The sequence below is a fragment of the Cuculus canorus genome, chromosome 1, assembly GCF_017976375.1.
Source record: "Cuculus canorus isolate bCucCan1 chromosome 1, bCucCan1.pri, whole genome shotgun sequence".
NCBI lineage: Eukaryota > Metazoa > Chordata > Aves > Cuculiformes > Cuculidae > Cuculus > Cuculus canorus.
The window spans coordinates 36,041,885-36,330,242 of NC_071401.1; the positions used below are offsets into that span (position 1 = coordinate 36,041,885).

Genomic DNA, 288,358 nt, shown 5'->3' on the forward strand with positions numbered 1-288,358 from the left:
ATCACAGACTTCTGGACCGCATTTTTATATAAATAACTGGTTTGCCATCTGAAAAGTTGTAATTAAGCTTTCATGTGTAAAGCAGGAGCATATGCCACTGTCAAACAAATATGAAAGAGACAAGTCAGCATTTCATGTTAATTTAACCTTACTGTGATTAACTTTCTTCTACTTTTTAGTGGTGACCGTACACACTAACTACTGGTGGTGACCGTTGCTTACAAACAAACTTGACAGGTTTCTCAGTAAGGTTATGAACTGCACTGTGCACTGATGAGTTGACATACATTAAAGGTAGGAGTTAGTTCTGTCCAGCATGGCTAATCTCAGTGATACAGAAAAAAATTCACTCAGCGATTTCTTCCTCTTAGTCAGTAATGAATGTCTGGGTTGGCGTTGGATAGGCAGGAAATATATGCCAATGTTCTTTGGTTTTATAAGAATGCTAGAGGGTAGATTTCAAGTTCACACAGTATCTGACCATAACAGTACTCTATGAGGGGTCATAGTATGGGCTGAGCTGTTGACCCACGATCATACACTATACATGTATATAATCACTGTTTAACTGTCCCTGAAACACGTTTGACTCATACCAACGTACCCCTGCACAGTTTGTGGCTGTGACACAATGGGCAACATGAAGACCACATGTTCTGGGACATGACCTTCAAAACTGCTTGCCCATTGTTTTGTCCCTCAGTTGGTTCAGCCACTGACTGGAATGCTACCTAGTAAATCCCGTGGATTCTGCCAAGTGGACTTAACGACAGCGGTTCATTTAAAGAAAATAAGAATAGTACATAAGACCCATCCTGACTCTTATTTTAAATAATTTATTTTCTTTCTTTTTCTTCAGAAACCAATGTGATGGCAACACACAACTGTTATGTGAAATCTGATTGCCTGATCATTTTTGCTGGTTAAAATTTCAGGCAGGAATTCAACTTGCCTATTCAGCATCATATTTATTGGGCTGGCAACTAGAAAATAATAATTATCCTTACAAACTGCACAGATTGGAGCTGGAAGCAATGAGACAATAAAGCCTCATAATACCAGCTGCATGGCTGCCTCCAGGCTAGAGCCGCACTTTTAGTCATCTCATTTAGGAACTATCTCCAGCAGTCACTGAAGTCAACAGGAGCCTTTGATTTCTTCTCAGTAGGTGCTGGATCAAATTGTTATAGCCTCCTTTTAAAGCCTAAGAACAAGGGGCAAAAGGCAAGTTTAGTGAGCTACATTGTATGGATAAAATAATATCACTTAGGGAAGAATCACTGCCTTTGGAGGAACATTAAATCTGCAGGGGGATAAGAGTTCAGGGCTCTGCAATTACTGCAGAATAGTAAAATTTCATCAGCGAGCAAGGACAAAGTTGAATTTCTAGGGTAACGCTTGATGTGCAGTGCGGGGGAGGATTTATTTTTTTTAAAAAAAAATCCATAGTTGGAAAATGGTCTGCATTTAGAAATAAAAACATGACAACTGTGTAGTTTGCATGCAAGGTGTTTGCAGTTAAAAAGGTATTCTGCTGTATATATAGACAATTTTTATTTTGTACTGGTGACCCGTACAATAAGCCAATCACTTGGCAAAAAAGATTGCCCAAACGTTCATTTGGATGAATTGGTTAGAGCATTACCCATTTCTTTCTCAAGGCCAGTCACACGGGGTCAGGTTCTTCTGCTAGGAAAATGTCTTAAGAGGAATATTTTATTTTACCTTTGTCAGCACATTGGAGAGGATTTTACTCAAGTTACCTTTGTATATTTTATTCATTAGGGCGTGATCCTGAAAGGCTATAGTTGCCCTCTGCTCGGAATGATTTTGTGCAGCTTTTGGATGATGAGTGCTTGTGAGGACGTGCAGGGAACCTCATAGGATTAGGTCCTGATTTTGCACATCTGTGTTCATATATTGGACTTTTACGAGTTGGAAAACGAGACAGGTTAATTCTTTGAGACAGGGCGCTGAAACTGTGCTAATCAAAGCATCTTACTACGAGGTGCAGTATGAACAATGAATCTTTTTTGCTTCATCTAATGAAAAGCAATTCTATTTTTATTTTAATACAGATCTGTGTGTTTAGTATTAAAGATATTGGAAAGGGAAAAGGAAGAAATTATCCTGCACACCCTTTCTCAGGAAGGGCTTAATTTGTTCTTACCTGCTGATTTTGGTGTTTTACTTAGATGCTATTGAATTTTAACCATTTATTAGTTTGTGGAAAGATTTACTGCAGCGCAGTCCTGAGAAAAATAAAAACTTCTCCTCCCTCTTTGGGGATTTGCTAATCATAGAATCATAGAATAGTTTGGGTTGGAAGGGACCTTAAAGATCATCTGATTCCAACCCCCTGCCACCAGATCAGGCTGCCCAATGCCCCATCCAACCTGGCCTTGAACACCTCCAGGGATGGGGCATCCACAACCTTCCTGGGCAACCTGTGCCAGTGTCTCACCACTCTCGTGGTAAAGAAATTCTTCCTAATGTCCAGTCTAAATCTGCCCCTCTCCAGTTTATACCCATTGCCTCTAGTCCTATCACTGCAAGCATTCATAAACAGTCCCTCTCCATCTTTCCTGTAGCCCTTTCAGGTACTGGAAGTTCACTATAAGATCTCCTTGGAGCCTTCCCTTCTCCAGGCTGAACAGCCCTAACTCTCTCAGCCTGTCCTCATAGGGAAGGTGCTCCAGCCCTCTGATCATCTTTGTAGCCTTCCTCTGGACCCATTCGAACAGCTCCATATCCTTCTCACGTTGAAGATTCCAGAACTGGACACAGTATTCCAGATGAGATCTCACAAGAGAGGACTAGAGGGGCAGAATCACTTCTCTCGACCTGCTGGCCACGCTTCTTTTGATGCAGTCCAGGACACTGTTGGCCTTCTGGGTTGCGAGCGCACATTGCTGGCTCATGTCAAGCTTCTCATTGACCAGCACCCCAAGTCCTTCTCTGCAGGGCAGCTCTGAATAACGTCATCCCTCATCGTGTACTGAAATCAGGGATTGCCCTGACCCAGGTTTGGGACCTTGCGCTTGGCCTTGTTGAACCTCATGAGGTTCACAGAAGCCCACTTCTCCATCCTGTCCAATCAAGAAGTAGAAAATTGTATTCTGGAGCTGAAGTGAATGAGAGCTCATTCTGTTCTCCGCTGAACAGAGTGCCCACATTCCCTGCAGGTGTTACAGGGAGAAAGCTGACTCTTCTCTCTCATCATTCTGATGCTTCACCAGTCTGTAATGTGGGTTTGCAGGCTGCAACCTGTTACACCTCAAGTGAAAAAAATTCTGTTGCTACTTTTGTTACTCTTCCTTCTGATTCTCCATGATTGTTGGTGGATTCCAGGACAGATACGAAGATAAGACTCTAGCTGTCTTACCATAATGCTGCAGCATGAAATGGCAAAGTGCCACCAACTACGTGGCGAGATTCTATCTTTTTCTCTCTAAGCATTTTTAATGCAGTGCCCAGGCACCATGGAGAGAAATTCGTCATCGTCAATTCCACTTTTAAGGGGGTGGAAAACTCTTATCCCATTTTTCATTTCAAACCACTTTCTGTGGTTCCTTTACCTCAGTGGTTGTCTTTCAGGAGCAATGTTGATGGGTTGTGCTCCAAGATTCATTACTGAAGAAGCTGTGTGCAAAATTGATGGGTCTTGTATTATACTATCAAGGTGACTTGTTTGACTTCACTGCTTTGCTTTTCTAACCATTAGCAGAAAGTACCCTTCATTAGTAAAAAATCCGATCAACTGACTGCATAATTGCCATTTCTGTCTTACTTAATGGAAAGAGTCTTGTTGCACTGCATGTTTTCAACTACGTACAACAACCCTCACATTAAAATGCAACAAATTAGGCAGAGCTTTTACAAAAGCCGTTTTTTTTTTTACTAACAGTTATAGACTGCAAAGTTTTTATGGCTTGCTTTGGACTGAAAATTTCAATTAGAGGTTGAACTGTATATAACAAAGAAGCCTAAATAATTGGAATTTAAAACACCTCTGAAAGTGTAGCTTGCATGGAGTCATCAGACTTGTAGAGTTGATGTAATAGCTGTCTTTGGAAGACCTCAGAAATATGTAGGCATTCTGCTGCCATTTGGAAACCTGAACGTTTTAGAAGAGAGGGGTTTTTTTTGTTTTGTTTTGTTTTGTTTTTTTTTTTTATTCTATGCAATAAGTGGTTGTATAACTGTGATTTTTTTATTGTGATCCCATGATTGGAGCTCACACTTGCTGGCCATGACGTTTGTAGCTTTCTCCACTGTCTGAAGCACTAGCAGGGCAGACTACCTTCTCTGTCAGCCACTGTAGCTACCAATACCAACTATGGCCCAGCATGGCAGAAGAGAAATATGACCATTATGTGGATGCCTCTGTCTTCTCATGCTCTTCCTTTATCTATCCTTAAGTGAGTGGGAGCAGGACTGATGCTTGGATTTAAGAAAAAAATATTCTTAGGTTTTATGAGGGTTCATATTTACCAGACTTTTCCTTCCCTTTATTCATTTGAGGGCTTTAAGAACTAACAGCCCAACAGCACTGCTATTCTGAGGATATTCTGATATATGTTTTCAAAAAGACAAGACACCTGTGGCCATACCAGCTCTGCATCACCCACCATCATTTCCTCCATGACCTTTAAATATGTCAGATGAGACTGTCTCCTTCCCCTCCTCCCTAGTTGCTCCATTCTGCACTAGATGCCATTTTAGGTCCCAGAAGTGAAATCAGGCAGCCCATTAATCACTCTGCTTCCCAGTCTCTGCACTTCTGTATTTCCATAGTTTATTTCTGGCTAATAACATGGATAGGGCTATATCACCCTCTCAAAATACATACAGTTCCAGTATCAGCAGTGGAATAAGCTCATTTAGATGAAAGGAACTATTTTCTTTTGGTGGAGAGAAATACCTTATCTGCCTCTATTTGGATTACATTCGAGTGTTATGCCTCCTACAGTATATAGGACTGATGTTTCATGCAAGTCATCTGTTCAGTCTATTTGCGGTACGTTGGAAAATATTTCCCTTAATATTTCTTCAGTGTATGCTGTTGCATGGATCACAGGAAGAAAAAGCTACATTACCAAAAGAAATAAAAGTACAGAGGGGTTTAAAATGCAGTCAGCTAACGTATGAAACTCAATGACTATCTCTGTAAGTGGGAGGGAGAGAAAAATTGAATCTGGACCACCGCTTGTTTATTTTTCACTGGTGTCAAAGTGACCAGAATGTTTTATCAGCAGGGTTTTAAAACAAGGTGTAGAGCCCTGATCTGAATACTATACTTCTGGTAACACACACAATAGTGTAATGTAGAAAGTGTATTTGGAAAGGAAGAAAATGTGCTGGCTTCACATGGCAAAATAATTTAAAATAAATTGATTAATCAGTAGCATGGTTAATTTAATAGAGATAGCAATTTTAGAATTTCTTACATGTAGGAACGTTGGCATAAAATTAGGCTGAAAACTGATAAATCTGCATTTTGTCTAATTCTTTTTATTTCATAAACTAGAAAAACAGTTTTAACTTCACTTTTAAGTGAAGTTATTTTTCTGCTGCAGTTATGTGTACCCCACGCCCTTTAAAAAGAAACAGAAAATGGTATGGTAACTCTCTATTTATTCTGGACAAAATGATGTTGTCGTGTAATTGTTTTTTTGGTTTTTTTTTTCTGAGCTCTCTCACTCGACCTGAGTTGCTTATTATAATGTTTTAGGTGCCACAGCTTAGGGTTTATTGTCCTCTGTTTGTTGCCCATTTGATTTGGTGTTACCACGTATTGTAAGGCTTGGAAAGATTAGTGTAAAAAATATAATTTAGCCCTGTTCATTAGAAATGGATGTGGAAGAAATCATTATCAGGAAATGTCTTGGTTTTTTCAGCTTTTATTATAAAAGCCTAAAGGGCTGCAGTACTTCAACGGCTGCTCAGCATTAACTTGTTTGGCTCTGGAAAATGTGACTCTGGCTGTGCCAGGCTCAGGACTGGTCGTACGAGGTAAAACAAGGAAAATCGTGTCTTGGAGGAACACTGTTCATAACAACCACATCTGAGATTTTTTTCTACACGTGGTCCTTTCAGCTTTCTAAGTAGCTGTGTTGCCATTATTAATTGGGGACCAAAAGTAACTACAGTTTTTCCTGGTTGCTGCTCTGTGTTCCTCTAATGAAGTACCTGATTTGGAGCAGAATTTCATCTCATGGCAGTCACCACCTCCTGGTACTATTTTGTAATAACGTTACTACCATCATTTTTCTTTCTGGATTTACACAGACCAGTGTATTACCCACGGTCCATAAGCCAGTCAAGCTTGAAGAGTGATGGCAAACATTCCTATCTTGATAAGGTCAAAGCATTCCAATACTACATATGAATGTAGACCACCACCACGAATGATATGCAATACATATAAAGTAAAAATTGATGTAGCAATCAAAATTCTTTTACTGAGTGAAATGAAAAGTCATCCAAAATGAATGTGAAGAATCAAAAAGATGTTTTAGACCTTTACAGATCTAGTGGTAAGAAAATCCATGGGGGTTTGCACCTTCTGTCTGCTGCTCAGGTAGGGAAGGAGCAGTGGAATGTACTGAGCAGGATTACTTCAAGTGCTTTTATCTAAACAGTCATGTTTGAAGAAATCGGGAAGCTCTTTTTATTGGGATTTAATTTTCAGGCATTAACTACAGAACAAGAGGGGTTTGCATTGTGTGTGAAACCTTCTTCAATATCTGTCACAAATGGTAGGTAGCTCAAGTCTCAGTTCAAGGAACAGGCTTGATACTTACTAAAAAGTAACTAGCATGAATCACTAAAGGTCCACTCTAAATATTTTTATATTGAACTTATTTTAAATTTTAAATGTAATTAATGTTTAAGTTTAATTAATTAACCCCATATAATTTAGAAGCTGAGTTATATACTTTAATAAAGAAATACATAGAATACAGACATAATTTCAAAGTTATTTTTACCTTCTCTCATTGGGCAATGCAAGCATTTTTTCCTGCTAAAAATATGCTATGTATTTATTTTCTTTTAAAGAAGTTAAAGAAAGATGAAACGTTGAAAGGAACCTTACTCTTTAAGTGGACTGTGTACTTGAACTCTACATCAAATTATAAGGGTACAAAGAAATACTGAAAGGGAAAAAAAATACATACTGTATTTATGTGGATTCTAAGAAGTAGTACAGTTTATTTTATTCTCCTGGTTACACAAAAGAAACTGTGAATTAACTTGATGGCTGCTTGAAAGGATTAATTCAGAAACACAATCTTAGAAGGACTAAAAGCCCTGGAATACATTTATAAAAGGTTCTCAAACTGTAAGAAAAGGTAGCTTAAGATCTATAACTTCATATGTAAATATTTATTTTAAAAACAGAAGATGCTAGGCTGCTAAAGGATTTTGTTCATTGAAAAATTCAGTAGATAGATAGTTTTGTAACTTTTCTTTGCTTGATAAACTACATAGCAGTGTCCTGAACTGTCAGTTTTCTGTTGCGGGCTATTACCCACTAATTCAAATGAACAAGTTTATTGTGTTCAGGAAAATGAATTTGTACTTCAACCTTCACTTGGTAGGTCATCCTGCTAATTTTTTAGAGACGGTTCTCTACTCCTAGCTCTTTTATTCTAGCACGTTCTCAGCAAGTGAAGACATCCAGTGAATTGTCAGGGCTTGTTTTTTCCCTCAACATACAATGTCTGTGCGTTTGAAACATTTTATTTAGTCAAACGTATTGTACTACGCAGACAACAATTTTTACTGCGCCCTCTAAACAGGGGTAGTAAATCTTAACAGTGGAGGTGCAGCAGACAATGGAACAACTAGTAGTGGTTCTATTTCTAGTTATGCACTAAAGATGCATTAAACCCTAATTCTATGCGATTTCAAGTTACCAAAGGCAGCCTTGTATGACAGCTTTGTCTGCTGTTTGCAAGAAAAGCTGAAGAAATGACTGTTTGATAGGCTTTCTCTTGTATCTTTCCCTAACTTCTGCATAAACCTCTTATTTTTTTCAGCTAAGGCAGAAAATGTAATTAAGAGTGTATAATGACAGTTACAACAGCCCCAGAAACCCAAGATTGATTCCCATGACGGCTGAAAACCCTCCATGCAGGATGTATAAACAGGCCCAGCTTCTGAGTTCTAATTAACTTTATTAATGTTTAGTGCAGGAAGTACGAAGGCAACTTAAACAAGGATATAAAAAGCACTGGAGCATTGAAACACTAGTTTCATGTAACTGACTCTTATTGAAAGACATACTTTTCAGCATTTTGTAAAGAAAAATACGGTAATTTAGAAGAAAGATATTAGGTACCTAATACACTCTTATAATAATGAAGCTTTAAATAATGGAGCAAAGATACTAATAGCAGCTTTATACTTTGTAACATAGGTCGCGATTCTTTATGATGTGCAATTAATAAATACAATAGTGAACATGTAACAATGTACAATGACAGTGCAATAAAAGAGATGCAATTACGTGCAAGATTCCTATTGTGCCAGCAAATAAGACTTTACAGGCTCCCAGAAAATGAGTTTGTGAAAAACCAGTTGTAAAAACCTTTTCCATTACATGTTCATTTTATAGAAACATATTAACTCACATGTGAAAAGATAAAATATTACACTGGTAAATAACTGTGAAGACATTTTCCTCTGTTAAGGACACAATTGCAAAACATTGCAATCACAGAAATTGTATATATTATTTTGATATAATAATAACTAAGCTTAACAGCAGTGATATATTAATCACATATAAAGTATATTATTTGCATAGATTTTTTTTATTTATTGTCCACGGATTTCCATTTTGTAAATACATATATATAACTCGGCAAGCTTTGGTGTTCGTTGATGAACCCAAACTGAAATATGGCTGATTTATATGATATATATTTCCTGTTACTATAATTGCAAAGGATACTGTAATAATACATTTTAGGTGCTAAAACCTCCCAAGTATAGGAATTGCAGAAGAAAGTATAAGAATACCTTTTCTGTTATTTACTGACCCTTATTCCCAAGCATGTTGATTTAAAGATACTTAAAGATATTCCTATTTGGAGAATACCTCAAAACAAAAAAATATGGTCAGTAGTCTGCCCGCTAAAAGGATTGTGCCTTAGAATAATTTAGTATCTGTTTTCTTCTGATATTTTATGAATGCTCAGTAGGTAAAAACATATTAAAAATAATCTTACTAACTATAGTATCACTTTGTACAATCTTGCAAACAGTTTAGAAGTAGAACATTCATCCATAGAGAAGTTAGGAACTCAGAAGTATGTAATGTCAGTAACAGAAAATTAGTGTATCATCTTTAAACATGTAGGCTATTATAGCTTTGGTTTTAAGCTTTGATTTAACCTCTGACATGATCATTCTATAGTGCTCGCAGTCTTGCCAGGAGAGCTTCTACTTCTGGAATGGCTTCTCCCTTAGAAGGAGACAGGATTCGATCTATTTTCTTTTCTTTGTTGCCTTCTCCATGACAGGCTTCCTTTCTTCCAACAGCCTTGTTCCACAGTGTAGAACTTGTTTCCGTATCATAAGTAGCTTCTTTGGTGACTGGGCTTCTTGTCAGGTTTAAACTGATACTGTGGTGCGAACATGATTTCTCTAGTGGTTGTATCTGGTTCTCTGCAGAAGATAAACCAAACAAACCTTGTTTCACTATTGAAATACTCAGTTACAACACTCTGTAATTTAAAAAGACCTCTTGATCAGACAAATTTTACAAGCAGATGAAGTACTAGAAGGAGTAATGTTTGCCAAGGAGGTGAGACAAAAAATATTAGCACTTCAAAAGCAGTGGGCTTGATCCCTTGGAATTAATACAGACTTTACATGACTTCATTACATTAGCATCCATATTTCCTACAAAATCACAGAGCCTGACAAGATCCTCCTTTCTTCCTGGAGTCAAATCAAAAAGAGCTTACTCAGCAACTCTCAGTGTCTTACAAAGTTTTACCTGGTTAATTAGATTTTCTACATGTTTTTTTTAATGGTCTAAATTTTAAAATGTATATTAAAAATATTTACTTTCATTTAATTACCTGTTGTAATAATTTTTCTTTCCTGTGTGATCTTTTAAGCAGCTACGTAATTTTAAGAACTTGCATAACTTTCTACTTTTTGCTAAACATCTCTGGCACTGTCACAAGAAGTTGCACTCAGTTAAAATACAGAAGCTTTGGTAGATTGACATGTATTAAGGGACAGATTTCTTTTCTCATGCTGTCGCCCCCAAATCAAGTGACTGTTCTGAAAATCAGTATGAGTTGTTCCTCTCATAGATCTCAAAGTTTTTAAAAACAGGCATACTCAATATTCATGTAACCTTGAGCAAGGCTTGAAAATGGCTTCAACAAACTTGACATGACATTTAAAGTTTTTTGGTTATTCGCTGAAAGATGTCCCATCATCCCAATAGTAATGACTTTGGAGCACAGGCAGTCAGTCATGACAGTGTGTTTTATGTGAGTGCTGAAAATTCCTACCGAAAACAGCTTGTACATTAAAAGGCAGCTGCTGAAGATATTTACTGCACTGTCATTCCCTGACCAGGGGCTCTTGGTGATGGATGAGGATTTTACACACTTTCTTGGACAATCTCAGCAAATTTTGTAAGTATGGCCACCTTTTGGCAAGTGGAGGAAAATAAATACCTTCTTTCTACTGTCTTCTAAATCAGATACACAATTTTTAATTACATTTTTTTTAAGAGCCAAATTTTGCACTTAGCTGAAAAATATCGTTTCTATTTTATGCTATGAAAAATAATTTGACTCTGAAGATGCAGCAGCACATATTTCAGCTTTCCTGAATCACAGGAGGCCAAAGACTGGATATGAACACATCTTTATAATTACATATGACAAACCCATCATATCTAATTAAAATATGCCTGGTATGTACATTTTTAAATATCACATTTTGCTTAAATGTTTATATTTATTGATTCTGAACACATTTGCAGGCTGATAAAAGTATACTGCCTGTGCCGATATAAAAAATACTAGCTGCACCATGGCCTTTTTAAAATTTTGTTTACATGCAATGGAGGAACAGCAGGAAAAATACTTGGTATTTTGGAAATCAATAGTTTTTTTAAAGAGAAGAAAACATAGTGCCATATAATCAGAAATTAAGTATAGGTGTTGGACTTAAAGGCAAAAATAAATTAGGCACTGAAAGTAAGCTTCCTGGCTGCACCAATAACCAAATTTTACCTAATTTGCAGTTCAACAGAGTCTTCACTCTAAAATACTCAAGCACAAACATCAGCTAGGTATGATGAAACAGACTGAATTACAGGGGCAGTGAACACTTGTGAACTGAGGCCTCAAACTGAAACCCAGCAATATTTTCCCCAGTTTCCTGTAGTGTGTGAAGGGCAGAATAAGGTGCCTTACAGTGAGATGTAGAACAGCAAATTTTTTAAGCAGGGAATTGCTGCACATTAACTATCAAGAAGTAGTTGGTGCTGGGATGTATCTAAATTTTTGTCTCACTTTGAAACTTGTAGCTCATTTAGCCTTACAGAAAGGCGAGTCCTATAATTTGCTGCCTACAATCTGGAATCACTGCTTGGGGGTAGTAATTGAGTAAACCTGAGTACAGCTGTGTCTTTTTCCCCCTCTTAAAACAACAGCAATCATATTGATATTTGTGACTTTCTATGCCTAGACGAAAGAGTGGAGCATTCTACTTGAAGGATCAGAGTCTTTCCCTTCAGCCTGACCGGTCCTGCGAAAACAGGAAATGGGATTAGGGAACCAGTAAGTTTTTGAGATCAGCCCTGTAGAGAAGGATCTGGAGGTCCTGGTGGATGAGAAGCTGGACATGGGCTGGCAATGTGTGCTTGCAGCCAAGAAAGCCAACTGTAATCTGAGCTGCATCAAAAGAAGTGTGCCCAGTGGGTTGAGGGAGGTGATTCTGCCCCTCTACTCTGCTCCGGTGAGACCACACATAAAATACTGCTTTCAGCTCTGGAAAGAAATGGACCTGTTGGAGTGGGTTTGGAGGAGGGACACAAAAATGATCAAAGGCCTGGAAAACCTCCCTTCTAAGAGGAGAGGTTGAGAGAGTTGGGGTCATTCAGCTTGGAGAAGACTTAGAGGAGATCTAATCGTGGCCTTTCAATACTTAAAAGGGGGCTTATAAGAAAGGTGGGGGAAAACTTTTTAGAAGGGCCTGTAGCAATAGGACAATGGGTAATGGTTTTAAACTAAAGGAGTAGTTTAGACTAGATATTAGGAAGAATGTTTTTACACTGATGGTGGCGAAACACTGGAACAGGTTGCCCAGAGAGGTGGTAGATGCCCCATCCCTAGAAACATTCAAGGTGAAGTTGGATGGGCTCTGAGCAACCTGATCTACTTGAAATGTCCCTGCTCACTGCAGAGGGGTTGGACTAGATGACCTTCATTGTCCCTTCCAACCTAAACCATTTTATCATTCTACAATTCTATGTGAGAAATCTCCATTTTATGTGTTGTAATTCCTGTGCAGTGAAGATTCCATGATTCGCTGGAAAAATTCCAGTGTCTTGTTCTTAATACCTGACACTTTACTGCATTGACTAGTGGCACTTCATAAGTAATGAGAACACTTTGGTCTCAACCATACTACAAAAAATAACGTGCAGCTAATGGCAATTAAAAAAATAAATATTTGAGCACATATACTTTATCTAAATCCAGTTTTGTCATCTCAAAGTTGTTGTTTCAGCTGCTTACTAAATCAGGTGGCATCTTTACTGTGTACGTTCTTTCTATCAAGGAGGAACTTCTCCATATAGTATTGCTATGCCTAAGTGGTCGTCCAGTGTTAGTAGATGTGTGAGTAGGCAGTTCTCTGCTTAGTAAACTGGCTGCTGTGAATCTCATTCAGAAACTCTGAGCTTTGCTAGGCCTGGCTCAGAATGCACACATACTTAGTCCTACATTTCACTTTGGCAAATATGCACGAAAAGAATTAACAGCTGTCATACTTGAGGTATATATGCTGCTGGTGGCATTCTTCTCATCAGAGCGAAAGATTGCTTCCGTTTAAGTCAAGGTTTAAAAGTAGTTAAGTACTAGAAAATTAAAAAGTCTCAATAGTTCATCAGAAATATTAATGTCTACCTTGCTAATTTTTTTTATTTTAACCAAGCAGGAATAAATTAACGTTAACCTTAAGCTCTTAAAACACCCTGTCCTGCTTCACAAGCTGATTCAAAACTTGCATACGCTGGTGATTTGCTACCCCATCCATTCCACAGTTGTGACTTTGGATTGTTCCCACATCTCACTTGAATTATATGCTATAGTGGTAAAACTAAAAAAGTGCATTGTCAACCTCTAACTGTTAAACCTGGGTGGTTTAAAAAAGCCAATACACCTTGCATATGAATTTAAAACTACAGGGCTGCAAGCTGCTGCAGGTTAGTATGTGACTATTATCAGGACAGTAGAAGAGCTGGACAACCTTAGTTTCATGTGATAAAGGCTATAAAGGTTATGGTTATTTATTTTCAAAGGATTGTGATGTTGAGATTGACTGACAAGGTAAGCACAAGAATAAAGAGCCATTAAAATATTTCTATTAGAAGTTAAAATCTTTTGAACCTCCAGAGTAATGAAGTTTTGGAATGCATATATATATAGAAGTGAGAGCTAAAACCCATAACCAGATATAAGGAGAAATATGATCTGTTTCTGAAGACAATATTTGATATGGATGCCTCCAACAGCAAGGAGATGGCTTAGTGACATTGGGTCATTGCTTTAATCCTATGTTTGAAAAGGAGGGGTAGCCACAAAAAATCCATGAACCACACAGATATGAATAGGCTTTTCTAAACTGTATTGAACCATTACATCGCAGATATACATAAATTTGGTTTGTGCTTTTAGCAGGAAACTATACTCGAAAAAAATTGCAGAATAAAATAAATACATTTACAGACTTACACACCTTGGCTTAAACATACTTTTAAAGAATCAAATGTAATAAAGTTATAGAAGGTTTAAATCAAACTACTTATTCAAAGGCACTTCTACATGAAGTCTTGTTAAGAAGAAAGCTTACATTTCCGGAGATGCACTATTTGTCCACCTACTGTAGCAAGGCGTACCTTCCGGCAGTAGCAGGATAAAAAGAAATCAGACATTAAAAATCACTGGATGAAGACAATTTATTAATTTGCTGTATATATTGGAAATGGTTTGATCACTTCCAGCAATCAAAAACTGTCATCGACCTGTACTACAACAATCATTATACAGATTAAAAAACTTTGAACTCAAGTTTAAGTCTTTTAAATGCTGAGGTGAGAAGACATTTACCCACATTTAGTTCTGACTTTTCTGCGCCTGAATGCTTCCAGGTATGTGTTAGGCAGAGACTGCATTGTACACTACTAAAATCTCAAGTATCTAGATTCCATGATATTTAAATCTTTTTCTTTCCCTTGTTCGATATCTAACTCTTGTGGGTCCTTCAGACCTATTAAAATTCAGTTTTCACAGATATGGATTTCCTGAATGTTTCTGTTAATCAAAAACATTTCAAAATCATATTCGCATAACCTAGAGCCAAATAGCTACTATCATCTAGATACAAATCTTTTAAAATTACTTTGATTAACAGCAATGTTCAGGAAATTCAGTTGACAGAAAATTGCGCTTAATAGCTTTCCATAGTTTAAACGGTGTCCTAGCATAGAATAACTTATAATAGTATGCTTATAATCTGTTAAAGGCTACATACTTTATATTCAGCAAAATGAAATTGTGCACTAGCATGTGAAGAAAAAAAATCAGTACTATGAGACCTGCCTGCTGTGAACTCGGGGAAGCAAAATATGATCAGTTGGAGATTTTTAAATCCTGCATAATAGCGTTATATATTACCTTTAACAGCGAACAAAAGTGATTGCAAGAGACTTACTAAAGCAGAGATACGGATTTTTTTAAAACTACTAATAAATATTTAAAACAAAAAAGGATTTGAAAAGCTTTATTTCATTGCAGTTTCTCAATAAAAGTCTTGATACTAAGGATTTACTTAGTATTTATGTAAATACTTGTACACCAATTGAAAAATAAAGTTTCAAGTACGATAAGGAGAACTGCATTATGTCGCATTATATGCTTGTATTGCAGTCATACATCTCAATGTGGGGCATGACAAAACTGTAACATAAGAAAGAACAATTGCAATTACAACATCATTACATCTTTTACCAAGTTAACAGGGAAAAATGCTCAAAACCCCAGAGGAATATTTCTAATCTCTCTAGCTTGTGCTCCTCATGCTATATCATATTCCTGGAGCTATGTCTATGCTGAGATTTTCTACAGCCCATACATACCAACCTGACCATCAATGCAAATTATTCTCACATTGTAAGTCATGACTTGCCTGTGCTAGAAGATGCGCTGAGGGCATGCCCCCATACCAAATGGCTTGGAAGTAGTAACAAACATAACATCACTCTCAATGCTGGATTCCCATAGCTTGTCCCTGGTTCCCTGTTCCTGATGCATGAAACTGAAAGTCAGGGAAAAGTTTAACACCATGTTGGTGCCATGCTCACATGTTTTCCCAGCAAAACAGCAGGGGAAAAAGATGTGTTTTGACAGCAGTGTGATATGCTGTTTCTGGATCAGCCGTACAGCATTCCCACACGCTGGAATGCTTGCAGCAGTTCAGCCTCCATCTGGAAGTCCTGGCTATCTTCCACAAATTACACTGACTGCATCATCACACATGTCCCAGCGCAACCTTATCAAGTGTATTTAGATAATGGCCACATATCACAGCCCTTGTGAGGCTATCAGTGTATACCTCATGTGCTCCATCTAAAGAAACAGAAGCCCTTGAGAAGTTAGTCTTGAGATGTTCCTAAGGGGTTCCTTTGCTGATACCAAAGTGCAGAGCATCCCTGATATTTTGCTGAAGATACAAGGAAAACAGCAAAGCAGTTTCTAAGCATGAACAACTTTTTCTGATATAAACTGGGCAATACTGGCTTATGTTTCAGATGGTTGAGATTTACTCAGACAGATTCATATTTTGAAAGACGGAATATGACCCCTACTGGCAGACAGAGGACTTCTGTTTTTAAATTCAGGACAAGGTGGAGGTTCTGAATTCTCACAGCTGCATTTAGCGTCAACTCTAAAGTAAATAGCTGTACTGGGTGTGGGTGACAAGGTTTTGGTAGCAGGGGCGCTGCAGGGGTGGCCTCTGTGAAAAGAGGCCAAGAGTTGACCTGTCCCGGACACAACTGGTTCCAGGTAGCTCCAAAGGACCCACTGCAGGGCACAGCTGAGCTGGTCACCCCTTTGTGCCATTAGTTGCCTCATTGATAGGACCAAGTGTAACCAGCAGTGATAACAAGAGAGTAGGAGAGGGTTCTGGAGTGAAGCAAAGTCTGAGAAAGTAGGAGAAGTGCCTGAGAAAGCAGGAGAAGTGTCTGAGAAGGAGAAGTCATCTTACTGTCTTTATCTTGACCCAGGAGCTTTCCTGCTCCTTTTCCTTTTATTCCCCATCCCACCAAATCGGGGACCAAGTGAGCAGTTGGGTGGGAGTCTGGCTGCCGCCTGAGATGATTCCACAGTAATAGCTTAGAGGTAAGACAACTCCATTTGTCTTTTAGCATTCTCTATTTAAAATTTTCCAATTGAAACTCACCATCAATTCTGAAAATAGTAATTTTGAACATCCAGATTCCAAACTTATGCCTTTCACTATTAGAAATGCCAGCAAGAAAATAATTAATTCTTGTTTCCCTCTCAAGAACAAAATGAGGGTCTCAGGTCCTGCATTGACACCCCCAGTTCCTATCAGAGCCTAAGATACTGGACAGTTGCTAGCCCAGAGTTTTTTCAGACAGGCATCTTTCCATAATGTCATTTATACAGCCCAAAGTCGGCCTTCAGAAATCCATTCTCAGACTTTGGCACTGGTGTTAGAACATAACAAGACCTAATTATCTGTCTTAAAAGCCTGCCTTACCACCCAGAAGCAGAATTTAGACATAATGGGAAAGACTGCTGTAGCTAGAAGGCCCATGTCTATAACGTAACATCACTCATAAAAAATTGGATAGGTCCTTGCTGGATACTATAATGGAAAATACTTTAAATACTTTTTATTGCTACTTTTTATTAGTTTCATGTTTTTTCAACAATTTCTGTGACTGACAAGGATAGGACTGGAGAAGGTTCCTGAAATGTTAAAGAAGTGCTGTGTGTTGTTAGGACTTATTTCAGTTATACCCTGCAGCCCCAGCTCTAACACATGAAGGAGCGGTAGCTGTACGTGAAAGATATTTGCTTGATAAGTAATTTCTTACACCTTAGTATTTTATGCTAAATGCTCACAACTTGACTAATATAAAGCAGACAATTATTAATGAGGCATGGAAAAGTGTGATTTTTTTTTTTTTAATGTTCCAAAAAATAATTTTTATGCACATTTCATTTAATAGTTACATATGTTCCTGAGTGCTGTGTTAAAAAGTGTGAAACACAAGCAATAAACATTAATCAGTAAGTTCAATTTAGATGAGACAAGGTTTTTAGAAACAGTGCATACAGGGTTTTTCATTTCAAAGTCAAGAATAGAGCATGCCACCACTAAGTGAGGCTAGCAGAGAGGATTTATAGAAAATAAATTTAAAAGAAAATCAGTTACAAACTGTGGACAAACTAATTTGTGATAACAGGAACTACGCTGGACCAGTTGCCTTTTACTTGGCCCTAAAGCAAAGCCTTTAAAAAATTCCTTTAATCCCTTACCTACCTACATCTTCCCTAAGAGTACTTTAAGTTTTGTTGATCGCTTCATTCAGTCTTTTTCCTATCTTCTCCAAATGTACTTTGCACTTCCTCTAAATTGAGACCATTTTCTGTTTAAACTAATATATTCTCACCTTATTCTTAAACTAATATATTCTCTTATATGGCAATGGCTTTTGTTATAAGAAATGCACCTTAAAGTTACTCTGATTTAAATGAAAGTTTTGAATGCCGGTGAAGATGAAAAAAAGAAAAAAAAAGTGTGGATCAGACTACTGACAGAAATGACACAAGGTTTTTATCTGAGAGAAGAAACCTTTGAAGGTGTCTGATGGCTAATTCAGATTTAGGAGCTTGGCATCTTCCCTACTGCACTCTAAATTACAGTAGAACTACTGTGTCTTCTCACACACCTTTCCCCAAATGAAGGCAGATTTGAGAGTTCCTAAGAAACTGAAAAATGAAAACTTCCAAGACAGAAGCTTGCTTTGTGGTCATTATTGATTTTTAGAGCATATGGTTTGAATCATTCTTTAAAAACTAATGATGAAAGTGTAATAATTTCAAAATAATTTGGCATTACTTTATTATTAATAAATAATAAATTAATCAGGATTAAGGGCGGAGAAGATAAACACTGATCTACATGGATGCCAGTTGGCAGTGGGTCTTCAGGCAGTGGCCAGAAATGTTATGCAGCCTAGGTGTTTATGGAATTTCTCCCAAGTTACACGAGATAGGATAAACACCAACTTTTTCTCTGCATTAGGAAATGATCAGGAAATTACAAAGATAATTCTGGAGGTTAACATAGTTAGACTGCATTAAATTCCTGAAGTGTGGTTTATTACTTGTTTTTTTTTTTTTACTTTGTTCATAAATATATTGTAGCTTGCCATTTCAAATCCTCTTTAGAGTTAACAGAGTAAAAAATGATGACTGCATAGTTTAATGATCTGTGACAAGATACACAGAGGTCCATAGTCTAAAGCTATCCTCTGTCCAGTGAACGATAATTTAAGCCGATCCTACTTACTAAACTACCACTGATGCCTTTGAGCAGTACACACATTTAGTTTCCAAACCTTTTTGCATAGCATCTACTTATAGATAAATATTACTTTCATGGCACACTTTCACAAAGAATTTCAGGGACGTGCATAAAGACTGCTGCCATCAAAGGAAAGCCATTGGCAGCTGCAACGGACAATGATAAGCAAGATGGTGATGCAAATAACCGAAATGGAAAAGAAACACACAATTTCTGTTTTCTTTTACCAATTGTCATGGAAAAAAAAAAACCACTGTAGAAAACATTCTACCTCTGGAAAATAAACCCCTCAACATATCCAAACAAAGCCAGCCTTAAAGGGTGACCTGATACTTATGAGATTCCACTCACTTTGGTTCTAAATAACATTTCTGTTTAGTGTTTATTATTTAGCATAAACTTTTTTTTATAAGATGTCTAGTAATTGCCTTAAGAGTTTAACACAAATATTTCTTATCCACTATTCTTGATATTAAATGTTTATAAGCTATTCTAAAAGCTACCTATTAACTAATAACTAAAAATTCTAATAATACCTAACCATTCTAATAGCTGCTAAAAAAATACAATCCATATTTCCTATTTTTAGCACAAATTTCCATTTCCAGGAAATCAAAGTATCAGTAGGTTGCATCGCCTGAAGGTAGAGCACAAATATTTTGTAATGTCAGATCAAACCGATGGTAAAAATCATCTTTCCCTCATCACTTGTTGCATTTCTCTCCTAAGGAATCAATCTGCTTCTAAGGGAAAGCAGGACCTACAGAGTCCTGCAAAAGCTTTTGGGAGAAGCATGAAGATGAAAGGCTAGACCTAAAAGTAAACTAGGTGGGTGTTAGTTTTAACAGTTGAGAAGAAACATAATTTTTCTCACATTGCAGTAATAGGCACTAGACTAATGTCCTGGAGCAATTTTGCCCACACAAGTCACAGTCACAGTGGGCTGTCATTCACTATTATCCAAAAGATTGCAGGAATAGCATACGACTCTCAGGCTCTTCTCATTTTAAAACGTTTCTAAAGCAAGTCTCTGGAGGGAAGCAGGGCAACAGAGAGCGCTGCATGCTGTTGTTGCTATGACAGGTGAGAGTGTAGCGATTTACTAACCTGAAAAAGTATTTTTGAGGACTCCAATTCATAAGTAGATAAAAAAAAAAAAGATTTACACAACATTGTCAGCTTAAAGATATCTGTACTTCTTTATAGCATGGGTGCTTCTCAATGGGACAGAAGCAGACACGATTGTGAAGTTTAACCTGTGTAAACTAACGTCCAAAATTGCCTTCATGAATACACTGGATATGGGATGAAACTGAATAATCTTAGTTCATGTAACTGTAATAGTTCAAGCATTATTATTATGGTTCTTTCTTTACTCTGACAAGGCCCTGCAGAAAACAGTCAAAAGCGTGCTATAAAGTAGACAAACTGCGTAGCAAGAAATAGTATATTTTCAAGAAGAGCATCACACAAAACTAAATAGTGGAAAATAAAGGCAGAGGAAAAGTGATTCATCTTCCCCTGGCTCTGCAAGAGTGCATATGTATTCCTTTGACAATTCTCTCCCTCTTTATATGAAGCTCTAATTAATGCTATGTGCTTTCACTTAATTATTTCCTCTCTTTGGGAGGGACTGTAATTGGGCCTTGCTCATGTGTGGAGAGAGAGATGAGAGACAAAAAAATGTCTCAACTCCTCATGTGATCCTGCCATACGTGTATTTGACACCAACAACTGTACTTTGCAAGTGTGACAAATTGCTTTGAAAAGCAACCACAATTTCAGAGTCTAAATGAGGAATTATTTTGTAAAGATTGCTTTTCTTGACTCTTCCAAATATCAATGAATTATCATATCAAAAAAATTCAAGACACATTGTCTTGGGTAATTAATCCAGTCATCGTGAATTCAAAATGCTGTGTTTAACATCATTAATGGTATGCATTTTTCATATGATGAACATATTTACTGCCCTGTATTCTAACAATTAGACTCTTAGCAGCCACTTTGGTATGTAAAAATAATCAGAAGTCAAACTGTAGTATTTCCAGTTTCCTCTTTTCCTAATCAATTGCACATAATTACTTTTTAGTGATAACAAGCTAGCAGAAGTTAATCTTGCTATATAAGAGAGGACTGTTTTAATTTCAAGAAATCTAAGACGCAACATATCTTTGCATTTCCAGAAGAAACCTCTCTCTTGGTTACAGAGGAACTTAGAACATTTTCCATAGAATATGAAAAAACAAGAGATTGAAAAACTGAACCCTTTATGCTCACTGAGAACTCAAGGTAGAAGGCAGTAAGACCTCCTAAGCAATTGAAACAAAGGGTTCTTACACATAGACTTGGTTTTCCGTTGTCTGTTCTGACTTACGAAGCAGCCTTGCAAATGTGTTTAGCTCAAAAGGGGATATTAAAAACAAATAGTTAGAGATCATCATGGTATATTAATTACGTAAAAGAAGCCAAACCAAACTTAATCAGAAACAGCAGACTCCAAATAGGAAAAATGTTCTCTTTGTTTTTTTGACAGAGATGGTTAAGAAAACATTTATGGTAATGCCAGAGCATCTGCTGATTTCAGTCAAAGCTGCAGGATGCCAACATTAAATCAGTGAACCATCTTGACAGCTTCTGGATACTTGACTTTCATTCTAATAATAATTTGCTGTGAAATTTACCCAAACCTGAAAATTTGCCAGAAAATGTTTACAAAGAATATAGGTAAAAGTAAATGAAGCAGGTACAAAATTGATTTACATCAAAAAAAAAAATCTAAAATAGATGTTTAGCATTCAGACATTTCAGAGCCGCATGTAAATTGGTAAATCTCTAAGAAAGACTAAGCATTTTAAGAACAGAATGTATTTTTATTGTCTATTTATTTGTCTATTTCCTATCTATTTTATTGTCTACTTATTTGTCTATTTCCTATTGATTGCGACCTATCACTTTCTTTGTTTAGAATTGTTAGCACGTTTGTTTGTTTAATATAAACACAGATTAGCCATTTGAAGACGGTCTGCACCATTTAAAATCGATTTTTAATCCCTGACACCTGAGGATTCTACATAGAACAATATACTTCATTGTAAAGCTTTAATTGATTCATCTATGTGCTGCAGAGGGTGATTACTTGAATAATAAGTATGAGACGTGTGATCTGGTTGCTAAGAGAATGTGAATTAGAGAAAAAGCCCAAGAAACAACGTAACAATGAATCAAGGTGTGATGACAGAATAATTATTCTATGAACTGTCATGTTGAAGGACTTGCAGAGCATTGACCTGCACACGATCACACATCAGAAGATTGCCTGAAGGGTAATTAAAATAATAACACAGCAGTACAGTCAGTCACAAAGAGAAAAATACACGCTTAACTTATTTCTCTGTAGCATGCCTGGTCAAATGCATTCTCATGTTAAAAATAAATGCTTGAACAGTGCAAGGATTCAGAGGACAACAGATTACAGCAAAGTTTAACTAAATTAGCATCGATGATTTTCTTTCTTTAGTAAGTGTAGGCATTCAGATAAATATTATTCATACTATAATACCTTAAAGAATAAAACCTGTGACTTTCTGAAGGAATTTGAAAAAAAAAAAAAAAAGTAATTCTTTCAAAATATGTTTAAGGTTGTAATGTAATATGTCAAAAAGGAATTGCTGCTGTGGTGGGTTGACCCTGGTCAACAGCCAAACATCTGTTCAGTCTCTGCTCACTCCTCTTTTCTATGGGATAAGGAGAAAATAGAAGAAAGGCAAGAAAACACTTGAACAGAGATAATGACAGTTCAATACAGACAGCAAAAGCTGTGCATACTAGCAAAGCAAAATAAGGAGCTCATTCACTGCTTTCCATTGACAGGCAGATGTCCAGTCATGTCCTGGAAAGGAGGGCCTCAGTTGCTTGGTAAGAAAAATGCCATAATTACAAATAATTACAAAATGTCCTTTCCCTTTTTCTTATTGCTGAGTGTGACATCATATGGTATGCAGTACTGGTTTGGGTTAGGTGGTTACGTCCCTTCCCGATCTCTTGTCCACTCTCAGCCTCCTTGCTGTGTATCTTTGTCGATGGAGGGAGAGAAAATCTTCATGCAGTGCAAGCACTGCTCGGCAATAGCCAAAATTCTGTGAGGTTTCACCACTGTTTAGTAACAACGCTGTACTCATTCACCTGCCATCGGACATCTAAATTTGATGGAAACATTGCACGTGACAGTTTTAAGACTTTCAAGGCAGACTTTAAGACAATGGCATTTTTTCCTCTTTATGCTTTTTTTTTCCTGTTGTTTACTGTATCAGTACATATTGGCATACATTCCTTTGCCAACCTAGACTTACCATCATGCCTGAGTGATGTATTATGCATTTCCTTCTCATATGTAAATGTGCAGACAGAGTTGAACTGTTTTAAACCAGCCATCGTCAGTCTTGTGCATGGCAGAAACATTCTTTTGACTGTCTGTGCTCTTCAGCCTGGTGAGCTTTGCCAGTTGTATGGAATTGCTGATAGTTTCTACTTTGCAACTACACTGATTATAGACGCCTACTCAGCATAGACAAAAAAACCCTATAGTACTACCTGTTTCCAAACTAGTTTGTGATGGAAAACACTTGATTGCTCAGAAGAATAAAAAATTCAGAGACCTCCTTGCTTCCTTCCCACCTGTTATTCTCTATGTAACTGAATATACAGGAAGACAGCCAGTTAGGAGAAGTTTTGTGGACACTCTTCAAAAATTTAAGGCCATTGAGAATACCCGAAAAGATTTTTTGGAACACAAAGTAAGCATACAGCTTTCAGGTACATAAATTCCTATAGACCAGAATGTCTGTGTGTTAGTCTCATATCCTATGTAGGCACGATCATTGCACAACTCCAAAAAAGAAAATTCTTTTTTCTCCCACCATATTCTAAAGAGATGTTAAAAACATCTTTTAGGAAACACACTACATATAATAATTATCCTAATGACACTTCTTTCTAGAACAAATATCTTCCATAAACACATTGCTAGCTCATCAATTAACTTATTCATACTAAATATGCTAGAGTTATATTCCAAATCTTTTCTAGCATCTTCATTAGTGCTCATTACAAAAGAGTAATGCTATACACAAATAGCGTTAAATGCTAAGAAGGAAAACAAATCCTACTGAAAAATCTCCCAGTGTTCAGCAGCTCACTGTGGTCTAAGTAAAATTAATTAAAATGCAAGTCTCAAGCATGTTAGCATTAATTTCAAAGTAACACCCTAAACAAGACATATAATTTTCTTTTCTGTGTAATAAAATAGTACAACTTACAAATCTAGATTCCCGATGTTAGCCAGCAGTGTAAAGAAGAACAATTCAGCAGACTACAAAGACTTTTGTAAAAATTTTGGAGAAAAATATTATATCAGGCCAGATATTCATATATTTTCACTTCAGAAACATCTTAACTGAAGAAAACTATGTGGGAAGGGAGTGGGGAAGGAAGAATATTCTCTACCTCTAAGAATTCAGCTACTGCAATCATGAATTTGTCTGACATCTTCTCTTAAAAGTGTTTGCTTATTCTGAGCTTACTAACCACAGGGATTTTTGTCCATAAATTAAGCTTAAAATCAGAACAGTTCCACTAACCTGAAGTGGATGTATAAATGTAACTGTCTTGTTATCTAAGAGTATACAGCTGAAACCAAAAGTTTGATTACATTTGTGTAGGTATATTCCCCTTTTCCTCAAATTAAGAAACACTTGTTTTTGTTGGTAATGAATACTCTAAAATATTCTCAGTTATATTTCCAAGCAGAAACCACAAATCTAACTGGCCTTATAACTACAACTATGGAATACATGTAATTCATACCATGAAAAGGGATACATATTGCAGCTATGGAAACAAAACCAGCTCTTTTCTTCACTGTTGTATAAAATTATTTGAAAGAGGATCTTGCTTGGTCCTGTGTGCCCTTGTGCCTGACTAAAGGCTGTTGATCCCAATGTGATATTCACTGAACCGAATGAATTTCTGCTGGTTGCCTTAGGCTCCCTTCACAGTCAATGAGGAGAAATAAGCACTTCTAAACTGCGCTTCATTTCACTCCAATGCAGAAACTTTAAGCAGGTAAAGAGAGCTTATGGTAAGTCACTCAGTTGTGAATGCCTGCACCCCAGACATCTAAAAGTAACTTCCACGTCTGGAAGTGCAGCGAAGTCTGCATAAAAGGAGGACTTTGTAGTCTGGACAGTAACAGCAGATTGTAGAGGTCAAACGTTCTCTACAAGGGTGGACAGGGTGTAGATTCTGTTATTTTAAGGGCTGACAGAACATCACGGCCATCGATCTCACCATCTATTTAACACAAGGTATAGAATTTCACAAAGCTGTTTCTGACTACCTAAAAAGTAGAATTGAAATAAATTATATCCTGGTTGCTACAGTGAATAGCTGGATATAAAGAGGGGAATTCTGTTTTGTATATAATATATTGACAAGAACTGCAGATGTGAAAGTTACCACTATTAACTACGCTGTTCAGTCATTAGCTATTTTTAAAAAAATCCTTCATGTTGACTAACCTTTTTCCTAAATAGGCATAGATCTTACAGTTGTTCCAATTCCTACGTCTTACAGATTTGTGATAATGCTTTTATGTAGGTTCACAAGCTTCTGACAAGCTTGAAAAATATTCCGGGTTTAAAATCAGCCTATAAAATGAATGATTCCTACTTCTAGGAATCTTAGCCTTCATGTGAAAATCAGCACTGCTTTAAACTGAAGTTGGCTTAGATTTAGTCCTGGACATGCAAAACTTACAAACTCCAATAGTGTACGTTAAGACTTAAGAATCTTGCATCCCCATAGGACTAAGCTGAGTCTTTAGGGATGAAGATATAAATGAGATGCTCTGTATGGCAAAGCAACTCTGTAATTTTTAGATATAACTCACTCCTGCATGTTTGAATTTCTAGGTAAGTAAGCTACCTTAATAGATGAAAGAATTAAAGGAAAAGTGATTTGAGTCCCATGAAAATATTTTATGACCTCTCCAAAAAAAGAATAAAAAAAATCCATAATGATGCTTATGTAGAGTATGTAGCAAGTTAAAAAAAAAAAAAAGATAAAAATAGTATGCAGTGCTAAAAACTACAACACAGCACCTGTTATTCAACACTACTTGAATTCACAGTCTTATTTCCATTCAATATTTTTACTGGATATTATCATCATATTTTACGTATATATTAAAGATTATTTGCTTCTCAACTGCAAACATACTAAAAATGATGTTAAATCAGAATTATTCCATAAAACATAAAGATAAAGAATTAGCAAAGAAAAGCATTAAAGTTACAACATGGGAAAGAATAATAAAGAAAACAAGACACAAAGGGATTTTGGGTATAAAACACATAGAGTTAATTAGGACTCAATCTTTTGAAAAGACTACTTCGATTAGTGTTTTTGTCATATTTAATGGATTTTATATTCCATCTTTAATTCAGAAACAAGTCCAAATGACCTATGCCCATCAGAATTAAAACAGAAATGCCATTTGCCTCACCAGATTATGCACAGCTTCATATTCTTTCATGTCCATAGAATGACTTTGAATAAATAAAGATCCAGTGGAAATGTATCTCAAATTTGGCAGACACCTTCTGTGAGGGAAGGTACATACACTATTTGTAGGTGCCTGAGATTGTTTTGTCCTATACTAACTACACAAACCACAAAATTTTTGGGTGTAACACAAAGTATAGGATGTTGTCTACAGATCTCACTAGTGCTGTATTTCACCAAAATAAAATCATTGCAGAATCTGGTAACCTCAGTGCAGAATGATCATCCCTGACTCTACAGGACAATAAAGACAAAGAGATGGCACTGTCAAGGGACTAGTCAAGGGAAAAAGGCAGTCTTCAGAACACAATTAAAAACACATAGTTTAGATATCTATTGCCTTATTTCAATTAGAGAGACCCTAGCTTAGATTAGTTTTAATTAGATAGTGAGGGTAAGCAAATCAGATCCCACGCAATTAAGCAGAATATACCTCCATCAGACACTGAATTTTATTTACCTGCTACACATGCATCTAAACCTGCCTGAGAACTATCAGGTTTGAATAGCAATTTCTCACTGATGTTCTTTAAAAAATGTTTTTTCAAACATAAGTAGTTTAAGTCAGATAGAAAAGTGGGCTGAAGTAGCTAAATAGAGCATATGACAGACAGAGACCATTGAGTGCAGCATTGCAGATAGCTGGCTGGTTGTAGCAGAGACACTGGCATGACTTCTTAGCCTGAAATACTGGTAAATCTTGGCCTGGGAGTCCTCACCTGCCATGGGAAGATATCTCTGCTCTTCAGAGAATAACAATTTTTGACTGCTTTAAGGGTGACAAGAATGTTGTTAAGAGAAGATAGTAGTTATTGTGTTAGTTCAGTAACAACAGACTCAATGCACTGCTTTTGTGAGGATTTCATTCTAAACCACATTGTAATGAGAGGATAGTTTGCCTTCTAACCCTAGGACCTCCACCAGTTCTAGCTTCAACTGACTGTTTTCATTTGGAGTTCCAGTTGGCTTTAATTGTTCTTTAAGACTTTTTAAAAATGTAGATTAGTAAAAGAGGTAATCGTAATAAAATTACTGTGACAGTTAATTATATGCATTTATATAAAATATTGATTAAATATCAACCTGCATTAGACTATAAAGTGCCTTGGAAAGAGTTAATGTAAAACTTACGATGGGTGAAAGAATTTTGGAAGATGATTTTCAGCTGTACTTGAGAGCACACAGAGAAAAAAAGGGTAGGAAAAGGCAAGGTACTCAAATTTATCATTGTACAAATCTAGGGCTCATATCAGCACTTAAATTTGGGGAAGACTTATTTGACTTGCAGACATGAAATCCACTAAATAGAAGCAATTAACAACAGGAAGTTACAATACAGTAGGATGCTAGGTTGAATTTAAGAAAGCACTCGATCACCTATGTTTTCCAGGCCTGAAAAAGCATTGAAGAGAAAACAGAAATGAAGAAGTGACATCACTACGAAAAAATTTCTTTGATACTGTACATTCTATTGACTGATGCTTCATATTGCTTCTCTTTAATTAAAAGCCTTTAATCTTACAAAAGCATAAATTTTTTTTTATTGGGTTGAAATAAGATGTATCTAGATATAGCACCTATTATGTATTTTATTTAAAAAAATACACAATATGCATCTTCTTTCTACATTTATTAAAGTATAAATTAAATACTAAAAAATAGCTATTATAGGGTAAAGCAGAATGTTCACTAATGTGTAATCACCATTCTTGGAACTGTTTTTGTTTATATGTAAATATTTGAAGATTAGAAGCCACAATTATACATGTGTTATCAAAAAAACCATACAAATTCTGTGAAGAAAGCCATTAGTCTTCTTGGACAGAATGTAAAGTCTGATCCAGTAAAGTTTTCCTGTAAAATGTTTCACTGAATGATTGACATAATATATGAAATAAAGCAATGAAATATAACAGCTGATTGATGATAAATATTGTCATATGTCATCCTCATAATTTGAAGGAAATCATATTTTTATCTTTGTAACTACTTTTCCTAACAGACTACTCCCATGAATAGAATACATTATGTTTGTCATTTGAAAATTTGGTTTTCAATTTTAAGTACATTTCTGATAATTCTGAACTGAAATGTACAGTTTTGTCCTTTTCACTAGAGATAAACCTGGTTTATAATAAGATGCATACTGTTGAAAATAAGACTGTGGTAGGTGTATCACAGTTCATTGGTAGCCAGGATTTTCTAACAAAAGCAATTGAGTGGTAGGAGAGAAAATGTCCTTATTTAAGACTATAAAACTAACTAACTCTAATAGGCAGAAGCAATCAAAAATATATGCACTATCTCACCTTTTAGAAACAGGTGCTGAGAAATACCTAGTGTCCAATGGTAGTCAAAGAAATTAGATATCTTACTGTGTAGAATAACTGTCTGGGGAAATGAAACAAAAACACAAACCACCTTGCTCTGGATGATATTCTACATAGAATCAGAGAATGGTGTGGGTTGGAAGGAACCTTAAAGATCAGTTTGTTGAAGACCAGCTTTCCTCACTGGCTATAAATCAGTTATTTTTAATTATCATTGTGCTACCTGATGACTTTCCTGTTTGGAAAAAAAGATAGTATTCTTTTCAGTTTCACTGCATTTCTTGCTTTTGAGCAGTGGTAAGAAAAAATAATTTTCCAACCTAAACAGAATCATGAATAATTGTTTATTCCCCCCCTGCCCCCCTCCAAACAACAGTAATGTTCAACTAACTGCTCATTTAAAAACACATGATTTTTAAATGTATATCTGTAATTTGATCTCAGTTAAAAGAAACACCAGCCACTTATTAATGGTGCATTACTATAATATGAAATCAGAAACAGTTTAAAAACATGTTGCTTGATGCAGTTACTGTTTCACAACAGGAGGAATAACTTCTTGTAGAGTGACATGTTCCCTTATGTCACAGCTATTCTTCCTTTACAAAAGCTGTTATTTTGATGGGGAGGACAAATGCCTGCTATATATTACTATGCAGTCCCTTACAATGGGTTCATTCATATTTATAATACAATCCGTGATGTTGATGCAATCACTTTAGACTTCACTATTATTTCATACAAATCCATAACAGAGAAAAAGGCAGGCTGTTGACAGGAGTTAATGTGGGTTTTACTCTGTTTACAATTGCTTTCTAATCTACTAAATGGCCGTGAAAATTGATGCACTGTTAGAAGTGCTTTTATACACTACTACAGATAAAGGGCTGTTATACTGCAGTAATCTCTGTAATGCTAAATTGAATTTTCAACAGTGTTTTTTTGTTTTTCCAATTTGAATGTGACAAGGTAGGCTACTCAATTTATGGTAATCTTAATTCCATCAATACAAAGCATTCTTCCACCTTTATTAATTGAGATGCTTATTCTTGCAAGGGAAAAAAAAAAAAGAGATAGAATTTGTAACTATCACAATATGTACTTTAGAGAGAATTTCTTGCTGGCTAAAGCATGGGCCAGAGGCGCTGATTTTTGCAATCAAATTTGTGATCTGCCGAAGCTACACAAGTGAATACTCAGCAGGTAAAACATAGTACAACTTGCAGAACTGCTCAGCTTGCCATGAGGGTGAACAGATTCTGCTTAAACTCCATAAAATAATTTTTTTATGTGATTTCCCAATAAATTATTTTCCAGAGAGATTTTAGGGAAACATGTAAAGACAGTGTTTTAGTTACATGACCAATAAAATCAGTTATAAAGAACACATACTTTAGTTTACCACCCTGAAAAGCAAGTCAATCTGAAAAAAAATAACAAAGCCTTTTGAATTTCTGATTTCCTCGATAAAGAATGTGCAAAGAAATACCAAGGAGGCTGTTGATATTAAAGAGAAGTACAGAAGACTTTGGTACTGTAGCATAGGTGCCTTAAAACAATTCCTGGCACACTTCTCAGAATTATCTGGTGTCTCATTAAAATCTGAACCTGAGGAACGCAAGAGAAAATGTCTTTTATGTTAATCATGAGCTGCTAAATTTCTATATTAATATGAAGATATTACTAAAAAATAATGAACACAACTTTTACATGGCTTCTGATGGAAAAAAACCCCTTCATATTCAAGACATTTTAACATCCAATAACTTTAAAATTTGCTTATGTATTTTAATTCTGCAAGATTTAATAAAGGCATAGCTCTCTCAAATAACAATAACTTAAGTTGATGGACACCTCTTTCGAGGTCATCTAGCTCAAACTCAGCTTCAAAGTGAGATAGAGTTGTTAAGTTGGATTAATTTTTTTTTTTTTTAAAAAAAAGGTTGGTACATATAAAGATTCAAACTTCAAAATTCAACTTTGACATTATTTTCTTATTAGATCAGTTAATACTATGTCTTAGGAACAAAAATATTTCTTCAGATAACAGTGTTTAGAAGACGCCAACTAACTAAGTATAATTTCATCCTGACTGGTAGCTATTTATTGAAACATAACAAAAGAAGCCATCTAGTTTAGTAGCCCTGACTACTTTAAATACTGTTTTTCCTAACAGTAATGCCACAAAAACTGTTTATGTTCAGGCCTATCAATTCAGTAGAAGTCCTGCTCTGCAACATTGTATCACACAATGTTCTTTCAAATTTTCAAACATTTAAAACATTCATCTGAAAGTGTTTTAGAAGAAAAGAAAGGGAAAATATTTTAAAAAGCTAGTTTCATAACTTCATAATTTGGGAAAATGACAGAAAATCAGTAGCCATATTATTTAGGACACTAACTCAAATTAAACTTAGTCTTCCTTAGCCTAGAGAGAGTGTTATCTCCTTTGTTTAGTCACAAAGTTGAGAATATTGATGTAGGAAGAGTCCTCTTTCATGTATTACAATATATTTATCACATAGCATTTTAAAATACGGCTGAATGAGATATTCCTAAACACGACTAAGAGGCTTCAAGATGCACAACTGATTTCAAATTAATGTGCATATTGTTGTAATAAACAGGACAAGACACCTACAGATGGCATCATGTCTACTTCATACAACTAAGCAAAGGAACTACTTTCTTATACAGGAAACATCATGCATTAGGTAAAAAATCTCAGCAAAGGTTCCGTACAGCTTTTCTTTAAGACTTCAACATTGACTTTGTTCCATCTATGCAGCAGTATTACAATACAAGGAGGTTTGTGGGTTTGGTTTTTTTTTGGCAAGGCCTAATCAGATTTTAAGAGAATGACAACACATTTGAACAGTGACAGCCTAGCTACAATGCTACATCCTTGCCCTGTTGCACCAATAACTACTGGTTGAAATTGCAGCCACTGGCTAGAATTCTACCAACTATCTCTGTTATAGTACCTGTAATTCATTATGGAAGCTAAATTTTCTGCCTTTTTAAAAACGTACTATTTTTACTTGGCAGCATATTTCATGTATTTTTATTCTAACATGAAAGTATCGGTAAGAACATAAAATACACCACTAGCAAACTGATTATTCTAATACAACCGACTAGATTGGAACCTAATCTAAATTTTGCTGCAATCCAGTCTAAGTGGAAATGTCCTCCATTTACCTGGATTTCATTCCACTCAAGTTCTCTTTGATGTCTTTTGTAGCCAACACCTGCAACTGTTACCTTACCAATTTTTGTGAAAATTTGAGCTTTGGTAGCACCACTGTGATAACAAAAGCTGTTTAATGTTTTAATAAATTACACTTACTGAAGTACTATTCAATGAAAACAAAGGAATTGATGATGTATGGGCAAATATAATCAAAATCACAGTAAGGTTTCAGTATGCAATAATTTTAATGTTTAAAATTAATGACATTTTTGTTGCTAGCATTAGGTAAAATTACTTTGCACAAAATGCTTTTTCTAAAAAAGAACTAAAGCTAGTTGCTTTGTAAGTACTCATATCTATCCAAATTTCCTGTTTAGTAGGAAGGGGCCTTCTTCAGAGGATATTTTATACCACTCAATTCACTTTCTTAAAGGACTATTATTTATTTTGGTTTTACTATTTCCAAAATAAAATATCAGATGGAGCCTGTATTCAAAAGTATAAAGCGTATCATTTAGCTTCTGTGACAATCATATTTTTCCTTATGTATCTTGCTTGCACAAAAAAAAGAGAGAGAAATGAAATACAGCATTTATAATTTCTATTTCTTGTAATTGTGTTAAAGATACGAAAACAGAAAGAAAAAAATCACAAATGTCAGCATTGTGTTTTTAGATATACATTGGTAATATTACAGAAGCCATGGTTTAGAAGCAAATAATCTAGGTCCAGATTGCCCGATTTACATTACTGACTCCCTGACCTAGCTTGGTTGAACCCTGAATTTAAATAGAGGTGCTTGAAGTCAGGAGGGAATTACGTAGGTGTTTATTATGCAGTGCTGAATCAACATCCCATTGTAGCAAATCACAAGTACAGTTTGTTTAATATTCATATTTATCTATCACAAAGTAAAAAATGATATTTTTGTGTTAGCAGAAGTCAGCAGTCAACAATAACCTCTCCCACTTTTTCTTAGAAAGCATTATCTAGCATAATAAACCCAAACCAGAGTATGTATTTTGAAGTCGAGAGGAAAAGGTCCAAACTGGCATGCTTTAGCTGTTTGTTAAATGTTTTTCTCCTAACGAATTGCCCTGTTGCTCTGCATCACTCTGATTGCAGTATAACAGCTTTCATTAGTCATTATAAATACAGCTTTGTGCCACATTATTTACATTCTTATTTCAAATAGCTAGAGCTTAACATTATAATAATTCAGGGTATTTCTGCACTTGCTGAAAAATGATCTAGTAATGCCTAATACATGATTTTACCTTAAAGAACCTTAAACCCAAATCTTTAAGTTTTTGGGTTTGTCGAGTTTTTTTTGATACAACTTCACCACCAGCATAATTCCACCATGGCCAAAATTCTTGCCAATAACAAGGCTAAGGGAATCAGAATTTTAGTGTAATTAGACTTTGCAAACTGGGCTTCTCTTCTAGTAGAACTGTCACAAGAGGAAACTGATATTCAAAGCTTAAAATATGATTAGTGCTTGAAAAGGAACTAGCACTGTATACACTCAAAAAAAAAGAGCTTAGGAAAACATTGAATGACAAATATGAACAATAATAAATATTAATTAATAATAGGATGCTTTTCATAATATACAACTGTTCTAGACATTTTCAATAATATTTCATTAATGCACTTTATTTTCTTCTTAATTTAGCAAGTCAAAAAAGGACCACAACTGTTATCTAAAATACTGTTTGATGGTAGAGATTCTTTAAAAAATTTTTTTTTTACTAATTGTCATTACTTTAACCAGTTCAATTTGCAGTCAATGAATTTCAGACATAACTCATGACTAGTGAGTGATTTAGGTACAAAAGTCAGTGTGCTTGTGATCCAAAAGTGAAAAAATATAACTTTTTTCTTCTCTCTTTTTTTCTTTTAAAAAAAAAAATCAAAACATCTTCCTAATTTTTTTTGAGGAATAAAAATAACAAACACTATATCTAAATTAAACAATAAGTATTAAAGAAAATATTTTTCATTATTCTTCACACGCATGACTTTGGTACTCCCCAAAAATGAATGCGTGACACTTAAATGAATATATATGTACACAAAGATAAAAATAATGCCTATATACATTTCATACACACCCAGATATTATGTAGGTATATTGGCTTAGCAGGCTTTAGCGTAACTATTAATGCCAACACAAGTTTTATTAATGATTAACGCCAATACTTTGAAACAGTGCCTCTTCGTAAAATCCCAGCTGACAATACAAACTCAGTTACAAAAAGGCATTTCACCTTCTAACCAACTTATTCTGCCAAAGAAGGATTTATCAAGTGCATTACAAGAATTCCAAAATAATATTTACATAATATAGTGGGAAAAGTACAAAGACGTGAAAAGATGTTTCTAAATGAGGCTTAGTCAAAAAAAAGCAAAATTAAAGGATAACCAAGTCTTTGAAAGAGAAATAATGGTATTTTCTAAATTCATCTTTAACCTTCCTAAAATAAGGAATTAAATTTCTTTCATTAAAATATTAAGATATTTTCAATATCAGATAAACAGATAAGCAAATTACACTGTATTTAGCATGTTCCTCTCTGTCAAGCTAAGTTTACATTAATCTTCTTAAATTCAGGCTGTATTCAATATCTCCTGACCCACGTTATTGCTAAAAATAAACCTTGTGCTGTGGTTTTCCAGGCTATACACTTCCAGCAAGCAGAAAACAATTTTAATGTGATGGATGTGATTTTAGGTATATTTAGTTTGTCATCTGGCTGCTTTTCTTCTCAATTACATGTTGGCAACACAACCCTCAAAGGGATTTCTTTCCCCTCATAGTTGATTATGAGCCATACATCACAAGTGTGGCACCTACAATACATTTATGTAACCTCTTTGGCAATATAACTACTTAATTGCATAGTAGAACTTGTTTCAGCACTATTTTTATATTCTTTTAGATATTTTGAATGCTTTTATAAGACTAGACAGAATCTACAGACTTTCTCTTGAATGCTAGAGTCATTTTCCATCCAGTAAAGATAAGAACACAGTGTTAATGCTGGTCAGCGGCTGTGGCTGTGAAGCTAGTTAAATGCCCATTTATCAAACTCTCATATGGTAGTCTTAATGGAAAATATTACAGCCTCATCTTGAATGAAATGATTGTGTAGTTATTACATAACAGAGTCTAATAATTTCCAGTAACAATACGACCACTTTGTCATCACTACATCTCTACAGGCAAAAAACCTGCCTTCCATCAATGTACTGTACGTACTCTAGAATACATAAGATAATAAGTGTAAAAAGGTAGAAAAAACATACGAATGGAGATACTCTTCACTATGCTTAATAAACATGTGAATTTGATATGCTGAAGATAGGTTTATAATATCCCAAAATCAAGGAGATCTTAGTGTCTTTTGGTGCACATTAATCATTAACTAACAAGCAGCCTCAGACTCAAGTCAGCTGAACATTCTGCATTTCCCAAATGCCACTACAAATGTATCTTTTTTCCACTTTTGCTATTTGAAGTCTTTTAAAAATAATTTCTTAGCATACTATCTATCTTCAAGGTTAGTGTACCTGAAGACTAAACATATCAGTATGAACAGCAACCTGTCTTAACTGCTTAATGGGGGAGGATCAGGAATTTTATGAAGCAGAAATCTTACCAGAAAATGGTTTTGAAATACTCCAGAAATCTGGTGTCAGACAATCTATATATTCTCTTTTCTTAGATGTAGTTAAGAAATAAAATTAGTTTTCTTCGGAAGAGTATATTTTTCTTTTTAAAATAGAACCTTTTCAAGTCATTGGATATAGCACTTTACTCAATCTTTAAGAGGGAAATTATAACTTAGTGCTACTTATTAATGAAAATAGGTTGGAACACCAACATTTCAATTTAGATTAACGCTAGAAATATTTTATACTCTCAAAAGAAAATGCTTTTGAAAAGGAGAAATGAATACAGGTTTTATTAGATTCATTGTAAGCACAATCCATGTTATTTTTTGCACAGAAGAAAGCTCCCATAGCAAGAAGAAAAAAGGGGCAGAAAAATATTGGCACGTTTTTAAGAACACCACATAGAAGTCACAAAATCCCATTATTTCAATGCAGACAAAGTACAGAAGAGGGAGTAAGAAATCAACTTGAACAATTCACAAAGCTTTCTATGACTTGAAATTCAAAAGGAAAAGCACAAACCATGGTAATTGGATAGAATTAGTAAGGATGAATATACAAAGAATAATGCAATCATGTAAGGACAAAATAGAAACATCAGTGCACAGATTGAGATACAACTACCAAAAAAAAATGTCACCCTATAAGCAAACTCATAAGGCAGAAGAGACCAAGAAAAGATGGTTCATAACTCAAAACAGGAGGGAAAGCTCTTAGCAGATAAGACCACAAAATCTGAAAAAAATAATGACATCTTTTCCTTCAGTGTTCACTAAAGCCCTATTTTGAACATAATTAACACCAGTGACGGAACACTAAAAATCAGGCTGGAACACAGGTGAACTGTGTCACAGAATGCACAGCAAGCTCTGATATTTTTTAAAAATCCCTCTCTAAAATGTGAGTTGGATAAAATCAGATCCAGGGCACTAGTTAAAGCAAACATAAAGCAAATCGCAGCTACACTTGCTAACTTTTTAGACGATATATTATTTAGGGAAACTGGAAGAATGCAAGAGTCATGACTCTAACATTAACAGAGGAGAAAAGTGTCAGAGAATCAACACAAGTCAAAATGTCAGGCTCTTTCTAGGAGATATGAACAGAAGCATTATTCTTTAAGATATGTGAAATCACGCTTTAGTTCTCCTTTTCATCACCTTCAGCTCCATGTCCAGTTTTAGACACTGAAGTACAAGAAAGAGGTTGACTTTTCCATTTTAGATATCAAGAGCCTAATAAAAATCATGAGCATCTGAAAATCTTTCCCTATAAGAACAAACAAAAAATATTGCGCTGTCTCGCTTATAGACAACAAAATGTGAAGGAAAACACAGAACAATAAAGTTACTTCCAAAAGGCCACATAACCCTCTTTCTTATTCCTAAGACCAATGCTGTCTGTTGTCTTCTACAGTGAGATATTATATTCGGTAGCATTTTTTAAACATATATATATATAAAGCAAAACAAAGGAACAAATGCAAAAAAGTAACAAATATGTTGGGTTTTTTTTCCAATGTGGATGTATTGTTTAACTTCTTCTTAGAAAGCTCAATCAAGAATGGTATGTTTATCACAGAATCAACAACTCAATGTGTGAAAAGGAAATACGTTAAATAAACCCTTAACTTCCCATGAGTTTTATGATACTTAAGTATATTGAAAGGAAGAAGAGCTATCCCCACCATCAGAAAATGCAAATCTAGTATTATTCCTGAGTAATATAACCATATTTTGGCTTACTCAAAACCAAGCAAAATACAGTAACACAGCAAGACTACTAGTAAGGTATATACGGATTTGTTGAAAAAAATTCCCCTGTGGCTCCTCTGTCACAAAGAACATGAAACTTCACTTAATTCTTGCTAAAGCATAAACAAGATGATAATAGTGTGCTACCAGTTAAATTACATTTGTGAATCAGCATTTTAAAGTAAAATTCCTTCCAGCATTCATTAACAGAAATCCCACAGTGAGAAAAGAGCTGAAAGTGCTAAAGTGCTTAAGTATTTAAAATAGTCAAATAACTCATATCTAAAACTCATTATCTTTGATGCCGGACAGATTTAAAACAAGACCATAAGAACAGAACTGTAGTGCAGCATCCTAGTGAAAGCATGACCAAGCTTCCCTTAAGTCTTATAGTAAATGCAGTCTATATTGAAGCATTTGTGTTTATCTGTTTTTTCCTACAGAGTCAAAGTTGGGGGGGAGGGGAGGTGTTCGTAATATCTATTCTACAAGTTTCAAAGATATACTAAGAATTTATAAATACTCCAAATCAACTTGAGCTACACGTGAACAAAATTAATGTATTAATCTCATTTGGAAATGATTGTTATAGTCACATTATAAGTCTGAATGAGCTTAGAAAAAAGGAAACAAATTAAACTTTGTATGAATTTTTATCAGAATAAACTTAAAATGTTTTAATAATCAAAATGAAGTACAAAATGTACTACTGTGCCAGTCAAGCTCTATCGGAGCTGATGATAACTCTTCTCCCTTTTTCCCCCCGGTAGTTTCCTTCCTGGGTACTGAATTTCCTTCCAAGTACTATATTTAACAACCTGTTTCATTAGATTTCTAAAATGTTAAATTCTGTAGTGATGAATATGAAAATTGTGAAGTAACTCAGTGAATGAGCTGGTGAGCTACGCAATATGTACTCACTTCCAGTCCCATCTATAGGACTTTAATGTTTAGTTTCCCAAATAGTTATTCTTTCAAACTCTGTAACTGTTTCACAATTTAGGTTTTCTCATCCTAGATTAGGATTAACAGTCTCAGACTAAAACAACAGATTATTTCATTATCTTCCCAGTATTCCCAGCAGGATGACTGGGAGGAATTATTGTCCCTTTCTGGTTTTTCATTAGCTTTTCTCCTTAACCGGGATAAGACTCTTAATTTTAAATTATCAATAAATCAGGTGCCTAAAAGATCTAAAGATCCTGCTAGAGAACAGATGTTTTCTTTTTTTACCATCCATACAGTACATTGAGACTATTTTCTAACAACACACAAATACACACGACAGATTAATCACATAGCAGTATTAGGTACCACAACCTACAACACTTTCCTAAAGATAGTTCTTTTCATTTGGAATATAAGACACCATGCATTACATTAACATTCTGAAAGTGATGTGGAAGCAGGTAATGAATATCACAGTCACATACTTAAAGTATTCATTCAGAAACATCTCAAACTACAGAAAACTTGGCATGGCTAGGGCAGATTCTGAGATATATATATACATACATATACAGTGCAGTAATGTACATTTTGAAGCATTACAGGTCTTAACATACTATAAGCATACACACATATAGGTGCATGCATACAAATGATGAGTGGATGAGTAAGTCCATTGCCTGTCCTAATAAAATGCCTTAATATAAAACTACCATGATAGGTTATCACAATGTAATTTTTAAGTTTGTAAAGTTTCAGAACACAGAATCTTAAATAACATTCTAAGAATGGGGAGGCATTATTAATATTCTCTTCTCTGTTGAAGAAAACAGAGAAAGTATGGTGGTTTCAGGAAGATAAAAAATGATGGAGATTCTTCAGTACCTCAGTAATATTTAGTTAGGCATTGGTATCTCGTTAAAGGTTTTCAAGTGCTTTAGAAAAAGGACACAACCAATTTAGAAATCACATTTGCCCAACTGCAATTCAAAGAAATAAAATAAAGGAAGTAATTTCCCTTCTATAAGGGAACATTCTGCATTATTTACTTCATTTAGCTTACCAATTTCCTCTTTTGCATTGGTCTTTCGCAAAGCAATAATGGATAGTAACCCATGAAAAATATAATAATAAAGCCACAGGAACAAGAAATGGAATACATAGATTCAGTATAAACGCATACAATTAAAACTGCAAGTTAAAATGTTTCCCCTGAAAAATCCTAACACAAAGTATTCAGCGGTAAATATATAATCTACCACAGCATAGCATGGTCTTACCCTTTGAGGTAGGAAAAGGGGTATAAAATTAAAAAATAAAAAAAGCAGCTAAAAGTATTTTTTTAATAAGAAAGATATAAAACTCAACTTAAAGATTTATGGACAATGTTACAGAGGCAAATACTGAAAGCTCTCTTTGCTTCCCTCTCCCTCAAGGCTTTAGATAACTTTTAAATACCTTAAAGTGATTCAATTTATCCCAACTTACTGCTAGGTAACATCATTATACAGAAAATAGCTGTAAAATTTGTTTGTTCACAGTTCGCTGCATGGGTGCAGTAACATCCATTTTGTGAAAAGTCTGCGTCAGCAGGGAGGAGGGTTGCCTGTTTACCATTTCGTGATTGTTACAGAGCAAGTGAATTTGAACATTCTGGAGATGGGGCAATTTGTTTCTGGCTTGAGGAGGTAATCATACTCAGCTTTAGCCAAGGTTCTTAATGCAGGACAGAAGGGGATGAAGGAGAGATACACTTTTTCAGAGAACACTGAGGGCAGGATACAAATGGGTTCTGAAGTTTTTAAGGTCATCAGGCTCACCCACTAGTTTTGATTTTTTCAATCCTACTTGGGGACTTCAACCACCCAGACGTATGCTGGAGAAGTAGCACGGCAAGCTGTAGGCAATCCAGGAGACTCCTGGAGTGCATAGAAGATAGATTCTTAGTCCAGCTGATAGAGACCCCCACCCTAGGCGAGGCAATACTGGACATAATGATCACTAAAACAAGTGAACTCATCAGTGACATTAGGATCGGAGGCAGCCTGGGCTGCAGTGATCATGCACTGGTGGAGTTCAAGGTCCAGAGAATATGGGACAGGTGAGGACTATAGTCAGGACACTAAATTTCAGGAAAGCAGACTTCCAGCTCTTCAAGGAATTACTCGGGAGGACTCCCTGCTAAGTGGTCCTCCAAGACAAGGGAGCGGACCAGAGCTGGAAAATATTTAAGGAGGCTTTCCACAGGGTGCAAGAGTGCTCAGTCGCTGTATGTAGAAAATCAGGCAGGAAAGGGAAGAGACCAGCAAGGCCGAGTCGAGACCTGCTGGTCAAACTAAAAAAGAAGAAAGAACTGCACAGGAAGTGCAAGCAGGGTCAGGGAACCTGAGACGTGTATAGAGACGCTGCCTGGTTGTGTAGGGATGAAGTCAGGAAGGCAAAGGCACAGCTGGAGCCAAACTTGGCAAGGGAAGTAAAGACTAACAAAAAGGATTTTTACAGGTACATCAATCAAAAGAAGAAGATCAAAGAGAATGTACCCCCACTGACGACTGGAAATGGGGATCATGTATCAATAGATGAGGAAAAGGCTGAGGTACTCAACAGCTTTTTTGCCTCAGTCTTCACCGATAACTGCTCTCATGGCCCCTCCTGGGTCATGGGACAGCAAGATGGTGACCAGAGGGGTAAATCCCCTTCCACAGTAGAGGAGGTTGAGGTTCGAGAACACCTGAGGAACCTGAATGTATATAAGTCCATGGGACCTGATGAGATGCATGCCAGAGTCCTGAGGGAATTAGCAGATGTGGTTGCCAAGCCACTCTCCATGATATTTGAAAAGTCATGGCAGTCAGAAGTCCCTGGTGACTGGAAGAAGGGTAACGTTGATGCCCATTTTTAAAAAGGGTAGAAAAGATGCCTAAGAACTACTGACTTGTCAGCCTCACCTCTGTGCCTGGAAAGATCATGGAACAGATCCTCCTAGAAGATACGCTAAAGCACATGGAGAGCAGGGAGGTGATTAACGGCAGCCAGCATGGCTTCTGCAGAGGCAAGTCCTGTCTGACCAACTTGGTGGCTTTCTATGATGGGGTAACTGCAGCAGTGGACATGGGTAAACTGACAGATGTGATCTATCTAGACTTCTGTAAGGCCTTTGACACAGTCTCCCACAACATCCTTCTCTCAAATTGGAGAGATATGGATTTGATGGGTGGACAGTAAAGTGGATAAGAAACTGGTTGGATGGTCGTATTCAAAGAGTAGTGGTCAATGGCTCAAAGTCCAGATGGATATCCCTGATGAGTGGTGTCCCTCAGGGGTCCATACTGGGGACGGTGCTGTTCAATATCTTTACCAATGATATTGACAGCAAGATTGACTGCACCCTCAGCAAGTTTGGGGATGACACCAAACTGAGTGGTGTAGTTGCCACACCGGAAGGAAGGGATGTCATCCAGAGCGACCTGGACAGGCTGGAGAAGTGGGCTTCTGAGAACCTCATGAGGTTCAACAAGGCCAAGTGCAAGGTCCCATACCTGGGTCGGGTCAATCCTTGTTTTCAGTACACGATGGGGGATGACATGATTGAGAGCTGCCCTGCAGAGAAAGACTTGGGGGTCCTGGTCAATGAGAAGCTCAACATGAGCCGGCAATGTGCACTCGCAGCCCAGAAGGCCAACAGCATCCTGGGCTGCATCAAAAGAAGCATGGCCAGCAGGTCGAGGCAAGTGATTCTGCCCCTGTACTCCTCTCTTGTGAGACTTCATCTGGAATACTGTGTCCAGTTCTGGAATCTTCAACGTGTGAAGGATATGGAGCTGTTGGAATGGTCCAGAGGCAGGTTACAAAGATGATCAGAGGGCTGAAGCACCTTCCCTACGAAGACAGGCTGAGAGAGTTGGGCCTGTTCAGCCTGGAGAAGAGAAGGCTCCAAGGAGATCTCATAGAGACCTTCCAGTACCTGAAGAGGGCCTACAGGAAAGTTGGAGAGGGGCTATTCATAAAGGCTTGTGGGGATAGCACCAGGGATAATGGGTATAAACTGGAGAGGGGAAGATTTAGACTGGACATTAGGAAGAATTTCTTTACCACGAGAGTGGTGAGACACTGGCACAGGTCGCCCAGGAAGGTTGTGGATGCTCCATCCCTGGAGGTGTTAAAGGCCAGGGTAGATGGGGCATTGGGCAGCCTGATTTAGTGCGATACCCCTGCCTATAGCAGGGAGGTTGGAACTAGATGATCTTTAAAGTTCCTTCCAACCCTAACTATACCATGACATTATGATAACTATTCTTTTTTTTCATATTCTTATATACAGGGAAGATAAATAGAGAGGGTTTGGTGTCTTTTGGAGCACTACTTTCAAAGCTCTGCTGGAATCGCAGTCCCACCATTACATTCTAATCGAAAAAAATGCAAGTTCCCAGAGCTTTTGACAAGCAGGTTCAGAGTAAAAAGAAGCACCTTGGGAAATCTCAGAGGTGGTCTGGTCTCAAGCTATATCAAGTCGAGGAACAGTCTGATGAGATACTATGTAAATGTTAATGAAATGCTCTCCAAAATGTTAATGGTCTAATGCAGGTGACCAGAAGGAGAGTTTCTGTATAAGTACACCAAGAAAGTTCAGTAGTTACATATTACCTTCATAACAACTTGCCAAAGTAATGAAATTATATTAATGAAAACAAGCTATTAATTTTATCCATCTGTAGCTAAATTCAAATGCCATCCCTTATTTAGCTTACAGGATATATGAGTTTAGATTTTACCTTTTAATGGTTTAATATCCATTCAGTATAAATACTGTTTTGGAAATGATTAACATTATATGGCTTATGTTAAAGAGATGTACCCAAAGAGAAGAGAGCTCACAACAGCTAAGGAAAGTTGAAGAATTTCCAAAATGTGTACCCTTAAGGTCAGAGGCTGGACTGTCAATGTTGAATTCTAGTGAACTGCCTCAAATTTTGTTAAGAGGAAGTAGAAGTCTAAAACAGCAAGCAGAAAAGAAAAATTGTGGATTAGTGGTAGAGAGAAATACCACTTTAATAACTGAAGTGATTCTTCAGAATTTTTTGGGGGGTAGGTGTAGAAACTGACAACCTAATGAGCATAATATCAATGCAGAGCAGCCAGTTTTAGCTCTAAATCTCAGCAAGAGTCCTTAGCGCAGTGCCAGCTTCATAATGAGCAAATATTTTACTCAACTGGGGAACTCAGTGTATTAAACAAATCATTGGATGTAAAAACACAGCTTTTGGAAAGAAGCACAAAAAGATCAGCATTAATGATGAAGTGTAGGAGATAAGGTAGTGAGACAAGAACACAAAAGCACCGCTAGTTTAGTTTAGATACATCATTAAGCATGATCACCTTTGACACAAGCAGTTTTGGTATTTCAGTGCTCTATCTATGTCAAAACCTGTGAATGTCAGCATGTTAGAGTAGTGTCTTAAAGGTTGCACTTAATTAACACAGATTGTCTTCTGCAAGTTCCAGACCTGTTTCCTGCAGAAGAGAACCTCTTCCATATTTTTTTCCACAGTTTGAAATGACTGGGTTTACAGTGTTACTCTTAAATATAAACACAGCATAAAAGCAGAAAAAACAGCTGCAGCATTTTCCATGAGTGAGTTGGGTAGGGCTTTCAGTCAGTATTTCTAGACTTATTGCAGCTGCTCAGTAATCTGAAGTGGTGTATTACACCTGTGCTCTGACGTCTTGCTGTGGTTGTGTCTAGGTAAAAAGTAAGATCACAAACAGACTATATGAAGTCCAAACAATTTAGATCCCAATTATTCAAAAACTCTTTTCATGGGTAACAGTAATTTGGGTATCTGTTCCTAGAGTAACATATTTCAAAGCTAGAACAGTGATCTCACTACAAGTTTTTTCAGTTATAGAAACTCAAGTTCAATATTGTTATTGTCTTTACCCACATCTTTAATCCTCATTGTTTCAATTCTCTTGCTCTCTCCAGGTTCCTTGCAGATTTCAATATTCCTTTTGTACATTCTTTAAATCTTAGCTTCAAGTGTTTTATCAAAACACCCATGTAATTGAAGCAGATTTCCACTTGTTACCAAACTAACACCCTCTGAAAACCAGACATTTTTAAGGAGTAGCATGAAATATGATCCCTCTTTACATTCATCAGTTGTCTTTTCTTTCTTCATTCTACCTATAATGTTGCTCTGAAATGAATATCCAACAGCAAAAAAAAAAAAGAAATTTTTAAACACAGGGATATTAATAAAATGGAAGGAATTTAAGGAAATTATATGTATATAAAAGATATATTTGATGTTTGGAGTGCAAAAACTTATAAATATTTTATTTCTGTAATGCAAACTCAAAAAATGACCTTCTGCTTTTCAGAGTGTATTTTATCTAAAAAAATGAGTCCTGTAAGTTTACACGCATAGACTAGGATAGATTACAAATGAGTGTGGAAAAAAATCACTGTTAAAAACATAAGATACAAGTCTTAAGAGATTCCAGTTCCATATTATATTCAACAATGAGGCTAATGTAGTTTCATTTGTTGCTTAATAGATTAAATTTAAAAACATTTGCCTGACCAACCATCCTACTAGAATGCTATTTTAAAAACGTCGTTCGTTACTAATCTCCCCTTGCTCTTGTGTTTATCCTTTCACCTAACTCAACATTACTCCTCCCACATTTACCCTCCCAAACACACAACATATTTATTGTACATATTATAACTATAATTATATTGTATATATGTGTTCATGTTATACACACACGTATATATGTACACATATACTTTTTTCTTGCCCTTGTTTTGTTAAACTATACAAACCAGTCTGTTTCAATCGCTTCATTTATCTTTATTTTTCCCTGTTATCTCAGCAGCCCTGCTCTACATTTACTCTAGCTGAATTAATTATTTTTGAACACTGGTGAATGGCATCAATATTTCACCTTTTTTTTTTTTTTATTGCAAAAATACTTTCCTTGCTCAAATCAGAGAACTGCTGACTTTTCTTACAGATACATTGCAGTAGAATTGAAAAATAAGTCTGATCTTTCCACCTACTTCCCTGTAAGAGTCATTCCCAGTTGATAGATACCCAGTTTATAAAAAGTATAAGATGCTCTCTCATCTCTCAAGCTCTCACAACATAAAATAATTATTGAAACATAGTTCTGTTCGGTAATAAAGTCTGTGTCTTATCAGTATACTTCGTACTTATAAATGAGGAAGAAGGAGAATGCATCTGTGACTTCCACGCAATTATACCAGCGTATGTTTTTAGTATTTCTTAAAGTAATGCCCTGTAGTGTATTTTCTAATTCTACAATCCTTATCCTTGTAGGGAACAGTAAAGAAGACAATCTGTTTTTGTAAATTAACTCAGCTGGAACCTTAAACTTCAAAGTTGTTCAGGTATCAAAAATTCACAAGAAAACAGGTAAGGTTTTCTGGAAGCTACAATACAGAATAATTTGGGGTTACCTCAGAATGAAGAGCCAAAAGCCTTATCCAATAATCCTATTAGGTCTCCAAAAGCCATCATTATCTCTTCTTTTTTTTTTTTTTTTTTTAAACATAAACCCCAGCCTATTACAGAGGATCAAAGTGTTACAGTGATACTCTACAGTCACAGTAGACATAACTGGAACGGATACTATATCAGGGGAAAAGCTTCATTGAGAGACTAAAGTGAATGAAATCATGTAAGCTGCTGTTAGAGGCAAAGAAAAGAGGAAAAAAAATGTCTGTACTCATGCAAATCCCTTTAAGTCATAAGACATCTATTAAACTATTGCCACAATACACAATAAACCTATTTGCAGACTAACCTCAAATCTGGATGCTATCAATAAGTTGCATCTCAGTCTGAAAATTCTGATTTATAAAATGTTTTGACTAATATACCCCTTTAAATCATACAATTTTGCCTCTGAGGAGTCATGTCACTTCCTTTTCATGTCAATTCTCACCGCTCACTGCTTTGCCACAATCTGCAGTGGCCACTAGAGCTCAAGTTAGACGGAGCTATCAAATCAATTATAACAGCCTGCCACTGTCTTACACCGACAACAAATGATTGATAACAAAACCTGCCTACTTTCAGTTCTCATCTGACAGCAACAAAACAGTCCCTGCCTGCTTTTACTGGCATTTGTCATAAATCAATAGCAATTTCATCACTGAGAAAGGTGCTGTCAACTCTACTCAGTCCATCTGGTTTCACTTTACTGTTATAATTTTTAACACAAACTATTCAGGAAGGTTAATGTATAAAAACGGTTTCTTTTAGAATCTCCTATACATTGGCACCAGAGGAATACTTACAAAATATAAATCATCAATCACTTTTAAAGATGGGAGGCGGAACCAAGAGAATCATACTCTGTAATCTTAACAATATGTCTACACCTATCTTTGCTGGGAATTCTTGCTTTATGAGGTAATGCTATCATCTGAGTCAAAGAGAAATTGCTTTTCCTGACCTGTTATTATGGCCTTACAGTAATTATACATGAAAGCTAGAACAGTCAATCACTTAAATGAACCTCAGACTTTTCAAGCATGGCGTTGGTAGTTAAACTCTGTATTCTTCCTACCATGCTCAGCTTGGATGTCAATACAATAGAACAAAGAAGTCGATCTTCAACATTCTGCAAACAATAATACTTATAATATTTTAAAACATGACAAGTAGTTACAAATATAAATTTGTATTATATTACAGAATTCACTGATCTGTTAAGTGGCACAATGAGTTGTGTGGCAACAGAGATGCTACATATCTGAACACATGGATCTGCTTTACGTCACAATTTCCAGTGCCGATCTGAAAAGAGCTAAATCCCTAAATGAATTGCAATCTTCATTTGCCTAAAGCAGTTGGTGAATGTTTCAACTTTACTGCAATGTGTGAATCTCTAACCATGGTACTTAACAGGTTATAGTGTACTCTTAAGAAATAAAGTTCTTTCATACTTGTTTTTCCAGAAAACTACTATTCAGAAGCTGCTGGAGGGAAATGCTCTTTTATTGGTTTATACTTGCATTTTGGGTCATAAGCCATATTAGATTTCCACCTGGAATAACAATGATACTTCAACAATGATACTAACAGTGATACTGCAGCCTGTGAAGTCCCATGCTAGAGCACATGGGCACACATGAAAGAGGATGTGGCCTTGTGGGAAGTCCACAGTGAAGCAGGACCTGCAACCCAGTGGAGAGAAGAGCTCACACTGGAGCAGGTTTTCTGAGAGGACTTGTCACATCATGAGGGACCCAGGCAGGACCAGTATGTTCCTGAAGGACTGCACCTCTCAAAAAGGACACATGCTGGAGCAGCTCACAATGAACTGTAGCCCATGGGAAGGACACACACTGGATAAATTTGTGGAGGACTGACTCCCATGGGAGTGACCCCATGATGGAGCAAGGAAAGAATGTGAGGCCTTCCCCCACTGAGGAGGAAAGAGCAGCAGAGAGAATGAGTGATGAACTGACCGCAACCTCCTATTCCTGTCCCCCCGTGCTGCTGCAGGGGAGGAGGTAGAGAATAAGCCTCTGAAGAAGGGAGGAGTGGATGGAAGGTGCTTTAAGATTAAGTTTTTATTTCGCATTATCCTACTCTGATTTAATTGGTAATAAATTAAACATTTCCCCAAGTCAAGTCTGTTTTGCCCATGACAGTAATTAGTGAATGATATCTCCCTGTCCTTACCTCAAACCACGAGCCTTTCGCTATATTTTCTCTCCCCTGTCCACCTTAATAGCGGAAGCGATAGAGAGGCTCTGGTGGGATCTTCTACTTGTATTTATAGCAAGGTTAAGAGAGATTATAAGCAGTTTCCACATGACTTGCCTCTCTGAGTTTCCTTCCCTGGGTACTTAGGGCAAATGATATCAACTAACAGCCTTCCTGGGTATTTTGTATTTAACAGGTAGACTAAGACATCAAAGAACCCATGGGTTGTAAAGGTAAAAAGGCACACAAATTTAGAATGCCACAGGTCAATTAAAAAAAAGGCTGCTCTATTACATTATGGAAAGTGAAAACTTCATCTATTATCCAAATGAATACTTATACAAAACTGGCTCCTACCTCTACCAACTAAATACTTGAATCTTTAGTATGTAGTCAGTTAAAAAAAGTAGGGTGTTGGTTTTTTTTTTTTTTTTTTTCCTTATGTTTCATTGTGACAGACATATGAAAAGCTAGGAATTAACTTGGAGAAATGAGTGGGCCGGTGAGGTGATGGAAGATGCCAGCATTACAATGTAAAACCCAAGAAAGAATGAATTACTTTTTTCTTAAAACGTATAGTCAAGGAAGGACACTTTTGTTTGGGATGAAAATCTAACCTAAATGCTACCTTACACCTTTCTGTTAGTGTAGGAAACAATAGTAGGAACATTAGAAACATATATTGTGCTCTTCAATGTATATCTTAAGCATAAATAATGTCTAAAATAAAAGATAAAGAAAAAAGTACAAATAAATTAAATATCTAGGAAATGACTGGTTAGTACTTGTGCACTAAAGCTTAATTGATACTGAGGATTATTTGAAATAAAAAACAAAGGACATTTTCCTGAAACTGTAGAAGAATTTATCTTGCTTCTGCTAAATTGTTGCATCATCTTTTAAAAACAATTTCTCCCATAAAGGATCCAGAAAAGGGCAATGAGGGAGATGATCTGGGAAAATATGAAGTGAAATTAGAGCACTAACTTTCCTCAGAAGTCACTATGTTCATCTGAATCCTGTAACAAAACATGAATCTCCAAAAGAGAAAAAAAAAACCAACAAAAAACCGCATAAAGTAGTAGTATTGGTCCTATGATCTATAGAGCTATATCAAACACTGTATCTTTTATTCCCAAGGTATTCAGGGAATATGCCTTAGGATTAGGTTTCTCCAAAGATAGATTAAAAAAACCATCGTTTATTGTGGCATGTTTTCATGGGTTATTACAAAAAGAAGGGTTGTATGAAAGATGTGAAAAGAAAGGCTGCAGGCATATTTTCTTTTGATTTTACTAGCATATCATCCACCCAGAAATTGCTGTACCTCACAAAACAGAACCACAGATCAATCTAAATCTTCTTAAGATTTTATGCCCTGACCTAAAGGTTATCTAAATTGCCATAACTCGGGCCATAAACCTTGCATTTTCACCTAAAAAGCTAGTTGAAGATCCAATGCAGTGGCTGGGTGTCTTGATTAACTCTGTCGAACTCAATTCTCATTGAGACTTAAGGTAGACTCTCAGCCCATCGGGACTATTCTACTACTCACAGATATTCAGAGCATGGACCAAGCAGGAAAGAGTAACTATCATGGTAGGTAGGTGATTTGTTTGTTTCTAGAAAATTCATGAATATTCTCAAGCAAAGGAAAGAAACTGAGTCTGTGTTTTTCATATCTTGGTTAAATGATTAAGTAGTCTAGGTTTTGAGCAAAGGCAGTAATATCCATCTCCTTCTTTCTCTACTGCTTTTCTTCCTTTCTCTCAGAAAAGCAAATATTTCATGCCAAATGGAAAGAAATTTCAGTTTCTGCAATACAATACAGAAAAATGTACTTTTTTGGTAAAATTTATTTTTTCTCTTTCTCTTTGTCTTCCCATGAGAAAAAAAAAAGAATACGTACGCACAGCTCTGCTCCAGACATTTCTCTCAGATAATATCTTCACAAAATCTTCAACAAGTAATCAGTCACATAACTCCCCCCTTTCCCCGAATGCATCTATAGAGTAGCAGAGTGCTTCTTCTCGACAGCAGCCAGGATGGTGCTCAATGACAGATCCAGTTAAGGAAGAGCTACCATGTTTATCTTCAGCGTAGGATTTCTCCTAAATCTTTCTGTGGATTCCAATACAACTTCAATAACAATGCTGCCCTTGCTCCCGCCCTCCTCCCCAAAAAAACCAAAGCAAGCCACAACTCAAACCAAAACAACAAACCCCTCATTTTACAGGCAGTTTCAATCATTTTCTTGGAGTTAAAGGAAAGAATTGAGTGAAAGGATTGGATGTTATAAGTAGATAAATGTGCACAGACAAGAAAGAAAAGCAGAAACTTAAACATGTTGCCTTGTAAGCCAGTTTATGTGGAACAAATCTCCGTCACCCAAAAATAGAGTTACTGGTTTTAATTGTGAAGCAACTTTCACTTTTCAGAAACAAACACAAATGATATCCTCTTTTGAAGAAATTTTTAAGGTCGGATGTAATTGTCTATTTTAAGCATTATTTCCAGTATGTAAAGACACATGGCTTAAAAACTCCACTTAAAGGTGAAGTACGATGCACATTTGAAACTACAGATAGCTCCCACTTGCGAAGGAAATAATACATGACTGTTTACTACATCAAATTTCATTATTATGTATAAATAAATAAGAGGGACAATTCCAATTTTTATGCCATTTTCATGTAAGGCAATTAGAGTATCAGTACTGCTAGTAACCACGCGCATTCCTACATAAATATGAAAAGAAACATAATTGTTTCAAAATCAGTTTCCATTGGGTAGTACCAGAGTTAGTTGTTTTCCAAATTCAGCTTGTAAGCTGTGCCTATCACTTCTCCTTGTCAACTCGGCAGAAAAAAATACACATAACTAGAAAGTTTTCCTAAACATGCAACAGCTTTTGCAACACGGCAGCCTTCAGCTAGGCTCCTCTTCAGCAGGGAATGAATGAATATTGCCAGCCAAGCGTTTTGAGGGTTGCTAACACCCGGCTGGTCCTGCAGCCCCGGGAGGGCCCTGGGAGACAGCGATCATACTCACCCTGCGGCCACGGCTGCTGTCACCGTGGTAACCTGGGTTGCCCGGACAACATGGGAGCATCTCACGGCTGATGCTCCCAACACAGTGGCCGTGGCTCGGGCTGCTACACTCCTTGACCTGTGCTTCACATCCCTCTCCTTCCCCCCCTCCCACCCCTTAATTCATAAGAATCTGGTTTTCTATGCACACACAGAGTCATACATCCAGGTCAGTTTTAATAACCAGGAACAGTGGAAATACCTCTCTTACTCCTTCCCTTACATAGCCATAAAACCATCTGGAATACAGCCAGACAAACAAATGCAAGAAGTCTGTCCAAATATTCTATTTTTTTTCACAGGTGGCTTACATTCCTTTCACAACAACTGATGGTGAGAAGAAAAGATTTATTCCTAAATAACAGAGCTGCTACAGCAATGGAGTAAAGGCAGCTCTAGAGGTGGGCAATATTCTGTCTGCATGGTGAGCAAGATAAGAGGAGACTGTAATTTAATTATCCAAAAGCACATGGAGTTGTTAATTTGAGCTGAATTTGAATTAACTGAAAAATATTGTACCAGAAAATCAAACATGTAAATAGAGTGTTTCAGAAGCACTTTTCAAAATTCTTAACCCAAACAAAACAGAGAACTTCATGCGTTTTTTTTTTTTCTGTTGGGCCACACATTGAAGTCAGGAAGCCACTGTGCATTTTTAAACCTTTTAAAACATCTTAGACTTACTACTTTTTTGATAATGCTGCTCAGAGAATCAAAGAATAGTTTGGGTTGGAAGAGACTGTAAAGATCATCTAGTTCCAACCCCCCCAGCGATGGCAGGGACACACTCCGCTAGATCAGGCTGCCCAAGGCCCCACCCAACCTGGCCTTGAACACCTCCAGGGATGAATTTATAAAATGCAAACTCCACTCTGAATAATGTCTACAAATGGTCCTTCAGCTGACTCATGTTAATGGAGCTGGGCAACTGAACAGGCTAGTAATTAAATACTCACAACAAGAAAGTAGTGAACTTTAAGCCTTCAAGGGTCAGTTTGGCTAGTATGTTAGCTACAACAGAGTTTTTACAGCTCCTTATACACAAGGAAAGAGTACAAAACAAAGATACTTTACTGATTTCTTTCTGCTAAATAAAGGTTTTCTTTTCTCTCTCTCTTTTTAACATGTAGAGAATTGCTATTACCAGAGTAGATTAAAAAAGTGACTTCAAAACATAAACCACAATCTCATTTCTAGTGCTACTGTTTCTGTGAAATAATTTATTTCCCTATTTCCTTTCATATTCAAAAGTAGCAAAGGAATGGGCACAAACCAATCAATTTCTAAAAACAAACTAGTAAAAACTATAAAACACTTTCTCTTTAAACTAACAGGACCTTTGCCCCAAGTTCTACTTAAGATAATTATTTCTATTGCATTAGAAATCTAACTCTGATTTTGATAAAGAATTATGCAAATTTTTATCAGAAGTGCTGGTGATGGCACCTGGATAATTTCTATATTATCTTGTTGCTGCTTTGGAAGATAGTCTTACTAAATTGTTTTATGCTTTAATTTAGTTTCACAAATAATATTGGTTAGACCACCATATTCCTTGTTTCCTTAAACTGCTGAAAATGTAATTCACCAACAAGAAAGAAATAAGTAATATTAATTGGAAACCTAGAAATAAAAAGTATTGCAGAAAAATCACTGATTCTCTTTAACTGTTGCACTGTGATCCAGTGTGCTTCAAAGTTCACTCAATTTTTGTTTAATAATTAATGGAATTTTATGTACCAAAATGCAAAATGAAAACTAGCACAGATACTTCCTATGAACACAAATTCAAGAGAACATCTCTTGTGCATTGATCACCGATGAGGTATTATACACACTCCTATTATAAATCCCAGTGGAAAGTTTAATTGATAGATGTTCTACTGTTAGATTGACTTAATAAGCCTGGACTGACTTACCGAGTAAACTGAAAGATAATTCAAGTTTCTTGGGGTGAATTTGTTCACTTCCACACAACACTTCTACACAAGTATAAGAGCTAATATTGAATCTGACACTGCATTACTCAGCTCTTATACCTCAAAGATAAGAAATTCCTCAAAAACAACAGGTAAAATATCTGTTAAAGTATATGTTAATTTCATTAAAAGGAAGAAAGATTTCAACATGTACTGAAAATAAATCTCAACTTTGATTTCTTTGATACACCAAACAAGAACATGTTAAAGGACTTGACATAACACTATTATACTTTTAGTATTATGTGGTGAGAGAATCACTGAACTCTTTTTGTCCCAAAGAGATGCAACAGAAGTTGATACTGCAGAGAAGCACGGTGCTCTGACAGAATGAAACAATTCATGGGCAAGATTTTTTTTCAGTTTTTGTAGTTCTTGCCAGTATACTTCACACAAGTGTACCAAGTATAACATTAGCTCAAAAATCTGATAATTTTGTTTAGGGACACAACACTGCAGTGTTCTCTGAATATAAAACACCTTGAAGAGGACTTCTCTGCTAGCATGCTTCATCACATTCCAAACAAACCAACAGATTACAAATTTTACTGCACTCGGTTTGGTTTTTGAAGGTAGACAATTTGATGTAAAGAGAACTGCACATTAATAACTAAAAAAACCCTTAAAGCTGAAATCTGCCACTGAAATCAAGAGCTTAAGGCAGTATAGTCTTCCCTTTAATAACATACCCACCCACTGGCAGCTTGAAAAGAGCTTTCTGGTTTCTCATGTTTTCATCTTGGTCTCTTTTGTTCAGTTTGGCTTTGGCAAAATTAGACCTTGGAAGATTAATTTTAGTCAAGCTTTACTTTCACATAAAAAGTGGTTAGTATTCTTGTTAAAAAGCATTCTTTACCAAATCTGTTTTCTTATTATTTGTAAAGATGTTTTACTTATTGCAAACATTTAAATAACTTCCACTGCATCAGTGCAGGCTATGGGAATAAAGTTTTGCAAAATAAAACTAAGAAGTAACTCTTGGTTTGTTTGGGATTTTTTTTTCTTGCTTTTTAATAGACTAAATTAAAAGCAGAGAACTGCTAAGTACAGGAGAAAATACCCTGTAGCTACTCAATGTACTAGCATTATAGAAGCACAAATAAGAAAAACCTTGCTAGATTGTATGGTGAAATACCAGAGCTAGCAGTTCTTATAGTGCATCTTATAGCAATTTCAGAGCAAATCCAGATTCTGAGTGATGCACAGTTTTGGATGAGAGACCTCAGTGTACAATGTTTGAACTCCATCCTGCCACCTTTGCCCTAGGTCTTTAAAAAGATGTAAACAATATGGCTATTTAATTTAAAAATATTTTAGGAAGTTTTGACATTGCTGACTTGCCCCTCATTTAACTTTCTCTTAAGCAAGCTAAAACATAATTTTTCAATGCCTCCCTTTCTACTTTCAGTTATTAGGAAAAATAACAATCAAAAGTATATCATATTTTGTGTTGTTACAGCTTTCCCAGAATAGATTAGCTGAAGATCCCTTTGAAGCCTTTCTGGTGGCTTAGTTCCTTCAACATGCACAATATCATCGAAGTTTTATGACTAATGTGATTGTAGAAGATTTCTGTAATAAGTAATATTCTCATTTAGGCTACAGTGCGTTTTATAGTTTATTGGTACAGGTCAAAAATGCCCCTTTTATTAGGCTAAATCTGCAGTTACTGACTGAAGTAGGAGTAAAATGTTTTATATACCACGGTTAAGTGGTACTGTTGAATGTTCTAATGTCCTGCAGCACTGATAGATGAGTAAGAAATATCGGCTTAGAATAAGGAAGCGACAAGATGTGGTTGGGCACAAGAAAAGGTATCATTAGGTATCACTCATATGGCTTCAGAAAAAAATAGAAGAAAAAAGATCCATGAAGGAAGACTAGACTCAAAACGAAGAAATTTGGATATAGCTAGTAGTATCCTCAGAAAAAGACAGTCATTAGCAGTCTATTTTTTGTCTTTCACTAGTGAAGACAAACCCTTTAATCATCATTGGAATGTGGAAAAAAGGAAGAAAATAATTCCACTTCAGCATGCTTTGTTTTTCATCCAACAGGAACAGCTATTCCAAATCATATAATATCCAATCTCAGTAGACAAGATTCACATATTTTTGATCCCACTGAAACAAATCCAAAATTTTATAATAGGAGATTTCACTACGTAACAAATTTTCAATAAAATTATCTCTGAGCAACTGCTGTTAGGTAGATAAACAGAGACTGGGTGTACTCAGTGGAGAGTAATTGGCTGTGTCCTGGTTTTAGTCAGTGGCTGGCAGTAGAGAAAGAACAGACTTAAAGTACCGGGGTAAGCCTGGAGACTGATTAGTCAGGAAGCTATAGCTAAAGGCAGCAAGAGTAGGGGCTATCCCAAGAGCTCTCTCACAGCAGTTTTCCCTGCCCTGTGAGACACAACTGGAAATCCCTTAATGCACTCTGCCCTTCATTTATTTTTGCTACTGGACATTTGAGACTATTTAAAACCAATACTTTTTCGAGCAGTTGCCTGATGATAGATCAAACAGAGTTAAAACAATTTTATATTTCTTAGGGAAAGGGGAAGACTACCATCTACAGTACAATTATAAAACTAGGCATTATCTGATAGCAAAGAATTTTTTGTTCTGTGCTGAATAGCCACAACAGAATTTTAGCAACTACTGATGCATCAATTCTGATTTACTCTTTATGTTGAAATTATGAACTTATCTTGTATACTAGGAAGGCTATGTAACTTAAAGTCACAGTACTGAATCATTTACGTTTAACCCAGCTAGTCTAATGAAACATTAGTACATTCAAAAACATTATGATTGCAGCCAGCAGTATAACATGAATTACACAAACACACTCTAAAGTAAAGGGAAAGAGCTGAGTATCAAAGTACTTGAATCTGGAAGCACAAGAAAGTTGGTTAGACAAGTTTAAGGCAAATGTTTATATACATGCACTGTAAGGGAACAAACTTTCCTCCCACCACTCACAAGAATTTATATCATATATCGCTTATGACAGAATACACTAACATAAAGAGCAGCTATTCAAGATACCATTTTGTCTTCAGTGTTGAGCGTGCTTGTGCCATGTTTTATTAATTTTATTATAGATAGAGAATTAAAGCATGAAGAAACCTCTTCAGGTCTTTCGGCTTCAAACTTCAAATTAGAGGTTTGAATTCAGTGACTATTAAAAATTTACATAAGCTAACTTCTGTGTAAGATGGCTATGTCCCTTTCTCTAGCCAGGATAAAGGAGCCTAAGCTCCCTAAATTGTGTATCTATATTTATAAGGTATTTCATCTCTTTAAGAGATTAAATACATACATTAATTTTGATATTTCAGTTACAAATGCTTAATACCTGATATCCCAGACTAATTAACATTATAAAGCATTTTACCTGTTTAGTTCTTTAATCCTAGTCTTTTCACTGCAGTTGTAAATGTTTGGCACACCTGTAAATCAGACCTCAGCTTAAGTACCAAACTTAGATTGTAGATCTCAGCTTAAGTACCAAAGTACCAAAGTTTCCCAGTAAACTGGGAAAAAATCCAAACAGCTCAAACCCAAAGATAACAAGCTCCCTCCCCTCCTAGAATGGTCTAGGGCCAGAGGAAAGGATAGACACTCTACCAGCTTCTAGCAATTCTTCTGATGTAGGTGTCATTTAATCTCATCTCATTTTTAAGCATTGACCAACATTTGACACAGTCCTCTCCAAGCTCCTCTTTCAGCCTAAGTACCTAATTCGGCATTGTGTTCATATGGGTTATCAGCAGGCTTAGAATCATTAGACTTACTCACCCAGTTCTTGAGCTAATGATAGTGGAGTGAAAGATTAGATGTCATAAAGGTTACTTTCTCATGGAAAAGACAGATTAATGAAAATATTAAATTTCCCTTCCCTGGTAATGACAGCAAAAAAATGCACCCACTGAAATAAGAATAGGTTCTCAGGTAAATGTCTCAAGAAAGAGTTCTTATGGGAAGAGAAAGGAAATTTGTTAATGAATTTAAATATAATATTTGGGGAGGAATCTCTACTTTTGAAACTAAGGAAACGTAAAAAAAAAAGCAATGAAATGTAATTATGACTACAGTAAAGCCCAAACAAACCCCTAGTCTTACATAAAGGCTTCTATTGCTTTTACAGCTTTGCGTATTATTAGAGTATATATTCTGATACCTTCTCCAAAGGCTAGAGAAAACAACTGGAAGATCGATGTATCCATCAGTCTCCACTTTGAGGACTAATTTCTCTTCCTAATACATCCGTAGCACCTCAAAACACTGCCTCTTAGTTAAGGTACACAATTCTGATACTAATTTAATTTGCTTTTAATAATTCAGTTACCAAACTAAAAGACCAGTAAAATTTAGGTGCCAAAGTCAACCTGGGTAATGAAAACTCTCACTCAACTGCATTTAACTCTGGTTCATCCAGACTGCATTATTCCCTCACAATGAAGAATTAAACTATGCTTTCCATATCTCTGGAGAGTCCCCTTCTATTCATCAGTCCCTTTGCTCACAGAGTATAAATAACAAATATTACTGAATCTAGTGATTCAAACATTGACATTCAATGGGGATGAATGAGCCAGTGATAATTCCTGCCACAAAAATCCAGTGACTGACGTAAAATGCCTATGATGACATGGAAGCTCTAACCATGAAAATACCAGCCTATCAACTTGTGTCACATTAGGCAGGTATTTGTCAACAAATAATTTACCTGTGGTTCTATTAAGCTCTTTTATCCAATATGTTTATACCAAAACTGTGACGACCTCATTCCATTCCATACAACAAGTATCTATGATATTAATACAATCTTCTGCATTTCTCACTATTATATTTTTTGATGAAGTAGAAATTCATCTCATATTTTAAATAAAACAAACTGTCAGTAAATTGAGATAAATGGGAGGCACGCCCTGTTTTCAGATTACTGCAAATGGTTTCCCTCTTTCTGTTTATGCAAAATGATTATCAGAAAATGGTGTTTTTGCAGCCAGTATAGGTTTCCAAACAGCAAGGAAGAACCCAATTGTACAAAGTGAATCTAGGTATAAATTTACATAACCTATTAGTTACTTCAGATTTTAGGAATTGAAAAGAAACCTGTGACAATGCTGCTCATCATGGCAGCGCATCCTACTTTTCTGTGGTTTGAGGCTTGTTAAAATTCTTGGATATAGCTCTTGAAACTGCACAACTCAATTAGATGCTGTACAAAGATACCCAAATTTATTTTGAAACCCCAAAGCTGAGTTATGATAACCAGAATTGTTCTTGGCCTAAAAGATATTCTGCCAGAATAAGACAAAGGAGTCAACCCAGAGCTAATTCAAGTATATGTATGTGCACTGTACTGTAACATACCATGTACACTCATCTATTTTCAAATACAAAGAAACAGGTTTAAAGCCTAAGAAAAGAGATAAAAAGAAAAAAAACTCTGGAATAATTATTTGCCCATGCTGAAAAACTGCTGAGATATCATTCTATTTCCCTGTTTATGACACTAAGTATTCTTGAGGTTATCTTTTCAATTTCTTTTTTCATCATTTTGCTATGCCACAAGTAGAGAGAAAAATCAAGGACTGCAAGTCTGAATACAAGGTAGAATAAATTAATTCTTAGTTTTCTAAACCTCAGTGTTTAGAGTTTTAAAAACCTAAGGTAAATATGGTCAAACTTGTAGGGTTAGATAACAGTTTGCTTCAATGCTTCTACATGGAGTTAATAAGTATCCTGAGATAATAAAGTGTGAGAAAAACTCCCCTGATAAAATAAAAACCTCTCACCATTACAAAAAAAGTCTTCTTTTTAAGGTATCATGACAATATATTGTAACAGAAAGACTGTGCTACTAACAAGTCATTGTTGCAGTCTTCAAAGAAAGGATCTTGAGGAAGTAAAATCTACTAGAAAATTGCAAGGACTTCAAGTAATTTTTTTGTTTGGTTAAAATTTTCTTGCTTTATAAAGTTGTTTTTTTAAAAAAAATTACCATTCCAAGAACATGGGTCAAACTACTTCACAGTTTATGTTGAAAGTGAATAGATTCTCGATCAGCCTAATATCCTCCATAATCCAAATATTCTTTCCTGAAATTAATTAAACTATAGCTTCTTATCTTGGATTTGCATGCTACATCAACATAAGAAAAGAGGAGTTACAGTCCAGCTACCTCACTTTACTCCAGAACATTCAGTGTAAGTCTGGCTATCATCATTCCTTCTGCCATTCATGTGAAAGCTGTGTTTGCCACCTATTTTTCCATCTTTCATTATTCATGACCTCTAAGTTTGAGCCATCAAGAAAAAGTCTCTTGAGGCTTCTAACTATTTTACTAAATGATTGATGTAGATATTGCCTTAGGCATGTATGATGGAAATACACGAGACTCATCTATTTTTGGAATGAAAAAAAGATGATACTGCATTTATCAACCAACTTACAGACACAAACACCAAACTTCAATGCCAGTTTATCTTTAGAGCATTCCAAAACTTGAAAGTAAAACTTCCAAGTGTTCCTACCCCAACAAAAGGAAGAAGTTGTAGAATGCACTTGTTTTTCCTGCATCTATTTAATGTCTTTTATTTGTATCTTCGTAGAGCACTGGCTCACAATGAGAAAATCTGGCAGAAACGTAACATCAGTATTTCTTTTACACCATACATTTTTTGCTGTTTTGCAACAACAGCTTAGGAAAAAAAGAAACTAAATTCTCCCAAAGGAGGAAAAAAAACCCCAAACATTAAGGGAAAACATTCTCTTACATGGCAAAGAAATATGCATTAGGAAGTATGCTTAAAGAATTTAATGAGTAATATTTTGCGTTTTCTTTACATCACTTAAGTTACTAACTAAAAAACGTTGTATTAACCAGACATCACCCGAGTCACAAAAACTCGGGTCAGGGCTGCTACATTGTTTGTTTCCAAGAGACATGTATAACAATAAAGGAAAATTTGGGCTGTTGTTAAGTCAATAGATGATAGATTGTTTATTCTATTTATTCCAGAGTTCTTAAAGCCTTTGAAGAAAGAGGCAGGTGTTTAGATACTGCTTGTTCTTAACATTCAGAAAATAGAAGTGAAAGAATCTGGTACATTTATACCTAAAATCTTGTTTGAAAAAACATGGAAGAGACTTCAAAAGTACTCTGAGCAGTCACAGAACCTCATTGCTATACAGATCAACTGAGCAATTGTCTTTGGATGTGAAGCTCTGTGTGACTAAAAGAAAAGACAAAAGTGGGTAAATAGTTGGCAATTTACAGCTCCCTTCAAGATTTAAGATTGTCCACTGATGCATGTTCAGAAAACTGCTTTATGTTCAGAAAACTGCTTTGTATATATAGCTTGCCACCACAGCTTTTGGAAATCTGGTTACCTATCTAGATGATTATGAAGCTGACATTTACTGTATGTGTAATTATGGAATATACAGTGTCACTGCTTTCAAATGTCACCTCTTTGCCACAGTTCTTATCTTGCAGAAAATGTCCTTGCCTCCCTTGAGAGAAGTGGTCTTATTCAACTAGTAGCAATGAACACCGGCAAGATATTTACACAAGCAATTAGCTCTTCCAAGTGCCTAATTTGACATTTTCAAAGGGTTTAACTTTAGGAATGAAGTTCTCAAACCTCTGGAGAAAAAGGCCCCTTATAATGTCCACCTTGTCTCAAGGTGGCACTTAAAATTTTTACTCTTGAAAAGGTTTGGTTCTCCTTCTCGTCTACATTATGATCACATATAATTCTTTATGATAAGACACAGAATAAACAATATATGTGTAGCCTTACTTATGGGAGTTGATAAGGGAAATTTCATAAGACTTTATAAGAGGAGTAATAAAATAGACATTTTTTTCAGGATTACAATTCCTCCTCTCCTTTACTAAATATGAGTATTGCTAAGGCGGACAGTGTGTGTTTTGCTATACCAAGGGTGAGTTAACGAAATTTATTTTTTTCTGTCTATAAGAATATTTTCACAGTGCCAATAAGCATTCTTGACTAATTTGAAGTACCCTTTTCCACTGTTAACAGAGTTTGCATCCATTTTGCAAGATTTGGCATTTTAAAATAAATAAATAAATAAACAAGTGTTTTATAACTCTCTTTATGTCAGTCTTTATTATAAAGGTTGATTTTATTAACTCCGTTGGAAAGGCTCTGAAAAACACATCAAAATTTGTCATTTTTCATCTAAAACCCTTCTCTTTGGTTGTCATCCTTTCTGAGTTGAATACTTTCTCTACTCCAACACTAAATAATGAGAGGGAGATCACTAGAAAAAGTTCCTAAAAGCTTCATATAAAAATTAATCTTATTCCTAGATATGTTGGAATTTAAATACTTAAGGGTCATCTCCATGAGAGAGTGTGTGTATGCAATTATGGCAATGCAGAAATAGTTCTAAACAAACAAACAAAAAATGAGTAAATCCATTTTCCCTGTCTGGAAATTTGTTTTCACACATGCAAAATTGACTCACGGTTGCAGTTTTTTCGAACTCTGCCATCTGCTCTAAGAAAAAACTCATTGTTATAAACAGTGCAGATGGTTTCAGGGGAATTATTTCTGTTAGAATAAGCAGCAATTTTACCTGACCAATGAAGTCAATATTGAAGTGAAGCTTCAGTCTTAAAGTGGGAAAAACTGAGAACTACATTTTGGCTTTTTTTTTTCAGAGATCCTATTAAGCGTTTTCATTTCATAACAATACCTGCAGATGTTCCAAGTCTTCTGATGAGGAAACTTACCTATTGAGTAAAACTTCAGAAAGCCTTTACAAAAATCTCCTCCACCAGAGGTACAAACACTGATGGTTTTAGACCACATACATAAAATAGAATAGGCTAACATGCACAGTGGTTTCAAAGCAGTATCTACCATAAAGAACTTGTAGTGCTCAAGAGTGTATCTTTACAACCAGCACGCACTGGGTAAAAATTTACCTTCACAGGTCTCATTGTTTCTCCAGTGATAGGTACTTCCTAACATTCACTACATACAGCTGTGGAAAAGACAGCAACATACACAGACTTAAGTAAAAAATAAGGAAAAATCAATCGGAATTTGCTGTCGTTTACAGCAATGACAAAATAAAATAGCAACTTCTAAGTGGCTGCACTGTTGGTTTCAAGAATTAAGATGACCCTAAGCTCATTGGCAGCTATGTTTGTAAAAAACAAAGTAGCAGAGACACTAACATAAACCTCAGATGACAGTGCTATAATGAATAAGAGATTAAAAAACCCTGAAGAACATTAAAAAAAGGGTTTCTTTTGCTTAATGTGGATCAGAATGACATTGGTTGACAAGGATTTTATGTAAAAGATATTTTTAAAATGCTTCAGACTAAATGTGACATGAAAATTATTCTATTGTTTATAGATTTACTGAATAAACAGCTACAGTAATTATGACTATCTCTTACCATAAAAGTTTGATTTGAACTTAGAAACAAGACCTTATTATTACCTTTGGAAGTATAGTCCACAACCCAATTACTGATTCGAATAGAAAGATTTCTTTCAACCTTTGCAGTCACAAAAAGCAATTTATATTTTTTTACTTCCATTTTATTATGGCTTTTCTTTATTCACAGCGTTTGGAATACAATCAACTTATGAAGAAAAACACTTCCTGCTGCATTTGAGGTATATATGCATGCAATCAAAGCTACATCTTAAATTTGTATTCATGCATTTCAGATAACATTATCTTGGCTAATGCTACTGCAAATAAATGCGTAGCCATAGCAGCAGAGAACTTGATGCAGGCTGAAAAGCCTGACTGAAAACTTAGTGAATAATGCAGCTTTCTCTGCTGCAGTGGGATCTGTGCTGCCTTGGATATATTGCTATGTGTATTTGAGCTTAACTAGCTTGAAACAAATGTGCAAACTGCAAATATGCCTTGACTGTTGTTGTAAATAACTGATAAACTCAGATCAGGCATAGCTATTAGCTGCTTGAAATGATGTTCTAATGTGCAAAATCCTGATCATTGAAAATTATGTGCTTTTTTCTGCTCCCTAAATAAAACAAAAAGCTCCCCTGTTAGACGGTATTGAACCAAAAACTTACCAAAGTACAACACAGAAACTATACTAATAGTCTACTTGTGTCATAAGCCGCTCTGAATAAGAATTACAACAAAAGCATAAACCACAATATTTACTGTACTTTATGGCTCTTGGTAGTTAAAGCAAATAGTAACATTAACAGGTAGTTTTGAACATTTGTGTAATTCAGTTGTTAATCTAAAAATAAAAAGCACCATGAATGAAAACAAAGGAAATAAATATATTGATCGTATCTACGTCAACAAAAATCTAGTGAAAATTATTTGTGTCCTTATGCTGTTAGAACATTTCCAAGATCTGGCAATTCGAATGTATACTATTTCTATTAGATATGCAGCAAGGCTTTTCCTCAGCAAGAAATTATCTGACTTGATGGGCCTTGTCACAAGTAGAAATAATACAACTGGTAATTCTGATCAAAGAAACAGGGTAGACTTAAACTTGACAAAAATCACATACCGTGTTAGATAGAGGCAATCTGCTCAATAAAAGAGGAGTGCAGTAGAACTGAAAATAACACACCCAAGAGAGCACCCTGGGATGCAATGAGAACCAGCAACCCTTTTTAATCAGAAATACCAGCTGAACACTGAGAGCTTTCTGGGGACCTCAACAGATCATGATGACAAAAAAGGCCAACCAATGGCTAGCAATTCCACTGAATTTACTATTCCTCCCTTTTTTTTCTTAAGAAGTCCACTTAGCTACAGGAAACAATTTCAGTTTGTAGCCCTAGAGCTAAGTAGCACTGGCTTGCTCCTCTGCATTACATTGTTTTATAGGACTTAGCTCAGCCTCACAAACAAGTGACAGTTTGGTACCTTGAGCAGGATGGCAATGGTTAGAGAGATTTCCTTCCTATTTCCATTTATGTTACATCTATGGAGAAAGTGTGCTTTCTGGCTGTATTTCTCTCCCTTGCAATCCCCCTGTGAGACACAGAGCCACTACTCCCTAGTTCCCATCCATGCTTGGGTCTGATTTGAATTCCACTTTTTTTGAGAAATACTTTTAATCATAAAGACTGAAACAATTTTTATTCACCTCCTTGGTTTTGTTTTGAAACAGAATAAATCAGGTGGAACTTGATGGCATCTGCTCAGTACAGATTGCTATACTCTGAATAATTCAGAGGACAGACATTAGAAGTAAAGGCTTGTAATTCTTTTTGACTGCATAATGAGTCAAATAAGTTCATCCTAGGTATGAATGTCCAGTGTGTATTAATAAAAAATACCTACTATAAGTGAACCTGTTAAGTCTCTGCAGAATAAGCAGTAACCAAATCAGTTAACCCAAACAGCCAAAACCATTACAGAAGCAAACAAGAGAAGTGCTTGAATTGCTGCTTGAGGACTTTTCTCAGTCTCCACATATTTTGAGCTTTGAGTAAGTCAGTGGATTTTTTGAATCAAAATTTAGCATCCATTTGAAATTTTAGGTTGGGAAAACCAGCAAATCAGTGAAAGACCAAGCCAATATTTCTGTTTAATGACACATACCAATTTGGCTGAAGTGGGCTGAAGCCACAGACTTCTTGCTTATACAGTGCATACCTAAGAAACTATTATACACATATAGATAGAAAGAAAAGGTTACTGCACATATCTATATTAGATATAAAGTGCAGGACAAAAATGGTACAGTGGATAATACTGAAAAACCCCTGATATTATATATTGTTAAAAACAGAAAGGTAAAGAAACTTTATCACCATAATTCTTGCTTTGACTGGCCATTTCATTAACTTCAGTGAGGTGGTTATTATCATTCTAGGTATTTTACAACCTATAGCATTTCTGATTTCCCAATAACAAAATAAATTTTTAAAAGCAAACACACATACTTCGAACAGAGAAAAAAAAAAGTTCACCTCAGCGCTGAACTTGACGCAACCAATACTATATATTTTCTGTCAAAATGCCAAAAAGGCTTTGATAAGTGAATTCATCTTAATCTACACTAAGTTTAGTGCTCTGTTTGGCTCAAGATACGAAGACGACAAGAGTCAGCAAATCAAAAACAGACTAATGAATTCCTTAAAAGCAAGCTCAGAGTTGTATTATCCTGTTCCTGAGCTAAAAAGACAGGTGGAAGAAAAGCTGAATTCATTTTAAAATGTCCAAGAATCAGATTGTTTAAAAATGCTGTATGGAAAAATTGACTTTGGTAAAACAAACAAAAAAATCCAGGAGTTAATTTTTACTCTTCTCTCCAAATCTAATGTCTGAACTTCAAACTTCAGTACCAAATTATATCCTTCTTATGTATAAATTAGTCCCTGGGTTAGACTAAGATTTTGCAGAATTAAAATCTGTCCACAGACAACTAGCTAGCTAGATAGAATGGGCTGAAAAGAAGCAACATTCAATGTAACAGTTCTTACAAGCAGAAACACAAGATAAATTGAGGTGTGCAATGTAGTCATTATTATTAACATATCGATATCTTATGTGCTAGACCTGCCAAATTATACTTCATTCTTCTTTGAGCCAATTCCTTTAAGTGAATTAATTATCTTTAAACTGTCCTTCAAGCTCTATCTTCTTTAATCTTGTGTTTAATAACACCAAATTCTATTACTTTTTTGCTATAGACACTTAAGAGAGAAACATTTACACATGAGGTATGATTTATATTGTCATTTTGATGGCATCCATTTTATAAACTGCAGTGCATTTAAATGCTAAAGAATAATGCATTCTGCATAAAGAAACTAAGAAATGAGATTTTTTTTTTTTAAGTTTCAGTGAAAACTTTTCTTCAACAAGAGTACTATAAACATAAACTTCCAGAGACCACTAGTTATGAGCCACTGAAAACAGACTGTCTAACAAACAAAGCTAACACCCGCCCATGTCCTCATAGTAACTTTTCACACATGAGCAAGTCCTACTGATTACCATGAGATACTTCAGGAGTTTATGACTAACTGTATGCATAAGATAGGCTCAAAATTTGGAGAAATATTTTGCCATGAAGTACTTGATTAATTTACTATTACTTTGTCGATACAACACCACGTTCGAATTATACTGGTAAATGATAGCTTAAACCATTCTGGCTATAGTATCAAGAAAACCAAGACAAAGAAAAACAGAAGTAAATGCAAAAAGTTCTCTGCTTTGGTATCACAAACACTGAGTAACATTTAAAACATTCTACAACCTCTGCTTTCTATTGTACATTCAAAAGCCATTAAAAAATTCCTTCCATAATTGTTCTCAATGATTATAAAAGTACTACATTTAAAAACATGACAAAATTTTAAATAAAAAGAACACTCACAAAAGATCCTATAGAAGAGCTTTGCAAAGTAATCAATAAGTATAATTTTGTAATAGTCAGGTTGATCTTAAAAAGCAGATTTCAATAGTTATTTCACTAATGTAGAAACCTAACAAGAATCACAGCAGTCTTTTGCAAGCATAGATCAACTACGTAAGGTAAGTTAAGAAGAGCATACAATTCATGAATATGGTTCATTACCATGGTTACAAGCTTTCAGCACAAGCCGTTGTGTGGTTGGACTGAGATTTTGTGGTATGTCTGCAAAACCAAGGAAAAAAGGGAAGTAAAACACATCTTTGAAAGTTAATGAAGTATCGTAACGATACTAAGCAGAATCATTTAGAAATTAGTATTTCAAGGAATAAAGTGACAGTTAAATATACCAGTGAAATAATCTGATACACTTATGGGGCAAGATGAGTTTTATTTCCCCCCTTCAGCTATAAAGCCTAAAAGTACATGTGGCTGTATTGAAGATCTGTCACAATAACCAAGCTATGCTAAGTTCAGTAAATTAATCTTGTGCTACTGACATCAGCACAGCAGCTTGAACATACTTCAAAGTTGTCATTGCAATAAAGAATTAAACTTGATATTTAATTTCTAGAGCACTGGACCTATAACATTAACTTTCTCTGGAAAATAATGTAAAATAATGAAAAATAAAACATTCACCTTTAGACCTTGGTGTCCTTTTCCTTCGGTCTCGAAAAGCTGCACCTGACTGCAAGGCCTCCAATAGGCTATCCATCACTCCAGTTTCCTCACCTTCTGTAAAGAAGAGAGAAAATACCCTCTAAGTTACCATAGAAATATCAAAGCATAACTAATAAAAATAATAAACAACAATAACAGATATTACTGGTATTATTAAAACTACTTGTTTCAAACTCAGATTAGGTTTTAACATCCACAAATTGCTCTATAACAATTAATCATAACAGGTTTGGTCTTCTATACATTGAAGAAGGCCAAATTTTATTCCATTCATTACATGTTCCTCTTTCTCTATACTGAGAATCAAGCACAATTTTAAGTGAAATGACATTTCACTCATTTCAGCACCCTTTTGCAGCTGCAAATAATCAGTTTCACGTCAGCTTTCAATATCTGTCTCTTAAATGATTTGCTATATTAGACAAGAGATTGCTTCAGTTATTGTTATAAAAAGTTGAAATTATTTCTCAGCAGGGAGCTGAGTGAACCATATTGGACTGGAGAGGATACAGAGTGATATCCATAAGTAGCTTTAATCAAAAGCTGTTTTCCCTGCATATTTAATAACCTCTGGCCAATACTAAATAATTGATGTAGTTCAGGAAAATTCTACTCATCGTGTTATGCATCTATGTACAATATCCCCCCAAAGAATTACGAATATTATTGTAAGAATATAATGAAATGCAAGCATTAAATAGCCTACTTTTATTTCCTCAAATAAACACATCAGAAAAATGTAAGATTTTTGATTCTTGTTAACCCCTTGTGTTTATGTCTGGGAGAAAAAAGAACACAAATTCAGTGATTTGCTATATGATGAAAAATCACCACAGAGAAATAAAGGATTACACGACAGATATCTCATCATGGCGCACTGGGCAAAACTCGTTAGGTCAACACACACCTTGGATACAGTCAGACACATCACATGACTCTGCAATTACGGCTAGTGGTGAACATTCTTATCAGGGTCTATCTAGCTAATGAGTAGAATGAGATGCCATGTCTAATTTAAGGAGTCCTCAAAGTGCTAGACTAAAAGTAAGGAAGCAAGGCAACTTCCAGACCCGAATATGGGGGAAAACTACTATGGAAAAAGTTTGTTTCCAAAAATATTTCAATTTTTTCCCCTCCTTTAAAGAAATTTAATTTTTCAATAAGCTTTAAACAAATCTTTCTAAGGTAAGTGGTTTCAAGGGCAACAAAAATAATTCAGACAAAACACCCTCGAAGTTGCAGAAAGGAAGATCTGGCAAAGCCCGGTCAAATCAGCATGGGACAAATCATGAACAATACATTCTGGAAACAACATTTTTACTTTCATATTCTACTACTAAGTCAAGAGTTAACTCTAACTTCGCTTCTGAGAACCCTAAGCCTGGATATCGTTTAAAAGCAGAAAAGGAAACTGTACCAAAAAGAGGCACAAGATTTTGAAAATCAAGATATGCAAATCACTATTAAAAAAAAAAATTATTCATTTACTGTGTCAAAATTTGAGCTTTCCAGTCCACAAACTGTAGAAAAGCATCCTTCAAACATGACTTAAGGTCATGTAGTGGTAATCTCATAAATAACAAGAGTTCATATATTCAAAAACTCTATACAAATACACATATAAACACATGTAAAGCTCACAATACATGTTCACTGACATAGACTCAATACATTTTATAAACATTTTTGACATTTTCTCTATTACACCATCAACTACTTTATTATTTACAGAAGGACAAAAATCTCTTAAAAGCTAAGTTTGCACAATTGTATTACAAACTGCATTTAGTTAGTGTTTCTGTTCCTTTTGGTTGCATTTTTACCCATTTGTTAATTTCTGCTAATTCTACATATATATTTGCATTTAGAAAAAGGTTTTGTTTTAATTTTCTTGAATTTCCTAATAATTTCCTCTATAGAGATCCCTCTTTCTGTCTTTTAGTACTTGATTTTCTGCTCTCCCAAGACGCTGGTCCTTAAAACAAAAAACCTGTAATCTAAGAATGCCCTTAGAATCACAGAATCATTGAGGTTGGAAAGGACCCTTAAAATCATCAAGTCCAACCATAAACCTAACACTGCCAACTCCACCACTAAACCACGTCCCTAAGTGCCACATCTACACAACTTTTAAATACTTCTGGGGACGGTGACTCAACCACTTCCCTCAACAGCCTGTTCTAACACTTGACAAACCCTTTGCAGAGAAGAAATTTTTCCTAATATCTAGTCTAAACCTTCCTTGGCACAACTTGAGGCCATCTCCTCTTGTCCTGTCACTTGTTACTTGAGAGAAGAAACCAATGCCCAGCTCGCTACAGCCTCATCTCATGTATTTGTAAAGAGCAGTAGGGTCTCCACTCAGCCTCCTTCTCTCCAGACTAAACAACCCCAGGTCTGTCAGCTGCTTCTTATAATAAGTTCATTCCCTTCATCAGGTTTACTGCCCTTCACACATGCTCCAGCACCTCAATGTTTTGGTTTTTTTTTTTAGTGGCCCCAAACTGAACACAGTACTTGAAGTGTGGCCCCACCAGTGCAGAGTACAGGGGGACGATGACCTCCCTAGTGCTGCTGTTCACACCGTTTCTGATACAAGCCAAAATGCTATTGGCCATTTTGGCCACCAGTGCACGCTGCTGGCTCACGATCAGTCAGCCTTTGACTTATACCCGAGGTCCTTTTCCTCCCAGCAGCTTGCCAGCCACATCTCCCCAAGGCTGTAGCACTGCATAGGGTTGTTGTGACCCAAGTGCAAGAGCCGGCACTTGACCCTGTTGAACCTCACACAAATGGACTGAGCCCATTGATGCAGTCAGTTCAGATCCTTCTGAAAAGACCTTCTGCTGTGAAGCAGAGCAACACTCTCCCCCCAACTTGGTGATGTCTGCAACCACTGTGAAGGTGTACTTGATCCCCTGCTCAAGATCATTGATAAAGATATTAAACTGAACTGGTCCCAGCACGAAGCCCTGGGGAACATCACTCACGATCGGCTGCTGAATGGATTGAACTCCATTCACCACCACTTTTGGGGCCTGGCCATTCAAACACTTTTTTTTACCCTGCAAACAAACTCAGTTGTTCTCTTTTCTCTAAACTCCGTACTACCAGGCTAGTTAACTTCACAATCTTATGTAAAAGAGCTATATATGAAAAGAAATAATGGAAAATTAGCAAATATTTCATACTTTTCGGTAACATTTACATACATTTATTTTTTGTACAGTGTGACAGACACAGAAAAAAACATTAATACTAAAATATAGATTTTTTTTTCTTGCTCTGTATTCTGTATAAAGTGCTTTATTACTCTCAAGTTTGCTTTCATGACTAATGGACTACCGCAGCTAACGATACAAAAATTTTTTTTTTGAGGGGGAGCGCTAACTGTTCTGTTTTCTTTCTCCAACTGATGTCATACAATTCTGTAAAAGATTCCTGTCTGGAATGAAAACACTCAGTGAATATTCCAAACCTAAGTGATAGTTGAAAAAATTTGGAGGCCAAGCCATGAGTTACATTAAGGTACATGACTATTGGAGGAAAGTTTATAAGCATTTTGAGTAATTCAAAAAAGGTTGTATAATATCAGTCCCCAAAATGATACCAAAAATGTTTATGGAAAAGAGTCCATAAGCTTTGTTTTAGAAAGTAGGAATAACAGAAGAAAAACTTCAATCCTATTTCAGCATGTCATCTCTTTCCTTTTAAGTCTGTCCAAGACTACAATGGATTTCATAGTTATTTCAAAAATTTAAGAGTTTTCAGTAGAAAAAGGATCCTGGTGCATTATCTGCTATGCTATAAAAAGAGTCATCAAATAAATAAAAAAAGATTTAAAATAATGGAATAGAAATACTGCAAACCCACAGCTTTTTGTGGCATAGCTGTAAACGTATTTTTGGTTACTATCTGTTTTTCATACTTAGCTGAAATATACTTTAGTCACAAACTGGATTATAGATAAATACTTCCATTGACATGCAAAACAGTTAACAGAAAAAGAAATGGAGTATATAGGAACTTGAATTTCCTGTATGCATGGATGTATTGAAAAAACATAACCACTGCAAATAAAAACATTCATAATTAATAATCCATGTACCCAAAACGTGCAGAAAGCCTGTTTTTCAGACGTACACTTTCAGCTGGGCTCCAAATTCTGGCTTTTGATGCCCATGCCAACAATCGACTATGACACCTTCTATGAAGTTAAATAGCTAACTATGAATAGCCATACTATCTGTAATACCATCCAAGCTTAAATGACATAAAGTTTAAGAAATAAAAGTGTACCACACAGTATTTTAGAAATCTTTCAAATTGCCCTGGGAGAACTGCATACAACATTGCCACAGTGATAAGAGTCACAAATATCGTTCAATATTAACACTTCCTATGGGACCCTTAAGTCGGCTTTCACAAGCTGCTGCACACTGCTGTCACCAGTCCCAACTAGCTTCTTAACTAGTCAACTGTATCCATCTTTTGACATCCTAGAACTAGTAATTCCAGTTGGTTTGAAGATAGCTACATAGCCCACAATAAGTCCTTTGAGAAAGATACCCTTTTATGATCTAAATGATCTCTTTTCCTTCAATTGTGGAATAGGAGATTTAAATACTTTAAAAAAACATACCTAATTAAAAGTCATACAACTATCTTTTAAATACCATCTAAAGCAGAAGTAAACTTGCCAAAATAGCCGGTAAGTTTTGCACTTGACATTTCAGCACCACGTCAGATATAAACTGCCTAATTTCATAATTACATCTTAAAAAAGTTAAGAATATTAGATATCCTTCTCCTTTAGTGAGTATCATAAGAGTATCTTGTGTATCTTTAGTGAGTACCACTGAGTATCTTAAGCTTTACAGTGCAACTTCAATACATCTTATGATGATAGCACCAGATACTGCAGTCTTTACTGACTTCTGCATTTTATGTACTTATTAAGGAACAAATTACGTATGTAGTCCATTGACACAGAACCATGAATATCATTAGCAATATGGTTTTAAAATAAGAGTGGTGCAACAAGATGACTTTGGATGAAAAGTGCTTCATTTTTCCATTCCTCTGCATCTGTCCAATATAAACCAAAACATCACACTCAATACTAGTACTCCAGAAATTCACCTTACCTGGAGAAAATCATCCATTAATATGTCTTTTCCTCTTTCAAGGAAACAAAGCTTTATTCAACTACTTCTGTCAAAAAATAATCTGCTTTTTTTAAAAGAAAAAAATACTAGCTAGCTTCTGAAACACGAACCTACAAAGTCTTTAGCACATTTTTTGGCTACTCAGTCTGTACAGACTAAGACATTTATCTACAGGGATCAACTGTCATTTTCCACTGAGATCTACTTTACGTCACTGCAGCTCCTAGAGCCAATCTCTGAATACTAAGCCTCATCTGAAAATAAAACTGTAAAATTTAGGCAAATGTAGACATTTAGAACAGACCGTAATATTTCATAGCTTTAACAGAAGTAAAAGGGTGCAAAAACTGGAGGGCTACACATCAAATTATCATAACAAAAGTCCTTGCTAATTCGTTTTATTTCATCCTCAAAGTAACTCCAGATATCTTGACAGCACTCAAGATTTCATATAATTTAAAACCAAAATCGAAGTGCCGAAGATATTGGATTTGCGTTTCAGGATTCAGTCCTGATCTCCCAATTCAGTAATTGCCTGAGTGGATACTTTTTTTCTTCTTGTTTGACTAGAATACAAACTGTTTTTTTTCTGTTCAGCTCAGGATATGATTCAGGTCAGATATATTGTACCCAGTTTTTGATCAAATGACATTTAATCCTTTTGCAGCCTTATTCCAGGTTTAGCTACATCATGTCTTGTGCATTAATGTACAAAAATTTCTGAGGCAACTAACTACCAGGCTTGGGGACCATGACGAAAGAGATTTTTCCAGACTATTCACACAAGGACAAGGAGAGTAAGAAAGATACAACTTTTAACATTGTTAATGTTATATCTTTGCTTTCAAGATATCATAAAAAGTCCTGTACATTTGTATAATGATTGATTTTGACCAGTACAAACTACAAAGCAATGTTCAGCTGTCTAAAGGTCTCCATTCTCTGAACAATGTCACAAGAGGAAAGCTTTAACAATAGTATAGTGTTGAGCGACTTAAGCTTCAGGGAGCAGAACAGCAGACCATGGAGAGGGAGATTATTTAAGCCATCAGTGCAGGACTGAGCTCCAATGTTTTGGAAGTGGTTCAATCTTTTCAGTCTCAAGCAGAGTATCGGGAATACGTGTCTATCAGTTCGAGTTTCAATAACAGTGCATAGACTAGAGTTGTAACTTGTAACAGAACACAGGGGTTATTTTAAGCATGATGAAGCCTTGCAAGAAACTTCTTATATTGCAGTGAAGAAAGGAAAATTTCTGATTTACAGACGCAAAGCAGAAATAGCTGCCATGTCTGCCTTGGATGAAGGGATAGTTCTCTTTAGATTTCACAAGTACTAAATCCAGCTTTTGCCAGGAATATCACCATTCACTTGTCTTTCCTCAGCGGTGACATCAGGCAAAAGACACATAGTAGTCCTCACCAAAAGAAAAACATACGAATTACCTCACAGGAATCATAAATAGTCTAGACTAGAATCAGAATAGTTACGTTTCTTACTGATGCCCAACACAAGGTACTAAGTCTTTGCTGGTGCTTCAGAGCCTTAGGCAAGTGTACTATAAAAAGGTATGATTTCCCCTAATGATTGATGCACTCACTCCATAAATCTTCCAGCTGAGGAGAGTGGGTTTCATACCATCTTGTTTGGTTTTACTGAAATTGTTCCCCCGTTGAGTAGTCATAAATTGATTTTACAGCGCACAAATAGATTTTTGACTCTAAGCGTATGAATGAAAGTGTGCCCCAAATTTCAAAGACCTCAAAATAACTGAAATGCTTATTAAACATTCATCCTTCATGAAACCTGAAAGAGACATCCCTTTCAAACCAGTTGTTGAAATTAAGGTTGTTAACTACACGGTTTCAACTTCCATAAGATAAATCATACCACAAAACCCAAAAGGTAAACTATAGTTTTAGTGGTGGTTCTGTACTACAGAAATACAAAAAGAATTCAGTGATGTAAGGTATTTATCTCTGCATTTCAACTGGATCACAATTTCCCAATTAAGTAATAGGATTGCTACTGAAATCATCTTAATATTGAACTTCGTGATAAATATGTGTAAGTTTCTGATGTCTATAAACCCCCTTTCTTTTTTTTCCTGTGACAGCAAAAGACAGCCACTGCAAACTTACTTTCCGCTGAGATCATGCAAGGTCATTTACGTTGGTTTCAGATCCAGTAAAGAGTTTGCTAGAGGAAGCTTTCCTGAGGTAAATTGGACTTAAAGAAGAATAAACAGAATGCTGAGCCTTTGAACTACCCCAGGACATCTTCCTTTGTGAACCAGATGGTGGGACAGAGTGCACCTTAAACAAGTTTGCATATGGTGCAAAATTCAGAGGAACAGTTGACAGATGAGAGTTGTGCTGCCATTCAGCGGGACCTTGACAAGTTGGAAAAATGCCCTGACAGGAATCTTAATGAAATTCAACAAAAGACCTGCCTATGGTAAGGCATAAACCCATACACCACTGCAGGTGGCAGCCAAGCAGCTTTTTTTTGTTTGTTTTTTTAAAAAAAGTGGATTCTGGTGGACAATATATTGACTATGTGTCTTTGTGGCAAAGACAACCACGGAAAAGCACTGCAAGCAGGTCAAGAGAGGTCATCCTTCTCCCTCTACTCAGCATTGGTGAGACATCTGCAGTGCTGGGTCCAGGTTAGGACTCCCCACAACAAGGGAGACACAAATACACCCAAGCAAAGTTAGTCAAGGGCCACATCAAGAAACTGGAGCATCTGTCGTATAACATGCTATTCAGCGTAGAGAAGGAAAGGCTCAGGAGGATCTTATTGAAAAGTATAAATACCTGATGTGGAACTCGGGTTCCACATCAAGTATAAACTCCTGATGTGGAGTGTAAAGATGACTGAGCCAGATTCATCTCAGAGGTGACCAGAGACATGATAGGAAGCAATGAGCAGTTACTGAACTACAAGAAATTGCATTCAAACCTAAGATTTGTGATTTTTGTTTTCCTGTGAAAAAGTAGTAAAATGCTAGAACAGGTTGTCCATTTACAATGGAACTCTAAACATGTTTACAATAAAAAAAGGTGACCTTTCCACCAAGTCCACGGAAACACTAAGTCACACTCTGAAAATGAAATTATTTATCTGTATACACTCTTAATCTCTCACCAACTAAACAATACAGAATATTCCAGTAAAGAATTCTATATTGCTTTTAAAAATATTATCAAGTAATGCAAGCTTAAAGACACAATCTTCTTATAGCACTTTTTCTTTTTACTAGGAATACTACGCCTTTTTAGTGGAAAAATAAAACTGCTAAATTAAGCAGAATGCCATGCTTTAGTTACTTATATTTAAGAATTCATAACTAAACAAGACCAATCCCATGCACTGTCATCCAAGATTAAGATTTGATAGGGCAGTTATAGTGAGAAGTGTCATCTACATACTAAGACAGCCAATAAGATTTATTGTAAATTAGTGATTTTTCTATTTTCTTTACATGTCACAGCTCTAGTGCCAACAACATTCGCAAGAATGCAAATAATCTGTTTTTCAGACTAGCCCAAAACTAGTATTTTCATTGGTATTGTTTCACAGAGGGGGAAAAAAATCATCCATTATTGAGACATATAAATTACAATTCCATTTATAAAGCAATTAAAACCACCTTAGTAGCCTTCTTAACTGAACATAGCTTCTTATAAAAATATATATAGCTGAAGATAATATATGGGGGGGGGTATGAACATTTTGTCCCTTGGCTACTGTGTGCCTTTGAAGGACTTCACTAAGCATAGGGAAAGACTATTCCCATTCAAATTTATAAACAACTGATAAATCAGAAAATATATACAATAATCATTCATACTGCCAGCTGTCCAATAGAAATGAGGGGCTGAAGAAAGCTTAAACGTTATATAGTTTCTCACTCGTATGAGAAAGTTCTAACTGGATTCCTTTGACTAAGCTTAGTTGTGTAAGGCTTTCAGACAGCTTTGGGTGGGTAAATTCCTTTTTGTTTGGTTGGTTATGAATGCACAATAATACCCAGAAGGATCTGATCAGAGGGCCACCTAGCCCTGCATCCCCTGTGCACTAGTAGGCAATAGCAAACATCTATAAAAAGGACAGGATAAGTACATAATGACATTACTAAAACGGTCTCTTGGTCTCCAGCAGTTTGTGATTCAAAGAATTTTATTTGCATTTAATAGCTTTCAATGGACAGAAGTTGCCAGAGAAATCAAGTAACTTCTGTCAGCAAGCTTCAGAGCAAGAGTATTTTGGTATGCAGTAACAAGACTCTACTTCTGTACAACCACTGAGGTATTGTCGAGTGAAGATAAGCGTCACAGTGTACAGCATAGAAATAGAAGCAGCAGCAGACTTAGTTTGAAGGAAGAGTCAGAGACATGACCTTCTCCTCTGCTAGCTTTCCAACAATGACAGAGGAGGTTCTTGGATGTTTTACAACCCTGGACTAAGGAAAGTAAAAATAAAGCATACCCTTCAAAGCTTTGATAAGGATATCCTCCTCTCCTCTGCAACTTGAGAATAAACTTCTGATGATTCAGAAAAAACCCAGAAATAATAGAAGTATTTACACATAGCAGGAGCAGGAGTTTAAAAAGGACTCTGATGTCTACCTCCTTATGGAGGAGATGTGAAGTAGTATTTGGAGTGGGAAATGCTTACTCAACCCAAACCCTACTGTCTGCACAAATGTTAGAGCTCTTAATCCCAAAGACAGCTTCAGAGACTGGATTTCTTTTTGTCATGGTAAAGACATTTTAAGCTCGCAGCATTCTTTTCACATTTGTTTAGAAATTTTACTGCTACAACATAAGTGACAAGTCTTATGAGAATATTTATCTACAGACATTACATTAATGATCCTTATTTTTGTCAACAGCTCTGTTTGTTTTCACTGTTTCTCTCTGTCTCAAATAAAGCTGCTATTTTTTTATTTTTTATTTCAGGGACTTTGTGTAAACCTTAGTTTCACTACTGCCTTTCAGCTACTATCTCCAAAGGTTGCACTTCTAAGTAAAATTTACAGAAAGAAAAAGAACTGTTTCTTCAAAACACCTCGTTCTTTTGGAGCTACTACTTAGCACAGATGAATAGCAGCTGCTTCGTACTGAGCCCATGGGTTGATAACGAGTGCACGAACTATTAACTCCATGCTTCAGAAGATTTAGCACCTCTGAGATCTTGCTAGAACATGATTTGTGACTATTAGTTGAAGGGTTTTAACTAATATACATTCAGATCAGTTCTACTTTTTTTTTTTTATTTTCCACTGAAACCATCTAATTCCCTGAACACCCTACAGTGTGAGACTTGATGAGCTTTTGCTGTTTTTCATCTGATGCTGTGGCTTCTGAGATGTATCACACATTGTTTTTCAGGCCAGATTTTCTTTTAATTGAGCATACCTGTATTTTATCATTCCCTACATAATTTTCAAGTAGAAATGTGACAATTATCCTTGAGGGAACATCTGTTCTCAGAAATTCACCCAGATTTAGACTTGACTGTCAAAACAGAAGTACAGTTGCTGCTGAAAAACAACCTCCATACTTAGGGACATATCAGATGACATCTCTTTTCCAGTCAATTTGTGGTCAATGGTTGTCACAACTTGTTCGTCATATACAGGACTTTTTTTTTTTTTTTTTTTTTTTTAAATAGGCATAAAGCAAAATTAGATCTGCTCTTCAAACTTGCCATGAGTTTACTGTCAACTCTCCACTAAGTACTAAAATGAATAAGTACTGAGTAGGCAACTCTATAAGGTCCAACAGTTCTTTCAGATTATTGCTATTTAATGTAAAAGGAACAATTTACAATCTTTACAGTTATGATACAGATCTATTTGCCACTAGCCTTACAATAAAAGTGATTATCAAGAACAAATTTAAGCAACAAAAAATAACCTCAGGGATCCTCTCGGTGAAGAGGGTCCAATTTGAAGATAAGTGGAGGCAGCCATGGGACAACGAGAAAGAGTTATCATCAGTGAGAAATAGATGAATGGAGCACTTGAAATTTCAAAAGGGAAATCTCCCTAGAGAAAAGAGCCCTTCACAGAAATCAGTTGTTGGATATTAATATTATAAACTCAGGATTTCTTCATATGTAGCATTATCAGACATTTTTTCCACTTTACAGTAAATTTAGTTGCACAAAACATACACCTAAATGCCCCAAATCCAGCGATAAACCTACTATTGTCCAAAATCTGTGTTTTTCAGGAACATTTAAAAAAAACAAAAAACCCAGATCACTACCATAGGTAAGTAAGAAACTACTGACACTGTCTCAGTTGTAATGGACCATGAGCAGACTTTTATAATCTGCAACATTTGCAGTCCTTCCACAGAGGAGAGGATTACTATTAAAAAGCATTGATTCTTCTCTCCCATTGAGAAGAAATTAATAAGGAAGCCTTAAGAACTTGACCTAGGCAGGGAATATAGTGTCTTTAAGAGTACCTACTCTTTTTTTTATTTATTTCAAAGGCGATCATTAAATCTGTTGGAATCTGAATTTTAATCACCTAATAACATTTACTATTTTGTTTGCTTAAATTGTCAGTGCTGGGATCCATACTGTCCTTTTTCTTTGCAGAACATTACAGAACTAACAAAAGTATTCGTATTGTGCAACTTAGCACTCAGTAACAAAGTAGTAAATGTTTGAAGAACCAAAATCTATAACACTCCGCACAGGTTTGTGAGACGTTAATGGCTTTTGTGGTTTTTTTTTCAAAGCCAGATAAACAATATAAAACTTCTGAAAAAAAACCTGCTGTAAAATTGACTTCAAATAAGGTAACTGTCTAAAACAACTGGAACATGGATTTTAAACCAGCTAGCTGTTATAAAAGTGAAACTGAGTAACATAAGTGAGAAAAACGAATACTCTGGATTGAAAATCAAATGTTTAAGACATCATTTGGACATCACTGCACTGCTTTTGGTAAGAAAGGGCAACCTTTGTAAATAATCACTGATGAAAGTGGCTTGTTACTTAAATAGTATTCAAAGTAAGACACAATGAAGATGCCACAATGATGGAGTTCTCAATTATATTACAATAAATTTAGCTTGTGTTATCACAGTTATAGAATTCTTTACACTGTGATAAAATCAAAATAATTGATTGGTGTGCTTTCTACTGAGAATCTGAACAGCATGAGAAAGTATGTATCTGAATGTTAATAGCATGCAGACAAGTGGCATTTACATAAAGATCCCCTTCCACTGGCTATTTACCTTTGGAAGGGTATGTGATAATTTGAACTGGCTTCAAAGAAGAAAGTAAAGCAATCTTATTGACAAAGCATCTCATGATGAATATCACTGTGTATCTCGGAAAGTATTTAGAGGACAGATTTTATTATCATAAATTTCAAAATACCAAACATCATTCACTGCTTAGACTTTCAAAATTTTTAATGAATTCCACATACTTCTCAAGTTAGTATGGAGCTGAAAGGAAAATAAGGAGCTGTTATTTTTATTACATAAACTTAAAACACTCATCCTTTCATACTAGTGAACCATTAGAGCTGTGATCATTAGGACACAGAAATGCCAGTAAGATGTAGAGAGTAACAATTTAGGCAAAATGCAATTTATAGAGATCTAAATCTGACATTGGCTTCAGGTGCAAACCTCAAAATAATACTTGCAAAAGAATAAGTCAAACGATTCCATATAAATATAAAAAAATAATGGTCTTACTAGCAAAGGTCCAAATTTCTATTATAAAGCCTACTTAAAATCTTAAATGTTTCTAAAAAGAAGATGTACTACATATTCATAAAGCACTACACATTTTACAATCTACACATTACTGGTATAATTATTGATATCTGAAATAGAAAAAAAAAATCAAACTGAAAACCTCATGAAGATTTATCACACACTATATATATTTATCTAATTTTAGAAATCTATGTTATCAACACTGAACTTGGTGTAACTGTATTTCAAAGGCAGTCTGATGGCATGATCACAGTGTAAGCCACGATTTAGATGGTTAATTTGTCACTTGTATATCAAAGGCACAACATAAGCTAAGGAAGACTTTAACTGTTTGTAAAAAGGCTGGTATACTGCAGGACCACCTAAGATCTCATGTTTGCCGTAAGTGTCAGTTACTAACAAAGAAATTATTGTATGCACTCACATGGATCATCTCCAGAGTAGTTTAAATTAAAAATCAGGAGTTACCTTTAATTCAGGATCATACTCCTTTTGGTTTAATACATCTGTATAGCGCTAGGCAAATCTGGAATGATACAGTTGTGATACTTGTGCTATATGCAACTTATTGGCTCAACTCACATATTGGGTAGACATTCATAAAATCTATTGTTTTGTATATATTTCTTTAAGATTTTAGGGTTCTGTGAACTCAAAAAGATAAGTCAGGAATACTAAAAATTTCACAGTAATATGTAGGTAATTTTTACGTGAAGAAACTTATGCAGCAGAAGGTGGCACCATAGGCAATTAAACCCTACTCCTCAAATAACTTCCAAAAGCAGGTCAAAGCTGAAGAAACACAAAGAAGAGGACTTCAAGAACAAAGGAGATTCTAGGACAGGTTAAATGTCCGTGTGTAAATAAGACAAGTGGTTAAGAAAACAAGCTTCGGATGATCATATAAATCCTGTTTAAGCACTGGAGAGCAGCTCAGGACTTGAACGTCACCAGCCCAGGCAGGAACTCAGGACCCTAAGCAAGTCACTAATGGCCAATTAATGGTCACTGAAAAACAACACAACTTCAAGCACTGTGAAAAGACTGCTTTACATTAAGAACAGAAGCAGCAGCTAAGCTTACATGATTTAATTAAAAAACAAATGCTTCTAAGACACAAAGCAGCTATTTACTCAATGACCTAGCTGATCTGTAGATGACAAGTAGATAATTCCTAGCTACATTAGATGAAGCAATAGGTTTAACTATGAGAGGCCTACATAGGCAGGTGTCTATATGACTCACAAGTCCGTAACATTGGCACCTGTATTCTGGAATGTCTGAACATGACATTATGAAGAATAGGACTTGAGAGGAGCTTTACTTTTCCCTGAAAGACTATCAATTTTCCATCCAAAGCACTACCAACTACATACAACACGTCTCAGAGAAGAATATCTAAACTGTTTTGTAACACTTCCAAGCCTGCATGAATACAAATACCAGTTATACCCTTTCCTAGTCCTCTGCAGCCTCCTGTCTTCTGTGAGCTTTAAAAAGATTGTCACTGGTAGTTTTACGATTGAGTCTTGAATTTGCTTCTAAAGTTAGGAATTTCAATGTTCAGAGGGCAGCCATCTGGTTTCCCATCTTAAGAGGAAGCTTTAGTCTTGCACCATAAGACATGCATAGTCTCATGAAAATAAATTGAAGCCTGAAGAATCTGAAACTAAACACATCTACTCTGGCTATTAGTGAAACGTGGAAGAGACAGATAATCATTTATGCCAAAGGAGCAGACCCAGGTTTGAGTGGAGAACTGTTTAACAAGATCGGCTCAGAAAAAAAATGAAAAGCTCATGATAATTTACACAGTAAGTCATGTATCATTCTGAAGGATTCCAGAAGCTCACCATAGGATAAAATACAGCAGTATAGAGGATCATCAGACATCTTTTTCAGTAACAGAGAACTCATAGCGTCTGCTGTCTCTTTTGGTACCAAAGACAACACAGCATAAATAAGTAACTTGAAAAATGCATGGTTGAGGTTTCTTTCAAGGTGTTTCAATAGGGACATATTGAAATAACAACTGACATACTCAAAGAAAAATCCAGAGTACTTCAGGGAGGGCTTATTCTCATAAAATAATAATAATAATAGAATACGTAACCTAAATTAAAAGAAAGAAAATGGCTTTATGATTTGGAAAATGTCTGTTCTCAGGTAACGTAAGGGGTTCTGAGCATAAGAGCCTATACTTGGTTGCACGAGGTTCAATATTTTCTAAAGGAAAATATAAAGCACCCTTATGAGTTCTACAATATCTTGAGGAAAACAAGTAATTAGAGAAGATCATTTACAACCCAAAATTTCTTCACTCTAAATTTTGATTGATGAAAATCATTCCTTCACTCTGTCTTTTCTCATAGCACATTCAGATAATGAAAAAATAGCCTATTTCCAGTAAAACAGTAAATAAAATGTTTTACACATTACTTACCCGTTTTCATTTCCAACAACCGTTTTTTCTTCTGTTGCCTCTCTTGTTTTTCTTTTTCTGCTTTATCCTTAGCTATTTTAGCACGCCTCTGTTTTTCTTCTGCTTCCCGTCTTCTCATATTCTCCTTTATTGCTTGCTATGAAAAGAATATAGAGCTCCATTAAAACTGAATTCTTAGCAAAAATAAAGCTGAACCTTAAAAACAAAGAAAAAAGCTTTAAAATCAAATCTCCTAAATAACCTTAATTTATCAAGCCAAATATATATTTTACATTCCATATTTAGTATATTTTATTCAGAAAAGTAAGCAAATTCAGAACAAATACATTAAAAGTATACTAATTAGCCCCAAATGGGGGTGATAAATTCAGAAAAAACTGTAGCTTAAGAATATACACCTTAATATAGGAAGAATTCAAACTATCTAAGCCACCTCCTTTTACAAAACTTTGTTACTATTCATATTTCTAAAATAGTTTCAACATTTATTCTTTCTCATGCTGCCACTTTTCCCAGCAAAATGAAGCTGCTCGAGTGATTTAGCTGTATATTTTTCTTACTCTTATCCACATATGCATTAATGTGCTGGGTTTATAAGTTTTTGTCTTCTGGTTAATACCCGTACAACACTGTTTATTTTGAACTATAAATAAGCATCCCAAAGCTTCCAATGAAAGCAAAACAGAACTAAGAGTTTCACAGTTCTTAAATCACTATTTTGCGTATTCAGACATTAAGTAAAAAAACTTCCAATAATTTTTAACAAAGCTATTTTATGATTACCTTTTCATTACTTTGGTATTTGCTATACACACTGGTAAATTCTCAGTGCTTTTCTGTGGCTTGCATTAAACGTAAAGTGCCATGCGCTTATTCTTTATTGCTGAAAGCTTCTCTTTTTGGAATGCAGTTATACACATAATCTCATCTTTCACAACACTTCTCAAAGTGTCCTCTGCTACAAAACGGCTAACATCTTAATAAGGTCTGAGACAGAGGCTGAGGCTGTACTTTTGCAAGGATAATTAATGTCTCATATTGGTTTCAGTGGGAAAATGGCCAGCCTGCACTCAGCAAAAAAAAAAAAAAAATCTAAGAATGGATTGGAAAGTACTATAAAGCACAGACGAATGTGGATTATAGTAAGATTTGCACAGGTGCTGTGTCTAACATCAATGCAGTAGATAGTGACCAAAGGAAGGAAAAAAAAACCCACACATAAATCTTGTGAGGAAATACCTGTCTCTGATAACTGAAGAAGAATAAGCTTTCAATCATGAAATATAACAACGAAATAAAACAATGAAATACAACAACGAAATGTCCATATGAGGACAGGCTGAGAGAGTTGGGCTTGTTCAGCCTGCAGAAGGAAAGGCTCCGAGGACACCTTATAGTGACCTTCCAGCACCTGAAGGGGGCCTACAGGAAAGCTGGAATGGGGCTATTTGTAAAGGCTTGTGGGGATAGGACCGGGGCAATGGGTATAATCTGGAGAGAGGCAGATTTAGGCTTGATATAAGGAAGAGTGGTGAGACACTGGAACAGGTTGCCACGGGAAGTTGTGGCTGCCCCATCCCTGGAGGTGTTCAAGGCCAGGTTGGATGGGGCCTTGGGCAGCCTCATCTAGTGGGATGTCCCTCCCCATGGCAGGGAGGCTGGAACTAGAGCATCTTTAAGGTCCCTTCCAACCCAAACTATTCTATGATTCTATGAAATGGCCTTCTTAAACAAAGAAAACCTGTACTTCTGCAATGTCTTCACCACATTCGTCTCTCAATTTTCTTGATACCATGGGAGGGTGTGAGAAGCCTACTAGAAAATGCTGGAATTGTGGATTAACAAATCAACAAATTTTAACAAATTATTTGCCAATTTTCAGACTGGGCATTCTGTAACATTAACTGCTGGACAAAACTCAAAGGGGACTTGAGCACAAGTAGAATTTTGGCAGAAATTGCACACTTTCCTAGAGAGTGACCAAGGAAATTTCCACTTTAAATCTACTTTTCCCCCTCAAATAATAGCAGTAGGACTGTATGTAAATTATCAACTTTGCTTAACAACAAGGAAGACTGAACTTCACTTTCCCACACCTACTGAGTATTTAAGTAGTCTTCTGGAGTTTTTAAGACTCCACCGATTTTTCAGCACTAAGTTTAAAAGTCTTTTAAACCAAGTTTTATAGGATGCTAACCAGCTTCTGTTTCTGTCAGCAATCAAGACCAATGCTAAACAATTCCCCAAATCAGACCTTAGGTGTCTCATGCTAGGCATGTCAAAGAACTTTTTGAAAAAGTATAAAAACTGAGCAGCTACTCAGTATTATTTTTAGTGTCATCGAATGATAAGTGGTTTCATGCCTTACCTACCCACTGTTTTTTCATACAGCCTTCAAAACTGTGCTCTGCAAGACAGAATTATTAATTTTCCTCAAGGTTTCTTCCCTCATGCTCATCAATAATATCTAACTATTTCAAAGCATTAATTAATCTATCTTTATAACACTGCAGTGAAGCAGGGGCTAGTATCAGTGCTGGTTTTACAGACAGAGCAAAGAAATATGGGGAATTTAAGGTAAAATATAACCACTACTTTGCATGTCCAATTCAAGATGAGCTTAAGCATTCAGAATTCTTATTCTACAGCATTTAAATTGCAGATAGGGTTTAAACAACTGAAATTAAAGTCATACAACTTTTTCATAACATTTAGCACTTTAGAAACCAGAGTCCTGAGTTTCAAATTAGGCACTGAGCAAGTTAGGAAAATATAATCAATGCCCATGTTGAAAAGTCTGGCATATGTAAACTGCCAAGCAAAGTTACTCTGATCGAAGGCTAGTCCTAATTTTTTAGCTGTTAAACTCTGAAGTAACAGAGGCTTGGTAATCTTTACACGTTCCAATATGCTTGCTAATTATGGGTTTCATTTTAAGTCCTTTCCTCAAAATAGATGGATGTAGGAATTTCAAAACTCTTTCTCAGTATCTACAAAAGATGTATTTTTTTCCTATCTACACCCTTAGACCTATCTGAAAACATTTAAAATAAAACCCCAAACCTAAGTAAAATCACATTGGAAAGAGTGGAAAATGTGACAATTTTGAATAAGTATGTTACAATGATAAGTGTCAGGCTATAGTAAGGAGTAGATGGCAGAATAACCAATTAAATCTTTCTAAAGATCAATAGGCATGAGCTGGATCACTGCTTCAGACTTTGCGACAAAGCTTATGCTCAGATAACATTCCTGCAGGAGCGTAGCCAGCAAATTAAGCTATGTAATCATAGGTAGCCAGATGTGACACAAGTCACCTTTTCCAAGTTATCCGAATGAATAAATTCACACACAACCTGCCTTTTTATTCCTCCATTTCTTCATTAATAGTTGCTTACCAGCCAAGTGTTCAGAATCCAAGTGAAAAAAAATTACTTTTACAAGGAAATCTTAAGAAAACCTCAAACAACTGAAACCAACCACAACCTCCACACGTGATCAACAATCTCTCCCTGTCCCTCTAATTTTACCAAATCTGTACAAAGTTATAAATCACTAAGATTAGCAATCCCCACTAATCCTAAATAAGACCTCTGTTAAAGTGTTCAAATTTACATAGGCATCAGCTTTTGCCAAGTGAAGGATATACTAGTCTTGAGTATGTATTCTGACATATAACATCAAATTAATAATCCTTCTTTCAGAAGAAGTACATTGACAATGGTAAAGAAAACTGCAGTATTTTGGAGAAGAGCAGACTATCCTCAAATTTGCTAAGATAACCGTTTATAGTTATATGTAAACAGCTCCAAACGTATAAAGAAATATCCTGCTGAGAAATTTCTGCCTCACTTTTCAGAAAGGTTTTTTGTTAAAACTCTCAAATTATGTTTCGGTAGAACTGGGCTGGGGGAAGAACCCTTACTATTAAAATATGCAAGCATAATGAAAATGCATTTGGTCTGAAAAAATACCTAAAGAAAGATAAAATTACATTTCCAAAATACCTCAAGCTTTTATGATGAGCTAGTATGTGCAAACATTAGCATACACAATGCAGATGCTGCCCTGTGATAGAAAGAAAGAGCTAACATCCACATTTGTGACTGATTTAGATGACACTAAGGCAAAGGTCTGCTAACTGTGAGTTTGAATTATGCTCATAACTATATTCTGAGCTCTATAAAAAAGGACCTACCAGGATCGGCCTACTGTCTGCTTCTCAAATATAATTCAAATATTTAAAATAATAATAAAATAATAATTTTTAGCCCCTCTCCCAACACACAATCCTTTTTAAAGGGAAAAGAAGAAAGCAAGCATTTAAAACATGTAAAACAAAGTCCTAAACAATTTCACAAAAATTAAAGTTCCTTAGAAAAAAAACTGAGTTTCATGAAAAAATGCTGATTTCTTAATCCAGAACAAGGAGCTCTGAGTTTCCAGAGCAGGGAACCTGCTTACAGATGTAAACTTTGACACTGATCAAGTGCTGCAGGGAAACGAAAAATGAAACAAAATAAAATCTTTAGTCTGGATTTTGCATGGGAAGAGCACATATTATAAATACAGAATATTTGTTAGAACATTTGTTTTTAAGTAAATAACAAGCATCCTTTAAACAGAAAATGCACTTATATTTAAAAAATACAAGAGTTTCAGATTTTTTCCCTTCACATTATAAGAAGCTCAATTCTAAATTACATTCTTCATTACTAGGAATTTCCAATACTTTCTGAAAAATAATCCACAAATAATAATTCAAAACTCTATTATACTTAGGATATCATATGAATTTAGGATGTGCAAAATAAAATTTCTGGTATCAGTTACCATTAAAGGAGGAAAGAAAAGTAATTTTAGTTTGTTGAGTAACTGTAAGATTAAAAAAATAATTTCTAATAAATATTAGGCATTAAATAAATAGAGTGTACCATGAACATTGTCCTGAAGTTGTTTAAGTCCGTTAAAAACTCTTCCACTGAAACTTTCTTCAGATCAATGGCATAATATCCCATCACATTCTGATAGATTTTTTCCATGTTCTCATGCATCCGTGAAACCTTCTGAACATCTTCTTTGGCATGAACTAGAAAGCTGTATGCTGCTGTTAAGGCTGCAAGAATACTCATTGAATCCAGTCAAATCCATAGTTTTTACTTAAAGTTAATGTCTATTTCATACACATTTTTCATTTGTATCAAAAGAAATATCAATGAATTTTTCCATGTTACATATGCTTCCTAGTATTACTGTGTACATTAGGCCTATGCATAAATCAGGTTGCTTTCATCAAATCTTCTCAGGCACTTTAAATTTAAAGAATATTCCATTAGCACATAGTTTTGTATGAAATTAAATGTATGGGACTAATCTACCTTCAAGCACCTATATATATTATTTAGTATCACTCTCTCCTTGTTGAAGCTAAAGGTCTAGGCACATAAAGTACAATTTACATGGAATTTACATACATATACCAATATCAAACCTGAATACTTAAATATAAAATATAAATATATGAAAAAATGCAGTTCCTACTAAAATTAAGGTAGAAAAAATAATAAACAACAGTGATTAAAAACTTCATATTAACAGCTTTATTTTTTTAAATGATGCTATAGCAATTGCAATGCTTTCATTCCTATTCCTGGTGGTTGCATCAGGTATTTATGCTTTTTCTAGAGTTACTTGAAATGTCAATACAATTTAATTACATTAGAGGTGAGAACAATAGAACTACAAGAGACAGAGAGAACCAAAATACTGCATAACATGAAAGAAACAAGAACAACAAAAAAACCTACGTTAATTCAAGACTTTTGATAATACAGTACAGCAAAGAAGCTCAAAGAAGAAATACTGCGTGTAGTCATTTCCTTATGCAGGACAACCTCATAAATTGTTTACTTTAATGAAAAGGCAGTTAAACAAATATTGATGTTCCATTATTTTCATGCTGCAGGAAAGACTACAAAAACCAAGAAATGGTAATTTTACTTTTACACTCCATTGCCCAGCCAACTATTGCAAAAGATAATTTACTGCGTTTGTATACTTCATGCTACAGATACATACACTACGGTCAATTTATTGACAGGATTTTTAATCAAGTGCATTAATATGTAGACAAACAGAATTTTTGTCCACCGTGCTGTTTTAAATACACCGTAACAATTTACTGGTGGGTGACTGCTTTCACCCTTAAGCGTTTTCGCAATGCACTCGTAGTTTGTTTAGAGGCTGAATTCCATTTCAATTTCACTATTAAATATCCTCTGGTTCGTTAACATTGCTTTTAAAATACTAAGTAAGTAGTTGATGGTTTTCTTTTTGTCATTTAGGATCCATGCCATAAAGTCATACAAAAAAGTTCTCGGACACAAGCAGGAAAAGAGAAATAATGCACTTTGATAACATTCAAAATAGTAACTATGCCAGCTATTAGGTGAGTCTGTAACAACAGAACACTCTCCACTGCAAGAGTCTTGTAGAAAAGGACAAACTAAAGCCTAGAATTCAATGATCTTAAAAGATATATCTTCAATCACCCCCCGAGTACTTAATTTCAGACTTTCTCTTCTTCTGACAAAGCTCCTTAGCCAGTCTGAGCTTCTTTTCCTGTCTCAACTGACTTCGTGAGATGCAGCTCATGAGTACCTTCAAGCTGCTGGAGCTGACTGGCCAGCAATGAGAATTGCTAGACAGCACAATGAGGATTGATGTTGCTGGCCCACTTTAATTCCATATCAATTTGAATCTTTCTCCTCTACTTAGCTTTGAAGACTCACAAAGTTTACAGGAAAATGCGGTCCAGGTTCAAGTTTCTTTAAAATTACTAAGGACGTTAAAAAGCTATTGTTGGGACAGCGAGGAAAGTGTATGAGAGGTTAGTATGTAACAGCTGCCCAAATACTGAATTAGAAAAGGATAATGAGAAACAAAACACAAGTTAGGACCACCAAAAGAAATGTCAGCAGTTACCAAGAGAAACAACCAAAACCCACAACAAACGAACTACATTCTTCCAAACCCCTGAAAACAACAAAGAAGGATAATAATGGAAAACAGTGAAATTGATGCTAAGGGAAACTAGGAACAAATATTTCTACATCCCACTTATTTTTGATCGCACAGTTTAGGATATTTATTATTTATAATTCTTAGATCATTATCAGAACTTAGAGAAAACACTATTTTTTGCAACTATGAGGCTGTTTATTTCCACAGAGTGTAAGGCTAAAGGAAGATTAGATAAATTTGTTTTGTTGTCAGTATGTACGAATATCACATATCAAACATTTCAGTAACTTGCTTCAGTTTTCTAGGAAGGGAAAAAACTCAGAAAAAAAGTTAAGTAATCAATAAAATGTATATTTCGTCTTGTAAATTAAAGATATGAGAGTATATATACTGAAAATAATTTAAACTCAAAATACAGGATTCCAGAAAGACGTTATACTATACAGTAACTCAATGCCAGAAGTGATGAATCCTCAGTTTTATCTTCTGTCTGGTGAATTATGGGATATCCTAAGCTCTTAGCATTCTACTGAGACTGTGCTTCAATTTAGGTATTTTTAATAAGTCTTCCTCCTTTTTTCCTTAAATCTGCCTTTTGTTAGCCAGCACTTGCTGAACTGGAGACAACAGGGAATACCACTGAGTACGGCAATCCCAGCTGTAATTACTATGAACAGGTTGATATATATGCATTATCAGCTACACAATTCACTGGCTTTGGATGAATGAAGACAGAAGTACAGCAGAGATGCAACACAGGTGGGAGGAAAAGGAAATCAAGAAGTTTGATATTTGTTAACTTTTTTTGAAGTGGCTTCACTTCACGGACTGCCTCTGTGGACTCATGGGACTACAGATGATCATTTTGCTCATTAATGGAACAGGAAAGCAATGCAGAGCTGAAATAAGTATTATCTGTGGCAAAATTACTAACTGCTCTATGTTTGGTCTTGCATATTCATGGCAGCTCTTTTCATAGTGAACTGGTTGTCTGAAGTTTATACTGATTTTAAAATATTGTGCTGTATAAAATACTAATAAAGCGCAGCATATCAAGTCAAGTGAAAGCAGATGTTACCCTAGAACAGATAACAAATGACGTCAACCTGACCGAACATTTGCTTAAAAGACCTCATATTCACCTCTTCTGACTTTTTCACAATCCCACTTACGTATAAAGTGTAGACAATCCAAAAAGAAAGAATACAAGATTAACACAAGAATACAAGATTAACAGGTGCTTAGATGTTGCACATATTTTAGCAGAATCTTCAAAATGGAACTAAGACTGCCAGTGGACCAGATAGCAACAGTCTCTATAAAAACACAGCAAGCTTTTCTAAGATTTAGAGGTCACTGCAAAACAGAATTTCAACAGCGACTCTCTTCTAGGGCCAAAAAGCGTGAAAGTTGTAGGCCTCTGTTGAGGATTTCCCACATCATGTTCTTAAGAAAATAATTGCAAAGGCCTGAAAAATAGATGTCATAGACTTCCTTTTGTATAAATATCGTAGGTTCAATGATAAAATGCTGCTGAATATAGCAGTTCAAGAAATGTTTAGATTTTTAAATGAGTACCTTCTGAAGGTTATTTGTCAAACAATACCTTTACTTTGACTCGCGCACATTCCTACTTATTGGTAACTTATAATGCTAAAACAAATTGGCATTTATTTGCACCACCAAGAGCTGGTGCATCCAGTGTAGCCCATATTTTATGAGCAAAACCAAAGCTAGCAGCAATACACTACTGAGCTCCAGACTAGATATTAAAGACCTGTACAAAGGAATTACATACTGAAATTAAATACATATTGTTTGTCAAAGTCCTGTCTCATTACCTGTCCACACAGTCAACATCTTGACCCTCTCCCAAAGAGCACTATACAATCTTTTTTCATCTAACAAGCTCAGGTTCTGTAATCTTTCCAAGCCCTTAAGATGCTAGGACATCTTACAGATTTCAGTTTGTTTATTGTTGCACAGAGGGAAGTTCAAATTATGAGGCCGATTAAGTAACTGACAGTTTAGAAGCAGCATGTAGTCTCTCCTTTGCAATTGAAATGGGTTTCACTTGAATCAGGCACTGACTTGAGTAAGTGCTGATCCTTCCTTTTCTTTTCGCAAAAAATATATTTCAATGACAAGGAAAGAGAAATAGAGAACAGATCTAAAAGAGAGGACTCTGTTCCTAGCTGAAAGGTAGCAACCAGCTTATTGTTTCTCAAGCATTAGTTCGATAAGCTTCTGTGAAAATTGCCACCAACACTACATTCAGTGGTAGGCTGAAAATTGTCAAGTGTTTCTCGGCTGCTACTTAGACTATCATGAGATGTGAGCTGGACTGACAAAGAGCATGTTAACTAAATAACTTAATTAAACTTTTAATATGCAATTTAAATACTCTCCACCAAATTTTTATTTTGAAGGTGCAGGTGTATTTTGTTCACTATATTTTTATTGAACATACCACTCACTGGATATAGTGCCCTACATCAATATCAATTCAATGTTCTCTGACTTTCCTAATTAAAGCAAACAAAAGAACTGCAATAACAACTTCTATTTCTTTTCAGCTAGTATACATAAGATGAGTGATGAACTAGCACAATTTAATATATAGGAGAAATATTCATAATTACAGACTTTGTCAATAAAAGAGTGCACCAACTGTGCATATATCTGACTTCCAAAAGAAACATAAATGCTAATCAGTTCATTAGAGGCCTTTGGGTTGTGATATTTAGCGACAGGATGTAATAGCCTGCTTGTCCATGAGCCTAATTGCACTCAGGATGAAAAATTACTTCCAACAAAGCACCATCCTTCCTTTTTCAGATTTCCTGCTGGTTTCTTTTTATGAACTGCATGCCTTTCAAGACGTCAGCATCATTCAGCTTTCCTTGTCATAGGAATAAAAGTAAAGACAGGTCCAGGCTTCATCATGCTGTGCAGGATTATCTAACCTTTACATCAAACCTTTTTTGCTTCGTAATTTATTGAAGTTCCTGTTTTTCTGAAAGTGAGCTTATTTAATTAGTGTATTCACAGACATTACTAGAAACTACACACAACTTTACTGTTCTGAAATTACTGCCTGTATGCTGGGAGAGGTAGTAGGTGAGGGCAAACTACTGTTCACAATATTTACTGATCAACATACTGTATTTCAATAGTCTAATACAATTAAATGTGCAGCATGGCTGGTTTTATCTGTAATGATTTATTTTGAGTAAAACCAAATATTCATCTCTACCTGTTTCTGACAGCAATCAATATCCAATGATTAGAGGAAACAAAGAGGAAGCTTGGTAATACTAATTCAGCTGATGCATTATTTAATTTTTATCAGACTAAACACTAGTGATTTTTCTGAGCTAAAGCTGTCTCTGGAATACTGTGTCTAATAGCTCCAAATGTACTATTTTTAGCTAACTATCTAAGCCTTATATGATATTCATTTACATTTTGAGACTCTACAACATCCTAAAAGTAAAAGCTACACTTTGTTGTGTAAAAACCTATTTCCACTACTATCTTTAACCTGCTGGATAGTATTTTATATGGGATGAACGATGGATGTTTATAAGACACAACGAATATGTTCCTAACTTTCCTCCTGTACGGCATACAAAAACGCAAGTAATTTTACTATATTTCTCAAACTTTCTTGATTTTTCCATCTTTAAAGTCCTGATACATTAAAATATCCCTGGTGCAGGAACTATTGCTACTGCTGATCATTTTCACCACACTGCCACATCAGTAGGTATATAGTACACTTTTTGAGATGGGGTGATAAAAGCAGTCAAGATAATAGTATTAGAGTATTACTGTTTTTTTTATATCAACTTAAATTTTCTGTTTACTTTTAACTATAATTGTTCTCAATTGTTCTAATACAAGGTTTTCCCTCCAGCTCTATCACTCCATAATCTTTGAAGTTCACTTGCTCTTTCGTCAGCATCTGCCAGTACCTCATTTTTGACATCAGTTTTTCCTTTTTTTCAATTGTTGATTCATATTAATCAAGAAAAAAAACCCAGCCATTCCACTTTTGACCTAAGAAATTACTACATTCTTAATACACTTTGTTGGAAGGTCCATGAAAATTCAGTCAAGCTCTACTGACTTTCTTGCCATTATCTGCATGCTATAAGAGAACTGCAAGGGATGGCTTCTCTCTTACAAAACCCGTGCTGATTCTCCCTCATCATATATCTTCCACATGTACATATATGTTAGATTTTCTTGGTAGAGGAGGCCAGGCTTACTGCTGCTATCTCAGATCATCCTTGCAGCCCTCTTAAAAAACTCAAATGCTTCTTTTAAGTATTGATTCCTCTGGTGTCTTGGGCTAACTTAGTTCATGTAAGAATCTGTAGTCAAGTAAGTTTATACTATAAAGACACCATACTGCTAGGTTGCAACATATCTCTCAAAAACACATTGAGCTGGAAATAAAAGCTAGCAACAACAACAAACAGAACAACCTCGCCAACAAAATACCAGACCTGACAGAAAATTAGTAGCAACATTGAAAGATCACAGGAAACTCAGAGTCCAGCAAAGGCCTAAAGCTAAGTTGTAAACACTTTGGTTGCATCCAGTCTACTGAAGAGGAAACAGGTCCTGCAAGTACCGCTATATCCACTTGGCCTCAGGGTTTCTTGCTACCTTTTATTAAATAGTATGAGATTAATCAAGAGAACTGTCTCCTGAGTCCCTCTGTCTTTGTACACAACAAAGAAGTCTTCCAGCTAGGTAGTGACCTAACCACTAATGCAGAGGAAAGTCCAGCCTATCTTTCTATCGGCTGTTATTTCTGTTTCAAGATGAGTCTCAGTGCCAAGCATATATGACCATCACCCGGTATGGAGGTTTAAGAATGTTTATTTCTGCTTTAAGTATCTTCATGTCACAAGGTTTTCTCACAAGAGAGACAGGCAATGAAGTTGGCTGCATGATTTGGAATAAATAGCAAGGAAAGGAATTTTGGCAAAAATATGATCGGAAACCAGTATCCACATGCTATGAATTTCACTTTTGAAGGAAGAGAACTTTTTTGGTTCTACAGTTGTGTGTACAAAAAGCATTCAGACTTGTAATGCATACATTAGAAAACAAATAAACACAAGGTGACAGATGCTTTTTTCAAAGATATTCTTACATTTAAAAAAATCATTTAAGACTAAAATGAGACTAACATTCCTGTAATAACTACTTGTCACTATGTTAAGAAACTTATACACAGTGTAAAACCTGACAGTAAGCATTTTTCTCCTCATTCTATCCACAACAGATTAATCTTTTAATTGGACTGTTCATGTATTTAGATTTTGAGGGGAAAAGAGTTATATTAAATAAAAAAATGCTACAGACTAGACAGAAGCTACAGAAATTTAAAGTTTAAGGCAATGCAGTTAAATTACTAGTATTTTTTTTAAAGGATATTGACATTTTTGCTACAAACTTATCGTGCTTATCTTCAGGAACTGGAAAAGTATGCAAATCCTTCTCAAGCTGTTGGAGTTGTCTCTCCATATGCTTCAGGCTCTTCTCCAGGTTTTCTGCTGAGACTAAAATACAGTACATTCATTCTGTTAACACCTTAAACAAGAAACATTATTTGTAAAACACATGAGTTAAATCAGCTTACTACATCTTTAGTTCTGAAATAAAAGCACACTGAAAAAATTACAATAAAAGATGAAGGGAACCCTCTCCAGTGTTCACTTGCCCTCACTTATATGTTTGCCTTATTCTGATCAAATGCACACTGAACACCGCATTTTGTTTTACTTTTATGCCTAAGGTTTTGCACTGCAACAAACAGTTTCATAACCTTAGAAATACATATGCCAGTCTGCCTCTTCTGATTAACCAAAGGACAAGTTTTGAAGCTACTCTAAGAACCACAAAGACTTCTTCAATCTCATTCTGTTAAAACAGAAAATACAAACATTTGTATGGAAAATCATGAACAAAATAAGGCCCTCAAAACATACAGAAAAGGCGCTATTAAACACCTGTGTATGAAACCTAAGACTCAAATCTCTACTCTGAAGGCAGGATGCCTAGTAAAAAACAAAAGAATTTGTCAAAGTGAAAGTGCTTGCCATGCTGGAAGCAAGTGCAAGCACTTGAAACAGTGCAGCAGAGCAAAAGAGAGACTTAGGAAAAAGAAAACAGTAGTCAGAAAATATCAAGAATTCATAGAAGGATGTAGAAAAGCTGTAAATCTTCTTTATCAGAAAAAGAAATATAACTTTTAACTATTTGAAGCAATGGAAGTCAAACACTTGATCTGTAAATAGCTGATTAAAATATCAAGACCATAAGAGTAACCTGAGGATAACCCATTTCAGCACATATTCTATCTTGGATTTATATTATTGAAATAAATTGATATTTTTTTCCTGATTGTTTATGAAATAAACATTACATTTAAATAACTTCTGAAGGACCAATATATATACATAAGAACACTGAATCTCACTCTATATAATTGATTTTATTTTCATTACTGACTTTATTTACAATATACCATACCTATAAAGGTAAAACTACCTTAATCTTCATCTAAAAAAAACCTGGAGAAAGCTTGTGGTCCTATGATGCTACTAAGATCTATAATGAATCTATGATTTCATTCTTTGAGTAAAGTTACGTGATGGAAAATATAAAATATACATACTGAACACATCTTTCTCTCATAAAAGCCTGATAGTATCCCTAAATAACTAGAATAAAATGTTTCACAGCAACTACAATCCCATTCACAGCAGAAAGGTTAACACAGCTATAAAATAATCAATGGCAACCTGTTAAAATGCTAACGTCACCGAAAAAAACCTCAAACTCTGAACAATTTGGAGGAAAACAACTTTTCTAAAAAAGAATAAAGGAATATACATGAATGTTGATATGAGAATTTATAACTCATCATTTCATTTCTAAGCAAATTTTTTAAACCTTCTGTTTACTCAGAAAAACTCTTTTCAAATTGTATGTTAGACTTGGCAGATTTTTACTTAGCAATTGGTAAGCCCACAATCACCTCCAGGTAGGTCAGTTGGCTTGTTTGAGCAGCAGAGCTAAAATAAGAAGCTGGGAATGTTGACTACAAACAGCTGTGTTTCAGTCATCACAGCTCCCAGAATTCAAGTGACATACTTACAAAATATCAGCATGATCAGTGTCAGCAAGTATATAGGTTTTAAAACAAAACAAAAATGAAAAAAACTCAACTCGCCAAAAAATCTTGTACATCAATTGCAGGTAGCAATTCTTTTATCCAGATATACAAAATCGCCAGTGTCTAGAACCGATCAACAGGTTGCATACAAAAGATTTTTGAATTCTTGTTTCCAGCGAAGCTTATTTTATTTGTATTTTATTTTCATTACTTCAGTTCTTTCGACCTTGAACAGTTATATATTCGGTCAAGACTCTTTACATCTCTACGTTGTTCTGAAGGGTTTTTTCCCCGAGTCATGTTCTTGAGTTGTTCCTGAATATAAAAGTTCAGCATTCTTTTGATTTCAGCAACGCACAACTATTACATATATTTTCCTTTAAGACTACATTTCTGGTGACAGCCTCAGGCAGAGGTTAGCTCACAATATGCTGATATTAGTTTGGTACTATCGTCTTCAAAACTTCAAATTTAGTGAAAATAGATGAAAAAAAATCTCTAAATACAAGCACCTCTTCAACAAAAACATCACACGAAACACTTGCCAACCTTCCCTCATACCCTCAAAAAAGACATGTTACAAAATCCAAAGTGACATAGAAGAATGGCAAGAGAGAAAAAAGAAAAAGTCCCTAGCCTCAATTCCTAATCCCCAGAGGGTTCAGATATAAACCCAAGCCAAACTGAAGTAAGCAACTTACATGATAATTTGGAAACAAAGGAATAATCAGGAAATAAATTTCATCTGATTTCAATAATATATTATTAGATGATTGTCCGTGAAGTAAAAATAACTTTTAGCTATCTCCATTAGGAATAAATTATATAGGTAAGAACATGCTCTGAATGTTATTGAGCCGACAAAACCAAGTTGTTCATTGACTATAATGCATGTGTGCCTGAACGCTCTCATATCCTCTGGACTCTCAATACCCCTTTTTCAAAAAGGCTTCTGATTATTATATAGGCAATAATCAGATTTCCTCACTTTCTGCCTTTCAGGTTTAAAATATCCTTGTTCTTAAAGTTTCTTCTCTTGATTCAGGTTTTCTAATACCACGATTATTCCAAAAGACTCTTAATCCGCTTCTGTTTTAAAACTTTCCTGCATAGTATTTCAGGTGATGACTCACCAGCCCTTTTAATGTTTGCATTACTATTTCTACAGTTCTACTGGAAATACCTTATCTGATTATCTTATGACGAAATATCCTTTTTTCTTGGCCAAAGGTCTTATTACAGCATCAAGATGTATGATCTTGTACTTCATACTATTGATTTTCGTTTCTTTTAGTCTGTTTCCTCAGGATCATTCAGTGATGAAAATGCAATCCCCTCCTCTCACCTAGCAAAGCTGCCTAACCTTTTGTCAGATATGCTTATTGGCTCAATACTAAGATTTTATTTTTTTTGCCAAATTCCTTGCACAGAGTAATTTATGTTTCTTCTGGTTTTTTTTTCCTAATGAATATTCTCCCATTTTACATATCAAATGGTTTCCTGAAATCAACATAGATTTCACATGTCAAAAAAAAAAATAGTCAAAGCTAGTAAATTAGTCTGCCACCAAAAAAATCTCTTTTCATTTTATGCTACTCTCATTAGCCTCTACACACTTGATTATTCGTCATTCTATAAAATTTCATATTATTAAGATCAGATAGATGTGTAAATGCCCAAATCTCTCTTTTCTTCAAGAAACCTCTGTTTCTGTAGTCACACAAAATTACTATAGCCACAGCAAAACTTGGTAAAAGTGTACTTACTAAACTCTTAGTTCCATATTTCAGTTATCTCAGAATGTAGAAACGGAAACTTGGTATTTACAATATCAGACCATGGTACTTAATTTTTTTTTTTCTTTAACAAATTTCTACGAACACATTTTGTTCCCTTCTCCCCCATACACAGATCATTATTCTTGCTTAAAATTAAAGCAATATTTCATTTAGTTTTCAGACTAAACCTATTTTATCTTAAATCCTATAAATAATTCTCCAAAGCAAAGCAATATCACTTCTGTGCTCTCTAATTTATATTGTTGTAAACCTTCTGCTATTTTTTGCAGGAGATATTTCAGCTGATATTTCAGAAATCCTGCAATTGGTTGCAATCTCCATATCAAGAGAATCTTTCTCTTGCCTACAGATATTTAACTTCCCTTGTGCTATTCTGACCCCTATATTCTGAGGGGTAGGAGTGACAGTGACCAGCTGATCTCTAGCCTGACACAGAAAACTATACCATGTCATTAAAATAAAATAATTTTTGAAAATAAACTGTTGCTTATGCCATTTGAACATATTGGACTGACGGAGAAAATTTACTGAATAGTTCTCTAAAACTGCCAACATACTAGTGACAGAGCATTCAGCAGTAAAATTAAATGACAAAATAAGCCAAAAAAAAGGTCCCAAACCAACAAAAAGCCCCTCTCTATTGTCAGACGCTTTAGAGCACAAAAAGAAAAATTCTAGAGGCAAAATATTAGAAGGTGTCTGTAAACACCAGGAAAAGTCTGAAATATCCATTAACAGCAGAATAAGATCTAGTTGGATATACTCAGTGTCACAGAATATGGCTTTATTTCATAGAATCATAGAATGGTTTGGGTTGGAACAGACCTTAAAGACCATCCAGTTCCAACCCACCTGCCATGGGCATGGACACCTCCCACTAGATCAGGCTGCTCAAGGCCCCATCCACCCTGGCCTTGAACACTTCCAGAGAGGGAACATCCACAACTTCCCTGGGCAACCTTCTCCCATGATGTAATTTTCTTTTATCTTCTACAGCCATTTTCTGGTTTTCTTGCCTGTTTATTTTTAGTGTGTGTGTCAAATACAACACTCTTGTTGAAATCCTTTTTTCCCTGAAGGACAGTGCCATTGCCTCACACTTTGCCTTCAGTAACCAAAGCAGACTTCAGTTGCTCATACAAAAGAAGCAGCTCTCTAAGCAGTATTTAATCAATTTTCTCCTATTCTGAATTCAAATATAAGCACATCAATGTAGTCTAATTGGTAAACGATGTGTAAGCATTTTGGTACCCACACAAGAATCCTGGCCTGCTAGGCTTTTTACAAACTATTTTTGAGAACCTCTTGGGTGAAATGCAGCCTGACACCCATGCCTTTTTTTACGATGTACAGTTTAAGTTCGGAACTTGAAAATATGTGCAAAAGTTGAAAACAGAAACCTCCAAATGACAAACTAATGGTCAGTTATTCATCACTGGATTGCTACTAAAGGAAAGAAGCACCTAAGGCAAGGGGAAAAAATGGCTAAGCAACAGGATATGGCACTTGGCCTGGCACAGGGAAGTAAAATCCCCCAAGTGTCACACAACCCAGAGTGGTACAGTGCAGCAGTAGACATAAAGAGCTGCCAAGGAACAAAATCATGTTATAAAAGAACAAATCCAATTTGAAGGAAGGAAGGAAGAAAAAGAAGACTCTTGCATCAGTTGCGGTTTCCCTCACTGAAGAGCTCTTGAGTCTCATCACCTCTACCCTTGGGGACCCAGACCATGAAGTACTGTGCTGACTGTGTTGTACTGTATATTCAGAGCTAATTTAAGATATGATTGTTAATAACTAACTGCTTTGAATATGCAGTGATAGTGATTAATAATGATTAAGAATGAGCCATTAGAATGAAATTTTAATTAATATCAGTCTAGTAAAGTTTAAAATAAAAGTTTAAAACTGTCCAGATTTATCAGTCATCACTTCAATGTCTAACTCCTTGAGACAAATATATAGGCAATGAGATACAGAAGCTCCCCCCCCCAATATATATATATATATATATATATTGTTTAATTTTTTTAACAAAATTTTTCTTGCAATCGAGAGGGTTGAAAGGAAAATCTTTTGCACAGTCCCTGATGTTCTTTATTCTGTTATCATTCTCCCAAAGCAGAAACTCTTCAGAATTAGAGATTCTGCTACTTCCAAAGGAAACTCAGTTAAACTGAAAGTGAAATACCCTTTTTAATGCTGATTGCTACCAGAGGAGGTGCAACACACTTGCAGGGGATGCACTCCCTACCCAACTCCTTTGCAAATAATGTATAGATCAATGGGATGTTCTTAAACAGAACTGTTGGAAGTGGTCCACGCATGCTACCTAAATACTCACCAGAGGCCATCTATCCAGGGTTATCTATAGTTTCCTAAGTTTGTGTGCAACTCAGTTTATATATATATATATATATATATGTATATATAAACTTGCAGTATTTCCCTAAATATTAAAATAAAGCTTTCTTTATACATCTGCACAATATATTCAGATTTCTATTCCATTGCCCTTTCCATCATTTCAAGGTTCCTCTTGCAACCGATAAATGCATAACCCGTTTGATATTTTTGTTTTGTCTTTTAGCAGATATCTACTTTCCCCTTACAGCGTGTCAATAATAACCTTTGTCTGAATCTCGCTATCACTAAAAATGCTATACAGCAATGAAATCTCTTAGTAACATTCACATATTTATACCCAGCTGAATAAATATGAAATTAAAAGTATTGAACAGCTTTATCTGAATCCTGATCTGTCTACAGATCGAACTGTCTACATGTTTAAATAGCAGCACCAGGGACTGGCCATGACATTTACCTGTTGGATCACTAGGAGATGATAGAGAAAAGAAAGCTTCTTTCATGGACTACTGACTGACCTCAATGTCACATTAGGAATTGAAGTGCTGTTTTGTTAAAAGTGTGCAAATACTCTTGTGTAATATTTGACTCGCTAATTCATACTTCTAAGAGAGGTATATACATATGTGCCCTTAAGAAACAGAATATTTCACTTGAACTTTAGTAGTTGATTGCATCATCTCAAAATTACTTGCCAGATAACAGTCCTGTGTACAATTTAAAGCCAGACATTAAAAAAAAGGAGATTATTTGCAATAAATACCTAACTATGCTGCATATGTTCCATTAGCTTTTAAGGCCAAAATTTTTATATTGTGAAATGCACTCAGATGAAAAAACAACACAAACCACACAACACAAGGTGTGTTTAATTACTTATTTTCAACCAGGCTTAATGCATTATAAAATGTTTCAGACAGGAAAATGTTTGTAGTGTGCTGATGTAGGACTCGTGTTGACCCACTAGAGGTATAGACAGTGGTGCAGAAAATGACAATAAACACAAAACTGTAGAAATATTTAAAGGGTACTTAAGCCATGTCCCTAAAAATTTCCCATGAATTTCCCTTTGAAAATACTTAATGCCCCTCGTATTGTATCTTAAATGGTGCAGTAGCACAATTTTATGTCTTAAACGTACATTTCTGGTAAATATTTATTTTCCTTAGCCTAATATTTTCAAGATTAGAAAAAAAATCCCTTCAAATAAATAAAAAAAAACAGTAACCATAAAATAATTTCCCTTTTTAGTCTTCTATAAGAATGTCTTTCACACAATTTAGCATTTGAAATACTTTTCTAATCCAAGTACTGCATTCATGGACAAATTTATATAACTTTATATAATTTTTTATATATAAAAAATAACTTCCTCTATTGCTTCTTGTACTACAATATTGTAAAAAGAATTACTAAAAACATTACATGTTTTCTCAGTCTTGAGTTGACTTCCTAATTTATTCTTTTAAACTACAGTATTTCAAACCCCCTTTTCCATATGGATTTCCTTGTTTGCTATTACTTTGTTACACTTCAGTATTTATTTTAAGTTTAATACCATTACTTCACAGACTGAAAGCGAAATCAAACCAATTTTCACTTCCTATTACTGTTTATTTCTTGACCCATAAAATTTAGTGTTTGCTATTTTGAGTACCGCACTTATAAAATCATTGCTATAAACAATCTAACTCTGTCTTAAAACATATAGTTGTTTTTTTTTCCACAAAGGAAAATATGTCTCATGAAAGCTATTCTGTATTACTCTTTTGATAGTTAGGTACATTGATCCAATTTCAAAACTAATTTGTAGTTGCAGTAATGTAATTATGTGAAATATTTTTCTCTCCTTTATTACCCACTCCCACACATGTCTTCTTCCTGATTGTGATGTTCTAATCCTCCTCTGTGTTAAGAACAACTCCTAATTTGGTCTCATCACCTCATTTCAGTGGGAAATTTCTACTCCTAGTAACAATAAATGTTTACTGAAGTAACAGTAAATCTGCAGAAATTGCAATGTCTAGAACTGTTCTCCAAATGAGGAAGTTCCTTTATAAAATTAAGTACTGCATTCTTGATCATACAGTTATTTCAGTAATTGTCATTTTGTCCAACTTTGGTAGCAATTTTCCATGCAGCACAGAAGCAAAGCCTTCACTATTTATGATAAAAGCCCTGAAATAAGTCTATATTTCTTCAAAGGTATGTTTGTTCATTTTTTCACTTGATGTAAGGACTGCTTAGTTTGTTTAGCTGTCTCCAGATTAACTTGCAGGAGTATTCAATAGGTCTTGGTAAAGCATATATTGGCTTCTTCCCATATAAAATAAAGCATAAAATAAGGTTGAGATCTCCTATGGGTCCTGTTTTAATAACCAACAGGATCAAAGATCAGGAAATTAGAAGTTCTTATAGGTGCAGTAATAGAGGACTTTCACTCTGAGGATCATAGAATGGTTTGTGTTGCAAGCAAAGATCATATAGTTCCAATCTTCTTGCAATGGGCAGGAACTACTTCCACTAGATGAGGTCGCTCAAAGCCCCATGCAGCCTGGCCTTGAACACCTCTGGAGGCAGGGGAGGCTCCCACAACTTCTCTGAGCAACCTGTCCCAGTGCCTCACCACCCTCACAGTAAAAAATTTCTTCCCAATATCTAATCTAAGTCTACCTCTCTCAACTTAAAACGATTACACCATGTCCTATTACCCAATCCCTGATAAAGAGCCTCTCCTCACCTTTCCCGTAGGCTTTTTCGGTACTGAAAAGCTGCTATAAGGTCTCTGTGAAGCCTTCTTTTCTCTGGGCTAAACAAGTTCAACTCTCTCAGCCCGTCCTCATATGGGTGGTGCTTGGATTATCTTTGTGGCCCTCCTCTGGACCCACTCGAGCAGGCTCACATCTTCCCTAAGCCAAAGATCCCAGAGCTGAACACAGTACTGCGGGTGAGGTCAGGATAAACCCTGAGTTTTCCCTATAGAGTAGATTCCTGAAATGTTATGACTGCTACTACTAGATTTTGAGTCACAGACCTGTGTGTACTAGAAAGTTGCAAAATAAGCCATTTGCCACATTATGCATTTGCCATTCACTGAAATCTTGGCATAGCTACTTACTTTCAGTCGTATTTCATAAACCTATAAAAACCCTCAAAAACCTAACAAAAACACAAACAAATTGTACATCATGAATGAAGCTACCTATGTAATAGCTGAATTAATTCAATTAATATTTGAGAATGAAAAAGGATACTGTTCCTTTTTCAGTACTCTGAAGAACTCTTTTTACTCTCTTTCTGAAGGGCCATCAAGAAATGAAAATTCAGGTAACAGATACAGAATTAAAAAATGACCTCTAAAAATGGATCTCTGGTTGGCATCTCTGAATGGGCTATCATTCCACACTGAGTCCACTACAAAAAACTAGAAACTTATGTAATCTGCAAGACAGTGGAACCATCTATGGATTTTGGTATTGAGCGAATGCAATACAGTAAAGAATAACTCATGATGTTTGTAAAGTTTTCTGAAAGCACAAAACCCCTCACCCAAACAAACACAACAAGCCTCACTACCTGAAAACACTCTGTGAATTTGCTGCTTAAGACAAAACAATGCATAGCAAGAACTATGTTACTTAATAGCACTGAGAAATTTGCCACACACTTCTAGAAGTACTGTAATAAAAGAAAAGAACATTTTCCTTTAGATATATAGATTGTTTATGACATATATATTAATATTGTTCTGTCATGCTATCATAATTATTTTAAACTATGTCTGTGGAGGTGTTTGTTAGTGAATATAGTTCAAACTTCACATTTACAATTTCAATCCTAATTTTTTTTAAAAAAAATGAAATTAATTCCCTATAAAAAAAGAATAAAGTTTCAAAACTGAAAAAATAGATAAGCAACAATGAATTAACAACTTTTAGAGAAAGGAAAACCTGCAGCATTATATTGCTATTACAAGACTATGCATTGTTACCTGTAAGGTCTATGTAAATTAGAGTCAATCAAATAAAACAGCAGCCTGAATAAATGTAATAGAAATATTTAGAATACAATAAAATAAGAAGTCAGTAAAGTGTACTAAATTACCAAAATATTTCTTGTCTGGAATACTAATAGAAAAGTGGGAAAGTTATTATGTTCAAAAGAAGAGACCGTTTTAATTACATGAATCTTCAGGAACTGTCATATCAGTAAGCTCATTAGCTGCAATGAAAGTTCCTCCTGCTGATCTAAAAGCACTTTGAAACCAGGATTTTTTATACTTCAAAGTAAGAAGGTATCTTCAATTCATGTACTGTAACAGCAAATTAAGCCTGCTTCTAGTATTACAAAAGTAGAAACTAAAACTTTAGCACATAATAGCAAAAATTACATACACTGAAGTCTATTACAATTGCATAGGTCACATGCCCCTCGCTGCTTGCCTGTCAAAGTCTCTTTGAAAAATGAACTTTTATTTTTCTAATACAATAATTAATTTACACATTGTGAATGTGTTATCATTTATAAAATACGATACAATACACATTAGCTTCACAACCAACAGACCTTGTCAAAGTCTTGCAAATTATGTTTACAGCTTACTGTACAATTACTGGACAATATTTTATGAATGAAAGGAACAAAAAGATATAGGGTTTGCTACAAGTGGCCTGGCTGATACAAGGAAGTATCTTTCAAGTAACTTGTTTAAAGAAACCTGTAGAACACCAAACAATCACTTGACTGTGATCAAACTGAAACCAATACAGACTCACCATTCATAGCATAACTCCTTTTTTTATACGGTGTATTCAACAAAGTTTTCTGTTAATATTATTCACGTGGCATTTACACATCTTTATAGCACATTAATTTTGATTTATAATTTAAAGAGTACTTGCAAATAATACCTTTATACCACATAAAAAATGTGAGATTATTGTATTTGCAGAAATGAATATGCAGACAAGAAATAAAAACAGCTCATAAAAAATAACTTGCAAGAAAGGTATGGGAGAAAAGAGTATTCTTATAAACTTCACTGATTTATTCTTGGGAATTATTTTTTAAAATTACGTTAGAATGCAAAGTTCAGTGAAACCATGAAACCTCTACAAGGCCCTAAATTTTGTTAGGACAAAAGAACTGCATTTAGAAACAAATAGTGGAAGAAAATAAAATCAATATTTATCACAAAAAAACTGTGATATTTTCACATTCAGCAATTTTGAACAATGAAGTAGCTTATGTTTAAACTGAAGATTCCTAGCGGATGACAGGAAAAAGCCAGGCTGGCTGACTGCCTTTTGTACTAACAGTAGCCTGTAAACCCTAGGCATAACCTTTAGATCCAGCAGTTTTCCAGATATACTGCAAGTCTGAACTGCCTCTGAAGAGTACAATCCAGGATGGATTATTCTTGCTAAGCACTAAATACCATTTCTTGGAATGGAGAAGAAACCCTCAGCCCCCAAATATCTGTTCTAATGTAACCAGTATTTCTCCTGGAATAAGAATAGTTGACCGGATGATCATCAAGAAGAAAGTCTTTTTTTATGACTTTCCATCTATCACTCACCCTAGCAGCCATAAAGATGCCTTGTAACACTCGCTGTGTTTCCCAGCTCACTGTAGAAACCTCAATGCAAATAATTCACATTCTTGGTCATCTTGTCTTCATTAGCATATCAATAAGTTACATCAGATCAGGTGAGTCCATTATGCAGGATCACAACAACAGGTTTACAGATTTTTTTTAACTGACCTTTTGGTAAGCTCAAAAATCCAGCCACTTAATTAAAAATTTACTGTGCAAAAGTTTGTATGTGTTAAATCAATCAGCTTCATAAAGATACACCTCTGCGAAAGTACTAAAAGGTTTTTAAAAACCCCCATGAGCTGAAGTCTTGAGTTCTTCAGGATTTTCCAAAATTCCAGTGCAAGAGGTGTCTTAAAACACAATGGAATTTTTGCAGGTAAGGAAGTAAGTATAAACAAACCCAGTTATATGTAATCTGTTTCATACAGTAAAACTGAAACGTGAAATACATCTCATAATAGACTGAAATAAATCCAGTACGTAAAGTTGAAAACCTGGTCACTGATTTCCATCCTACAACATGCTGAGGGAGATCAAAGATTCACCTAGGCAAGAGCAGGTACCTAAAAAAGGTATCTAACTAACTGATAATTTTACTGGCTACTTTTCAACTGGTCAGTGTTTTATATCTTAGAAGCTTTCCAGAAGACAATCAGCAGCTTCACATAAGATGACTGTCTACACTGAAATAAAGGTTTCTAATAAGGAACACTTCAGTTTTTCTGGTTGATACACAAAATTCAACCACAATACAGCCAATAGCAGTAATTTTAAAATAATAAATACACAAATTTAAAAAAAAAAAAAAAAAAAACAAAAACCAAACCAAACCAAAAAAAACCCCAAACAGTGGACTAACAGTTAACAGTGGTTTCTATTAAAATAATGCATAAAATACTAAATTTATATACAGCAGAAACTCCTTCTATTACCAGTACAACTAGCTAGATGAAAGGCTTCAAGTTTTTGACAGCTATTTAAAAATACTTGAACTTCTAAGTGGTTATAATGCACCAACTAAAATTGGAAACTTTAAGAGGGAGATAAATAAAGTGAACTCCATATGACTGCTCAATATCTCAAGTTCTCTATCAGTAGAAGGTTTTGCAAAGCTGTAGTTTGTGTCAGGAAGACAGAGTAAGGCATAGGAGTGACACTGTACAAAGCAATACAGATAAATAGTGATATTTTCCCCACTGACATAAACTAAAAAATTATTAATGGAGACAATCCATCCAATCTTCTCCTGCAAAAGTATGACACTGCTGAGGTGGCATCAATTTCTAACTGCATGCTTAGTCAGTTTAAATTACTTAAGCTGTGATAAAATATGGAGAATGAAGTCTTAATTTAGAAATTACCTGCAAAAAATCTGCTGCTGCATATATTGAGATTTACCATACTCTATGCTGCACGATGAAGCAATAAAAAAAAGAATTTATTTTTCCAGACTGCCAATGCTACTCTTGCATGAAAAACATGCATGAGGAAGATAAAACCATTCTGATTCATGCTTAATAAAAAATCTTAAATGATAGTATGAGTGCTTTTCTGAATTATAAGACATTAAGTGACTGTACAACACAGCATATAAAAGATCGAAAGGTGGAAATACAGCAGATCTGTTAATAGAAACGAACTTCTTTTAAAAGAAGAGACCTATTTGGGGCAATAAGTTTGGAAGATATATTAGAAGAAATGTAATGGGAAATTCTAAACTAAATATTAGAGTACTGAACAATAAATACTAATCTTCAAGACCACTTGCAGCAGCTCACGTTATTGATCTATGCTATAGGTTATTAATGTCCATTTCTAAATAATGTTAATGCAAAATAGACATAATCTGACATAAAACACACTGCAATGCTCGCAGAATCAAAACGCGTAGTTAGTCATACGAACCTTTACTAGCTTTATCTAAATGCTGAAAATCCTCAACAAAATTCAGGACATCCTGATAGCTTTCTTCACACACTTCCACAAGAAAATGGAGTAATGTTGTTTTTTGATCTGCTGATTTTGTGTCCTTCAGCTAGAGAGAAAAACAGTAATATTAAAATACTGAGAAAAAAATATTTCTAACTATTTTAATTTCTCATATACATTACTAATGGTAAACACAAGAAAAGTAAGAATAAATCGTTGAACAAGTAAAGCTCTTTTAAAGAAAACCCTAATTAACGTGCCATTTCATTTCCCCCCTTGCTAAAAATCCACTGAAATACCCTATTAAGTAATGTTTCATTTTATAAGTTCTGTACTCAAAATCAGTGCATATTTCTCATTTTAAAATTTTATTATTTATGCAATATAGGAATATTTGCAGAACTGTGGATAGATTCATGGAAGCGTAAAAAAAAGGCCACCAAACAATAAAGATCTGACAATATATGATGCACATATCCACTCCATGAAATCATTTCCTTATGTGTGAAGCTAACTCTAGCCTAACAATATTTATGCAGTGAAAGCTACAACCTCAGCCTACAAAAGTTCTTATTGTTATTAATTATCAATAGGGCAAACAGGTTCATATGCTTCATTGTTTAAAAATTTTTACTTTAAAAATTCTTAAGCACAAACTTTTCTTTCTGAACACTTTATATGTATAAAATTATTTTAAGCCCAGACATTTTAAAACTCACAGCTACTTGTGCAAAAACACTAAAAAGTGATAACCTGCAAACACAGCTCTACGTTCCTCTGTCGTCTCCCATTTGACTCAGTCTTTTAAAATGTCAGAGAACTTTTTAGAAATAGAAAATGACAACTGATATGAAAATGTTTCTTCACTACTTAAAAACTATTTCTGCATAAAACAATTTAACAGAAAAAGTATCTACATGCATAGACACAAACAAAGCATGCACACATATAAAGGGCTCCCAAACTGCACACAGAATTGTACATATGAAGATCAGAGTAAGGAAAGAAAAAAAAAAAAAAAAGGAGTCTTTAGCTTTTAGCACAGTATTAAAACAAGCAATGAACAGGTAGAAAACTCATGTCAGTTTTTCAGTTTTTTTAAACTTCAAGACTTTAGTCTGATTACCATGAAAAATACAAGTTACAGCAATGCTCAATAATAAAAGAGGAACTACAGCAACAAAGCTAAAAAGATAAAAATACCTTCCATTCCAAACAGGGTTCAAAACCAGACACAGAGCTATATGGGGAATAACACTGAGTAAGGGACTTGGAGCAAGATCAATCCCAGTGTAAATATATATACGCATTTATATATATATATAAAAGAATGTGTGTATATGTGTGTGTGTGTGTGTGTGTGTATATAACCACAGTTTACCCATGGTTGCAAATTTCTTACAAAGATTTTTTTCACACTTTTTGTGCTTCTCAGTAACCTCAGAGATCACTTAAAGAGCATTTGATAGATCTCATTTAAAAACTAAATTAGAGTATATTGTCTGTTTTTTCCACACTGTACTTAAACTAAAATGGAGATTTTTGGCTGGTGTTTATCAGTAAGGATGATATTTCATACCTTACTATAATAAGCCAGTGATTATTTTTGAAAATCAAAATGATACCATCGTAATAAATACTATGAGATATACTTTTCCCAGATGTATATGATCTCCTTATTAAGAGTGGATAAGTAGTAATGTGAAAATTTTAAAAATACACAAAAAATGATACACAAATATCAAAAAAACCCAAAACATTCTAGGGTCATTACTGTATGCAGTATTATAAAATAAGCTATTTGTATTGTACTGGGAACGTCCATGACAATTCTCTTAATAATTGAAACAGCACATAGAAATTTCTACAATGTGAATTCTTCTACTGCTTAAAATACATGGAATTAAAAGAAGTTAGTTTTTAAAAATAAACTAGTGGAAGAAACATGCATCTAATTTTAATATATCAGTATTTAATAAATGATTGATTATTAGCATTTTAATACGTCTCTCTTCTGAGAATATGCACACATGTTCTTTGATGTAGAAGAATTACTATGGTTCAATTCTACATGATGCAGTGAAAAGAAAAGATGTGCAATTGCCTTCTGCAAAGTGGACAGATAGTTCATATAGTTCGCTATGCATAGTTGGGCACCAATGAAGAAGAGCAGATAAATTGTATATGCTTCAAATATTACAGAAACCAACATCTTTGAAGGTCAGAATCATTGCAAATTTCTGAATTTCTCAGAACCCCTACTGAAAAGTGCTAAGCGGTCTGCACTTAGCAATTTGCAGCTTTCTAATTTTGAGCCAAAAGAAATATTGGTTTTGGTAGGGGTTTTTTTCGTGTTTTAATACTAATACTTTTAATCGTTGAACCAGTTTATTATTCTCAGAACAGAGGAGATTAAGCATTAGCCAACACACTACACATAGTTAAGAAATTCTCCAAAATTATATACATATTTTTACCTCTGTGTTTCCAGACAAAGTGATCTATCTGTGTAAGACACAATTTCATAACCAGTGAAGGCTTGGCACTCACGGATTTCCTAAATGAGGCCACAATTGGATGAGGCAAATTAGGAATTGGTGACTACTACCCTGATACAGATTGGACTGGATAGTCCAGAGTTACCTCTAAATCCCAGCTGTAAGATACTGAAGCAAGCAAAAAAAAAAAAAAAAAAAAAGAAATGAGGTCTCAATTCTCCATCAAATCTGCTGATTGGAATGTCACCATGTATCATGAAGGAAGAAAACTACGGCTGATGTGCTGCTTACCCAAGTCTTTTTTGGTGTTTGTCTGGGATGATACAAAAATTTAACAATTCTCAGACAGTACTAGTTCTATTAATTCACTGCAAAAGTAGGAGAGTAAATGCAAACTCTGCCCAACGATTCTCCCTCCAAAAACTCGACAACCTTCAAAAGAGCCAGTAGCTGACTGTAGGTTGCACTTGTCCTAGAACAACTAGTGGCAGGGATCTGAAGTTTTGCAGACAATTTCAAAGGCTGTCATAGTTGCTCTGCCTCCCGGCAAAGGCTGTAGTAGTTGGTCTTTCTTTCCTAATCACACGACAATTTGGCTTGGAAGAGACCTTTAAAGATCACCTAGTCCACCCCCTGCCATGGGAGGGACATCAATACATTCACAACGATTAAGGTTGCATTATCTTCTTCCTAGAAAAGTTTTTAAGCACTGTGGTTATTTATAAACTAGCAATCTGAAATTATGCCAAATCAAATATATGTGAAATCTTTGTTATTGGAACTTCATTTTTTCACTTGCATAGTACTTATTTAATTAAACATATTGAGTACTATGACACATGTTTATGCATAATTAATGAAGCCCTGGAAGGAGTAAATTCAACACCACCATTTCTAATCATATAACATGATACAGTGTCAAAACTATGCTGTATTAAACATTTTGATCACAGGGAGAAAATTACCCTTTTCGGTGCTTATACCTTTGTACCTACTTCACCTACAGACTATTGGAAGTGATCAGCATTTCTCTTTAGCAGAAGGTTAGACTAGATGCCTACTGATGGCCCTTCCCACTTAAATTATTCCTTGATTCCAAGAAAAATGCACACATTTTCCAACTATTTAACTAAATACTCTATTCAAAGTATTATTTTAGCTCTTTATTTTGCCTCATCATGACTTTTTGAGACTCATTTACCTGAATTTCCAAAGCTTTCCACAAACTTCTTCGCTACAAAGTTCTTAACCGTCTTTGTAGAGAGCAAGCTTTCTTAACTTTTAAGAAAACTTCTTTAGTTACACCAGCAAAGCAAGTTATTCCATCTCCTGCCTTAGCTACATAGAAAACAAATGTTCAAATGCCTTATCATAAATTAATAACCAATGGTACTTAAGTCTTCCTCAGGTTCCTCTCATTTCTTTTCTTAACTAAATAAACCTAAATGCTTTTTTCTCAGCTTAGAAGTGTTACATGTTACTAACAGCTGGATTCTCACCAGTCAGCCCATATATTTTTTGTGGTAATTGAGACAAGACTTCACTGAAAACCTTAGCAGCACCAAGTAAGCCATAGATAATCACCGTCTCTAATATATAAAAAGTCCACTGAGAGACATTTTTTCCCCTCCAACAGAATGTTGTAATCTCCTGTAAAGTTAAATAACCTGTAAGCATGTAAATCAAAGTAACTATGAGATCCTGGAGTATCAAATGCATTAAATGACAGAACACTGTAGAGTTAGCCAGGACTTAAAGCCCTTTTTCTAGAATTCTGCCTAGTCTTTTACTCCTTACTTTCACTATCTGCATGCATCAATTCTCTTTCCTGTGCACAGTACTTCATGAGAATTTTTGAAACTTTCATCTTTAGATCTTATATTATTTCTCCAAGATAGTTTTTTTTAATTTTGATCCTGCTCTGCAAAGTGTCTGTAACAATTACCTTTATATTGTTTTCTCAATTATTTTCTTTTTTTGCTGCCTTGTGCATTAAAAATGCAGAGAATATAAGCAGACCTAGGAGATTCTTGTAAAATTATACCTAAGAAATAAATGCATGTAATTGGAGAGAGAATCTTCAGTATCTTCCTTATGAGCATGTTTCTCAATAAATCATACATTTAACTGAATAATTGAATCTATGCTCTATTTCTCTAGGTGGCTGATGCATGCTTAAATGTTTACTTTAGACTAGGGAAGTTATATAAATTGTTCCCTATGAATATTTCAGTTACAGGCATTGAATTCAACATTCAAGAAACATAGTGAAAGAATTCTTCTAAAACATGGCAGAGTAAAAGTGATTATTTTAAAGAATGCATTATTTAACATATTGTATTTTTCCCATTGTGTAAAAAGATAAAAAGTGGAAGGAAGACAAAAAGTACGTACAAACTTCTAAATAATTATTTTCTCATAAGGTCTACCACATACACGTGCACTCTGTTTATATTTTGCAGTGCACTCCCAGAGAGCACAGGAAAAAAATAAAAACACTAAATAAGGGGAAGGCATTTAGGATTGGTACTGATTATAAATTAAGACTCACAAAAATATAGATGACTTCTTGTATGTACCTTATTTAAAAGCTGAAAGAGTGAAAATGTAAGGAAAAGCAGAAGAAACAGGGAACTGATGAAACTGAGCAACAACAAAAGAGAATGAAATACAAAGAAAATTTACTTAGAAGATGTAACTTTATCAAAACAGATTAAAATGTGACGATCTTCAAAGTGCTCAGACATGTAGAAATAAAACACTATTATGATCACAGTAATGTGGCTCTTCTATAACATTATTTAGTTTGGGGTTTTCTTTTTTATTATTCCCTCAATATGAAATCTTCTAAAAGTTTAAATGCAAGCCAGTCTCAAGATGACTGTACAGAGAGCAGTTGTATTGTTTAAACCATCAACTAGCGCTAAGAATTATGAAGGGAAAAAAAAAAAAAGGAAACTAAGAGTTAACTGCAAGAAAAACATCAAAACAAGGTAGCAAGGTAATGGAATAGAAACAAATAAAAAAGTGCATGTAATACTCAACACGGACATTTCAAAACTCACTTTACATAGGGAGCTGAGATTATATCCAAAGGTTTGTGCATTCCGAGAACCTGCATTCATGTAGTTTCCCATTAACAATACTAGTTCCAGCAGCTTGCTAAAGCTTTTACTCTTCTTTATCTCTTCACAGGCAGCACTGACAGCCATGATGTCAGGTTTGATGTTGTTCACCTGCTCCTCAAACTGAAGCTTAAAAAGAATAGCACTGAGCCGTGACCGTAGTCTCTTCACATTGCTCATCTGATTGAAAAGAAAATAGGAGATTTCCTTTAAAATTCATGCTACACTTCAGCACTGTACAAATGCATACAATCTGTAATGATTTATTGGTGTGACAGGCTTGAAGAAGCAATATATCTGCTATAACCGATAGCAAATGAACGAATGAATGAGAGACACTTGGGTAAGCAACTGAAATCCCATCTTGTGGTTAATATGAACTGCCCCCATCCTTTCCCAATAACTAGTATGTGTAAGCAATAAAAGATAAAGTGTCATCATATATCACATCTGTCAACTCATACACCAAATCCTATAAAACTAATCCAAGTTTATGACCCAGCAGTTGCAAAGTAAAAATAGTAGTTCACCAATTTTGTATAACACAAGATGTACCAAAACAAGGCAAATTTCATTTTCTGGTGCAAATATTTAAAAGCTGCTCTCAATAAAAGCTTACTACAAACTTGTAGAAGAATAACAGGTCTGAAAAATCTCAGCTATGAAACACTTAATATAGCATAAATTATTATATACCAGTATTCACATCCCACTATTCTACTGGAGCATAAATTATTATACACCAGTATTCACATCTCACTATTCTACTGGACCTTATACAGTTAATTATTTAAGCACAATGCTCCCAGGAAAACAGTAGCTTCTGTAGGTCATATGCAAAAGACTTGGCTTTTTCCAGGGTTTACAGGTAAGAGATTTTCAACAGAAGTTTCAGTCTCCCCATATAACGTAGATCACTACATTCCCACCCCAGAGATACTTTGCACATTATTTACTATACTCAAACAACAAGACACCAAATTTTATTGCTTCTTTAAATCCAGGAACATTAAATGCATTCAATAAATTAAATTCCTCCATCTCCCAACATTCCAATGTACTACTCAACCTTCTAGCTCTATAACAGAAATCTTCAAATGTTTTTTAGGCTTGGCCTCACATACAATCCTAGAAGCTTTTTGTCTTCAATTCTTGCTCTTTTTCTGTCAGGAATTATACGTTCCTTGACTTTTTCTTCTTCTGCAGCAGAAACTGTTTCCTCCCTGCTCTTGGTTATATTTGCACCCGAGAAAGACTACGTCTCCAGTTCCTCCATGGGATCCTTCCCTCATTTTCCCCTGACCATTTTCTCACTCCTTTGATGAATTCTGCAAGACCTTCTTACCTTTATTTGTATTTTTCTCTCTGGAGGCAAGGTTCAAGTCAATAATGTCTTGAAGATTCCTGAAATCCTAAACTAGCTTGTTTTGTTGTTTTATTGTTTTGTTTTTTAAATAATAAACATGCAATATGGTTTTCAGCTATCAGTATTTCACAATGCAAGAAAAGAAGCAGTAATACTGGCGCTTCTCCTGCAAATTAATAGTTTTCATATAGTGGCCTCTCAAGTTTGCGTTTAGATCAGAAAGATCCCCATCCAAATCATAGTGATGCCTAAGATTTTGCAGAATATTTCTCAACCCATATCTAGTCTATCGATGTGAAAATAGCTCTGACAGTGCAACGTTCACAAGTTGTTTGGTCCCGATGTTCCACAAGAGAGTCAGTGAAAAGGATAATGGTGACACTCTTCATCTGTTTCATGTAAAGGTAAACAAGTTATCTTAAACTGATTCTGAAGGCTGTTTAATCCAAAGGGTTTGATATAGAAGTAGTATGGAATTTACAGTTAATTTTATTAGTTTTACTATAACAGACGTAGAAAACAGAATCAGGTAGACTTAACATTTTATGCTGCCAAGCCAATTATGCAATGCCTGCCTGGCAGTGCAACCACATGATGATGTCCCATTGAAGTAAACACACCATTTGCATTCTAGTTCAGATTAGTAAAATTTTGAAGTAAAATAAGCAATCCTTTCCTCTAACTACATTTTAGTTTGCCTCACTGAGCAGAGCACACAAACAGTATGTCTTTCAGGCGAAACTAGGTTGAAAATCAACTTCACTACTTAGCTTTAGTCCACAGACTGCCTACAGCTTGGTCCTAAAACGTATATAGTTTGAGTGTTAGCTCAGTACCAACTGTAGGCAGATATTCTGCACTCATCACACACTAAGTAGCATCCCATAGTGCGGTAAAATTCTTACTTAGGAATGGGTAAGCAAGGATAATGGGACTTGAATTTAAACAGGGCATTTCACAGTGAAATAGAAATACTTAACTCACCTAAAATGAACACAGTGCCTGTACTGTACATGGGCAAGTGTCAAAGTAATTCTTCCAGCTCCATCAGAAATAATCAGTATTAACTCCTTTTTCTCAAACAATTCATTTAAGATTTATATGAGTACTGCCACTTCTCAGCATATTGAGAAAAATATTCTTTTAAGTTTTGTTCTCCATTTAGGAAGAATTTGAGACTAGTCTAGAAAACCACAGATTTCCATTGGAATTACCCATATTTTAAATATTTCTCCCTACACAGAGTGCAATAGAGACCATAGGAACTAACAAAGTGTGAGTAAATGGTATCAAGATACTACAGAACTACAGTGATGCATCATTTATTGACTTTTGGCTTCTCAGATAAGCAGATTCTTAAAACTGAAATGATCAAAGACATTAGAGCACAAAGATGTGTTGCACAAACATGAGCAAGCACATATGCATGAAAGAGGGAAATGTGTCATCTGAACTTAAGAAGTTCAATACGTATGTCTTAAGGATGGATGCAGAAACACGTACTCTGAAAAATCAGAAAGTACATCATAGAAATGCAGCAGAAGTGCCATTGGGTTTTTTTTTAATTAGTGCTTTTTAAACACTCTGAAATCCATAGCTCATGTACGACACATTGTTGGTACAGTTGGGAGATGGACAGTTCCCTTAGCAATATATAGCTTTCTTTGTGACACGTACTGTACAAATGTATTTAAACTGTAAAATCCATAAGAGACGCTAAAAATTTAAGTGTTTCAGTGTTACGAGGCTTCCTAAGTTCATGCTTTATACATTTTATATCCAGACTTATAAGAATCATAGAATGCCATGTTGGAAAGGACCTCAGGAATCACCTGGTCCAACTTTTTAGGTGATATATAGTTTAAATGAGATGGCCCAGTCAAAGTCTGCTTTTGTCCTTACAACGGAATCCTGAAAATAGACAATCCAAATAACTAAAAAGGGAATTTGGAGTAGAATTCTAAAGAGCGGATTGCATATGTCAGAGAACTTAGCATATGGGTAATGAATTGTTCTATTATTCAAGTAATAGCCCACAGGAATATTTTCACTATATGCAAGTCCAGATGGGAACTGGCAACTGAGTTGAGCTATCTGGAAGTAGCTCTCACGGTCCTTTATCCAAAAGCAAAGAGATATTTTTTTAACCTCAAATATAGCATAAATCAGAAGGCACCTGCAAGAGAGCGCCATCTGGTAAACATGCACTTTCACAGTCTACTATGTTGATGTCAAGTAAAGGAACATGTCTCAGCAGTTACACTGACATCACATTTTGATCAGTGAAAGGGATTCTTTCTATCACAAGTTCCTAGAGAAAAACACTGCGAGGGCTTCAGTTTCACAATATACCTTCCTTAAAGAGTCAGCCGTGTCGAGGCTGTCAGACCACCAGAAAGTGAAATATCAGTTATAGCCGAGCCACCTAAAAGAGCAAACTGGAAGGGCATCCCCTGTGGAAAATGCATGGTTTTCAATACTGCAGCATCAATGAACTCTACAGAGCGCATAGGCAAAAGGTGTGAATTCCTAACATTTATCTTTAGACTCATCCACTTGAAAAGCACAAAAAAAATTTCCAGTAAGAAAGAACTGGTAACCTAACAGACATTTCAGCATGTTTAAAGAAGAAAAAACACTCTGCTGAACTTGCAATAGACAGTCAACATGCCCAAATCTTAGTGAAGACCGCTAGCACCCTGGAAAGACCAAATATTATTTCAGTGTAAGGGAAGGCAATACACAACAATGGAACAGTACTTTTGTTGTGATGTTTTGAAACTGTGTGGAAATAGCACATCTTTCTTCACTTTTGAAATGTTCTTTTTTCCAAATGAATGATGATAAAGTTGAGAACTGCCAACTAAAAATTAAAATTACTTGAAAGAAATCAGAAAGTCTTTACACTTACAATGTGGATATGTGTACATGCAAATAATTTAACTGATGACTTTTCAGCCTTACTAGCACTGATAGAGGGCATATCCTGTTACTTTAGTTCTCCAGCTTTAATTATAAACATCTTGAATTGGCCCCACTGACTCAATTTCTTTTACGTCCAAGATTTTCCTAAAGGATATTCAGGACAAAAGAGAAGGGAGTGAACTGTGACACAGAGACAACTATCAGTTACCTCCTAGCTGCACATAGGCAGCCTTCTCTTTTCTTGTGGATGACCATGCATTGACGTACAGTGCAGAAAATTCCTGGTACTGTTTTTGATGGCATTATGTTCAACAAAGATGGACCAGCAAGGTCAGTCTAGAAATCAGATCTCAGAAACGGGGCATTCCTTTTGAATACTCCAGAAGTCACCTGTCTTATGAAATGCATCCAAATTCCCGATGGGGGATACAACACAGCTGTCAAAACAAGCTGAGTTTACGTCTTTATGTTGAAATTCACAAACAAGTATGTTCTACTATGAAAAGAAAGAGGTGATATTTTTGTCTTACCCAAAAAAATACACTTAGATTTACTGACATCTTGATCAGAATGGAACAGATAGACAGCTTTTGTTTCTCCAAGTTGAATTTAGACAACAGAATTTTCAAAAAACTGAATCATTCAAGAATGGGAGGGTCTAAATTTCCAAATTCTTCTATTTTTAGCTGACCTAACAGATGTCAGATAAGTTAGTTTTATTGAAAGGTACATATTGAGCAGATGCCACTACTGAAAAGCTTTCCTCATGGGAAATCAAGTCAAGAATTTAATATAGGTAAAAATAATCCGTAAAATAGCTAATACAACCAGATAGCGAAAAAAATAAATACATTTATAAAGAAGTCAAGGACAGAAGTCATTGAGGAATTTTAACAAACCAAAACTAGAAGTTTCTAAAAGAAAAACAGAACTAGCTGTATTCCAGATGAAAAAATCTGATCAGCTTAGTTCTAAAATAAATGCCTCATCTTCTGTCTGGCTACTATTATTTTGAGTTTTCCAACAAGCAGGCCATGAAGATACAGACAGACAATCAAGGTCTTGGTGGAATGCCTAAAAACCATGATAACAGGCTTGGTACTTTCCACCAGGCTGAACTACTTTAACTAGAATATAAAAGTGGAATTTGATAATACACAATTATTTAAGCAACACACAGTGGTAACAAACAACAATGGCAGTTGATAATAATGTCTTCGATGTGGCAGACATGGCCTGTTTCAAAAAATGGTCAGATCTCTAGCACATTCATATCTAGTATAGGCTTCTCTACTGACACAACAACATGTTCAAGTTGATTTCCTAAGCAGTAAGGTATATATCTAAGATTATGACAGTACTGGCAAGGTAAAAGCATCCCGCTGTAGATCTTCTGTAGTCCTGTCAACAGTGAATTTGATAATGGATATGGAATTTTTATCCATATATTTTATTTGGAACCACAGATCCATGGTGAAAACAGTCCTTTGACAAATGTGACGTAAAATAACGCTGCGGAAGACAGTTTGTATATCTTTGAGAAAGTTACCCAGTTCTACAAAATGATCACAGGAAAAATAAATCCTAAAGCACTTAGACTTCATAGTAGCTCCTTTGAGCTCTGAAGTTTGAAGATGGAACAGGTGAAATATCTGCATAGTCATTTCAAGCCCCAGGGATATAAGAGATACTGTCTAGCCTCAAGATGCTTTCAGCACAGCTGCCCTACATTAGATAGTAATTTTGATCCCTCACTCATTAGGTGGCTAAATTACAAGAAGCATTTGAAGTTGCTGAGAATCAAAATGGCAGGATCCTGTACTGATCATGGTCCTTATTCAAAACAAAAGTGTTTTTCTTAAGAGGTTAAAATCACAACATTAACATTAGAGGATTGCTTACATTACAAGAGAAGCAAAAGCATCCAACCAGATTCAAGACAGTCTCCTGAGATATTTAGAGTAATCTATAAAGTGAATGACTGGAGGCGAAAGATGAGGACCTTTCAGAAAACCAACCTCATTGATCTGAAGTTGAAGAGATATCTGTCAAGAAGAGAACTTTAAGAGATAGCCTACCAGTATTTTAGAAGAAACAACAGACGATCACTTCCACCCCTGTGAATGAACATCAGACAACAGTAAGACAAATTCTTTTAACCTATTCTTTAAATTAACTATCCAAAATAGTTCTACTGGAATGGACCAGGGATAAAAGAGTGACATGTAAGTACCAAACCTTTTAGAACATTCTTCTATGATTCATTCTTTCAGTAATACAGAGGAAGTAACATAATCCAATCCAACAGCAACTGCAGATACTCAAGATCAGTGCAGATCATGATAGCCACTTTTAGAAGTTATTTCTGGAGCGTGATTCTCCAGTTTATCCAGGTTCAAGGCTTGAAAACCATCAACACTACAGGAGTTCAGGATGTTCTCCCTCTAAACAGTCTAAGTAACTTGACTGCCATTTGTCATAAAGATTTTTTAACTGTCACAGACAGTGGAAAGTTAACCTTCAGCGACACCCCTGGAAAGGCTGGAATTACTCATGGAGCAAACTGACAAGGCAGAACAGCAGATACACAACTTCTAGGAGCCAATAGAAGAAGGTAAGATTTACAGACAAAAATCAGCACAATCAAAATATCTCACAGCACAGATGCATGTCACCACTTCAGGATTTTAAACAAACTGAAATGTCCCTAGGTATAGCCATGTCTAAGCAGGAAGCATTAGAAAGGGCAAAGTACACCACTGCAGATACATTATTTTCCAGACAATAGTGAAAAACATTAATACAATCTGAGTTATCCTCAATAAGGACATAGAGGTGAAACTATCAGCTGAATGTGGAATTGATCATTTTAAGTGTCAGCTGAATTATTTAAGACAAACTAGCCTTCATCAGGCCTCACACTAATCTTCAATTTACTCTGGTGAATTCTTCTCCTTCGCTACAACTCATTAAAAACACATCCATCAATGAACAAGCTGTGAAGCTACGTGAGGATCGCTTGCCAAATTCTATTTGAGTTAGCTATTAGTATATTTTCCAAAGTCTGGACATTAATTATTTCTGAAACAATGCTTCAGAATTACCTCAATTTTATCTTTGAGTAAATAAAAGTGATCAAGGAAAAATTGGTTTTATTCTTTTCACTTCCAGGCAATAGATAGGTCTGACACCTCACCATTACTGCGTGGGCAAGACTGGGGAGAGGTCAATATGTGCTGCTGGGGAACTGTAGTTATGGAACATTCTCTTTTATATTTTGAGAATTCTGGCACTAATCTATCTGGTGAATTGAGCCAGTTTGCAGAAGTGAAATCCATTCAGCTGGCTTTAAACATTGCTGAAAGAGAAAAACGGGCCTCGATACTAACTTGTGGATAGTGGATAAATATGGGAAGGCCTGGTAGATTGATTATATCACAACCCCACAAACCCGTCAAGGTAAAGGCCATGTAGAGTTACGTACAATTAAGAATGTACAATTGCAGAAGAAACTACCAGATGGCTGGAAACATACCCCATGCTCCATGCCACCACACAAAACACTATCCTTGGCCTTAAGAAGAAAGTTCTATGGTGACATGGTACCCTGGAAAGAGGTGAGTCAAACAACCTGACTCATTTCTGAAACAGCCTCATAGATACTTGGGCAAAAGTGCATGGCTTTGAGCAGGTATATTGCATGCCCTATCACGCACCAGCCTCCAGCAATATCAAATGATAAAATGGACTGGTTAAGACTACCATGAGAGCAATGGTTGCTGGAACCTTCAAACGTTTGGGATAAATATTTAGCAAAAGTCACCTGCTTAGTTAACAGTAGATAATCTATCAATTCAGTTGGCCCCGCTCAATCAAAACTTTTACATGTTGTAGAAGGGGATAAAGTCCCTTTTGTACAGGTAAAAGATATATGAGGATATGCCACTGGCAAAAAACTCATCTGTGGGATTGGTTTGGTTTAAGTACCTGGCTGCACTTGGTGGGTGATGCATGAGGATAGAGAAGTCTAACGTGCACCTCACAGAGATTTGATTTTGAGTGAGGATAGCCAATTAATTAAATTGCATAATGTTAATTGCTACGTATTATATTAATGTCATCTAGGTTAATGAAGAATTAACTTTGATGAAACCAAGCAAAGTGCATTGGTTATGGAACCAGAACGGGTTTCAGCAACCAGCACCCAGCAACTTCCTTGAGATCAACACCTTCAGCCCACAGACAGTGAACATGGGCTGCGCCATATACATGAGCTGCAAGCTCCAGAAGCAGCATGCAACAATTCAGTACTACACACAATCCTCCTGCTGTGTCCAATGTCATCCATCCACTGCACAGCACTGAAGCCCAGTCACATTCTGCCAACTGAGGGACTCTGCACCATCTCCTCTGCTCTGAAAGACTGTTATGACAGATGGAACAAAAAGTCGTGGACTATGTGAACTCACAGACATTTTAGAGGGATGGCCAATAGACTAAGGAAATTATATCTGTGTGTATGCATATTAAAAGACAGGAAAAGCTGTGGTGATTAATCAGAAAGTGCGGGCATGAGGATGACGTGGATGGTATGGAACAAGGAGTGGATGTTTTGATTTTGGCTTGGACAGTTACTTTGCTTCCCAGCAGCTGCTGGTTTTCAGATTTAGCAGAAGAATGTTGACAATACACTGCTGTTTCTATTCTAGCTGTTGCTAAGAAATCAAGGATTTTTCAGTTTCCTATATTTTGCAGAGCTGGGATGGCTAATCCAAAATGGCCAGTGGAATATTCCGGAGCATAACATCATGCCCAGTATAAAATCAAGAATTTGACAGGGGGACACCTAGGTGATCCGGATTCTGCATTCGGTATTCCACACTCACTGCTATCCCTGCACTCCTTTCTATCACTTCTTAGGACAGACTAATGGTGAATGGTTGTATTTTAATATATAATTTATATTTTTTTCTTTTTATTATTATTATCATAATCATTCTCTATTATTTTATTGCTCTATTAAAACTGTCTTTACCTCAAACTACACGTTTTACTTTACTTCCCAGTTTTCCTTCCCACCCCACTGGGGTCTGTACGGGAGAGAACAAGCAGCCACATGATACTTATCTGCCAGCTGGACGTAAACCACAACAAAATTAAAAGCTTTAGGTTACTGTGAACTTCTCCTTGGTATTGATTCTTCAACTTAAAATAAAGTTTAGAAAGTTGAATTCAAAGAAACAAGTAATAAGATGTTCTTAGTTGCTTCATGACCCTTAAAGTTTTAATATCTGAAAAATAAAACTCAGACTCAAACCTAATTAATACAAATGAATAGTAATAGAAGATAATCTTTTGTACTTGAATATTTTACTTTCAAAAAGCACTGAACAAATGTTGACTTGCACATATATATCATAGCTTTATTAAAAACAATTATAATGAACAAGGGTTTATTTTTCAGCAGTCTCACAAACAAGCATATATTATATCTTATATATTATCACCCTATGTTTCTTAAAAGGCTCTAACCTTGCTTGCCTGAAATTAATAGTATTGGATCACATTCTTAATGCTGTAGTTGAGCAAATTATCTCCATTACTTCTTTTTGTTATAATTTTCAAAAAGTCCTACATAACTGTTAACCATAACTCTGAATAGCATTTAACTTGGACTTCCTATTTAAGTACAAGATAATCTGTTGTTAAAAAAGTTTCATAATAGGTCTTGTTGAAAAACTACTCTATAATTCACGTTTTCCAAACGGCCAGCTGATCTAAAATCTTTTAGTTTCTGCTTTCTTCAACATACCTATCTTTTTCTTTTACATCCCTAAGTAGTTCTCCTGAGAAGATTAGTTGCACTTCCACAGTTCAAATTCCTTTATTTTACCTGTTCTATGTACTTAAGATTACCTATGGTGGTGTTTCTCCTTTAAATTTTCTCTCAAGAGAATAACTAAATGAACATGATTTTTTCTGAAGTTATCAGCATCTTCACATGGGGGCTTCACATGGCATAAGCCAGAGATAAGAGAAGCACAGCTGTCCTCAGGTGAGTTAACAGTGGACTCATGCCAGGACAGTGTCAGTGCCGGGAAAAAAAACATACTTTAAAAAATGGAACTGAAGCAATGTTAGGTGGTAGCTTAGTTCACATAGCCAGAGAAAGGCCGTATTGCTCCTGGAAATCCAGACAATACCCTGACAGTTATACTGAGAGGCCAAAAACAAACAAACAGTACAAAATCAACCAACAACACAGCTAAAAACAGCTATGCAGACTGGTTTCTGTCTTAGCTGTAACTGGACACATGTTGGATGGTCAATGTTCAACCACCTAGACAAAACCATTAAAGTCAAAAGGAAGCTGAAACTCGAGGTGACCAAATAATAGCTAGAAAAAGGGACGATATAATTATGTGCAGGTGAAGATGAGAAACCCTTCAACTTCTGGCAGGAAATTGTCCAAAATTTCATGGACATAAGAGAGAAAACAGAGGCAGTGAAGATGCCAGGCTTGCAGTAATTTATCACAGCTGATAAATATACTCAGGGCTAGTGGGCCTCAGTCTTTGGAAGAAGCGATTGAGAACTTCATTCGCAGATAGAACCACTTCTTTGTACAATGCAATTATGAATAAGATCAACCTTTAAGAATTTCACACAATCAAGATAAAGAACTTTACAAGCTAGTGTTGAAAAGGAAATTGAAATACAAAGAAAAAAAAGTAGAAAATTTATTACCATGATGAAGATACAAGGGCAAAACCCAGAGATAAGCTCATCATCAACAGCTGAATACAAGGAAAAGATAAACCACCAATGCTGAAATAGGGATGAAAATAAGTAAGAACACAGTCAAACCTATATTTGGATAAGTCATTGGGTATATTGATATATCAGAGTGAATGTCTAAATGACAGGTGAGATGGACTGTAAAGAATATGCAATGAACCGAGTTTTGAAGTAAAACAATTTGAGAAAGAAGTTATTGCAAACATGAAAGGAGACAACAATACATGTACAAGTATTTCTAATTGTTAAAAAAATTGAGGAGACAACTATAAATATTTGGCAAAGACAAACTTAATGCCAAATTGTTAGTATTAAAAAAACAAATAAGAGTTAAAAATTTTAAATTTGTCTGACAAAATCTGGGATCATCAAAAAAATTGAAGATGACACTAAGTAAAAGAAAAGCAACTGCTATATAAATCAATGAACCTAAGTGTTGAATATTAGGTGTTTCAGACAGAAAAAATACTGGAGAATGTTAAAGCATGAGGCTTCTACAGAAAACTTCCTCCTTCATCTCGTTCATACAAGCAAAAGTATTACCTTACACTTCTCTAACAATGCAGGAATTTCTTTATACACGTGCCTAATCCTCTTTCACAAATCTTTTGGAAAAAAAAAAAAGTATATAGCATAGTTTGGCACAAAAAGTGCAGTCGGGTAAATATTAAGTTTTGTAGCTAACGTACAATTGCCCAGGCCTGATTTAGAAATGTCTAATAAAAGATGCCAGGTTAAAAAAAAGGATTTATTTGTAACAATGATTTCCAAAGCCCTATTATTTATTTCAGAAATCTCAATTGTTTTTTAGTACAGATATCTTATTAAACTAGGTTATATCAGGATTTAGTTAGCACTTTTTATTTTTCTTCTAAAAAAATCTACTATTGCTTAACATCCCAATATTTATTTCTAATTTATTATTTCTGTGATTCCAACTCTTCTTTCACTAGAATACTTGAAAGACTTATAACATATGTGATGTGAGTTTAATTATCGCATTCTTACAACATTCAAAACCTTACCAAGGGTCTACAATTCATTTCTTGAGCGTGAAGACCAAAAACAGGAAAAAATCACAGACAAATTAAAAAAGAATTACAACAGGAAAAGGAATGCAACAGTTCTCCAGTGCTTTATCATCTTATTTGTGTGGTAGCAGATATTTAATCAGTATATTTCCAGAACACAATTTCTTCTTTGCCCAATCAATTTTGGCAAAATAGTTCAGTGGTTTAGTACCTTTATCATCTCTTATGCAAAAGACTCAAAGGAATAGACTACATGATATAATTTAGGTAAAATGAAATTTCTAGGACTGGGTAAGACTACACAAGGAAAAAAGTTTTTGAAGAAACTTGTCTGAAATGCAAAGGATCACTGTTGATGGCTAACATACTGGGGTTTGTTTCAGATGAAAACCAAATATACACCTGTCCCCAGCAGCAAGGCTTGAATAGTGGTACAGCAATAGTTTGTCAATGAAAATCCATTAAATACATTACTGCATTTTAAGTATCAGTCATGATTAATAAATCTAAATAGTAACTATTATATCAGCTTCACCAAAACCAAATGAGCAACATTACTAAATTATCTACTCCTTAAAAACTGTTTGATATGATTACAGAGACTACTCTCAAAAGGAAAAAAAATACTGTAAACCAAAACCTTTTCCTCAGAAGGAAATCTGCTAAACAATTCAACATCACTAACTGTTTTAAGTCCTAAAGCAACTTAATACCTATTCTGCACCTTGGAGAAGGCAAAAGGAAAAAAAATAAAAAAAGCCCACCAAAAAACTAACCTTCTGTCAACAGTCACCTACAAAGATGATCATCTATCTAAAACCCCATTCGTCTCAGATAGGTCTCACATTGCAAGCATGCTGTCATTTTGACTACTCATTTCTAAACACAAAGACAATCTTCATCAAGTTTTATAGAATATATTGCCTAGTATCAATCACAATCAATGCAACCTTCAAGAAAATAACATGAAGGTAAAATTATTTTAGGAGGAAGTTTATTGCACTGAGTACAACCAAGAACAAAACAAGAATAATAGTAAACAAAAAACAATTGAATATTTAAATTAAAGAATAATATTTAAACTACAAGAATACTTCATCAAGAATTTAAGCAACAAAATCGAACACTCAAAATAACACCAATTTAAGATAACACCACAAAGCTAAGCTGAAACAATAAGATGAACAGATTTAATATAGTTTTCATTAAACAGTTCATGGATGCACACGAGCCAAAAAGAAACCAAAGCCAAAATGTAACTCCACAGTTATAGGTGATAATATCTATGTTCTAAGACATCAGCCTAGAATAAGTGAAAGAAATAACGTACAGAAAAATAAAGTAATTGATCTAGAGAAACCTTTAAGTCTGGAAGTGAAGATAAGGGTAATAAAAGGATTTATTTCACACTGATGAATGAACAAAAAACATTAAAGTGCAAAATAACATAAAAAGTAGGGGATAAACACAGGAAGCACAAAAGCAATCCATAGAGTCAACTACAAAGAAAAGCCAAAACCCAAAGTCATACTCATGAAGGGAGCCTGAACTGTTTAGAGTCATGCCCTCAATGTCTTTAGGCCATCAACAAAAGTTAATTGACTTCAGTTGAAGTAAAGCATACAACAATGAACAGTCACAGCATGCTGGTATCTCAGGAAGGGTCTAGCTGTTTCTTTCTGAGTACCAAATCTTGACTTTGAATTCAAAGCCAGAAGGATAAAAGAAGGTTCCCATTAGATTTTTTTTTATTATCACATGAATAGTAATTATCACTTTATTCACTACTTAAAGCTTTTGTTTGGCAGTCTAATTTTCTTTCCCCCTTAGTCACAACTTTAGAGAAAATTAACATGGGATCTCTGAATTTTCTGAAATCATAACTACAAGATACTACTCACCTAAAAGATAAACCTGAAGGTCTTGTATGTCATGCTTGTTTGATTCTCCTCATTTGAAAAGGAGTGCAAAAAAAGAGGCACAAACTAGCAATTTGAAGGAAAAAAAAAACCAACAGCTATACCAAGAGGACTCATATTGGTGTCAACAGCAATTCTTAAAGAAATGAGTAGGAATTCTCAGTCTGCTCCCAAGCCATAATAAAACTAAAGATACAAGAGAGTCTGATGAAGATTGAAGGTCCTTAATGAAAAGCAAATGTATAAGATTTCATATTCAAATAATAAAAGGAAAAAAAGGCAAAAAATGAGTTATTCAAAACTTCCCTCCTCCAAGAGAAACAAAAAATGTTTCACGTAAAAAAATGGTTGTAGCTTATTCTCTCAAGTCAGCTCTACCAGATGCATAAAAGATGTGACACTAGAAAAACTGTGCCTAATGATGGAGTTTGGTTTTGCTGTTTTGGTTTGGGTTTTTTTCAATTATTTGCACAGAAAACCAGGGAAAGCAAACACTTGCACTATTCAGTGGAAACCTTGTTCCTTCAGAAAAGAAATTCCATCAACTTTTGAGATGCAAGCATCATTTCATGCAACGTTTTTCTGACTTATCACATTGCCTCAATTTTTTAAGAGAAATTTATCAAATCAGTTGGGCCACATTCAGCAAAACTTGATCTACAGTACTACTGGTCTAGCTATTCTCATCAGACAGACAGTCCCATCTAACTGAATTGATACATTTGAAAGAAACAGAGTTCAAGAGCAAAACAGAGCAGAAGGACAGTGGAATTAAACAAATTATTGTTTAAGACTTATGAAAACTGTGAATTAACTTACAGGGGTACTTTATAATTAATTCTCATTTTACAAAATAACAAATACGTTGTGCTGAAAGGGGAGTAATTAAAGGATTAATATGACTGAACTAAGTAACACAAATGCTTTCAAGAGTGTGTTCAGAAATTTTATTACTCTTAACAACACATGCAGCAGAAGAGAGTTAGACGATACAATATTATACTGATACCAGGAACACTCACTGGTTATTGAGCAGACATTTTGCTTGCCAACTAAAGTACTTTTTCAGACAAAATTGATTAGGATACACAATTCTATAGTTGTGCAATATTGAAGATACAGCTAGCATTACAGAGACAACAATATGGTATTAAAAACAGTGTCAATAAAAGTTCAGATACTACAGGAGCCTTTCTGAAAGCTTTAGAACTAGAGATTTATCCTTTAAATACAAAATAACACTTGTTACAATGGTTTGATGACAACAAAAATGAAAAACTAAACACTTTTTCCCACAAGCCAAGTTTCTTTCCAGATGACATCTTAAGTATTAAAGACTATAGAAAAACTAAAGAGAATTTGACAAGTTGGAAGGTATAACTTAAGTCAAAGTAAATTAATTTTTTAAATTATTGAAGTGATTCTTCAGGGGTTTGGGGTTTGTGGGGTTGTGACTTATGGGGTTTGGGGTTTTTTTTCAAGATACATTAATATATTGATGCATCTTAATTTTATGTTGATTACCACAACTAAGTAAACAAATGTAGGAACTCTCATTTATAAAATTATGGATTTAAAATAGAATTTCCACCTGAAGAACTGATTCAAACATAATAATCATTACCAAATTATCTCTTTCTAAAGCTCAGTAATATAAACTAGACTGAAAACAAGCCTAAAATTTGTTATTGTGAAATCTGCCTTTCTGAAACTACTATTATTTTCTGAATTGAATAAACAAATACTATAAGAAAACAAGTGAAAAAATAATAATTCCTCTGACTCTGAGTTCTTTATAAGCAGAGGAGTTGAAAGCATTAGCTTCATGTATCATAAAACAATAAAATATGTTTTGACTGGTTTCTTTTGGTTGAGGAAGTATACCTCATTTAAAGGATTTCAGAGACCTATTCAATCATGTGGTCACAAGTTCATCAAGTAAAGTAAGGTTAAGATACAGATAAACTATAAATCATCCCTTGAATGTCTGATAAAACCTCAAAAAAAAAATAAAGAGCCAAAAATGTAATTAGCTTTTGTAACTAAGAAATTTAAACCCATGAAAAACTGATAATTTGGTTCCAATCAGAAAACTATATATGAAAATCTTGGAAAATAAAAATGTTAAAAACAGTGGTGGTCTTCCTCTTTTCCGTGTGTACTCCCAGAGCGTAGTTAGAAGACAAGAACACAGAAACCAGTATTACATTAGATGTACAATGACTGTTACTCTTGTTAAAGAGAGATGGAAAATGAACAGCAGTAATAGCTTTCAGAAAAAGCACCCCTTCAGAACTAGTTTTGTTTTACAAATACCTGTACTCAAGGCTGCCTATATCACATCTGTAAAACAACAATTCAATGTAGTGTTGTCTCCTGACCAAACCAATGCTCTTCAGCTGAATAGCCATTACTGGTCTTATACCCTATACCGGTACTCCAGATGTTCCAATATTTAACCACAGTTCTTTGACAACCACAGATATATACCAACAGCAAGTGTCTGTTACAAAAGCATGACAGGCCTTTTCCTGAAGCCCATAGATAGAACTATAAGAATTATTCCTTCCCAGGGAAATCCTCCCAGACGAAGCTAATGATGACTATCTTGGCTTGAAACGCTAGGACTGAACAAGAAAAATCAAAGACTTATATCTATATGCACGTAGGAAAAAGAAATAGCCTTATTCTATGTTTGTCTGGATGAAATAATTAACAAATGTAAATAATAAGCTAAACAGAAATTACAGCTAAACTATATTTCCAAAAAAAAAAACATGCCAACACTGAACTAGCAGTATGTTCTTTTCTGTCTTCCATTCTTGCGTTAATTCAACCAGGGAGATATTATAAATGTATCTTCCTGCTGGGAATTGAAAGACTGACTACAGGACGTATTATAAAACATGGGAGGCAGAATAGATAAACATGGTGACAGCTACAGTATTTTCTTCTCACTTACATAGAGAACAGAAAGAAAATCGCCACTGTAGAAAATGTCACTTTACAAAAGTAAAGCCAAACTATTTTAGCTATAGAAATTCAAAAATATCCCTGTATTTCCCAAAGAACCTTTACCGCCACGGAAAATACCGCTGATTTTTTCCTTTTTCTTTTTTCGTTTGTTTTCTTCTGGTAAACAAAATTATTTTTTTAAAGAAAGAGAATCTCAAATCATTCCAATTGTAATATTCCAACAATCAGGCCTCCCGCATCTGTGGATATGTCCACTAAAAATCCAATTAAAAGGCAGCACTTGTACTCCTCCTTCCAGTCTGAAAGCTCTTCACATTTAGGAAGAAGCAGTTGGTATTGTTTCAATAATATTATATTAAAACTGTATTACAGAAAAAGATTAAAAAAATGATAAAAAAACAGAACTCACCACAACTCCAAACTGCTCCGGCTCAGACAAATTATTATACTCATTCTTGAACTTGGACAATGCATTCAATTGTTCTTGTTCAGGAAGATGTTTTATTAAATTCTATCAAGAAAAATAAAATAGGTTTAAATATCTCAGATTCTATATTTCCTTTATTAATGTAGGTAAATGGTATAACAGCTTTTCATGCTGTTTTAGAGAATTTTAATTATTATTCCAAATGAAATAAAACACACACCTCATGCATCATTTGAAACTGAAGGAAACCTTGAAAAAGAGAATTATATAAGTGCAAACTGGAATAAACAAAGAGCTTAGAGGTGGAAAATGTTCTTTTCATTTTCATAACCTTAAAGTATTAATTTCAATGCCAATATTAAATGAATCATTGAATGAAATAAAGAGGATTATACACTGATTATACATATTGTCAAAGAGATGACAACTCATGTTTGTTCCTGCAAACATTTCTTCAAAGAAACATCTCATCATTCAAATCAATCAACAGATAAGCTCCTTTTAAAGGAAAGTGAAGTCCAAATAGCTCAAAGGTTAAAGATCTTTGAAACCAAAGTGACAACAAGTAAGGCCCAAAGTGCATACAGGAAGGAAGGGAGCGTGCTGAACATTGTACAGCCTCCTCCGCAGGACCCTAGTTTGACATTCCAGTATGGTGGAATTTCATTTTACAAGTGAAGTACACAAATATAAATTTGCTTTATTTTTACCTTTGAATACAGATTACTATGTGTTGCAGTACCAGTCACAGACTTGAATGCCAAAGAGCCTTAATGTCACAAGCCATTTTAGATTCTCTCTACTATCTGCATTTATTTCTGTATCTTCACTATTTGTATTTATTTCTTCCCTAATCAACACACCTGTAAAATCATATGCTTCTGAAAAAACAACATCTAACTTTATCTTTCTGGGATGTTTCAGTAGGGACTGGTACCCATGTCTCTAACACACTTTCAGGTATGCTGTATCAGTTGTCTAAATCCTCTGTAACTGAAACCTACGCTACATTACTAGTAGATTGATAGTAATTACCATGGGCCATTTATGAACCATAATAGCAATAATCTGAAGTTCATCACAGTATGTAGGAGTCCTGTCCAGAAGAGAGACAATTTCTGTCTAAAGACGTATGTTTGCAAATCTAATGGATGCCCATTGAGATGACTGTGGTACACAGCACATAACAAGCAAGGAGAGGTTGACAGAAGTTGGCTTCTTGAACTTTCAAAAAACAAGGCTCAGGGGAACATAATGTTGTCTTCAGGTACCCAGCTACAGGGTACAGAGAAGATGCAGTTGGCTTCCTCTTGGAGGTGTGCAGCAGAGAAGGCCAAGGTCACAAGTTGCAACAATGAAAACTCTAGTTAACTAAAGAAGAAAAAGTTTTTGACCACGAGGGTAGTTCAACACTGGAAAAGGCATCCAGAAAGACTATGGAGTCTCCAGTCTTGGAGATATTAAAAAATTAACGGAAAAAGGCCCTGAGCAACGTGCTCTAGTTGACCTGGCTTTGAGCAAGGGGCTGAATTAAATGACCTCCAGACATCCCTTCTAAATTACTCTTCCGATGGTTCTGTAATGAAGTATTTGCATTTAAATTATTGTCTGAAATTCCTCAACTTATCAACCCTTAAATAACATCATGAAAAGAAGAACACAGGCAACTTCCAGCAACTTTCGTTTCCACACAGAAGCATACTGATTTTGTGCTTTGAATAGAATAATATGGAAATGGAAAACACTATCTAAATAAGCTCTAGGGAAGAGAAGTGATCACTGCGCATACCCTAAGGAAAGATCCTGCATTGTACCAGCTCTAACAGGACAAGGAGAAAGCAAAGAAGTCCAATCAAAAAAACTTAAATGTTTTTCCACCTAATTTTGAACAGAACAACAGATTTGTTCAGATAAGACAGAGGCAGAACCAAATTACATTAAAAATTAATAACTAGAGAAGAAACAGAATAGCACGTTTTGTTGTTGGAATATATACCTAAAACATATCTCAGTTTAGGTGTGGACGATAGGAATGCAGAAAACAGAATATAAATTTGGCTGCTTCCATTAGAAAAAATGTGTTAAAAATACGAAAAAAATCTGTAGTTCGCAGAAAAAAAAAAACTTAGTGGTTTACTAGCCAAAAGTTTATGTTAAGAGGCTTTTGAGCTACAGGTTTCTATTTAATGAGAAGCTTACTTTGAAATATCAGGATTTAAAGTGTCAATTTCCTTACCTGAATCATGGACTCTGACAGCTGTGTTTCATCTACTTCCAAGATCATCATTTTGATTTCTTCATAAGGCACTCGGAAGGAGCCAAGGAAAATTGCTAAAGCATAGATTAAACACGTAATGAAGAAAGCAAGACAACACAAATCCTTTTACAACTTACAAAACACCAATTAAACAGTCTGTAGAGTCTATGGGTCAACACTACGCAAAGTGTAAAGCCCAACTTTACTATTTTTTCTGTCTTAAACATTTGTATTGCTTGAGGGCCTCATCTGTGGTGCTGGATTCAGTGGGAGGGGAGGAGGAGGAGTAAGCACCATTCCCCCTCGCCTGGCCAAGCTCACTATCCTGAGCCAGCTGCTATGAGGGCACTGCCCTCACCTCCTCACATCCACCTGACTGCCCTGGAAAAGCCAGACCCTCCCGAAGGAGCTTCTGCAGAGACCTCGCAAGGCCACCCCACATGTGCTGATGGGGCATGGACTGGCCTTAAAAAGGAACTTGCAAGGAGCCACACAGCATGTTCCGCCGTCACTTCAGCTGGATCAGCCTGGACCACACAGCCTGGAAGAAGCAGCTGCTGGAGTGACAACGTTTTCCCAAGGAACTGCTGGCTACCCACTGAAGTGGTGACTTTCTTTTTCTCTTTCTCCCCCTCTCTCTCTCTCTATATATATAAATACATATATAATTTACTGTGTTTTCTTGACTAGCATCGGTATGCGTTGGATCAAATCAGAGTGACCTTGGCTGGGTTCAGGGATTAGAACAGATTGAAATCTGTTTTTTGCAACTTTGGGAAGTTGCCCCCCCATATCTCGGCTGTGCACCGAAGCATTCTCATCTGGTTATTTTGGTCAAAGCCAGAACAAATTTTTCTTTTCATTTTCACCCTGAGAGTGACCTTGTCAGCTCTGGATCGCTGCACAGATAAACAAACCAACTTCTTTCGACTGTGCAGGTCGAAAGAAGGCCCAGACACTAGCGTGTATCTCGTGGTTCCGGGGCATGACACAAAGTAATATAGGTAAGATAAAATGTATTTTTAACCCCTGTTCACCTATAATTCCAGCCTTCCTGGAATTTCTTAATTAGTTTGTTATGTATACCATCCCGCATCATAGAGTCCCTCCATAAGAAGTCAGTGACAACTCTACTCTGCAGGGTAATCATTGCTGTGATAGTATTTAGTGGCAAGCTGACAATTATCCTTTTTTTTCTAATGCTCTCGTCAGAGCTTTCTCATAAAAACAAAAGCACCATGAGAAACGAAACCCACACGAACAGTTAAAAAACAAAACGCTCCTATAAAAACTGTTTATTTGCTCAGCATAATTCAATCATTTCGTATTATGTCTGCTGGCATTTAGGAACCTATCCTTCATAGCACTCCTATCTGCCAAAACTTTATCATCTTTATTTGCATATTATTGCATAATACTGAGTATTGTCTTCTTTCTATAAAGTACCTGAGAGACTGCTAGACACCTTGTAGACATTATTGTCTTTTTTGCTAGGGTAGGCGAGGAGTTAAAGAGATAACCTTTAACTGTTCTTTGGGTCTTCTTAAATATGTTTCAGTTGTATCAACTCACATGTTTAGGCTAACACTAATCACAGCACATATTCTCACATGATTTAAACAAGAAGTGGTTATAGGGCATTCAGACAAGAAAGACATTTTTATAGATCATTTATAAAACATTTATTTTCTCATAAAACCAGAATCTACTTACATAGATTCTGTGCAATCTTTGGGTCCAAAACTTTTAATTCTTTGATTCGTTTCTTAATGGATTTCTTTTCTTCAAAATCCTCTTCCTCTTTTTTTACTGACAAAGTAAACACAAATACAGTCATTGTTAACTCTTAATATTTAGACAAAACATCAATGAATTCAGAAAACATATTTGCTATCAAGCACAGTAAACTCACAAAGAAAGGAACATAACAGAAAATACAGACAAAAAAATACAGAGGATTTGCATTTATTACTTGCATTCTCAAGATCTTTGCTCTTCAGCCAAGTTTGTCAGCATGATAGCATTCAAAAGCAAGGTGTTGGGGTTTTTTTAATATGTAGAAGTTGAATAAAGATGCTAATGTTAGTTGTACAAATCATCTGAGGTCACAAAAGTCATATTTACAATACCATGCAACACACTGCAGTCAGACTGCCCAGGTTAACATTCTGAACTGCACTTTAACAACAACAAATCCGAAAGAAGATATGCCACTATGTCGCAATAATAATCAACAAAGAACCAACACCAAATTTAAGTATTTTTGTGACCACTTTTGTCTAAATATATGCACCAAAATTATCAAAGACCACCAGCTCATTAAAAAAATTAAATTACCTTAGAACATAAAGTATAAAATATACCTGTTTTCCTTATCTCCTCCAAAAAGATGTATTTTTAAATATATGATGTAATCAACTTATTAAGAAATACCACAAAGGCAAAGTCATTGTATAAACATACATTAACGTTGCTGGAATTTCAGGCCTATTCTTACTTTTCAGATAATAATTCATACAAATAGAATCTCCCAAATGCATTATGTAAGCTGAATGTATTTCTCATTATTCACACACTGTCATAAGAATTTCACTTATTATAACAGCATAGACTTAGGAATGCAGGAACCATTCCGATTACTATGCAAACAAACAAAAAAGACCAAAACCACACAAATCTTTCCCTAAATCCAATATGGTTGCCCTTTTTTATTTTCTCCTTTTATTTCATTTTCTCTTTCTTTTCTCCTCTCTCCCAGCACAAATCTTCACTGCTAAATGTTATTCACCCAATGTATTACTATTGTTTGCCTCATTCTCCATTTCACAAATGAAATTAGTTCCAAGTTTTTACAGTATGATTGTTCCAAATTAAGTTACACACACTTCAGATACTAAGCAGTAGAAAATACATGGTAATAAAAGTACATTATACTGACTTCAGAAGGAGATGTATATAGATAAGAAGTCTTGTTAAGAAGAGATAGGATTACAGTTTCTATCTCGCTGATTATTCTTAGCAAAACCAGATGTAACATGAATTATCAGGAGGATTTCCCTAAGATGAAATTACTTCCGTAAATATTAAGAGACATCTTTAAGAGCTATGTCTGGCTGGATGGGCCCAGAAAGACCCGGTTGAAGATGTCTTAGCTTACTGCAGGGGAGTAGAACTAGATGACCTTTACAGGTCCCTTCTAACACAAACCATTCTATGATTCTTAAAAAATGTTTTTCTAAGCATAATAAATTTTGCCTAGGATTGGGACACAGGCTAAGTGACCTCTTGTAGTCTTTTAAGTTTTGTTGTCTAGGATACTACCAAAGAAATAAGAACTTAAAAACCTCACACAGCGATTGAAATAACTGGATTCTAGTCTCTTCCAAGTTGGGGGAGAGACAAATCTGAATCATCTCCCAAACTGCTTTTATCACCTACACCTGCGAGGCAGCATGATGCTCCTCTTGAGGATGTGCTGTAGTGAAGAAAAGAACCTGGTATTCTCAAAAATGAAATTACTGAGCTAAGATATAAAACAGTTCCTTGGGATAAAGACTGATAGCCAGGGTCCTGGCAAATGGGTTACAAAGCCATAATTTTGTATTTGTCTGCACCCTACCCACAACTGGGTAGGCCCTGAGTTGGCCCTGAATTTCTTTTGGCCCTGATTTAACAGAAATTTAGCATTCTCCAGGCCCTGGAAAAACAACACTGCTTACTAAGCATATGAAAGTAAAAGACGTAGGTTTCAACCACCAATGTAAGAACTCAATATCCTCAGTTCAAAAGGAATGGAATGACATTTCAGCTACTGGATAAAAAGCAGTTCACTACTAAAGCTTGTTTTTTCAGGTTATACTTTAAGAAGAGCCCCTACTGAACCCAGAAGAGCATGTCAGAGGCTACGGATCACAGGATCATGCAATTGCTTTCTTCTGCTGTTACATGCTTTAATAGACTTCTTGAGTTTCTTACTGGCTACATGCCAAAAACAGTCATTCTTAAAAGATCATTTTGAGTTGCCTGCCCTATCAGTACTAGAATTGCAGATTCCACTAGGTGACCTGGGTAACTCTGTAGCATAGGTTCCACGGAATCTACATGCCTTACTCATTGGAATGATAATGAAAATACAGCAATGTTTTACGGCTACCTTGGAACTTTGCAAATTATCATTTTACAGGAAACAAAATTAATTTACTTAATAGTCACAACAAAAAGTGAAATTATCAGAATTTGTTAATTTACCCTGACAGCCTTGCACTAGGACTGGAGCATCGCCCACACAAGGACAGGCTAAGTGATTTGGGGCTGTTCAGCCTGCAGAAGAGATGGCTCCAAGGAAGACTTATAGTAACCTTCCAATGCCTGAATCTAGTGGGATGTCCCTGCCCATGAAAGGGGGTTGCAATTAGACTATCGTTAAGGTCCCTTCCAACACAAACTATTCTATGATTCTAGATACTAAGAGGGGCTGAAATAGAAAAAAAAACAAATATGTCTGCCTTTTCCAGCACTTGAAAGCAATATTTATGCATTACAAGTCTTGGAACAGAAATAATACAAAGACACAAACATACAAAAAAATTGGCAGTTAAACGTGCTATTTTACCTCCCAACTTTCAAATCAAGAAACAATGCTGCAAATGAACCAGCTAATTCTCTCTGGAATCTTTGCTCAGAAGGGGCTTACAGACAATGTTAAGGCAATATCTAAGGCATTACAACTCCGAGGATAAACGTGTAAGTATAGAACATATTTAGCCTAGGAACTCATGCAGGAATGGTATGCAACAAACTAAGTTACTAAGTTACTGCAAACTTACCTGATACTTCAGGAGAATTCAGTTCACATCCTTATGTAGTTGGCAGCAATAAGAAACAGAGGATACATATTACTTGTCTTCCCTATTGGAAATATTGTACTTTCCAATGAAAAGTCTGATAACTTCTAAGGCCTGTAGAAATTTTTACCTCATTTATTTATTAAATTATAAAGTAGAAAAAAAACCAAACCACAGAGCTACAAAACTATTATCCATTTCCAACAACAGCAAGATCTGAACAGGTGAAATAAGTATCAAGATTAACAGGATATCAAAGAAAATAAGCCATTAGGTTTTCATTTGGGGAGGGCACTCGACCCAGGAGCAGGGAGGAAAGTATATAAAGGACAGAAAATGGGAATTCATATTAAACCATTAACTTTTTCAAAATCAGGTCTTATTTCAGGCATCGTAAAGCTAAAAAAGGAATGTTACATATCAAGAACCACGGGACTCTTACAAACATAACATCATAGCTGGAAGCCTGTAGAATAGCATTACATAAATAGAAATAATAGAAATAGGTGGACTCAATCCAGAGATCTCTGAAACAATTTCATTCTTGGTAGGTGCCACTGAAATAGTCTCTACATTAATGAATTGTTAACCATATTTCAATTTCTGCCACAGGTCTTGATATAATCTGTGCATCTCTATGATAAAGAAAAAAAAATCTTCTAAAATACATTATCCTACTGAATAAAAGCAAAATATCCTTGAAATACAGTCTTCAAAAGGAACGTGCAGATCTGAACATTTACTTTAAAAACTCCAAATTCCTACTTCAGATGAAGCTTGAAATTACACAGAAATTTACAGAATAGTCTAAGTCACTAAGTAACAGAACGTACAGAAAATTATACAAGACCTTGCACCTTTCCCACCCTTTTAGCTGTGACAACAGTCATCTTGCAGTCTGTCTTCACTAAAAAATGAAAGAACAAGCCTCGGGTCACAGACTCAAAGTATATACCCATACTGAGTCTCATTATGAAAGTAGATGCCTACCTCACCCATTTAGAAGTCTAACACTTAGAAGTAAATGATAGCTTGTGCCCCATATTGTAGTTGGATATTCAACTTAAAAACTTGCACACTTTATCTCCAAAGAGTTATCTGGAATCAAAGAAATAGATCTTTAAAACAAGGTGAGGTTGTAGCTAAATAACAAATCCTGCAAAACTTCTTAGTTATTCAAAGCAAAAATATGGAATAACTTGAAATAAATCACAGGATTATTGAGGTTGGCAGGGACCTCTGGAGGTCATCTGGTTCAACTTCCTTACTCAAAGAGAGCCACCTACAGCCAGGAGCCCAGGAGTGTCTTCAGGCAGCTTCTGAGTATCTCAAATGATGCAAAGAGAGTCCACAACCTCTGTGGACAATCTGTGCCAGTACTCAGTCACTATCACAGGAAAAAAGTGTTTTGTGATGTTCAGGAGGAAACTCATGTGTTCCAGTTTGTGTCCATTGCCTATTGTCCTGCCACTAGGAATCACTGAAAAGTGCCTGGCTCTGTCTTCTCGCACCCTTCCTTTAGGTATTTATTATAAGATCCTCCCGAGTCTTCTCTTCTCCACATTAGAGCCTCAGCTCTCTCAGCCTTTCCTCTTAGGAGAGATGCTCCAGTCCCTTCATCATCTGTGACCCATTGTTGGACTTCTCTCAGTATGTCTATGTGTCTCTCTTACTGGGAAGCCTCAAGCTGGAGACAGTACTCCAGGTGTGGCTTTACCACTGTTGAAATCAAGGGCCTGACAAGGAATGAATGTCTTCTGGCCAACTGAACACTTTTAAAGTCTTTTAAAGACCTGGATTGTTTTAATAGCTTCACAGCTACTGTCTCACAATACAATATAGAAAAATCAAAGGAGTTTAGTCTCTAAAAAAGGACATCAATAAGCCTGTTTCCTAGACCATGACCCCACACAGGTTCCATCAGCTCCATCTGCAGATTCCATACCAAGTTGCAGGATTCACCAGCACAGTTATTTGTGGCAATCTCCTTCAAAATAGTAAGCAGGTTACGAACTAGATCAAAATCTTTCTGCAATATTGCTGAAAACACCTATTTGCTTTTTTATAAAGCCAAGGACAAAATGAGGATACGGGTACTGCCCACAACAGTAGGAAGAATGCCTGAATGCTAAGGCCAGGAAGCTGGTAAATGTTATTCTTCCCAAGTAGAACAATCTAAGGCTGTACCAACACAGATGTTGGCCTCAGGCAGTTCATCATCCCTAACAATCTAATCCAGCCCTTTTATGTGGTAGAGGCTATGTTTCAAGTACTATGAAGAAGCTTTCATAAGCCTCATCTTATTTTATACCTGTATATATGTAAAATTCAAAAAATCAGTATTAACTATAAAAATAATATTAACTATGGTAGGATTACAAATATGTTTCACAGGTTTACCTGCCAGCTTTGAATCAGAAAACATTTCCATTACTTTACGTCAAGCTGGAGTGCAAACTCCAAGAAATTATGGGTACTTTGTATTCTTCATGTTCACTACAATAGATATGCAAGAAATATAATGAAAAGGTGCCAATATATTTCAAGTTCCTGTTTATTCAGGCCTCTGTCCTTTTCGACAATTTCTATTCATTGATAACCCATAACTTTGGAATGGTAGTGACTGCAATAGGGAATATTTCTTAAGTCCTACTGTTTGTTTTCTGAGTAGTTTATAAGAGACTGTCACTTCTTACCTCCCTCAAACATGTTCAATCATGCATATGTGCACTCTTGCTCCTATATTGACAATGGTGGTGTTGAATTGCTGCAGTTCACCCACACATCATAACTCACGCTTCATGGTAACTGAAACTCATACATCACAATAACCCATTCAAAGCAGAGGATTTTATCACAAATAATTTCTCAAGGGTACATAAGAACTGGCATAATTTATAACAGTAAGCTACAAATGTAATCAGGCGTTTTATCTCTGACAGCCTATGGCAAGGTAATTCAGAATAATGTGCCTCTATAATCAGCTAATAAATACATCTAATGATCAACTTTATAGACATTTTCACACAAAGCCTGCCTATGAATCAGCTGATCTTTTAAAATATTTTAATTTACCACAAAATAATCTTCATATTAAACTTGTATAATTATATAATTCACATGAGAAAACAACAGAAGCATACAATACGTATGAGAGTTTGAGAGTAATTATAATGTACTGATACTTTTTCTTATAGGTCTCTAAAAAAATTTAAAATTAAATAGAACATCTTTTGACATAATTTTAGCACCATGCATCTTTTATATTACTTAATATAGTCTTTTAATTTTCAGTATATACATCACATTACATCACGGTTTGAAGAGGTGGACCAAGATAAAAAAAAAAACAAAACCAGCAGATAACTAAGATGGACACATAAGGTCCTTGTTCGCAAGAAGACATAATAGTAACAGGTATCAACATAAAAAAAGTATTGGACAAGGAGCCAGCATGGGTAGATTAAGTGGGACAAGGCAACAGAATGAACAAGATCACATTAAAAAAAAAAAAAGTTAGAATAATAACAACACTGCTTCCTCCAGAAACCTCTTAAGAATAACTAGGCCATGTTGAATCAAAAGTCAATCTCTTTCAGAGATCAATAAGATGCATAGGAAGAACTACAAGAGCAAGCATACACTTCTTAGCAAGTCTTTATATATTTGTCTTTCATAGGTTGTCCAATTCCAGAGCAAAGTAATTTCATTTAGTAATCCTCCACAGATTCTTCTTCCATGTGTTTAGGTAATTGCTTTTTACACTCAGTAGTTTTTAAACATTGATGAAGTCCTTCAGCACAGAGTTCTCTTTCTTAATTATGCATTGTACAAAGAAAGAATTGCTTTTATTTATTTTCATAATCTTCATCAGTTTTGCTGCATCTCTACTATACCTTTTATTAATGAGAGGAAACAAATGGGGATGGGGACACACCTTGAACTTGTACACTGACACATCTTTTTTTATTATTATTATTTCATTTTTCTTTCTTGAGAGTTCCCAAAATCCTATTTGCTTTCAACCAGTACTGAGACTAAGATTTTGTCACTATATCAGTAATTTATTAAATTGTGAACTAATCCTACTCTTTACTAATGATTATATACAATATGTCCACCATGGATATCAACTTTGCTATTCCTAGACCCTCAAACTCCAGAGACCTTTTTAAATACTGCCATCACATTTGTCACCTTCCTTCCTTTCTTTTGATGCTGGTATAGATTCAAATAATAATTTACACAGCACAGTTCGCAGCTCAGCTGTTTCATCCTTCAGTTCCCTTAGAAGACTAGGTTGAATACCAGCCAGTCTTAGCAATTTGTTACTGTCCACTTTATTGACCCATTCTAAACTTCCTCTACTGACCATGCAAGTTGCGATTCATCTTCCAAAGCAGTGCTTTCTGCAAAGACCAATGTGGAGACAACCTCACTACTCAACAAACAGAAATTATTTCAAGCTTCAGCATTTGCAGGTAGGAAAGAGGAGCGTTACTCAAACTTACTTCTTTTCCAAACAGATAAGAAGCAGTAGATCATAATTATATATCACATTTTTTAAGTTGTTACCTGTGTACAAAATTCACTAGTATGGATATTTTTAACACCATAGCTCTAAGCAACGCAGTAAGAATTAGAGCAGTATTTGAAACATTCTGAAGTCCCTGGAATTTAAATACAAACATCTACCCTTAAGTAAACTCTGAATGAAAAAGAGACACTCCAAAATGTGGCTTCTGCTTCTTTAGGTTTTATGTAATATAAGATAAATATCATTAATACCTTATTCCCTAACTATGCTCTGTTGTTGTTCACAAGTAAGACTACTGGTTAAACATTTTTTTAATCTTCTAACAAACGATTCATTACTTTGCTTGATATCTCAACTCTTTCAGCTTCACTAAATAGCTTGTAAAAATTGGACAAAAATTGTTTCTAGATCAAAGTCCAAGGTACAAGCTAATTTTAGATCTCACTGTGCATTTTTTCAAACTCATACTTGAATTCACTACACTGTTGAAATTGCTTCATCAGAATCTTTACTTTCAATGTAATACATACATTTCCAGCCCTTGAGTTTCAAAGACTGAAAGTCTCGATCAAGCATAAAGCAATTCAAGTATTTGGCCTTCAGCTTCTCATACAACAGCCACCTTTGTTCAAGTTAGGTTTTAAATTCAAAAGCCCACATTTAAACAAGGTTGACTTGAAGATTACAGTTCCCTTTAAACAGACCTTAGGACTGCACTTAACAAAATAACTTTCAGTGTCTTGCAGAATGAAATATAAGCTTATACATTATAACTGCTTAAAAATACAGAGGTTGATAAAAAGTAGGGGATGTTTTTGCAAACCTTCCTCTTATTACTCATTTCTGTTAACATTCCAATAGAAAATAAGCTTTAACAAGCAATCTTGTGAGAGGAAAACAAGAGCACGCTTACAAACTCATTGGACAAGCCTCCTAAGGTTACTTGCAAATCATTACTTTATCGCTGTCATTATTATTTTATCACTGCCTGACCAGTAAGATCCTTGAGGCCATTTTCTCCAGTTAGACAGTATTTTCATAACATTCTCCAGGTCACTTTCTATGGCCACACAGAATTTCCCATACAGAAAGAGATATATAGTGCAATATATTGTAAAGCTCCTCCTGAGTTCTGCAAAAGCCTTCTCTAGTCTGCTTAACTGCCTCATCAGAGCAATTAACTCGTGCCACAACCTCTTTTGCTTATTCCTCTCAAAGTCAGTGTTAAGTTTTCCACTATTAAATTTTCAAATAATACAAGAATTCACGTCCTTAAAGTCTACAATTTTACAAGTTTTCACCTGTGGACCATAAAAAAACAGAAAGTAAAGCAGGGAGGAAAAAACACACACACATACTCCCCCAAAACTCAACTTTGTAGAACACGGCGGCTAAAGAGGTAGTGGGATTGTCCTGCATGTCCTGTATAAAGCTTTGCCCTACACCTAAAATTTGCAATTCTTTTTTTAAAAAGAGTACTAAAAACTACACTAAGCCGCAATATAATCACTGAAAAAAATGTTCATTATTCACTAAATTAATTTAATTAGCAAGAATTTTTGTGTGTGCGTTTCACGCATATACTGTGAATTACAAAGCAAAGACAAGCCAGAATACTTTTCAAAACAGAAAAAAATAGACTGGTTTCAGATATAAATGATAAGTGCACAAAATGACAATCGATTCCATTACTTTCAAGTGACCTAATTGCCCTGAGAGGTACAGACAGACCTTGTCTGATTAATTTCTATTATTTAACACACTACATGCTTAGCAGCTCAGACACACGTACACTTTTATGTCCATAAATATATCAGCCTCCTTGTTTTGTCTTGGTTTTATGCAGTATATATAGGACAAATTAATTCATTTCTTTGTACTACTGCCAGTCTTTCAAGTCATATGCTATTCCACCATGAAAGATGGAAGAAATTTAGAGGATTATGGTTCTAGAGTGACTTCAAGGAAGATAGTCAAAGAGTTCACTATATATTCACAGTTGAAATACCTTTTATAAGCATATTATATATTTACTGCTCAGACAGCAATCTCTGGCACACAAAGCTGAAAGATGGCACCTACTTTGAGATCTGAGTTTGCCAGCAAAGAGTGTAATACTCTGTTCAGTGTACATCAACTAAAAAGTTCTTTGGTTAAACTACAGAAACACAGACTTTACACTTAGAAAGACAAACTGTTTTCCCATTTAAGCCATGTTGAGTGTGTGTCACTTTAAATCCAGTTATTTGGACCATGACACATTAGGAAAAATATGCTATTTTAGCCACAAGTTCCTTTGCTGTAAATTTTTCTTTCCTCACGCAAATTTTTGCATCCATTTAGTTAAAAATAAGTATTTACAGCAAACATTCAAGTGTCTACACATCAGAAAAAAAAGATTTTTAAGCATTAGCTGATATTAAGAAAACTACACAGATCACCAAATGAAACACTGAAGCTTCCGTATACCATATAATTCCACAAATCACTGTATGCAGATATAGTAGAGCACTGCTGGTAACATTCTTCCCCTCACACACTCAGCTTTTACCTTGGCTGCATATTCCTACCACTTCTAAAGAAGCCAGCATAATAATAAGGTTGATTCAGAAACTTCAGCTCTCTAAAACGGCAGAAAAATTACCAAGCAAAAACCCACAATAATAAACAGGTTTTTACCAAACTAACAAGTCTGATCAGCTTGTGGGGTAATCTAAGAGCACCAGTGTGGGGCAGATCACATAATCAGGAGCAGGGCAGAAGGCATCAGTCAGGTGTCTTCCCCTCAGCATCAATGAACTGACACGTCTGCTCAGTTCCTCACAGAGCACCACCCCATGATGGGATGCAGAAGCTGGTGGCACATTTGAAATATGGTTTTCCACCATTTTTCTTGACACTTTATACTGACCAGCAGACTTTTTATCCATACGGTGATTGCCAGAAGCTAGTTTTCAGTTGTAGCCGTTCCCTGCCCCAGTTGGCTGCACAACCATGTAAGCACGTAGATCAAACAAGAACGAGAATTGAATCCGCCTCCTAGCAGTACTAGATTCACCTGCCACTGAAATACGGTACAAAATAAACTCACAAAATTGGCTACCATATTAAGTTATAAACAGAAGTTACACATTTTTAATTTAACATTTATTTTTACTTCAAGGTTGTGTTTCTCTCAAAAGAGTACACAGTAACCCCTTAACAAGGAAAACACTTTTCATAATTGATTTGATCTTCATTTGAAAATTTAAGGTTAACAAGTACCGTCTATATCTACAGATAAGTTGAAGGCATACTTCTGACAGAAAAATGATTCCATCAAAATCTCACGTCCTTCCTTTAAACTATCAGTTTAATTTCACTTCATAAATTCATGCAGTGTTATATAGTCTTACCAGCACTTCGCTCTCAAACTCAATATTTTACTATATGTCCTTATAGACGAACGATACCTCAAGGTGTTCTCAAAAAAAAGACAATTTATACTAGTTATTATGTAAAAGCCATTTCATCACAGAACATGTATAGAACTATACACTATGTTTTTCTAAGCTTTCAGTGAACACAGACTTTCAAAGGGTACTCCACATGCTCTGAAGTTATTTTTTTAATTCTTTTCTTAACCTCTGATGTGAACTTAAAACAATTCAAGATCTTAGCAGCAGAGAAACACAGGATCAGACTTCTAACCTAATTCAAGTGACTGCATAAAAAAACCAAAATTTAAAAAAAGACACAGTAGCAAAAAAAGACGAGAATACAAGGGCAGGAATGAATGATCTGACATAAAAGGGACAAAAAGCTTACTAAACTACGACTGTCACCTCATAGCGCTGTCAATGCCTCACATACCAAAGAGGTGGGAGCAGTACTAACCTGCAAGAGGACTGCTAATTAATTTATGGGAAGAAGCAGTAGTACATGGGACTCCAAACTTAAAGAGCAGAAGACAGAGAACAGCTGGTGTATCCTGAATGAAACTGAATGAGTAAACTATGATCAGCAGTGGAGTGCCTAGTTACAGAGGCAGTGGGAGACCAAGGACATCAGGGATAATAAATAGCACTTCCACATCAGCTCTTGGAAGTACCTCAAAGCACCTGAAGCATGCCTGGAGATCTGGATAGATAACGTCTATCAACCCAAGACATCAGACACTAGCACCTAATCAGGCAGTGCATCTCTAGACCTCCAAGATGATGGCATTCATGCTGAATGGCAACTTGAAAGCAGCAGTGGGCCAGTCACATGCTTGGGTCTGAACCTTTAAAGCAAGAGTGCTTACTCCTTAAAACACCTGGAAGATGGGAAACCTGGGAGACAAGCTAAGCAACAGACAAATCACTGGGGATTTCCCATCCTGCAGCCCAACCCCTTCCTCACACATTACTGCTGCACAGAGAGAAAATTAAGGAAAGCAAGTCTATTCTTTACATGTAAATTTTTGCAACACTAATAGCAACTATGAATTGATTTAATAAAAGTAAAGTAGAAACTCTCATGGTCCAAAACCCAAGTCACTGTTACATGAAAGCACAACATATCCATTTTTATATTTTTGTTTGTTAAGTTTACCTTCAAGATAGGGAGCTCTTCTTCTTAAACATCTGTTCACAAGATAAGTGTGCCACAAGGTGTCTGATATAGGTGACTGGAAACCATTTGCAGTTTAAATTTATTCACTGCTAGTTTATACCCTTTCTCTTAGTTTAAACAGTTCTTTTCCCTTCCTAATTCTCTTCTAAAAGAATAAGAAAACATCTTAGCATTACAACATGATCTTTGCTTTTCCTTAATTAAAGATTTCAAATCCATTTAATCTCTTCACCTGATGATACCAGCAGCTTCTATGCATCTGTGATTTAATCTGTCTTGAGTCTGGAACAGTAGAACTGAAAGTCACATTACAAAGCGTGACTTGTAAACATATTAATGACAATGTTTCCCTACTGGAAACACTCCTGTGAAATCCAGATTTGTTCTGCTCTTCTTCCTTTCCCTCTTTTTCCTTTTTTTTTTTTTTCTTTTTTTTTTTTTTTGTGTCTGGGTTTTTTTCCCATAAAAAATGGAGAGGATATATATATACACACACAAACATACAATTACATAAATCCAAGTAAAAATAACAGATTTCGCACTAACTTAATGTCTGTTTTCACACTGTTAAATTTCAGGCAAAAGCAAACACCTTTTAGTTTAGGCTCCAATACCCTGACCACAAGGAAAGGCAAGTTCTATGCTATGTTCTTACACAATATAAAATGCACTTGAATGGACCGGAGAAGTGGTCATTTATTTCAGACAGCTTATTTCTCAAATTATTTATTATCAAGTTTTTTGTTTTCTTGTGACACAGATAGACTTGTGCTCACACTCTCCGTTCTCAAACACTACTGGTATTCCACCACTTTGTAAGCAGTCAGCTCCTATAGTTCTCTGTTACAAAGGATTAGCAGATGTATGCTAGCAAGGTTGCACAAAGAAAACATTTGAATGACTGCTACAAAACTTTAACATAAGAAGTTACAAGTTGTTCTTCCTATGTGGCTTTCAGTATTCTCCTCCACCTCACACCCCTACATCCTCTTTGTAGATCACCAAACAGACTCTTTGAACTAAGTAGCATGCTGTTAAATATCAGTTAGGCAAATACAGTAGCATTTAGCAACACGAACAAGGAATTGAACAAGTTGACATTTCTTGGTTATGTGCCAGAAGTTCTGTTGAAAAACAGACAGGTGAAGTTACAGATTAAGGTCTGTGCAAAACAAGTCCTATGGCTGTTACTTCATAGATAATACATGTGGTATAAATATCTGAGATGGCTTGAAATGCACTTGATTAGAAGAAGTTCTTTCAGAACTGAAGGACTTCTAACTAACAGCAAAATTTGCCAACCTTACGTCAGTATTTGGCTTTGTTGCCAAATTTAATTCAGTTGTGTTTGTACTACTCATCCAGCTTCTTACCTGACATCCTAACCTCCTTCAATTTGGGAATGTCTCCAAACTCAGCCATCAACGAAGTTCAGATTTCTCTACAGAACAAATCATTGAGACTATTTAATAAATAATTACTCCCAAAACTGATCCTTCAGAAACTCTACTAAAAGCCTTTTAGTCCAATGCTTCCTTTTTTAATATTCCACATTTCTTCTTGAACTTTCCTGTTCTACAAGTCTGCAGCTAATCCCACTTTTCATTAATACTGGCACAGTGGCAATCTTACTGCAGTTTGGAGACTAAATCTATCACACTTCCCTTGCTTAGAAAAATTATCATCTTCTCAAAAGAAATCAAATTTTATCAACTCTCTGGTGTAATTTACTTTCCATATGCTGACTCTGACACACACACACATCCTTCTCAAAAAAAAAAAAAAAACTACGTCTATATCTTTGATTACAGTTTTGTAGAAAAGTTGTTCAGAATTTCTGCACATCATTGATATTAGACTAATGAATCTACAACACAAAGCCCTCTGTGGCTTTTTAAATTAACTTATAGATAAGGTACTAAGCCTTTTTTCCCAGCAACAATAAGTATAAAACCCCTCAGTATTCCCTTGCTATAACCAATAAATGATGCATGATTCCCTTGCAATCACCACTAAAAATTATATACGCCGTTTGTAATAAAAGCAATGAAATGGATTTATAAAATTGAATAAAGAAAAAAACCAACAATACTCCGTAGTATGTTAAATTCAAAGTCCTTATGTGCACAAACAATCCAAGTATTACAAACAAAATATAGCTTCAGCGAACATTTCTCATTGCTAAGTCAAGAGCTGTCAATCAGCACATTTGTTTGTGTGGTCTCATTAGAGTACATTGCCTCAATCTCAACAGTCATAGCAAAGAATGCAGAGAGCATAACTATATCTATTTAACCTTCATCAACCAGTATTCATGCACCCTCATTAATTTTTTTCATCTCACTTTCAAGCATGACATGGTTCATACCAGAACAATAACTTGCTGATAATTGTTCAAGACAACAGCTGGACAGGAACAGTGCAGAGGTGAACTTTCTTATAGATTATAGGGTGCCTCAGTGAATTACAATTAGTTTAAAAAGTCATCCGTCCTGTTCAGCTGCTTTGAAAAGAAGACATTTCATTAGCACAGTGGCAATCCTAACATATTTTAGGCTTTAATGACCCAATTGCATTGCATTTTTAAGATATTAATTCCCCCAGATCACATGACAAATATTGAAATGAGCTCTCAGCTCTGTAGATGTATAAATTGTCATGTGATATCAACTGAAGCTTCGCTTCCTATTCATTATTGTTGACTTTAAATGCCCATAAATTAACAAGAATAATTTATATAATTCCCAAATTATGAATCATCTCTACAAAACTCTCTGATAGTAACTTTACTGTACTCCTTCGAATGAAAATCAGTGTTATATTTAGGAATACAACAAAAGAATTCAGATCAAGTACACAATGCTAAAACAAACCACAAAGGAAAGCAACTGCATGTATAGTTTGTGCAGTTGCAGTCCACGACAAACTAAAGGAAGACAGAGCTCTTTGTTTTCTTAATACAGTTCTTTCTCTGGGGTAAGCAAAAAACTATGCCCCAATCTTCCAGTCTCCCCCAAAACTCCATATATAATTAGCTGTATGTGAAAAAAGGAAACATCAGTGGAAAATCCAACATATATCTGCCTTTCTGTGACAAAATACTATATCCACCTAGACCAGATCATGGTTGTTGTTATAATGTACTGATAGTAAAAAAAGACAAAACAACCTAACAACATTACTTAAAAAAGATGTGAAAAAAAATCTTTCCCATGTCTATCTCTGTTAACAAACTGCTGTGTGCTGATAATGTTCCCTATCTCTTCTTCAAGAACCACTTCAGTGGTGCATTATCTCTTGCTTTTCCTGCCCCAAAACTCAACCTTTTGAAAGTCAGAGGATAACTTACGCTACGTTTATCTCTAGTTTCTGAGGAAGTTGTTTAATTGAAGTGCTCCAATGCAGCAACAGAAACATCTCTATATCTAAAGAAACATCACTTCCTAAAAATTATTCATAGTTAGAAGGCTGCCTTTATGAAAAAAAAGAAGTCTGGTGATGAAAGAGGAGCTAGGAAAAAAAAAGGAGATTTTTCAACACCAAGTTTAGCTTCAGTTAGAGAAAAAAAATTGCAGTTCAAGGTCCATTAGAAACCTATATCCTGTCCAAACTCTTCACTTTGGAATAAGTTAACGCATACAACTACAGCAACACTGATGTGAATTATACAGAAGATACTTATATGAGGAAAAAATTTTTTTTAAAAAAAATTAAATTAAAATTTCCCGTTGCCATAGCAAAGAGCATACATAAAGCCAATGTGGGACACTGTGTCTCCTACAGTAAGCAATGTGTCTAGTCTGAACAGAATATTGGACAAGTATCATTAAAAACAAACACAAATAAAGAGAGAAAGCAAAAGATTTCTTTCCACAACAAACAACCAGTAGTAAGCTTCCTTCAGGAGGCAGGAAAGATTTCAGGTATAGTTTAAAAGAAATTATTCATCAATTCATTTCTGTAGCATCCATCTCCCAAAGGCAGCAATGAGTAAAAAAGTAAACCAGAACTATGATGTTAGTATTATTTTGAGAAAGAGAGGTATTTGTCAGTAACTGAAATTTTGAGATCTGTTTTCCAGAGAGACATGTGCAGTTACAGTTTCTAGCATAAGAGTCCAAGTATACCATAATATTTTTCCGGCTGCCATTTCTCAAGGTATGCAGTAAGTCACCATGGTCCTTTCTAGATGTCCTTCTACAAAGCTACGCTTTTTGACATGCAAATATGGTGCATGACCTTTACTTTGTCTTCACAAATTCAGAAATAAATAGGTCACCTACACACATACTGATAATACGTCTCAATGAATTCCAATTACTGACCAGTAATACCTCTCTCTCAAATATGTTTATATAGGCTTTCATACTGTAGGAAAGGAGATGCTCTACTCTCACAGTGTCATTTACCTGGAATAGTATCCTGGAGTTTAACAGAACGAATATCACTCTCAAAAGCAATATGATGCTTACAGATATCAGCAACAGAATAGCTCATAAAAGCATAAATGCACTTGAAGCAATCAACAAGCACATTATTATCATAAAGATCTATCCATATGGCAATTGGGTGGGATTTAAGATAAATAAACATTATTTCCCTCGTAATGCATCTGCAAATGAAGTATTCTGGGGCCTATATAATTCAGAATTTGATACACTCACAGTGATGGGTGGGCAAGCACATTTTTTTGATTTAGGCTGACCAACTTAAGGCAAGAATGGAGAGGTATATAAAAATTTCCATTTCAGTTGTTGGTGGTGTTTTTCTTGTGGTTTGTTGTTTTGGTTTATTTTGGGTTTTTTCCAAATTTGCCCTTTATAAAAATTTTACTGCCTATTTAAGTGTGGTTTATGAGTAGTTCTCACATTTCCGAAACTTACTCTGGAAAGAATAAGTTCAAAAGGTTCTTGCAGTTCCCATACTTACTCTGGAAAATGGGATTGGGAATAGGTCAATGCTAACAGTGTTTTATGGAAAAGAGGAAGTATTTCAGAAAGTATACCAGAAGAAAACACTGCCAAATACATATATATGTATGCATGTATAAAAGTGCTTTCTGGATAGATGAATCTTTCTCTAAGTAAGAAAGAAAAGACTTCTGCACATGTAAAAACAAAACAAAGTGTGTCATGGCAGTATCTGTATGATGGCTGGATGCTACCCACAATCAAATGAAAGAATGGGAGAATGCCATGTATTCATTTGGAGAATCTTCTGTTTTTTGCCTTCAGAAATCAAGACTTCTAAAACATTATGCAACCATCACTGAAGGCTCTTTGTTAGCTGTTCTACTGCCCTTCCTTCCCTCTTTTCCACTGGCACAAAGGTAAAAAAAAATTAAGAGCTCCAGGAAAGAAAGTGGCCTGAACTCCACCTGCAGCCAAATCACTAGTCTGCCTCCATTAGGCAAGATAAAAATGTTCATAGTTCAGACCGTGAACCCCAGAAGAAAAAGGTTTCATTTTCTTGCTATTTTACAACATGCTTCTGAGAAGTTGGCTTATTGATGCTTAATTCAGACAAAGAGCAGATTCTGTGTCATAACAAAATATTCATTTTGTCACATTTTGTAATTGGGGTGGGGGGCTTTAGAATAACAGGTTTGATATTTAAAATCAACATTGTAATTCTAACTTGTGTCTTTTCTACCCAATTAAAAAATTAAGCCATTTTTTCTTATAAAGAGAGCTGCTTTTTTCAAACTTATTCAGCAATTGGATCCAAAATGCCTATTGCCCAGCCAACCTGAACAGAAATGTGGCTGTGTTTACACTGCCCTATAACAGGAAGGGAGGGGAGCTACACAGCAGTTTCCCACTTCAAAGTAAAGCCTTCAATTTTTTATGACTGCTATGAAATAGTTCACAGTAAAGTAGTAGATAACCAGGACTGTACTGTATTAGACAGTGAGGAAATGCAATGCTCTACTTCCAAAGCTTTCCAGTTCTTTTAGCCATATTTCTTTCCATAAAGCTTCAAGTATTTGAAATAGTCACTAGGTTATAAGTCAAAAAGATAGGCTAACGTTTAAAATGTCAGGTCACCAAATATTGGAGAGTTTGTGCCATTGCAATTTCCAAAATGAACTATACTCAGGACCATCAGTACCAACCAAACATTGAGAAGGGATGTTTTCCTACACTGTTCACTTGCAAAAACAGGACACTCAGACTAGAAATCTATGAGCTTATTCCAGCTCTATAATGCTGATCTTTTTGTTGTTGATCATCAGTACCAACATCATTCATTCATTAGTAAGTAGCTGAGATATGCACTCTGTTATTGGCCTTACTATCAACTCATTTTCTTCAGTTTGAATGAGATCTAGAATACATTGAGATTCCACATAACTCTACTTTCTAAAGCTATTGCGCCATAAAAATGATCCACCTTCTAAAACCAGATGCAAAAACGTAAGCTACAAATAATAAATAACATGGCTGTTCAATGTTTAATATTCTTTTTTTTTACAGTTACATTTAAATAAACACACTAGATCTAGATCAACTATACATGGCACCCACAGACATAATTTATGCTTTTGTCAATACATATTCAGAGCTATTATTGTAATTGTAAATAGCATGCCTATATGGAAGTACAGTTATTTCTAAACTATTAACTGTATTTTATCTGATGGTTGGCAGGAAAAGAAAATCCTTTTTAGTGTGTTAGAGAAATCTACAACAGCGTTACCTTACAATTTTATTCTGAGAACTGAATGAGAAAAGCTTTTGCCAAGAACTGATACTTTGGTTTGAGGATATTGCTTCATTAGAAAGTATAAATGTAGTATTTCTGTAACTCCCCACAGGTACGTTTAAAATCACAAGTTAACTGCAACAGAAAATACATTTAAAAAATAAAATTACTGTTGCTGACTTTAAAAGAAAAAATAATCCATACCTAAAGCTATTTAACCAAATATTTGAAACGTCTGAAATCACAGTTCTAAACTGCAACACAAAGGGAGGAAAAAAAAATCCTTAGCTTCATAGTCTCTCAAAACATAGCATACATAACACTATATCAAAAAAGCAGGAGTTGCAATGTTTACAGAGAACTACAAATTAATAAGCTACTCAATGTGACATTAAGATCTGTTTCTACTAAGAATGTAAGATGAGTAAAGTTTGGAATCTTTTTTAAATATACAAACGTCAAAGTAATATAAAATATAATACAGGCTGAAAAAAAGATCCAAGAATCTGGTTGCTATGGTGAAGACAGGAGGAAGAAGAAAGTCAAAACTGCATGCATAAATAGTTTTAAAAAATATTTGGATACAGAACAAAAAGATGTGATACAAGAATGCAACACGAGACGCTAAATTGATTTCATACAATATATGTGGAATTAAAGAATAATGTATATGAAGATAAAAATAACACATTGAAATCATACTGAGAAATCTGAAGTAGCGCAGAGACAGAGACATTAAACTGACCATTATTATATTTACTAGAAAATGACAGTGCAAAGTATAATTCTTGCTCTTAGTTAAGTTTTTGTTAGGAGAGTAATCTTGTTGACCACAAAAGGACTGCTTACCTAAAATTTACAAAAACATATTACATTGATATGACATAATCACCAAGCAATAATTAGCATTTAATTTCCTTTGAACTCCTTCTGATCTAAGGTGACTAAAGTGTTTTATTGTTTTATTTTAGGTTTTAATGTAAATTATCACAGCCATTAAATGATCAGGCAGGTTTAAACAAAAATTTACCATTTTAGAATTAGGTAATTCAACTATCATATTTATAAATTAGTTTCAGATTAAATAGCAACACTAATGGCAATTTATAATTTTCATATACCTAATGTTACAAATATATATAATCACCTCATCGTAAGACACTGAGGTTCAAAATAAGACAGAATTAAGAAAACAAATGAACAGTACAAGTTTTGGAATCTTAGAATCAATTTAATTGTAACAGTTCAAATTTAGTAACTATATAAATACTGAGATTTATTCTAGCATACAGAACATGCTTTCGTAAAGCACAAACTTCGCTTCAGGAAATCTCCCTTCCAATATAATCTGAAAATAGCAATTAAAGTAAAATACAAACATGACTTAGGCAAATTTAAAAGCAAAAAAAAAGTTTAGTTCGCTCTAACAAGGAAGTGTTCCTATTTCACATAAACATGTTCCTAAAAAAAAAAAAAAAAAAAGCTATATTCTACCTGAATTAACATATGCTACTTAGTACTGTGGAAGTAGATGCCAAAAAAACTGGAAAAAGCAGACAGTTTGCAAAGGGAACACATCAAGTGCATGGCTATTGTACCATGAGCAGCTTATAGACTTTGTCGTCAACGACCAAGAAAGAGGAGAGTATATTTTCTCTTTGAAATCCAGATTATATTTGCATACATGTACAGTTTTCCAAGATAAAACTCTGTGAAAGAACTTGATCCGGCATTTGAAGCTTAACATGTATGTAGCAATCACATTACGGGGAGCTTCCATTTGCACAAGGGAACCTTACACATGATAAATATCTGTCAAAATACCTTCTGAGAAAAACTTGAGCAAACCAGAATACATAGTTATTGAAAGCAGCATTAGGATATTTTGAACTATCTAGAAACCTACAAATAGCAAATTATTTCATTATTAGGTGTAATAGCAAATCTTAATGGATATCAAGCCTCTAAAGCACAATGGAGTACTTGTCAGATTAAGATATGCAGCTCTATAACTAAAGCCAGTGTCAATCAAGGTCATACAAAATCCCCATGTGACTAGACTTGCCATATTTAATAAATAAATCTAGGTATTATCAATACAATTAATGTTGATAGGTGAATTTAAACAACATAGTCCACATTGCTTGGTAGTAAACGTTAAGAAGGTAATTCAGTCACTCAAACTCGATTTCTCACCTTGACCTTTTCAGTCTTCCCATGTGTTGATTAATATTGCAAAAACATTCAAATAATCAAATGTTTATAAAGTCAGATGCCAGTTCATACAATTTAGGCTGGCTTAACCTCATAGACATCAGAAATTAATCTTAAGGACTTCTGTCTTAAGGTTTGCTAGAATGTCTGAAAAATAATTTCAACTTTAAATAATCTTTAGATTATTTGGTCTTTAAAAAATGTTAGAAAAGTAACCAGTAAAAGAGATTAAATATTCCAGAGGGAAGGGAAGGTGGGTTGTTTTGCTGAGAGGGGTGCGGTGGTATTTGTTTTGGTTTGTTTTGTTTTACTTAGGGGGCTGGGAGTACTAAAGAGCTCAGAAAAGACAGGTGTTACTACGAAGCTTCTATAAGCCAACAGATCTGACTTCGTACACTCTAGCTGGAAACTACTGGATTTACCAACATCCTCTAGTTCAGAAAGTTTCTATTTAACACACTACAGTTTAAATCAAATTGTAAGATCACTGTAGACATATTTAAAGATTTCCTAGTCCATTAACAATAGTTGAAATAGGACATTAGAAATACTTGATGAGGTTTTAGAAGTTTCAATACATTGTGTCAGGTAAAAGATTACACTATGATAGGGTATACAGTCTGTGAGTTACACCATTAAGAATCTGTGTGTTCATCATATTAAACACTAAACTCTGTCTCAAGCCCCCATGAGACTGCAACTAAAAGTAAATGGAGCATATCTTCATTTAGATTATATACTTTAATATACCTTGCAATTAGCCAATTATTCAAAGCTGTTCAGAAGAGCATCCACTTTAACTATTGATTTTAGACTAGTCTAATACAGAAAAAAATAATATAAAGTACTGAGAAAAACATACAAAATGAGTCAATGATCATTTATATAATTTTATGACTTTAATAGATATTCCTTAAACTCTGCTTCTCTCGAAGAAGACCTCGAAAGATGAGAAAACTAAGAAAAGCAAAAGAGAAAGCAAGTACCGTCTAGTAACTGTAGCCATAACATCATTTATCAGAAAGTCATTAAATTACAGACTATCACAGAGAAAATTTCTGTACTCATAATATACTCATGAAGGTGTCTATAGTATGAGGAAATTGCATCACACACCTCCAGACACCAGATTATTCATCTACCAAGCTGTTTTCTTTCAGAGAGACTCACATACAAAGTTCAGTAGCCAGGAGCTACAGCTTCTTATTGTTAAAAAGATTTATAAAATACCAGAAAGCAATATTTTTCAAGAGCAGTCTATAAGGGAAAAAATATTAGAATTCCCATGATCAATTTATATTAATATCTTTATCAATGTATACCTGAACATAACACAGAGAGAGGGATTTAGGTTGACATATATCTCATTCTCAAAGGAAGCTTTGCCTAGCATTGCTTTCATACATCCACAGACCGATTTTGTGCAAATAGTCCTTGCTTCCTGTGTTTTCTTCCAGAAATTTACAAAAAATACTTCATAATCTAAATTAAACACTATCTTAGAGTGATTTTTCTAAGTACCACTTATCTTCCCTTCTTGTATTCAGAAATACAAAGACACATGGTAAAAAGTTTCCCAGAAACTTCATTGTTTTCCATATTTACATTTACACTGTACTTTCCTTTTGCATATTTTCCATGATTCCTCTAAATATCACAAGTAGGAGCAAAAGCTAGAGCCAAGAGCAAGTTTTCTGGGAAAACTGAAAGTAAATTAAATAACCCAACAATGCCAAAGACACCATAACAAAACACTAAGTACAGCCTTGCAAAATAACAAATTTACTTACCTTATTCAAAACAGTTGGAGCATCATAAACCAAACAAAAAAGGTACATGCTACATCAGATAAAAATTATTTACAAAAAGGGTGGTCAAGCATTGAAATGAGCTACCTAGGGAAGTCGTGGAGTCTCCATCCCTGGAAGTGTTCAAAACACATATAGACGTGTTTAGGACATGGTTTAGTAGGCATAGTGGTGCTGGGCTGATGGTTAGACTGGATGATCTTAAGACTTTTTTTCCAACCTCAATGATTCCATGATTCTATGATTTATTTGTAGTCAGTGGCATAAGATGATGAGTAAAATAAAATTTAATGAAGGTTGTAGTTCTTAACCCTAAAATCTAAAACAAATCCCAAATTCCTAATATGAAATAAATCCGAAAAAAACTAATCTGAACTAAAACACATTTGTTTAGTTAATACACAAACATAATTATTAAACTATAAGAAGTTCCAACTCCTGTAAGCCAATAAACAAGATGCACACTAATCGTATGCAAATCGCCTTAACTTTTTCCCTCAGAACTGGAGAGTATATCAGGAGAATGCATCAGAACCTGCAGCACAGTTTTCCAAGAATGTCAGTGTTCTCATCTTAGAACAGTATTTCACAACTTGCACATTAAAAGCTTTTAATCACTACTATGAAAAAAAATGAGAAGAGTGAAGTAAATTCAGTAATTTAGGTACATGAATTCTAACCCACAAAAGAACCTTTTCCATTAATTCACAGCCTAAGTACTTAGAAATATTTAAATATAATCCAAGATTTAATATTCATTGTACTATTCTACATGAATAGTTTATAAAATGATACAATTTTCGTCAAATAAACATATTCTGTTAAAAGGTTTCCCTGATATTAAAGACAAATATAAACAACTGACACAAAGAGGAATCAATCAGGAAACTACGCTCTGGGTTACAAGATGCCACTTGCTAATTTCACTGAAAAGACAAACTTGCAGGAAATAACATTGACTTCACTTTTCAAAAAAAGTGCAAAAAGCCTTCTAGGTGAAAGCAGGCCTAGGTATGTTCCAATTAAAGAACCACATTTCTTCAGTATTAATCCAGAAGTACAACAGATGTTACTTCCAAAGTTTGTCTTTGAGTTTTATATCTATCACCAGATGTGTAATAGATATTCAGTTAATACAGATCATTTACTGTACTATGACACACTCTTGTGGTACATTAAGGAATGAAGTGACCGGCCAATCATAAATAGAGACAGAGATTTAAACTGAGAAAGCATTTATTGCAAGAAATCTTTAAGATACAGCATTTCAGAAAAGAAAATGGTAGAGAACTGCAGCATTCATTCTCACTAAAACAGTTATATCTCGTATATTACTATCATGACAGAGACTTAATGATGGTGATGATAGAATTGAAAGTGAATTCTCATCTTTATTGGCCAGAGAACACAAAAACCACACTATACTATAAAGCTGTGTCCAACTGCAAATTATTTCCTCATGTCAAAAAAGGATGTATATTTCTGCATTAAAAGTAGATAATAGAAAAACCTAACCTAACGAAGTCAACATATCAGACAGATATTGTGAATATAGTTTCTGGCTAAATTTTAAAAGACTTTCTAATTAACATGCATTTAAAATTCTGTACAGAAACATTCTCATACCTTCAGCAATTCAGGCAAACAAATTCATATTGTTAAGGATCCTTGAATTGCTGCTCTTCAAAGCCAGTGCTACAGTTCTGTGAGACTGAAGATGATTTAGACTCTATTGTAGAGATTCAGAATAATCAGCCCAGTATGCAAATTCAGTTATTTTACACTCTTCTACAAATAAAAACATAATTTATCATACAACAACAATAATAATTCAAATTTTTAAATGCTGGAGTAAAATAAGAAGCCAAAAATAAGTCTGCTTTTTATCAGTTTTAGTCCTTTCCGTATTGATTGCATTAACATCTCTAAATGCTGTAGAACAGGATTTTATCCTTCTCTTCCTGTTATATTTACATATGCATAATAGTTGACTAACTAGTCACTGGGCCTCACAGACTGTTGAGGAATTAGTTTAATCTCACATGCATTAAAATTATTTGCTAGTTTTACTTGTAAACAGTCACAAAGTATTCATTCTAATTGACCTGAATATACAACTATCAGAAGCATCATTATCAGCAAATGTGGTTCTTGCAGCAGAATTATACTTGGATTGACTCTGTGACTTTTACTCACCGAACAAAGACAAAAATCCAACTGCTGATCGAAGTATAAACCTTATCTTCAGGGACTGGATAAGTTCCAAGAGCTACATAGATGGTCCAGAACAAACACTGATAATGGTACAGTTTTTAAGGAAGTGTAATAAAATTTCCACTTCACTCTAACGGTATGTGTAAGTTCTAGCAAAATGCATCACAGTATTTTCTGGACACAGAGACATGATTGCCCCTTGACACTAGAAACCTTTTGTCCTTAATTTCTCTTACTCTTTCCATATTTACTTATTTTTGCCACTGTTTTAGTAATGCTTTTATTTAGTTCCAAATATGCTTCATACTTAAGAGTTTTAGTCCATTCTTCCAGGTTCTCTCAGCAACAGTAACCTGAAGATCAGCATTGTCTGCTTCCAGTAAATACAGATATTATGTCCTCAAAAAAGCTACTTCTGTTCAAGTGTCTCAGATTCTTTGTATTTATCATAAAGCATGCATCTGCACAGCTCTGCTCAAGTCACTGTTTGTCCCCACTTGTTTACTACTTGTTTCCCTATTTTGCTGAATAAAGAAGACTCACAGGTCTTTTCTGAGAGTCAGCAGGTAGCAGTGAATGGATTCTCCCTTCCCCTTTTTCAGGTTTGACTGAGTCCAAGCCTTCATTTAATGAGCATTAAAAGAGCAATTTACTTCATACTACTAGATTACTACTAACATTAAACTGTCTCTCTTGACTTTTTGCAGCTAGGATGAACTACTATCGTTTGAGTTTACAGATACCTATCCAAGTTTGTTTCTTTACACAGAAGCATTACAGATCTGTTGAACTCCACATGCCAAGAATTCTCCTGCAACGTGCAACTGAGCCCTGAATCCTAGTTTCTTTTCACGCATTCTCATTACAACTACCCTCCATTTTGTCAGCTTTGATAGCAGCTTTCATTCAAGCAATCTTGCTGAATATTTTGTTGCTTCCTTTCCTCTTCCCACTGTTCTGAATAGATGACCCAATGCTTTGAGATCTTACACTGAAAGCCAGCAAAAAAACCCAACATTCTGCTGCACGGATAGCAAGTACATTGCAGCCAAATTTTAAGTGCCACAAGGCATTACATCGCACGCTCAAGAAATTGCGAGGATAAGCAGCCACTTTAAGTAGGCTCTTTCTAGCTCGTTACCCTTGCCAGCTATGCATATGCATTTACAATTTTAGAAACAGGCATTTCTATATCAAAGGACAAGTCGGACTGCACAGCAGGAAACATTTAGTCTTTACAACTGTTAAGCTGAATAATAGAGCAGGTAAGGTTTCTCAGTTTCATTACTCAAGTGCTGCTAGAGGTAAGTAAGTTTGCAGAATAACTATCTTGTGAGTCAAAATAAAAAAGTAGAGCCCCACTAGCTTGCAAAAATAAGATGACTGGGGAAGCATAGCTGTAAAATAGAAAAGTTGTTAAAAGCTACAGAATGTCTGGTGTCTTCATTCTCTTAATGTAGATGGAACTGGTAGAAACAAACTGATCCATAAGAATGAATGTGAAAATACAACTACTGTTCGCCTGTAAATATTTAACTATAGTGTCAGGCAATAATAAAAATAATAAATCATGCAACCATCCTGTTTCAGAAAGTTTCAGAATGCTGAACTATTTAAAAAAAAATATTTTGTGGAAACACTGATTTAACCCCCACAAAAAAAATTTTACCCTTTCAGAAGAATTAAGTTCTCTTCTTTCGTACACATGCTTCAGAACCTGATTGCTATTAATGGGAGGGGGAAATCCCATCGACAGAACATTTATTAAATACGCAATCTTTATGGTAATATTTGTTTCAGAGAAGTTATTGAAAGCCCTGTTAAAAGTCCATTATGAAATTATAAAGGCAAGACATTTACAGTCTAGAAGAATCTATTTCGAATGAAGAAACTGTATGGGTAATTTCTCATGTAGAGATAACATAAAGGAGGACAGCACCCTGCAATAGAAGTCTGTTTCTCAAACATTCACATGGAAGCAATCAACTTACTGTTTTTTAACTAAGACCTGAGTTTAATTAAGAAAAGAAGTTATGTACTAGATAAGGTCAGATCATATTTACACAGTGCTAGTAGATGAAGAGGAATGTGTAATCTTAATGGGTAAGGAAAGAAGAGGTCTATCACCACTTGTTTGCATATGAATAAATTAAAATATTGTTCCAGAAGAGCCAGATCAAATGCAAACAATACGAAAGACTCTGCCAAATATATTGCTATATTATTTCAATAGTAATATTGCTATATATATTGCTATAGCAAAACAGTGCTTACTCAAGTCCTGTCTAATAGCTGCCTAACTGGAAGTCACTGCTCCAGTACAATCTCCTTGGCCGATTTTTTTCTTTTTTTAAAAAAAATGAATTGTCCTTGAAATGAATTTTCTCTGATTCATGCCATTCACTGTGAAACTAGATAGTCAATTTTCTAAAACACAGAAAGTAGTGCTCATAGAAATTTTAACGCTAATAATTTCCATGAACAGCGACTTTGAAGGTTTGCCAAATAAGGTTTGTTAAATGCTTCTTGTATTTAAATTATTTTTCTCAGCTCACAATGAAATCAGGCTATAATAAAAGCATTGTTGTAATGAAGATTTTACTGCACTCAAATATAGCCTTACCTTTAGCCAGATATAAATGCTTGAAACATTAGATTAGAAATCCATCAAAAGCACTTAGTATAACATCTGAGAAAATTAAACAAGAGGTAAAACCCATGAAAACAGGTTTGTAGTATATGTATAGTATTTTATACCTCATATGCAATACAAACACTAGCAAACTAATTTTTGCAAGATCCTTGTTGGTATAGGAACAAACTTGTTAAAGTGAATATTCTCAATCAAAAAAAAACGTTATTAGACTGAGCAGGAGCACTATGATGACCTCCTTGAACTTGCATTTTAAGTTTAATACCATTCCATTGCTATTTATGGTTTAGGACTTAGGATACCGAGCAGACTTTTTTCCCCTCTCTGGACACATGAAAATAACATCTATCTCCTCTCAAATTTTACTTATTCACATTGTAAATACATTCTCTACTAGAAATCAATAAAGGAACACTCTTGTTGCTTCTAAAACATCAAGCCCTTGAAGACTTATCCTACTACAGTGTTGCAAAATGGAAGTGGAATGCTTTTGTTAGACTGAATATACTCGCCTATTTTCATCAAACATGAGTTGACTGCAGACTAATACTGTATCTTTGCGTAGAAATCAGATATGAAAAAAAAATTACTTGTTCGAAAGAAGAAGGTAAAGGTGAACTACAGGAACTACTCCTTCAAAGCATTTCACTGAGGAGAAAGGAAAGCTCTAAAATTGATTTCATGCTGACAGAAAACAATAAATGGTCTGTGTAGAAAGAACCAATCACCTAATAATAAGACATACTGCAACTCTCCTGTAAAGCAAAAAAAAAAAAAAAAAAAAGTTAAAGTTAAAATAATTGAAAACTAAGATAAAATTAATACTTTGCTTAGGTGTATATTTAAAACTGCAGTAACAAACTCTTTAACAATACCCTTTCATTGTCTGACCAAGCATTTTCTAACTGCAGATGGAATTCAAATTACCCTTTCTAGCAACAAAACTAGTTTTTCTAGTTTTTCTAGAACTATTTAAAACTACTGACAGACTACTTCTTTTATACACTCCTACCAGAATACAGACCCAACATTACTGTTGATTCTGATGTACTCAGATTAGAGTATTGATGAGGGGATAATTCATGCTAAAAAACTGCCATAGAAAGAGATTAAAGAGAAAAAGATGACACAATTTATAGCTCCAAAAAGAAACAAACTACAAAATAAATGTTATTGTCAGATTATTCCAACAATAAGTACATTAATGTCCTCTTCAGTTTTCCAATTTTCTATTTGCCACAGAATTGTGGTGTTATCACAATATGAAAAGTCACATTTTAGGAGTTTTTCAAATCAATACCTCCTTAAATAGCTTTAACAGTCTGAACGACTGAAGGTTTCTCCTATCCATAGTAGAGTATTAAAAGATAAATAAATTAAATTCAATAAAGTTTCGCAAACTGCGTCTGCTTTGTCTGTGACAGTAATTGGTAAGACATCTCCACATCTTTAACCCAATGCACAAGCTTCTCCATTTATTTTCCCTCAATGGATAAATGACATTAAAATTGCAAAATACCACTCACATTTCAGTGTTTTTTTTAAAGTGATGGGTTGCTCTCCCTGATAAATGCCTGTAATTTACTCCTGCAGTCTTCAGAAAATTTTTTTAATTAAATTAAATGTAAAAATATTTTAGAATAATTTCTGGTTTAAATAGTAGTTAGGGTGACACTGCAAGGCAGCCACACTGAAACACATAGCAGGCTTTACTTCTACTTGTACACAGTTCATAATGCCAAGATTAAAAGCTAAGTCATGCTACTCAGCGCTACATTATTGAAAGAAATTACTGCACTATACTGTTGGAAGTCCTACACTTTTATAATAATAAGATTCCATAAGAAGCACAGTTTGCAGCAGCTACTGCGTAAATCCTCCTCCGGAGGAGGAAAGCACGAGGACAATGGGTTCCATTTAATCCTTCAGGTGACTGAGCACAAGTTCTGTTGATTATGCTGGGTAGGCTGCAGTGTGTCAAGTAAAGTGCTAAACAAATTCAAGTTGCTGATTTGACCTTCTTGCCAGCATTTACTGTCTTTTCTGGTTTCAAATGTTTTAGACATGGTTGGCACCATAGCAGTTCAGGCCTTGATGTTTTTTCTTACAGAGTATACAGAATAGGGGAGAAAGAAAAAGAAAAAAAAAATCAGGCAGAACTACATTGACCTTTTCAAGGCAAGTGCCAACAGAGACAGCACTCTCTCACTGAAGTGCTCTGTTTCTGAATAATCAAGTCTGGCAGAAGCCCTGCTGTGATGGGATGAGACATTGCCATCTCCAATAAGATTAGGATGAAAATCTGTCCCAGTTGATTTTAAAAAAAAAAAAAAAAAAAAGAAATCATACAATTTTCTCTCTCAGGTTTACTAGATCAATTCCCTTTAACATTTAGAAAAGAAAGAAGTGTAAACTTCTAATTTCCCATGCCATCTCCCATTAAATGTAGTTATCTGCATATTGTTTAAAATAATGAAGAATTCAAGAGTGGTTTCTTGTACTTTCAATCTGCAATTTCTAATCCTCATTTGGACTTTAACACTTGAAAAATAACAGAAAAAAAACCCACAAAACAGTCATTGGATCAAGTCAAACCAACTTTTTAACAGGATATTTACAAACTGAGCATACTAATTATGAAGCATTTATTTCAGAAAATATTTCTTCTATTTTGCATACATTAGGCAAATCACTAATTTGCATTTAAATGCTTCCAAAGATTCCTTTTCGTTAGAGATTGCTTTCTTGTACACTCCGTAGAACTTTCTAAGTCTTAGAACCACCTTTGGCAAACCTTCAAGCACCCAAAGGATGACTTTCGGCAACAAGCTGGTTCTCACTTGAGTTAACCTGAATACATACTGTATTACAAGCCTAAATACTACAGACTCACTATATTCATTACACTTATTCACAGACTTTCAACAACTTTCTGCTATAATTTCTCCATAACAGTATTCTTCCAAGTATCAAACAAAGTCTACTCCTTATAGGCATTCCATTACTTTTCTCCTTTACAGGAGCAATAAGACCAAGCATTTGCATATAAGAAACTTATTTCAACATTGTAAAGTCTTAAACACAGTAGCCTCAAGCTACTCCAAGCTAACAGGCCCTCTTATATCCATAATTAAGAATGTAATAAATGCCCTACTGGGTCTGACCAGTGATCCCCCTAGCCAGCAATCTTTCCCAGAGCTGCAGTAAGAAATCTTAACTTAAAGAGACACTGTGCCAGCTTTATCACTTACAAACCATTCTCTTCGCTCCCCAAAAGAGGAAGTTCCTCTTCCTACAAACACAAGACAAGGAACGTTACATCCTTTCCTTCTTCTTTTGGACCTCTTACCCCTGAATCTGTCTAATGTTCTTTGAAACTACTGCATTTTTCAAGCTGTCACCAAGTGGTCCCACTAATTCCCTAGCTAACTTATTCAAAAAACTCAAGTACACTTTTCAATATCAGATGAAGCATGCCTTGCAGGAAAAACAGAATTCTAAAAGCATATGTGAAGAATGTCCTGTTTACATTCACCTAACTATATGTAATGAGTTTTCCTGTTATCTTCCTTTGGGCAGGCCTTTCACATATTTAATGCTATCCTTTTCACTGTGATACTGTCTTTAACTTTTCTATCGAGCCACATTTTTCTTTCCACCTCACAGCTTTAGTTGGGCTTTTTCTGAATCACAATATAAAGTTTATTCAAATCTTTAAGATAGCATTTTCAAAACAGCTTCTGGGTTGCTAGCAATCATAAGTATCCTGCTTGCTTAATCACCTGGCTCTTTCATTCAGTTCCCTGTCCTAAAGTTGAATACTTGTACAAAATATTTGCTTGGATTGTTTTCTCCTAGTACAAAATCAAGATAGTGATCTTTCTCTCCTCCACTCTGCTCTGACCTCCCAGGCCCTGTGAATGACACAAGCCCATTCCCAGAACAGCTCCCTTTCGCACTAGTTACAGGAAATGGCAATTTCGTGCATTCAAAGCTTTTAACTTATAGCATCCTGATGAAGAATTGATTCAACCCATACACAGGTAGTTAAATCACCCACTTTATTGCCACCAAATCTGCAGCTTCTGTAATCTCACTTAGCATTTTCTCATCACAAACATCATCTGATCCAAGAGCAATGAATACATTATTACAAGGAATTTCCATTCACAAGGTTTTGCACAGTATGCTTTTATTCACCCCACAAGATTTTCATGCTGCTACAGTTCATGCTATCTTTTATGCACACTGCCGCTCCCCTGCCTGTATGTCTAATCATTCCAGTGAAGTTGGCAGCACAGTAACTCCATATATCAGTGATTATTCTCCTTCCATCAGGCTTGCAACACATCTATTATAAGCAGTTGTCATTCAATAATGAAAATTTCTGTTTGTTTTGAACTTATCTTTTAGGCTTAAGACAATAAAGCACATATACCATTTGCTCTGGCTCTGCTGCTCAGTATTTCGCATACCAGCTAACCTTAAGTCATATATTTTGTTTAATGTTTTCAAAAAAAATATCGTAAGAGATTTCATTGATGCTGTTTTAGCCAAAAAGGCTTTTCACAGATTTCCTTCATTGATCTGCAACAATAAGCATAATCCTAATAAATCTTAAAACACTTATTTCTTATTATTTCCTTCTCTTTCAAGGCTCTAACTACCCTTCATACAAATCCTTCTTTTTGCCTTTAAAAAGAAAAGTTATCAGAAAACCAAAGATCATTCAGGCAAACCTTTCATCTTCATCACCTTATTTGCAGAATCTGCCAATTGCTTTCTCCTTCATGCCCTGGTCCCGCAGCCAGGGATAGACCCATAGAGTGTACCTTACTTCCACAACAATGTCTTTAAACCACCAATTTCACTCTTCAGATTTCTTTTACTGCTGACACAACGCTAATGATTTGAGAGTTTCACAATCTTTTGTTTGTTTGTTTGTTTCTCGATGCACAACTTGCAATAAACTTGCAAATATTTTAAATGCATGTACAGTTTTCAGTCACAATTAAATCTTTTCTCAAGTATTCACATTGAAAATATGTCAATGTGTGGATGGAATATTTCCAGATTCTGAACTGATATCCTCCTCCCACATTCCCTGTGCAGAAGTAAATCTGTATGGTTTTAGATGACAAAGAAGTGGTTTTCCATTTTGCCTGTTTCTACTTCTTTCACATACACAATTTTACACATTTTTTTTAAGATTACAATTTTTTCTACGACAAGAGTAAATTCTGAGTCAATGAAAAAAATTAAACTTGGTTTACAAAAAGTTGCTACAGGAATACTATCAGCAACTGATACTTTGAAACTTTTTATTGTTCCAGCTCAAAGTTTTAGTTCTCATAAAATACAAAATGGTTCAATTTCTCAAAAGCGGAAAAAAAAAAAAAAAAGCCAGCTTTACAATAAGTAAAAGGATGAAAAGAAAAATATCTTACACCACCCTAAGCTCTAACATAGACTCATCACTATCACCATCAATAATACGATTATTATTATTAAGCAAGATGCACAGCAAAAACATTCCCTCCAGTAAGTTACCAAGACTGTTGTCAGCAGGCCAAAAAATTGATTATTTCCTTTTACTCCTCTTTTCTTTCAGGAAGAAGTATCTGGAATACTTTTTCAGTATTGGGCTCTCCATTTCAAGAAAAACATAAGATATATTGGAACAAGTACAGCAGAAAATTGTCAAGTTGACTAGAGGGCTAAAACATAACAGGAGGTTTAGGTCGGATATTAGGAAAAGGTTCTTCACCCAGAGGGTTGTGGAGCACTGGAACAGGCTTCCCAGAGAAGCAGTAATGGTGCCCAGCCTAACAATATTCAAGTAGCATTTGGAAAATGCCCTCAGACACATGGTGCCAATGTTTGAGTTATCCTGTGCAGGAACAGGATTTAGACGCAATGATCCTTGTGATCAATGATCCTTTCCAACTCAGGACACATTGTGATTCTGTCATAAGATACCGAGAGAAAAGTTGACAGTCCTATCAGTCTGGAGAAGGACTCTTACTGTCCAAGGGAACTCTTACTGCTGTACAGAAGACTACAAATAAGAGGAAACGAGATTCTTCTCGGAGGCGTACAATGAACAAGAGGCAACAGAATCAAGTTGCAACAAGAGATATTCCAACAAGTAGTTATGAAAAAAATTCACCACAATGGTGACAAACACAGGAAAAGGTTGTCCATCCATACACCTCCACCTTCTAGGGATTTCTCAAATACAGCTGGACAAAGTCCCAGGCAACATGAACTGGGCTGACTCTCCTTTTATGAAGGTGATTGGACCAGGTGACTTCCAGAGGTGCCTTCCAAACTAAATAATTCCATGATTCAAGACTGTCTATCATCTGATATGTCTCTAGATATGGTCAACAGGAGTGAGACAAGATGTTATGGAGGTACTCACTATTTTTTATTACATGCTGAAGCTAGACTCTTTTTACTTTTTTACTCTTGTAGTGAAGTCTCATTCATGCCTCCATAACACCTTCAGTTGTTTCAATTGCTTCCACACCCATTCAAAACCAATGTCACTTACAACTTCTATGCAAACATCTGTTAAAGCTTCAAATCTATTCTAAACTGTTCTGTATTCCTTTTTCTAGTAGAAATTAGTCAGCAGATAATTTACATACACGTAAGACTTCCTCTTCTGGATCAACACAAATACTTTTGACACATCAGCTGGCAAAATAGAGCAACTGAACATTTGAGTACTTCAAGCTGATTTTACTTAATCAGAATAAAATTCACTTACAGCATCATTGAACATTCTGCTCCCTGCTTCCACAACTAGATGCTTCTTACACATTGACTTCAACGAAAAGAGTGTATGAACAGAACCTTCATAGGGGAAGCCATGCTCATTCTTTGCATGCCATCATTTGCCCACTAGACACCTACTTGCTGTTCTAAATAAAATTGTTAGTATCTCCACTTTGAAAAATTAAGATAATGGCACTACTATATGTGAGATGAGAGAGATTTCAAAACTTAAGAAAAAAAGCTTGACCTGTAAGAAAAGTTAAATTTGTCCCTGCAGGCTACAGCCTTTCAAAACACACAGACACTTCTGTTTGGTATACTTTACTGAGTATAATGTACTGATTTTTCATCTGTAGAACCAGAAACTCTCATCTACTACATGTTGTCATAACAATGTATTCAGTTCATTCACATAAACTTTGAAGGAACGTTAATTTTGTTAACCCTAGTACTCTCATCGTTTGTGGATATTCACAAATCTCTCTGAGTAATTAACACCTTCATATGTGGCTCAAATATCATCTTGTCTCCCAAATTTTATTATTTCATTACACATTGGAAACAATGTTTCCTCCAGTGGCTTTTAAACCTTCCAGTCAATTCAGGGAACAATTCTTGGGATTTCTCCTAACATTATGAAGATACCACAATTATCTTTTAGACTTAGTTCAACAGATTCAAACAAAAATAACTATGGTCTGTGAGATTTTCTTGCCTTCAACATAACAATATTACAATATTAATAATATAATTACTGAAAACATAGTAATTATATTAAGTATATTAATTAATAATATTAGTATAATTATTAACACTATATTATATTTTATGCATACTATTGATATGTAATATATAAAATATTATGTTACATTATAGTACATTATATTACATTACATTATATCAATAATATAATATTATAATTTTAATAATATTAAGTGTCAAGAGCTGTAATACTCAGCTCACTGGAAATACTCCTAGAGCAGAAAAGCCTGCTTTGACAAAAGCAGAGCAAAGATCTTTGGTATAGTGAAAAAAAAAATTTGGATAATACACATCAAAGCACATAAAAAAAAGGAGAAACTTGAGAATACCATGCGTTGTATTAAATAAAAACATTAAAGTGAAATTTGTAAAACAAATGAAAAAATATAAGAATTCCTATTCCGTTTGAGAATTCCTATTCCATTTGAAAAAGAATTAATCGTTTTCCCTCAAAAAAGAATTAATCATTGTACCCCTTGGGTGCCCGAAAGTACTAAGTCTCAGATATCAATTGGAGGGGGGGAACACACACGGGACGGGACACGGGAGGACTATGTCAAGAAATACCAGTGGAAATATAGGCATTTTAGTTATATGGCAGAATAACTTAAACTACCAGTGAGATGACTTACTTCCAGAAAGAGTGAAAAGGTTTAAAGTTAGGAATACTTTCAAAATTTTGCTCTTCCACAAGGCTTTAGAAGCTGAAGAAACTAAGCAAAATATCAAAGGAATGCAGGTTCCTTCAAGTTTATTAGTCTTATTTACAAGTTACTAGTCTAAAACAACTTGTCTCCAAGTTACCAGTCTAAAAACAACTTGCTTCCAAGTTACTAGTCTAAAAAACTTCACTAAGAGACTCTAGTCCTCCATGGAACCAAAACACATCAGTTATCATATACATTCTCAGCGTAAGCACATCACCCTTTAGATTAGGTCATTGTATTTTATCAAGGTATTCTGAGAAAATTTTATAAATATTTTATCAAGCATGACCTAATAGAAGCCTGTATTATCCAGAAGCATTTCTTGGTATTATTTTTTTTATAAGGTTTTCCCTATAAGTCACACAATTTTTGTCACCTCGTAAGTGAAATTGCTCAGTATTACTGTTTTAAGCAGTATGGAATTTTTAACTCTTTTCTTCACACATTCCACTTACAAAACAGAACATTAATATTATAACCTGATTTTTTTTCAGGTAGTATTTAAGCCTCAAGAATTTTAAAGACATCTCTAAAACCCAAAAATTAAAGCAATCAATTACTTACCCCTTTTTTGACAACAAAACCTAAGTTCCAATTTGCAAAGCATGTCAGCATTCTCATACTTCTCCTCTTGTGCTTTAACCCAAAAACAGGATTCTGTCATTTCCTGAGGTCTAATCTACAAGCAAGAGAGAAAACAATTTTGTCAATTACCTTTGAAGGGGGTATACAAGAAAGCTGGAGAAGGACTTTTAACAAGGGCATGTAGTGATAGGACTAGGGGGAATGGCTAAAAATTGGAGAGGGACAGATTTAGACTAGACATAAGGAGGAATTTGTTAACAATCAGGGTGATGAGGCACTGGCACAGGGTCCGTAGGGAAGTTGTAGATGCCGCATCCCTGGAGGTGTTCAAGGCCAGGTTGGATAGGGCCTTGGACAGCCTGATCTAGTGGGAGGTGTCCCTGCCCATTGTGGGGGGGAAGGGGTTAGAATTAGATGATCTCTAGAGTCCCTTCCAACTCAAACCATTCTACAATTCTATGATCAACTAAATTGTTTTGACGCTATGCTAAGACTGTGGTGTGTAGGGTCTAAAGCAAATGAAATACTTAAGAGCTCTGTAAAACACATGAACTTTGGGTATATAATTCATCTTTAGAATTGTTAATCTATTTCTGATTAAAGAGAATAATGTTTACAGTAAGAGCTTTTGGACAAACTGATTCTAACAACGCAAAGTAACACAGACAAACACTGTTATCGAAGGCTTAAATGTAGCAAATCATCTTTGATCTATATTTAAAACTTAAGTAAACTTTGAATAGCCTCTGAAAACAGCTGGTTTAACTAGATGTTAAGTATTATACCTTACTTATTAGATTCTAACTTGGATTGTTTCATAAAAATCTTCTAATATTCTCACTGGCTTATAATAACTGTCTAACTAATTACAGTTCCCAAAACTCAGTAGACTGATAGCCCTGGTATACTTGATTCTGTCACAATGGAGAAGAAAAATAAAACTGATTCTATATTTTTTCAGCCATGAAATTTACATAGATACATCTACACTATGTAATAGGACAAATAGAGAGACCTGCAATGCTTCTTCCCGCAGACCAAGCTGGACAGATGCAAGGTACTGGTTTGGAAACTGTATAGACATCAGTACAGTGGAGTGACTGATCTAATGTAAACAGTTTGCTAGATGACAAAGCACAGTAGGACCCAGACAGCATGCTGCTATCAAGGTTGTGTTATTCTAGAGCAGAACTGACTTTTCCATGCATCCCAGAAAGCCAACCAATACTTGCCCAGATAATTCATGAGACAGCAAAATGCAGGTTTCAGAAAACAACATAAAATAAACACAGAAAGTATTCGTATCTTGCATAATATTAACTAGTGTATCAGTTACTGTATGTGAACTTACTCCTGCCAGTCTACTATTTGCCATAAGCTCTACATAAGATTTTACATTAAGTATTTGCCATTAATTGGAACTACCTTTGACCAGTTGAGTCTTTTCATGGTAACTTCAGGTCTGAATTCTTTTTTAGGCCTCATTCCAAATGGCAAAGCACATGAAGGTGGAGTCCGCTGTGCTCCAGGCAGGCCTGGTAGAGGTGGTGGTGGTGGTGGAGCACCACCAAAAGCCGAAGGAATTCCCAAACCATTTAAAAGTGGTGGAGGAGGAGGGGGAGGCGGTGGTGGTGGGAATGCTCCATTAGCAGGCAGCGGTGGAGGAGGTGGTGGCGGCAGCAGTTGATGTGGTCCTGCAGCTTCCCGCGGAACAACAGATGCATCTCCACATATTGAAGGTAGTAATCCAGGTGGCAAGGAGCCATACTGATAAGGAATATATTTTTATTCAGTTTCATATTTTTTGTAACAACAAAATGCCATAGCAATCTTAGTGTATTGATTAAATCCAGCAAGCCAACAGAAAGTCTTGTATAGGACAATCAAATATGAATTATCATGAGGCCAATATGCTTTTCATTTCATAATTGGAAACATCTACAATTGAAGCGGACATTCAGACCAGGGGGTGCATGCCAAAAATGACAAAACAAAATGCTATATCCCACTTGTCATATTTGACTGACCATGATCCAAGAAGAGTCCAACAGCTATGTATTTTAGCTAGACTACCAGAGTTTAGCTCCAATTAAAAAAATACAACCTCTATGTTTCTTACTTATCCTACAGGTTACAGAGAAACACTCCAAGGGCATAACAGCAGAAACTAAAGAGATGAGCAATTCTGTTGAATGCCAGGTATTTTCCAATATAGGAGAACTGTCATTCTACAGAATTAAAAGCAGAAGTAATGATAAAAAAAATCCAGCTGCTCTACAGACAAACTTATTATTTGATACAGTAAGGACATCTATACTGTAGCAAGATAGGCTTATTAGCACTTTAGTAAGTCTAAGAAAATGTTTGTTTCTATTACTTGAAGAACTTCTATCACAGGCCTTTAAACATTAATAAACAGGCACTCAAAGGAACAAAAGAATATATAAGAACTATTTATCTACTGGCAACAGGATTAATTAATTTTTCAACTGATAATTATGAGCTGTAACAGTCTATTTTATTTTTTGAAAATGGAAGGAAATATAGTAAGCAAAAGATCCAATATTTTTAAAGGGAAATAGCTGAATATCAATAAATACAAATAAATAAATGCACGACTGTATTACTGTTTTGAATTTCTGAACATATACATTGTTTACACTGACAAGCAGGCAGTGAATAACTAGGCACTAATAATGAAAGAAATACATGAGCAAATACCACATACAACAAAGGAGTAAAGGAAAGAGACTAGAAGAAAAACAGTCTTAAGAGGTGGAAGTAGTCATGAGAAATAGCAAGCTATGCCATATGGAAATCAAAGATTCCTCTTAGGACAGATTTAAGAGTAGTAGGTTGCAGTACCTTGTTACTTCATACTTACAAAACATCACAACTACCTGATTAACAGTGGGGAAAATCACGGTATGATAATTACTGAGCATAATCATATGTTACGCTCTCCACAAATAAAAGTTACATTTAATACACTGAACAAGAGAAAAAGCTAAAGAGAAGAGAGTACCTATTTCATTAACAAAGTACTTCTGTTTTCAAGATACACACATAAAAATACGTTCTTAATGAATGGTATACAGCTCCCACTAAAATGATACTTTTAGAATGTAACTATTTTTGTAATTGCTTTTTCTAAAGCATGTTCGACTTCTCTATTAACAGTTAATTCTGAATCAGAAAGCTGAACTAGAATGACATTTTTAAACAGACCAAAGCAGGGCTAAACTAATTTTCCTCACTAAGAAAAACAAAAAAAGCTCAAAAGTATAGAAAACCTTTATGATCAAAACATATATTTATCACCTTCTTATATACATGTCTTCCCAATCTGTCTTTCTTTAGCCACTTTTACACTCTGCTTTTTATTCCAGGAAATAAGACACAGGAACAATCACTTGGTTTCACAGCCTCTTACATAGATTTTGGAGCTGAAGCAGTTACAAGTTAACTCAAATACTACTCTCAAAAACCTGAATTATTCCTCTATCACATTTTAAAATATATATTTATGCTTGAAAATTGAAAAATTATCAGGAGATGTTCTTATCCAGCCACAGGTTATTTCTTTCACTGCTGCCATGGTAAGGCTTCAGCAAACCAAACTGCATAAAGAATAATTTCCTGTGGAGGGATAAAGATCATAGAGATGAATGCTAATCCAAAAGCATAAGACTTATTACCCCATGTGGTTAATTACTTTGAAAATATATGACACTGAAAGCGAAACCCAAATGAAACATAAGCAACTAGTTTAATTAACAGAGCTCAGGCACAAAAAGGATCATCTGGGAACTCAAACAGCTAATTAATGTCACACTAGAATTATTTGTATAAAACAGAGATAAAGGAAACTCACAGTCAATAATAACCAATAATAAGGATTCTCTGGGAAAAAATAAAGCTTCAACTGTACTATCAGAATTTGCAAAAGATATAAAATTAAATCCCTTTCAAAAACAATACTTCATGCATTCATTTAAACTGTCTTATACCTGTGATTTAAAAGCTTGTAATTCTGCTTCAAGTTCATTGATTCTTTCTTCTTTTTTTTGCAGTAGGGCCTGAGTCTCCTGATGAGCTACAAAATCCTTTTCAAGCTACAAAAATAAAAGAAACTGTTGATACCATTAAGGTCTGCAGAGTTTCTTTAGATTCTGGCTTTTCATTCTGCGTTTAAACTCACGTGGTAACAATCCTAAGGACACACACAATATATCTGTTATTCTAACTTCCATATATCCACTGAGTGCAAGCACAATCCCTGTTACTACAAGTCCTTACTATATGAAATGGCCTAAAGTACTTAATGTATTTCAAATTGGAATTTGAGTAGCTTAAAAAATTATATATATAAGACAGATTCTGTAGGTACAAATAAGTAAATTCTTATTTTCACACTGTTTATCTTACTGAGGAAAATGATAACTGTTCAAATAAAGTATTCAGTTGGTGAGATATAGACATAAAACCTTAAAATAAATAGCAAAATTATTCTCAATTAAGGTTAACTGCTTTACACACACCACCTTACTCTGCTTCCTAGTTCACAACAAACATCAAAATTCTCACATAAAATTAGAACTAATAGTAACTTGAGTCATAAAAACTATGCCGCATTTAGTTAAACCATTCATGAAGCTATCAAGTAATTACCCGCATACATCTTATGATCACAGAACTTAAAAAAAGTTACTTACTTTTCTGGAAAGTTCAGAAGCCCGCTCTTCACATTCTTCTAATCTTGCTTTATCTACGCAAATATCTTGAAAAAATAAACACACACACTTGCACATATACAGGAAACACAACTTTCTTAATCACATGTACAACTTTAATTTGGTTTTTGGAACACAGAAAAAAAGTACAATACTGTAATCATTTCCAAGCATTGTACTTACCTACTAAGTGGCTGAAATTTACATCTAATCTTTTACGATATGAGAAATCTGGGTCTGTTCCACTTCGATGTAACACTATCTGGGACACACATTCTTCAATTAATTTGAAATACTGTGGACTAAAGACAGAGATGAGTTCTTTTATAGCATATTTATTTATTAATATTATACATAAGCTCTCGTCTAAGAACAAGGTCAAAAGATTTGAGCCGACTTATTTCCATGGAAAAGTAAGTGCAAACCCCGAAAGTTTCTAAGGATAAATACATCTGGCAGTTTACTACACAAGAAAAAAATACACAAACTCTGAAAAACAGTGGAAATAAACAATTCTTACACTATAAACTCTGCATCTCTCACCTTATGAAATACAGTAAAGAGAAGGCACTTCCTTCAGCATGATACCTTCTGGTTTTGTGACTTTTCTAACTATGGAAGCATTGCAGCCCTACTTCAAAAAGAGGAACACTCCTAACCTTTCAGGGTAGATCTGTGCTAGACCTTGCCTGAAATGCAAGGTTAAGCAGAAAGCAGATGGCTTTCCTTCCCTGTTCAGCTTACATCTGGTTTCTCCAGTGCTTCCTCAAAAACACCACCAGTAGATTTTAGAAAGTATTTAATAGTTTCAAAACTCTAAGATTTTATTAGAGATAAGATTTTATTTCCCTGTAATTTATCTGACAAATTTTCGAAGAGGCACTAACATGTTCACACTGATCTATAACATATATTGAGAACACTCAATTCCCAACCAAAAGTTACTCTAAATTATAAAGAAATCCGAACATAAGCTGCTTAATGTGCATTTTTGTGCATACTTGGTTTTGTCCTTTGACTCTAATACACCCCAGAACTACAATGTTACTATTATGATTTATACCCAGCATAAACCCACCCCGATCACTTATATTTATGATTAATACGGTCCAGATACCAACAAAAATATTTTTCTGTATTTATACATAAAATTCTATCCTAATCAGAAAAGACAAATACACACAGATGGCATTCTTATCTAGTGCAGATATTTTTGAACATGAGTTCACAAAGAAATATTTACAAATTGCAATTCACAAAGAAAAAGACTAAACAGTACTTATAAAATTTATGGAAGAAATATTCAATTAATAACTAAATGACAACATTATCAATAATTAACACTTAAAATAGTATTTACCATACCGTATAAAATAATCATTTCTTATAAGCAAAAGATGTTGGAGGATAGAAAGAAAATATCCTTCAGCGGTAGTGTCTTTAACTGTATTCCACACCATGTTGTAAACATCATTTACTTCAGTAATAGTGTTAAGGAAAGTAATAGAAAGGACAAAAAATATTTCAGTCAAACGTGGGCTGATAATTTTTTTACAGAAATTATACCAAAAAAAGTCCATTATATACTTTAATTTGTTCATGTTTCTCTTGGTGATATTAAAAGGATATTCTAGTTCTGATCTAATATCTTCTAAACGATGAGAGAATTCGATCATGTCCTCTTCCTTATGCTCATTGAATACTTTCAGCTGAATATCTAATGCTTCATTCTTTATACATTTCAATTGCTGCAAAGAAGAAACAGAAGAAAGGCTTGCAAAAGTACTATTTCCATATGTAAATAAACCTCATCTTTTTCATAACTCCCATTAGTCTATGCTGTTTTAAGGTTTACAACTACAAGAACATATAAGTTAAGTTGAATATTCAAAAGGTAAACTTGGCTTCAGCCTAGCTTAACATGTGTCTGCACAACATTCTGTCATGTATTCTAAATCTATGTCTTAAACTGCTGAGGAATCAACAGAGTTCAGAGACCATACTTTACATTTTCATTCTTATTTTAAGACTGATTCTGGTATCTAACTGCTCATGTCCAGACTTAAAAAAAAACACCTTTGTGAATAATTTATTAGGACTTGTTCTCCCATTCCCCCTCTCAAGCTCAAATAGTCCAATAATTAAAATAGTAGAACAAAGAGATGCTTACTGGCAGTATCTCTTTCAGTCCACTGCGCATAAATTCATTTCTGATATGAAGCCTAAAATCCAAGTCATCAGGAGATGTAACGAGAGCATTGATGAGCTGCATGCAAGCTACCTATAAAAAAGAGTACTATTTTATTCCTTAAATTTCAATATGCACTGCAGTCAAAAACATACTAATGAACTACTAATTAGACGTTACAACATGTCTAATTATCAATCTACTGTAATCTTACAATTAAGATACTTAAATTTCTTATCAGCCATATAAGCTATAAATACCAAACACTAGCTCACAAATTTCCATAAAAATGAAATATTTTCTCACTCCATTAAATTTTGTAATTTTATATAAATAGCAAGTTCCTTTAGTAAATGAACTTTAGCAGACAGTAAGTAAGTATCTTGGCGAGCATAACTGTCAACATATAAAAATCAATGTAAGTATAGTTATCTACACATAAAGATAGTTACATAATAGAAATTGTAAAGGTTAAAGTCTGTACGGACAGTGGAAAACGTAGAAGACAAAACGCTGATTACACTAAAATGAGTTTGAAAAATAAAATGGGATTTCCCCCTCCTTTTTAAAAATATCCCCTCTTTAAATACACTGAGTGATATAGAACACTTCATGGGAATCAGTACTTCAGCTCAAAAGCAAGCACCAAGGCAGCTACAATGCCTGCATTGCTCTGTGGTTAACCACTGAGTTGTCTCTTTTCTGAAGAATCAAAAGGTTCATACTGAAGACCCATAGCCAGGAGCAATATGAATTTACTCTCCAGATTCACAAGTTGTTGTTGTTCCAAAGGCTTATTATTAATCATAAATAAGGATGACAACAGCCATTATTTCCTTTCCCCCCTCCTCCTTTTTTTCCTTTACCCTATTTATTGTTTGCATATCTTGTTTCAATGAACAGCAAATATGCTGTTCGTGCATTTCTAGCATTTAAGGAGTTTTTAGAAGCACAAGTCAATTACGATATATCTTCCGGCCTAATATACTATGTAAACAAGTAAAACAATCTGTTTTAAGCGCTTTCCTGTTGTAAAGCCTTTCATTATCTAGAAAATGATGATGTATTATGCTGTAGTCAGGCAAAAGGTGATACTGAAACGTATTGTACCAGTCACCTTCAAAGTACATATAGTTCCAAGTACTGAATTTACATACACACATCAGAAGAACTCAATCACCAAGCTACTATGATATAGACTGTAAAAACAACAGCATTCATTAGGCTTCCAAGACGAACACGCTATGAATAAATGATTACGCAGACTACAACCATGATACTACATTTATCCTACTGCAAGGAATATAAGTATGAAAGAAGTTTCATATATTATTTCAGCTGAACTGTTATGGAGGTACATGGCAATCAGTATAATTTAGGCCTACTTGACAGCAATGTTAGCATGTGTAGATGAACTTCAGTTAACACTATAGGAGAAAGGAATAGCTTAGCTGTGGGAACAGAGATATACCAAGTGTAAACAACCTGTTAATCAATGTGACAGCTGTGAACCTGCTGAGCAAATTAAGTCAAGCAGACTGTGACCTCCAGCAGATTGTAAGGGATCAAGGTTAGAATGACCCAATTAAGCATCAGGCATTCTCCACACAACCTTGTAAATGACAGTATTTGGAATCACCTGGAGAGAGAACCCTGATGAGCCCAAAACTCTGTGCCAGGACCTGGGACCATCTCTCCAACTTTCAGAGATGCCTGAAAGGGAAAAGCTGCTCAAGGAAAGATGACACAGCATGGTTGGAACCACCGCAGTAACCCACCCAATACCTCTCCTGGAAAATAGCTGCCATGACAGCATCTATTCTTACGTTACTCCATACCTTGAATCAACAGTAACTTTAGAACAGTAATAAAAGAAAGGAATAAGCTTTGCTCCTTTCTCTTACTGGAATGAGGAGATGAAATTAAGTCCTATTCCCTCAGAACTTCCATTCAGTATATGCAAATACCTAGATACATGTGATAATGAAAAAGAAAACAATTGCTTTTCCTTTGTTGACATCAATAGGACAAAGCACATGAAATTTAAATCAGTTGCAAAAAAAAGTTAGGATAGCCTTCTGAAGCTTACTCAAGTCTTAGAAAACAGTTATTTAAGATACAACTTCTAAACAACAATAAAACAAAAGGTGAGAGTGGAATCCAAACTTTAGCTAATTGAATATGAAGCTGTATCAAAGCAGACCAAAAAAGTACAAGGAAAAAAGGTATAATGGTCAGCTTGTGAAAAGCATCTACAATTAATATGCCTTTTTCCTCAAGGATAACAAAGAAGGAAGGCATACAGAGAATCTGCAGGATCAGTAAAAATCACAGTGAAAAGGAATACACAAAGAAAACAAAGGCCACAGCAACACTTCATTAAATGTTGTATCATTGTCCAAAGGGAGTTCCTGAAGTAGAACATAGGCACTGAGGACAAAATATCTTCAGTACTTGCTATTGCATTTAAGTTGTTACTGAAAGGCATGTTGACATCCAAGAAAAGGAAGACAGCAGAACTTATATTGATACTTACAAGGAGATTTTCAGGAAGATCTAGACAACTACAGACTGGTAAGCTTGACTTTTCTAGAGTGCAAATATATTTAAGTACAACGGAGTTAATGAGTATCATAAAAAAATGCAACTCAAAAAAGCGAATAGTATGAATAAATGCAACATAGCTTTGTAAAGTCAAGTCCTATCTCACAAACCTATGCAAGTTGTTTGAAAGGCTCAAGAAGCAGGCAAGAATGCTCTGAATGGCTTAAGTCTGGACTTCTAAAGCTAAGAGATTTGTTTAATGTTAAAACTATTTAGAAAAATTTAGATAATAGTATGTTGAGTAGCCAAACTCCAAAATACTACAAAAATAGTTTTAAATTTGATGTTTTTTAAACAAGCATCTTCTAAAAAAACTTTTAGGGCTCAACAATTATTTAGGCGCATTTAAGTTTGTTAATGTAATGTTTTCTTGCTACTTTAATCTCACTCTAAGTCCATCCTCCTATTTTATGCTACCAAAGTTTTTAACAAAAAAAATAATAAAAATACTAACAAAAAAATAAACCACACACAAAAGGCTAGAAATTGCAAGGCAATCAAATCCTTACTCTTCACATTGAGATTAATTACACCATCACCTAACGAGTTAGGGTAAAAAACCTTCATATATTTAAAGGGAACATACCCATGCTGTGTTTTCTTTCAGAAAAGTACCAGTATTACGTTACTAGCAGACAATTTTAAAAGAAATCAGTTAAATAGGAATATAAGTAACAGTACCACAAACTTGACCATTCTTAAATAAAACAAGTTCCCTTTAGAAAGGTCTTTCTGATTTGGGGCTTCTTTAAAGTAATAAATAAGAAAATCCTCAGTTATTCTTCTCTGAACAACCCCCTTGGAAAGCTGCTACATTGATAACAATTTGGGGCTTTGATTGTCATGATGGATTGTTCAACTCTGTAGTCCTGACCAGAACTACACTTGTCCCTGAAATCTGTTATTTCCCAAATTTTATGAAATTCAATTCTGTACATTTGTCTACAGTATCTTAGAAACCTTAAGAAAAATATGAATTAGTTAACTTATCATTTATTTTCTTCAAATAAATTAAAAAAAATCTTTGTATTGCTACTGAATCCTGTTGCTGTGCATGTACTATTTCTAAGAGTTATTGTAACATTTATTAGGTTACTACTGCTGAGGCATCATTCAACAGTAGGTAACAGAGTGGTGCTAACTCTAAAAAAGGAAACTACAAATACCACAAGATAAATAAAAAGAAAATCTTTAGACTTACCTGCATCCAAATCTCACACAACAATAACGAATATTTAAAGAACAACTCAGGTGCCCAGTCCGCTTTTGAAAAGAGAACTGAAAAAACCCTTCCAGTAATTGTCCTTGCAGCACACAACAGAGAAGAAATTAGGACGCTCCTTTTGCACAAGGACATATTATTGGACACTAAAAAAGCTCCTCATATTCAATGTTTGTCTATCGTGTCCTTTAAAATATAGTTCAGAACACATGGCCTTATAGTCCAGCTATATTTGCTATTAACAGGCTACAGGCTTTGTATTAATCTAACCACATTCTTCCAGACTTTTCAGGCTATATCAAGATTTGGCTTGCCAGCCTGGAACTCTGTTTTGGCTTATTTATCTGTAACAGGGCTTGTCTAGTAACAGACTATCACCCCACTAGTATTAGATTTTGCTTAGCTTGTACAGGTTCATGGCACAAAGTTTACTGCTACATGTGTTTCTATATACAGCAGATAGCAATATGACCATAAATAAAATGCAGCATAGAAAAGCAGAGGCATAGGAAGCAAGCAGAGATCTGTGTTAGCACTACTGAGTATTTCAATGAGACCATTAAAACTTCATTTATATTAATAACAAACTCTTGGCTTTGAATATTCCCTAGGCCCACAAACTGCAGTGTCACAAAATGGTGGAGAATCTGATCGATCAGCCTTGTCTGCAACTTGGATGCAACAAATGGTATAAAATGTAGGCAGCCAAAAGAGTTGAAATATAGTGCAACAATACCTTGCAGAACATATTCTCTTACTATCTAAGTATGGGCTGTATTTTTTATTCTTAAACGTTTTTGTATTTGTATTGGTATGAGTCTACTTTACCAAATCATCCACTTTATCTGTATCTGGATTTTTTTCAGTAGCTGTAATTTAAATTTTTACTTCCCCTAACTCCGAGCTTATTTAGTTAAAACCTCTTATACAAGACCAATTTATTTGTCTCTCTGGACCACCAAGACCTTCATTTAAGTGCATTTTCTTGATTCAATTGGCTCTGCCATTCAAAACCAGTAATCCAGTACATTGACAGATGCCACCAACACTTGTACTCCTGTTAACATCAGTGAGACATTTCATACAGTCAGTAATAAAGTAGAATACTGCAAAGTTACATTTACATTTCAAATAAACTCAAACTCCAAGTTGTTTCCGACAAGTTATAGACAACTCTTATTTACATCAGAATTGGAAAATTGTCATTGTTATCAGAAGTTTAAAAGACAGTAAATTTTCATGCAAAATTTCATGTGAATGGACTGCCAAGTGAGGAATCAGCATTTATCACACTTGATTCAAACTATCAATGAAGAGACAGAGACTGAACAAAGTTCACCACTGTGAAAATCCTGATTGAAAGCAAACGACAGTTTTATCTTTGAGACTGCAATACAATTTAGATGAAAGTATGCCTACAGATGTACATGCTGCCAGAAAAAAAAATGGTATTTTCTTTTAATTTGCTGAATCAACAAGGTATATGTGCATATGTGCTATTCAAATAGAACAGAGACAAGATACAACAATGAAAAGCAAGAAACATCAGTAGAATATTGCCATGCTAGTGCTTCAGTCAAATGTGATCAAGTGGGAATTGGATTGAAGTTCATAATCTGACCATACTTTAACTTTCCTGGAATTAAAACGACAAAAATCTACCAGATTATGTTCAAACTATTCCTACAGGAATACAAACACAAAATAATAGTAAACATTCCAAACAGAAGTCTACAAAAATCAAAATGAGAAAAGTTTACACAATAGGAAAACACAAGTCTAAATAAGGCATTGCTTAGACATTTATGTTTGAGTTATTTAGTTCATGAAAACTTTAAAAAACAATAAAAATTTAGAAAGACTAATGGTAAAGATGACAGTGAGAACCTGTTACTAGATCACAAACATTTAAAACATTCTCCAAACAAACTCATAATTCAATATCTAGAAGTCTGTATATAATACTTAAATCACACAAGATCACAATAATTTGAAATTAGTTCATTCATTTAGATGTATGTGACACTCCAGCTGACAGCTCTATAAATGTCAACTCTTGGGACACAGGACAATCAGTCACTGCTTGCACTCCAGATGAGTAGGCCCTAAACTGCATACTTTTACACTCTGTTACCTTGGGTAAGATTCTGTGAACATACTGACAATCTTTTTAGTTTCAGCAGTGGACTCAAGGTGGGAAATCCATGCCAATATGAAAGAGGTCTCATCTTCAATAAATCAAATGGTACTTCTGCTGAGGTGGTAAGAGGTTCAGTGCAGAAAGTAAATCAGTTTCTTAGGAAGGCATAAGTCATTGTGAGCAAAGCACACTGGGCAAATCTTCTATCTCTAAAACTAATTCATGAAGAGTTGTAGATTCTGTAGGTGGAGTCATTTTGCCTTTGACGCCCTTGAGAAGATGCCTGAAGAAGCAGAATTAATGTAGGTTCTAATAGTAAAGGGCAAATGGCAATATACAGCTCTCTGGTTTACCTTCTAAAATTATGTTGTGGTGCTGAGGATGGCAGTTGCTAAGTAGTCTTTCCTGAAGGGCACCTCTAATCCAAACAGCAATCAGGTCTTCAAAGTACCCTGGTGTTTACAACAGGCATGCAATGAAGGCATGTAGAGGCACTTTACTTTCTTCAGGGAAAAGCAGAGAGCAAATGTTTCACTTAATCACCTGGCAGTCTGGTTAGATGATTCTTTCCCTTCTTCACCTCTAAAGAACTGCAGCTAAGCTTAGTCCACACTGTTAGCCTTCTGAGGGCTCTCAGATCTGCTAGTATATTCCATCTGGAATGCTTTTAACACCCTGCTGCCACACAGTAGGGAAAACTACAACACTTAAGTTTGCATCTTTATCTAAAGGACAGGCATATATTGATAGATACACACACAGTGTTTTTAGTAGGAAAGAACTTTTCACGGATGACGATACATTTAATCAAGAATGTCAAAACTTTTAATGCTTTCCTCCATGAGAAACTAGACAAATGAGATCAGATATATTCTGCTAAGTCAGAAGTTACAGCTTGAAATTCTAATCCTCTCTAATTCTAACAAATGAAGACTATGAAGTTACAGGATGCATTTTCTGAGGTTTCCACAGTCTGTACTTCAAACTTGCATTTTACCCAGCTGAAGAACAGACAGAATATACCTGGTCCTTTTCCGGTGAAAAACGTCAGATACATCTCAGTAGCTCAGAGCAGCTTTTTCCTTCCAGATACAAGACAATCAATATTAACTACATGGAAAGTATCATATTATGTCACATCTTTCCCATTTGAATGAGAGGAAATGCAGTTTTTCGACATTGCCTTTCACACTCTTACTGCAAGTATGCATTTATAAGAAAGTCTGTAAAGATGATGTATATTTAGTCAAATTCCATTTGCCGGTATTAAACTGGCTGTAGATTTGGCTTTGGTGGAGACATGATATTAATGTTTATCAATTATTAACCTTGCTGAAGACAAAATATTCTTAGTAATGACTTTGAGATGTATCATCCACATGCACATACATTCACGTGGATCATAACTATTATTAGTCTCTACATTCAAATGAAGTGAACTTTGCTCTGATTCGTCCTATTACACACAGTTACATAAAGGATCTCATTAGCACAGAACAACTAAGAAACAATAAGTGATTCACCTAATAAAAATATCATAGACCATACTATCTCATATTGTCATATTGTTAGAAGAAGAAGAAAGATGAAATGGTATACCGTGACAACTAAAATTACCGAGAGAGTAATGCTACTAATGAATAGATAAGATCTTTTATTTTGTCACAAAAACACTTTGCCTAGGATATAGGTGTGAAGCACCTGCAGGTTTCCACAGTTATCAGTGCTCATCTTTCAGGAAATTAATTGGAAAAGGAAGAACCGCGCCTTTATTTCACTGTTGTACCTCTTCCCAGTTGTAAAGGGGAAAATTCGGGGATGGCATCTCCCACTAGAACTGTACAGAAGAACAGCATGCTTCCATTAGTTAAACTGCTTAAGGAACAAGAGATGAAAGACAATGATCAGAGAGTAGAAGCAGGTGACTCGACAAGAAAAATAAGAACTGGGCAACACACAATTTGCTGTTGCTGTGGTCATTATTGTGTTAAATACATCAAAATGGGTTCTGTCAGAACAGCTGTATTATCTCCTGCCTTTATGACTTGAACAACCAAAGTATTAGACTTTTTCAATTGTCGTCGTAAGTACACAAGGTACTAGATTGCCTTGCATGCATTCCTTGAGGACAGGCCTAAGATGTGAAACTACACTTATTTCAAAACAACCAGAAACTCAATATTACTCTTGGCTGTACTTACATTCTCAAACTAAGATCACCATTCTTGTCTTGAACACAAAACTTCTAGCTATGCTTTCCATAATTTAGATTTTATGGAAGATAAAAGGGAGAATATCCTTTGATTTAAATGATGCAAATCATAGATACATAGCCCTTTCAATAAAAATATAAAAATCGTCATACTGCAACTTTTTATATATTCAGCCTTCCAGTAACACAAATGTTAGTCAATTCAAAATTGAAAAGGTCAGTTGTTAGTGTCAAATCAAACTGCCACAAAGCAAGCTTACATATATCAAGCGGATAATCAAGGCAAGTATGCCAAGTAACTGACAACTGTAAACTTCTGTCTCATTAAAACAACGTCAAATTAACCACCAGATCAATGTCATTGTTTTAAAACTTTACCACTGATTCACATAAGGAACCTTGATTTTTCTAGTCTTAAAAAAAAAAAAAAATCTACACATCTACCAACCATTTCTGGAGTCTGAAAAAGAAAAAAAAAAAAGGCTCTTAGCAGAAAAAAATGTGTTCAAATGAAAGTTTAACAAAAAAAAAAAGCAACAATAACTTTCATTAAAAGTTTTGATGTTTGCATAAGATACAGAAATGAAACAGGGAAATGTTTCCCGTTTCCAGGAACTTTTGGGTAATGCTCTCAGTAAAGCCAAATTAGTATTGTATAAGTATTGCAGTTGTAACATCTAGAATAAATGCTCAGTTTTAACAATGCTCCTATCTTCAATATCAGAAGATAACAAAATATCAAATGAAGTATAGCATAAAGTATAGCACAATCATGAGAAGACAGCAGCAAAGGACTAGTTTAGTATCTGAAGAGTAGTGCTAGAAAAATAAAAGTTGTTGCTGAGCAGTTAACAACACAGCTGAAGTTTTCTTCACTGATTCCATTCCCTCATTAGTGATATTTAGCATTGCTGTAAACAGCGAGTATGAAAGTGCCCATGTTTATATAAAAGATCTAAGAGGCTACAGATAATCAGCTATGACATTTTTCCATGCATATCAACTGTTCAACTGCCATTAATATTGCCATCTACATATTTCTTAAAGGGGCTGCTTACCAACAGATGTTCACAAGGTACTATAATTTCTGAAGCCCGTTACCAAGCATTGATCTAAAAAAGCTACTAGCAGCTCACCTTCAATTTAATTTGCAAAGCATATTTCTAGATTTAGAGAAAACTTTATAAATTTATTTCATTTTTAAAAATGGGGAAAGTGGCAAAATGTCCATTTGGGTATCTGTTATGGGAAAAGGGAGAAGAACTACATAGGACTAATTTAATATACCCACTGTTTTAAAGAAAGTAAGGAGCTGCTTTTAAGGCAGTTTATAAATGCTTTCTGAAGAGTACAGAAAAAGGGAGTTATAGATAGTTTTGTTCCCCTTATTATATCTATGCACATGCAAATACATGCAACTCTTGAAAATTCAGGATCACATTTGGAAGCCTAACACTCAAAACAAAATGCTGTTGATTTCAGGACTCTGAATCCCTATAAGACAGTAAAGAATAGTCATATAAGTATCTCTCTTCACGTTATTAGCATTTAGGCATCTCACAGAAATCCTGTGATGCACTTAGAACTTCTCCAATCTTTACACGCTCTAGAGAGAATAGGCTTTTAGATTCTTTTAAATGACATAAAATATCCTGAAATTGGACAATATAATTTCCATAATCTAAAGCATTTCTCCCCACTGAATCAAAATATTTTCAAATACTTTATTGATATCCATATTCATGCCAAAGTAGGAAGAAAGCTATTCAACCAATATAACGATACACTGAACTACCATTATTCAACATGAAAACTAATTTCTGTATTTTGATTTTGTTAATCCTTTGTCTGATTATACTTGCCAATTAAGTTTACTTAATATATACTCTAGATATCAAATTGTTACCTCATTGATTATACTAAAACAACAGAAATAAGTGTAACAAATTAAAATTTTTCATATTTTTGTTTGCCAGGTTGATCACATAAGAACAGAAATTTTACTTATATCATGGCCCAATAACAAACTGAATCAAGCAAGTAAACAAACAAACCGAGAAGTGAATAAGAAACATACATAAAAAAAAAGCCCCAGATGCAGCGAACCAAATCTTACACTGTCTTGAAAGTCTGACATGCCCAAGCTTGCGCGCATAGCCCAAATTCGTACTGCCTACTATCTCAAGGATGATATAATATGGAGCAGAAAAAAAGGCATACTGAATAGGAACTCATTACCTGAACAAAATTCACCTAGAAATCTAGATCTATTGTCTTGCAGTCCACACATTCCTTCTACAGTCCCTTTCCAGTCCCACTGCAACTGTAGCTGAAACATTTTTTTCCCCTCTCCTTGATAACCTTAACCTCAGGCTGAGCCTTTCACAAAGCCCCTCGGCCACTGCCCAAAATAAAACTTTATTACTCTACAGTTTTCCTTACAACCCCTTTCCAGCCTCACTCCAGACTTCTCAATAAGACCTTTTTGACCTTTGAGGCAAATACTAGGATTTTCAATACATGAGCAAAACACACAAATTTGTAGAAAAAATAAAAAGGAAGAAAGACAATTTGTTCTGTACTAAGCCAGAATCAACACACTCTCTGTGAAACGAATATTGATTAAAAGAATAAAAAACAGCAAATTAAATATAAGAACAAACAAAAAAGCCTACTTTTACAGCCCAAAAAATTATTGCTGGGAGATGAGTCTTCTTGACCCTGAAGTTGACTGTCTGAGGTTCCTAAACAACTTTGTATATTATCATTGGTAATGGTAATGGTAATATGGTTGAAGTAAAGGAAGGAAATAGAGAATTTATCAATTCTTTGATTTGGTTTTAGTTAAAAAAAAATAAAATTGAACGGAGTTTAACAAATCCATGCTAAAAAAAACCAAACAAACAAAAGATTAAAAGAAGATTTGAATTAAAGGATTGTCCTTCTCTCAGTTATCACCTCACCTGGCAAATTACACCATGGCAGTAATTCAAAGCTCAATTTGCCCTGTCACAGTAACCAAATCCTGGTGTGGCCATGACAGCAAGATTAAGGAAAAAAAATGAAAACCCAAAAAAACCAACTTGCTATGAGATCACTTGCTCAGGAGAGAGAACACAGGGATACCTATGCACACAAAAGAAACAGAACGCAACTATTCAATTATTTATTTGACCAAGAAATTTCACTGACTTTTTTTCTGGACAGTAATTTTCTATCTCAGTCTTTCATAGGATACTCCCTTGATCTTAGTTGAGCACTACTAGAATGAGTACTCTAGAATGCATTTCAGAAAACTAAGTGTTTCGGTAGTGACTTTCACAATACTGGATAAAAAAGAAAGACTCTTTGTTACTCAACAAGTTACACTACTAATATCCAGACTACTAAAAAGGTTTAGCAAACGACTTATTCAGAGACTACAAAGAGAAAAGGCAAATATGTAACTGTAACTGTAAGAAGCTCTGTTCTAGATGAAGAGGCATGAAATCACATAATAGCATGATGAAGCTGGGAGTATTAAGGGATGCCATCCAGAAGAACCTTGAGAAGCTGGAGAAGTGGGCCCATGTAAACAAGACCAAGTGCAAGGTTTTGTACCTGGGCTGGGGCCATTGCTGGTATCAGTGCAGGCTGAATGATTAATGGATTGACAGCAGCTCTTCAGAGTAGGACTTAGGGATATTCAATGAAAAATTACATTTGAGACAGCAATGGGCGTTTGCATCCCACAAAGCCCATCGTATCCTGAGAACGTGCGGATGCACGATCTCTCTAAGTGTTCAAGGTCAAGTTGGATTGGGACTTTGAGCAGCCTGATTGAGCGAAAGATGCCTGCTCCATGGCAGGAGGTTCAGAACAAAAACGATCTTTAAAACTACCTTCCAATCCAAACCATTACATTATTATACGATAGAAGGAGTAAGAAAGGAGCGAAACATTTGTCAGAAGAGAATCCCATTGGTACTGCCATAATTCAACTAAAAATGATTCTTCAACTTCAAATACTTATTTATGGTTAGATGCTGCCTAAAAACTTGCCTTTTTACTACTAACAGTCTTTAAGTTTCAGCAAATATTGTCAGAAAAAAGATCTTTTGGTACCTGAATATATAACTCATGCTTTATTTCAATAGGCAGTATAAATCTAACTCTCAAAATCAGAAATACTTGAGTAAACAGAAATCAACAGATTAACTTGCAACATTCCTGTGTTGCTCAGCACTGAATCTTCCCATGACACATTTTAAAAGACAACATTATAAGCAACATTCCAAAATTTTACCCTTATTTGAAATAGTATCCCTCCTCTTTTTTCTTGCAATGACTTGCTCAATACAGAAAAATAAGTAATTTTACTTTTTGCAGAGGTTTGTGAAAAAGATTTGCTTACTTGCAGCTGAACTGAGTTATCTTGAAGACCTTCTACAATAGGAGAGAATCTATTGACGTTCTTCTCCTCGGCTGCTGCCGTTACAGCTTCCAAAATTTTTTCAAGGCTGTAAGAAATGAAAAGCATTTCAGCCAGGAGAGATATTTTAACCTTGCTGCTCATTTATTATCTGAACAGCCATTTTGCCAAAGTATTCACGCTTCAATTTCTTGCATGCAGTTTAGAAGACTTAAGCATTACTTGTTTCCTTTGCAGATTTTTGTAGCCAAAGAATGACTTACTGGATTACAATGGTTAAGGTACCTTAAAAGTAATGTTGAAAAAAGGAGAAGAATGGCTGCATAACTATTTCCATCTAACCAGTACATCCACATCTCAAAAAGACAACTCATTGATATTAAGGTAAGAAAAATCACAAAGGTGTTCTGAAAACTGACAATATAGTACAAATATTACTTTCAAACCTAAATTGAAAAAGTTAGCCTTTCATTCATGTATAACTATAATTTTGGATATACTAAAATTACCTTACAATTTCTGGCTAAGTACAGTACTTACATGTTTTCCTCTCCAACAATGCACATTGCAGAAAGGAGTTTAACTATATCCGTCATCATGTTAGTTTGCTTGGGATCAATGGCTTTGATCAGTAACAAAAGGCTCCTTTCTTCTCCCAAAATTCTTTCCAATCCATACTAAACAACAGAAGAACAGTTGTAAGGAGAGTTGGAGGGAATCCACATGACTGAATTGAATATATAGTAAAAGCCAGAGATGGTTCCCTCCAGGATATACTTCAAATGACAATCAAGACCGTCAAATAGTTAATTAAAAAAATAAATAAGGAAAAAGTACAAAATAGGTCACTTATTCTGTATAAGTGACACATAATAATGATGTAATCAGCATGAAAAGTTTACTCTTCTCTGAGCATATTTCTGAGAGGAGGAAGTGGCAGCAGAAACAACCTACAACCACAGCTGACCAACACATCGCTGCTCCAAACTGCACAGGCTATACCCACTGATCAGGTACATTATCTGATTGAAGTGTAGTAACTTAGATTACCAGGTTAAATAAAACCCCATACCTTATTATTCATGAAGGCTCTCAAACACTGTATAACCTTATGTTGACTCCTCTTCACAAGTTTGTCCTGGCTGAGTAAATAAAAAATTCACTGTAATTAAATGTTGTTTCTATATTAAGAAAAGCTGGCAATTTTACATTAAATCACCCTTACTTTTTCGTCTCAACCAATCTTTCCAAAACATCCAACAGCAGCCCTAGACCTTCTCGGCCGAAGTTTTCGACCCAGCTAGGGAGAAAGAAAAAAGATGTTAAAAAAAAACGCGCCATCTTAAAGACTAATCCCAATGAATGAAAACTGTGAGCATAAATAAAAGCAGTATAACCACACCATTTTTTACCCCTTAGAAGACCAAGAGACTTACTGACACAATTAGATAACCTTAAATTTCAAAAGATTAAAGAATTAGGGTAGATATTAAATTTAGCAATTTTAGTTCTTAAATCAACAATAATACATTCTTTGGCACAGAAATGTAATCAGAAAACCCTCGCAAAGGAAGGGAAGAAAACAAAAAAAATTCTCCTACATGCTGCCCTAGTGTCTCCTGGAAAGGTTAGAATCTAACTGTAAATAGCACAAAAGGAAGGAAAAGCTTAAAGGAATTGCAGAAGTGGCAGCCTGAGCCATTCATCTATACAAATATCTCCAAGTGAACACACCAAAAATTTAAAATATCAGGTATTGCTGAAGATATCTTTTGCTGGTTAAACCTAGGCACTTTGTTTCTACATGAGAGAGCTGTTTGGTGGTGCCCTTTGCAACTGTTGCAGCCAGCCCTTCAATAGCGGTTATTGGTCTTGCTGAAACTATGACGCTCGATCAACTACCTAACCCAGTGTTCTTGGATAACACTGCCATTCATAGTCATGAGAGAAAGTAGGGTTTGCTTTTTTGACTTCACTGTCTGTGTAAGACACAGACATTTTAAATATCAAACTCCTGATAAAATCCCACTTGAGGAAGGAGAAGTTGACAGCAGAGACAACAAAAATACATATACCAGCAGCAAAACTGTAGAGACAATCTTCTCAGGGAATTCCTTTTAAAAAAGGTGAAGTTATAATGCTCAATTATGGCATTAATTCACAAGTATCTTGAGAAATATCAAAAAGAAAAGGAATGTCTCTGAGCTTTAGAAGAAGGGACAGCCGTCTTTGGTGGACTACACGGAGGAAGTGAGATCATGCAGGGAAAAAATCAGGAGGGCTAAGGCCCAACTAGAAATCAAATTGGCTAAGTCTGTGAAAGATAATAAAAAAAATCTTTCTACAAATACATTAACAAGAAAAGGAGGACTAGGGAGAATATTCAGTCCCTATTGGATGCAGAAAGAACAACAGTGACAAGGGATGAGGACAAGGCTGAGGTACTTAATGCCTTCTTTGCCTCAGTCTTTAATAGTAAGGGAAGTTGTTCACCCTGTGTACAAACCCAGGAGTTAGAGGAGCAGAATGAGGTGTCCATGATCCAAGAGGAGGTGGTTAAAGACTTGCTTGCCCAGATAGAGACACCCACAAGTCTATGGGTCTGGATGGGATCCACCCAACAGTATCGAAGGAGCTGGCAGATTTCCTTTCCAAACCCCTTTCCATCATCTTCCAGCAGTACTGGCTGACTGGGGAAGCTCCACTGGACTGGAGGCTGGCTGATGTTGTACCCACCTTCAAGAAGGGTCAGAGGGAGGACCCAGGAAACTGCAGGCCTGTCTGTCTGACGTCAGTGCTGGGGAAAGTCATGGAACAGGTGATCTTGAGTGCTATCATGAAGCACATGCAAGAGAACCAGGTGATCAGGCCCAGGCAAGACAGGTTTATGAAAGGCAGGTCTTGCCAAGCTAACCTGATCACCTTCTATGACAAAGTGACTCAACTACAAAGTGAGGGAAAGTCTGTGGCTGTAGTCTTCTTGGACTTCAGTAAAACCTTTGACACAGTTTCTCACAGCATTCTGCTTCAGAAACTGTCAGCCTCTGACATGGACAGGCGCACACTTTCCTAGGTTGAAAACTAGTGGGATGGCTGGGCGCAGAAAGTGGTGGTAAATGGAGTTAACTCCAGCTGGAGACCACCTACAAGTGGGGTTCCCCAGGGCTCAGTACTGGGTCCAGCCCTGTTCAATGTCTTTATCAATGACCTAGATGAAGGCATTGAGTGTACCCTCAGCAAGTTTGCAGATGACACTAAGCTGGGTGGAAGCATGGATCTGCTGGAGGGTAGGGAGGCTCTGCAAAGGGATCTGAACAGACTGGACCACTGGGCTGAGGCCAATGGCATGAGGTTTAACAAGGCCAAATGCCGGGTCCTGCACTTGGGGCACAACAACTCTATGCAGTGCTACAGACTAGGAGAAGTCTGGCTAGAAAGCTGCCTAGAGGAGAAGGACCTGGGGGTAATGGTTGACGGCCGACTGAACATGAGCCAGCAGTGTGCCCAGGTGGCCAAGAAGGCCAATGGCGTCTTGGCTTGTATCAGAAACAGCATGACCAGCAGGTCCAGGGAGGTTATTCTCCCTCTGTACTCGGCACTGGTGAGACCGCACCTTGAGTACTGTGTTCAGTTCTGGGCCCCTCACCACATGAAGTATGTTGAGGCTCTGGAGCGCGTCCAGAGAAGAGCAACAAAGCTGGTGAGGGGGCTGGAGAACAAGTCTTATGAGGACTGGCTGAGAGAGCTGGGGTTGTTAAGCCTGGAGAAGAGGAGGTTGAGGGGAGACCTTATTGTTCTCTACAACTACCTGAAAGGAGGTTGTGGAGAGGAGGGAGCTGGCCTTTTCTCCCAAGTGACAGGAGACAGGACAAGGGGGAATGGCCTGAAGCTGCGCCAGCGGAGGTTCAGGTTGGACACCAGGAAAAAATTTTTCACGGAAAGGGTCATTGGGCACTGGAACAGGCTGCCAGGGAGGTGGTTGAGTCATCTTTCCTGGAGGTGTTTAAGGGACAGGTGGATGAAGTGCTGAGGAGCATGGTTTAGGGAGTGCTAGGAATGGTTAGACTCGATGACCCAGTGGGTCCCTTCCAACCTAATGATTCTGTGATTCTAAGTACTTGAAGACTCTTCTCTTTCCATAAGAGGCAGGAAATATCTCCTGACACTTTCAGATAAATTTCCATGTTACTGCCAAAAGACAAGTCCTTGGATCTCCCATTATCGTCTTTGGCCAACAAGACAGAAATATTTCATAATGGGCATCCCATACTTTTTCCACTTCTAAATTAGTGAGTTACTTTTATCCACTAACTGATTACAAAACTATATAGAACCGATATAGTTAAGATGATGAAGATGTAATACTTCTATCTTCATCATCAAAATCTGTTGCAAGCATAGCACCAATAGTTTCTGTGCATTCTTTAAATTATTACTTCTGCTGAAATATCTTGTTGTGTACTAACAAAATAGTCTTTTACCTCAAAAGAAGGCATGCATTCTGCAACATCAGAAGTTCATCATCAAGACATCAATCAGAATTAGTTTAAAAAATTAGAACATTCACTCTACTTGCACTATAGCCTCTCCGTTGTTTTCTTTGGCTTGTCTGCTTACACACTACTTTACACATTGGGCAACATTTATTTATCTCCATTTTTGAATAGTCACCAGAACACTTAAACACTCCTATAACGGTGAGATTTTACCAGTGACAAATAATAAGATATTCTGTTGCAAATAACAGAAGAGAGATGCACATAATAGTTTCAGTCCTGTCAGAGGATGGAATTAAACAGTTCTTCATATTTGCAGGACACGAAACTGTAATGGACTTAAAATTATAGGAAGAACCAGACCGGATGCTTTTATACATTTTCTCCCTAAAATTTTATACATATGAAAATAGATTTTCTCCTTCCCAGATGGGTGTTTCATTCTGAAACAGATTAGGCAAATGACTGTCAATTATTTTTGGTGTAACTTTCCATATCTGACCAAAACATGATCCTACTAGACATGTCTTAGCATATTTTGTATTACATGAAGTTGTATGCAGCCACACATCCAGCAGTCAAGGATACCGAGAATCATCAAGCACTGAAAATACTATTGCTTTATTACTGTCCTTTCCCCTGCTTCAACAGAAGAACAAAGATTACTTACACTATCCAGAACAAGCCCTCAGGTTTTTGCCAGTCTCACAAAACGCCGAGCTATCAGTGGCTCTATTTTCCATCTATTAAAAATGTCTTCTTAATGAAAAGATCTAAATCTATTACAACTATTACTTTATCTGTAATACTAAGTCATCTGTAACGTACAGCTAGATCACTAAATCACTTTTTATTAACTGTGTTGGCAACTGTGAGGTAAAAACACCCCACTTACTTACATGAAGTACAGTGACCAGGATCAGTGGATTTTTGGTTTTGAGGCTTTCTTTTAATGCTTACAGAAAATAAATACTACTTTTTGCAGTAAGCCATAGTTTTCAATATGTTTTTTCTAAGTACCAGGATCAAACTACTCAATATCACTTGATTCCATTCGCTCTGTAAACTAAAAATACATTTTATAAAAACAACTAATTGAAAACAATGTTGTAGAACCAGTTCTTGCATTAAAAACTAAAATGTCAACAAGTTGAAGATGTTTATTAAAGTACAGTAATTGGAAAAACAGCAGAAAAATAAATATTGTCAAAAAGATCTCAGCCCACAAATGTGAGGATTGTCAGGCTAGATGTAATCTAAATTTAATTCTCACTCTGTTAAAAAAGCATAAACTTATTCTCAGATATTACACATGCACAAATTACAATTCCAAAACTTCATCAGTTATTTCTCACTGTTCATATTCTATGCAGCTAGAGTTAAAATAATCATGGAATTAGAATAGCTGGACTAGACTTCAGTATTTATGTGTCAAAACAAGTTCTTACTTAAATGATCTGGCTGCTGATAGAAAAATGAAGGTATCTGGTATTTGTATGCAATGAGCATCAACTGTTGTTACTCATTAGAAAGAAAGGCATGTAGTTTAAAAACATGTACTCCACAAATTTTTAGTACTAAAAACCATGTTGCTGTTACAATTTTGCTATTAAGCCTTATGGAACAACTTAGAATTTTATTACCAAGACTATTCTAAAATGCTGTGTTTAAGCCTAGATATGTCTACCTTAGCAGTCATTTTCAGCATCACTCAATATACCAGACAACTGTTTCAGAACCTGTATGTCCTATTGCTTGTGATCCTTCTTTTGATTTGTAGACATGCATTGTAGACATGTAGACATGCATTCATGGATAAGATTTTTTTTAATAATGGAACTGCTCCTACTTCCTACTTGTTTCTCTGGTGCTTTTGCAAGCCACAGTCACTCTCCTTCCCATTAAAACCTCTCAAATTTATACCTATTCTTAGGCCAAACACTCACTAACTTAACAATGAGTTTAAGTCCAATCCAAGCCCTATAGTTCTTCTCTTACAGTCTCCTTTATGTTTCAAATTAAAGTCAAATTTTAATAAATTATGGTCAACTTAGGACTTGAACTCAACTGTCAAAATTTCTACCTACCACAGTTTATCTTTGGTTGAACAAAGTTAAATCCAGTATTGCAATCTAGACTTATTTGTACCAATAAGTTTAAAAAAAGTCTCTCAAAAGTATCAGTGCAATATTTTGATATCACAGAATCAACAGAATCATTGAGGTTGGAAAAGACATTTAAGATAAGCACGGTTTCCAGTTTTGTTTGGTTTTTTAGGGGGACAGGGATGAACTTTTCTCTTGGCATGTGGGAAAAGGGCAGCAAGGGAGATCACAGGCAAAAAGACCAAACTATGCAGTCATATGAAAAACAGAAAGAACCAATTGCTTTAAACTTAAGTTGTCATGAATTTCATACACCTTGCGTTTCTACTTCCAGAAGCATACTAAGAATCAAAAGTTATCTTTGTTAAATCAATGTAAGCTTTAATAAAAATAAATCTCTGGGGTTGTGGGTTGTCAAGATATTTTTTAAATAAAGAAGGAGAAGCAATACCATATCTAAATTCAGCTTCAGGTTAATGTAAGCACATTTCTTCCTCTGTGAGCCATTATGTATTCTAAATAAAAGAATCCAATTCAAAAAAATATTAACAGAAGGAAAGAAGCAAATACCCATACAGAAGACCTAGATCAACAACTGTGCCACGCTAGGTGCAAAAAAGAAAATTGTCTAATCCTTTTTAATCAGGACCAATCATCAGAAACTTCAACATTTCATTTGCATTATTTTGAACTAAATCCAATAAGCTTTCCCAAAATCATGTGTTCAACCATTGGCTTAATTAGCAACTCCAAAACAAAAGGTTGTAAATAGACTAGAATACAAAAAAACTATAATAAAATAAAGGTGCACCCACAAATCAAGCTGCATGGATCAAGTACAAATTAAACAAAGAGTTACAATTACTGAAGAGTTAGCTTTTTTTTTTTAAGAAAAAAAGCACAGGTAAACTAATATTGTTCTCTCTTCTTTATAAACAAACCCCACAGATAAAGCAAAAATCACCAGAAAGCAGCAAGGAAGAAAGTTTAAAGCACACTGGACTGAAGGAGGAGCACACAATTAAAAATATACATGTTTTCTGGCTAACAATTCTACACTAAGATGCCTTTCTCCCATTATTGATCACCTGACAAAGTTAAAAGATCAAAGAGTTATGACAATATTTCAAAAAACAAACAAAAAAGCTTTTGTCTATCTAGCACTAGAAAACAAAGTGGACTGCTCTGCACTACACTTGTTTCACATTGTTTTAGCACTGTCTTGTTCAGATCAGTGAAATCTACTGCAAAACAGATTTACAGAATCAATGCAATAAAAAGAAAAAAATATGCAATTATTCACTAGCATATACAAATTCATTAAATGAAAAACCTTGAAACATGCACATCTACAGATCCATTAATTTTAGGTCATTAAGAAATAAGAGCATGATTAATCTTTGCGACGTGTGCTAATGATGTTACCTGACAGGATTACTAGTCAAGGACACACGGAGAGATTCTAAGCAAGTGGCTAGTCTTTCATCTGTTGACCCAGATTTTAATTCGTGAATAAACTCTTGAGGTGAAATCTTCCGACTGTTCTTGAGACTTCCCTGAAATATAGAAAATACACTCAGTTTTTATTTGCCAGATACTGAACTTCATTAGATTATGAATGGCTAACTTTCATCTCTGCTCCTCAAAAAAAAAAAACAAAAAAAACAGGAGAAAAAATTTAGTATTGAAGTTGTAACTATTTGTTGTCCATCTACTATATATGTTAAATGACAACATTTTTGCCAATTTCTAGACAAATTTATAGTCAGTAGTCAAAAGAAACAGGCATCAAATGCAGAAACTTATGATGCACACTTGGTGAAATATAGTTTTTGCAATGAATGGATTCTGTTTATGCATTGCAAACATCTTAATTTTCAATACTCAACAGAAGAAGGAAATATTTCTGAGGTGCTCTGAAGAGATCACATGCCACAAGTCCAGAACTGTGACTACAGCCATATGAGAACACAGAGGGAAGAACCAGTGCACCAGAAGAGTACTCAGAATGTTATTGCAGTAACTTGAGTTCTGCAGATAATGTTGTAAAATTCTTTTCCCTTAAAGATCCTTCAAATGCGAAGCATATGAGACTGGGATTATAAAAACAGACTAGCTTTGGGTATAAGGGCTAAAGTAAAAGAACATTAAAGAAAATTAAAGAAATGTGGTGTCAAATGTTGTTTAAAACAATTTCATGATATGGTATTTGATTCATATATTATATGATTCATGATATTATTACTGACTCTTCTGAAAGATATACGGTATCCATTGTTTTAAGCAAAGCTGTGTTTATGATGAACTAATGAAGCTCTACAATTTGCAATTAGAACAGCAAATATAGGTGGCATAGACCTATTCTTAGGAGTATCCTCCTCCCATTTCTTTTAAAGTAACAGCAAAGAAAAATTTGCAGATGGTGAAAAATAAGAAGTCTCTTCTACCTAATATCCATTTATGACATGAAGAAGGATAGATATTTTCTACAGAACACATCTGAATTGAAAGAAAAAAATTAAAAAGGCTTATAATGGGGTATACAACCTGTATTTGATTTTTTTTTTTTAAAAAAAAAGTAATCTTTCCAATGGACTGAGAGCAGAAGCACAACTATTCTGATATGTAGCACTAAAGAGAGCTACTAAATAATACTTGATTATCTAGTGGCTTAAGTCAGGAGTTGAAGAGAATTAGATTTGCAGTGCAATAACAACTCAAATTTATCCACTGTAGATGGCAAGGCTGGCTCATTATGTTATTCTACAGAGCTTCATATAGAAGATGTTTTCTCACTTCGGTAGATCCTCAATAAGTGCTGAAAAACATACTCTCCTCCTCCTGAAGTAGATTATAAAATACATAGTTTCTAGCAGACAGGTAAAGTTAAAAACTGGGAAGAGCGGTTAAGAGACCAGACTGCTGTGCTGTCATCCAGAGGGACCTCAACAGACAGAAGGAACAGGCAGGTGAATTTCAGGGAGTTTCACAACAGAAAATGCTAAATACTGAACCTGGGGAGAAAATCCCATGCACTAAGACATGATGGGACCAACCAGGTGGAAAGTAGGTTTGCAGGAAAAAAATTGAGGGTCCTGGAGGATGACAAGTTGACTCTAAATCAGGGAAGTGGGCTTTCTCCTCAGCTCAGCAGCTGAAAGACACATCTGGAGTACTGTGCCCAGTTCTGTAGTACAAGACAGGCATGGTGATATTGGAATGAGTCCAAAAAGGGCTGTGGACACAATTAGAGGACCATCTGTTTTACAAGGACAGGCCAACAGAGCTGGGATTGTTTAGCCCAAAGGTGGTGGCTCAGGGAAACCTTACCAGTGAAAGGACAAGAGGCACAAATTGAAATATAGGTAACTGGTTAAACAAGATAAACACAAACTTTATGAAGGAATGAAAAAAACAACTAGAGAGAATCTCCAAGCCAAACACAGAATATCCTAAACAAAACAAAAAAGCATTCATAACACAATGAACTAAATTTCAGACTTGATATAACATGAAAGACAAAAGCTACAACACTATGAGTTGCCCAAAACGCTACAAATTCACCACCAAAGGGGAAATAGCAACAAAGGTTGCTAACTGGAATTTCAAGAGCTTATATACTGAGCACATCCATCATGTTACAATAAATCCTCAGACGTTTTAAGACCAGAAAATAGGGGGAAGTAGAATCAGGGGAATTTGAGTTACAGCTGTGCAATAAGGACGAAATTCAAGTTACAACTGTGGTGTGATAGGGAATCATGGCTGTATGCATATGCAACACATACAGTTCCCTGTGCAATCCTGGATCTTCCCAGATGGTCTCTTGCATAGACGACTATGCAAGGGGCTGACTAGGGACAAGGTGACCAAACAAACTCCTAGCAGCCTTCATGACAAGGTACTAAACTAAATGTTACAGGAGATCCCCAGATGAAAATTTCAGAAAGTTCCAGAAATTCACCTGGCAGCTCCTGCTGTGCACAAACTGGCTGATAAGCACTACTTGTATGTCTAAGCATATGGATTAATATGCTGGGTGGAGTATCTGTCATTTCCAGTGACTTCCCCAAGCAGTTCCTGCTGTAAAACTGACCAAGCTGGATACAAATAAGATACTTTTAAATGGTCAGCAAAGTTGCTTTCTTTTGATGCAGAAATGGTCACACAGGTCAGTCAAGTAGACAGGACACATAATTAAGATGGTTAGAAAATACTTTGGAAGTAATTTACTATAGTTGATCAGTAGCAATGTGTGCAATGCAGAGGTCTCAAAACGAGAGCCCAGCCAGACTATACGAATCCACTAGAACGACATTTCAGAGTCTCGTTTGTCTCATCTGAAGACGGTGGCACAAGCAATAGAGATTCACATCAACACCCAGACAATAACTAGCTATCCTATTTTAGACTCAGTTCCCCACCTGAACATTACCCTCTACAAAAGATGCCAACAAACTGTGTGAACATCTGAACAACATATCACAGTACCAAGTACCACTTATTCATAGTTGCACCAAGGCTCTGCAACATAATAAGAATATGATACATCTGCCAGTACTCAAATAAAATGAGAGCTGCATTTGGTACCAATTGTGAAACTGATTATATTAGCTATATTTCTGCATGGAAAAAGCTGCTTAAGTTAAAAACGCTCGAGTTAAATGAGAAACAGGAAATATCTTGAGGAATCAGTGCCTCTAGAAATTTAATTGCTCAACTGGAGAACAACTGGTCTGTGAGCAGATGCAGCATGAAGTCAGCATTAATTAATTCAGTTAAAATGTTACAAGGGAGGAAGCTGCACAACAAAAATGAAATATTGGGTAGAAAACTCACTTGAAAATCCAGTTTGTGTGTGTTCAACACACAGAACAACAAAACTTATGGCAGAGTAACATTATAGCAATGTTGATTTTATTTCCACTTGTGTATTAATTCCATAACACTGAAGCAACCAGTAATGATCACAATAAGTAAAAAATGGACACTAATTGGGTTCACGTGCAACACTTTCTTTATCAACTATTACATAGCATCACAAACATGAATTCTGTGCTGAAGTTAAGTACGAAAAGTCCAATTAGTTAAGGAATTAATTTGTAACAATTCTATAAAAGAAAAAAGGTTTACATCAAACTTTTTCAATAAGTTTTCTGCACAGTCTTTCCATCTCCTTTAACAGCCATTCCTTTACCAGAAAGAAATGTTGCTCTAGGTACAGTGGACACACCCGAAGTACAAATGAATACCTGTCATTGCAGCTTGTAAAATAATAAGGTAGTGCCCTTAAAAATATTTGTGTCTACGAGAAACAAGTTAGTGAAAAAAAAAAAATGTAACATGCATGGATCATATTTTCTCTACAGGAGGAAATAATCTAAATATTAAGTCTTTTTCGGAGTACTTCAGATAAATTTACTTACAGACTTAGAAGCAGTGCTAATATATTGCATAACCATTTCTTTTTTGGTATTAAAATCCTTTTCTCTCAATGGCATCTTCTTGTCTTCATTTAAATTCATATCTTCCTAGAATGAGAGAAAAAAAATGGAAAAAATAATTTTCAATTTCATCCAGCAATACAATTGTTTAACTATGAGATTGATTTAAAAATAAAGACACAAAAATATGAACTTGAGCAGCTGAACGCTGTTACACAAGCACCTTGTCATAAGTTAGATGTTACTCAAAACTAAAAAAAAAACCAAAACTGAGACTAAACTGAGACTAAACAGTCAACTAAGCCACAATTAACAAGTTAATCACAACCATTACTAGCATAATCTCTTCTTAGCAATCACCTATAGTTTCACACACACATACAGACACACATGCACTAAACTACTGAAAAACATTATTTAAAACTTCCTAAAACATTTATAAATGTACTCAAACAAGTCTCTTTGAAAGCTCTTCTTAATGATAAACCCGTTTGTTCTATGATTCTGTTCTTCAGTCTGCAAACAGTTAATTCTCGGCCGCTCTGCACTAGAAGTAGTTCACAACATAGCATTGCAAGAGGTGAGGCCCAAATTCTTGACAATTTGATCATTAAATCAACACCTTCAACTGTTATCAAAACTCCATCACAATGCATTCATTCCAACATAAAACCAGGGGTCAAAAAGAGCAGATACAGAACTACACTCAAAGTCACATAGCAGCTATTCATTGACATTTCTGATACAAGGACTCCTACTGCTCCAGCCCAAAAATGCTCTGATCACTGTAATCAGTTCCATATCTGAGAAATGACATTTTCTATCACGTTGGAAGTAACAGAAAAAAAAAAAAAAAAAAAAGAAAAAGAAAAAAAAAAAGAGAAAGGTAGGAGGAGACGGGAGACGGAAGTCGTATGCATCCAGGAAAATCCAAAGTATAATGTAATACATTCAGTGAAATTTCAGAATTTAGAAACTCCTCCCTTCAGTACTCACCAACTGACTAGTTCTGTGTGCAAAATTAGCTCTAAAAGCCTGGCTGCAGCATTCAAATTGTTCACTACCTCACCCTCCTAAATCACTTAATTTGATCAGAACAGCAAACTACAGGCTACAATATACAATTAGCTATGCAATCTACTGTGACTAAACTAGCTTTATTCCAGCCCATTCAAGTGTGGATAATCTGAAGAATCTTTTCTGTATTACATGTTATAGCTAAAATAACACCAATAAAGTAGTTGATCAAAGACAGTTTAAGTGCTTTGTTATTCAACAAAGCTAGGAAAGCATTCAAATTATCTAGGATGTAATTGTTACTTTAACATCTTTTTGCAAAGTAGTTATAAAATTGGAACTAATTACTTCAGGATCCATGGATATAAGCATTTACCCAGATATATAGTAGTGGATATCTGAAAATTTATTTTAAGTTCCATTTTTTAGGCCATAGTCTCAACATCACACACTATCCTATACCAGAATCTCTGTGGGATGGAGAGAAATAAAACCTACAGTTATGTAGCAAGGGGGTCCGCACAGAAGCATACCTTCAAGTTTCATAAACAAATATCTCCCATTTCCTAACATTTGAGCAACTACCATTCACATCGAAATTTCTTGAGAAAGTAAAATACCCTAGACGCTGGGGTATACAACAAAAAATGGACCATATGAGAACATGTACAAATACAAAAGTTGATAACACTGTAAATTAGTCCTTCCCTTGATCAGCTTAATCATAAAAATCCTTAATACTTTCACTCAAATCTCAAGATTTCTACAAGAGCATCATCCAAATTGAACTAACATTATTGAGTACGAGGAATTATAAATTCCCAAAAGGTATTTCTCTCCTAGTACATTTCATTTTCTCCACATTCCAGCCCCTGTAGTTCCTCTATGTTTCAAAAGCTGTTGCTGTGAGGCAGAGAAAGAAATAATAATCTAGGCATCATTCTCTTTGTTAATGTCCTCTTGTTCTCTTCAGATTGCAGTCACTCTTCTCTCATTGCCATTCCATGTTTAGTTTTCATTTGCCCAAAATGTCATCATAATCATCATGATATAAAAAACACAACCTTTTGAAGTGGTACCAATGCCACAGGATCTTTCTAGCAAGTGATTGCTCTTTTGTAGCACAGTAATGATGACAGCTAAGGAAGGAAGCAAATTGAGACAGCATGTGCAGACAAATGCTGCTTTGGAAGCAAGAAGCTTCAATCTTTTTTGTGCTAGTGTGACATGGAATATAAGTTCAGAACGAAACTGTGCCGTGACGTTCAAAGGTATAAAATCCCTTTGTTAAAAGTTTCAGGTAGTCTTGAAAGCAAGCAGGATCCCCCATTTCTTGTTCCTCCTCAAAGTCTGTTGCATAATCTCACTTCTAATAATCATAAACCTTTAGTTTCCATTTTCAATCTATTTGAAGCAAAACCAAAGACTTAACCCCTTGAAAAACACCCTGAAAAACAATTGCAATTATAAAACAATGCAATTACAACTCACAACATTATTAATATTTCATGTTAATATTAATAATTCGGCTAAAGATCAGAACACATGCGCAAAACAAGGCTCCACTTGTCAGTTAGCTATGTTGACATTCTTTAAGTAAAAGAAATCAGTGTAAGACTCTTACCATCATTTTTTCAAACAGTGCTATGATTTCTCTTTCTGACAAGGGTTTTGGAGCAAAATCCTCTGCATCCATAGGTGTGGATGACCAATCTGTAGAATACGACTGCTTCATATGCGGTAGTGGAGGTCTTTCCTTCTTGCTTCCTGGAATTCTTATACTGGCAAATCTATCCAACTGAAAACAGAGAAGGTATAACATATCACATACTGTTTCCATTCTACGTTACCTTAATTAAGATGGGTGTTGGAAGCTGAACTTCCTTACTTTCCTGTGGTAATGTGCCTGTTATTTAACTGTTTTATTTTAAAGAGTTTTCCTAAAGATATATAAAGGTCAGTTGCCTTAGCACTAGACTTAACAGACCAGAATCCCATTACATTATGGAGAAATCATGCAGAACATCAGAATTTTACAGAAAGTTTGGAGGAAAAGATATCTACAAAACCAATTTATGAAGAGTTCTTCCCAACCATTACATGTACAGTAAGAAAAAATGGGTTTATCAAAATCAGTTTTAAATTTTTTTTTGTTATTTTGAAACAGCTGTACTCCTGACATTGTAATAAATTATAAAGATATGCAAAGAAACTACTTTTTATTAAAAGACCAGTTCATCTAAGACACTGTTGTATTTTTTTTGTTTGGAATATGTTACCCAAAACTTAGCGCCTTTCTGTGCTCCAATTATTCAGAATTTAATTTAGGATAAGCATAAAACCAATCACCTCCTTTATGAAAGTTAAGTAGGATACACTCGTGGTTTCATGAATAATCCTAAGGACTTATTATCAACACTAGACAATCACTCTGACTTTAGTCTTTAAAGAGCCAAAAAATCCTCTTTGGAAAAGTGGTCTGGGTTGTGAGTGGCTTTCACTAGTTAGATACTCAGTAAGTCTTTATTGAAAAGTTGATAAGTGAAATTTTAAACACTGTCATTGTTAGAGCTTGGACTTTTTAATTTATATGGGCAATGACCAACAGAACACAAAAGCAGCTGACATACTCTCTGAGATGCGCTAAATCTTAATCATCTTTGTCGCAGCCTTTTGAACAGTTGTGAACAGCAATATTACACTTGTCAACACAAAAGAAGGTTACAGTAGCATTTGATCTATAAGAGATTTTGGACAAGATTTCAACCATATCGATAGACTTACATCTTTGAAATGCTATACAAAAACATTCTGGGACTCCAACATATCTTCAAGATAAGTATCTTGAGATACCATCTAATAAGTACATTAAAGTTACAAAACTAAATGACAAATTATTATAATGTCTCTGGAATTAAGATCAGAGAGAGCAAAGAAAATTACTAACAAAAATTGGGTACAAGTGCTCCACTCTAGTCAGAGCAAGAACTGACTATTAGACATCCATGAAAAGAGGAAAAACAAAAAGACTTTAATTCTTCCTGTTCAAAATTGAAAAGGAACAGTTTTTGGACCATAGAACTAGATTGTAAGCCACTCACATGCAGATGGTTGTATAACATGCAAAAGCAGAAAAATTAATACAGCATAAACATAAAAGAGCTCAGCATGGATGATGGGGCCCTTCAGTGTTACATCAAACCAGCAGGCAATGAGGAAAGCACTCTACAGGAATATTTACATAGGCAAGACCCAGTAAGAAAGAGAATGCAAGAGAAGCAAAAGGGAGGGTAACAATTTCAAGTGAAGCATAGATCATGACTGCCAAAGCCCATCTTACATCTTGAACAGACAGCAATTTCTCTTCCTTTCTTCAAAATCAGAAGTCTATGGCAAGCATATGGGACATGAAGCCAGACTGCAAACTGCAATAACTAGATCTGAATCTTTACAAAACTGATAAAAGATTTTTTTTCCCTCAGTGGCTCTCACAGCGCACTGATGAAAGGCAGCACACCTGCTCCAAATAACAGGCTAGCCAGTAGCTTCTTTGTGCCCCACTGATTGCTATCAAGTGTGTAACCTAAGAAAGAAACCATTATCTATGAAAATTCTTCATATGCAGAGGGGTGAAGGCAAGACACTTAAGTAACAGGTTTCAGCACACAGTTGAACCGCAGAGAATTAACTAAATTACGTTTAAAAGATGTGCACCCTACTACCCTCTTCCCATCTCTCCTGAAAAATGCCAGACCCTTCCTCACAATCCATGTTCCCCAACTGTCCTCTTCCTTCCCCTCCTCCACATCGCAGCAGCAATAGCAATTCTGGCCAGACAAAATCACACTGGTCTCTGCCCTGAAATACCCCATACAATCCTGGAGCTACTCTTGTTTCACTAGATACAGGCAGCACCAGTTCAAGGATGGGAGCAGGTTCATCCTTGGAAAACAGGTATTTCACTTCCTTTCAGTTGTTCACAGTTTTAGGCTATATTTTGTTTTTAAGCTCCTCTTAAATGTGTACAGTAGAAGTTGTACAACACTACAGATTAGGCCATAACATTCATATTCCCTATATTCACCAAATCCTACACCCCTTGTCCTGCAGGAGTGAAGCATGCTCTTGAAATACATTTGATCAGGCAGAACATGCAAGACAAAGTGAGATACTAGGATTATAATCCTAGTACATTGAAGTATGCGTCAAACAAATTACTTTTAAACAATGCAGCTTACAAATAAGATCTCCATAGATTAAAAAAAGCAAATTCACAAGACCTATCTGGCAGCATAATGCGAGTATTCTACATATACTTCTCTTTTGAATTATACATTGATAGGGCTTCAAAAAAAGTTAATACTCCTCAATATTCCATACATGTGAATAATTTCATGGTCCACAGAAAGCACTGTACGGAAAGAATAGAAAATTCATTGCTTGGTTGTAATGAAATCCACCACTGATGCTGCTGGCAATCCAAGTGCACAGAGGAGGAAACAGCAAAAATATAGTTCAATAATCTTCCATTTTACATCAAAAACATTTTAAAATCAGGCTAACCAATGGGGAATAGCTAAAGTTAGCTTTGATACAAAGTGTCACTACAGTTTAAGGCAGGTTTGACCTAGCTTTTAGGAGGATGTCTGCTCTCTTTTTGTATTTATTTTATCAATAAATACACACAGACCCATACAGGAACAGTGCTTTAGAACGGTAATTTTCTAAAACAAACAAACTTCTCCCCTAAGGTCTTTGTCGGGTCAACATTACAACTAACCAAAGAATAAACAGTGCTTCATATAGTCCCGATGCAAAGTAGTTCCATAGTAAAGTCTCTTCAAAATTCTCCAGTCTAATATCTGTTTTGATGCACTGATGGAACTCAATAGTAGATTACTCCATGTTAAGAGTTCAAAGGCAATAAAAAGCAAGAAGAAAATAAGAGTGCAATTAAATACTTCTGTGTACTCAAACGAAAAAGCTAGCATTTTTCTTTTTAATACACTACACAAAAGCATGACAGGGAATCTCTAACCAGCTCATTAATTCAAACAACAGTCTATTCCTATCATCATAGCACAGCATTACCAACGAGTAAAAGTTTATTTCAGATATTTAATCTAAAAAGAAACAACAGTAAAATAAATACTAAGAACAAATGATACTGCAGAAATATTCATTAAACGCTACTATCTTCTAAACTGTACAAAAAATGAAGTGCCTCTGTAACGACAATACAGGCTGCACAGTGTTCTTAAATTTAAAAATTATGTGATATTGAAAGAAGTAGTTCAAGCAACTAAAAGTAAAAGTGAATTCTGGAAAGGAAAAAAAGTTGAAGGTAGGAAGAGTTTCCTATGTAAAGGTAAGCCTAATTCTAGGAATAACGCAGCTACACTACTGTTTTGTTAGCAAAACCTTAATAAGGAAGTCCTAAGTGTTTTTCATTCAAAAGACACAGGGGTTGGTCTGGTTGGTTTGGGTTTTTTTTTTAAAGTGGGAGAGAAGAGGAAGAGGAGAGGAAAGATAAACAAAAAATAACTAGAACAGCAGAAAAGCTATTGAAGACATAATTCACACAGTTCTCATTCCTAAGATGAGATCCTCCAGCACGAAAGGGCATGAGGAGTCTTTTCTCATAAACTTAAATTTAAAGCAATGAGCTGTTTGCATATATTTTAGCTCTTATGCCTCCTACCACCAGGCACTGGAACATCTATAAAGCCATATACTCTATTCCGACAGTTCACATTCTCTAGGAGACAAAAATGGCAAGGAACTCCAACAAAATCTTAACAACATAACTGAAAAACAGTGAAAAATAAACCATGGTCTACACATGACCATGAGTTACCACAAGACTACTTTTTCAGTAGCATTTTACATTTACCAGCCTGAAGATTCTCAGGGAGGCTTGGCATAAATGCTATAATGTCGCCTTTACACAGTAACAGAGTTTAAAACTGTTGTAAAGTAGTGTTTCTTCCACTGCTCTGCTCCATCACAAAATTCTGCAAAACTATAGCTTCAGAAGTACTGACAAGCTCTACCAGTGTATAAAGTACAAAGCAAGTTACTGTATGCACACAGTACCAATGCTAACAAGCATCTGCACAGGGAAAAATTGTCACAATAATCACTTGGCAGACAAGATAAGTGAGTGAATGATCATATTCTCACATAACTTTATAAATTTAAAAGAACTGTGCATGCAGTGCCAAAAAGATTCAAGCTGCACATTTTTATTGCTAGTAGTATAAGAAAATGTGATCGTTTATTTCAAAGGTGGTATTCACCCTCTGTAAGTTTGCAGATGACACCAAGCTGAGTGGTGCAGTTGTTACACCAGAGGGATGGGAAGTCATTCAAAGGGACCTGGACAAGATGAAGACAAGGATTTCTGTGAACCTCACAAGGTTCAATAAGGCCAAGGGCAAGGTCCTACACCTGGATCAGGCAATCTACGGTTTCAGTGCAGGATGGCGGATGATGTGATTGAGAGCTGCCCTGCAGAGAAGGACTTTGGGGTGCCGATTGATGAGAAGCCTTACACAAGTCAGCAATGCGCACTCACAGCCCAAAGTCAACTGTATCCTTGGCTGCATCAAAAGAAGTGTTGGCACCAGGTCAAGGGATATAATTCTTCCCCTCTACTACTCTCTCTTAAGACCCCACCTAGAGTATTGTGTCCAGTTCTGGAATCATGAACGTAAGAAGAATATGGAACTGCTTGAACAGGTCCAGAGGAGGGCCACAAAGATGATCAGAGAAATAAAGCACTTCTACTGTGAGAACAGGCTCAGAGAGTCAGTGTTGTTCCACTTGGAGAAGAGAATGCTCCAGGGAGACCTTATAGTGGCCTTCCAGTGCCTAAAGGGGGCACACAAGAAAGCTGGGGAGGGACTTTTTAGAAGGGCATGGAGTGATAGGACAAGGGAAAACTGCTTTAACTTGGAGGGGGGAATATTTAGAATAGATATTGGGAAGAAACTCTTCACCATGAGAATGGTGAGGCACTGGAACAGGTTGCCCAGGGAAGCTGTGGATGCCTCCTCCCTGGAAGCGTTCAAGGCCAGGTTGGATGGGATCTTGAGCAGCCTGATCTAGTGGGAGGTGTCCCTGTCCGTAGCAGGGGTCTTGGAACTATATGATCTTTAAAGTCCTTTACAACCAAAACCATTCTGTAATTCTCACAGCAATATTGAAATCCCATAGGGATTTAATTTCTAATGAATTTTTTTAACACAGCTACACTACTAAAATTACGTGAAGAAAAGCAACTGACACAGCTAGGATGTATCAAAATTCTTCTTCAATATTCAGTATCTGTATGAAGGACAAGAGGAAAAGACATGCATGCAGTGGTATTAGGACTAAAAGAAAGGACAGACTTTTAAGGCTATATGCTAAAAAAACAATGCACAAAAAAATAGCACAGAAAGACAATGATAGGGGGTGGAACGCAAATAATACTTTAACCTACCTCTGCCCAAACCCATCACAGCAACCACTGGCCCATCACAGGCTTACCTGCACAAGCCCAGATGGACATAGAGACATAACAGCAGGTGGCAGGAACACAAATTATTGCTCCAGGCTCCTCCCAGGGCTATCCCAGCAAAGCCTTTGCCTTATGGTCCAGGTTTGACATCCACCCTATAAGTCAATACGACCAGTTCTCAAGAACACCTTTCAGACTGAGCAGTGTTACTGCTTAGAGGTATAACACACGTTATGGGGTGAAGAGAAAAACATTTTGGGATTGTACAGGACCTATTTTACAGTGTTAAAAGGAAAGAATCAAAGGCAGAGAAAAGAACAGATATCAGTGATTTGGAGAGAAATATGCATGGGAAAATGATAGGATAAGGGGATAAATAGGCCAGCTCTGTGTAAAGAGTTTGCTACGCCCTGTACCCAACCAGCACACCCTGTCCTAACTCACTAAATTCTATTTCCAACTACTTTCCTGAGTGAGATGCTCTACTTTGTGTATACATGTGTGTGTGCAGGCCCATGTATAAGCAACAAGATCAGACCATGAGTCAGAAGGATCACAGACAAGCATCTGAGACGCCAAAGTGAGTGAACTATCAGTGACTTAAGAAGGACCTCAGTTGTATATGTGGTGCCAGCAACTACAATGATGAAGGGTTGTAAGTGAATGATCTCCAGCAACTGTCAAGCTGGACTAGCCTGCTAGAATGCAAAGTGGCCTAGAGGCAGAAGGATGTGTATCTGTAAGGGTAAGATGACAGGAGTGGCTGGCTTAGAGGAGGGATAAGGGAAGTTCTGGACAGCTGTCAGAGAGACCATAGACTCAGGGGTAGGGGGTGTCAAATGGGAAATATACCTGTGTCTGTGCAAAAAGAGCCTCTAAAGGGTAGCCACCAGGGAAGTTCACTTCTACAGGGGTAAGGGAAATCCTGGCCAGCTGATGGAGATTTTTCTTTGAGTATGTTTCTAAGAAAGAGGGCACAAGGGGAGTTGCCTAAGGGATCAGGGGAGCCTCATCAGCTGCCCAAGAGGTCTGTCTGTGTATGTGCACACACATACATGCGTCTTTCTGCGAATGAAGAGGTCTGTGTCAGCAATTGGAAGAAGCCTGCAGTTTCAGAGGCTTTTTTCACTCGTGTGACCCAGGTACCAGCACAGGGAAGTCTGGGAAATGGGTGCCAGCAACCAGGTAGTGAGTTTGTGATCCTGCTTAGTGTAGGGATTCATGTTGCACATGCTTCACACTAGCAGATCTTCAACTTTATCAGTCAAAGAGGGTGACAGAATGACACTGACGCTGCTGTTTGTGGTCATCGGTGTGACCTGCCATGGTGTATATGCACGCGCACACACAAGTTGCATGAATGTGTTTGTGCAGGTGCCTACAGGAAATATACAGTCAGTGTCACAGCTGGTTGGACCTGCAGGGCACGGAGCTACAATGGCCTCACCTCTCTTGGGTTACAGGATTACATTTCCCTTACATTTTCCATTCCTTAGAGAGGGAAAGATCTATTTTACCCAAGAGGGCTCACACAGTCATGGCCACCATGGCAGTAACATCACATATTCTTAGCACAGGAACAGGTTTTGCTACTTAAAATACTAAAATCATTCATAGAGTCATTTAGGCCGGAAAAGACCCTTACAATCAACGGAGTCTAAAAGGGCTTAAACTCCATAAACTTGTTATGAAGCATTATACAATGATCTCCTTCACTGTTTGAAATTATTTAGTGTTCTAGACACCCTCAAAATATATAGAATGTCACAATACACAGTACTAAGGAAAGAGACAAAATAACAAGTTTAGGTAAGCGGCCTTCATCCCCTCAGAGTTGATTTCGGACTCACTGCACATGGGGTATCAGAATTTGAGTCACTGATAGTGAGAACAGTAGCTGTAAGAGCCGAAATGAAGCAACCATCACAGGATGAATGGCAAAGTTTTATTTAGTTCTTATTTCATTGGCTATTATTCCACTGAAGCCTATGAAATAAGGAAGTCATTTTATGAAAACATCATGGACCTGAAAATCAAAGTTGGAGAGATCCACAATACAATTCATCTGGCTCATCACGTTTTCTGATCAGATTCCTAGGGAGTACATCTATTTGTGCTCTCATTTTGATCTTAGTAAAGACTACTTATACCATTCTGTTAGATAATCGTGTCTATTGAACTTGCACACTTGATGATGCAGGAATCAATGGATTAGTTATTGCTAGAGTAATTGCTGGCTCAATAGCTTATTAAGACGTCACGTCCTAACAGAGCTGCTGTGTATGCAGGAATAAAAGGTACAACTTTCCTGCCATCCTGCCTCCTTCATCTTCCCCTCCTTTAATTAACACATCATAATATCTATTGCTATATTTTATTTTTGCTGAATTTCTTAATAAAATCTAATGTGCGTGCATAAGCACATACATGACCACAGAAAGAACTCCCTAGCTCTGTCAGTGCTTCACCCCAGCTTTGGTTCAATGCCTCTCTTATGAACAAGGGATAGCCAGTCAGACAAGAATGGGACATCCACGGAAAAAAATGATGGCATAAGCTACTACTGAGGGAACAAGACTTGCTAAGGGAATTCACAGGACTATCCATTCTGTTAGCAACTGGAAGTCACGTTTAACACAAACTGACACATGCAGGATGCCTTGTCAACCATTATATTCAGTATCATTCTTATAAACACAGATGTTCTATTTTAAAAGAGTTTTAATTGCTTTATATTGCTGAATTTGAACTAAATGTAAAAAACAAGTACCGCAAGAAATTATTGATCATATTTTACTTCAAGCTGTCATAACTGTCAAAGCTGGGGAGTTTACACTGAATTAACTGAACAATTTAGGTTGCAGGTGATTAAGCATTTGCAGACAATAACTCCTAGAATAAGCCAAAAAGCAAAAAACAGTTCTTTTCTGAGGAATGCTACTAACACCTCTGATCTGTGAATGTTCTGGAAACCAACAAATGAATATTAATCCACTAGAATGGCTGGTCCTATTCACTACCACAGAGAGGAAGTGGGTAGGGAAGAAAGAAAAAGATTTAGCAGTGGAGGTTACCTACATCAAGGATAGAACATTATATCACCTGGGACTTCTTTCTTCTTCATATCCAGACTGAAGCCCTCAGACCCAAACAGGCAATGGAAAAATAAGCACATCAGATAAAAAAAAAGAATAAGTACTAAGAGATTTTCATATAACAACTTCCAGCAGTGGTTCATGAGACTTTTACTGAGATAATTTGGATTATGAATGTTGGTATCAATGCATCTCAACTAACAACAGCTGTTTATTGTATACAGATTAGATTCATAAAATGAAACTAAAAATGTATTTTATAACTTGCACATACAATGTGTTTCCTACTGCACATATTTGTAGCAAAAAGCTTGCATACAACATCTAATAGGTCTCCAAAATAAAAAGTTCCAGTGCACACTGTCCACATACCTAGCCAGGAGCATTTCATCTAAAAAGGGATGCTAGCCATACTTAAAGCAGTGGACATAATCCAATATCTCATCACTGTCTAAGCAACCTAAATTTAGTTAAATACATAAAACACTATGACCATAAGCTGTGTTTCTTTATAAACACTGTTTAAACCTGTATTTACTGCAGTGATTGGATCTCAGCATTTAGAAAAAAATAGCAGCTGTACCAAATCAGCAGGTAGCAGACGGAAGAATTAGTTAGATTTTTGCAGAATATGCAAGTTATGAAAGTGAGCCTGTCATGAAGGACAGCAAAGGGGGTTTACCGCTGAAATATTACCTGAAGCCATAAAAAAAAAAAAAGTCTTAAAATTCACAAAAGAAGGTACCCTTTTTCAAGATAAGTAGTAGTACACTGCAGTGGCTTTGCCATGGAGGATACAATTCATGATGTACTAAAAAAGAAACAAAGGACTAAAGTTCCTTTGTCCACCACAGCATTTGATTCCTTGACTTCTCCTGTCTTTTTTGTTCTTGGAGATGGAGCTTACCAGATTAGATATGATGTGTTTTGGTCCGGACCCAAGGTAACATATTAACTCAACAGCTGCACCATACCATGTGGATCTGGGGTTTCTGGCACTAGCTCTGCAATTCCTGCACTTTGTTATAGCACAAAAAACAATGATGCCTGGAACACATAAAGCATGCAAATCAAGTCATGCAAAGTCCTCTAACATTAAGGTTGAGCTCAACAGATCTGATGCCCTTGAAACAATAATAAAAACCACTGTTGTATCTCTTCATATCTCATTTCTCCAGCTGTACAAAGCACAATCAATCTACATCAATTTCATAAAACAGAAATAGTAAAATACTGTTCTCCATTACCACCACAAATCCGCCTACAGAGCTCTAGGATGTTCATGAAGAAAATTAACCTGAAGACTTCAGATCAAAATGCTACAAAGTAACCATCAGCTTGGATGTTTTTCTTCACCATATAAACAGCAAACTTAACTCCCAAGAGAAGTTCATACAGGAAGTATCACTAGAGGATGTCACTACGTTACAGGAAAATCTTTATTCTAAAGAAGTAAACAATCCAGTATCAAAGTCCTGACTACATGAAATGTGTTTTCCCACAAATGAAGTACAATTACTTCTGATACCTCGTTATGAAGAGGCAGAATGGCAGAATTATTCCATATTAGCCTAAACTGTGTTACCAAAAGTACAGCATAGATTTGTTTCTCCCCCTTCCTACTCCCATTCTCATGAAGAAACACACACAGATGGACCATCAAGACACTGCTGACAATCACTAAGCACAGTTTATTAGGAGAGTTCTGATATGAAACCTTTATTTCCTGGCTGAAAGTATAAAGACAAGAATAATTCTTTTATCATTGTTCCTTCTCTAGATGTCCTTCTCACTCTGCCACCCTCAATTTTCAGGTTCACATGTTTTTGACTGCCTGCTGTTTATATACTCAATAAACACAACTTCACATCTGGAAAATCTGCTTAAGTAACTACAGTGTAGTTCAATACCCCAGACATTTTGCCAGCCATTTTTGTTACAGAGGCCAAGATCTCAGTCATGCAAGTCTACTCTAACATCTTCATGCAGGCATATGAGAAAGAATTAGTAAAACATAAACAACATAGGAAGGATGGAAGAAAGGACGGACAGAAGAAAGGACGGATAATAAGGTTGAACAACTCCCAGGTCTTCATTTGCATTTACTCTTCTTAGTGCATGGGGAACACACAGGAAAACATGGGTAGCATCAATTTGTTTCAGTGTCTTTGGAAGTAAAAAAGCAAACAACTATTTTCTCTTACCAGCAAAAATATTTCACATAAGATCAAAGAACTTATTTCCAATGATTGTGAGTCGAAGACCTCTTAATATCTTTTTCCTCATCAAAGCTCCATAAGATTAAAAAAAAAAAAAAAACTATATTCTTTCTTTGACAATCTAATTGCTCTACAAGATTAACTTCTTACTGCATAAGAAATTCCACTGGTAGCAGTACAGCTTTTACTAAGAGAAAGACTTGCATAAACTGAGAGAGACAGAAGAACCCTTTTCATCAGATGACTTCTTATTCCTAAAACGCTCCTTCTCCCAGAGAAGATTTTACCTTTGTTGAGGGCAAATCATTTAACCACTGGTAGAAAATTACAAGTTAGAGTCTAGACCTATGTGTAGTCACATCTTGAATGCACACAACATATTTCACACCGAATCTTGTTTCTCCATCTACCAGAAATTATACAGTCTTTCTTATCTTTACAGCAGCTGCTATGAAGTCAGTCAACATAAATTTATAAGGAATTTTACTATATATTTCATTTTTGTCTATTTAAGATATCTTTTTAATAGGTTTTTGTTAATATGCAGGGGGGTTTAATGTTTATGAGCCTTACAAAACAACTTGGCAAAATGTGGTACATTTGAGATGGAAAACAGGCTTGCTCCCACAGTGATCTTGCTGGTAGATAATTTCTCAGACATCTACTTGCCACTCCTCTGCGGAATAAGAATAAAATTCCTGTCTTTAGAGTTTGTAAACAAACAACTGAGAAGATGTGTTGAATGTGTGAAAAAAAGTGTTTCTGAACTTAATGTGGATTGATCATTAGAACTAGACAGTTCATCAGCATCTCAGGAGTAATCCAAGCAATTCAAATACTGAAACGTAGTGTGCATTTTAGACGCCTGAAATGCTGCTAACCTACCTTAAAAAAAAAAAGTTCCTGGTCACAATTATACAACACTATAATTGTAAGAAAAAATCTCAGAGTAATAAAACAGAAATATTTTATATGGCATAGTGAAGCAGAGAGCAAGTTAACATATAAATTATTGCCTATATTTATAATGTAGAAAGGAAATACATTCTTTCATTTAAAGCTACAAAAATCTAGTCAACTTAAATCTTCAATTTCTCAATCTTCTCTTGCTACAATTTTCCGCCTTGTTGCAAAACGGATTTGAAGAAAATATCATTGCCAGGTTTTGTGTTTGGTATGAAATTTCAAACCCACTCTGCTCTGAGCCACATTTAAGTTGCCTAGGACTCAGACAATTAGTATTATTAGCTGTTTACCAAAATGAGACACAAAGAATAAGCCAACCAAAACCCAGAAGAACATAAAGTGTCAGTTGGAAAGCAAAGCCTTGTTCCACGATGAACAAACTATCCACTTTTAAAAGCATAAACCACTGCAATGTTTCAGATTTTTTTTCTTGCTATTAGTCTTTTGCTAAACAACTGTCCTTTCCCCTTTAAAAAAATAAATATATATATATATGGACAATTTAGTACTACTTTGCAGATGATGTTTCTTTCATGTGTGAGGAGACACACAGAAACCCTTCAGTATGCGCTAAGAAATTCCAGGAGCAGGGGAGGCGAAAGCTTACTACAGAGCTCTCAAGCTCTTTGTCCTTATTCCAACAAACACAGTAAACCTGCTGACTTATCATAGAATCACCAGGTTGGAAAGGACCCACAGCATCATCGAGTACAACCATATGGTGGCTACCATTAGAAGTTAGACAAGTCCAATAGGCTAAGGAAAGGACAAGTGTCACAAGGCAGTCAGCTAGCCTCTTCAACAACAACAACAACAAAAAAAAAAAAAAAACAAAAAGCAACAAAACTCTGGTAAAAAAATAGCAACAGGCGATTTAATTCAACGTAGGAGTGACAGGTGGAGGCAATACACTCAACACTATCAACTTTGCACACCTAATCAACAATGACCAGACCATTGTTTCCTAGCATAGGAAACAGCAGTGTTTCTCAGCATAAGTGTGTTGCACACTCTACAGCATAAAACGCTCTACATTTAAGCTCTGTTACACACAGAAGTACTTCAGCAAGAACTCTGACTGAAGTGGTAAGAGCTGATCATTAGATGCCTACAGAACATTACATCCTCAGTAAAATCAGATACACTGTGGAATGATCCACTTAAAGAAAAACTGTTCTTACCTACAAAATAATAGTATGGACAATGAAATAGGTAACTTCAATAGTAAGAAAAAAAATTGGCTTTGTGATACAGAACCTCATCTGCTACTTGGGAGAGACAGCTGAAGGTTCAGAAAGACAGCGTTAGCATGACACTGCATATACCTAACATCGGTTGAAGACAGCATTACTAAGTTTTACAAGCAACTGTTAATTTGTTAAGCGAAGTATTTTAAGATAGGCATGCAACTTAAGTAACTGATATTATACATGCATTCACAGATATCTTAACTATACCACATCTAAACCGGCACCATTACCCATGTTAAGCTCATTTAGCCTTGATTAGAGCATACTTCAAATCCATCCATAGACTTCAGCTACTTGCACTGAGTATGTTACAGATAATTAACAGATTAGTGAGACTTTGCCAATTAACTAAATTAACTTCACGAATAAGACAGTTTCTGGTATCAATAAGGTTATTTCTTTTGCATTAGCCTTAAGGTTATCAGATTAGCAAAGCCAAATCAAAACTTAAGTTGTCTTACCACATCATCTGTCAGTGTCTTGATGTTTAAGTGCTGTAAATCGAACAGGAAATCAGTCATGTCAAAATTGTGCAGTTAAAAACAACAACAAAAAAAAACCCAAAAAGTGTCAGTTTTAGCTGCTGGTGTTGAAAATAAGATGCAAGTTAAACAGTACTGAATCATGCCACTTGAAATGAAGTAATAATTTCTTGGCAAGCTGTACTTTGTTGGCTTACAGTTATACACGGAATATAGTGTACATTCAAAAAAAGAAATCTTTGATCCTTAGACAGAATAATAGGAAAATAACATAAACCAAGCACATCTTGAAGCAAGTTGTGTTTTATTATATTGTATAGCTAAATAAATATACCAGAACTGAAGATGTGTTAATAATTCCGCTACTAGAATTGTGTCTTCTCTAAATAGCTGTGGGAACACCATGAAGGAAGCTGTCCAGAGATTATTAAACTCAACAGAAGAACATGGAGTTCCTCAAGAGTTCAAAACTACCTGCCAAGATGCAAAATTCAAGCAGATAGCAATGTTGACTACTCTCAAGCTATGCCCATGTGGCAAGCAGAGCATGAAGTTAGGAGCAGGAGCTGGCAAAAGCATTTATTAGCAGTAACATATAAAACTCTATATATCACTAGCTGCTCTGTGAAACAACAGTTTCTGAATCTACCTTTTTGGTCTCCACTGCACATTGACAAACAGAACAAGTGCTAGGGCACACAGTTCTTGCACAAAACCAAAGAGCACTACTGGCAAACGTTGGCAACTGATGAGTCAGTGTTGCAGAGATTCCATTTATACTTCTAACGAACCAGCTGAGGACAAACTTGGCAGGGAAATTGGAAGAATGTGAAGTTACATACTTAGTGAGGCAGACTATTCCCTGGTTCTTCACTCAGAATTAAAGAACAATTTGCATTTAATCAATGTCCTATAGCAGTTCTACTCTGAGTATTGTTAACCAACTGAGGAAGAAGCATCATGGCTATGAAGTTAAAAATAAAAAGCAAGGGAAGTGCAAGGACACACTCGGTACTCAGTGACATAGTCTAAGTTCCACCATCAATAACAAAAAAAAATGGAGCAAAGTCAGTAGTGATTTTCAATGATAATCCTATTCCACATTCTAACAGATGAGAATTTTTTAAAAAATGAAAACAAAGTGAAAATATTTCAATCCAGTCAGGAAACTGAAGATCTTTATCCCAGCTTTCCCACTGGTGTTCTCACACTGCAGGAATAACTCAGATTTTTGCCCCACACACTGCTAAAGAGCTGGGTTTTATGACTTGTTATTCCCATCCTGCTAAATAGCTACAAAGACAGCATAAACCTTAATTTCTGTCATTTGCAAGAGCTCACTTTACATTTTGCAAGTTGCTGTTATAATACTTCTATCCTTAAGTGATCAAAACTGCAGGAGTAAACACTAACATATGGTCTAACACTGCAGCTTGGTAGCAAAGAACATAATTTATTCCTTTTTATACACACAACTTAAATCACTAAGCCTTAAGCAACATACAGATACCATTGTGTAGCTACTCTAACGTGGTAGGAGACAGAGTAATCTGCTTAGAATGAAAATCTGCATATATACGCTTTGAGCTGGAAGTTCGAGATTCACATCAAACTCATGTATATTTCACTAAACAGATACAAGAAGAACATCAGGTTCACTTCCACTTAACAATAGATGTTGGATATTCTGCTGCTCTCTGTACAGATCCCATCATCATCATCCATGGAATTAAGGCAGTATTTTTCAGATTCCAGTCTCATTCTTCGAGGAAGACAAAGTTAATGGGATAGTTCAAGGTAGTGTTGTACCCTTCAATTAAACTGAAATTCAGCAATGGAATTTACTGTGGTAAAGGATTAAAAGTTCCATATTTTGTATATTCGACATCACTGACCCAGGTCATCTGACTAATTAGTTAAAAAAAAAAAAAAGACTACCATACCATGCAACCAATTAAGAACACCATAATGGTATAAGAAACTCAATATACAGTAGAGAAGCTTAAAAACACCAGCACAAGACCTCTTTCAGACAACACTGCAGGGTCTAGTTCAAAACTGACTCCTACAAGAAAGGGAGCTACTTAACCAGCACTCATCTATCAACACTGGTGACATTGTATTTAGATATTTCTTTTTAAAACGGGAGAAAGCCCATACAAACTACAACCTAGTATTCAGATATTTTAGCACTGAAAGGGCTAAAGGGGCTGAATGATTTGCAGTAAGACATCTCTAAAAACTTATTCTGTAAATTTTATGTTGTAATACTTTGCAACCAGAAGAGCTGGTAAAAACATGAAACTCGGGTGATCTTTACCCCTCTCCCTCATGAAGTCTTTTTCTGGCAAGGTTGTACAAAGTAAAATGAGTTGCCAACTTTCATGGTCTTCTGTAGCTTTCAAGGATACAGAGATGTGGAACATTACATGCGGTCTTATCAAGAAAATCTCACCACGCTGGATCTTTTAATGGCATTAAGTTTAGAGGAATGCTGTGACTCAACAGGAGTATATTTTTATTCTTATCAGGCCAAACAAATTCTAATAAGGGGGAAAAAAATAACTAGATCCCAGTTAGGTGGAGGCTGAAGTGCTTTTATTTTCAGGCCTGAGCACGTAGTTCACAGAAATAAGACATTCTGCTGAAGTGAACAGGTTGCCTTTAACATAAGCCAGATTTATTTCCTTGCAGGCCTAAGTAATATTCCTGCAATATTCAATTATTGCTAAAAACATGATGTAAGCTTACAGAACACTGCTTTGCAATGGATGAAAATATTAATATGCTATTCAGAGCCTTCCATGAACTACTCCAGAATAACAAAATTACTAGTTTTGAGAACACAGTAGCTTTCTATCAGTATTCCTCTAGTCCGTTTATCATGTAGAAAAGATATGCAAAATTAAAAAACAAACTAAAGATAATTTTAACTACATTACCATCCTGTTTTCTAGTCAAAGAGACAGAAAACCATGAAGAGATTAAGGAGTTAATTAGGACAATTTACAAGACTAGATTTATCATCAGTCATACCTACAGCTGGAGAAGCAGAAGTATCACCATTGCTTAGTCTTCAGCTATACAAACACATTTACAAACAACTAATATTTTCAAATTACATTTTCCAGGGCAACTTAATTTTCAGTCTGGAACACATAGGAAGAGGTTTTGCAATAGAGTACAAGTAGTTCAGTTAAAGCTGTCACAATTAAAAAGAAGTACACAGATATATCATTTCTGAAGAAAGCAAGCAATCTGACATGGTGTTACCCCTATTGAAGATTATGTACCTCCAACATCCTAGTAAATAACTGATATCATTGGTCACAAGATATACAAATATCTTCAGTGTACAGCACAGTGTTCTTAATAAGCTGTCAAAAGGCCTGATCTCAAAAACATCAAAGAAAGCAAGAGCCCTAGAAGTACAACAGGACATAACAGCTGAGGTTCACAACACGTGCAAGACAGCAAGAAGACTACTCACAGAATGGAGCATTGTCTCTTGAAAAGGTCATACCTGATGAAGCCATTTGTGATGCAACTTCTGCACCATCCAGCTAAGCACAAGTAAGTCAAATACTACTTGGCTCCATGTAATTTCACAGTAAAGAATCTCAGTGTCATACAAAAGAGGGTGATCTTATACTGCACATCCAAACTGTAGCACATACTGAAAGTTAATCTGCAAGACAGAGTTTAAGAAGTTCAGTCACTGTCTATACAATTATCCCAGTCATCTCTGGGTCGAGACAGTGAAATGAAGCAAAGAACTGAGAAATGTCATTTAATTGGATCAACAGTACTCGTTTGATCTTTTGTGTCATTTGATTTATTTCTTTATCTTTGCATATGCATATTTATAAACAAAATTCTATCTAAATGCAGTACAAGCAGTCCAGGCAAACAGGACCAGAATGCACAAGAATGTCATCTTCTCACACAGGATTCTGGTCTCATGTCTCTAGCACTTTTTTCCATCATCACTACAGCTCAGCATGGCCTGGAAACAAAGAATTCCCCAGTACTATATAGGTTATAATCTGTATCACCAAAAAGCTTGGCACTCTACCAAAAGGGACAGCATCTCCATTCTTCACAAGTGCTCTTTTCACTAGATAAATACAGAGTGACATTGCTCATCTGAGTTTTGGAATGAAAGTAACAAGTTTAAAAACAGTATGTTGGGTAGTTGAATTCAGACCATGCCTGGCACAGATAGACATTGTTCATATGCCATCAGAGAAGCAAACGAAGTCTGATTTGTTGATCATAAATGGAATTAGAAGATAGACAAGCACTCAGCCATCCCCCCCAGTGCCAATACAATAGTTTTAGGTATGCAAAGTAACAGGATCTTGAGAAGCTAAACGTTAATTTCAACATGTGTGCCTTCCACCAGACTTGAGTTGACAAAAAATAAAAAGTACCACAGCCTGGTATCTAAACCCCTTCTGGATCTTCATTTTTGCTCTCCTTGCAGAAGAAAACAAATAAAACCACATACTACACTCTACCCAAAAAAAAAAAAACAAAAAAAAAAAAAAACCCACACACGCTATAGCTTCTCTGATACACCAAGAAGAGCATAGCGCCTACATGTAGCTCTGAGAAAAAAAAAAAAAAAGAAAATAGAAAAAGAGGTTTAAGCAAGATGCAATGAGTTTTAAAAGAACTGGCTAACTTAAGCCTGAATGCTGAAACTAGATAAATGAAGGCTTAGCCTATCACAATCCCCTCTGTACCTCTTTAAATTACAAAGTGAGAAAGAACTCTCACACTGCCCATTAGTTCTATCATCAAAAAGAATCAACACTCACTGTTTTTTCCCCGAAGGCTATTTTCCGGCAGAAATACAGCCGGAAGACTGAAGCAGGAATTGCAAGGAAACCTGTAGACTCAGTTAGAGACATGTAAATTGGATGATTACAGTGGATGCTATTACTTTAGGATCTCCTTTGTCACAATATTCCCTCAGTAATTTTACTACCTCAGTCCCTAACTGCAATTTAGAAACTGCTGTATTACCCCTCAGCAATTCCTATTTTAATTTTCCATATACTACTTCAGCATTTATTTAATGGCTTTATCACACACTCTCTGTTGCTTGGAAAGCAGTGTGAAAAGCAATCAGGGGCAAAATTATCTTAACAAGACAGCTTCTACACAGTAATATTCTTTAGACGTTGATGAGTTAAACTCAAAATTGGTGCTTACAGGTAGGATTATATAACAAAGTACCAGAACACAGCACTAAAATTTAATATCATAACCCACAGTGTTAATTCACGCCAACAAAAATAACAGCATGAGGAATTTACAATTTTACAAAGCTGCAATAAAGTGTTTTAGGTAACATCTGTTCAGCAATCATTTCTTTAAAAGACTAATTTAGATTCAAGGTCTTACACTGCAGCATAACTGCAGCAATAATTCAGTCACTTCATAATTAAAGATATTGACACAGATCGGTCTTACCTTTCTTCTCTATACCACTGAAATGGAAGTGCTTTTGCTTCTAACTACATCTTTCTTTGATTTACAGACACTGTTAAATGCAAGTGTTAATTTGTCTATTTTTAACAGATTGGTGCAAACAAGAAAGCCTTCTTAACTCATATAAATTTCATAAACAACTTAATCAAAAACATGACCTGAAAGTCATAGAATCAGACTAGTTTGGGTTGGAAGGGACCTTAAAATTCATCCAGTTCCAAGCCCCATGACATGCACAGGGACATGTCCCACTAGATCAGGCTGCCCAAGGCCCCATCCAACATGGCCTTGAACACCTTCAGGGATGGGGCATCCACAGCTTCCCTGGGCAACCCGTGCCAGCGCCTCACCACTCTCATAGAAAAAGAAATTCTTCCTCGTGTCTAGTCTAAATCTGCCCCTCTCCACTTTATAGCCATTGCCCCTAGTCCTATCACTGCAACCCTTTGTGAACAGTATCTCCCCAGCTTTCTTGTAGCCCCCCTTCAGGTACTGGAAAGTCACTGTAAGACCTCCCTGGAGCCTTCTCCTGGTTGAACAGCCCCAACTCTCTCAGCCTGTCCTCACAGCAGAGGTGCTCCAGCCCTCTGATCATCTTTGTAGCCCTCCTCTGGACCCGTTCCAACAGCACTGAAGACAAGTCAATGGTACACTGAAATTAACAGAAACACCTCTAACTTGAGCTAGAAATTGAAGTAGATATTTTGAGGAGTAGCTTCCATCAAATGTAGACCCAGTTAAGTGCAATTGGACATCACACAATCTAGGCACTCATTTTTATGATTTCCAAACCTTTCTAAGAAAAAGTAAAAAAAAAAAAATCAAAGACAGGAAGTGGCAAGCAATTGCTTTTTGCCCCCCACCCTCCCAACAGGTTTCAAGTTTCCTGCTTAATGAATACACAGAAAACAGGCATTATGTCTGACATTCTTCAATTAATTTCCTCTTTTGACAAAGCACCAGTCTTCAATGGTGAAGGTAAGAGCTTTCAGTAAGCTGAAGTACCACAAAGGATCATTTACTCTTTTAAGAGTCTCACTCGTGCAAAACTTTTGTACCTGCTGAGCAAAGCTAAGCTGGTGTATGCTTCAAAATTACCATTTTTTGAATTTTTACCATTACTCCTTAATGTTTTTTTCCAAATGATTCTGTATATGAACAGAGAGAACCGAGAACTAACAACTCATTCACTTTCGAGAAGCTGGTTTATTCAGAAAGGCAATACTTCAAGATGATATTTGATTGGATTTGACCACTATAACTGTTCAACCTAAAGACTCATTTCTCCCCCATCCAAATGAAGTGTTTTTTAAATAGGCAGATTTTCCTCCTGCTAAACAAGAATTTTCTTTCGGGAATAAAAAAAGGAAGTGCATGTTAACGATGTCAGCTTTGTCAACCAGCAATCCAATTTCACCTCAAGGCTTGTCAAGGAATCAAATTTGTTTCCAGATTAGCATATCTGCTGTGACAGATCAATATGTTGCATTGATTGGAAGGGCCCAACCTGGAACTTATTTTCAAGCCTTTCGAACTGAGGGAAAATTAGACTAATACTGTCTGAATGACCTGAGTTCATTGAATCTAACAGTCAATTTCATCCACATTTGACAAACATACAGGAGATCAGAAACATAATTCCGGTGAAATGAAGTATGGCACTAAGTATCCCAAACACAGAAAAGGCTACAGTCCATATCTACAACTGCATTACACACAATTCAAAGGGGTGAAGGAAGTTTTATATATTCTGACACAAACCTAATTTAACTAATAACAGTATATTGAAAATGTATTATGGGAAGAGTTAGATGTGAACAAGTAAACACAGATGTACCATCTACCCCTTCCCCCTAAAAAAAAAATCCCAAATCAGTCTTGTAAAATAACAGGGGACAGACAGGAAGGAGAGCTTTAAAATTTTCAATTTAATAGCCGAGTGATAAATATTATGTACTTCAATATATTAGGGCAGAAATTTACAAAGCAATAGAAAGAAAAGCAAATCTCATATTACCCTTCAAATGAAATAACCTAGACCAAGAAGGTGGTTGCTAACTACAACTATTACAGTAATTGTATCTGCACCACCGTGTGTATTTCTTCACCAGAAATTATTAGCCAGGACAAGCCAGGTATTAGAGACTACAGCTCAAAGGTTATAGTAGCTAGAGCAGTTCCTTATGTTTTGAGGCATGGAGCAGCCTGCTGTTCTTTAGTAACAATTAAATTCCACAGATAATGTTTGTAAACTAACCCTCACAACTGTTTACATGAAGACAGAGACACTAAACTCTATTCAAGAAAAAATCCCCTCAGATGCTTTGTATGGTCACCCAGTGAGCTAATGGCATACCTAGAACACAATTCACGTTCAAAGAACTATAATTCTTCAGTCTGCTATCAACATCTCAGGGCAAAATAGAGTAGAGCAAAAAATTTCGTTTCAGTTGGAAGGCACCCTCAACTATCACCTAGTCCAACTGCCTGACAAATTCAGGGCTGACCAAAAGTTAAAGTATGTTCTCAAGGACATTGTCACAATGGCGTCTTTAACACTGACAGGCTTGGGGCATCAACTACCTCTCTAGGAAGCCTATTACAGTGTTTGACCACCCTCTCAGTCAAGAAATACTCCCTGTTGTCCAGTCTAAACTTCCCCGGCACAGCTTTGAACCATTCCCACATGTCCCATCACTGTCTACGAGGAAGAAGAGATAAGCACTTCCCTCTCCACTTCCCCTCCGTGGGAAGCTGTAGAGTAATAAGATCGCCCATCAACCTCCTTTTCTTCAAACTAGTGTCCTGGTTTTGGCTGGCAGTACAGTTAAATTTCTTCTCAGCAGTTGCTGTTTTTTAGATTTAGTTTAAGAAGAAAGTTGCTAACAACAACAAAAACGCAAATATGTTAAGAAATACAGACTTCTTCAGTTTCCCCTGTTTTGCAAGTGTATAGGTGAACAAGGAGCTGGGAGAAGCATAATCAGGCAGTTGACCCAAGCTGGCCAAAGACATATTTGATACCATCATGCTTAGTATATATACTGGAAGACTAGCATATAAACAGAGGCCAGAGCTTGCTGATCTGCGATTGCTGTTTGGGGTGGACTGGGCAATTGCACTGCATCACTTGTTTTATATATTCTTTATTATTATTATAACAATTATTCTCTCTTCCTTTGTTGTTTTATTAAACTGTCTTTACCTAAACCCACGAGCTCTACTTTACTTCCTGACTGCCCTCTCTATCCCATGGGAGGAGTGGGGTGTGAGCAAGTGGCTGCATGATGTTTAGCTGTCCACTGGGACTAAACCATGACTAGATAACCACAAAGCCTTCAGCCATTCCTCAGAGAACATTCCTTCCAGCTCTTCCACCAGCTTTGTTGCTGTCCTGTAGACATATTCAGGGACCTTCACAGCCTTCTTAAATTGCCAGACCCAGAACTAAACACATTATTCAAGGTCAGGCCTTGCCAACACCGAATACACTGGAATAATCACCTCTTTTGACAATTTTTCAAATGCTTTGGAAGTTGCAGTTTGACAAGACATTCTCATGAATTAAGGATATTCTCAGCCACCCCTCTCTGCTTAAAGAGTTTACTAACTGGCTGGGGGGAACAGAGACAGACCAAAATTAAAACCCAAAACCACATACATGATGATCCTACACCTTACAAAGCTAAGTCAAAGTCAACTACCTTTATATTTTTGTAGCTGAGCCAAAAATTGACAGTGTGAGCTCAAAAAGCCAGTCAGTTGATGTCCATGTCTGCATATGCTCAAAACCACCCTTTCCTAGCCTGGGAAATTAACGCATATCAAACAAGCTTATCTGCACCAAAAAGATGGCCTTTTTTCACTAAAAAGCCAATCTAAGAATAAAATCTCAGTGGCACAGCTATGTATCACATATCTGGCAGATATGTTATACTTCAAGTAAATTACTGCATTTCTATTTTAACACATGGTTAGGGAAAAAGTGAACATGATGTCAATACCCTATTTCTGGTTTAACACACAGTTGGGGAAAAAAAGGTGGAAAGTTATTGCAATACCCTATTTGCATAAGAAATTAGCAGTTAATATATGAATAAGAAGTAAAACCTCTTGACTTGGTGCTCTGATCAACCTCAAGCACACACAAATCCATGTCTCCCACTCACTAAAGGAATAATCCAGCCATCAAGTCATATAATATACCAGTAACCCTATCCAACCTTTTAGACTAAGCAGTCCATATAGCTTTTTACTCAGTGATCCTGTAGCAAATCCTATCTATGACTGAAATGTACCTATAACTTAATGCATCTCTAGTAGATTCATAGCCAGTTATGGAGACAAGCAAACAGCTCTTGGTCAGTTTCACACACACCCATTCTAACATGCAAAACCAGGCACAAAGACTTGGTTTAAACAGCAATCTGCCCAGCCACAAAACACAAAGGGTTCCAGCAAACAGGAACGCCAAGAGCAAGTCATGACTTTCCAGAGTAGGATTGGCCAGTCTACATTTTGGTGTTGCTTATTGGCTGACTTCAACAAGCTGCATATGAAGCACGGTACACCCTTCTGAACCTGTGCCTAGGTGCCAGACGTTCAACTACTGATTACAGCACAAAGAAGCCTTAGAATCAAGAATTTACCGTATATTATTTATGTATGTATCTATTACCTATGTATGCATCTGTTCTGTAAGTGCATAAAACAGCTCAGAGCAGGCGGGCTCAGAGCCAGCTAAACAAAGACTAACACAAGCAGCACCTAAATATGAGCATGGTATGGATCTGTTCTGCATGTGGTGCATACAGAACCTGTCATAGCTTTAATGCTTGCAAATTTCTTAACATCCAAACAAAAGCTGGCTAGTTCTGGGTGCTTTTTATTTAGAACATATCTTAGGGACACAGTCTGTTGTGGACAATTATTAGCTGTTTCAAGTTTCCCAATTTCTTGGGGGGCTGGCTGAAATTCCTTAAAATAAAGTTCTCCCTAGACCTGTTTATGTCCCTTATTCAGACTCCAATTTTCACTATACAGTTTACATCACTAAAATAAATAAAAATTCCAGTTCTAATAAAAGTAACAGCCTTTAACAGCTGACAGTGTGTTCTGTTCCCCTTACACCTATAGCTGTCAAACAGCAACTAAGAAGATAAAGCTTTACGATGAAGAGAAGAGACCTGAAAATGTGCTGCAAAATATAGCCAAGTCCTTTCAGGCAGACAAGGAAGATGCAAGCTGGACTTCACTCCTCTCTTGTGAGACCCCACCTCGAGTATCACGTCCAGTTCTGGAATCCCCAAAATAAGGACATGGAACTGTTAGAACAGGTCTAGAGGAGGGTCACAAAGATGATCAGAGGGCCAGAGCACCTTTGCTGTGAGGACAGGCAGAGAGAGTTGGGAGTTGTTGAGCCTGGAGAAGAGAAGGTTCCAGCAAGACCTTATAGCGGCCTTCTCGTTCCTGAAGGAGGCTGACAAGAAAGCTGTTGAGGGACTTCTTAGAAGGGCATGTAGGGATAGGACAAGGGAGAATGATTTTAATTTGGAGAGGAAAGATTTAGATTAGATATTAGGAGGAAATTCTTCACCATGAGGGTAGTGAGGCACTGGAACAGGTTGCCCGGGGAAGTTGTAGATGTCCTATCCCTGGAGATGTTCAAGGCCAGGCTGGTTGGGGCCTTGAGCAGCCTGATCTAGTGGGACGTGTCCCTGTCCACAGCAGAGAGTTTGGAACTGGATTACCTTTAAGATCCTTTCCAACCCAACCACTCTATGATCTTATGACTCCAAGCAAGCTCACACTCTGAAGCCCCGTTAACGTCATTTCATAGCCTGGACCCAGCCCTCTGGACTCTCTAAGGGGTCCAGGTTAGTGACAGCCTCCTCAGCACAGGCACAGCAGGGAGAGGCCCTGCTGGCCCAAGCCAGCAACAGACCCACTGTGTCTGAAAATTCCAGCAAATAAACTCTCCAAGACTTGCTTTGGAGTTTTAGAAAGCAAGCACCCTCTAATCAGGCATGGGCAACCTGAGGGAGCGATCTCCATCAATCATGCACAGCGAGACAAGAGCTGGTTACAGAACATATTTTCCACTTACATGCATATTGATAAATTTTCCCAGAAACCTTATGCATATTCTATTACTTTCCAAGGACTAATTTTAATGTTATTATGAATTGTCCCATGACACACACAGGGACATGTCCCACTAGATCAGGCTGCCCAAGGCCCCATCCAACATGGCCTTGAACACCTTCAGGGATGGGGCATCCACAGCTTCCCTGGGCAACATGTGCCAGTGCCTCACCACTCTCATAGCGAAGAAATTCTTCCTCGTGTCTAGTCTAATTCTGCCCCTCTCCAGTTTACACCCATTGCCTCTAGTCCTATCGCTGCAAGCCTTCATAAACAGTCCCTCTCCATCTTTCCTGTAGCCCCTTCAGGTACTGGAAGGTCCCTATAGGATCTCCTCCGAGCCCTCTCTTCTTCAGGCTGAGCAACCCCAACTCTCTCATTACACCGTTCAAAATATACAGTTAACTTGGGTGAACTCAACTTGTCTTTATCTTAAATCACAACACCCCAGTTTCTTTGCGGCAGAAGCCCTGGGGCGGCCGATACTCACGAATTTGGGTTTCCTGGCATCCGCCGCCTCCCGGGAGCCTCCGGCGCTGCCTGTCTCCGCTGGGCCCTTCCGACGGAGCCCCTTGTTTTCCCGCCCCGGCGGCGAAGACGGCGGGCAGTAGCGCGGCCGCCGCGGCTCCATGGCCGGGGATTAGAGCAGAGAGGAAGAGGAGCGGAGGGACGGGCGATTAGCACGGCTTTAGCCAGACACGGCGCTGCGGGGGAGGAGGGGGGCTCAGCGCTAAAGCCGCCGCCTCAGCGCAGCCCAGTTTTAGCGAGGAGGTTCTAATCCCGGCGGGGGGAGGGGAGCGACGCGCCCTTCTAACGGCCGCCCGGCACAGCCTGGCCACGTCCCGCCGTCCGAATCGTCCCGCCACGGCCGGCCCCGCCCCGCCCCAGCGCGCAGTCAATCCGCGCCGCCGCCGCGGGAACGGCGTTATCCGGTTGGCTGAGACTTTCCGCCAATCGCCGTTGAGGAGCCCCCCCCCCCGCCCCAGTGACCTCACCTGTTGGCACGCGCGCACCGCCCCCGCCACGCCCCTTCCGGACTACATTTCCCATAGAGCACCGCGGCCGCGCCCTCCCGCCCGCACTGGGATATATCTCATAAAATCATTGAGTTATAGAATAGTTTGGGTTGGAAGGGACATTAAAGGTCATCTAGTTCCAACCCCCTGCCATGGGCAAAGACATCCACTAAATCAGGCTGCCCAAGGCCCCATCCAGCCTGGCCTTGAACACGTCCAGGGATGGGGTATCCACAACCTCTCTGGGCAATCTGTGCCAGTGCCTCACTGCTCTCATAGTGAAGAAATTCTTCCTAATGTCTAATCTAAATCTGCCCCTCTCCACTTTATAGCCATTGCCCCTAGTCCTATCACTGCAACCCTTTGTGAACAGTATCTCCCCAGCTTTCTTGTAGCCCCCCTTCAGGTACTGGAAAGTCACTGTAAGACCTCCCTGGAGCCTTCTCCAGGCTGAGCAGCCCCAACTGTCTCAGCCTGTCCTCACAGCAGAGGTGCTCCAGCCCTCTGATCATCTTTGTGACCCTCCTCTTGACCCGTTCCAACAGCTCCATATCTTTCTTATGTTGAGGATTCCAGAACTGGACACAATACTCCAGATGAGGTCTCACAAGAGAGGAATAAAGCAGCAGAATCCCCTGCCTCGACTTGCTGGCCACACTTCTTTTGATGCAGCCCAGTATGCTGTTTGCCTTCTTGGCTGTGAGCACACATTGCCGGCTCATGTTGCGTTTCTCACCAACCAGCACCCCCAAGTCCTTCTCTGCAGGGCTGCTCTCAATCACATCATCCCCCATCCTGTATTGAAACACCCAATTGCTCCAACCCAGGTGTAGGACCTTGCACTTGGCCTTGTTGAACCTCATGATGTTCACACAGGCCCAATTCTCCAGCTTGTGCAGGTCCCTTTGGATTATATCCTGTCATTTTGGTGTGACAACTGCAGCACTCAGCTTGGTGTCATTTTCCATAGAGCAGCACGGCCCACGGTGCCACATAGCAGCTGCCATAGTGCCTAGCGGCCTGGGAGGGCTTGGAGTGAACCAGGGAGGGACCCTGGGGGCCAGCACGTGTGCGAGGCTTCTTGGCACATAATAGCTTTCTCAGCTTTTATCAAAAACAGCATGGCCAGCAGGGCCAGCAAAGTGATTGTGCCACTTGCTGGTGAGAAAGCACCTCAAATACTGTGTTCAGTTTTGCGCCTCTCAGTACAAGAAGGACATGATGCATATTCTATTCCTTTACAAGGTCTAATTTTGATGTTATTATGAGCTTCACAACAGTCAAAAACTCTTACCAATTTGGAGCTGGCTCCAGGTCTCTGCTTGACCTTGCATTTGACATAGAGAAACACTGCAAACAGCGATGATGACAGAAGAAGAGACATCTGTTCAGCGTAGATTATTCTTCACGCAAAACTTTATCATCTTCAAAGAGTGACCAGCATCTGGAAAAACACTGTTTTAAGGAAAACATGCTGTCAGAGGGACTTTCCATCTAACTTTCAAAAATACAATTACTTAGATGAGACTTAGCTCTACTTCAGCTTAAATAAAAAATATCCCACTCTTTGTAATATTAACTACTTCACATATCACTGGAGTGTGTCCAGAGAAGGGCAACAAATCTAGTAAAGGGGCTAAGAATAAGTCTTATGAGGAGCGGCTGAGGGAACTGAGGTTGTTTAGCCTGGAGAAAAGGAGGCTAAGGGGAGACCTTATCACTGTCTACAACTACTTGAAAGGAAGTTGTAGCAGGGTGGGTGTTGAGTCTCTTCTCCCAAGTGACAGGTGATAGGACAAAAGGGAATGGCCTCAAGTTGCACCAGGGTAGGTTCAGATTAGACATAAGGAAAAATTTCTTCACTAAAAGGGTTGTCAAATATTGGAACAGTGATTGAGTCACCATCCCTGGAGATGTTTAAAAGACAGGTAGGTGAGATGCTCAGGGATATTATTTGATAGTGGACAGGTATGGTTGGACTCAATCTCCAAGGTCGCTTCCAACTTAGTGATTCACTGATTCTTCGGGGCCTGGGGCATCCTGCTTTGGTCCTCTGGAAGTTTTATGCTGCCCCATAACCACAGAGGCCCTGGTCACCCTGTCAGGGCAGTGTCCTGATCAACAAACAGTGGGTGTCAGGGGGAAGTGAAGTCCCTTGGAGAGGGGCTGTCTGTCCCCTCTGGCAGGGAGATCGAGGTGTCCCGTCCCCCCCCAATCTGCTCTGTGAAAACACCAGTAGCAGATAGGTCAGACCCTGTGTTTAGGGTTACAATTGCCTCCACCAAGGGGTTAAGACAAGGCTTTACCCCCTCAGGAAAGTTTTATTCCTTGGTCTCCTAGGCCCCACCTTTTCTGCTAAAAGATCTGATCACCAGCAGCTGAAGGGCAGGACAGGTTTCCTCACTTATTTGGTATAGGATGCGGGTTTACAAAACCTGGTTTTACTGAAAATTCCGATTTCATACATAGAGTGGCTGTTTGATGGGTGAAGACTGGTTAATCTATTTCTATATTACTTTTTTAATAGGGTCTTGATTATTTACTATTTTTATTTGTATATTATAGAATCATAGATTGGTTTAGGTTGGAAGGGACCATGAGGGTCATCTAGTCCAACTCCCCTGCAATAAGCAGGGACATCTTGAACTAGATCAGGTTGCCCCATTCAACCTGACGTTGAAGGTTTCCAGGGATGGGACATTCACCACCTCTCTGGGCAACCTGAGCCAGTATTTCACCACCCTCAGCAAAGAAAACCTTCTAACTAATATCTAGTCTAAAATTCTGCTCTTTTAGTTTAAAACCATTTTTCCTTGTCCTATTGCTACAGACCTTGCTAAGAAGGTTTTCCCCATCTTTCTTATTGAAAGGCTGCAATAAGATCTCCTCAGAGTCTTCTCCAAGGTGAACAACCTCAACTCTCTCAGCCTCTCTTCACAGGGGAGGCGTTGCAGGTGTTTGATCATTTTTGTGGTCCTCCTCTGGATCCGCTCCAACAGGTCCACGTCTTTCCAGTGCTGAGGGCTCCAGAGCTGGACACAGTATTCCAGATATGATTTACCAGAGCCAGAGTAGAGGAGCAGAATCATCCCCCTTGACTTGCTGACAACGCTTTCTTTGATGCAGCCCAGCATACGGCTGGCCTTCTGGGCCACAAGTGTGCATTGCTGACTCAATATATTGATATTTTATATCAATGTTTTATTTATTTTCATAAAATATTATACTCTTGCTGGAACTGGGTTACGAAAGCACAATAACACAGAAGACACATACACTCTATTCAAAACAATAGCAGTATTTCCATCAACTTTGGAAAATTTGGATTTTCTTTTGTGACTGACACTGTCTTTGTGGAGGGGCTGTTAACTGTGCTAGCAAGGCCAACAGAACAGGCATACCTACCGTTTGTATATGCTCAATGCAATCTGTTTTCTGTAACAAAAAGACCTCGAAGAGTCTGCCATTTATGGAGTAATACACAAGTAAATAGAGATTTCATTACACTATAGACTAGCAAATCGTATGTTCTTTAGAAAGTAATTGAATACTCAGTACTATAATGGATACTTTTCATTTATCTTTATCTTAAATTAACAGTAGTTAGAATAATGATGCCAACTGGAGACTTATATAGAGGAAAACCTATTGCTAAATCTCAATACATCATTAAGAAAAAGAAGAATAATATTTCTAGAGTGAAACAGAAGGATTTTCCTTCTGTTATTCAGTAAGAAAGATGCTAGGGTTTCCACACCTTTTTTTTACCATTTTGTGTTGTCTTGAATGCAGTAAAAATAAAATGCACCCTCCAACAACTGCATCCACTTTTTTCCACATTATTTGAGAGGTTTTCATTTCAGTGCGATGACGTCAAAAGAATAAATATCTCAATTCTTCAGCATGACTTAACATAAGCAGTGACCTACAAAACGTAATGGCTAACGCTACATGGAGCTCCAGTGACACACAGGAGAACTCAGCTCCAAACTGGACCTTGTAGGACTCGGGTTTGATCTTAATGAACTGTAGGGCTATGTAAATTAGATGCTAGTATTACTTGTATACATTGCACTGTTCGTCCTTTGGCACATTTCTATAGCTGTTTTGTAAATTTATATTGGAATTCTTTGTGGAGAGTATAATTATCACAGCGTTGTTTAATGTCATGGTTAATGATTTCCTGGAACATTTGATTAGAAAATTAATCAGGCTATGTATGCATATGATAAAGATGTTTAAATGGACCTCCTAATTGCACTGTGGTAGAATACAATGGCTTGTGCCAATATATCACTTTCAAGGTGACGTATTGCAATAGTAGAGAGACACTAAAGGGAATAATTTATCAGATAGTTTTACTAAGCCAAAAGTAAATGTTAGTACTTTTGATCAATTATTATTATTTTATACTACTGCTCTTGTGCTTGTTAGGTGCTTCACAGAACAAATACACTCTTCCTACAGCTTAGTTGCCCAAGATTAATCATGACTGTGGAAAAAAGAGGTGAGAAAGAAATTAATCAGTAATACCATAATTGTGCAGAGATTATACTTAGCATGCATATTGTCTGGGGCATGAATATAGCTTGGTAATTTTGCATTATTTTTGTTCTGGAATGAGGATTTTTCAATTATAAAAGTGTGAGACAAAGCAAGCGTGTGAAGTTAAACAGACAGATGTTTCCAAAACTGGTCCTTTGGATTGGTGGTTTTAATTAGACCCTTCCCATTCTGTTCCATCTCTTTATATATATATATATATATATATATATATATATATATATATATATATACATACATATATACATATACTGTGACTCAGGTCTGAAACAAAAAAAAAAAAACAAACAATACCTTCCTAATATTAATTGTTCCAGGAAGGCAGTTTCTTTAAATAAATCCCTTTGCATACTGTTTGCAAGCTGGCTTTTGACTGAGTTTAAGGAGTTCTCCATGTTTAATTTGGAGATGCCTAGTTCTTGCCTATAAGAAGAAGATAAAACAGTTAATTAACTGTTCTTTAATTAGGTTCGTTCCTCTTAAACTGTCACATAAAAGTTATGAAGGATTTTGTGAACATTATTGTTGCTTTTATACAGCAAGCATACAAGTTTAACTGTCTGTATTACTAACACTGTTTTTTATATTCTAACAAACAAAACCTTCCAGAGCCACAGTTCCATGGCTTGGCAGAAGCAAGGCAAATGGCAGACAGATTTGTCTTTCCAAGAAAATGGTTTCTTCTTTCTCTCCTGAAAAACACTTAACAGACCATTCAGTCCCAAATCCGTCAAACTTCCATCGCTGTTAGTATGCTGTGCTGATTGAATATGTATCTTAGACTTTTCCTAATATCTTTTCAAACAGTTAATAAAGTAGTTACACCAAGTTATAAGATTGTCAAATTCATAATACCAATAAAAATTATGTTTGAAAAACACGGCCTGTCTTCATGTCTTATAGAGACAACTGATGCTGTTTGTTATCTAAGGAACTCTTTAAAAGTTGCATTTTCATATTGCAACAGCAGTCATTAATAATTTAAATGTTTTACAATATAATATCCTTCAGTGTAACCTATGGATAAGATGATACTTAATTTTCACAGCATGGGTGGTTCTCGGAGCCTATTATTGCATTATTAAGATAATGGGTAGATAAAAACTCAAATTTTTCATCTAGTCTATTAAATTTATGAAGGAATTTGGCTGTTAAAAAGTTTATCATACTAATAAATGTACAAATTTATGCTACAGCTGATGAGAAAATTCACGCTCTGTTTAAATATTGAAGTTTATTGAAGAAAATTTACCGTGTTTTTTCCTGTAAAACAACAGATAGAATTCTTGTGGGTTTTTGGATATCAATTGATTGTAATTTAATCAGCATCGCTGCTGCTATATTGTGTTGGGGCACAGACTAGGAAAAATGAAAATCCATGGCTAGAACCCTATGCTGGAAGATCATGGTTATCAATCAGTACAAGGAAGCAGCTAGGAATATGCAGCCTAATAAGACACTAGCCTGAAATTTTTATGGGGAAAAAGCTATTGGACATTTTTTGATGTGCGGTTTTGGTTATGAAGTTAGTTATGAGCAGCTACAGAGTTATGAGTCTATTAAAACATGACAAAATGGAGTTTTAGGTTTAATGCTCTTTTTATAAAAGATTGAATTTTTCCTGTGCTTAAGCTCGTCATTGAAAAAACTTCTGCTTGTTATGAATCTGCTTAAAGGGAGTCGGAGAAGTGAATTTAGGCTAAACCCTAAAAAACACTAATGTCCTTTGAGATTCCTTGGCTTCTGTTATTGGTAGCAAGATTGTTTTACTCCTGCAATGCTTTAAGAATGTGTGATGTTACTTGTCTTATTATGATGTTTTTTTAAAATCCTGCCTTTACTCTCATCTGTGACTGTGACTCTCATCTGTGATTGTGCTACGTACATTGGAAGTACTCAAAACATTTGTTTACCATCATCCACTGGCAGCCTGGCAGACAAGTATGTGTGGACTAGTTACTATTTGTCTAAAACTTTTGAAAATTTTAGGCAGAAGTAGGGCTTTATGAAAGGACAGATAACAGAAGAAAATGCTATCTGGTATGTTGAACGGCACAGACAAGCAGCGTTGAGCCATTTGGATCACAGACTTGGTAAAACTGAACTAGACAGACCTCTTGGCATATACGTTTCTTGTCTCTTAAAAATCTCTGAGCTAGTATTTTCTGAGAACAGATATTTTCCTTCCCTTTCTCATAAAAATAATAAATTATGATTGTATTTCTTGCAATCCATATCTGCCACCAATAGAAATAATTTTGGAAACTAGACACTGAAGTCCTGGAGTGTGCCTAGAGAAGAGTGACAAAACTGGTGAAGGGGCTGGAGAACAAGTCTTATGAGGAGCAATGGAGGGAACAGGGGTTGCTTAGCCTGGAAAAGGGGAAGCTGAGTGGAGACCTTATTGCTCTCTACAACTACCTGAAAGGAGGTTGCAGGGAGGTGGGTGTTGGTCTCTTCTCCTAAGTGATAGATGATAGGACAAGAGGGAATGGGGCCAAGCTGCATCAGGCTAAGTTTAGATTGGATGTTAGGAAACATTTCTTCACTGAAAGGGTTATGAAGCACTGGAACAGGCTGCCCAGGGAGGTGGTTGAGTCACCATCCCTGGAGGTGTTTAAAAGGTGGCTAGATGAGGTGCTTGGGGACGTAATTTAGTAGTAGGCAGGTATGGTTGGAGTTGATGATCTCGACGGTCTTTTCCAACCTAATGATTCTATGATTCTATGACCTGCATAGCTGTCTACTCGGGAGCGTACAGATGAGAAAGGCAACCCTGAAGACAGCATATGTCACAATCCTGCTATTGATTTTATATCAGTCATAGCTTTTTGAAATGTCAAGCAAAATTTTGCATGCAATGGATTTATTCTCTCTCTTTTCTAGCTAGAATTTAAATTAAGGACTTTCAGAAGTAGTAGTCTGAATAGCACCATTCTGCTTTTTGAAGCTTTCAAAGTCACCCTGTTAAAGATGTTATGAGAAGTAGGAAGGTAGTTTGCTTCATCAATTTATTGTGGATTACATGTTGCTAATAATTTCTCACAAAATATTTTAGGCTACCCTCTCATTCAGCTGAGGAAATTTAATATACCTCCTCCAAAATACTACCTAGATGGGAAAAAAAATCAGTAAAGAAGTCCATTATACAGTTCATCAAATGGATCTTTATGAGTATATTGGAGATGTGATTTGTGGCACTATTTAGGATACATTGCATACTACATTATGATAAAGTTCAGGTTTGTAATTTAATTACAGTCCAAATTATCTTCAGTTCTAACTCTAGTCAAAGTGACTAGGCCAAGCCTGACAGCTGATATAAATTATAAATTTAAGTGGTCTGAGTGTCATGGGCTGCAATAAAGGCTATGTTACATAATTTTATACTTCATATGGGATTTTCAGTGCTACCTAAAGAATTAAATGAGCTGTTCAGTCCTTGCCTGTTCTACCATTATGTTATTAAATGTTCCTAGTAAAGTTGTAGAAAACAGTTAGTTATTTCCAAAAGAAAATAAATACATTTTCAGAGAAGAAAATTGTGATTAAGTTATTTGTGAATATAAGGATCTGTAGTAGTGTGACCTAGCATAGAGATTTTTCAGGGCATTTACTGTAAAGTTTTTAAGGCTTATGTCAGAATGCTGGAATGTAATTATCTTCCATTACTTCTCGGTAACTCTGAATTCCTCATAGTTTTCCTTTTTTTAATATACTTCTGTCTTTTTTTATGATCTACTTTCCAAGTTTCCTTCTAAGATTCTGTCTTTCATTTTTACTTGAGATAATTTGTACTACTTTCTACTAGGACGTGATACTGTCTGCTTTCAAAATTCCTTATTTTCTTTTGACAGATGTATCTTTTGCAAGAGAAATACATATAAACACAAGCACGCATCTGCACATATAGCATTTTTTATGAGTTAGTTATGTATTGAGAAAGTCTCAAAATTGACTATAATTTGTATATATATATAGCTTTTCTTTCTCTTTGATTTTCTTATTCTGAGTCATCTTTAAGTGTCTTATTCTAGTTTTTCCTCTCAGAAGAATAATAGATATAATCATGTCATGGTTACTGTAACTAATATTGAGCTACAGCAGGTACTGTACATGTGCATTAAGAAAAATACTTCCTCTCATTTAAAGAAAAAATATCATTTTGGGAAACTCCTGAAATATGTCCTATATGAAATGTAATAAGCTATTCCATGGGTAACAGAATTCACGCTGTTGCTGTCTAATCTGCATATTAATTTTTGATCCTCCTTGACATGTTTCAGTGAACAACTTTATTTTTAGTAGCCCTTTAGCACAGTGGTTGCACGCTTCTACAGAGTGCAATGTGCTACCTTTCTGACATTACATAGATGCTTTATCTCTTGTCATAGGAAAATGACAAAGGTACTTGGAGGGTGTATTTCGTGTCACAAGTACTACTCCACTGTAGCATAGCTACATAAGCTAAGTTTCTTCTAAGAAGGTCTTGCCCTCTTAGAAAAAACAGTGGCAGTTTTACGACAGGAGTGAATCAGAATAAACTTTACGAGTTTCCTTCACCTGTGTTATAATAAATGAAGGCCATCAGTTAAGAAAAATGAAGTCTTTCACTTGTTTTCACAAAGTATTTCTGCAGAAATGAGGGAGGTCAATATGCTGGATTGTAATATAGAGGTTATCCTATCATACCTAGAGATGTAATGAAATCTCAGGTGTTTGTATGGGAGGTGGAAAGGAGGCAGACGAGAAATTGTATTATAGTCATAATAGGAGTGCCTCTCAGCTGGGAGTAGTTAACAATAGCCTCTCAAGATGTTTTTGATGTATTGTACCGTGACCTAACAGAATGAAGACTTCTGAAACCATAATATATTTGCCAAGAAAAACACAGGCCAGTTTATATGGTTTCTATTGTTCTATATATGGGAAATTTAGCTAGCAAAATCTCAACCTCTGTGGAAATATCAGGGCATGGTGAGAGCCAGCTCACCCTAAGGGATGGAGAGCTGAGGGAGATAGCACGGCCAGCAGGGAAAGGAACATCGCTAGCCAAGGTACATTCCTCTGACCCCAAGTGAGGCAAGCAAGACCAGCCCAGGTATGGAACCCAAGTTCAACCAGTAGTCCAGACCATGAGGCAACTTTGTGTTGATGAGGCAGGTCTGAGATCAAGCCAGGAGGTCAGGCCAAAGGTCAGGATCAGGATCAGGGTCACCAAAGGTAGTAAGGGTCAGATCATCTAGTAATGAGTGGGCATGTCTACAGTAATGAGATAGGTGAGTTTTGGATGTCACACTGCATATCAGGATCAACAGAGTTCATATCTGACAGAGTGAAGATCTATGCTTTTCTGTGACATGGTATGATACATGCTAGAGTCCATCCTGTTTGCGTATCCTATGAGTGACCTCATGAGGCTCAAGATTTCTGTTTGTTTCTTCTACAGCCACCACAAAACAGAAAGAAAAAATCATATTAATGTGTCCATTGATCTCTGAAAAATAATGTAATTCCTTATGTCCATGCATCTACAAAACTGCATTCCTTTTCATTCATGAGTTCATTCTCCCTTGTTTTGAACAAAATATGCTGGTACCAATGAAGAGGAAATCTCCTCAAAAGAGTTAGGATAACCTTTGACAAGACTAAAAATCAACTAGGGAGTCATGAGGGAATCAATTATTATACCCTACTAAGTGCTCATAAAGTTGTGTGACAATCTGGACATCAGATAGGTGCATGTTTTCCAACTAGAAAAGCATCAACAAAGACCTCTCTTAGTCCCAATAAGGAGAGGGAATATGAAGACTTGCACAGGCCTGCACAATGGTGACTGTACTGCAGGATTAATAAGGGCAGCCAAGCCGTGATGGTCTAGATATGTTATTTGGATGGATGATACTTTAGAAACAACTTTCTTTATGTGAACTACAACATGGAAAAAGCAAATATGTTGTCCCAAAAGTGGTTCAGAGCATACCCGATTAAAGGCAGTACACTAATCAATTCTTTTGTATTCTTCCCTGGAAATAAGAATAGAGCATCAAGATACATGATTTTCTGAAGAATCGCATGCACAGAAGCAAGAGCATTGTGCATGGCAAAGAACTCGGCAACAACAGCAGCAGGCAGGCTCACGTGTGGAATGGTGCTGAGAACTGAGCACCTATAATGATTACTCCTAATTCTACTTAGGTGATGTGAATTTCCTATGGCACTATGTGTCACAAATCAGTAATGGGGATGAAGTCAGTATACCTGCAATGAGAAAGAATTTCCAAGTACTATGGTTCCGTAAAACAATGTAGAGGTTTTGTAGCATTTATACATAGGTAAGATGTATATTCTCCGGCTTAGGGCAAGCTAGAAGGTAAAGAACTAAGCTAAGCTCTTTCAGTGATTAATGAAGTAATACTCAACTGAAGCTCTCACTTCAGATGATGAAGAGAAACTAGCACCTACCAAAGGCAGTTCATCCAATCTTAAAATATGAATCTAAGACAAATGTAAGGAAGAACCTCTGGAGATTTTTCTCTGTCTTCATTGACTGTATAAGATGCTTCAGTACCTGTCTTAGAGTAGATGAGTACCTTTTATGTGCTCAAGGTAAGTGAGGTAGATCTCATTTTCTCAAACTGTTCTGGAGACTTCAGCAATTTACAGTCAATACATTCACTCCCTTTCAAAAAAATTTTATTAGATGTACTCATATTAATTCAGAAAACGTAGAAGTATTTAAATAGCAATGTTAATAACTCATTGGAATTAATAAGAAAATTCTTTTGTGATCCTCAGAGAATAAAACTTTGAATAATCATACTTTGAAGATAATCTGCACATCTCTGACAATAGTATTTGATAGTCTGAAAACTGAAGATGTTATTTTTTTCCCCAAAGGATTAATGACTACTTCCCTTACTCCTTTTGCTGCAAACTACTTCAAAAACTGTGGGAATTGTTAAGTTGCAAATATTCGCTCCTGTTCTACCAACTTACTTTGATGGTGATTAAAGGATTGATGCTGCTGCCAACCTAAATGTTATAGCACATTTTCTTGACAAAATTTCTTCCATCTTTCTGTTCCATCATTTATTTTATTTCATTTCAGTTTTTCTGTTACAAAATGTTGCATTTTCTCATTTGCAAAGCTTCTCCTTCAACCTTGGAACCTGTTGGAATATGAAGAATTTACTTTTCTCTAGTCAGTGGGTAACAGCAGTCCCGTCATTAGTTAAATATCTGAACAGGCACCTTAGTGCATTCTCTCCAGATGGCATTCACTCTATGAATATGTCATCTGTAAGCATCCACAAGCAATTGAATTATTCCTTTTTGAAACTTTCTTTGAATTTCTCCTTTGCCAGTATGCCCACATAAATAAAGGTTTTAATTACAATCTTTCTCACTGTTAGGTTTTACTTCTCATTTGATCTGTCTCTTGTGTCTCTCTTCTACAAGCTTTTGGGGCAATGCCGTGTTTTCATTCAAAACACAGCTCTAGGACTCTGGCATTTCACAATTATAAACGTCTTGACTAATGCACACAGCTGGATACTTGTGTTACATGCAAAAGCTAGAACAAACAACCAAGCTCTGATTGATTTCTAGACTTCCTTTCTGAGTTTCTCCTTGCATATACTTGGGAAAACTCACCAGAACAGATACATCAGAATGAAAAATGCTTTGCAAACTTAGGACAAATAGAACAAAAAGTCACTAAACACCTGTTGTAATTTGTCAGTGTTCACCGTATTAACTAAATAATCCATATTCTATAGCTTACATTATTCAATAAAGCTTTCAGACTTGTGGTATTTTATAGCTTTGAACTCTACATACGTACAATCTCAGAACAGACCATTTTATCCACATTTCTATTACTATTAGTGAGAAGAGTTGGGGATGGATATCATTATCCATTTATGTTTTCGGTAGAAACAGTGGAAAACTTGGCCTGTGTATCTGGAACTGAAGCCTGTCATTGTATAACCATTTCTTTTAAACTGGGAGATTATACAAGCCATATTCGTTTAGATTCGGTCTTATGCAAATCATGGCTTTGCAATCACTTAGGAGTTGTATCACAGTAATTTATAGTGACAGTGTTCAACAGAGTCTAGGAGGTTGTTCGATTTTACACTTTGTAAATGATGGCTTTGATTTCCTGTAATATTTTGTATCAGAGACAAAACCTTGTTTCAGTAACTACATATTAACTGGACAGTTACAGATTAAATGCTGAATTGTGTTTGGGTTATAGGATAAACATTCATCACAAGCTAATAATGATGATTTTGAACATCTTAATTGGAGATCACACAGCTCTGTGTAGTGTGAAATAAGATGTCTGGATGATTGTAAAGATTTTGACTGGTCCTTATGCTGATAGCCTGCAGGAGATTTTAATATTCTGAAGTCACACCAGATGGGCAATCTGCTGCAGTATATACCTTGGCTCAGGTTTAAGCTGCAAGGGTTTGATATCTGATGTCACCTCAAGGGGAAAATAATAAACAGCTGCACTAATGACATTTTTTAATCTCTCTGCTCTTGATTTAGCTAGGCTTTGACTGATGCAGTAGTCAGTGTAGAACTGTAGAAAGGCACAGACCTTCTAAAATACCCTTGTATAAAAAATGCACAGACATGGAACCAGAAAAAAAAAAAAAAAGAGTAACTTATTTAACTACTCTGTTCTTGCCTTCTAATCCTATATGCAAACTTTTAAGTTGTTGCAAAATCAGTTTGTAAAAGCATACAGTTATAAGAAAAAATGGCAGAGGAATCACAATTTTAAAATGAGTATTGTAGAGGCATACAAGTAAGATTTTGATTAATTTTTATAGCTGCAAGAAATGTAGTCAGTTGTCTGGATCAATGGATTTACATATTCTGTGGGTGAGTAGATAGCAGTACCAGCAATCCCCTACTCCAGGGTTTTGCTGGATAAATTCTTTCATAGACTATTCTGTGGAAACAACCTGAGTCAATGCAACTTCTATAGACCTTGATCACAGTCCCCAGAATTGACCTTTCATCCATTTTGATATTAACAATTTGTAGCTTTAGGTGTTTCATGGTGTTGTGTATCTCATTCAGTGTGGAATTTTAGCACTAAAAAGACCTGTAATTCACAGTTGGGTGAATTTGACCAGCAGGTTATGCCATGAATATGAAATAGAGGATATATTCAACTTTTTTAACTGACCTGAAAATTCAGGAGTTTTTTTATTTTCCTTTTTTTTTTTTTTTTTTTAATCAGTTGCCTTAGACTATTCCAAATAAACTCATGTCAGGTTAGAAGAGAGAAAAATGGGAGTAATTAGTCATTATAAATGGCTAGTATTTAAGTAGGGAGCCAAACAAGTAACTAACTTGTATTCTGTTATGCAGAAGCATTTAGACGTAGTCACTGAATAAACAAGATCTGACCTAACCACTTGGCCTTACTGTGGCTGCTGAACACATATATGTATAGTAAGTAGATGATAGAGAAAATAATCTGAGTTGAAAAGTAGTGTAAAAGATTACTAGAACTTTCACCTGGAATGGTGAAAACAAAACTAAGGAACACTTACCTTTTCTATGTAAGCACTGAATGAGAAGGAAAACAATCAGAAAGTCCCTTATTTCTAACTATATCTAGCTCTGTGTCACTTGTTATACTTTGTAGTTTCTAATTAACTCAAGCTGATTCTTAAATAACTTTGTCACGGTAATACAGTGTGAAGACTGACTGAGGACACGTCCTTCCACACAAGTGTGAAATGTATGGAGGATATATTCGAAGAAAAACTGAAAGTATATGACTCTGAGTGATGCAGGAGCCAAGAGTGTAATGCCAAGAAAGAAAGAGCATCTGATAAAAGTCCAGATTGAAACTGTAAACTGAAATACACCACTGAATATACAGACTTAACATATAAAAGGATGGTGTAGCTAGCATGTGCCTGGGAACTGAATTCAGGAGGGCCAAAATAGGCTTAGAGAAGGGCCAACAGACACTACAGACTACAGGACAACAAAGATAATAGGTATACGATAGACACATGGATTCCAATTTGGATACAGATCTGTTCATTCTCTGGTAGCCAGGACAATTACCAGCATGTTAAGTAAAAACCAAAATTGACTCCACTGCTTTGCAGAAGTTACAAGTGATGACTGTGTGTATACATCACAGAAAAAGATTGTGCCAGTCCCATCGCTGATCATGGTTAGTCCCTTGGTACTGTATTATGTGAAATTCTCTAGAGCAATGGGAAATTCACGTTGGCCTTTTGTTTTTGAGAGCAAGTCATGCTATATCAAACCCTGACAATGGGACAGGATGGCAGTTGCTGGAGATCTACGTTGTAGTTCCAGGTTATTTAATATACGCCTGGTTAGAGAGCGAAACTCCCAGTATTTTCCAAGTTCAGGAGAGGATGTTGGCAAAGCTAGATATCATTTGGAATTTTCAGAAAAAGTTCTGTAATTAAAAATCTTGTTGAGTTGACTTTCTTCTTTGAGAATCCTAGAAAAAAAAAATAAGAAAGAAAATTACACAGGGCTCTGCTCCAACACATTATGGGATAACTCACATTTGACTTGCCATGAACAGGCTGAAAAGACAGATGGGTGGAGTGCTTTGTTTTTAAAGTGTGATTTGCAGAAATATGCTTGTTCTGTTTGAAAGGGCACAGATAAACCAATTATACCAATTCTGAAGAAGACAGCTTCAGATTATTTAATTCAAAGACAACATATCCAAAGTGGATTATGGTAGACAAGGCTGTCTTGTGCCTTAAGTCTGCTACACACCTCTGAAGTGCTGATTAATGAACAAAACCCTTCCCAGAAATAAGGTCAACATGTCTCCTTTTCTAAGTGAGGAGGTATTTTTTTTTGTCAAGATGCACAGTACAGTACAGTGAATTAAAGGCATTTTGGAGTTTTGTAGCTGAATGTCATTCCCTTTAAATGAGGTACTGGCAGTTAGATGGCTTTGATTGCTGCCAGCTGTCAATACCCCTGGGGAAAGCAGAGATACTTCTATTATGGAAGATGAACAAGAAGCCTGCTGATCAAACACATCACAAGTTGTGTCAGAGGATTACTGAGTTAAATAAAATAGATGCGTGTTTACACTCTTCCAGTCATAAACAAGCTGTCTGTGAGTTTTATTTTTTCCTACAGAGAGTATTTTGTACTGCAGTGTGTTAGCTGTTTTTTCGTAGCCTCTGTTCTTGAATTTATGCAATGCAAGTCTGTAGATGGAGAGGAAGAGAGCTAAACCAGCCATTTAAAAATGTCTGTCCCTTTTCCTTGGGACTTGTTACTATTACTTGTTGTAGTAAATGGATATATGGGCTAGAATTTCAAAACTAGATACCGACAACTTGGAATATGCAGTTGATTCATTGATCCAATACCTGCTGTGCAGTACAAGTCAGATATTGTTTTTGTACATAATATTGTACAGTTACCTACTATTAGTTTCTATATGTGTAAAATAGAAATACATACTAGATTATGCCTAATTTTGAAAAATGCAGCTGATATGTTTTATGAGCCTTCTTCTGTTTCTTCTCATTGCACGTGCTTGCTCTCAGTGTTCAGCCAAAAATTTAGCCGAAAGCAACAAAAGAGGAAGAAGTGACTAGCAATGCAGTTTTAGAAGTCTGAAAAAAAAAAAAATGTAGAAAGTTTAAACCTGTCTTTATACCTGTACATTACCGTGTGGTTGAGAATATGAAGTGTTTCTTTGTGTGGCGTGTTCTCCTTTAAATTCAATATTAGCCAAGTAACACGTTTTAGAAGTCTGTGGAGCTAGTAAGTGTTGGGCATAGGTAAGTAATCTTAATAGAGATACATACTGGGAGGACATGTCCAACCTTAATAATCTTAATGAATAAACAAAGCATAACTAATTATCTTACATGTTAAGGGAACATGAAATTTCTGTATATTTTATTCCTCAAATAAAAAAATAATTCTCTATTTTTTCTCTTGCTAAAGAGCTAGATTTAATGGAAATTAGCCTAAATCAATATGAGAGTCTATCTGAGTGTTGTGTGAACATCAAGGTGTCCAAAGTCTGCAAAAAATTTTGTAGAATGGATTGTACCCTCTGGGTCACAAACAACTGCAAACAGTTTTCTCTGAGTTTATTAAATGCTTTCTCTTTCTACTTGGAAATTCATACTACTGAAGTTAGGAGGCTAATCATCAAGGTTCCCTTTGCACTTATTAGTCAGTCCTTAAGTCTCTTTTAAGAGTTAGAAAAATCCTACACAACTCACAGACCAAAAAATGGAGACCAAACTGAACAGTTGGCCAACAGTGATCACATGAGAAAGGAACTAGAGATGGGCAAGTGCCAGGGGTGACTGTGTGAGTGTCTTACGTTCTTCAGAGGCAGTCACTCTGTGTGTGTCCTAATTCAGGCTTAGGTAACACAGACGAAGGTAACCTTGACTAAGAATAGAATTTCTTACAAGTTTTTTGTTTTCTTCAGTTCTTATGTTGTGAAGAATATGAATACATTACTGGAATGGAATTTTGGACTCAAGTTCTGGTTTTGTTCAGATACAGATCCACTGCGACTACAAAAAAAGCAGAGACTGTAAAACCCAGTCACAAAGGCTGCATTTATACTTCTCTAGTATGGTTCATTTTAATATATTTCCCACCCTTCTAGATAAGAGAGCAACTGAAGTCTGTTGTGGCTGACTTCCCAAAATGTGCATTCCTTTTCTGTGAGTCCCCAGTGACAGCCGAGAGGCTGGTATGTGTGTTAAGTCTGCTTTGATAGAGAGTCAGTGTATGCCTAGACCAAGGAAAGCTTCTCCCTTCAGTTGTGGCCAAAGCAGTGCCTCTAACAAGTAATGACACAGGACATAAATAGCTTTTGGAACATTAGGTAAGTTCGTTCTTTTTTACCTCTGTGACAGTCTGATAATGTGGGCACCTGACTGAGGCTGGGTAAAAGGAATTCCCTCCTTCTTTTTCATGCTTTGAACCTCTTAGGCAAGGTGCCTTTTTTAATCTTCCCTATTCCTTCATTCCACTTTGAAGGCAGCTTTTATTCAGTATCTTCATCAAGGTATTACCTTTTTTTTTTTTTTTAAGTCTTACAACTTGAATGTCTGACCACTTCAGAACTCTGGTGCACTGATCTTTAGAACATCACTGCAAAGTGGGCAGGCTCACCCTCATCTCAGAGAAAAAGGAACTGAGGACTACAGTAGTTCAAATGACTTCTCAGCAGCCACACACTGAATCTGTGGCTAAAAAAAAAAACCCTGTGGTCCTAAATGCCATAGCTTCCTCAAACCAGGTGTGTGGGGGTGGTGCATGTGGAGTCTTCAGCAAACTCCATGGTGGACCACCCAGGGAGCAGGAGGTCTTGGGTCCGGGCAGGGTTATCAGGCAGGCAGAGGGTCCATGCTGGTATTCTGGGAGACTCGCAGGTGCAGAGTGTCTGTGGAATGAGCGTGTGAGAGCTGTGTGTGTGCAGCAAGCACCCAGCTGGACCTGCCAGTGAGTCAGGGACCTGTGTGGCAAATAAGGGGAGCTAGGATCCAGGCAGGGGCTCTAGGCAGGCAGAGGGGCCATGCCACTGCTTGGGGGGATCCGTGAGTGTGTTTATGCTTTGAACCTGTAAAGGGTGGTGTGTGTGCTGTATTGGTGACTTCTGACTCTGCCAGCAGATGAGGAGATGTGGCTGTCTGTTTCCGTGTCTGGTGAGTCTCCTGAATGTGAATGCTGCAGGAAGCAGCACCTTGTCTGTGGCCATCTGTGTGACCGTGTGTTTGTATGTATGTGTCTGTATGTCTGAGTTATGTGCTCAGCTTCGCTTCTAGTGTGTATTTCTAAATTGCGCATATAAAAACCCTCAGCTTGGGCAGGGACTCCAGGTTCCCAGGCAACAGGATGGGCTCCAGCACCTGGGCAGAAGGAATCTTCAAGCCTAGAGCTGCTAGAGGTAGGGGCCACTTGCAACAGCTCTATTTGTGATTTGTATCACTGTGTTATCTGAGTAATTCCCAAAACTGACATTTTTTTTTTGCTCATATTATCTTTTAAAGCTACAAAGGCATTATGCCTATGGAGACATGGACCACAGTGATTAAGAGCACTATTTTCAGGGATTAGTCCTTTTCAGTTCCTCCACTTGAAGTAAAAAAAAAATGTCCAGCCTTAAATCACTTCCAGTGGGTTTGAATCTTTTCATAATGTTGTAGTTAATAAAGCTAGATCCCCTTTAGGGCACAAAGTCCTTAGTGCCCTCTAAATTAGGAATTAAAAAAAAATGAGAGATGAAAAACTGTTTGACATTTTTGAAAATTTGGCTTGTGACATGGTTAATGCTACACAGCAGATGTAACGTGCCACAGAGGCCACAACTCACCGACTGATTTGAGCTAACTGAACAGAAACCACAAGGAAAGATTATACCCATAGAAACAGTTTATTACAAGAGAGCTGAAGGGCATTGGCTGTGAATAAGCTAGAGAAATTTATGCCATAGTTTAACCATGACTTTAAACTCCTGAAGCTGCCAAAAGAGGCATTTCAGCCTTCCCCAGATTACTTTCCCTGCTGCTGTGCTCACACAAACAGTTGTGCTGGACAAAGGGAGGTGATGGCAGAGAGGCAGGCATAATAAATATTCCATTTTTGTCTTGGACGAGTTTCTCTGCCTAGTTTACCACCTGGAAGCACAAGCTAGCACAAGCTTTTGTGTTGGCACAAGTGAGAAGTTAATATAAGGATAGGAATAGATGGCTAAGCAAGGGAATAGGAGTAGATCTCTTTATTCAGCTGGTCTGTGCTGCATAAAAATGACTGCAGAATTATGGCTTTGTAATCGCTCTGTGGATAAGTAGGAAAATGGATTTCCTTATAGTTCATGGCATTATTCAGGTTGGAAAAGACCTCTGAAGGTTACCTAGTCCCAACTCCTGATCAGAGCAGAGCTTGCTTCAACTGTAGTTGAAGTTGCTCAGGGCCTTACTCAGCTGGGTTTGAACATTTCCATGGTGGAGATGGCACAACCCCTTTGGGCAGACCATTCCAGTTCTTAACTCCCCTTTGGAAATATTTTTTTCTTATGTCCAGTTGGAGTTTATTGATTGGAGATAGTGACAGTTGTCTCTTGTAATTTTTGCTGTGCAGGTCTAAGAAACAGATTCTCTCTTCTCTATAATCCTTCTTTAGTAACGAAATAAAAATAGTAAAGTGAAAGAAATTAAGTAGATACCCCAACAGTCTTCACTTCTGCAAGTTAAACAAATCTATATCCCCTCAGCCTCTATTCCTCTGTCTTGTGCCCCAGTCTTCTAACCATTTGAGTGACTCTCTGCTCTTCTCTCTCCAGTCTGACAACATCTCTTGTCTTAGGGAGTCCTGACCTGATCACTGTAATTCAAATACAGCTTCCGTAGAATAAATATACTGTAATAAATATATCCTTCCTGAATAAAGGGAAATAATCAATTTTCTTGATCTGCTGGCTAAGCTTTTGCTAATGTAGCCCGATACGTGGTTAATCTTTATCACAACAGGGTATGTTGCTGACTCATGTTGAACTCATGGGCCATCGAGACAGCTTCCTCAGTGGTCTTTTGCATCAAAGCATCGAATTCTTCTAGCCCTGCCCATACCATTGCATGGAGTTTTTCCTCCTACCTTGTAGATCACTAGCATGTGGTTGTGTGAGATGAAATAGCAAAGTGATATAGAAAACTTTGAAACAAGTCCGTGTTGCTACTATTTCCCAGAGTGGTGTCTTCACCTTTTTGGGTCTGTGGAAATCTGCAGTTTGTTGTCTTTCCATGCCTCCCTCTCAGTCCACTAAGTTTTACCTTCCTGCTCTTGCTTTCAACCCATCCACGATCCTTCTCTTTGGAAGTTAAGAGTAAACATAGTTAATAGGAAAACATTTAAAACTGAAAGCATAGATGAGAAAGGAAATTGTTAAGTATGCAGAAATAAGTTATACTCGCTTTTGCAATTATTAGGACTGTGGCACACAGTAGACTGTATAAGTAATCAAAATAGAGACTATGAAACTAGAATATGTTACTAACATTAGAATAGCGTTGTGACAAAGCTCTTGTACATTTTGTTCCCTTTGTAATGATTTTGCTTTTGAAATTACTCCACATGAAACTGTGTTTAATTGTTAAAAGTGTGACTATCCCTATGCTGTTCAAATGCCTTCTCCTACTTCAGTTTATTTCTTATCAGGAACAGCACTCCAAACAGTTGTCTCAGTATTCATATCAAAGCAGACAAAATTCAGACCTCTAAAGGACTGAATTGCCTTATGCATAATTGTTCATCTAAGAGAACAAAAAGCATACTTTCAAGTGCACTAGGTATATTTGTAGTGTCTTGCCCATTGCAAGGAAATTTTCCTACTCTAACGTTCTGCTTTGCTCATTCTTTCCTCCATTGTTATAATTGAATTCATAAAACAGTTCTTTATTTTTTTGTCTCATAAATGGAATGTTCCTCAGGAACAGAACAAGAATACGTGCACAGAAATCACTGAAGAGTCACCTCTATAGGAAAAAATCCTCTTGCTTTCAATAGTGAAATACGTAGTTTTAATAAATTATGACATTCCATGAAAAAGATAAATTTATTGTTTGCTCATCTTAAAACCACCAAATTTTGCCAAGCAAAGTAATTTGGGCATAATTTATTTCACATTCTTTTTCATCTATAATAACTTAAAGATAGACACACACCTAATTAAAGTATCAGTTTAAGGGGGAAGAAAATGTCACGATAAGATTCAAGTGTGAAGGTTAGATTCAGAAGATGCTCTGTGTTCTACAACAGAGTAGCTGTGAGGAAAGGATCCACTGTGGCCCTTTTTTCATGTTCTGGCAGCATACTAGGAGTTTGTTTTGCTACTATATCCATCTCAAACATGAAAAGAGACTACTTTGTCATTATATCCATCCAAACAACAGCAGATTATTAGACCTGAATTTGCAAGGTCACATCAGTTTGAGCCACATCAGTTTGAGAAACAGCGATAATTAGAAAAGTTTGTGTGGTTTGGGTTATTTGTCTGTGAAGATCTCCCACCCTTTTTGCTCCAGTTTTTCTTTGCAGTTATGTGGAATAATAAGAATAATACATGCAAGATTTTTTAGAATAAGTATGACTAGTTTCATTAATAATTCATTTCTGTCTTGTATGACTTCATTATGTCATGTATAACTAGCACTTTGTACTGTCAAACTGAAAAGCTACAAAAAATGTTTAACCTTGCAGTATAAATTCATAAATTGTAATTTGAAGTTACATGATATTGCACAAGTCCTAGCATTCTCAAATGTGCTTTACCAGATACTTTACTTAAGGTAAAAGAATATAAGACTTAGAGCTATTTTTCCCACTCATTGTGGTCTGCTTTTTATACAAACAAATCATGTATTTAATAATCATCATTGGCCTAACAGCTCTCATAAAGGAATTACATTCAGCTATTGGTCTTATTTGTGCAGGACAGCTAAAGCCATAGCTAAATAGTTCATTAGTTATGTCAGATAAGAGAGCATGCTACTACACTCACCTTCTAAGTAAGGAATCTCTGGCACTATTGAGAAACTGAGTATCGTTTACCAAGTGCCTAAATGAACAGTCAACAACTCAGATGAGAATTTGCTGTGGTTGGAGGCCTAGAGAGTGACATGGCTCATCCAGTTGCTGTGCAATTGGGTGGCCGGTTGTACCACTGGGAAGAAGATAAAAGTTTTGTTCAAGAGTGTCTTTGCAACTACAGTTGTTCGATTGTGTTTGTATTAATACTCTTTCATACAGCTTCATTGGTGTCTACCAGAGAATGTTTCTGTAGAAAATGTTCCTAGAAAGATGGTAAGTTGCATTTGAGTCAGTTTGCCTTGGGATGTCCTCCTGCAGAAAAAGGAGTGAAAGACAGCCAGCCTTCCTCTTCTTGGGTCTCTCAAACTATGCAAAATGAGTTACAAGGTCCTGGCTTCAATAATAATGTGATCCACAAATACTAAGGCAATACTGCTAAGCACCTTATTTTAGACACCAAAATTAGGTGCCTGACATTCCATTTTAGAGGTTTTTGGAGGCCCACACTTATCTCCATTGAATGTAGAAGGAACCTGAGCATTTACTTTAGGATTGCTTCCTTCTAACTTTAAGGTTAAGATTGGTACAGGTGCAAAGGAAGGAAACCTCAATACTTACGCTTTCTTCACCATGTGAAATATGGTTTTCCAAAATTACTCTTCATGGTTACTAACAGTTGCTCCTCAGCAGTATTTAGAAGAAGCCACATTTGGGGTCAACAATTTCATTACCTGATCATAAATTCAGTTAAGAGCTATGTGTACAGTTCCTCGCTGACTTGCCAGGGTGTCCAGTAAGGAACAGAATCAGGATTAATTGTTGTATCTTACAGCTGTGGTGCCTTTCAGTTGCAATGCTCTAAGCATGCTTAAAACACCCTTCCTGGTTTTAATTGCTTCATTTTTCCATCACAATCTAGAGGCGAGGAGAATCATAGAGAGTGATATGGATATCTATCTTTGGTAAATAAGCTTTATTTTGCATTTTAGACTATTGAACAGGGTGTTTTTTTTCTTTCAAATACATATTTTTCCTTTATGTGTGTATCTCATGTATGCAGAGAAAAGATCACTATGCAGAAATGGAACATGAATGACATTTTGCTATCATGTATCATCATAGTTTTACAAATAATATGTTTGTTCAGGTTTCTCTCTTCACAAACTGTGATCCAAGAGCAAGACGACCTCATGATGACTAACAATTACAGGCAAAACATCTCAGAAATAGTCTTTAAAGGATTATGCCTCAGGCAAGTTCTGTTTCCTGTAATGTCACAAGAAAAGTTAATACAAAGTAAGTCTTCAAATGAACAGAAACTAATTTGATATTTGGCAGTAGCTAAGGAAAAACTTCTTTCTTCTTTAACTTTTTGTTTTGTTCTGCTTTTCCTCTTTATGCGGAGAGTTTTTATATTTTTCCATACTTCTTTATCAAACCCTTAAGGCAGAAGAGTCTAGATAAGACAAGTGATTCATTGGACCAGACTTCTCAGGTGAAAAGTATATGTTAAAATTACATATAAAGAATACAGATAGGAATTTTATATTCACCTAATTTCCCACAACAGCCTGGAGTGTGACATTATGTGGGGATGCAAATTTGTTCAACTAAATTCCATTTTCACTGTCTTTGAACCAGCAGTAATACTGGGAATGCAACTATTGCTCTTTTCCAGTTGGTATGCAGGTCACTGTAAAACTTCAGGTTCAGAAGCTCCTCCTCTGGCCTGCCACCACCTTTTCATGTCAAAAAAAGTTGCTAAAGACATCAGTTCTAAACCTGAAGAGGACAAATAGGTGACGCTGCCATCATCCTTTTGTGAAGGGGTTAGCACAATGCTTCCTTGGAACACCTGACCTTGCAGTGTCATTGCAACAAATTAATTCTGGCCTATAGGTAACTTATTTGTGTAGAAGTTGGCAGAAATTGGATGATTTATCAATCTTGTCCTTCATTTGCAATTGTAAGTAGAGTATTGAGTAGGCAAGTTCTATTTTCATCATACAAATTGACCGTCTGGTACAGAATTATTCAAATACTAATCCTAATTTGCACCCAATGCAATACTATTAAGTCAAAGGGTGAAGCAGATTTTTTGACCTCACACAGCAATTGGCTCATTTATTTTTCATTGTGTTGTGTTTGATGCTTTATTTATTAGAGAGTAAGGACTGTTCATAGTCTTCAATTGTATTCCTGTGGATGAAAAAGAAAACGTGAAGCCCTTTTCTGAGGCAGAGTGCTGCAATTGAGTACTGTCATCTTCATTGCTGAGGTGTGATGGTCACCAAATCGCTAATCTTCCTCCTACCCGAGGTTTAAAAGCAGTAGTAACTTCATGTGGTCAATACAGATCTTACACTGTCCTTCCCTTTACTGTGTTGCTGGAAGGATTTCTGGCATTAATGATGTATCTGCCTAAAAGAAAAAGTTTAGAACTGGACTATTCATTTCTCTTCAAAAAGTGTATTTAACTTGTTATTACATCTTCTTTTCTATCAACTTGATTATCCACCCTCAAGGTTTCCTTCTAATATTTAATAATACCTGTATTCATTATTTGCTTTAAAAGTTTTCAAACAAGCACCTTTGTGCTTTCTCTCATACTGTCGTCTCATCTAGGGATATCTTCTGTGTAAGACTTGCAAATTCAGCTCATTATCATTCCTTAATTCCTCCAAAGACTTATTTCTTTTACTGTGAAGCCTACACCATTTTGAAAATTGTTGGACAGCTTGTATTTTAGATCCCCTCTGGTTTGGTTGACAAACATAATTTCATTAGTGACCAAGTTTTAATGCAACAAACTGCCCATATCCACCCATGTCTCTTTTTTTTCTTCAGGAATTTTTTGGGTTAATATTTTTCTGCAGTACCTTTCCCAGTATGATACCATGATAATTAGTGACTCTGGATAATAATAATGAATTAGAAAAACACAATGACAGGCAGCTGATTTTTGTAATGTAAGCAACATGATTAACTAGTCTTGCTCTATATAGCATATGCTTTTTACATGCAAGAATAGTTAATAAAAATAATTAGTGGATTTTATATATGGTTCAAAGATTAATACTTATCCCAACAGCTACATACAGTTCAATAGGATGAGAGGAGGCATACAAGCAAAATGACCGAGGTGAAACCTGACATCTTAATTCCATTTTTTTCTTTCTCCTCCCTTTATCTGGTCCCTCTTACAAACTGCCCTCTAAAGTAGTGTCCTGCCCCCCAACTTTCTTTCTGTGTCCATTATGGATTTTTATTTGGATTATGATATACAGGGACTCGCTGTCATGAAGCAAATAAATGGAATCCTATAGAGTACTTGCCTACACACTTTATAACTTTTCTTGTTCGTGAACTTGTATCATAAATTTATTGGTTTAATATCTCAAAGACCAGCAGCTTATTAACTGCTCAGACACTCAGAATACACTTTTTCTGATCATGTGCCACTCATTCTAATGGCTTTGTTTTTTGAAGGGCCACTAAATCTTATAAGCAGAAGTTTAATTTCCTCCTTTGAAAGAAAAAAGAAAAAATGATGGAAGTACTTGACGTTGGCTATATAGCAATGAGACGTTCATCTCTATTTCTGTCTATTGAGATGCTATTCAGGATAATAATTGGGAATTGATCATTGTAAAAAGCTATATTACAGCAACAGAAAATGACATATGCAATGCACTGATAGGATTTTAATACTGAAATTAATTTTTCATAATATTATATGGGGAGGCATGAACTTTTCACTCTTAAAATATATTTTGAGAGTTTCAAGAATACTTTGTATCTCCAATTATTTCATGTAAATTTCAATTCCCCCACTTGCATTGTTTAGCTAATAAGTAATGGAATTTTAAATTCATGTTCTCTCACGGTTTTTCATTATTATGAGAGGCGCTTTATCTTCTTTGGGCATTTATATTTCCATTGGTAGCAAGCATAGGCAGCTGTTGCAAATCTCCTGATTTTGAACTGTTTTCTAAAGTTTTTCTCTCTGTAAAATTAATTACAGCAGTTCACTAATAGAATAGTTGGTGAGTATCAGGTGTGGGATAGAATGGAGACAGGGAAATTCTGAATGTGGAGAATTACTTGAAAGAGGAGGAACCTGGAAGGGGCCTGAGCCACACAGATTGAAAAAACATTTCTTGTAGCCACAGGAATAAAAGTTTTTCGGATTCAGTAGGAGAACATGAGAAGTTGGGATTTTTGGTGAGCTTGTCTCTATCAGAGGGAGCCCTTACCTTTGGGATACTAGTGTCTGTCTCCACCAGAACTTTATAACTAGGAAAAGCTTTCTAATTCTTAATTTTCACCTGCAATAAGCATTGTAGAAGACCTGGCAAAGCATCACATTAGAAGAGGGCATACACATGGGGAGAGGTATAGGTCCACTTTAGCTCTCAGTGGAGGCAGGACCATCCGCACCAGCTGAAAAGCATTAGAGCTGGCACTGCTCTCCACAGGATAGAACCAGTCTGATCTGTATGTCATTCCAAATCAGCTTGTACTACATCTGGGCCTCTGGGATCAGCACAGAGCAGCAGCTGCTCCTTGATTTGTGTGAACCAAAGCTGTATTTCTATCTCAGTTTAGCTAGTTTTGAAACAGGAAATTAAATTGATTCCTCCCTAAAGTTGTGGTGCTCAAGAAAAAGAGGATGATCCTCTGAGAGGGGTATTTTGAGGAGAAGGTCCAGAATTTAGCTGAAACAGGCTTTGCTTTTTCAGTCTCTCTTCTGTTTTTCTCATTTCTGTACAACTGGATACCAGGAATCACTGCAGAGAATGGGAGCTGGGAGACTGATTCTCTCCTCTTGAGCAAAGATGGTCAGCACATATGCTGGTGTCACTCGGTGCTGGGTGCAGGAGCTGAGGTTTGTCAGCAGGGGCCAAAGGTGGCTTCAGTGATGTGAGGCCAGCGCTGCCCCTTGCCAGATGCAGCTTGTTCCAGCCAGCACCAACTGGCCCACGTGCAAGGCATGGTTGAGCCCCTCAGCAAACTTGGTGGTGCCTTGGAGAAAATGTATTTTCAAAAGGGCAAAGCACTGCACAGTGAGTGAGCAACGAGAGAAAAATGTGAAAGAAACAGGCCTGCAGACACTAAAGTGAGAGAAGAAGGAGGGGAGGAGGTACAGCTCCATGCCAGAACAGATATTCCCCTGCGGCCCCTGGATGAGACCACAATGGAACAGGAGAAAGGTGTGAGGAGGAAGGAACAGCAGAGACAAGCTGTTGTGGACTGACCCCAGCTGCTATTCCCCATCCCCTTGCACTGCTGATGGGAGAGGGGGTACAGGAGTTGTGAATGAAGGAGTGATGTGGAGCCTGGGAAAAAGGGGGAATTGTGGGGAGGGCAGATGTTTTTAATTTTTGTCTTTGTTTATCACCATCCATCTCTGTTTTAATTGTCAATAAATTAAACAAGTCAAGCCTGTTGTGCCTGTGACAGTAACTGGTGAGTGATCTCCCCGTCCTCATCTCGACGGATGACCTTTTTCATCCTGTTCTCCCCTATCCTGCTGAGGATGGAGGTGCGTGGCTGGGTGTGAGTTTGGCTGTTAACCACAGCTAACTCACCGTGCCAACAACGCATAATTATGCACGGTCTCTAGTTCTGTCACTGACTGACTATACATAACTTTTTCCTCTGAGTGAAAAGGGTGTAATAATACTTCTCTTGCAGTAGTACCACAGGCATTAAGTAGCTATTGTCTATAAAGTGCTGCCTCCTTGTTACTCTTCACAATTAGCAATGAGTAAACAGTATGTAGTGAGCGTAATAGATGGTGAGTTTTAAGTATTTCATTAAACAATCACTAGTATCACAAACACAGACTCCAGAAAGAAAATCTTTCAAGTTAAAATGTGCTGGGATGAGCCCCTTCATTAATGTCTTTTATTTGAATATTGACAATATTATTAGGCATTTAAGAGCAATACGATTATTTTAATAACAACAATTAATGACCAATATTGATACTAAGTAATGATGCCATTACAGTTCAGACCATCCCATTTCCTTTTTAATGATTATCTTAGCCATTATTTCTAAGGCATTTTAAGACGCTCAGAAGATTAACTATATTTAGGTGCAATTGCTGTTTGTTCTGAGTAGTAGCAGCCTATTGACTTTTTGAGATGATGACATGAGATCAATGAGGATTCTGAGAAGATGAGCAGAGTATGTCCACAAACACTGATGTCTTGAGCAACGTAAATATCTTCACCTTTTCTTCTTTGGTTTCTGTAGTCAGAATTAGACAAAGGCAGTTACCGGTCAGTGTTCTCATATTACCCTCTATGAAAGAAATTAGGGGAGCCCAGTCTGTAACACAGTACTAACCCACTACTTTATTAGTATCAGTTTAATCTTTTTTTATTGACACCTTCTGGAAAAATAATAAGTGGGGATGAGTTAATAATGGAGGCAGCAGCTGTCCTTTATAGTCCTTTATAGTCATGGAATTGGAAAACACATAGGCAGATGAGGGGTACTATGCCAGGACAATGTGTTTCCTCTTTCAGTACGTATTTCTGGTCTTAGCACACACGATGCTTCCTGTTCTGATATGGGTCTTCTTTCTGGCACATGTGCTTTCTGCACTTAGTGCAGCAAGAAAGTGAGGCCTCAAAGATTTTATGGAAGGTTTTAATTTTCTGGTAGAGATGGATCTTTCTCCCCAAGGTAAAAGCCAGTCTTGCATAGAAGTGATTTTTTTTCTGTAGTCACTAATATGTATGATGAACTACAGAGACTCAATGTGTCTGCATGGCTGATAGATTTCTTTTTTCTTTCTTTCTATTTTACTCTGAGGCTTGCTCAACTGTAACATTCCTCCAAGTTAGATTTCTTATGAAAAAAAATGTAGATTTTTTTAAATGTAAATTAAATAAAATATTTTCAGATTTACATGTTTTTAAATATATTTTTCTGAAATTATCTACCTCAAAATATCTTGTTAGGAAAAACTAATTTGAAATATTTTCTCATGTGCAATAAGTTATGTCTTTCTCTCTTGTTTAAGTAAAAAAATACCTGATTTGTTTCTGTTACTGACTTCTGAATTTAAGTGTTCTGTAATTTTGCAGAGAACATTACATGCAGCTTTATGGTTCTGCAAGTGATGCTGCGGTTTCTGTGTCTCCTTTAAACTCTTGTTCAACAACTGCAGATCTTTTTTCTCTCAGATACACCGAAAAGCTTCTGTTTTCAAGTGACAGTGAGTTATTCTGCAGCTCTGCTTACATTTTGAAACTTGCTAACTCCAAAGACTCAGACAGATCTGCAAAAGGGAAACGAGCCCACTAGAAATCTTGTAGCTTTTTTAAGTTCTGTCAGCTACTTAGCCAAGGTCTGATGAATACGGCAATCGAAGTATGTGGTTATGCCTGAAAGTATAGTTTTCATTATTTTACTGGAAATTACTGACTAGAGTGATTTATTTTAAGGAAATAACTTCTCTGTTCTCCAGAAAATCTATGGAAAAAAGGAAAGCTGAGCTTTCAGATCTGCTAGTCAAATGATTCTCATCATTTGATGTATGTACATAGTCATACTATTTGTAGATTAAGGGGTGTGCACGTTAAAAATTCTCATATATTTCAATGGGCTTACTCACATCATTACAGTTATGTCAACTTTTTATAGAAGTGAGGCCTTGTAATCTCATCCATATACAAAACAGTCAAATGCTGCATTAATTCTGTTTCACAAAGCAACACCTGCCTTTGTCATCAGTTTTCAGAGAACCAATATAGAATCATAGAATAGTTTCGGTTGGAGGGGACCTTAAAGATCATTGTGTTCCAACCTCCCTGCCATGGGCAGGAACACGTCCCACAAGATGAGGCTGCCCAAGGCCCCATCCAACCTGGCCTTGAACACCTCCAGGGACGGGGCATCCACGGCTTCTTTGGGCAACCTGTGCCAGTGCCTCACCACCCTCAGAGTGGGTGACGTGAGGTGAGGAAGTATGCGAGTCTATCCTGAAACTTGAGACACTGACACTAATACCAGTAGCATTAACAAAAGCATCATTAAGAGTGTCTTTGTTTCAAACCTGCCTTTGTTTTCTTTTCTACAAAAAAAACCCTATATATTGCTTTATTAACTATCTGACACTTATACCAAAGTGCAATATATGACTAAAAGCAAGTTGTTTCTTATATGAAACTTTTTTCAATATCTGCCTTTAGTTTCTCCAAAGTTCTGTGATAAAGAATAGAAAATATTCCCTTACTTGGCATTCTTTCTGTCTTTCCATTATCCCTTGCGCCCTATACCTTAACAAGCAGAACTGTGTACTTCTACAGTGCGAAGAAATATCGCCTGTTAGCCACGGCTGTAATGAATTTCCTGACTACAGGAAAGTGATATTGCTGACAGAATATAGTCTGCAAATTTGAGAGTCCTCTTGGGATCAAGCTTTCCAATATTTCACTCTACCTTTACACAAGATCAGTTATATTTGAAGAGCCTCCGTGTTTCTCTGCAATAGTGTGAATTAGCCAGCTCCACCAGTACATAGGTGGGGTTTAGGGTATTTAATATGGAGTTTTATTAAACCCTGTGGACATCAAATACAGAAATGGATGTGAGCTTATTGAGTGTTGGGTTTGCTAAGCGTAGGAAATACCAGCATAGGAAATGTTCTCCCTTTCTTTAAGAAACAGAGTATATATGAGGAGGATGTTATTGCTGAACCTGTAAAAGCAGCGCAGTGCAGGCACTCAGAAGGCAAAGGACAGTGATGGGGAACAGTGTGGTGCAGAGAAGACGGTAGTTGAAGAAAGGGAGACAACATGAAAAGAAAGGCTGAAAGGAATCCTAGCACCCAAGTCTTTCTTCTGCATCACCTGCTTGCACGACCTGGCCCTCTCTACTGCTGCTCTATTCTGCTGCCCAAAGCCACACAGAAACCCTTGCTCTGCACCCCACAGCTCTCTGAGAAAGCACCCCTTCCCTATGTCTTCACTTGTGACCCGTTTTCCAGGATGTGTCTCTCAGCATGAGAATCGTCAAGTTGGTGGTATGAGATGTGCTGGAATATACACCCAAGTGGAAAAGCAGGGAAGGAGGGAGTGCGTAGATCTCCCTTACCTCCTGTTAAGGAGGTGCTTATTTAAAGCTGTGAAGATGTATTAGCAAGTAACTTGCCCTCATCTTATTTTGAGCTACCTTGGGAATCTCCCTGTGCCGCTGCAATGTATTATCTAGGCATACTCTGTCGAATTCCTCAGCTGAGCACAGAGAGAGTCTCAGTGTGCTGTATACACACTGTGCAATAGCGATGATTAATCCAATCTTGGTCTTATCAAGTTGTTCTTCCTTGTTATGTTAGTGGAGTGAAAAGGAAGAAAGACAACAACGAACTAGATTTGTATAGCTCTCTTCTAGTCATAAAATGTATTTCATGTGTCTGTTAACCACTGGGTTCAAACCTATTTGATATTGGGCTAGGCCAGTATTTGGCATGTGGACAAAAAAAGCAAAGGCTAAGAGGAAACATGAAATTTTGTTGGAAGCAAAGTTGTCTCCTTGATCACTTGTAATTACATACCTACCAAATAATTAGAATAATAGGCTGAGGTCTGAGAGCTGTGTAAAGGTTATTTGTAAAGAAAAATATTTATAAACATTGCAGTTTTAAAAGTGTGAATGTATTTTAATAAAATATATGCACTTATAGTCTTGATGCCATTAAAGTTTGCCATGTAAAAATAAATATTCAGTTGCAATGTGTCAAGCACATAAATGAGACGGATTGTCATGCATAAGAAAAAACTCCATTGTTCTTCTGGTTCTGAAGTAAATGACAAAAATCACAGAGTAATTTGCATAACTTGGAGATTAGAAATGTATCCCTTTATCCTTATTAATATATTTGCCCTTCTTAATTATAAAGATTTGAATCTTATTTTAAAATAATTTCCTCCAAAATATTCTTGGGGATAGAAACTGCATGTTAATTCTGGATGGATTATTTGCCTAACCTTACGAAAGAGACAAATTGTTTCTATCTGATAACAGTGAATTTTAAAAAGGGGGTTAGGACAGCTAACAAAAAAAAATTACTCCGATATAGGAAAAGAGTTATCACCATAAGTTTAGCTTTTTTACTGTCATAGACCTTTACTCTCAAAAATTACATTTCAGTTTATGTCAATTACAATTTCCTGCATATAAAAAAATACATAATATAGAATTTGAGATAAACTTTTGCCTATGTTTGTAAAACTTCTGATTTAACTGAATGTCAGTTCTCCTCTACATCAGTCTGTAACACAAGGACCTTGAGTGATTCTGAGAGTCACAGAATCGTTTAGGTAGGAAGGGGTCCCTGGAGGTCATCTAGTTCAACCCCCAGCTGAGGGCAGGGCCATCTACAGCAGGTTGCACAGGTCTATGTCCAGTAACAGTGTAAATATCTCTACAGACGGAGACCTCACAACCTCCCTGGGACACCTGTGTCAGTGTTTGATCACCCTCACAGTAAAAAAAGTGTTGTCTTGTACTCAGGTTGAATTTCCTGTGGTTCACCTTCTGCCCATTGTCTCCTGTCCTGATCACTACTGAAAAGAACCTGCCTCTCTCTTCTTCATTCCGTCCCATCAGGTATTTTTATACGTTGATAAGACTCCTCTAATCCTTCACTTCTTGGGGCTGAACAGTCCCACCTCTTCCAGCATCTCTTCATATGAAAAATGTTCCAGTCCCTTTAACATATTTGTGTCTTTTCTCTGGACTGACTGCAGCAAATCCTTGTCTTGCGCTGGGGATCCCAGCATTGGACTCAGTCCTCCAGATGTGGCCTTACCAGTGTGGAGTAGCAGGTACAGCAGATTCACAGAATCACAGAATCACAGAATCACAAGGTTGGAAAGGACCCATTGGATCATCGAGTCCAACCATTCCTAACACTCCCTAAGCCATGTCCCTAAGCACTTCAACCACCCATTCCTTAAACACCTCCAGGGAAGGCGACTCGACCACCTCCCTGGGCAGCCTGTTCCAGTGCCCAATGACTCTTACTGTGAAGAATTTTTTTCTGATATCCAACCTGAACCTCCCCTGACGGAGCTTCAGGCCATTCCCTCTAGTCCTGTCCCCTGTCACTTGGGAGAAGAGGCCAGCTCCCTCCTCTCCACAACCTCCTTTCAGGTAGTTGTAGAGAGTAATAAGGTCTCCCCTCAGCCTCCTCTTCTCCAGGCTAAACAACCCCAGCTCTCTCAGCCGCTCCTCGTTAAGACTTGTTCTCCAGCCCCCTCACCAGCTTTGTTGCTCTTCTCTGGACACGCTCCAGAGCCTCAACATCCTTCTTGTGGTGAGGGGTAAATTCATTGGCAAATTAATTTGATGAGTTCCAAGAGGCTGCAGATATAACTCAGGACAGCATCCTTAATTTGAACACCATCCCTGGAGGTTTTCAAGACCAGGTTGGATGATGCTATGAGCAACCTGATCTACTGGAAGATGTTCCTGAGCATTGCAGGGGGATAGAACTAACTGACCTTTAAGGGTCCTTCCAACTCAAATCATTCCATGATTCTATTTGGGAGGAAATCTGAATACTGCTTTGAGAGAAGAAAGCTACTGCTTTGAAGGAGTGGAAGCAGGACACATTGAAACACTTGTGGAACAAAATAGGATGAATGTGACCATTGAAGTCAAGGAAATGAGTGGCAAACTGTGGAGAGCTACTTGCTCCTAGGAATCCCAGGCTTTCACACACAAAAAAAAGACATTTTATCAGTCTAGATGATCAATAAAAACAGGACGTATGGTGTGTCACAGCCTGTGTCAACAGGTAAAGTGTTAACATGGTGCAGATGATGACAGTCTGTTCTTTCAACAGTACCATTACTGCTCTGTTCCTCACACAAAGCTCTGTGGACATTGCACTCTAAATTACTTTTTTCCTAGGAACTGTAAAATATTAAAATAACACAGACGTTCTTTGTAATTTTGGGCTCAGTACTTTCCATCAGGAAAGCTGCATGACATCACTCATGACAGCATCTCCGAATTCCAGCAAAGCAGAAAACTAGGGTGGGCAATAGATCATTTGCCTCCTGATCAGGGAGAGCTTGTTGCACATACAGAGTGTTGTAGTAGATGGAAAGTGGTTACAAGAAATCTAACCAAATATGAAATGCAGGATAGAAATAAGAATTAGTAACTAGTAAATTTGTCATTCTTGGGGGAAAAAAAAAACCAAGAACACAACATTTGCAAGCAGCAGTTTTATTCAGAGTCCCCAAGGTACAGCAATACTGTTGAGAGTGTCTCGCTTAGGCAAGCTTCACTGCTTTTAAAAGTCAGAAAAGTCAGTGAACATGTGGTTGAGATCTATTATCAACATAATTTGAACACTGTTTTTGTTCCCCCAATCAGTTATCTGGGGGCTCCGTCTTCTTCAGAGCATCTCTTTATCTTTGGTCTATAGACTATTCCATATTCCAGTGACAAAAAAGACCTGGCTTCAAATGCCAGCATTCAGTGATAAGAACTGAGTGTGACTGCACCTAGATATATCCTATGAATTTCAGTGTGGCTGACAGCTAGAAACTGGAATATCAGAAATAACTATGGGAATCGGATGAGCAGTGGTAATATTTAATTGACTTTATGATCTTATCTTACCCAGGATTTGCAGAGGCAGCTATATGCCAATGATTGAGTGGATCTCTTTGCTATTTTATAAAAGTACTTTGGATTTACAGGTAGTTTTCACTTCGTGTGGACATTGTTGTTTTGTGTCTGATAAGTCTTCATATTTTTTCTTTAAAATAATCCTTCATTCACAGAAGAATGTACTCATGATCTAGTAGTGTCTTCAGGATCAAATTTTAGTCTAGTTAGTTTTGTTTATTCAGCTGTTATAGTGGATCAAAATTTTCTGAGTAGAGCAATTATTAAGAAGGAAGAGGGTTTAGCTTTTAGAAACTGATATTGCACATATTCTACTTGTTACTCAGACTTTTTACTAGCTTTGGAATCTGCCTGGACTTGACAAGCACAGGAATCAAATAACATAAGAAATAATATTCCTACTTGAGAGATATAAGAACAACAGAGTAGCCTTAATTGATTCCTAAAGAACAACAATAACAAATTGTAGACTGTTTCCCTGGGGAGAGGTTGTAGAATGTTCCTCCTCCTGCAATTATTTTCATTCATAGTTTTAAACAATTAGGGATTGCTGGGTAGAATGAGTTGCTTATTCAGAATGAGCTGCTGTGGTGGCTCATGGTGTGTTAGCTAACCTCCTCTTTGCTATCCGTGCCTCATGCTGCCAGGTGCTTGCTAGCCGTGCTTGCCTCGTACTGCCAACGCTAGTGTCTAGCACCCTGTACGTGACACTTTTCCCTCACTAGCTGCTCTCAGTCAATCTTGCTTTGCTCTGTGAGCTGCTCCCCGGCCTGTTCTCTCCATCCTTCCTCAGCCCTTCAGCTACTTGTCTTCAGTTCTGCCTAGCACCACCGTCCAGTCCTGCCTTTCCCACTGCCATGCCCTGAGCTGCTTCTCTCCCTGCAAGACCCCAAAGTCCCTTTATCTACCTAAGAAATAATGTCTTTACTTGGAACAATGCTTTCCATGACAACTTGTGTCCATTGCAATGAGAATTGAACATGAATAATGAGGCAAAACGTGTGATCATCAGTGGGATTCATGGCTAGGCTGAGACTGACCATGGAGATTACTGTGTATAGAACAAAAGATTTTTTTTTTAAGAAGTCTCTTATGTAATTTTTCTGTCATGACATTTCATACATGTAGGTACATAAAACAGTCAAGCTATTTCTACGAGCTGGGAAATGAAGAGTGTAAAGTGTTTGGGAGGTGGCTGAATACAGTCATGGCAGAAGCCACATAATTATACAGGCACATAAGGCAAAAGGAAACGAATGCAAAACATAAGCAATGGCCAACAGTATGAATGCTGGGTCTTTTGCTTCCCGATGTTCACATTTTTTTTTTCAGTAAGGTCATTAGATAAATTTTCCCTGTATTTGCCTTCCTAGTGATGATGAGGGATATTGTTGACTGCTCCTGCTTTTCTGAGGAAAGACAATTTTACTTTCTAGTCTTCTAGAAAAGCAAACCGCAGTTAAGATTATCTGCCAAGTCTTGAAATTTTACATTGTTGGCAAAATGCTGTATAGCTTAAGATATGAAACACTTTTATTTGAACTCTGTTCCTCTGCTGGATTCTGTCACTCATCACTCCTCACTGCATCACTATTTTGTGTGATATATTACAGCATTGCTTTCCCTCACAAAGCAAAACAAATCAAAAACTGAGAAAAAAAACCAGCAAATGTGTCACATCCTTGAGGCAGAGCTGAAGGAAACCTTTCAGAAACAAGTTGGTCACATTTAATTATTCTAGCTCCTCCAAGATAAAATCCATATTGTTATGTTTTGGTGTTATCAATGTCTATTTGTTGACTGCACTTGAGAAGGAAACTTTTGGATTTAGCGTCAAAGGATAGAGGTTTAAGAATATTGTGATCAATGCACTGAGGTGGTTTGATAGAAGTCCAGAAAAAAACATCCGCTGTGCAATTGATGGAGCCCATACAATGACTGGTGAGACAAATTGTTCTGCTGGCAAAAGAGAAGTTTGGGTCAGAAAGGTCTAACCCAGACATTTTTTCTTATGATATTTCATTTTCAGCTTTACCAGCCACTTGACAAGTTAAATTCCCTTTGTGCTGTTTTAAAACAATGAGTTCAAAAAGAAGATCTGGAATCACAGGCAAATCTGGGTAATTATGTAAAGTATTAAAAACTTGCAATTTCATAGCCTGTTGTAACACATTGAGGTCAATTGGTTTTTATGAAGACAAATGGTCAATCCTGTAAAACACAGAAGTGGGAAACCTGCATACTGGCCGTGGGTAGGTGCCATGATTTCCAGTTCTAGATGACATCTATGAAATATTTAGTACTGTAATCTATTGTTTGGGTGAATTCCATTTGGAAAAGATTGAAGTCAGCTGAAAGCAGTTACAATATAATTGCAAACAGAATTTGTATATCGTCGTAAATACTTTTTTGTTTGCTTCCTGACTGCCATCTCTTCTGTCTCTGTTTATCCTATACAAATTATGGGAGGACAGAGGCCTATTCTCCCACATCACAGGATTACTACATGGGTCTTCCTGTCTCCTTGTATCTGTGGGTGAAAGCTGCTTTACCTGCTGAGTTACATTTTGTTACCTTTCCTTTGCCACATAAGAAACAGGGAGAAAACTGAAGAGATTGCAGCTAACCAGTCCTCCTCCAAATGGGATCATCTGTCCTCTTAGTACGTAAGCAACGTAACACTGGTTCCTGCTGATCTCCAGTCTATTAATGATTTATCTATTAACATAATATCTAACATTGACTGCAGCAGATGTAGGCATCAAGTTTAGATTTCCTTTCTTCACATTCAGGCACCTCCATACCTTTCTAAGCATATTTTTTTGGCTCATGTTACTTTTTTTCCCTCTGGCTTTGCTGTTTGGAATATCCATTTTCTCAGCCTAACTTCATGCCAAATCCCCTGTCCTTCACAGCATAGAGAATAACACTTTTTCTGAAATGCTTCAGAAGCTATGATGACCTTCTCTTCCTCCTGCTCAGTTTTGTCATGGGTTGTGCCAAAAATTAGCAGGTATCTCATGCCTAGAACAACAGTTAGATAAATATCTTATTCATTACCTAAAGATAAGTGACACAAAATAGTTTTGTTCTACCTCTCTCTTTTGCCCATTGATTTTTGGTTCTTCGTCTTCATTATAGGGATATGTCCCAACCCTTGTTTCGTGAATGCTGCACATGAAAGTCTCTTCTGATTGTCCAAATGCTCAGAACTATTCCTAGTGTGCTTGCCTCTACGCTGACACAGCAGTGAGAGATGGGGTCGTTCACCCCTTGAGGAGAGTGTCCCTGGTTCTTAGTATTTTGTATTTTGAAATTGCTTTAACGTTGGCTTTCACTGACCCGTGGAGCATCCTCCTTTCCCTTCTAGGTCCCTATGAGAAAATTGCCTCATCAGAGAGTACACTTATTGAGCTCGGGTGTTTCCTGCTCTTTATGTTGTGTATAGTCTAATGGCGTCCAAGAATCATGAATTGTGGATGGATAAGCTATTTATTTTTGTGTTTACACTATTTCTGCAGTAGGGCTTAGATAATAGGTTGTACAATGACAAGGCTTAATGTGGGCAAGGAAATCAGACCTTACTATGGACCTGTTAACAAGAATTAACTTAATTTTAAGCTGAGGAAGCCTTAAGCAATGTTCATCTTCTAGAAATCAGAGAGTGGAAGAGAGTAATATTCCCATGTCAGCTGCACATAAGACAGCATCTAACATATATTGTAATTATTTTGTAGTACGGGCAGGTAGAAGGGAAGTTGTCAAGCTTAGGTGGCCACCACAGGATGACTTAAATAGATCAGCCATCACTGACAGGATTGATTGATTTGTTTGGTTGCATGTGGGCATACAGTGTCATTTGATATACTTTCAGGCACTACTCTAATATCGGTTGTCATGTCTAATACCAGTTACCATTGATGATAGCAGTCCTACATCTACTGTTGTTTGGCTGATGTCTTTGACACCTTAGGGCATCTACCTAAAATGAAATTAGCTAACCGTAAGTGGGCACCAAACTAACCTTTGCTGACTGAAGTGAGAATTTGTGAACCCAGTGCATAGACAGTCACTATTTATGTATCTGTGTATCTATGTATCTATGTATCTATGGCCTGGAGCTGAATCCTGCCCTATGTGTCTCATCGCTAACTTCCTTGTCAATTGAGTGATTGCTTTTAAAAATTATATTGGTTAAATCTATGTTGCACATGCAGAAGGCTCAAAATAAGACAGTGCAGACAAGGGGGAGAAACAGGAGCAAGAACAGTCATGCGCTCTTACTGTGAACTTGCCCATCCCAGCTGGCTTGCCTCCATGCTGCTGCGTGAAAGATGAGTCCAAGGACGGAGCAATACTAATCTACATGGAGGCAGGCACTGGTGTAAACAAGTTGACATCTCATGTGTCCTGGACATACAAAATCCTTAAACACTTTGGAAAGTATGGGGAAGTTTGTGCTTTCCCCCAGTATAACTATTTTTGCCACTTGATAGGACTTAAATGAACTATTTGGCTAATTTGTTCCACTCTCCGCTGTGGCAAGGAAATGTGCTGTTGCATCTGTGTAAATAAAGACACTTTCAGTTAGACAACCAAATAATTAGAAATAGAGAGGTTATTGGTTGTTTGTAGGGTTTTTTTTCCTTGTTTAACAGTGTATAATGGAAATACAAGCACAGATAGTATCTTTAATTGTCAATTTGTACAACATAATGCCTGCTAGTCTACTAACTAACTTGAGTTTCTTCAGGCTGCCATTCCCACGTGATTGCCCACTACCCTGCTACAACCAGACCACCAGCTGTATTTCAATAGTATTTCTTCCATATAACACTGAGATTTAATGAATACAACACCACAGTTGTTTCTATGGTGCTTATAGACTGCTGAAATCACAGATAATTCCTCTGCATGAACTCTGATCATTCTTCTAGACAGTACATTTTCAGATGCCATCTTTAATTTGTGATATTAATGCTGAACTTCATCACTGTTCAGTGGTTTTACTGAAGTATTTACATATAGATTAGCGAAGTAATTTTTTCTAGAGTATTGAAAGCTCTCTGAGCCTAATTGGAATCATAAACTTAACCACAGTACCTGTATGACATGAATATGATTTTTGCTTATCAAATAGCCTTGGAGTTTTACTTTCAAAACAAATCAAGTGAATTTCCTCTGCCTCATACATTTAGCTCTGACTGCTTGGGGAATAATTCAGCAAGTGAATGTTTTGAATGAGCAGTGAGTGTATTCTGAGAATTGTTTTTTTTTCCACATCAGCAGCCTTTTAAGGAAGATGAACTATGTCAGTGAGTTTTACTAAAAATTACACTTTAAAATAATGAACTAATTAGTTAAGACGTATATTACTTTATTATGTAAAAAGAAACCTTTCCCAGAGTGATTGCTTAGCTACATAAAGTGCCATTTCATTTTACATTAAAATGGAAAAATGGACCTGTTATAGAACACTTGGACCACTACTATTAATTATCTGATTTGAAGATCACCTCTGGCTGTTAAAAAGATTTATATTAATCTGTACTTGATAGATTCAGAAGGATTAAAGGAGTGAAGGAGAGCGAATAAAAAGAGAACATCTTCCTGGCTTCATTATTAGATGACCTTGTGCCACGGTACGTTTAAATTGCTTACTTCCTATGACTCTATAAAGTTCTGTGTTTTCATTTTCTGGATTAGATTGAAGTGTCAACTGTTTTTGATGAATTACACTAGTAATATATATTCATGTTCTTCTTTGCTCTTTTCTTTTTTATTTATATATGTCCAGTATAAATTAGTTCACCTAAAAAAAAGCTTTCAGGAAAAAAAGATTATTTTTTAATTACAACTTTAGCGAAGTTTGTTTGTTTGGTTTTTTTTAAATGCCTTTAACTTTGTTCTGAAGAAATAAAACATACGTTTTCCTATTTGAAGAAAACTCAAATGAAAAGTTTGTGCCAAATATCCTGGTTTTCCATGTCCTGAAATTCAGCATACTTTGTAGGAAAAGAAAAAGAGAGTTATGCAAATAAAATGGACCAATTATTGCAATTAGCGATTTAAACCTTTATTTTTTAGCTTGATCTATGTGAAAAACTACTGAAATCAGAAGGTTTCCTTGCAAGAACAAGGGTTTTGCAGATAGCCTTGCCTTCAGGATTGGGGTCTTATTTATTTATTGCTGAAAGGTGCAGAGGGGAGCAGAAGGCTTTAAGTGCCTTACTTCTGTTATTGAAGATTCTCACTGATGCAGAACTTGAAAGAACGGCAAATAAAATCAAGACACATTTATATACAGTGTGTGCATTACTGACTGGAATTATAAAGGACTGTACCGTCCTACACTGGTTTATTGCCTCACATCAGAAGGGACAGAGATATCTTTAGTCAAGTGCCTTTCATGCTGATTAAGTGAGATTTAAGTTATACTATTAAATCTATATTTTTTCAGGTCAAAGTAGTATAAAGGGTAACAGCTTCTCTGTATTTTAGATAGCCCTGTTGTGTTAAACTCCAATGAATGCATTCTGTGTGTAAGCAAATGAACAAACTAATTTAGTATAACCATCAGTAACATACAAATTTGTATTTCTTCTTAACATTGCGATTTAAAATCAAGGGGTTTGATTTGTTTTCAGGTTTTGTTTCGTCTTAAAGAAACCCCCAAACTGAGACAAATACTTATTTTCCTGGAAGAACAGGGTGAACCTAGAGATGTCTGAGCACAGGAATTCTGTTCTTGCCCCTTTGACCCATGTGGTAAACACTAAATAAAGCTAATAAAATACGTCAAAATATTGCATATATATTTTACATATTTCTTCCTTTCAGAAGCTGTATGAGGGAATTAATTGCACTATACTGAATGAGAGGTGGTACATTATAATATCTGGTGTGTATGGTTCTCATCTTTTACCCCAATGGATGTTTCCACTAGCTCTGCTCTACACAAAAGTGAATGCATATACTACAATGAGAATAAAAACCAGTGGGAATAAAAAATAAGTTTAAAAGGGTTAAGCATTAGAAGAAGGATCTTTATCAGTGCTTACTGAATCTCATGAATATCAAGCGGATTTTTTTTTTTTTTTTTTGTATCTTTGTTTGTTAAACCAATCCATTAATTATTTTGTGGCTTTAAGCAGCATCTCTGACTATCATTTTTCTGTAACACACCGTGTGCTGCACCATCTCAAACAGAACTGGAGCTGCAGTTGTACTTTCACTACGAATGGTGATAGGCAAGTACCTGCCCTCCTATCTGTTGTTTTGAAATGCAACATTTGATTAAGTGGAACAGTTTCTCAAATTATACAACATTGCTCCTATTGCAAACAGTCATTTAACATTCTTGTTGCTATGGCTTTGGCTATGTTGCATCTTGCTTTGCAAAACACTACAGAATCTTGAATGAAAAAGCTTGAAGATCTGCTCAACAAAACGAGACATCTAAACAGAAGTCATCAAAGTAACAGCAATGTCTTATATGGTTTATTACTGTGGTTCAAATCTAGGAGTAAATTACGTGATGCAGACATCTACTCTTAGACAGATTTTCTATTGTTGACTTCAAATATAGAGCCAGTGTGATTTTTCTGGTTGTCTATTGTTTTGATGCTTCTTGCAACTGTTTTTAAATTACAACTGCAGTTTTGGGGCAGAAATACATCACTTTAGGCAGCTCAAAATCCAATTACTCTGTTCCTAGGATGTGAGTTAATAAAGTCCTATAAAACTCTGCCAAGTAGATGTGAAATAATGTATATCCTAATTCCGTAAGCTATACTACCTCTAAGAAATTACAGTTCCTCTGATCTGAACCATCCTGTTTTGCCTTATTTTAGTACGATGAGCTTAATTTTTTAGCTGGGGCGGGTCGGGGCAAGGGGAGCTGGAAAAGGGAAGAGGCCAAAGACTGTCTGAGTGAGGAAGATATCCACAGATATCCTCAGTTGTAGGTGAAAAGACACAAAGAGAAGCATCTTTAGAAGTAAGTTCTTCATATGTCAACAGTTGCAATATTGAAGAACACTCTCTAGCATAGCAGCTTAACTGTAGATATTTATCATTTCTCAGCATGCTTCTTGGAATGTTTTTGGGCTAGGCAAAGTAACTGTCTCTCCAAAAACACCCAGGCACAGTTCAGAAGCTATGGACCCATTTTCAATAGAGACTGCATGCAGCTGTCCCATTTTTGAGGGCTGAAGAGCTGAACAGCATGGAGGTAGGCCCTTCTCTGCCAGGTCTCAGTGTCAAAAAAGGGTCCCAAGATAAATTATATATTCACATAGATGTGGCCTAAGTTGCCTTCCGGACAAAACAAAATGCAGGGGAAAAATCAGGAGGGCTAAAGACCCAACTAGAAATCAAATTGGCTAAGTCTGTGAAAGATAATAAAAAAAAATCTTTCTACAAATACATTAACAAGAAAAGGAGGACTAGGGAGAATATTCAGTCCCTATTGGATGCAGAAGGAACAACAGTGACAGGGGATAAGGACAAGGCTGAGGTACTTAATGCTTTCTTTGCCTCAGTCTTCAATAGCAAGGAAAGTTGTTCCCTCTGTGCATAAACCCAGGAGCTAGAGGAGCAAAATAACGTTCCCATGATTCAAGAGGAGGTGGTTAGAGACTTGCTTGCCCAGCTAGACACCCAGAAGTCTATGGGGCCAGATAGGATCCACCCAAGAGTATTGAAGGAGCTGGCGGATTTCCTTTCCAAACCTCTTTCCATCATCTTCCAGCAGTCCTGGATGACTGGGGAAGTTCCACTTGACTGGAGACTGGCTAATGTTGTGCCCATCTACAAGAAGGATTGCAGGGAGGATCCACAAAACTACAGGCCTGTCAGTCTGACCTCCGTGCCAGGTAAAGTCATGGAACAGGTGATCTTGAGTGCTATCATGAAGCACATGCAAGAGAACTGGGTGATCAGGCCCAGTCAACATGGGTTCAGGAAAGGCAGATCTTGCCAAACTAACCTGATCGCCTTCTATGACAAAGTGACTCTACTACTGGATGGGGGAAAGGCTGTGGATGTAGTCTTCTTGGACTTCAGTAAAGCCTTTGACACAGTTTCTCACAGCATTCTGCTTCAGAAACTGTCAGCCTCTGGCCTGGACAGGCGCACACTCTCCTGGGTTGAAAACTGATTGGATGGTGAGGCCCAGAGAGTAGTGGTAAATGGAGTTAACTCCAGCTGGAGGCCAGTCACAAGTGGGGTTCCTCAGGGCTCAGTACTGGGTCCAGCCCTGTTCAATGTCTTTATCAATGACCTGGATGAAGGCATTGAGTGCACCCTCAGCAAGTTTGCAGATGACGCTAAGCTGGGTGGAAGCGTGGATCTGCTGGAGGGTAGGGAGGCTCTGCAAAAGGATCTGAACAGACTGGAATGCTGGGCCGAGGCCAATGTCATGAGGTTTAACAAGGCCAAATGCCGGGTCCTGCACTTGGGGCACAACAACCCTATGCAGTGCTATAGACTAGGAGAAGTCTGGCTAGAAAGCTGCCTAGAGGAGAAGGACCTGGGGGTACTGGTTGACAGCCGACTGAACATGAGCCAGCAGTGTGCCCAGGTGGCCAAGAGGGCCAATGGCATCTTGACTTGTATCAGAAACGGTGTGACCAGCAGGTCCAGAGAGGTTATTCTCCCTCTGTACTCGGCACTGGTGAGACCGCACCTTGAGTACTGTGTTCAGTTCTGGGCCCCTCACCACAAGAAGGATGTTGAGGCTCTGGAGTGTGTCCAGAGAAGAGCAACAAAGCTGGTGAGGGGGCTGGAGAACAAGTCTTATGAGAAGCGGCTGAGTGATCTGGAGTTGTTTAGCCTGGAGAAGAGGAGGCTGAGGGGAGACCTTATTGTTCTCTACAACTACCTGAAAGGAGGTTGTGGAGAGGAGGGAGCTGGCCTCTTCTCCCAAGTGACAGGGGACAGGACAAGGGGGAATGGCCTGAAGCTCTGCCAGGGGAGGTTCAGGCTGGATATCAGAAAAAAATTCTTCACCGAAAGAGTAATCGGGCACTGGAATCGGCTGCCCAGTGAGGTGGTCGAGTCACCTTCCCTGGAGGTGTTTAAGGAAAGGGTGGATTAAGTGCTTAGGGGCATGGTTTAGGGAGTGTTAGGAACGGTTAGACTCGATGATCCAGTGGGTCCTTTCCAACCTGGTGATTCTATGATTCTATGATTCTATGATCATGTAAATAATACTGCTTAGCTATGGTGATAGCAGCACAGGGTAAGAGCAGACCTTCTACAGTCATCTTCATCCCCAGATTTCTGTCAAGTTGTTTGAAACCTTGTTAGTAGAAGCCAACAATATGAATTTTAGGAGTGATGAAGGCTGTAACTTGATATGACATATTCACCAATGAAAGTAAGGCAGTAAAATGGCAGCCGTGGTAAAGAAATAAACCCAGTGGAAATATAATTTCAGTGGCACCAGTGCCATGACTTGAAAACCACAACAAACCAAGCATAATTATCCCCAAAGTATATTTCCCGTGTTACTGACAATTGCAATGCCTGAACTGTCCTGAAAGTGAAAATGTATCCTGTCTCAAAACTCTACATCTTCCAGTACTTCCTATATTTTTCAATTCCCAGCTTCTGCAAGATGGAGGTGGAATGGCAATAGAAGAGGCAACTGCCTGAGCATCTTGTAGTGCCTGCTAAGGGTGATAGTTACTTCTAAGGATGGTATGTAGTTACGTTTCATTCATGTGAGTCACTCCTGGAAAGGTGGAAGGTTGTGGAGAAACTCTGTGAACTTACTTGTTTTTACACAAACTGGGCTGTGAGATGGGAAATGCAGGATTATCTTTTTTCCCAGTATGTTGTAAATGGAAAAAAAACTTTGTCTTAAAACAAGTGTTGCCAACTACTTTATTGTTTTAAATCTTTCAGTAATAGTAACATCAGTCATGAGGAATGAGGCTTAAACCAACAGTATCATGCTGCCTTGGTCTCACCCTGAAAACCTTCTGCTTTCTTTGCAGAGTTTTTCTTTTGTGTGCTAGGGGTATACTTATATTAGTCTATTTCTGTCATCTTCATTTCATTATTTACTTGCACTTTTTGTATCTTTGCTTTCTTTTATCTTAAATTAATTGTAAACATTTTCCATTCTTCCTCTGCACCTGAAATTTTATGATGCTTATGTGTCTTTTTTATTTATCTCTCAATATCTTTTCCAATCCTGTGTTTATTTGCTATGGTTTTTTTCTCCTCTTAGTGTACTTATTGTTTGATAATACGCATCACCCCTGGATATGCAATAATTGCTTTCTGAACAGTTTCCATTTTGTCTGTGTGTTTCCCTCCTCTCACGCCTCCAGTCAGACACTTGAACCACTGGATCCTCTGCAGCACTTCCCCATTCTTCTACATTCAAAGTCCTTGGGGGTTTTTTATTCTTCCTCTTGCAGGTTCAGTCTGCAGTAATGAATCCAACTGGATTATGGTCATTAGTGAGTCCTCCACCTCCATCTCTTAACAGATGTACTGTTGAAAGTCAGAATTTTCCCCTTTCTTGCCACCTTTTAATACATTGAGGATATAGTACATGACTGTTGCTTGATTTATTTCTCTCATTGTGTCCCTGTTCCTATGTGCGTGGATAGCTGAAATCTCCTCTTATTAGTTTTGACATTTTGCTATATCTCATAATCTTCTTGTTCTTTCTGATCCTATTTTTGCTGGTTTATATCCAGTCCCAACTGCCACCTCTGTCCCTCTATTGTCTCGAATTTTGAGCTATGATGATCCTTTCAAACAGCCACAAAAACTTTTAGCTTCTTCAAAGTTTCGGCCTGTCGGAAAGAAAGAGTTTTGAACTAAGCCATTACAACCTGAATGGTATCTAGCTTAGCAGAGTGCCTTCTCCCACCTGCGGCTCCCTCCTGCAGTGTTCTCAGCACTCTGGCCCCAAATCAAGCAATTAAGTACATGCTTAAGTTCAATCATGTAAGGAGCGCTGTTAACTCAACAGGACTACTTACATGCTTAAAGTTGGCACAGGATTAAATGCTTTGCTAAATCGAAATATTGGAGCTGTGATTTTAATGCAGCTTAGTTAATGAAGACTATACATCCTTGTGATATGAAAGGTGCGCAGTAACTCATTCTGGTAGACATTCAAGTGTGAAGGCAGAGAATTCAATCCCACGTCTAGGTCTTAATAGTGTGCATTTGCATATGCACACACAGCTGTAGGGACGACAGCGTCGTATTCAAGAATACCAAGCTGATGTAAAAGCAAAAGTAAAGAATCTAGGCCTTACTCATTGCCTATAGACGCAATAAGAAATTCCCATTGACTTTAATAGGTACAGTTTGAGGACTGACAAGTACTGCAACAGCATTTATCAAACAGCTCCATACCATGGCCACATCTCTCATTGCAGTTTAACTTTACTGTGTCTTAACACCCTATGTACAAACTTTACAGGGAGCAGTAGGCTGACTTAGCATCCTTCTTCTGGATTGTGCTAATGCCTGAAAAAATATTTAATGAAGCATGTATAAATCATCTAATTTTCATACCTTTTATCCTATCTCCTGCTCAGAGTGCTGAAACATTAAAGTGATAATCATACTGAGCATTTAAATAATTATGTATCAACCCCTTCCATCGTAGATGACTTAGCAAATAGTGGATTTGCCTACTGTATTTCAGTTGTAGGGAGAACATTGTTAAAATTAATATCCTTATGAGACAGGGATATTTATTCTAATCTGTGTCATGTAGTTTTCCATAATGTTTTAAAGAAAATTAAATCACCTCTGAAAACTGAATTCTCAGGGTGAAATTACATATTGTCATAGCCATGATGTGTCACATTCATTTTGTTACAAATGAATATATCAGTTTAGATTTATTTTAGCATGGCTTATGCTTTCCAAATTCAGGTTTTAAAGGTTCACTCTGAACAGTATTTCAGCAAAATGCATCTGCTGAGACAGTTGGATCTCATTTATAAGCATCTCTCACTTTCTGCCTTATGCTGTAATAAATGTTCTTGACTGTAAGATTTTAGATGCGATCAATTGCACTTCCCGCTTATCCCCTTCTCTACTGGCAAATCTGAAAAAGAAGGACTATTTCTTTTTCACAGCCTTTAAAAAGGGAGGACTCACTTGACTCATTTTTTAAAGTAGATCGTTTAATATTTTTTGAATTACTGCTTGAATTCCATCTGTAGGCTGACATTTATTATAACAAGGAAAATAAGAGAACTGTTCACATCACAGCTTCTTTCTTTCACTGCCAAGAACTATTTGCCATATCAAAGAAATTTGTCTCTGAATTTCCCTTTTTTAATATGTTATAGTTTTTAGAGGTTATCTTTGACAGATGATTGTAAAAATTGAATTCCTAAAATGCACAGAGAGCTCTAGATCCAAGTATCCTTTTATGATCTTTGCAAACAATCCTGGCTTGGGGAAAATTTTAAATCTTTGTCTTTGGATGTAGTTATTTAAGATAGATGCCATTCTTTTTAAATTGAAGTAATTTACACCTCATGCCATATGGAATAAGAAAATCCAGATGCAGACATTTAATGTTTGCCAGCCTCAGTGAACTTGTAACAGAGGGAAGGAAACTTCTGAACTTTTGGGAAGTACTGAAAGACATTTCATGTCCACAGAGGCCAGGAAGAAGCTCACTGTAGTGCTCTGGCTGGGATGAAGTTATCTTTCTTCATAGCAGCCCATATGTTCTTTGCATCTGTGGCTAAAACAGTGCTGATAACATAGCAGTGTGTTGGCTGCTGGTGAGCAGTGCTCTCACAGCATCAAGGCTGCCTCTAGTCCCTTCTCTCTCACCTCCTCCCCATTGCCTCGAAGGCCAGTAGGCTGAGGGTTGGGAGGGGACACGGATAGGAGAGCTGACCCAAGCTGACCAAAACGAACAAAACAAAATGGAAAATAAAGACAGACCACATTTTAATTTGGTACATGTGTAATCTCATGGAAACTTGTGCAAGCGTTGTAAAAAAAATAAAATAATTGTTGAGTGGAAGGTAGTATAAGAGGGAGGCAGAGATTCACAATGTTTGCTTTGTTATTCAAATACCACTACACTATAGATGTTCCTCAGCTTCCAATATTGATAAGGCTTATCACGTAGTGGCAATAAAGTGCAAAATGCTAATAAAAGTGAGATATGTTTATAAATGAGATGAAAAAAAGTCCCCCAATAACAGAAATGTGTTTATGCTTTGCATATGATGCCATCATTGACAGATTATACTTTTTAATTAGAAGTAATATAAGGAGAGATATGTAGATTAAATAATGTATTTTCTGAAAGAAAAAAAGCAGGAAAAAACCCTATTATGTGACCACAGGGTTCATTTTCACAGATCATCAGCAGGGTTTGAATTCTTTTCAGCTCTCCTAGAAAAACATCCAAATTCCTGTTGGCCACCTTCATTCCAGCAGGACTCTACCAGAGCAGGTGAGGCTCCAGTTTGCCATAAAAAAGAAAGGGATTTTGTACATCTCTGCCAAAATTTTAGCTAGGAGTTAGTGTGCAGTGCCAGTTTATAATGAATTCGGGAGTGATAGTTGCCAGCTTCCTAAGGAAATGCCCGAGGTCTTGCTACACAATAAGTTTCCCAAGATACACAGAGGTGTAACATAGCAATGTGAAGAGGGGACAATCATGTTTCTTCTTTCCTAGGTCAAAGCACTTTCCCTCTGTTTATACATAAATAAGAAATATCTCTCTTGCAGATGAGTACCATAATGGAACAACATTTCACAGTATTTTCCCCTAATCAGATAAATCAGTATAACAGACATCTCTCTTGGCTGAAATGTCAATTCTGCAAAATCAAATCTATCCTGTGTTTCTGATCATAATACAAAATTAATTGAATTTCATGTCATTGAGACTGCAAATATGGAATGACTCCCATCTAATGGAATCATTGTCACAGATTTTAAGGAAGTTTCATCAGAAATAAATGCCATAAATATGATGGTGGAGTTGTAATAACCTCCAGCAGGTGGTCTAGAGAAGAAAATGAATGATATGGAGGAAGCTACTAAATTTACATCCTCTTAAATAAGAAAAAAACAGAAAGGAAGTAGGGAAGAAGTATCTTGCAGGCAGGTATCTTTCTGTTGAAAAACTGCTGCCAGCATTAAACTGGCTACCAGCAGCTGCAGTAAATGCAAATGCTAAAAAGACCACAAGGAATGGGGTAAAAGCAGTCTGGTAAATACCTTTCACTTAAGCGGAATTATCTGATGCTACATAGCATTTAGTGTAAGAGGGTGTAGAAGCAATTTCTGCTTAGATTAAAAATTACTGAGGAGCTAATGAAAATACCCCTTGATGAGATCTTACAATACATTTCTCTAATTTCCCTTCATGCACGGAAATATACTCGGCATCTGCTGGTGGAAAGATGAATGAGTGTGAGTGTAAAGTGTTCACGAGGTCATTAGTCATTCTTAAAGAATGATTCATACGTGGCTTATTTGTTAAGAGAATGTAGAAAGACTCACTCCACTTATTCTGCCCGGGGTTTGCATGCAACTGATATATTTAACAGTTGATTGCTCTGGGTGAATATCCAGCTGGTGGGTTACCCTGATGGGGAGAGAAGGGTGTGGTAGCTGATTCCGTGCAGGCCTCCATCAGCTCCTCAGAGCCCGTTGGGACAGGCACAGCATTGCAAAGTCACAATTCCACTGCTCCCACGGTCATCACTAGTAAGTCAGCAGCAGTTTTAGCTACTTCTCCATGGCTGATGGATCAATTCATGACTCCTACACGCCTAAGCCTGCTCCTCACAGTGTACCATGAGTCCTAGGGTGCACGTTTCAGAGGCAATTAACTGTCCCTCAGCAGAATCAGCTGGGATTATTTGCTCTGGCTTGGCCCCAGCACCCGGGTGAACACCGCAGAGCTACAGAGGGCTGTGAATTCCTTGGAGGTTTATTAACTTCCTCAGCAGCACTTCGGGAGCAGGAAGAGCTGGCTTGAATCTGGAGCTCTGTGCCAGAAACCATAGATCAGAGGGTGCTGAAGAGCACAGTGAGGTGAATCTGTTTTGTTGTGAGGTCCATCTCACACCGAACACTGGCTGACACCTGTGGTGCTTCTTCAGTATCTCTGCACTATATTCCCTACTATTCACGCTGGGGGATCAACATTAGTTTGACTTCTTATACTTCAGATAATGGAAAATGTAGTTGTACCATTTTTGGAGCTTACCTCATTGGCAGATGGAAGAGTGATTTTTTTCCAGTGGTGGTTCCTGTGTGGCTTAGTGACCGTACAGTGATCTCAGCCCTAAAGCTTATCAACTGGGAAAGGACTGGATTATGTTAACTGTATGTAGGGCATCCAAGCCAGTGTTAAGGTTGAGTTGTTTAATCCGATATTTAAGAAACCCTATACTTTTATCAAAGACTGCATAGAAGAGAATCACTGCCAGAGGTCATGAAAGGCACACATAAGATGGATATATAGCCTGTTAACTAAAACAGGTAAAAGAAGTGCCCCTCCCTCCTCTTGGATACTGCACCCTCTGCAAGAGGAGGTGAGAACTGGCTGACCTGGCTATGCAAGCTGGAAAGATCTGCTGCTTTCAATTAGATGCACGCAGGTGTCAAAAAATTTAAGCAAGCTACTGTACGAGCTATTCTTGCAGCACCTGCATAAATCAAAGAATTAAACCCCACAATATGGAAGGGTATCCTATTTCGTTTTTTCCTGCTTCATGTTAAGGAATGCTGCTATCTTATTCTGTCAGCGTATGAAAGTGCAAAGAATGGATTTATGTGCTTGTGAAAAAATAGTTCTGATAATAGGTTCCGCAACCTTAAAATGAGTTCCCTAATTGGTCTTTTATGTTACTAAGTGTTGCCAAAGTTACAGAAGTGTTTTTCGTAGGAACTATCATGTGTTGCAGTAAACGCTCTCATTTTCTTTCTGTTGCTTAGTTTTTTCTGTTGTTGTGTGCAACAGAGAGGGTAATAAGAATAGCAAAAGAATAGCTACTAGAACAACTTTGACATTTAAGGAAAAGGGAAAAGAGCAGTGAAACTGTAGCTAAGGAAGCCTATTTCATCTCCTTACTTCCTTGAGAACATTCAGCCTATGCGTAACTCTATGGAAGACACAATGGTTGAATCTCTGTCAGAATAAAATCTCTGTTAATGTCGGAAAAAGAGCTGAATTAGACAGAGATACAAAAACAATTTATTTCACAATACAGGACTAGAAAAATACATTTTTTTCTTGTCTTAGTCTCATAACTGGGTTTGATTCCTAGCTGGATTAATTTGATAATCTAAATCAAATCACCATGAACTTGCTGATTTTATTTGCAACAGTATTTTCATTTAATTATTGTACTATCTAAGTTTTAGTTTAATAAGTAATGGTCTTTCAGTCTTATATGTTTCTAAATCTTTACATTTGCTGTCTAAATTTCTTTTAATATGCATTAAGAAAAACTGTACAGCTAATTTATAATTTCAAACTATTTTCTGATTCAGCATGTCAAGGGTGAAAGTAATAGCAGCTATAGTATTTGTGTACCAGTTATTTCTCATCTGTCTAATGAAAATGTTCAAAAAGAAAGGGACTGAGGGAAAGGAAACCTCCACCTGTCAGGATGAAGAAAATGTTTCCAGTGAATATGAAGAAATCAGCAGACTGAAATAGTTAATACAGATGGCTTTGGGGGATATTCCCTTTCATGGAAAATAGTAGACAGGGGGCTGGTGAGATGGCAGTACTTGATTTGCCATGATACAGAATGAAGACTGAATTCATGCACAACTCTCATGTCTTAGTTTTGAAAAGTTACTGCTCTGGTGGCTTCATTCTGCTTCTATGGACGTGAAATATTGCTGTGGACAGAATTAGCCCCTGATCACTCAGCCTTCAGTATGATTGCTCCAGTAGTCAAGAATATTAATGCCTTTTCCTCACCTCTTCTTCTTCTCCATGATTCAGGATACATATATATATACTCTAGGTTTTATTATCCTAAACGGTTACTTTCCTATTTACTGTGGTTTTATACAAAAGAAGATTCTGATTAACCCAATCTTGGAAGATGCACTAGAATCTGAAGGATTCTGGTACTGTGTGGAATTCAAATCTTTAAGCTGATGTGCACTGAAAACCTGCAAGTGGAAATGAACTTTTTCTAATAATTAGCATGATTTTCTTATCATTAACTTAGGCAGTAAGTACTAATGAGAGTTATTCCTTGTGGATATCTCTGAAGGATGTGCCTTTATTTATTGTTTGCAAGGGTTTGCACAAGAGCAATTTCTTGCAGTTAGTGACAGCTGATGGCCAGCTCTGTGCGCGTTGCCTACTGTCAGGAATTATATCTCATATATTGGATTATAACCCGGGTTTATAGAGAATTGCCCTAAGGCTTTTCTGTGACTCTCCTGATTGCTAACACAAGTGAATCAGCTGTTAGCTGAGCTTTGCTAATTTGGACTGATAATTGGTACAACAGTGCTGCTCAGTACTTACTGGCACCTCCCACGATTCTGCCTTTGGTCATTTAGCAGCCCATGCATAAGTCATAGAAATGGTAGAAACCTATTACTGAGCATAGCTGCCATCAGGTCTCACGATGAGGAGATTCCTCTAAAAGTTACTTCAGTTTCATTCAGCAATGGGCCTTTCATTTTGTTTTAATTTTTTTTTTTTTTTTTTTTTTTTTTGTACTTTAGTGGTGCTAAAAGACATGAAATACACAGATGTTCCATAGTAGAGAGCATCAGATTTCTTTCAGAACTGGAGATGTGAGTCAGTTGAAGAAGGGTTTGAAAAGCCAAGGAGAATAACTGAATGAAGGGAAAGAAACGAGAGGGTTGTTTAAGAAATGACCAGAAGGAAGCCTCTTACCTTTCCTGAAGAGCTATTTTAAAAACCTCCATTTCTGTACAAATCAGGGTTTTTTTTTTTATTTTACCTTCTCTCATCTACATGAAAGGTCAATCATTCAATGATTTCTGCAGAAGCCTTATCTGCCTTCACATTTCTCTAAATCCAGACTATTAAAATGAGCTATATGATAGTGGTTTTTTGTAGATAGAAGTTATTAGAATCACAGAATCATAGAATAGATTGGGTTGGAAGGGATCGTAAAGATCATCTAGTTCCAACCCCCCTGCCACGGGCACGGAAACCTCCTGCTAGATCAGGCTGCCCAAGGCCCCATCCTACCTGGCCTTGAACACCTCCAGGAATGGGGCATCCACAGCTTGCCTGGGCAACCTCTGCCAGTGTCTCACTACCCTCATAGCAAAGAAATTCCCCCTTGTGTCTAGCCTAAATCCGCCCCTCTCCAGTTTATAACCGTACCCCCCCATCCTATCACTACAAGCCTTTGTGAACAAATTAGATCAGTTGCTGTTGTATACCAAAGAATTGTAATTAAAAGCAAGTTGAAACAAAGGAAAAGCAGAAAGTTGTGAGTTGTATATTAAACCTGCCTTGCTATCACAGATAGAAAATGCAATATTTTTTTAAAAAATAACACTTGTCTGGCTGTAATTATGTATGACTAATAGCAGAAATTTATTCTTCCTCTCATTCACTTTGGATTATCCCCATTTGTAAGATGAGCAATTGGAAGGACCTTGATCAAGGACTATATTTAAATTGTTTGCTGTTTAATAGAAGAGAGAACAGAGATCAAACGATAAGCTAGTTGTTCCTAAGAGAAATTAATCAGTTAAGGGAGTGCAATGATTAGTGAGATTTTTATCTGTGAAGAGGAGAGAAATCTAAACCTGTTCAGTCTACTTTACCTGTGCCACTTAATAAGATGAAAGCTTAATTTTAAATTTGTATACAGGAGAAAATCTGCATTAATTTACCACAGATCACATTTCCAAATGCAAACCGAGTCTCCCTCTGGGGAGCAGCAGGTTCACAGCAATCGCTACATGGGAGACTTGGGAATGACAGGGCTGATACATTCACAGAAAGTACTGACCCCCTTGTGAGTGGTAGCAGAAAAAAAACCTTTAATGCATCCTAAGGAACTGCTGCCTGTATATGTTTATAAACATGCATTTTGTATTTACGTTTATACATTTCTATGAGTTCTACTGAATTATAACTGGGCAAATGACTGATAAGTATGTTCAGATAAAAAAGAAGAGAATATTCTCAGACTTTCGCCTACCCATGCAAGTAGGTGGCCCATTAGTACTTTTGTCACGTGGGTGTCTGCCTCATGGGAACTAAATAGATTAACCCAACTCATTTACCAAAGTAAATGAACAACCATCAACTGGTAAAATCAGTATTTTGAGCCACTCGCCTAGAGACAGAGCTCTGTATTCCCCTGAACCACTCTTGCATATATCTTTAATATCATTCCACTCTATAATAC

At 36.3% G+C, this 288,358-nt stretch overlaps 1 protein-coding gene across 1 annotated transcript; it reads right to left on the reverse strand.

Moving 5' to 3' along the window:
* Positions 1–9,435: 9,435 nt before the first annotated feature.
* DIAPH3 (diaphanous related formin 3) lies at positions 9,436–232,945 on the reverse strand. Its single transcript, XM_054056201.1, has 29 exons — positions 232,592–232,945; positions 220,438–220,470; positions 206,567–206,740; positions 203,908–204,012; positions 199,907–200,037; positions 193,106–193,180; positions 192,953–193,022; positions 192,421–192,557; positions 191,863–191,968; positions 179,274–179,384; positions 178,733–178,851; positions 178,469–178,585; positions 177,287–177,405; positions 177,086–177,150; positions 176,381–176,485; positions 173,796–174,137; positions 172,350–172,464; positions 135,676–135,771; positions 133,942–134,036; positions 131,688–131,789; positions 114,204–114,443; positions 108,617–108,746; positions 95,202–95,327; positions 87,660–87,823; positions 82,726–82,861; positions 67,310–67,405; positions 66,833–66,892; positions 14,119–14,164; positions 9,436–9,678 (listed from the first exon to the last, which is right to left on the reverse strand). The coding sequence occupies exons 1-29, from the start codon at positions 232,730–232,732 to the stop codon at positions 9,585–9,587; spliced, it is 3,450 nt and encodes a 1,149-aa protein (XP_053912176.1). The 5' UTR covers positions 232,733–232,945; the 3' UTR covers positions 9,436–9,584.
* Positions 232,946–288,358: the final 55,413 nt, after the last annotated feature.

Bases quoted from the DNA above. Each gene is read 5' to 3' on its own strand.
- DIAPH3 (XM_054056201.1), bottom strand. From the start codon at position 232,732: ATGGAGCCGCGGCGGCCGCGCTACTGCCCGCCGTCTTCGCCGCCGGGG. The intron at 95,328-108,616 runs GTTCGTATGACT...ACTGTATTTTAG, and splicing joins TTTAGATAAAGCTAGTAAAG to TCTCAGCAGAAAACCTGGAG. The intron at 9,679-14,118 runs GTAAGCTTTCTT...TATCTTCTGCAG, and splicing joins AATAGTGCATCTCCGGAAAT to AGAACCAGATACAACCACTA.